Below are 256,150 nucleotides of genomic sequence, written 5' to 3'. Positions count from 1 at the left end.
CATTAAGAATTGATGTGGTACTGTATATGTTGTATTACAGTCACTCCAGTGAGTCTATGAGATACCAGCTCCCTGCTGAGTACATACTTATGTCAATATTTCTGTTAATTGTTGCATTACAAATTGTTACATATCCCAGTGGTGGGAGTTCGCATTTGTGCCTGCAGTGGAGCTGACAACACCTACACGTGGTCCCAGGAGGTTTCAATATATTGTGGGATTTGCCTTTTGAAAACGTTATCTCAGTTTATCAGTCCAATGTCATTCCACTTAGCACTAATAGAACAGAACCCTGAACTACGCCATGGTGCAGCGTATTCCCCCGTCTCCCTCCACGCACCAAGAAAACACTCTGAGCTTAGAGCATCTGCACGAGATTACTAAACCAAATCAAATGAAGTTTGATTCCCTTCTAGTTATTGCATTGTTATATTACATGATTATTTTTTTTTCCTAAATACCAGCCTCTTCATGCTGTCGCAGGAATTCATTAGCGGTGCACTGATGTTATGCGGATTCCTGAACGGGTCATACTCAGTAGAGGAGATATTTTGTTTGAATTTTAAAAACAAATGGCATTCATTTGGTAAAATTCAATAGTGTTATTGACTTCAACACATGCAAGATTTGCAAACCCGGATCATAACAAAATATCTAGATGTAATTTTATGCACTAGTTACTGAAGGGATGACCCTAGGAGTTGACTCCACCCGCCACCGAAGAGTTGATCACTGCAATATATCCTCACTGCGCCTTGTAGCAACCAGGTACCGCCAAATAGCAAGACAGCACATTTTTGTAAGATGAACTTGGATAAGCAGCATGAAATCGAGTTTGTAAGAATGTTAATATTTACTGTGCCCTCCAATTCGTTTAATTTCTTGCACTTCAATGAAGAGGAACCTTTCTTGTGTGAACTAAAGCAGGACAGTGAAAATTCTCTCTCTGGTGACAGATACATATGATTAACAGGCAAATTTGCTGTCACCAACTGATCTGACAATGAATTGCTAAATCAAGGTGGCAGGTTAGCCCTACTCAGTAAAAACAAGGCATGCAGCGGGGCAATGTCTTCTCTGTCTTTGAGAATCCTTGAGATCTCAAAGGGACCTGCCGGAGCCCCAAAGCCATCAGATGGGAAGCCCTGCTCCTCAGCATTCCTCTCAAACCCCAGCATCCTTGCCAGCTTCCTGCCAGTGGGCTTTACTGGGGGCACTGGGGGAGGGGACTGGTGGTTCATTGCCCCTGAAAACCCTCATAAATAGAGATTCCACAACAAGGAGACGCTGTGCAAAAGGCTAATTACAGCCTGGGGCTACATTAACCTTTAGTGTGGGCTCCCCACTGGGATCTTTGTAAGACTGTGTGTGTGTTAGTGTGCGTGTGTTCACAGGCTTGTGTGTATGCACACACAGACCTTCTCCCTGTCCTTTATTTTCCCATTCTTATCTGTGCTCTCCCATATACAGATTTTGGAGGTACAGAAAACCTTCTTCACAGTTCAAGGATTTGTTCGCTGGGAAAGTCAAGGAAGGGATCAGACCTCCCCATCTCCCCGCAGTGTGAAACAGAACTGGCTACAACATTCCCTCCCTTGATGGAAGCTGGTAGTGCAAATTCAACAAAAGACAATAACAACTGGCTTGTCTATGGAAACCAGCTGGTACAAAACTACACTGTCATTGAGAAGCCATCAAATTCTCTTTGGAAAAGCAAACAGGATACAATTAATGTGAGCCAGATGCATTAGTAAATATTATGACACAGGTAAATTTATTACTAAGAGCTACCAGTGGTCTTTCTTATAGTTAGTGTGAAAGCTCACAGAGATGATGTAGAAATTCAGACAAATCTCTGTGCTCTTCCTGGATAGCTACCATGAGTAAGTAAAACTGAAAGCAAAAATTAGGAAGATTTAACTCAGTTAAGTAAGGTTGATGCTGCAAAATGACTATAATGGAGACCACGGTCATTCCAACCTTGGAGATCTAAGGGAAAATGCTGTAACTAATCTGATTTCTGGTTTTGCCCACACAATAATCCGGCTGAGAGAGAAAATACCCACGAAAACATCAGTCTATATCAGATCTTCACGTATTTGAAAGCTCACAGAAAAGTTACCAAAGACCAAACACAGCCTCACCTAGCTGACGACAATAACCTGGCACCCTGCAAGCTCTCAGGGTACAGTGTTGCTACCACAGGGACTGTTTTTACTTCCTCATCAGTAGATGGGGAAGGATATGCATTCTTATCCTGCTGGATCCTACCTAATAAGTAATACTACTTACTGCTGGTCCTGAGATGCTACTGTCTCACTGAAGGAGTGTCAGAAATGCAGGCAACACAGTAAAGTGATTTATTTGAATCCTTCCTGCAGGGAAATACACAATGAGGAACAGCAAGAAACTGTTTCATTCCACTGAGGGTTTTTACTTAAGGGCTCCCCAAAGGACCAGTTTCTCCCCATGTTTTAGTCACATTCATATTTAACCATGGAGTGGCTTAGTCAGACAACAGGGACTCAATAACCAGCAAGATTCAAGTGAAACGTCTGCTCTCTCTCAGCACAGTGGGCATCACAGTGCCCACCACCTCTGTCTCCAGATGAGATCTGCTCATGAAGGAGCAGGCAGGGGAAGCAAGCTGAAGCTTGCCACCAAAGCTACACTGAGTTGGTGCTTGTGGGCAGGGTGGAAAGGCATGCTGAAGTTTTTAACTACAGCACAGTTCCCTTGGATGCCCGGCAAACCCCTACAAGGCCAGTCTATCAGCAGCTTAAGAGAACCTGGAGGCCACACAGCTTTCCTGAGACCCAGCCTCCATTATGCATGTGAAAAGCAGATTCTGTCTGGTCCTTATCTTCAAAATGCTTCTGGGGTGTCCAAGGGGGCCTGAAGTGCTAAGACACAAGCCACAATCAAGACCTTCACTTGCACTCCCATGGGAGGTCTCCGGGCAGGCAGGTGAGGACATGGCAGGATTCCCACCACACACCAGCCTGAGTCTCTGAACATATTCGCTCAGGTTAAATCTCATCACCTTTCACTTCAACTGCAAAGCAGACTTTTTTGGAGTTGCCTTTGCAAACATTTATCCCAATAGGTAATTTTGTGTAATAAAATAAAACCTCAGCAAAATAAAAAAGCCTCCCATACACACGATAAATCCCTACCAAAATCAGGTCTGCCACTGAACATCCTCCTCTCCTCAGAGACAGGAGGAGGGAAAAAACACATGACAGATGTTAATCACCTTCTTTAATGAACTGCTTGGAGATATTTAAATACGGTGGTGTTGATTGTGGTATAAGAACATATGTACAATAGTATAAAACAAAGTAGAAACATGATGTATTATTAATACACGCTAATTCCTTTACATCTATTTAGAGGCATGGTGAAGGAAGAACATACTGTGTATTCTCACCGTAGCCCTTCTTGGATATAAAGAGACCCTCTGAAGCAAATTCTTCAGCCTACTATACTTCAAGAAACAGTAATCTAAAGCATCAGACATTTCCTATTAACGTTTTAAAAACATAGCTTTAAGTCATACATTACATTGAATGCTTTAATATCTCATCTGATTCAGTAGGTTTTAAACCCCACAGAGGTCACATTTTGAAGCACTAGTCACCTTTTACAGCATCTCCAAACATTAAATAAAAATAAAAATTATTAGGAGGAATAGAGCCATCTGTAGAGGCTAATAATGTGTCAGTTTGATATTATTATTAATAATACTATTATTTCTGTTTCATATTAGGGAGATCATGATTGCTAATGGCTATAAACTAGGAGTGATAGCCTTCATTCTGGCCCATCTGTGTTGCAGCCAGAGCGGCGTGAGAGGATCCAGTTACAAAACAGTTGTTTCTCCTGACCCTATTTGGTGCCCGGCTTCATCCCTGCAGCTAAACCTAAAGCCTTGGCATGCTCAGCTCAGGTCTGTGATCTAGTTACAACGGGCTTGGGCCCGAGCCCTGCAACAGGCTTCAATGGTCTTGTGACCAGGTCAAGGTCAACCACATTGTGATCAGGTACCCAAGATGGATTCGTTTAGCTGCACGGTACAAGGTCCATGTAACTGGTCTTGACTTCATCGGCCATGGCAGGAAGAACTGTCCTACCCAACCACTGGAAAAGGGACGTGGTAGCAGAGCGATTTAGGTGGTAGCTTGCTACTGCTTTAGAAATAGGAATGCAAGCCTTGTTCTTGATTCTTATCAAAGGTTTCCTTCAGTCAGCTCAGCTGCACATCATCTCTGAGGCTTAGACTGAGAGGTGGTTCATATGCCACTAGCCACAATGCTTCTCTATATACTTGGCCTTTGCCATATGAAAACCACTTGGACACAAATCTGCCTGCATTTTACATTTCTGGTAATGTGACTTGGGTTCAACACTTACAGTGAGTCACTTAAAAGAATAATAATAGTTAATTCAACTAATTGTAAATACTATGATAAGCTTAAATGAAGCAGTGTCTGTTGTCAAGAAAGTGCTTGAGGAAACACCACAGACAGCTCTACTTTAAACATTATAGCAGTATAATTTCATTAACTGATTAGAACAGCAGTATACTGAGCAGGCAGTTTCCTCCTCTCTTATACCAAATACATACAGACAGCGCTCCCTTTTCCCCTCTATGTTACTGTTGTGGGTCATATTTAGTGCTGATGATTTGTAATTTATCCAACAGGTACAGGCACATTTCCCCCAGGTAACATTTGTAAACAGAAATAAAGCTGGTGGTGTATTGTTTGCCTCAGAAACTCTGCAATTCTAGTGTGTCATAGAGTAGGCAGTGATGTGTAACCAAGACCAGTGATAAAAAGAAACTGCAATTGTTTTTTTTAAGGTACAGCTCTAAAAGTGTACTATATGGATTTCCATGGTGTAGCAGCGCAGACAGAAATTACTTTTTTCCCCTCTATAAGAACTAGTTATCTGATTCTCTTTTGTTTCCCTTATTCCAATGTTCAGTTGCATTTTAGTGTTCAGAGCTATAAGGATGCATTGAAACTTATGGAGCCTGACATTTTAACTATCTCATCTTAGCATGATTCATCTCAATTTACTTTCTTCAAAAATGTAGCCTGGAAGAATATGAACCATTTTGGGGGCTTGCTAGAAGGCCATAAGCTCCATTAAAGTGTATAGTATCAGCTACCTTCCAAAGAGGGTTTGCTTGTTATGGGTCTCATCCTGCAAAAGTAATAGGTGCCTTCTGGGAAATGCCATGTAGTCTCAAAGGTTGAATTCACAGGACTGGGGGGGGGGAAACTAAGTCCTAAATCGAGTCCTCCATCCTCACAGTGCTTCTGTGCTCTGCTGTAGGAATAGCAGAACAAAGAAATTCACAGTTGTTTCTGCTCTGCCTTTGAGCGTTAAGCAGAGCAGAGGCATCTCAATAGTTAAATAACGAGGAGATTAAAAGAGCCTCAATAAATTTGATGGGTTGATATGAGCAAACAAAATCATTCATATGGTATTACACAAGTGTCTGTTCAGAAAACACATGATTTTGGAACTATGGCCACAGTCTGACAAGTATTCTGGGGCAGATCCTCTGTGTACATCAAGTGTCATCGCTCTACTGAAGTCAACGGAGCTGTGACAACTTATACCCATGGGGACTCTGCCCTTTTGTGCACAATTCTTGTAATAATCAAATTGCACCACACACAGAGCCCTGCCTGCGCAACCATCATGGTGTAAAGTGCTCTACAGAGAGCAAGCTGGACTGCAGCCTATTTAATTGCTGAAGGCAGAGGTTTCGGTATTGAGATTTGACTTTCATTTAGATTTCAGATTCATCTGAGCTCTGGCTAGAACAATATGAACACAAACTTTAAACATGACTCGTTCAGGCACCTGCCTTTCAGCACAGCGGAGGGTAAAACACTGAGCAAACCCACAAGCAGACTGCACTAGATAGCATTAAGGGGCTGTGGTGGAGAACAGGAGGGCAGCGTGCAGGGAGGCACACGACTGTCTCCTGCAAGAGTTCAATGACACTTAGCCTGGCCTGTTCCCCTTCTGCACTTGTAGTCACTGATACAGTGAAACAATAATATATCACTAGACCTGACCCTTTGGCCTTTATGAATTATCTGTTTTAGAAAGATGTGAAACCACCTTTTATATCCAACATAATAGATATTTAGACATTGTAGATCAATAGTGAACAAGTTTTCTGGTTATAGTTAATGGGTGCCAGAGGGGCATTCTGACATTGACCTCTGACACCCTTGTTGACAAGAAATCTATAGAGAAAAAAAATAGGAAAGACTGCCAGGTTTTAAAGTTATGAATATAGATCTACAGCGAATAATGGTAATTTTCATTGAGCGGAAATTTTTCATACTTCCAGTTTCAGATGAATTTCTCCAAAATCCTTAATTCTGACCAATGTAAAATTAATAACCGGCCCTTGGTGAACATGTGAAAACAACTGTTCAGCTGTATGACACAATTTTCCATTTGTTACTTGTATGATATTGTTCTGCTGTCAAAGACGACTTTTCCCTTTACAAAATAGGCTGTCATTTATAATTCCAAACCAGCACAGATTTGTTAAACAGCCACATCATAATGGGTCTGGATAGGAAGAAATACAGGCTCCTGGTTCTTGAAAGAAACTAATGTAAAATGATTTTTAAAAGAAAATAAGTTTATAGGAATCTAACATTATGATTTCTTAAAAATCAGTTGCTAATATGTATTGCCATCAAAGCACTAAAATAAATCCTTATTCCTTAGTATATCAGATACTCTAGCTAACTTCTCGTATAATTAATTGATGCAGCGAAAGACTGTTAATAAAGGTGGCAACAGCTATGAGTATAAAATTGTATCGCTGCATCACATACTTCAAGGTACTCGGTAAAGAAACTTATATTCACCAGGAGCAGTTTAACCAAATCAGAAAAAGGGAGCTAATTTCCAGCAGTCTGTTTCACACTGCAGCACAATCCAGCATGCCTCCTGGTAGTGAAATTAGCTCTGTCACATCAAGTCAAAATGAAATCCATGTGAAAGGAGGGTCGCTTTCTTTCCAAAGCATATCCCCTCCAACGTACCTACTGTATTATTATGTCACACTCCAGTAACGCCGCACTGAGGTCTCCGTGGCCTTCCTGCAGCTAAGCACCATTGAAAACACATTTGTCCTGGCTGTTCTTTTCTTTTACCCCTCCTCTCATCTTGTGCAAGATGAATCGCTGCTGGATCCAGACTGACTCCGAGGGCAAAGCCAGGTCTTGAGGAGGTAACCTGCCTCCTACAGCTTAAACATTTTAATTAATTTTAACACTAATGCACAAATGAGAGTTAATCACTCTGCTGCGGTGCTTTCTAATTTACCAAGTTTATTCATTAAAACTTTCCTCACTGAACTTTGATTGAATGTCATGCTTCTTAAAAGGCCTCTCAAACAGCCTCAAGGCTTTTAAAGCTGATGTCTTGGGCGACTGCTGAAACACTCTTTACAATTTGCTTTGCAAGGAAGAATGTGAAAGTTTGGTGGGAGAGGGATTGAGAGACACAGTTAAAACAAGTTACTTGGGTGGCTTAATAACAGGGCTGCTTGAAAATACTCCAGTAAACACAAATGTGACTAAAATTATCTGCTAAACAGAAAAGACATTTCTTAAGTTTTACAAATTCTACACCAAAACATTTAACAAGCCTCACAGTATAAAACTGTCCACATGATCATCATGCTGGCTTTTGTCATTTAGTGCAAGAATGTAATATATGCTCTATAACTATTAATTTTATGAGATTGCTTTAGATTATACTGTTATATGTTTTATTGCCGTGCTATGTAACAAAAAGCGTGGTGATAATGTTATTTGTTTTAGATAATATATTTGCAATGTGTTTGCTAATCTAATTATTTTAGAATCAATATAATAAAACCTTAAGTACACAGTTTGGTCTATTAATTGCTATAACTAAAATCTGAAATTTATTGTTTAAATGGAGGTTCTTTATTTCAAATTAACTGAAGCAAAATGTAATCTTTACCTTTTTAATTAACTGTGTTCAATATTAGGTAAAAAAATACCTCACATTTCCAGTTTCTTAATGAAGGCTGCAATCAGAAAGGCTGACATTCAATCATACATTTAATTGGCTTTTTTAAAGTCATTTACATTACTTGGATCTCCAAGGAAGTTGCAGTTAAGAAAAGATTCTCTGCACATACTTTTGTGGGAAAATTCACTCAAAACCTAAATGCACCATACTTTTATAAAAATACAAAAACCCCAGTGGGCATGTCTGTAAAGCTATGTAAAGCAAAGTAAAAATATTTGTTTATTTGTGTCTCTGTCTACCTATGGGCACTGGGAGCTTTCCACAGCACCTGGACTGCTTAGGAAGATTCTCCGCCAAAGTCTGCAGTATCTGTGATTTCCTTCAGCAAATGCTGTGGGGTACACAACTCTGTTTAGTCACATTTTCTATTATACTTTTCTGTTTTATTATAGTTTTCTTCTGCACTCTTCCTTTATTTTGGGAAGCAGTTAAATTGTCAGCACAGACGGTCCCTTAGGACCTAAGCTGTCCTAAGCATCTAAGTCATTTCTGTTAGGCAGACCGCTTCATTGCGAAAGCCCCATGACACTGTGGGTGGTTAAGTTAAGAAAACTGCCTCAAGTGTCTCTATTAATACCAAATTCCTGCTTCTGTAGCTAGTATGAGCTCAAAGTTTACTCAGGCAATGAAAATGTCTAGCTAGAGATTAAGGCTAACCTTCTTCAAGTTTATAAATCACAGCCACTTCTATATTTGAATCAATTTTAAATGTGAAAGTACTGTGATTCTTACCTCTTATATTGCCTTTACACTTCACCCACTGCCCTACTGCTTCTCCTAACATTTGTTTGGGATTTCCAGTAGCCACAGTTCCAACAGGCCCCGTGGGCAGCCTGGAAAACTGTTTCTGGTGCATGAGGAAAATGACTGACATGTCCAGTGAGTCTAAAGCATCTGGGACAGGCAGGCTTCACTGCACGTTTTCAGGACAATTGATTTGTACCTGAACAGCATGTCCAATGTAACTGGCATGTGATGGATTTACCAGTTCAAACTCACTGCTCAGGATGGGTGACAAGACCTGGGCACATCCTGCGTGCTTCTTCCACAGGCCCAGGCTGGCACGTGGACTTCGGCCTGGGAAAGCTAGCACAAGACCAAGGAAATACCATGCCTCATACTGCAAATCCCTGTCAAATTTACATTACAAATATTAAGACTGTCAATCCAAACCACTCATGAGTGCTGCCCATAAGCCCCCAGAAAACAGAAATCACTCCCTTCACTGTTGTTGTCTCACTGCTTCCCCATCAGTGACGAGCTCATGTCTCCAGGCTGAGGAACAGCTGAGCTGTTTGAGCTGTGCTTGGACAGTCCTCTCTGACCCACAATTAGGGCATCTAAGGACGGCAGTAATACAGCAGTAATACAGCATCCACATTCTCAGCTTGCAGCACAACTGCCTCAGACTTCAGCCAGCCTCCTGTCTTTTGTTTTGCCTCATCTACCTGTTACACTTCTGACCAAGAATTTAAATTCTGGAAAAAGGCATTTTTAACAGCCTTCCTTTTGCACCCGGGAATTCCTGCAGATCTCCTTACATCACTCTTTCAGCACACTCTTGGCGTAACTCCTCACTTGCCTGGACTGTGCTGACAGTTGCACCGTCTTTTTCAAAGTCAAACCAAGTGTCACAATTTTCTCCTTTAAAATTCTCATTAAAGCAGAAATGTCCTCTTCCTTAAGGACATTTTCCTCTGCTTATTCATATGTTGCTGCATTAAAAGCTTTCTGCATCTCTTTACATTTTTGTACAAACACACCTATTAGTGTATTGTATTTTTGGATAGAAATGTTCATCAACTTTTCAGGAATGATTGCATAGTTTTTCTCATCTTCCTAGGAAATTTATGAATCGATATTTTCAGCTTCATTGCTGCTCAGATTCTGTGAAACAATCCTTATGTTCAGATCTTTCTATGGGCTCATCAAACCGAAAGTCCTATTGAATTGGCTGCATTTCTGTTTCTACCTCATTATGGTGGGTGGCACCGTAACACATGTACAATTGTAGCAGGAGTCCTTTCTTTCAATTCCAAACAGGAAACTTTATTAGAATAAGAATTACAGTCACTGACTGAATTACTCCGTCTCCTTCCTCCCCTCCGTAGTGCTTAAATCTAAAGCCTTCCCAGAGATCCTCCTCTTAACTTCATGTTATGGATTTAAGCAAATGCGTAGGTCATAGTGACTATCTAAAATACCAATACACCTACTATGTACTCATTTCCATATATACACGTCATATTTAATAAAATGGCTAGGATGAAAACTCTACCTCAAATATTAATTCTTATAACCGAAGACCTACAGCAGCCATTTTTCTATAACCTGTGTAAATGCCCCTGTTCGAACCAGAAAGAAGAAACACCCTCTGATGAATATGCCTCTGCTCAATCATGTCTGCACAGAACACCCCTAAATTAATTTCAAATAACAAATATGTTTGTAAAAATTAAGACTTTGCCAGCAGGCAATTCACAAACAAACAAAAACCACTACTTTCCTTTAAATACATTAGTAGTTATGAATAGCTAACCCAGCTCCAGTCATTACCCAGCAATGAAAAATTGACAATAGAGTTATTAGGATAATATACTTAATTAATAGAAATATTAAAAGATTCACCATTAACCTGCATTTGCTCAGAATGCCAGAGGGGTGATTAGTTAGAATGGCACAGAATATTTTATAGTACTTACTGCTCTGATAAGAAGTCAGAGAGAGGAAAATGGAGATCCATGCCGCTACTGGATTTGAAGTATGACCTTAATGGTATTCAAAGTTTTAAACAGGAATGAAGATAAAGAGGACATGGAAAAATTATACCTTGAACTTACTAAAGGGATTAGGACACACCAAAAAGGTACATTTTTTTGTAAGATAACTGATATTTTAAAATCAAGTTGTTCCAAAACGTTTTTTGACTGGAAGCAACTATCCATCTTTAACACTTCTCACAGTTCAACATATGTCCATAATGATTAAATTTTTAGCTGAAAACACTGCAAACATCTCTTCATGATGTATCAGATACACAATATAAGATGCATAGAATAATTATTCTGTGAGTCAGTTACAGACTGTTTGGAAACCACTGTCTCAGGCAAATAAAATGTGTATATATTTCATGTATCTGTATTTCAGCAAAGCATAGGTGTAAGTTCATATTAGAAACTATTTGTTAAGCTGTAGAAGATGAAGACTAGCAGGGGGTTTATAAAATGTATAAAAATTTGGTTCAAGGAAAAGTAACAACAAAGAGTTGGCAAGAAGAATCAGAGAAGCATATTGTAGTTTATTAGTGACTGTGGCAGACGGATGGATTTTGTGGAAGTTGGGATTGTCAATACAGAGAAGTCAACAGCTGAATTCCAGAAGGCCGAGATGGGGCTGGCCTCAACGCATTTCTCTCTCCCGATAAACTGATGTGCTTTGTCTCCTTTTGTTATATAACCTCAGAATAGTTCAGGCATTAATAACGGTACAGTTAAAAGGAAAAAAGATCCCACACCTCATTATCTGGCTTCCTGTTTGAGAGGTGGTGTGAGACCAAATTAGTGTATGTTTGGAAAGCAGACTGTAAGAGTTAAGCATTGCAATAGAGATGCTAATTTAGAATTAAATAGATCACTGGGAACCAAGTTCACCAACAATAAATTTGAATTCAGTCACCTGGAAACCCCAACAAGGCTTTGATGCTATAGAAATTGCATGGATTCTTCTCCCTAAATGTCTTCCTGTAGGCATGCAAAATCACTTAAAACTAATATGACAAGACAATATGTGTTGTTTCCTTGCAAGGTGAATAGTGACTCATTAGGGACGGATATAAATCGGTAGTCTGAATTTAACTTTTAAAACTCTAGTTTCGGAAAGGAACCTCACATATAGATTCAAACTTTACAGCTTCAACATCACTCTTGTTAACTAGTGTTTCCAAAATGGTGAAATAAACAGAAGTCATTGGAGTCCCACCCCAAGCCCTGCAACAGCACATATATTCAACACAGAGCTGAATGGATGAGAGATTGAGAAAGTTAACAAAAAACACATTTTCTTCCTTAAAGAAATATTTCCTACTGACAGATTTTGGACTGCATGCTCTTTGAAATACTGAAGCTATCACAGCATGTTCCCAGAGAAAAATATTAAAAGCTAGTAGCAGTAAGTGCACAATATGTGACATACATACAGACAAATACATCTCTCTATATGCATACATATATAAACACACCCACAAAATGCCATATAAAAGCACACCTACAAAAATAATACACAACTCAATAAAAATATTTATGAACAAATAATTTCATTTCTTGGGAAAAGTCCAAATTAAAATATTCTTGGTCATATTCAATAAGTCAATCTTGTCCCAAACAGGCCTTTTAAACTCTCTGCTACTGTAGGACCGTCTGGGATAACATGTTACAGCAATCTGCATAGAGGCTTGGACACTGGAGGGAAGGAAGGCTTTGAAGAGGAATTCAGGGGGCTAGTCTCTGTTCACCCAGGCTATAATTAGCAGTGCTATATGGTCTCAGAACCAAACCAGAGTTTCATTTTGAGGTAGCTTTAATTTTTAAAAATAAGAAAATTCAAGATAAATAGCAGACAAATTAAAGAGATTTCTAAGAAGAAGGAGAAATCCAGTGAAAAGGATGGAGATTAGTCCCAAAGTTTAGATTAAGGTCTTGATTTTGCTGTATGCAACATCATCCAGAGAGGATGCTGAATCATGAGTCTGGCTTGGATTATCCAGACTTCAAACATGTCCTGGTTTCAGCTGATTTAGAGCCAATTTTCTTTATAGTGGCTGGTATGGGGCTATGCTTTGGATTTGTGCTGAAAACTGTTGATAATACAGAGATGTTTTAGTTGTTGCTGCACCAGGCAAGGACTTTTCACCTTCCCATGCTCTGCCAGCTGCAGAAGAAGTTGGGAGAGGACACAGCCCGGATAGTTGGTCCAAACTGACCAAAGGGCTATTCCATACCATATGGCATCATGCTCAGTATATAAAGCTGGGGAAGAAGAAGGAAGGGGGAACATTCAAAGTGATGGCGTTTGTCTTTCCAAGTCACCATTACGCGTGATGGAGCCCTCCTGTCCTGGAGATGGCTGAACACCTGCCTGCCCATGGGAAGGAGTAAAGGAATTCCTTGCTTTGCTTTGCGTGCGTGGCTTTTGCTTTACTTATTAAACTGTCCTTATCTCAACCCACGAGTTTTCTCACTTTCAGTCTTCTGATTCTTTCCCCCATCCCACCGGGGGGGAGTGAGCGAGCGGCTGTGTGGTGCTAAGTTGCCAGCTGGGGCTAAACCATGACAAAACAGAAGAGGGTTACTTTTTTGAGTACTTCTATTCCCTACCAGGTAAGTAACATCTCTCATCTTGTCACAACCCTAGGGCTAATGCATCAGACTGCAACTGGACACTTTTGATTATATGATTTTTATAACATTATTCATTCAAGTGATCAGAAAGTAACAGAATAGTCAAGAAATGTTACATCTAGACACATCTAACTAAGAAAAAGTCAGTCCTACCTAGTTCACAAAAAAATCAGATGGATTGGGATGAAAGAGCTATTTTTTATTTCCTCTCCTAAAACAAACACATATAAAACATACCAAAAAAAAAGGTTCATTAGAGGTTTCAAAAACAGAGGGAGTGTGGGTTCACTACCCAGCAGGCTTGAGAGAACTAACACCAAGTAAATTTTGGATTAAGCCAAACCAAACTGTAATCAAGATGTTCTACATCAATTGAAAGCCAACACATAAAAAACCCCAAACCTCCTAGTTCTCTAGAATTTTACCAGGGGTCCATAAGCTCAAATTAAGAATTTCTTCTTCTTAGTGATGACAAGTCAGAAAACAAAGAGAAAGAAAAAAAACAGAGGGAAAGAGGGAACTTCCTCTACATCAACTTCCTCTGCTTCCTATGGGAAGAAGTACTCACCGAGCACTCAGTGGTCCTGGAAATCAAGCCACGCTTTTTTGTGTCTAAATATAGAGTTAGAGGTGAGGCTTCAAGGAATGAAAATATTAAGCCAGAATGGGATATCTTCATTTACCTTTTGATTGCTTTTCCCTACCTCAGCTGTTTTCTGGAGTAGGCAGAATGCAGGTATAACATGGGACTTGTGACCATAACCTTAGCTTCCCTCTGTAAAACAGTGCTAACACCATCTCAAAGGAGTTCTGCAACAATCGAATGAGGAGTTCTATCTATTTTAATAATGTTATAAATACTTTCAAACTTTGTTTCTTTTTTTAAAAGCCAGTAGTGCATTAAAAAAATTAAGCAGAAAATTAATTTTCCCAAATGTCTTCAGTAATGGGACAGAATTTCCAGCAAGCACCAGATCTTTAGAATGAAAAAAATGTCTCCTGATTTTGGCATTATAATCCAAAAATTCTCATTAGCTTCTTCAATTCATTTAATATAATTTACCCCTCCCTACAAGTTTTTAGGTGATGAAAAAGATTAAAAATGATCCCATAACAGTCTGTTCAGTATTTTACATTCACTGACCTTTCATGTAATTTGCTATGTTCCTTTGGATGTCTATTCCAAGTATGGTGGGTGAGAGCTTGATTTATAAACAGTGTATGCACACAGGATTTTTATGTACTTTGTTCACACCATCAGTTTTTTCTGTAGTCATTTACAGTCTATTTGCAATTCATTAAAGTACTTTTCTTTTTGTTAAAATTGCCTTTCTTTTTTTTTATGTTTCCATACCAAAGTAGGTTTCTTTCGAGAAAGGAGTCTTCAAATGCTGGTCTTGTGATAGCTCTTATGGGGTGCCTTGCTTGTACTTCTTGTTATGGATCTCACAGCTGTAGTAGAAAAGGGGCAGATTTGCTTTGAAAGAGTTTTTTGATAAAAATCCAGCTCTTTCCTTACCTTTGTCTTCAGTGTTAAGTAATGGAAGACCATTCTCGTCACTAAAATTCAAAGAAAATAGCTTTGAAAGAGCAGATTCTTGGTTCCTCTACCTGATATCCATCAGGCAACAAAGGGCAGCAAACCTAAGTGATGATGCCAAGTGCACAATGCAGCTGGAAATCTGATTTCATTTCACCTGTGTTGTGTATGTGACAGTGAAAATCCTCTTGAAAGCAAGGCGGTTTTGCATGGGTTACACTATGCTCTTGTAAACAGTAACAGAACACTAATTATTTTTATTGGGAACTTTGGAAAGTATTTCCTTTATATGTCTGATAATATTCAAGCTATATAACTATTGGATCTCTTTTTCCCTCTGTAAATATCACTCCACCAAAAACCAAATCACACAAATTTCAGCAATGACAGATGCACAAGAAAACTCTGGCACAAACAGAGGAGGACAGAAAGCAGGCAGTGTATAACACACATTTTATGCTCTTGGTCTCTGGTACAACTTGATTCTGTTCTTCAAAGTGGAAATGACCTTTCAGTCACTGTCATTCACTTTCTGCCTCCTATTTTCCATTTCACTTTCTGAGCTACGTACATAAACCTTTTCTCGTGCTTTAGTTTTTATTTTTGGTAGAGCAGAAGGGTTTTTTCCCTTGCCCATAGTAAGACTTTAAGAATAGCACAGTAGGTGAAGATTGAAAGAACCTAAAATTTAAAGCTTCTACTATTTTCTCCATAGTTATCAGCAGCTAGGTATGCAGCTTTTCCAGTGCATAGGAAATGGGAGTCTTCATTGGACGAGACATGGAAGGAGACCTCTAGGAGGTATATACAGTTCTTGCAAGATCTGAAGGCTGGAATTTAGTATAGCTCACTCTCAAAGGAAAGAAGGCCCACCTAACCTTGGCCTAATTGGCCAACCTCTAAGGATTCTAGGGACCCTAACTAACACGTGTAACACCACAGTGTTTATGGGGACAGTCCCCAAACTCCTTTCAGATGTAGCCATGGAACAGATTTGGATCTCCAGGAACAGAAACATCTCAGAGAAGAACAAACCCCAGAAATTAACCTCCAGACCCCACTGTGCCAGCAGGAAGTTTCTTCTTTCAAAAATAATAGATCAACTTCAAGGCAGAGCATAAAAAGCTTTTTAGAAAACTCTGTTTTACTTTCCCAACTCCCTCACAGCCTCCCACCACTGGGTGTTTCTCTCCCCTCTGCCTCCCACCAACAGTATCAGAACTTCCAAGAAACATTTTGCAGGATTATAGTGAATTCAGTCAGTGCTACTCACTGGGATAAAGCAGCCAACACTACAAACTTTTGCTGGAGTAACTATGTCTATTAGGAGTGTGATGAAGAAAGAGATTATATAAGATAAACAGGACTGTGCTGACAAAAGCTTCTACACAATACACAAACAGAAAGAAAATTAATACACTTACAAGTAACAAAGGCAATTCCCCCTCTGTCACTAGCACTTTGCTCCGGTTTGGTGCTATTCTCCTTCTGAGCTCATCTATACTGTGTCTTTCTGCGTTCAGTCCCAATGTATTTTGTCCCAGATGATCACAACTACCGTCTCTCCTCAGTGACTTTCTTTGTATTTGGTTGGGTACAGGTATGCTCTGCTCAGCCTGTTTAGTCACCCTTGTGCTACAAATTTGGGGTATTCTGTAGCCTGAGTAATGCTACAGCATTCATTTTGTTAAAATAAAAAAGCAAACAAATAAAAAGAGCAATACCACTGCTACACATTTGTATTTCTGTGTAGCTGTCCTTTAACAAAAGTAGCGTATTTATCAGTGCCACGTATTTGGAGGGATAAAAAGACAGCCTTTTGTTTCTTCAGACATGTCTTACCTTTGTTAAAAAAAATCCAAATACCTCCAAATATTTCTATCTTCTTCTAAAGATTCTAAATACCAATTTTTCTCTCAATTTCCTTATCTTCTTGTGCTTAGTGAGGAAGATGTACTGGATGAGGTAGTAAACTAAGGCCGGTGACTAAATGCCAGACATCCAGGGGGAGTCAGGGAATGTGGTATCATTAGCTATCCAGTAATCAAAAGAGAAGGCAGCCTTTAAGAATTTATATATGACCCAATTTTCTGTTTCTCTGCTACTTGTACACGTCATAATTTTCCTTGAGCATAAAACCTCCTGTATGAAAACGTTTGCTGGCAGGAAATCTCTTTTTGTTGTTGGTTACCTGCTTTGCTACTCCAATCTGAGGGATTTCAGAGAAAAAGAATGGTTTCTTCCCTCTCCCTAGCATAGCAGCTAATGCAGGATGTTTCAACTGCTCTGTGAGAGGCTTTTTCTCCATCTGTGGGGAGTATTATTTCTGATCCCCAATGTAGCAGTTAATAAAGTCTCAATAGTCTTTCCACCATTTCCCTCAGCACCAGTTTGCAGTCCTAAAACTCCACTGCTCCTGTCACTCTCCAGCCTCTCCAATCTTCTCTGCCAAATGATGTTTTCCTTAGCAGGAACTTCCAATGTAGCCCCAATTGTTTCTGTTTTATTGAGGGATTCCTCCTGAGTGGATTTTTCGATAGCATTTTTAACCACACCAGCAGCCACGCTCCTCTAAAGCAAAATTATCTACAGCTTCCCAAGATTTAATAGCAGTGAAGTTTTTAATGCTATCTTACTGAAGTCCCCTGAGCCTGCAATAGGTTCCTTCTCTTGATATTCCATTATGTCTGACATGCTCTTGCCATCCATGGAGAGAGATTGGATCTTGTACTCCAAGCTTCCAGACTATCACATTTCCTCCCTTTTCTAAAACATATCCTGCTCTTTCCTGGAGGTCATTCTGCCTCTTCTCAGAATGAAGCTCACACACAAACAGGCACACTGTACAGAACAAGATTAGCCAAGAAATCTAAGTTTGAAGAATCTTCATTTTTTGGCAAAGGCAAGTATTTTTAGAATATGTTTTAACTTTGGGTCTGTTTTCCTTCTCTCTTAACAGTTATGAAAGCGGTTTCAGAATGAGATGTTTCTCAGTAGCACATGCAGGTCTCAACATGATGGGTAACTCATGGCCCTGATCTGCTTGTTCAGATGCAAACTAGACCCCACCAGCCATCACTGCAATCAGCAGTGCAGGGGACACAGGCTGACACTTGCATGCATTAGGTGACAAAATTAAGATCTTGGGGAAAAAGGAAAAGGCTCCATGCGACCATGAAAACATGAGGTTAATACTTGGCAGATCAGAATTCAAATCCTAGCTGTGTCAAAACCAAGCAGTGATGGTGCTCTCAGTAACAGAGGTTTAAAAGGGACTAATTTGCTGTCTGCACAAGCGTAATTCGGAGTAAACAAAGGCTCGGCTGAGAGGAACATACGCTATGATGAGGTGTTCTAATAACTACAGTGACGTTAGGGACAATTTGGGTAGAGACTTGTGTTGAGAGTTTTATCAGCTGGTTTCCATTAACTCTGCAGGTAGTAATGTGAGAATACAAAGAGAGTTAGTTCACTAATATTTGAGATTCTCAGATAAGAAGCAGTTAGTGCTATTAAGTGCTGTACTTCTACTCTGTCTCTGAAAGATAAATAATATCATATATAAATAATATAGCACATACATTTAGATATCTGTAGATAATTAGCAATTTAGAGTTATAATCTACCACATTTCTACAATCTTGCCATTTTGTCATTTTTTGGATATGTATTTTCAAAGCTGAATTAAGACCAAATGTTTGGACACATTCATTCCACTCATAAGAATGTTTTTACTAAGCCCAGTTCTGAATTCTGATGCTTAAAAATCAGATGTCTATCTTACTGTTGGGCCTGCTGATGAAAGGATCATCACCTGAACCAATAATTGTTTTCTTTGCAAACCTCAGCACTTACACTGCTTGAACAGTGACAAAAGGTATAAATCACCCCCAAGGCTCCTAATTACTACCATTAGCAGTTGGTTTGTTATCCTGTATGTGAAACACTGATGCCACATTGTAAGGACAATAGCACGGATCTGGCTTGCAGCCAAGCGCTGGGTGCACTTAGCATAACTACATGCTATATGCTAAGTGTAAGGCCAAACTGAGCCTCCAGAGACTTAGATTTTTGGGGATGCAGCTCTGAAACTTCCATGTCCTTAACTTGTTCATATTACTTGCTTTTTCCGTTTACTGACATTACAAGACATGATGGCTTGCATTGCTAACTGCCAACGCTAATTATGACATCCAAAAATTCCGTTGTTTTCACAAAACACAGCATCTTTGCATAATCACATAAGGATGGTTACACCGTCAACAGTTGCCAAGTAATATTCACTGTATGTATTTATGTATTATCACTATTACCTCTATTACTCTAGCATGGTAGATACCAACTGTTAAGACTACACTGTAATTTCTGTCATGTTCTCTAATGTCTGGTAGGTGTATTTATTTGTTTAGTCTCAGAATAGAATTATTAGAACTCATAAACTAAGAGTTGGTTGGTGAAAAAAATACTAGGGCAACTGGGAATTATCTATCTTCATGGAGCAAAAACTGTGTTATGGTAATCTATCACATATACAGCTACCACAGTGCATATATGTACTTCTGCTAGATGTATTTACATTTTATTCTGCTCAGAACTGTCTGTTTTCTCTCTGTTTGACTCTAATGCAATTCTACCACTGGTAACAAGGATAAGAGATTAAGTGTTTACATCCTCTAGTAAATATAACATTGTGGCAAAAACACTGCACTGGCAGTGCTTTGCCTGTGCCATTGCTTTCACAATTAGAATTGCAGGAGCATTATCAAGGCAGGGAAACCTGATGTGAAGAGCACTGGGTTTACTAGGGAGTCTATGCATGGAGTAGCTGAAGTATTTAGATGTGCGTGCCTCATCTGTGAGCATTCAAACAATCCTAAAAGCAGTAAGTAAAATCAAATCCCCAGCTATCACTGTATTGTGAAGGAAAAGAAAAATGTATATGATAACTGCCAAAGCAGATTGACCAAAAGCTTATGCATCTTGCTTTAAAATTTAACAAGAGTACTTTAAAATGCTGCTGTACCACACCTTGTCTGCAGAAGAGGACTGCTGACTGTGCGGTTTTAGAGCAAAGATGGAGCGCAATCTGTATGCAAATGAAATGTTAATATGGCATATAAAAGTAAAATTCAATAAAACAAGTTTGCACTGAGCATTGAGATCACAGAAATTTGGCCATTCTTTGACTTTGTCTCCACACTGGATTTTTGCTGAGTCAGTTTTCCACACGTCTGTAATCTCCTATGCAGTTTATATATGTTGTGTGATTTAGCAAATAAAACTAAACAGCATCTTTACTGCTAATGATGTGAGATATAGGCTTTTACTTGTGTCCACTGCCATTTAATGACCTAAATATCTGCAACACTTTTGATAGCCGGGTTAAAAGCCATATTGATTTCCCTGAAGTTTCTGTTGCTTGCATTGCAAAGAGCTTCGCTAAAAAGCAGTGACTCAGCTAGGCAGAACATCAAGCAGTTGTTAACATGTCTTGGATGGGACACTGTAGTAAAGAAATCATAAGTAAGGAATTCTGGACTCAAGTGTTTGTTTACAACCTCTCTGTGATTTTCAGTAACAGTTGGAATAGTCTGCTGGTAAAATTTAACACCATCCCAAGAGCCAACAAAGTGATCAAGGAGTGAGGAAAATCAGGATTTGTCCCTATTTGGAAGAAACTGAAATTCAGATCTAACAGAATAATTTTACAGGTTAAATAAAACACAGGTTAACTATGAAATTGCCCTCAATACTCCTATTTGTAATACAACATTTTGCTAACCAACCACATATTAATCTTCATAGAATCGTAGAATCATTTAGGCTGGAAAAGACCTTTAAGATCACAGCACTTTACAAACATCAATTAGTGACTCATTAGTTACAGAGGTGAGATTTTAGCCCCCATTTCACAGAGCAAGAATCTAAAAATCCCAAAGAGTAAAAGGCCCAAAAATTCTAGCTTAGGTGATGCACATTCAATACCAAATGGATATTTATGACTCCAGTCTCTCAGTTTTGTTTATTTGGCAAAAGACCCTTAGAGACAGACAAGTCTTAATTGTTCTCCTTTTGGAAAAACACGCAGCAATCCAGAAGGAGAACTGAAACATTAGGCACTGCTCATGACGGGAGCAGTGCCTAATTATATTTACCCAGCAGAGTATGTCACTGTCCTATACTTAGTTTTACACTCTTCCCAGATTCACCACAAAAATCTCACTCTTTTTGTGTCTCTCACTCACACACACAGAGCTTTCTCCACTATCATATGCCCTAGAAGTGCTGTTAATTCCAAGAGTGCCAAATCTTCTCTAATATGCACAGTGAACGGCCTGTACCAGCAACTATCCTGATTGCTCATCCCTGCATTCAAACTCAACTCACACCTTGAACAGCCTGCCATATACAAGCCAACCAAGTCAGGAGCCCACTGAGTCCCCTCATACTGTCTTTTCTGTGTGCACATTTTATACATGGCTGTATGAAGGGCTACAAGAAGGGTATTCCTTCCTGTTTGCATCATGCACACACCAAGGCTGCTAACACAATTTTCCAGCTGGCATCCCCAACTAATTTTGTTACATTATGCACAGTTAGCAAACCAACATATTTTACACCTTTCTTTCATAGTGGGTAATCATCACTATGACATTTAATGCTGTGCTGTGTGCCATTTGTTGAATTCCACAGTACATATATGTTGAAGATCTATTTACCTCAAATCACCTCGCATCCTGGGGGTTTTCTGCCCAGCATTTTGCCAGAGACACTTTCCAAGCCCTTGGGGGTGTATCAGTGTGCTTTTGCCTACTCTTGTCTTACTTGCACAGAGCCTAAACTATACAATTGCAATATATATTGTATTGTATAAAACTATGGATTTGACTCAGAGGCTATGCTAGTAAGTTTTTCATATAATTGTTTAAACTAAATTGACTGCTAAAAATTCTTAATTCCATTTTAAAGCAGCTGGGTGAAACTGAAGAGTGAACATTTAGAGAAACTGGCCTTCTTTAGGATTTATATAAAGAATGAACATTTATTTTACCCATAAACTTAAAAAACCCTGACTTACTCATCCAGTCAGCATTCCTAATTTCTAAGGCTCTGTCTTTGAAGCAATACTTACTTCAGTAGTTCAGAAACCTAGGGTTGTTTTCATGGAAGTGGCGTTTCTTCATGTGTCCATGTTTTGTGCGTGTTTGAGATTATGCCTGCAAAAATCACTACCCTCCTCGCGTTCAGTTCAGAAAGGGCTGTTGAATCAAACTCTGTGCTTCAGGATACAAGATTTGCAATTGCTATTACTTTGTTTTACATTAGTAAAACATTCAAAACTCCACTTTTGCTACCAGGGCGTGCCGATGCTTGGTCCTGGATACACAGGCGGAAACAGTCCGTATTGCACAGAGCATCTGGGGTGAACAACACAAGCAAGCAGAGAAGGTGAGTGTATGAGCTAAGATGGAAAGAGTTCAGCAGAAAAATGGATAGCTGAACTCTTCGCTTGGCAAACCAGTATGAAACAGTAATGATTTGCAGGCATTGCAGAACAGATGATCTTTAAAGATTTAAAAGAGAATATGTTCTCTTCTTTAAAAGAGAAATAGTGACTTTTCAGATTTGAAAAAATCCTTATACTTTCACTTGCAGTTTGTATTCAGAAATGATAACTCCAGAAAAATTCCCCTCTTTACCTCTAGTGACCTATTGAATCTTGCAATTATCTGGCATCTCTTCTAAGGTATTATAATAAAAATAGTAACAACAATAGTGGGGTTTCTATCAGCATAAATATTTATAGTTACATTTTAATAATAATCATGCCATTTTCATAATAGAAAATAACCTAATGATCTGGCAGGTTATGCTAGTCCGGGGGTTACTTATTTGCAGATCAAGAAGAATTTTCTTACAGACTGGGAGATATAAATTGGAGTGATCTTTATTTCAGTATCTCTGCCTCAAAAGAGATTTTACCTTTAATCACCCCACAAAGCAAAAGATTTCTTCCTACATGAATGAGGAATGTGAGGATTCTCCTCTGTTTACATTGGTGAAAGCAACTGTTTTTCTTCTAAAGGCAGGGACAACTGCTCTTCTTTCATACCCCGGTGTGCTAAGCCCTTATGGTTGACAGAACCCGCTGGTTTCTGAAACAGCTGTGGGACAAGCACTTACATTGGACACCTCCAGAGCTGAAACTGCAAGCTGCCACCGCACAAGCTGTAGACTTACCCACGTTGGCTGAACACTACAGTGTGAACAAAAGACAGGCTCACAGACAGTCCCAAGAAAGCCAAATGGATATATTGGGTCTGTGTCCTGTTAGTCTCACCTTTTTTAGTTAATGATTTAAAGCCTTTCTCACTCTTCCCCTTAGTTTTGCCAGCTGTTCCCAAACCACTCCACTGCAGCACTTGCTGACTCACCCCATGAGGCTCAGGGGCAGAGGGATAAACACACGTTTTCAAAGAAAACTCCTCTTCTCAGCGCTTATGTGAACCCAAATCTCAATCCGCTCTCTGTGAATTAGCTTGGCGTTGCAAGAGCAGCTCGGCCACCAGGCGCTCACCTCTCCAGGAGCAGCATGTCAGCTATGTGGCACAGCTAGTACCCACCTGGGCAACAAGAGACCTGGGTGAGACTGCGGCAGGGCCGGGGACGCACAGGCTCACCCGCTCTCCTGGTCACAATCCAAAGCTGAACATGTTGGCTGCGATTCAGCAACAGAGGTTCAGTCCTGGAGCTCCTAAACTGTCTGAGTCTTTTTCTCACGCCATGAAGATGAACCCCAAAGACTGTATTAGAGTCTTGCCAGGGAGCATGCATTATTCTGCAAGTTATCTATCACAGCTAGTTGTTTTTCAGAAAAGAGAACTGTGATGATACATATGATCCAGCATCAAGAATGATTGAGACCTATCAATAACAGCACTATTGCGCAGAACATTTTGGTCAGTGCAGAAAGAAGAGGAAGTTACACCCGTTTTTGCAATGAATATCAGGTGTTTGGTAATTGTGTTCAACCTGGAGTGCAGAAACAGCAGCTGCATACCGTTTAAATAATGTGCCTTAAAGCTAACGCTTGGATTTATTCCAGCAAATACTGTATATTTAGTAACAGCTGATAACAAAACATCATTTCCCATGCTATGACTAGTCTTTAAGCATCAGTAAAAATGTACTTAATCAATTTATATTAAATTACTGTGCAATCACCATGGCAGTTTAAGGCTATGCCTATGTATATTAGACATTTGATCAGATAATTATTATGTTCCCTTAACTTCCGAGCATTACTTGATATTTTATATCTACACAAGTGCTATCTTTAAATAGATATTTTATTATATCTGGACTACCACAGTAACTGTGACTGCATTGTCTTTAAAAGGCATTTAAAAGATGATACTTTTTAATTGTCTACACTGTGCCTTTTGGTGTAGGTGCCCCATAAAACAGCAAATGCTCTCAGCAATAAGCAATGCAGCAGCTCCAGAGCAGTACTCCTGTGCATCTCAGTACTCCTCCTCATCTTCCTCCTGACCATCAGCACTGCATGTACAGCTGAAGACTACACGGCCTGGCCAGGGCTCCCTGGAATGCCCTACAGCCCCAACATGCTCAGGTCAATCAGGCTGGCACCCAGCTTGCCCAGGAAGGAAAAATCAGCTTCAATCCATCTTTGCCTGCTGCTTGGTCTCACCTAAGGATTACTGTCAATGATTCTCAACCTCCATAATATGCTGTGCCTCTTCAAAGCACTTTACAACCTTAAAGACTTAAATACGGTCTTTTTCTGTGCTGTTGCATAAGGGACATATCATAGCCATGCTGACATATCTCAGCAGGCCTTCTGATAGCACCAGGTGATGCAGCACTAGCACCCTCTCTTTATTCCTGTGGTACAAGCTTGCCTTGCTGATGAATGTGAAGACAAGCAATTTTGCCATAAAGTAATCATGAACCAAGTCTTCCATCCCCCATGGTTTCACTGGGCTTTGGATACGGCTTTTAAGGTACCAATACAAACATTAATTTTGCATTACTTCACAAATTGGCATAGCACACTTGCTCTTTCCACTTAAGGAGTTGGGAAACCTTGACCTTTCCCCACCTCTGCAGCTTGCTTCTGCTGTGATCTTGTGCAAGTCCCTTAATTTCTCTATATCTTACTGTCTACACCTTAAAAAAGTAAAATAATGAAGCACATACGCCATTGAAATTTTTGCCTGCAAATGCCATGTCTATTTATGCACAGGACTACGTACAAGAAAGCAGTATGCACTTCCTTTGTGTGTCCCTACCAGTGCAATTTTATGTTCTGATGTGAAATATAACCATTTTACATTATTACAATTTTAAATGTCTGTTGTCAGGACCTATTTATAATTACTGAAGTGTTTCCCTTGAGTACCCTTAGCAACTAATTTCAGGATCAGGATAAATAGAAAATAAACTTATGCTGGGCTGTGTAGACACACATCAAATCAAATGATTACAGAAAATTAATCTTTCTATAGTGGTCTATCAAGTCACAAGAAACCAAGTGCATTTTAAATGCATGAATCTCAATGGTAAGGGGAAAAAAAAAAAAGCCCACAACCACCCACCCAACGATATACATTGGCCCTATGAAAAAACCTAAACATGAACCATTTCCTTCTTTTTCCTCTTACTGCCTCACTAGACCCCCACTGTGAATTTCTTCAGCAAACAAACCGATTGGATGGGCAAATATTTGTTCAGTTTTCCAAGTATGTTTGGTCTAAATTTTTTCAGTCACTGTCTGTTCAGTCATTTCCTTTTTAAAAGTACCATTTTTTGAGAGACTTTAAAACATAATCTTACATTTATGTGGATCATCAAAATACAAGGCAGAGGCCTTGGGTACTCTTAGAGGGAAAAATTTGCCCATTATTAATTGAGATAATACAATAACATTCAGGGGGCTTTAGCTTATCTGCATATACTTTTTTTTAACCTCAAGTTTCTTTTTAGGAACTATGTAAGCTAAAATACTAAGGGCCAAACTTGATAGGAGATTTTGATGCTTTTGCAGTTGCATCATTGTAAATAAGGTCAGAATGTGGCCCCGGAAGCATCAAGAGCCTTTCCAATCTGCCCTTGGCACCAACAGGCACTTGACCAACCCAGCCAGACTCTGCTCATACATCTGTTGCTCTCCTCCCTTTGAACACTAATCCTTTCATTTCCAGATATCCATGCACAGAGCGTGCTGCCTTCCAACAGGTGATGGTATGGACGTCTTCAGAGACATTCCATGCTGAGTATCCAGCAGTTCTACAGTGAAAGCGGCCCATGACCCTGCCACACCTGAAGGAAGCACTCCAGTGATGCCCTCCAGCTCCAGCTGGGCTGGAGCAGCTCAGCAACCCAGGCCCCACCAGGCACGGGCTCCCCTTCTCCTGCACTCCAACAGGCACGTTCCTGGAGCCACATATTTATTTAATGTTAATGCCTCATTGTCTTGACATTCATAATGTGCTAAACTGGGAAAGTAATTAAAGTTAATTTCTGCTTGGGGGAGGATGAGAAAAGGTGGGGGGAGCATCCTCACTGTAAATTCTTATTCATATTTCTCTCCTGTTTTGTGATTCTCAATCGGAGTTTTCTAATAACAGATCATTTCTTTTTGTCTAACTTTAATCTGGCCCTGCTTGACAAGCACCATCCTTTTCATTGAAGGGTAAGACCACTTAAAGAAAGGCCAATAAGCCCTTGCACTGCTCAGCTGACTAGGGTGATTTGTCACCCTGTGCAGTGGTGGTCACACCAATGGATTTATCTCAAGGTAAATGGAGATGCTGAGACCTGGGACCTGGAGCTTTGATTAAGGCCCCCTTTTTGTAGTGTTGATAGATGTTGCTTGTGTTTATCTATTTGAAATGCCACTAAATCTGTGAATACAATGGAAAAAGAGAGTAGTTTGCAGCTGAAAACATATTAGTGATTTATGTTTCACTAAGAAGCACAATAAAGAGACAGAGGCTATTAAGAGGAGCTATTTTCATGAGAAATAGTTCTGCTTTAAAACATTATCAACCACACCTTGATAAAGACCTACATGCATGCATAATCGTGTTTACTTATCCCTTTAGTTGAGTGCAATATACATTTGGAATGCACAGCCCCAAATTATTAATAAGCCAGTAGACGCTTTGCCATGCAAATGCGTAAGAATAGGATACTTTGCATGTTAATTGTCTTTCAGAGAAAAAGCAAGCATAATGCACTGACCTGGGACTTCAGATGGACTCCACATGCCTTAAAACAGCTTCAAATCCTACTGACCATTATTGCCAGCATATATTCACAACATTTTAGTAGAAATAACCAGTGGGGTGACACAAAAGGATTATAATGCATCGATATAACTTATAACATGAATCAATGTCAACAAGACGCACCCATTTAAATGAATAGGGTCAGATGAGAATGCTGTATCACCCTGACTCGTGTGACAGTTACAAATGCATAACCTAGTATGCATAATAGGAGTGTACAAACCAGTAGAGATTTGTAAACTTGGTTCATTTCAAGCAGAACTGACCCACAGGAATGGAAAAAGGAAAAGCCAACTGAGCTGTCTAGAAATAAGTGATTCTGTAGTTTGTTGTTTAATGAAAGGCATAATGAGGTTTCATTTCCTCAAGCTTGAATACAGAACACGGACCTAAAACGTTATTAGGTAGCCAAGCTGCTATTTATCTGCAATGTTGAATTAAAAGAAAAAGATAACACATTCGCTTCCAAACACATTTCTGTTTACAAATGCAAAATAAAGCTTCACTGGTCTGCCTCGTATATGCACATATATAGGCAAACTGCAATTACATGTTTGGAATTAACTGTGCTGTGTTATGATTTATTGAAATGCTCTGAGGATTCCTCTTCAGCACTAATGAACAGCAGTGGGGAAGGGGGGGGGAAGGCTGTATAATGCGTGTGCACCTGGAGCATGAAAACTAGTACAGTAAGTGATGTACCTGTAGGGTGATACTCTGTCTATGGCTTGGCACTGCAGTGTACTGACAGTCTAGCAAAGCTCTTAAATCTGGACAACACCTGCACCTCATTTGCTTTACAGAAGCGCCATGACCTGACTGCTGATGGTGAGCCCTCCCTTTCATCCTTAGGATTATGACAAGTTATTAATTGCCACCATTAGCTGCAGCAGCCTGCTTGAGATCTCTGCTGCTCTCTGGAGGTGAGAAACTATGTGCATGTGAATGCAGAGAGAAAAGACGTGAAGCATTGGGGCAAACAGAGCAACAATCTGCCCAAAAGGGATTGTGAGATTGTGAATAATTTATTAGAAAACATTTTTCTTTGTCCTTCCCACAGACCCACAAATCCTCCCTAAGCGCTCTTTACCAGCCTTGCAGATAATGTACTTACACATCTCAGAGCTTGCTAAATAGACTGAACAGGCCAGAGAGTTCACTCTTAACACTGCTTCTTCAGAGTGCCTTACACAGATGAAACACTCTCATCCTTTCCCAGAAGTCCTTCCTATGGAATCTTTTGTAATTAGGTAGAAAAGTGAACATAAAATGATAGGTCAATACTTGGAAAACAATTTTTTTTTCCTTTTTTGTAGCTATGTACTGAATTTGTCAGTTCCTAGCTAGAGCAGACCAAATTTCAGCATGGATTCACACCTCATTTCACCCTCTGCATGCACTTGCTTGAAAATGCTCAACCTGTCTCATTAACATTTTCAGACACCAAACGTCATATCTCACCACCTAAAAAAAAAGGTTGTGGCTGAATCTGAGACACTTACAGGGAAAAGCAAGTTCATAATAGGGTACAGAGAGAAGTGCCAACTTCAGTAACTTAATGCACAGCTACTAGCACGCTATGGGTAAATTTGGGTATAAGTAAAAGATCACAAGTTTCAGAGAGCACAGGAAGAGGATATGATAAGGATGGAATGTGAACTGATGTCAGCAAAAATAGCTTTGAGGGGGCTGTGCTGGTTTGGAGCACCTGAAGACTGTCTTGAGACACACTGATGCTTGAGCATGCCCCAGGATCTTGGTCTGTGGATCAGCCAGATGAGAGATCCTCTGGAGAGTGTTACAGATCAGCTGCACCCAGGGTTCCCCTCCATGGAAATCCAGAGAAGAGAGCAAAACAGAAAAGAATGGACTGGTGTATGTCTTGGTCTCATCCAGGTCAGGAGTTAGGATGTGGCCAGTGATTGCTCCCAAACTGGAAACTCAGGAGGACTTCAGGAATACAGACATAGCCCAGTGGTGTAAATTAAAGACAGAAGCTGAACTGTCAGAGGAGCCAAAGACCACTTCCCTGTATTTTAGCAATCCTTTCATAGTATTTACAAGACATCCAATACAATCATGTTCAATTTCTAATAGAATAAAAATATTCTATATTTTACCAGAATATATTTTAAATAAAATTTTCCATTTTTGCTATCAGTCCAAACTTTTCAGTTCCTCTGCCTGGTCATCTTAAACAAAGTGTTTCAGTGCTTGCATTTACGTGTGGAAATAAATTATATATGGAACTTACACACCTAAAGTACCACTCCTCATTTGGCTGGGTAAGAAGGGATGGGGAATGCTTTTATAGGCCGTATGTAGATAGAATGTACTTACAACTGGGATTAGCGTAAGAACTACCATTGAGTCCTCTCCAAGAACTATAGAGGCCAAACATTTTATATTTAGCATGCAATCCCATAATGGCATACAGTGTTCTTCTATTTGTTATTAGATAAACTTAAGTTTAAAAGTATCTTGTCAGGTTTGTTTTTATATTTATCTATACATCAGTGACTCAAGAGCAGCACAAGTTTTCATACCTCCACATACCTTTCGTACTTCCACATAAAAGCAAAATCACTGTGGAGGTACAACTTGTACAGATTATAAACTATTACTAATAATAGTACTAAAATATATGCTAAGCCTGAGTTTACAGAAACGTCTACTGAAACTTTAGGTCAAAGCAATGCAATTTTGTGAATCATTTGGGCCAGTTCCCATGACTTCCTTTGCGGGACACTCACACGAATAAATAACGTTATAACCTAAATGCCACAGAGGCAGTCTTAGCTGCTGGTCATGCACTGCAACCATGCTACCTTAGCTGGAACGCCAGTCCCTTCCATGTGGTTACCTTCATGTCTGCTTTGATGAGTGTGAGAAACTCTTCAGTTTGAGCCCCAGAATGGGAAACTGCTGTCAAGGTAGAAGTTCAGGACAGAATCCAAAGAGACTGGAGAGAGACTGAATTCAACTCCTTGAGCAAAGAGTTCTGACCACTCTGTTGTCACATAATGCTCAACTTTTAAAAAGAGTGAAATTCCTCTTCTTTCAAAGAATATTTGTAGGCTTCTACCACTAGGGGATCATTTAGGGCTCTGAATCTTAGGTGGAAAGAAGCACTTTGTTTAAGCCTAGACCCTGGCAGGTACTGTTATTTATTGGTTTGCTTAATTCCCCAAAGTCCCTCACTTTTGATCAGTCTTTCACAGTACTAAACCACTGAATGTACAACTCCGCTTTCCAGCTCTAGTTTGGCCCTGTACCTTTGCCCAGACACATAAAACACAGCTGTTTCTGTGCCTCACTTGCAGTCACCAGTCCTTTGATCCATCAGGCCAAACTTCCTTCCTCCCCATCTCTTTTTCCTAAGCCTTAAAGCGGGCATCACACCATGCGCTTGTCTTTTGCAACATGCAGGAATGATAACACTACAATTTTTTCATCATTTTTACATTAAAAATTACTACAAAAATGTGTGAGTTAGTTATAATTCAAAAATAACTTATAAATAAGTTACAAGAGTATACAGAAATGGAGAAGTTGCTTTCTCAGTGTACTACAAACCTACTTTTAATTGGCCTTTTGTTGTACAGCAAGTTTAAAGTCCACCTATAAAATTACTGTGAATGTTTTGAATCCTTCATTTGCCTAAGGAATTATGAATGGAGAGAGTTTAGATTTAGAGCGGACAGACTAAATGAGAGACTGGGTTTTCACATTTAAACTCAGAGCTTTCATTCCTAAGTCATTCAAAAGCAACAATTATATGCTGTCTGTAAACACACAGATACAATGGAATAATCAGAGAAAGGATTATAAAGTATCAAACATTATCACAGCTGCATAAAAATATCTGGTTTTAATAAAGATACTGACTGTTGACTGTATATATTTAGATGAGGCCTGAAGCCTCTGGCATCTAACTGCTTTAAAATCACATCATTAATTCAAGTAATTATTTATCACAGATAAACAAGCAAGGAGCGTTCATCCAAATAAAGTAACAACTTTAAGTATCTTTAAAGACCAGCAGACCTTCATGCTTCTGTGCCATTTCAAGTGAAACCCTATGAGATACCAGGAGCTGAGAGAAGTCTGGCACAGCAGAAATTCAAATGGGAGAGCAGACTGGTGCCGGCAGAGAGCTGACACTCCCCAACACCAATATAACACAGCATTGTGCCACACAGAAATTTCTGAAATAGTCTTAAAAAAAGCTAACTCATCTATGATATGTGTGCTTGCTGCTCCTTTGGCCAATGCACCGGTTCCTGAGAAAGCTTGGACTGTGCCTCTCTGTTCAGGTGTCTTGGGAAGAGGATGGTGCTGGATGTAACATGACATGAGCGTGGGGAGTTCTGTATTGACCGAGACTGTGTTTCAGTTCTAACTGTACACGAGAAACCTTTCTTGCTAAGGGTGGTTTTTTTATATAGCAGAGTGCAGTACCTTAAGCAGTATAAAGTGTATAATCTCTTCAAACATTATGTTGAGGTTCAGCTTAGTGACATGACAGCACTGGTGAATTTTGGGGATATCTCTCAGACAGCTTAAGAGATAATTAAAGTTTTGATGTGGTATGGCTGATCCTTTCTGGGTTTCTGAGATCAATAGGCTAATATTTAGAATGCACTATACTCTCTGCAGTACATAACATGACATGTGAAATATACTGGTCTTGATCTAAATCTTGTTAGACTACATAGAAAAACTCCCAGTGAATTCAAGTAACTTCTGCTTAGAGGTTATTCTTCATTTTTGGGTGCTTGATTTTGCAACTCAAATAATGCTCTGTTAACACTGTTTTCTTATGGACCACATAAAAATGCACTTTTCCTTACATTCATCATCCTTTGATATAACCTTTAAAATATTTTAAACAGAAAAATAAATTATGTCACTTTTAACAAGCCAGAATGTTATGGTGTCCAGTACGGACAATTAGCATTTTACCGGCTTCATTTGCCTAACATAAAACTTTGTTCTCATCTGCTCCCCCAAACCAGTCAGTAATACAGCCATTACTTTTAGTTCTTAATTGTAACTGATAGTAGTCACAGAAAAAAAGTTAATATAACCAGATAGCACTGCATCAGCCCAGTACTCCCGACTGGGAGCTTGCTTAGGACTAGGAACCAGTATGCTAGAGAACTAGACATCAACAGTGATGCTGGCGATCACGCTTTATCTATATGTCACGACAGGTACAGAAATACAAATATAGATGGTTTTATATAGGTATGGGTATATGCGCACATAGCAGTGAGCAGCTTTACTGCATCCGGCTCTATGTCATTTTGCAGTGCTCAGGAAGGGATTAGCAAGTTTTGAATTTTAGTTTGACTCATGGCTCCAGAAGAGCAGGGGGAGAAAAGGGACAAGCCAGTCAGAGATCTAGCAGAGAGAGGTAAATTTAGGAACCATAAAAATCTCCTTTTTGGCAAGGCTAGGAATCCAAAGCTCACATCTAACCCATAACTGTGCTTTTTCAATGCCGTTTTGAGAACCAAACCTGTCTCTGATGGAGGTAGCATGTTACAGCTGACAAAGTGAGAGGCAAAGGGTTAAGCTGTGGAGCAAGCTGTGTACACACTCAAGGTATGTTTGTTTCTGTAGGAATGAATAGAGTCACTGTGAGGAGCAGAGTGTTATTTTAACACCTATTCTCTCTTTGGCTCTGTGGCCAGTTCACATGTAACTGAGTGTTTCCACAGAGGAGGGAATCCATCTGTGTTTTCTCACCTGCAGGTGTTGGGGTTTTAATTAAAAGCTCTAACTAATATGTTGCTATTTTGTGAAGGGATGTGAATTATAGCAAAGGCAAATTATGAATGATAATGAGAGACAGAATAACTCACTTGGAATCATTTTCTGTGTGCTTTTTTCCCCTTGTAACATAGGAGAATGTATTTTAATGAAATAATCAAGGATGAACGCTAATTTACTCTCATGCCCTCTTTGTATGTGCAAGCAAGACAGGTATAGTTTCATTTGCACGGGGAATTGCACCAATTTAATAAGCACAACCACTTAAAGAATTGACTATTAGTAAAAACCTTAAGATGCATTAAGGAAACTAGACTTCTTACAAACAGCTTAAACAAAGCTGCCTTCCAAATTCAGACACATGTAGCAAATTCATTTGCTATTTGCAATAATTTGTCATTTGAGCTGCTGCACTGTGTATATACAGGCACATAGCTGAGTTTCACAACCTGTACTGGACCGTCCCAGCTCTCTGAATCTCTGGGCAGTTTGGATCCTCTTTGTTTATTAGTATTACAAAGTAAGACTGAACATAATGATCTCACTTTGATGCAAACATTAGGACTGGAAGCATTTCTGTATGTTTCGTGTAGTGAAGTATGCTTTATATTTGGGAATCTCATTTTCAGAACAGAATACAAGTAACTCTATTACAGCTTACCAGAACGCTTCTACCTTTTTCTCCGTGTATCTGACATAATGGGTATGGAAGAATCCTTTTAGAAAACTTTTGTGAAGGCAGTTCATCCAAAATCTCCCTAAATTACCATTAGGCCATCTCTTTATTATAATACTCTGCCCCGAATTCTTGCTTCTCCAGACCTCACCATCTCACAAGGGCTAACACCCAAGAGAGCCAAGCAAACACAGTGCCAGGCTGCCCTTAGTGCTCCCAGAGAAAGCCAGTGGAAGGAATGGTAAATAAAATTGACCCAAGGAGGCTAACAGAGCCTGAGTCAATACCAGAGGACTCTGAGGCATTAAAGAGCCATAATATATGGTGTAAGCTACAACACAATTCCAGAAAGATGGAAGTCTCCCACTCCCTATCAAAATACACAGTATAGATATGTCTCATGTCTATAAAAATTACAGAGAAATAAACACGCCATTCAAGGTGAAAGACTAAAGGAAAAGAGGAAGGTGATGAAATGATGGAAAAGGGAGAAGAGACGGACAGGCCATGGTTGGGGAAAAATGGAAAAAAAAATAAAAGCCAGTAGGGACTGGTAAGCGGGAAACAGTTGGTCATTAGGTGAAAGTGGATAACTAGGCACTGAGGTAACACGGAGAGAATGAAAAAAATAAAGAATAAGAGAAAGGCAAAAAAACCAGGGAAGAACAACAGAGGAAAGAGAGATGGAAGAAGCCCAATGACAGAAAAAGCAGCTGTTAATTACACTTAGGTGGATTTGCTGTAGACAGTAATGTAACCTATTCTATTCTATTAATCATTAGTATCTGGGTGCCTCCAATGGCACATGAAGTATGTGTTGTTTGTCCTCTGGTCATTTCTCTGGGGAAAAATGTGAGTTCAGTGGGTATGGATAGGTTCCTTTTCTTCTTTCTTAATATACATGTTGTTGTGTTTTCAGTTTAGAGATGGCAAGGTCAAAGAAATACTCCTTCCCTTGCACAAATGTGTATTTGAGGCATCAGGGAATTCAGGAGTGAGAGAAGAATCAGAGCTTGCAAAAGGAAAGAGATCTTTAAATGTGTTTTTTTCTTCACCAATTCCTTGGGATATTTTTTGTTCAGACTTTTGGGATCATCTCACCTAAGAAAAATAAGACCAAAACCTCTACCACTGGCCTTTTCTCCTTCCTCTCCCTGCTGCTTTCATTTCACGGTGAACAGGTACACACATCAAAGCTGTGCTTCAGATCCTCAGCTCCTACCGGAGCAGAACCTCTTGTACCTGCAAAGCTGGTGCTGAAGCTGCAGCACGTTACCGGAACCTGGGACAGCTCTGAGTCCCACTACCCAGAGATCTGGCTCGGTGCAATACCACATAAGATAGGAAGATGGGATCTTTTTCCAAGGAACCTACTACATGAATGCATTTAACCTAATTAACCTCTCGACTCTGTAGGGCTCAGCAAATGTCCCCAAGACTGTCTTAGCGAACTGGCATTCTCATGTGTGTATAGCACAATCTCCTCCACGTTCATCATTATATCCTTGCCACTGATCTGACTCCTCATCCTTTTATCAATCATAAGTCACATCCAGACACAACTGATATAACATTGTCACTGACATGTCTCAAGGCTCTGACACAGCAAGAGTTCAAAGCACCATAAATTAACTTACGATATATTGAGCACTCTGAGCACTGCAACCTGGAAGTAGCTGGGGACACTGTAAGCACAAGGGCCACTCAGCATGGGATACCACTGTGTGACAGGCACCATTAGCAGTGTGTTTTTCCTTTTCTTAAGGAAGGTATATCACTGATCATTATAAATGGATAGTGATTGTAAGGCTAAATTCCCATCAAGGGGTTGATGAGTCATTAAAACCCCTCAAGCTTTGTTCTCACAGTTTATTGCCTCATCATCATCACCACCCCTTCATGAAATTATTGTCTTTTAATTAGCTCTAGCCCTTTCATTACTATCTGTATCATTGCAGAGAAAGAAATAGGGAAACAGCTCAAATAAAATATGCGTTTGCCCCTTCTGAAACTAGTAATAAGATATTAGCATAGTGTCATTTAAAATTATGGCCTTTATGCTATGGGAAAATAATTTTTTTCCTAAACGAAGGAAAACCTGGATATGTTTCCTGGTTCCTGTTCCAGGGGTGCAAGGATTTTAAAAGCTACTGCTGAAGCTTTAGTCCCCTGCCACCAGGAAAGCCTCCAGTGGCTCATATCATCTCTCAGCCTCTCCCACCAGCTCAGAAGGTGCTGGGCTGCTCAGCAGAGGGGCTGGTGGGCACCAGCGCTGGGAGACTCAGCCAGCAGAACGCCCTGCATGGGACCATTTTACCTGCTATACAGTAACGCTATATACTCACAGATTCTGTGTCTCCAATGGAAGATGTTGATTGGAATATGTTAAATAATAGCAACCATTCCAACTGTAGTGATCTCCTGTATTTAAAACACGGGTTTACATGCTTCATAAATTTCAGTATTTGTAATTATACTATATATATGAACAGAGTGAGTGAAAGAGAGCATATATATTATGTGAAGAAACAGCGTTATCGATCCTGTATTATACAGTGCACGAGAAAATTAGTTAACCATACAGCTCATTGGTTTAAAGATGGCAGTAAAGTTTAAAGGCATTCTGTTGTGAAGTTAAATGTAACAGCCATGACACAAATAGAACAATCGCTTTACCCGGATTTCCCTGGCAGCTAAGGAATTCATGGGCTGGATCCTGCCCCCAGCACGCTGCTACAGACCCAAAATAATCCCATAGGAACACATGGAGTTACTCCAGATTTACACCACAGTAGCTGGACCAGGAATTTGGATCCAGAGGTTTAAATAAGGTTTATGTAATAAAAGGGGAATTTATAATGGTTCCCTGTGGAGCTGGAAGGCAAGGTGAAAGCTCCATGTGCTTATATCAGAAACGGAGTTAACAGAAATGGACTTCAGCTCCCCACCACAAATTATTTTATCTGAAAGACTTTTTTTTTTTTTTAATGAAAACAGATCAGAGTAAGCAAAGCTGTTTACTAAAGGAGGTACTCCTGGGAATACAATCCTACTCTACCACAGGCTTCTCCATTTTCAGTCAATTCCAGTTGCGTTCCAGCTTTTAGACCACTTCTACCTGGGGTGGAGGCTGGGAGGAGGGCTGGCACACCACAAGCTGCAAGTCTGGTGTGGATGTCGGTGCATGGCAAGAACGGGAATGTCACAGGAAGCAGTGAGACTCCCAAGCCAGAAACCGCATGTCCCAGCTCTCATTCCTGCTTCTGCCAGGCCTTTGCTTTGTGACTTTCAATGTGTCACTCCCTGTTCCTTCTCTCCGAGAGGTGCAAGATAGATGGGGACTACAGAGGGGATACAAGGTCTAATTATTCCACGCTGGGGAAGATTTTCTGTTTCCCTCAGACAAAATTCTACAAAAATACAAAATGATATCATAGTACTTCACACTGGCCAGCCCTCTGGAGCCATCAATAGTTCTACACCAGGCTGCTAGCTACATGCAGTCAGGAAGGGGAGTGGAGCAGTGGTAGTCAACAGAAAATACAAGGAATTGCAGAAATACTGGGTAGGAAGATGGAAAAAATAATAAATTCTGCATTTAATTTCTCTCCCCCCATTTCATACAAATGTGATCTAATTTAATTTCAAAGAAATCTCTCTCCCGAATGCTTCGAAAAGGTTAAAATGCAATTTTCTGAAACTAAGTTATTAGATAGAGGAATATTAACCTTTGAGCCCCATAGACTTTTACTCTTTTTTATCTCCTTTTCATTTTTGTTTGTGGGTCTATTCATTTTTTTGTGATCTCCGTCATGTTGCTAGGTAACAGGCACTTAGCGTGCAGGCATGTTAGTCTATCTGTCTCTCGGCTTAGTCTGTCTGGTCCAGGCTACCTACTTCCCTAGCGCTTGCTGCCGGCAATGCAGTCCCTTACAAAAAGCATTTATCACAGCCTCGCACAGTAATGGCCACTCAGTGGAGGGGAAATTGAGCTGACCTGAAGGCCAAAGCTGTTAGGGAGACTGGTGGGAAGGGTAAAAGGGTCACAGTACCCTTTTCCCACCCACTTAGTGGGCAGTAAGCAATAGAACAGCAGTGCCACTGTTTTCACTAACATATCCCGAGGCTTTGCACCTGAAATAAATGTTTGTTTGACATTAACAATAAAAAAAATAAAAATCTGTTTTCCTCACAGAAACTGGTTATGCTGTTTAAACTTTAGCAAGGTAGGGGTAGAGTGGGGAGAACGGCTTAAGATGTGATTTGTTGTGCACTTCGGACAATATAATTATTTCCTTTTGATAGCAATAACTCCTGTACGTTCCCATCTTCTGTGATTTAGAGAAGGCAGGAATCACAAAACCAAAACAGTAAGTCTTTTGTTTCCTTCGGGTCAAAAGCATTGCCTACCATGAGTACCTGAAAAAATGAGTTCTGTTGACAAATCAAATACATAAATAAATAAATTACACCACCCCAAAAGCTACAAGCACAGTCTGATTTACACTTCTGAATGGTTATTGTATAGAAGCATTTTCTAACACTAATCTAGGTGGTTCTTTCAGGCTGATGTGGAAGCATTTACAAATTGAGAAAGAAACTGTTTTCCAATAAAAACAGAGTGGAAAAAAAATGGAGAGGCACTACCCCATCTCTGCCTTCCCTTAATAACCTAAAACTCCAGTTTATTCTAGAAATAATATGTGTTCACAAGAGCTGCAGGACTGAAATCCTAAAGGAAACAGAAAGCCTGGCTTTCTGAACACATTTTAAAAAGCCATACATATTTATCTTGCTACATTACTTATACACAGGGACCCCAGGCTATTCGCTAACCCTTCGCACAGGTAAGGCGTTCTCGGGCAAGTAACACTCTTCACCATTAGACCCTTATTGAGAACCTTTAACTGGTGTCAGCAAAGAGCAGGGTTTGGTGTCTATTAATTAGTAAAACATCATTGCTTATATTGCTTTTTTCTTATAGAGACGCAGAACTGTTAGAATCATAATCAGATTTCTGCTGCTGTATCCAGTGTTCTCAAACAACAATATTTAACCAACAAAAAGAGACCGAGTCAATCTCAGTTTTAGTGATTCCCAGGAAAGTCATCAAATAAAAATGTGAACTTTAAAATTGATCAGGATTAATTTCACTGACACTGTATCATAACATATATCTCTTTGGAGACTCATTTGTTGGGCTGCAGATGCAAAGAAAGTAAGGAAAGAAATAAATCAGAATACAATAAGGCAATTAGACTTTTGCCATTGATAGAATACTAAAAATGTCTGATTTATCAAAGCATTAACAAACAGAAGTAAACACAAGACGTATATTTTCCTGCAAAATACCTGGTTCGGAAAAATAAAATAATAACCAAGACCATGTTTATCAATAAATTTAATTTCCCAATATTGTACCTTTCAATGTGGAATGCTATTTCATCTGCTAATTTCAAGAGCACAGCAATATAAGATGATTTATCCCATGAATACCAATACAGTAAAAATCCTCTTCTCATCTCTATGAAATTGTCTTGCTCAGAAGAGGAAATTCTCTCTTATACACTATTATATGCATATTAAGGATAAAATATTAAAGATTTACATGCACACACATATACATGCACATATACCGATCTAATTTCACAAATGTTATATTGAATTTCAGTGTGATTATGAGAGATTCCTTTAAAACTCAATGATTTGGAGCTCTGCAGGATTTACTAGAGATCTAGATAGTGGTAATACTCCTCATAATATTACTAAAGGCATGAAACACTTACATATTTCACAGTTGTTCTGTTATAATAATACAATGAAAACAGTCAGATTGCAAGTTTTATTTCCTATTTCTGGCTACAGTGAGGTAGAATCTAAATGATCTGAGGTACCGCTGGCTCATGTATCATATTTAGGCTGCTTACTGTACTTGAACACTTGCAAAGATGGCAAAAGTGCAGTTCAGATAGTGTCATCTTTAACATCGAACAGAGCTAAGTCTTAATCTGGAGAGAAGATGGGATGCTGGGTTACCTAATGAACTTTTAAATATCTGACATCAGAGGGAACAACCTCACCTGTGAAATGGAGAGAAGGGAATAATCCTCACAAGGGGTCCCTAGAAGGGAGTTTTCCTGTCATGACTTATCAATCCCCATAGTATCCAAATACTACTAGGGCACCTGAAGATCTGTAGTGAATTTCTAAGACTTCCCCAAAATGTTTGTCCCTCAGAACAAATACAAAGCTTTTCAGAAGAAGGAGGAAAACTAAAGGAAATTAATTATTTTAGAGAGAAAAGTGAAGGGTAGGAACTCGGGGCAGAGGTAGTTAAAATATGAGGTAATATTCCTGTAAGTGTCTGAGCTATTTTTTGTCAAAAGTGTGAATTTTAATTTAAATTTTTTATTAAAATAAGTAAGAAATCAGATGACAGAAATAAAGCCTAATGAGAAATTTAACAGGTAAATGTGCGGTACAGTACCAGCATAATACAGATGAGGTATAATTCCCCATCAACTCCACAAGATGGATTTTCCAACCAATGTTCAAAACTGGATATACATTGTCTCTTATCACTTGCTTGTTCAGAAAACAAATTGCATACTTATACCCTGACCTAACACATGCATAACTAAAAACTTCCCTAAACAAATGTAAGAGCCAATTTCAAAAGGCAATCTGCAAATTATTGATTTAAGAAGACTGAATGAAGTGTATAGTGCTCTTTTATTGATCTGAATACAACTGACTGGACTGTAACAGGTAGATCCATTTCCTATAAACAGCAATGAGAAACTCATCACTGAAGTTAGAGAGGGTCCATAAGCAGTAAAGAATTTGGCATAATGTATCTTAAATGTGAGATTATAAGGAAGGCAAAGCACAAGTGTTTAACTGCTTTTGCATGCTAGTATATATTAATCATAATCCTCCAGGAAACCAGACCAGATGTCTCAAAACACCTCAGACTAGTCACTTAACTGATAGCAAATCTGGAAAAAAATAGTATAATTTATTGAGCACAGTACCAAGCTAACTCCAAAAAACTATTTTAAAAACAAAGCAGGATTGTACAGACTTTAAAATAAAGCTACCGTACTTCCCCTCTTCCCCCTGTTATCCATTCCTCGAACTGTAACATATTGTCTCTTGTCAGGGACCAACATGAAAAAGAAATTACATGGCTGTCTAAAGTTATGTCTTCACTGCAAAACAGTCTTTCACTGCAGCTTTGCATTGATGGCTCTCTTGATGTTACAATATAAGCAAAGAGAAGGCCCAGTAGTTTTCTCTTGGTGTAACTTGTACAGGTCGACTTCAAATTGTGGGAGACAAATAACCACAGCTAACTACACTGGGATGATAACAACATCCCAAAGTCTTCTGTAATTACCTCTTATCCTATTTTGCAGAAAAAATATACTTTAAAAATCTAAGTTTTCACTGAAAAAAAAAAACCAAAGAAAACGTGGGAAAGGTTAAAGGAAGTCATGTAATAAGGTCTACCCGAGTGTGAAGAGAGCCTGATGCAAGGACTTTTTCAGAAGCAGGATGGTCTCTTATTTGCCTTAGTAGGTTAACAACATCAAAACCTAATAATTAAGCACAGATGTTGCCACAGATGATTCATTGTTAGCACTTTATAGAAAGAGCAAAGAGATAAACCTGTTCTTTCCACATTTGCTGTACTGCAGGATGCAGTACAGCTCTGAGTTCTCATCACTATTTCCTGCAGCAGAAATTCAGACCTTCCCATCTGTATTTGTTTGCACCTGGATTTACTTCCTTCCTAAATATTACTCAACTGCCTTATGATTACCAACCCTCCTCCCCACCGCTTCTCACCAGCAACAAGACTAGCACATTTCCTAGCAGCTTCTACAATTAGTTATTATTTCATTATGTAACAATTACATCAGACAAAAAATTTGAGAGCATAATAATCACTGGGTTTTAGATCAAACTAAGCTAAACTAACTGCAGTAACCTGAACAGGATTACAATAGGAGCAGCATGGAAATTTTGAAGCCCAGGTCATTGCTTTGCAACTGAGGATATTCTCAGAGGCATCAGCATCAGTGAGGGGCTCTGTTCTTACTGACCATCAAGAGCTGGTTCCTTAATGATTGTTGGTCCCATTGAAGAAGTCCCCCAAAATACCAGCACTTCTGAAACAGGAATTCTTCAAATAATAAATACTGGATTATTAGATTCAAAAATATTTATTAAGGAAGAATTTATCAACTACAAGAGAAGAGAGCAGTCAACACCCACTGATCCTCCATGGAAACCTGGTGTTCAGGTGCTGTCCTCTGAAAATCCTAAAGCAGAATAAAATCAAGTGACAAGAGTGGTCTCCATCCTTACCTGTCACACCCTGCCTGCCTGTACTCTCGTCTCACAAATAATCTACCCTATTGTTCAGACTGTTAGGCTGCTTCAGAAGCAACTTTTCAAGTGCTTCAACTTATAAACCAAACCAATAGAAATATGTGCCAATTTGTTTTCATATGTAAGGCCGTAAACTACAGCAGTCCAGAAGCTGTTTTGCCATCAGCTGGGCAGTCCCTGCAGCACAGCCAAAGTCTCCAAAGAGAGAGCAGCTCAGGCAGGTGGGAAAGCAAGGTCCGAAATCCCAATGTAAGACCTTGCCACTGCCTTAGAGAACTACTTTTAGGTACACTCACCCTTAAAACTGTGAACTGTATCTCTTTATCAACAATTCCTTTTGTAAGACTTTTTTATAGAACTTATGTCAATCTTCGATGAGGCCCTTAGATCTACTACACTTAAGAATGTTTAATTATTGTTACAAATGATGGGCTCAATCTGTAACCTTCTGTATCTGCAACTGTCATTTCTGTCACAGAGCTTCACACACAAGCACCACAAACCCACAAGGAGCTTCACAGCACCAGACTTGCTTGTGCTAAACATTATCTGGGAGGAGGTCAAGATGGGGGAGAGAGGATTTGCCTCATCACACTCCAACACCAAAAAACATTTGGAGAAAGGAAGAAGCAGCAGCCTCTATTCCATTAACACGGCATGCAGTGGTCACTTTGCAGTACCAATCACTTTTTCAAAGGAACAGGATTGCAAACCAGCTTGCACCAGAAGCTCAAGAAAGTTCAGCATTCTCCGCTGCGCATTAGAGTCCCCGCACTGCTCTCCCCTTGCACATTAGTTAATGCTAGAAAAATACAGCTGTCAATTCTCACGTAACAGCTGAGATTTGGTAGTTCTTAATGAAATACAAGCTGCGTTAACACGAGGCGTGTTAAAACTGTCGGTTCAAATATGTGTTACTAAAACAGTCAGTAGTAAGCTTCACTTGTTTGATAGGCTGTTTACAGACTTACATACCGCAAGTCCAAGTTAATGTGAATAAAAACTGAAACTAAAGTATGAGTGATATCCTTTTGATGTGGCTTATGTGTGCACTTTCCTTTTATAGCAGATGGATATTTTTCTTGCAGGAGATTAAGCTATAAATTGGAGAATGTTTTCCTTGACGTTTGCCACTATGGTCCTGATGGAAATGAATGTGAAAAATGAGTGTGAATGTTTTTTTTTAAATTAAATTACTTGTCTTTATGCTCCTTGAAGTTTGTGGATGCTGAGTAATGCTGTGCTATGCCCTGCATTCTCTTCATAGGTTCTATGCTGGCTAAATTAATTACAAGACAAGCCTTTGGAATTAAGTGTATTTTAAGTTCAGAGGCATCTGTTTAGAGTCTTCTAATACCTCCAGCCCCTTTGGAAATATACTTGTTAGTATGAGTGGTATAATTTTCATTTCCGCTGGCATGGTTATAGTAGGACTTCTTTAGTTTCAGACACACTTCATTTGACCTATCAAGGGCATAAACTCTGAAGATGTTCTCTCACCATTTTTGTTTTCCTAGCAGAAAGAAGGGAAAAGATTTGTTTAAATATACCCTAAGTATTACAAGAATGTTGCTCCTGCTGTTATTCTCTTTAAATACCAAGATTATTGTTATTTTTAAAGAAATAAAAAATGCAAGAGAAAAAATGCCTTGAAGATTACCGAAAACTGTAAGAACAATGTATCTGTCTTCCCTGTAATTGGTGCAAAAATAAAATGTGTGAATAAAGTATTAAATATCAAATTCATTAAGTGGAATGGTAGCAATAATAAGTGGGAATAAATTGGAAATAAAACTGAGACTTCAGGAGGCTTGAATTCAAAGCAGGAGTAGATTTTGCTCTCTAAAATGATAGAACTTTGGTTTTGTTTTATAATAATATTTGGAAGGTGCTGAATTTCACATAAATACTCAACTGAAGGAAGAAATTCCTCAAATATCTGCTTTTATGGAAAGGATTAAAGCCTGGCAGATCTATGACCCATAGATCCCTAATATTCTCAAGGATGCAGTTCCACCAGGCATTGCCCACAAGGGAAACTGGTTTAGACAGGGCAGCACAAGTCCACCACGCCTACAGCAGCATTCCCACAACACACCGTGTGTTCAGCAAGTGCTGAATTGCAACCCAACATAGATATCAACACATATCTGAGCCACACTCATTCACTGGCTAACAGAAAAGAGAGCTGAACAGGTTCTCCTGAGACATTTTTGTGCACAAAACACACACAACTTTGTCACTTCAAGGTTCAAGTGGTGCAGTTGCTCTGTAGTGCCAGAACTGCGGGAAAAGCAGTATAAAGAAAGAAGAGGAAGATGTTATCTGGCATTATGGCTGCTGCTATTACTGTTGCTGCTTCCAGTCCATGTTGGTGGTGGCCACAAGAAATACTTGGCAGACACAAGGAGCTTGGAAGGAAGAGACACAATGAGGGAACACCTTATTGCGAAGGGAAAGAACTGATGTAGAGGAAGGAAAGCTTATGTCCAAGGGGAAGGAACAGTTCCCTATGGATCTACTCTGCAGGACAACTGGAGCCATCAGCTAGTGCAGAAGGCCAGCCATCTATTGGGAAGGAAGCATCACGCTCTGCACTTGCTATCGAATGTATTAACTAACACTAGGTCCCCAGTCTAAATCTGAGCCCAGTTACTCTTGTGGCCTCCTTTCACTTCACAGTATCTGTAATGACTGGCATGCTCTGATTCTCTAGTGCCAGTTCTCTGACACCAGGGGAGATACGCGGTATTCACTCCCGATGGCTGAACCCCTGGAATCAGAAGAATCGGCTCTCTGTGCAGCCAAAATCTGGGAAGAACCTCTTGACAGAGCAGCTTGACACAAACAAGAGGGAGTCACCAATGGGGCCTTCTCCAAGAAGCACCTATACATTAGGAAGATGCTTGTTGTTTTTCCCTGGCTCTTGAGCATATCTAGATGGGCACAGTAGATATTTCCTCACACAGGATCAGTCTTTCCTTTATTGCACAATGGTCAAGTACAGGAATATCTTAAAAATCTAAAGAAGGTGGAATCAACTTCTTTCAGGACATGCACTGGAAAATTTTACTGCCATTTACTTGCATCTGCAGACATTTGAAACCCCTCATTACGATACAGTTACTCTGCTGTGTAAACTGGACACAGTTTAAAATGTCATCAGCTGAAAGTGAAATGCCAAAGTACACAGGATTTAAAAGGTCCTCAGCCATCAAGGGCTGTGGCCAAATCAGACATATCTTAGATTAAACATGTCAGCTAGCTAGGATACTTGTCATTGAAAGCATATCTCCCATGCAGGCCCCAGGGTGCGCAGAGTGACAGGAGACTGCCTGCAGTGCTTTCCCTCGTCTCCACACTTTCCATTGTTTGGTTGTTGTAAGTGTAACACTAACTTAGAATTAATTTCCTGACATTCACTTGGCTCTCCGAACTGCACTCTATTACTTTCCTTTCCCCATCTAAATTACTGATATGTATTTACAGCCTTACCTTCACCTTAATAGGGTTTTTTCTGTCTGGGAATTATATTGTGATGATAGTCAGAGCATAGTTAGGTGGTTCTGTACAGAGAGTACATTGCAAATCCGTATGTACTGTAAATCTCTTTCTATGGGCTGTATTAATATTCTGCATGTACCCTATCAACCCATAATCTCATGGCATTATTCATTTCTAAAGCACTGCTCATCCAGGTTTTGCATTAGCTTTTTCCTCAAAAACTTAACAGATAGAGAGTAAACTAAACTGATGTGAAAAAGCTCTGTTCATTGGAATCTAGGGAAAAAATAAATTGTGTTGGCACATTTTATTGTGTTTCTGAACAAAGCAATAAGGCTCTAGCCTTAGCTGAGAATAGCTGGAATTTTGGAACTCACTGAAAAAGTTTTCTCTTGGAAGATGGATTAAATTGATAATTTTTTCCTAGATGGAGTGCACTTCAGGCTCATTTTGCTTTGTAATTAAGAAGAAAGCCAGAAACATCATTTACACATTAAGAATTTAATAGATATATTTTTCTAGCTTTATGCATTAGCACAGGACAGCCCATTAATGAAATAAGTCTTCCTTCAGGGTCAATTTAGATGGGCTGTAATCTTCTGCAAATATATTGCAAATGAGGATCATTTAATGATCTTAAAACTAACTGCCAGAAAAGGATTGTTATAACTCTCCAGACAACAAAAAAGGGTTTTGGCATGGCTTGTAGTACCTTTGTAATTAGCAAATGTTTAATTTCAACCCACCACATCGCAAAATTGAAAATATTATCTTCTGTGGAGGTCAGTTTCAGACGCTCTGACCTGGGAGGTTAATTCTGAGAAAGGAAAAGCCAGTGGTTGTGTTTGTCAGTCAATAGCACAACAGCTCCAGCCCTCTTCTCAAATCTGGATGCTTCAGTTTGACATCTCTATATGATCAGATCCTGACATGCAAGGAAACCCTAAATGAAAGGGTTTAGTCGCAGCAATAGCAAATGGGTGAGGAGAATGAGTATTTTATCTGAGGCTAGAATCAGTAAGTCTAACTCTGGTAATTGGACAGCCGTATTTATTTTTTCTAGATAGTCACACAAAACCACTTCTCCATCTCCCACTTGTGTTCTGTCTGTATCAATGTCTCACATTTCCCCATGTATCCCTGTAATACCTTAATCCCCATGTGTCCCTGTAATACCTTAATGCAATTGTGTTTTGTGCTCCAAACTATGGTAGACAGACTCTCGGGAATTTGGGATGTATATGTGAGTGTGCTTAAGTAGGCATTCAGGGACTCTGCATGTTTTGTAACTCCCACAACAGTCTGCTCTACAATTTTAACTGCTCTACAATCCTTTTCGGACACTGTAGTATCACCTCTGATATTTCATCCTGCAGCCCTTAATAGCGTAATAGCAACTGGAGCACCTTGGTAAAGGATTTGGACACCAGAGTGAAGTGTTTATGTTTCAAAATTGGACTCGTGGAGTTTGTATAATGAACCATCACAACTGCTATCGACTCATACCTTAGGAAATACACCATGCACTTCATTCACAAATACAGCTTGTATGCACACTACTGGCATTAACAGTGAGCACTGTTAATAACAAACACTGAGAACTGCTTTCTCCTTCCCTTGATAACAGGATCCTGACACAGACTTTCACTCTCCCATGAGAAATGGTACTCACCGACAGCCTGATTCTAGCAACATCTGGCAGCTAAGCATGAATCGTAAAATGCAAAACTTCCTCTGGATTGTGACCAGAACATGATTTTTTGCATCTTTCTACAATTTACACAACAATCTTCTTTCTACCTTGTCTTTCTACCAGGCATAGACATGCACCTTCAGCAAACAGATTAGCTGGAGTACTTCAGCAGCCCAAGCAAGGAGAAATTCATATGCCTTTCCCAGGCTGACTTACAGTCCTTCTGACAGTTTTTCTAAGGTGTCTTACTCAAATAAATGGGCAATTTGCTAGCTCCATTTTGAAAAGTTGGTCTCTGTAGAACATTTCTGATTTTTTGTACCAGCAAAAACCTTGGAACAAATTTTGTATTAGTACAAGAAACACATTCTTGGTTCTGTAAAAGGTTTCCAATCTCTCTTCAAGCTTATGAGTAAAAATAAGTTTCATATTTTCTTTGCCTGCCTTCTTTCCTTTCTTTCAAAATCACTTTTAGGCACTACTTTTAGTTGATTCACATCTACTTGTTTTGTGTTTCATACACTAAGAGTAGTATTTTTTTGTAAATGGTAGTGGAGTAATTGTTGTTTTGTGCTTGGTTGGGAATTTTACCAATGATTTCAACAGAGGCCCATTTGGGTCAACACCAAATATTAATGGAAATTTTAACCTAAGCTTACTTAAATCTGTCTAGGTGCTTTTAATGGAAATATCCAGAGTTCAGGGATCTGCATAGCCAATAGTAACTGAATGGCAATTAAGGATTCTGTACCACCAGCAAGAGGCCCAGGGTCTTTGTTTTGCTTTAAGAGTGCCTTTTGACTGACTTAAGGTTTTGTTTTAAAGAGAAGAATGCAGTATACTGTGTTTCCCAAATTCTGACAGGTTTTTTAGCTCCTTGCACTATCTGAGAAGATACTGTATTAACCTGTAGCAAAGTATTACCAAGTGCAGTATTTCTATAAGATCTGGCCAATATGTAACAGATTTGGCTATCAGTTTCAAAGACAGCTGGCTACTGACTAGTTGCTTATAAAAACTCAAGGAAGGAAGGGTTTGTGGGAACAGCTCATAAGCAATTACTTCTCTAAGATCTTTTAATCTTTGTTATGTGTATACTGTTAAAAATGCAAGATTACATGCAAATGGAATGGCAATCATTCTAGTGAAAACTATTTGCCAGCATGACTGCTTTTAATTCACTGGCTCAAGCTCTAAGAAATAGTAGAGCTTTAAAAAAGGGCTCTATACATAGCCTGTATTGTTGTGATCATTTGAACTCCGTAAGGAAGAAAACCTCTGAGGCTAACTGGAGGCATTCTGTGCTTCCCTCTGTTTTATTGCACAACCTTAGACACAATGTGTAAAAAAGGTCAAGACATCATGTAGGCTTTTGCATTAAGCAGCAGAACACTAATTAGTTTTACTGACAATGAGGTTTTGTGCTTGTGTTCTAATATTTTGATGTTTAGTTTTGCTTGAAAATGAAGTCTACCATGATACAAAGCCTCTTCTATTCTCTGTTGTCTTTTCCTCAACATTATTTTAAAACTCATCATGTGTTCTCTAGCTTGAGTGCTAAGTGTTCTGTTGCTTCGGTTTTAATTTAATGCTCCTACTTCAAAGATAACAAAAAAGCAAAATCTAGTAGGCCATTGTATTCATCTCTGAAGTGGCACTTGTAGAAAATATCAGGTAGTAATTGTTTCCCCCAGCTCTGTTTCTGAAATTTGTCCTACTGATAGCCGGCTGCGGCACTGTCTCTGTGTATTTAACTCACTGCACTCGAGACACATTTTTGCCTTTTTTTTCCCAAGGATATTTGGTCCGGTTATAATGATGAGAGGCCCTACCTAAACAATAAGAAAATTTGTTAATAGGCTTTTGCAACCAAATGATCTTTTATGAGTGCTTTTTGGCTCTAGATAATGCTACTATTGCATTAATTAACTTACTGCCTATATATATATATGTATGTTGGAAACAAAGACCAACCTTGGTGAGCTCTAAATGTCCCCGTCTACAAAACAGTCACACATCTGATTAAGATACACAGTCAGTTGATTGCTTTTTTGTAAAAAGTTAAAAATATGTGTAAATAACTGCAAGATTAAGGTCTGTTAACACTGTGGTTCCCTTATTGATGTGAATGCACAGTGCCTACCCCAGTGAAATGCTTATTCCATCTAATGGGATAGAAGTATCATGTAATAATAATAATAATAATAATAATAATAATAATAATAATATATCACCATTAAATTATATCCCACTGATTAAAATATATCCATCCTGCACATTCTCGGGAGAGACGAGCTGCTTCTGACTATGCTGTGAATCAGTCAAGTGCTTCAAGACAACTTTTGCCCAAATGCAAATCCAGTTTATTTAGTCAGGCGCAATACTGTGTTAATGCGGTTGCAGGGCTCTCGATTGGCTTGGAGAGCAGGCGGACTGAATGCTTCCCTGCCCAGAATGTACTGTGGAGAAATAACCTCCAGTTTTGGCACAGAAGTGCTATTTCATTCAAAACAATGCTACTGTTAAAAGTACAACAGTTAGGAACGAGAGCATTGCAGAGGCATACTCAAAAGCTCAATTCAACAGCCACATGACAGGCTCAGAGGCAGCTGTAATGGCTGCAGTTCAAAGGTCTAAAGAGCTCAAAGAAGAAGGAAGCCAAAAGCTACTGCAGGGAAGAATTTGTCATAACTTAGTATCCTGAAGCACCCAAGTAAATAAAGCTAGTAAAAAAAAATATGTGCACCTTCCTCACCTTCTAGGAGAAATGGGGAAGGGGGAAGAAAACAGATCAAGTCATACGTAATAAAACAGGAGGGTGAATCTAAACATTTTGTTCGACTTTAATCACAAACCCACTGCAGTGGAGCACTTATGCTGATGCTCCCCACTACTGCTCTCCCTTTCCTGCACCACTGCCAACAGTAATGAACTGGGTGCCAAAAATTGTCAGTCAGGGACTCCATTTTAGAGAGAAGTACTGCTCTACAGTGAGCAAGAACGGCAGAAACAAGGCTGGCTTTTTCTTCGGTGGTTTGGAAGAAAATGGCCTAAGCAGTAAAGGTCTAATCAAATCCAGCTTTCCCCAAATTTGGCAGCTTTTAGTTTCCAGGTTCTGGTTTCAGGGAGTTCCAACATGCAGTTTTCAACAAAGACCCAGGACAGGATTCCCGCGCCCTGGCACAGTGGGAAAGTGGCATCCTCGGGAGGGGCCAGGTTGTTGGCAACGCTCAGGCAGTGTGCACGAGACCCTCAGAGTGTGTATCCCCTGTATTAACAGGGTGGCTGAGTCCTCCCATCCTCTTATCAGGTCAAACCAAACTGGTACATCTGGGGACCCTGTGATGGCAACAGCCCTCTCCGTAAGAACATAAGGAGGGACACCAGGGTGGAATGGCACATGTCCCAGGCATTGCTCGTCCATCTTTCCAGAGGGATTATGGAAATGCTACCACACTGCCTGACAGGACATTAGCTGACAGCACTGTGGAGGGATTTGGGGCTAGAGGGAAGCAAAAATTCCTCTAACCTCCTCTGAGAGTCCAGGCTTGGGCTTAGGTGGAACATAGAGTGTCCAACCCAGTCTGCGCTGGGCAGCTGTGGGCCTGCTGTAATGTACGACAAAGTAAATGGTTCAAGCTAAAAATTCTCTGTTGAAAAGAAGAGTAGGTTTTTCCCAGTTTTACAAGTGTCCGTAAGAAACAAGGGTAGTAAAAAGGTCTTTCAGCTCCTGATACAGCAGTCTGGGATATTGCATACACAAGAACAAAAAGACAGGCTCTGTGCTGGAGGGGTCATAACACAATAGTAGTTTCTATGCTTAGTACTAACTCTGTCTTGTTTACAACTGAGTTCTAATCAAGTCCGTAACATTTAGGGGCCGCGTGCTCCGATACCTTTATTTCTACTGAGTAGACTCCTCCTATGTGAGTAGTTTTGAAATTTTCAAAAGGAACACTCAGATAGCAATCTGCTACACAGCATGAGTATGTGAGTCAGAATTTTGCCTGAAAGCCTTGCTGAAAATGTCATCTGACCTATCCATTTCTGGAAGGAGAAAGGATGTTTAACTCTTTGCTCTTTTTGCTTATCTGCGTCTTCAGCTTGGCTAATCTCACATGGAAATCAGAAACAGGCTGTTTGATAGGGTTTTTTTTTCATTTCCTACTTGTTTTTATTCACTGTGTACATTGGAAGCAATACAGCAAATCATTTTGGAAGGACATGGTTATTAGCGCATCACGATACACAGTGTGTCTTGTTACACAACTCAATATTTTTAATTACTTGCCTTTACTAGTGAGACAAAATTTAGAGTCAAGTTTCAAGTAATCCCTTTTATTGGACTAATGCAGCAATATTGACAGTCACGCTTTAGGGATATACAAAACTCCCCTGCAGGTCAGGAAGGGGTTGACTCTCAAGAATAGATTCCTATACCCAGAAAGCTGGTTTGTCAATAGTGTACAGTTAGTCCAATAAAAGGGATTACTCAAACATTGGCTCTACACTTAGTCTATAAAGAAAATATCTGAGCTTTTTAGTCAGCACGTTTATGACTTTAAGTATGTCCATTTTGTGATGAATCACTCCAAACTTGAGGGTTGCACTAAATAAACTGTACTTACATCCTTACTGCAAAAAAACCAAACAGTGGGTCTACAGCTTTCCTTGTTATACATCTGAGTAGTTCTGTGTAGTTCAGGGAAGTTGCATTGACTTGCACCAGCTGAGACTCTGTCCGCAGACTTACAGTGTTAGTGTTTATGTGCTGTTCTTTAGAAAGAACTTTTTATAGCCCTATAAGAAGACATTCAAACTACAAAAAGCAAAGAAATTCATTGTCATAGAAGAGCTGTACCCACTTGAACCAAATCTGGGTTTGGCCTGGTTATGATGTTTAGTAGTTACGAAGGGCAGCACGCTCTCTTTCCTCCTGTATTTCTGTTTGTGCTATGGTAGCAGTAGTAGCACCCAGAGGACCTGGGAGGTTACAGTACAAGACCCTGACACAAAGCATTTGTAGGCTGTGGCTCTACCACTGCAACCTGCTCTCTGTGGTTGGGTCTCCATACTCACACACTGCCCTGGTAATTTAGATCAGCTCAGAAACCTGCTGGCAGTAAGCAACTTGCAGGAGGTACCAAAGACAAGAACGGGTATTTCCCAGATTCACAAAGTGTACCCATACTTTGTCCCTGCTGCCTGTTAGTTTAAAAATATAAAGAAGCAAGAACTTGTTTACCTCTCAATGCACATTAGTTTAAAGCAAAACCACCCAAAACAAGGCAGTGACTGAAGTCACACTAGCAGAGACCAAGCTGGAAGACAAGAGGCCATCACCCACTTAGACTGCAAGAGTGTGTTTTATTTCTTATACTCCCCAACTGAAAGCTTCACAGCCAAAATGAATTTGATAATGGAGTTACAAGCTCCTGAAAATAGAGCTTTTATAAGGTAATATAAACCCTAACACAACCTTAATTATAGTGACACAATCTCTGTGCTATAAATAATGACATCTTTGACCAATATGATGCATAGTAACATGAAAAGTGATGTAACATAAGCAATGTCACTGCTAAAAGTTAAAGGGGAACACATTTTTCTCAGACAGAATACCCACTATCAATTCAGACAGCACATATCTGATCTAGATTTATGGTAGTGAATAATAGTGTCATGAATGCTAAAGTGTCTGCGGCTTTCAAATAGTTTGGCAAATCTGTACATCAAAATCAGTTTGAAAAGGAAGCACAACCCTTCCTCTGAGATAATTGCAACTAGAATAACATCACATATACTTTTAACATGTTTTTAAGTAAGTGCCTTCATCTCTTGTGCTTTTAATAAACACAGTGAAGAATGACATTATATAATGACTGAAATATCTGGAAGAGGCAAGATCTATGCATCAGTGAAAGTAGGAAAATCTTTAATAACATGGGGATTATTCAATACCTAGAGAAAATACTAGTTTTTTTCTTCAAAACTTAACAAATATTTTGGTACCTAGTTAAAAACACAGCTTTACTTCAAAACTTCAGATTTAAGTGTTGTATCAACATTTCATTTCTGAGATACTTGAGAAATGCTAGGCACCAACACTAAAAACAACTGTGGTATTGAGGGATGTACTTTATGTTAAGCACATATTTAAATTAAAGCAAAATATCGACATTATTCCTGAGTCCCTGAACTCAATAGGATGTATGTATGTGCTTAAGCACCTCCTTCAGTTATGGCCTGAATCATGAATTCTGAACAAAATTTTGACAGTCCTAATGAAATAAACTCCTGCTCAAGTTAACAGGAATTTTACTGGCTGAAAATAGAGCAAGATCCTCAGGATTTGGTCATCAGCCCAGTACCCAGGTAATTTCCTCACTGCTTTTCATTTCTGGGGAAACCACTTCTGTGACATCTTTACTCCACAGGACGCTTTAAAAACTGGAAAATAAACATAGGATCCCAGTGAAACACAGCCTGCCCTGGGACAGAAAAAGCCACCAATTGGTACTCAAGACAGCAGACAGCTGCTGGAAAAGGAAACATTTTGCAATAGAAGTAATACTACACCTCATAAACTGGGCTGTGAAATACTGAGTAACTAGATAGAGAAATGAAGAGACTGACCTAACACCTGACAGAGTCTGAGAGTCATCTCAGCCAGCCTCAGGTGCACATGTTCGGAGCAGAGTCATCCTGCAAGATCACTGAAGGAGGTAAAGGTTATAGTGGGCTGAAATGCCCTTTCCCAGTGCCCACCGTCTCTTTCTGTCTCCCCCATTATTTTATGACTGTTGTCCGGGTGATAAAAATAGCCTTATTCATTTTTATTGGCCTTACAACATGGTCATGGTCCTGGCTCCAGATACTTTAGACGACAGTGGAGGAAGCAAACCCTGAATCAATCCAGGGGGGTTTATAAACCCCTGTACTAATACGGCTTAGCCCTGAGGAGGAACCCATCGAGCCAGATTCCTTGTAGTTCTGCTGTGCTGTCTCTGTATTTAAGAACTTCAGTGCCTTCCTAGCCAGGATATCAGGGAAGTGCTGAGGCATGCAAAGGCTGAGAGAATATTGCAAAAGCTAATTTTGTTTCAAAGGGATATATCCAGATAATGAAAGAATATGCCTAGATGTATTTGCTTTTTAGTGGCTTTGGGCCTGACTCTTCATCAGTATAAACCAAGAACAACATCAATGAAGTAAAGAGAATTATACCAGCATAAAAACAATGCTCTTCTAAAGCACGATCACTCACAGATTACTGTAAACACGTAGTGATTCAAACTGTACATAATTTTGCTATTTTGTATTAACATTTTTAACATGATTAAACAAAGCCCAAAGAACACAATGGCCCTGGTAAGAAAAATGATTTCTTGCACATACATTTTAAATGAAATGCAATGAGACTTTGTGATTCAGACCTTAGTAGGCACAAAATTTAGAATAACTCTGTTTATCTGTGCAAACTTTCCTTAGCCTGTTGCAACTCCAAATGTTTTAACTGTTACACATGGGTGTTTGGTAGAATATACTAAATAAAAAGTTTACAAAGACTTTCTTTTTCTCCAGCCTACAAAGGACTCCAAATCTTTACTGTTCAGCACAGCTGCCTAGAATAGGCACACTAGAGCTTTTGTCCAGTGAGTCAAACTGAGTGGGAGTGAATACCATTAACCCTTAAAACAGAATTATCTTATTCTTTTGATTTTACTGGACACTGTAATATGTTTGTGGCCATATTTGGAACACATCCGGCTTGATCTAGAAGGACACAGGAATAATAGAAATCATTCAGATCATAATTAGCCATGTACTTGCAATAGCGGGATGTAAAGTAAAAGGAAAAACACTGAAAATGTTGTTTTTTTGGACTGTGACAAAGAGCTTTTTAAATGAGTTTGGGCATTTTTAGTGTCTGACTCATGTCTGGAGATTTCTCCTATATTCCAGAATCCTTTAACTTTTGTGGTTTTTATTTCTGCCTTTGACAATGACATGCTAATAGCTTCAGGCTTCCTACTGACTTCTTGTGCATATTGCTCTCCTTTGTTTTCTGTTAGAGAGAAAATGTCAGAATTTTAGATAGTGGATTTTGTGATTGTGGCACCTTCTTCAGACAGAGTTTTCACATTTTATATTCTGTTTCTTTTTTTTCATGAGACTACATCATAAACTCGTAGCAGGAACAAGGAAATATCACTTTAAGAGGCACTGATTTACAAAGCATTTATGTAAGTAGAACATTTTTATTATTTTACCAAAGTTTTACACAAGGCAAATACATGCTAGAACAAGAACAACAGAATGGACCGAGGCCTGACCCTGCCTCACTGAATTTCATGGGAGCAATACCATTTTCTTCAGTCATCTGAAGGCCAAGGTCAGGACCAACTAGCACTTACTCTCGGGTGGAAGCCAGCACTTATAAAAGAGCGCTCCATGACCAGAGACTTTGCAGGTTTGGCACCTCTGCGCCTAGTCCTGAAAACAACTGAAATCTCACTTTTCTCATGTAATCCTTATGGAATTATGTATGTACATTAATTCTTCAGTAATCATGGAGCCACGTCGACAATCACGTGGTTTTAGTTAATCCAATACAAATATTCAGGTAATACAAATGTAAACTTGAAATTTCAAAGGTGTCTGTGACTTAGGAAGGCACATTGGGCTTTTGAAACTGCACCTTAAATTCCATTTCAGAAATTATTTAGAACTCTCTGAACCAAAATACTCTTGGCTTTCCATGAGACCTGGGCTCCTAACAGCCTACATCTTCCTGAAAATAAGTTGAGGCCCCTTAAAATTTTTGCACTGTTTCCAAGCGGTAACCTGTGATGACTAGTACAACTGACAGTATCGCACCATCCAGAAACCCGGTAATATGGAACACGGCACGTGTTACACACTGACAGAGCCCAGAACTCCCTGTATTATTTTGGTCTATCACTGCACTGCCTCAAACAAAATACCTTCTTCCTTTTGGCGAGGGGAGCTACGCAGCATGCTGTCAGCATGCACATCAGCTTGAGGGGCAGATCACAGACATGTCCCTCCTCAGATCATACTCTCCATCCCGTACTGCACTGACACTTGGTAAAAGAATGCCCAGAAAGAGAGTGATAAGGACATTAATGACTTTACAGTGGCATTTGATGGCAAAGAATTTTGATGACCAGTGTACATCCAAGCTTGAGAGAAGGTCCAATTGCACATGGCAAGAAAAGAAAGGTGGGTGTGAGAGAAAAAACAAAGGCCTAAAGTCTTTACTTACTGACATAACTCAGAAGTAATTCCTTTGATGGCACTGAATTTACAGTGGTGTCAACCTGATAGTGGAAGATGTCTAAAGATGGCAGAGACAGATGAGCAGGAGGATGGCAACAGGATGTAGAATAAAGTGAGAACAGATGCATATAGGATGAGTGTAAAAATAGAACAAAGCCCAGAGCCACAATTTTGCTGCAAGAGCAGCAAACTATTAATCGCAGTACTGGGGTGACGGAGCCTGCAGCACCTGGGCAGCCACAGTACTGTACCTTTGTGAATTACACATTTGATGGCAGAAAAAACTGTACAAGCTCCTCCACATTTTGCTAAATGAAGGCCCTAACTGGTTGTGTGATAGTAAGAAGGAATTCCTAGCATCACTGTACAAAACAAAGAGTCTTCCAGAGATGTTAAATTGGATCTGACCATCATCTTGTAGGCTCCAAATGAAGCTGGCGGGAGTGATTAAGCAAAAGCAGTGTGAAGAAAGCCTAAAACATTCAGAAAGGTAAAAAAAAATGCTCAGAGTAATTCTTTGCCTATTGTTTTGGTTTTTTCCTTCCACTCAAATACTGGCTAGTAAAAAAGGTGATAAAATGGCATTGAAAACATGCAGCCAGGTTCTCTGGGAATCCAAGAATATGAAAGCTAGCTTAAGGCTGAGGAACTGCAAGTGCTCAAGCTAGAGACTCCAAGAAGAACAGGAAAAGAAAGAGAAGAGGACATACTGTGCAGGAGGTAATACAGCATATATTGCCATCTTAACACCAAGGAATATCAGTAGGTCTCAAGCTGCCTGTAGATCTGACGTTGAAACTGGAGGTGTCTGTACTTACAGTTTTCTTGGATAAGCTGGACTCCTCACAGAGTTTCAGTTTCCTTTATTGACTGAAAACAGTCCAAGAAAAGCTACAGCCTTGTTTTCACTACACTGTTATGTTAGGATATGACATGGGTGCTACTCTTGTCCTGGCTTTACTCAACACACAGAACAATTCAACCCAAGACAGGATTACTAATGGGGTGAGTCAGAGGGGAGACTGGGTTGCAGGTGAAAGCTCCTCTCCTGGCTAAGAATACCACAGAAGCCCCAAGAGTGCTGTGATCTTCCATGCTTTCCCAAATTACCCTCTGATGGTACTTTTTGGGACCCTGTCTCTTTGCCAGCCAATCAGAGATAACCTCTTAAGGCATAATTATCACATTTTGACATGGGAGCTTTGCCTTAGTATGAAACTGCCTGCACCTGTGTTTTCTATAGCTTCACTGTAGCTGGGTAAGCAAATAGTATCTAGGGGTGAGACCTTTCTTCATAGCCTGTGGCTACGTGACCTGGCTACATGACCTGAGCCTTACCCTTCAGCTCCTAACTCATGGTTGTGCTGTGACACCAATAAGATTTATGCTTTGGGGGTCAACACTTCAAATCAGCATGTTCTCATGACATCACATACAGGCTGTCTGATGAAAGGATGCATAGGAATAGTCACCATTGATAGCAGGAGAGAATATATTAGAGACATTAAAAAAACTGAGTCCCTTACCACGTTCTGAGCAGTTTAAGAAGATGCTTTCCACTACTCTGAAGTCCTGGATCTGTCTTTATCACAGGGCACTCAAGGACCTGAGAGAAAGTTCATGAGACTAAGGAAGACCTGGAGCTGACATAAGCCTGCACTGGTGGCCACGGCCACTCTTGCTGTTCCTAAAACTCCAAAGAGGTAAGAAGACTAGACCCAGGAGAAACATGGTAAGAAACAAGCAATAACTAAGACTGGCTGCCTAAGAAGAGAGAAAGCAATCCCTGATAATTAAAGACATATCATAGAAGAGACCTGTCATTGCTTGCACAGGACCATACTGTGCGGGGTAGAAGACAGGCATTTAGAAATGCTAGAGGAAAAATTAATGGCATTCACCCTTCTGCCTTTGGCATGCAAAGAGCTGGTTTTAGGTAACGATGTTCTCACATTCCCTTTTTGCCATAATAAGCCCCATTCTTCCAGTTCCACACCCCAGTCTCTACCTCCTTTTCTTTAGCTTCTACTTCTACTTTCCCTTCTCATGATTTTATTAACATGAAATTATAAAGCCATATTTGGCAAACTTAGGAAAAAATGTGACAGGAATTTTGTCACTAGATTAGAGGACAATAATTTATCTTCACTGTAGTTTTGCTGTATTACCTATTGCCCCATACTGAGTCAGTATGTGAGGTACATATAATGCACAATTTCAAAAATTAAATACAACAAAATACATAAGGGCAAAGTCACGTATTTTGGTGTCATTTGGGAAGTTCCTACTGGGCCCAAATAGGTTTCCCAGGACAAAATATGTGTGATATTCACTCTGTGATCTGTTAAAAATCAGCCAGTAGAAAAATGGATTTCATATAGCTGGTGAAATTAGGAGAAAGAAATGAAGCAGATAAGAGAATGAAAGAGGTAATGAAAACTCTCCTATTGACCTTATTAAAGGATAAACAGAAAAGTAGGAGCTAAATTCTTTGCAGAGTACTGGAGAAATAAACAGAAGTAGAACACAATTAAAACCAAACTGAATCAGGTGGGGAATGCAGTTAAGCTTCTGCAGTTACCAGCACAAGAGTGATGAAGGTAACTGGTCTCCTACATGGCCAACTTTGACTCCTCAACCCAAATGATCAGATAGCCATTTCTAGGGGGATCAGCTGACAAGCAGCCTTCAGTGGGGATCCAGAATGAGGTTCAACTTGGTGTAAGATACCTTAATTGATTTGTCAGTGCACCCAGCTTAAGACAGTGAAGAAGCCAATGAAAATTAATGAATTAACTCAAATGACATTGCAGACTTTGATGGGAAGTATCCCTAAGAGAAAATGATGGAAGACAGGGAGGAGTTTCAATACTAAATCAGACCAATGGTCCATCTAGTACTAGTTATAAAATCCCTATAACAGACAGTTATGCAATAAGATACCCATTGGGGAAATTCCTAATACCAGGTGATTTTATTCTGAAATAAGAGGGCTTATATATTTCTTTTTTACCTAATGTATCTGCAGATGTTCTTATTCTTCATACCATGGCCTAATCTTTTATTTTTCTCCTTTTCTGCCTCACTGTCTAGTAACAGGGAACTCCATAACCCAATATATTGTATTTTCAAAATGCTTTTTGTTTTTAGTAGTGTTACATCCCTGCAAAGGTTCCCTTGTTTGGGTACTGGGACAAAAGTTAAACCAACCATTTTTTTCTGTTGTATATGTTTCACACAACAAATAACATCAACCTTCTTGTTGAACTAAGCACAGAAACCACATTTTGGCTCCTACAATATAGAAGCTTTTCAAGTTTCCAACAATATTTATTTCTCTTTTGGAGATCTTTGATATTTCTGCTACATCTTTTTCAAAACACAGCAACTAGAACTGACCAGAAGGTCAAAGACAAGAATAGCACCTAGCATTGAGATAAAGTTGAGGATGATTCTCCATTCCTTTCTAATTTTTTTTTGACCAATCTTAGGCAGTGAGAAAACATTTTTACTACAGCATGCCCACACTATTACTTAGGTCTTCTTTGTGAGCACTCTTCTCCATGATACAAGAAGAAGCCATCAGATGCATTATAAAGAATGGTTCCTGACCCATTTTGCACTGGAAAAGGAAACTGGTATCAAAATGAAAATGTAAAGCCCCATCAAGATTCACAGCTCCGGTCTTTGTCTAAGCAATGTACTACTTAGTCATCTTGATATAAAGAAGATTTCAGTCCTCCTTTGCAATACACAGAAGTGTTTCTGTAACGTGGCGAGAGATCTTGTGAGGAAAACTGAACACAGTCACGGCAGAGGTTGCCATATCTGTGAAGATGTTCTCTTTAATTTGTGTTAGGAACCACGTGTACAACATGATTTGATTAATGCAGCTGGCAGTTTGAATTCAGTATTATGCCATTTGAATTGAGAAGCTATTCCTTCCTTCCAGAAGTGCTCTTTTTAAGTTATTGGAGAGTGATCCAGGATATTTCATTCATATAGTTCCTTTGACCTAATTTGTTCCTAATTCCAGAACTAAATTCAGAATATTCAAGAGCAACTTGAATATTGCAAAGAGAAGTAAGAAAATACTTAACGGGTCTTGCGACCAGCATAAAGAGAGTTTGAAGGATTGAAGGGACAGATTTCTTTGTCGATGGCAGCTTTCATCTTACCTAATGGGAAGATTCCTTTGCAATCATTTCAGCAATAAGGAAATGGGATGTCTGTTTTACTAAATGATCTGTAATGCATTTCATCTCCTATTTATAGAGAATAAGACACTCAACTGTACACAGTCTATAAAGGAGTAGAAGTTTAAATAAGTTAATCTGTTTAAGGAAGTATCATACAAATATTGTCCACAGCAAACAGAAAGAAGCACTAGGAAGCTGATTTCCACATAAGGTCTCCAAAATTAATTAATGGTGAGAAGATTCTGTAAGACACAGTAAGGGTCCTCTCATCTATACACACACACATATTTTAAGGTCAAAGGGGACTGTCCTCTTGCATAACAATGACCACAGGACCTTCACACTGATTTCTCTAATAAGCATACCTTACTGTGTGAGCTGTAATCCATCTTTAAGGAGAATATTCAACCTTAATTCATGACTCACTTTTACAGTTTGATGAACTCAAACTTATCAGCATTGACAACAAACTACGTCAGAAGGAGAAAAACAGAATCCCAAATACTCTGTGTGACTAGGATGCCACAAAAAGCATGTTAGAAGAAAAGATTAAGTCAGAAAATTAAACCCTATTTTTTTATCTTAAAATTTAATCTCGTTCCTTCAAACCCTGATTTTAGCAAACTGAGTACTGTGGCCATGTATCACTTACTAACTCACATTAAGAAAACATTAAGCAGATGCACTGAAATAATTCTCAGTCTGTAAGTAACAGAAAAGTCAGTATCAGGATTTGTATCTTTCTTAACCACTATGTCCTAAGGGCAGTACAGAAGTCCAGATACTTTAGACCAATAAAGTTGAATGTATTTCAGTAACTTCAAGTCCTCACAGAGAGCATGTTACATGGCCAGTTCTTAATACTTCATATCTGCAAGATACACAGATACTGACAGCATGTGACAAGAGAAAACAAGAAATTAATGCAGATAAGAATTTACAGGTATCATTCCAGCTAAAGGTCATAAGTAAAATCAATCTTGTATGGGAAGCAGATTTCCCATTACTGAAATATCCCTGGTATCTCATGACTACAAGATTGCTCAGTACATCTCTAGTAATAAGGTTAACTCTGGCCAGTATGACTTATCATATCAAGAGTTATGTAAGAATTATGTTCAGAGAGCAAAAGGTGCTGGAATATGCAGAAGACGCTACCTGCAGCAAAGAATATTAATTGTGTTGGGGCTGGTGGAAAGGCGAGCAGATGAAAAGAAAGGAAATCTGAATGGCAGTGTCTCATCTAACAAAGTCAGTTTGTGGCACGTGAAAAACAAGGATGATTACAAGATAACATCCCAGTGTACGCTAGCAGGGGAGATCTGGTGGAGATGGCGGAGAAGAGAGTACATACATTATTTTTAAGTGTAAGTAACTTATTTAGGGCCAAGACAGCAAGACAGAAATAAGAAGGAAAAGGAGGTGTAGAATAAAACTGAATGTCATAGGCATCAGAAATTATTTTCCAGAGAGGAAAAAGTATTCTGAACATAAAGAAGAAAGGACACAAAACCATCATTCGTCTGCGTTGCTGTGCTCTGTCTGTAATTAAGAAAAAGCAGTCTTGCAAAGATGCAAAGACACAAAAAGATGAATCCCGCATTATATGATAGTAAACAAGGAATGCGGGGGGAAAGAAAGATCTAAAAGTAGATGCTGTGTGCAACCACCAGGTGGTTGAGAAGTGTATGACATATGAGGAGCTTAGAAGATCAGCTGGTAGAGGGGATGATTGAGTGGATGCCAGCAGGGAAGAGGCCACATGAAAGACCAAATCCAAGAAATTGGGTCTATGTATCCAAAGCTCTAGGTGACAGCGTTAAAGCAATGAGATAAATGAATCGGCTCTCAAGGCAGCAATGATGATGGATAAGGTGGGATAGGATCAGCTGCCAAAGGAGTGTGAAAAGGTTCTAGAAATATTCAGAAATGCATCATGGAGGGGAGGGAGGAAGAAAGGGTAAGGGAAGGAGTTGTTGGTTTACTTGGAAGGTATTATGGAACACAAGCAATTGGATTTTATTTGCTGCCTCAACAGTCATTTTGCTTTATGGAGTTTGTTAATGGCTTTGTATAATGTCACTAAATGTGAATGCTAGGAGAATATTAAGGGCTCCATCCCAGATGAGGTGCATTGTTTCTTTGACTCTCATGGCTAGATACGTATGTGCAGTTCTTGTAGGGGTGCTGAGCTCCATAATGGACCTTACGTGAAAGCCTTTCTGAGTTGCTTCAGGGGCTACAGCGAGGCTGGCTGCCCTGAAATCCAGAGGAATTTAACTGTGAAGAAAATGGCACGTAAGCCAGTGTCTCGGCACTTGACTTACTGAATCTGTGGACAGCAAGGAAGCTCAGTCTCTCTCAGGACAATGTTTCAAATGAGAATAGAAGGAAATTGCTAGTTCTGTATCTTCACAAGCACCTTACCAAAGGACTGGTTTATTCCAGAAACACCTTCACCTTTGTGTGTAAGCTCAGAGCAACATATTGAAATGTAATGAGGAGGTCCCAAAACATTCTGCAGAGCAGTTCTGTCAACGGTGCAGTGGTGATTTTAAAGAAGACCCTTTCTCACTAGCTTCTCAGGCACAGCTTGAAAGTAAACATGCAAATCCATCTCAAATCTGCAGTGTCCAGATCATTTGTGATCACTGAGCTTTCTTTATAAATCAAAGGGCAATTGTTCAGGCTCTCTGCTGAGTGAGGACAAAATCCCTGATTTTTTTTCATAACAATGTCAGCCTTCCCTTCTGAGTAAGGACTCCAGTTGTTTTAAAAATGAAATCAAATATTGCAGTCCCATTTGAAAACAATTATTCTGGGCCAAATCCCAGAAGGTGCTGAGTGCCTTCAACTCCCACTGCATTCATGAGGGACTAAATGTGCTTAATGCCGTACGTGATCTTAGAGATTTTCCTTAAGTGTAAGAGCCAGATCCCCCATATCTTTTAACCTGAGGCACTGCTTACTCCTGCAAATAGAGCACAGCTTGACCCTGCAAGTCCTTAGCATGAAAGGTTGCACTTACTGCTGTGCCCAGTACCACTGACAATAATCTCTATCATCCATAATAAAGTTTTGCAGGATGAAGCCTTAAATAAAATTTATGTCACTGACCTACAACCAACAGCTGCAAGAAAAAAGTAAAACTGTGATGAAAATTCCCAGCCCATTTATGTGGATATTGCACTACTTCAGCTTCAGACAAAAGCTGCATTAACTCTATCCTTCAAAAATGATGCAGTCTAAGCAGCTCAGCTGGACTCATTAAACATCATAGTGGTTTTTCTGTACAACCTAAGGCCTCAAAATTTAAGCATACTTCAAATATGATTCATTAAAATTATACTTGAGAGATCATCAGCAAGGTAAATGAATTCCGCTTCGCAGTCTACACAGGAGAATGGACAGATGTTAGCTAAACACCAGTGTCTGGCTTTATGTCTTGCAAATGCCCACAGATTTATAAACAAATTATCAAAAGGATGAGGAGTTAAGGCAGTGAACAGTGGCTCACTAAAACCTAAAGAGGAGACAGAGACTTGGTCTGACCACAATGTCCCTATTTCTACAACTATCTGAGAGCAACTACAAAGAGCACCCAGGATTAACTTTATGCATCTGTCACAGTATATTGAGTGTGCCTGTGTGTTTATGTGTATGAATCTTCTGTCTGTGAAATGGTTAAAACTTAAGGTTACCCATCCAAGGAGTAGAAAATGAAGGTTCTCAGTTTGATGGACAACAGCTCAGAGATCCCTGATGTCCCAAAATATTAGGTTTCTCTTCTAATAATGTTGGAAATATTGCCTACTGTCATGATTAATCTTAGCAGCATCTCCGGCTGATTGCAGGTGACGCAGTCACAGCGCAGTGCCTGTGTTGGTTTCCACACACCGTCAAATCTGCTACAAATGCAGGGGTGAAGGGGAAAGAACTGTGATACCAGGTATCCCAGTGGCTAATAGATTGTGACATGAAAGAAGGAAACCTTTATTTTAATTCAAAAAACAAAAGCCAAATAGCAAAACTTATGTACGTGCCTAACTTTTTTTTTTCTTCCTCAAGTGGAAAACATTCGCCTGCTAACAACTCTTGGCTGGCATCAAGGGAAAGTGGAGGTATTTGCAGATGTGGAGGAAGACATAAAAAACATTTTTCAAATCAAAGGCTTGAATTATTGCACTGGGTTCATGAAGTTTCACAGGCATGTAGACACACCATTGTCTACACCCTGGAACAAGCTGCCCTTTCTTCGAGAAGGAAAAACAACCCAATGTTTCTTACAATCCGATCTGTATGTATCAGGGAGCTATCTATATTTTGAAATTCTTTGCATTGTCTGTGGTAAGGGTGTGCTGTTTTGGCCCAACAATGGCAACATTGATTTTAGAATTTCAGAATTTTGGTGCATAGAACAAACTGTGAAACAAAACCAGCCTGCTTTCAATAGTACAACAACAGTGCTCTTACATAAACTTGCCTTTCCTCGCCATTTTACATAGTCAAAGATCAATACTGTTCATTCAGCCAACATTATTAAAGCCATTTATCAGTGACTTTTTTTTTGTTGCTAATAAAAAGGATTTTGCCGACAAAGTTATGTCATCTTCCGCTCACTTGGTAGCAGCACAGATAATTAGCTTTGTTGTGTCCCCAACAATTGGGCCTTGTTTATGAACTTACATTTATTAAGTGAAAGTATTTGGAAACTGATGGTACATTGAAGTTTGGTTGCCATGGGCAATAATCATCCCAAAAAAGTCATGACCTCCCTGTTATGCAGCTAGTAACTAATTGAAATGATACAAATTACTCTGATTCTCTGTCTGCCAATTTAGAGGCTGGTTGTGGTCAAGGGTCAAATGAGCTCCTATTCATGAAACTATGTTTGAAGTGGCTGCTGCCATAGCAAGGGGTTTGGTGCGGACGCTGCGACTCCTCTGGACATTACCCCATACTGTGGAGGAGAGTGTTGCACAGATAGCAAAACAATAAGCCTACCAAGACTACCTTCGGCTGACACATCAAAAGCTTCCCCTTGTCAGTCATTTAGCAGTAGTTGCTACCAACCAGGACATGGTTTACTGGGTAGAAATAAGTGTTGTATTCATCCCCAAGGGCTACCTTATAGTTTAACTGACGCTACAATGCCTCCTGAGGTAGTTCTAAGAAATCAAAGTATCATTCTGCTTGCACTCAGTTCACTAAGAAAAACAAAGACCTCCTTTTCTGTGAAACATAACAGGAGAAATTAAGATCTGATGAACTGTCTGAGGTGTCATCCTTTAAAAATATTTATGATAATTCAACTATGTGTTAAAAGAGTACAACATGTTTGCCTCAGTAAATATGGGGACCTCAACACTAAAAAGTTAATAGTATAATGAGATTTTTGTCCTTTAGGAAATTCTAAGTGATTCCAGGGAATGTTGCTCAAAGGCTTATTAAATATGTGCCAAATGTACTGGTTTACTGGGTGAACATTTGCAATGCCATTAAAGAGATTTCTTTCTTTGTGTAAGCTCCTACAGCTTTAACATGTCTAAATCTATTAAAAATGTGATAGAAGAAACCATGCTACATGAACAAGCCAGGCTCCTTGGATAATGAAGATTAACATTTTCTGTGTTCAACATTACCTGAAAGATTTACCATGTAGTTTGAGTCCAGTATGTTTCAACAAACATTTTTGTCAATACCAAATCTGTGCACCACATATGGGGAGAGAAATTATTCTTATGGCTAAATTTGTCCCTTATCTAGCAACTTTTCTCTCTTCAGAAGATACCAGAAATACTTAACTATGCAACTACAGCTAGAGTAGCTCAGGACAACCCAAGCCAAGAAATACAAAGTCGCAAGTGACGTTATACGTTGTCTTACCAGGCACTCTCATCAGGCTATCCTCCAGGCTTCATTCACACCTCCTGTGCAATGAGCAGATACGCCACTGATTCCCAGACATACCTGAAGCAGCTGCTAAAAAACGCCGACATATATATTTAAACCAGTGGGGATGCAACTGGTCTCGTTCTGGATTCTGCCCTGATCAAAATATACGACATGAGTGTGCTACAGTCACAGTCATCCTAAGTGTTAACTAGTAGTGGTGAGGACTCTGGAATGCCCATGAGACCACGGGTCTCAGAGGGGGCTAATTTGCCATATTTCTTGACAGAATTTTAATTCGCATTATGAATTCTAGGTTTTGGTTCTGTCACTTTCCTTGATTATGTCCTAAGAACTCCCATATGCACTAGCTGTGCTTAATAATATATTTTTTACACACAGCCTCCCTAAAATATGGCATAATTTTAAAATGGCTATCACTGATGCTCATGATCTAAGCAGTTGTCTACAGGTACAAGGCAGAGTGAAACAGAAAACAGTAATTTGTTTCCTAAGAAAATGATGTCTTTTTTTCTATCTACATCAGTGTTTTCTCCTGGCAAAATTCCTACTTCTTGTCAGGTAACAAAAAATGAAAAACGTTCATTTTCAAATTAAATACATCAGTTTGGAAGTGTTGTTTTTTAACAAGACACTGTCATGCTTAGAGGAAAGCGGGCACCTGTCATGAAAAATATTCATAGTAGAAAACCTAATTTTCCTTTAAACACAGAAAAAAATTGACCAGTCCTATTACAGGAGTCTTTCATTGCCATTCCATGTCAGCACTGTCATTATATCTCCTATTGTGAAGACAGTTAAGAACATGTCTTTGAAAATTTATTCTGGGGTTGCCCTCATGGCCTATTGATCGTGCTCTCGCTTCATGTGAGAGACCTGGGTTCAAGCGAGAGGGCTGGCAAGGCAGACAGGCTGCTCTGAAGGGACAGGATGGTCCCCATGTGTTCCCATAGAAGCCATCCTGACCATGCGAAGGTTTCAAAGCATATTTTAATCTCATCTCTTGCAAAACTTCCTGGGATGATGGTGTTGAAAGGTTTAAAGAGAGAAAAAATCTTTTTAAGCATTCAGAAAAGTACAGAGCACAATCCTTCTTGAAAAGAGGATGCTCCGGGCAGTAGCGCTGACACAAGATGTGGAATTATGTGAAGAAGGCACAGCACTGCTGATTCCCCTAACTGGGGGTTTTAAGAGGAATATTTGGACCCGATTCTTCAGTCTACCACAACAGGACAGGTAGAATCATCTTCATTAAGTAGAAACTAAGTCGTCCCAAAGAACAAAGTATCTATTTCCTTACTTCAAAACCTTTTAACTCCTTCTGCTCATAGCTAATTTCTGTTCTTAAGGACAATATTTGGCAAACATCAGGCCTGCTTTTACCCCCACTGATACCAGTGTGAAGTGTCTGTCCATCCGATCACTTCAGTGGAGTTATTTCTAATTTGCACCATCATGAGAGATGACTCAAGCCAACCTGTCCATACTATAAGCTAATCATAGGGGTAATAAAAAACCAGAGGCCTATGTTTTTCCTCACTGAAACTGCCATGAGTCAGCAGTAAAAGCAAGAGCAGATAGATTACAGCTCTGGAAGCAGAACAGCATGTGTAAAAGACTCTCTCAAACAAAACCGTATCCTGCTGAAGTTACTTGGTCCCACTAAGGTCAGTGAACTTGCACAGACAAAATCTAAACCACACTTCCTAAGGCAGCACTTACAATTAAACAGTATATTGGCTTCCAACTCAAACGCAGTGCATTCATTTCCATCTTATAACCATGTGCACAATAAGGGCAATCTTTAGGTCTAGATCCTCAAAGACACTTCACAGATCCTGGTTATCAGTGTATCTATCTCCTCTGATGCCTTAGCTCTGCCAGCAGCATCACTGACTACTTTGATTATGCAATACACACATTAAACATTGTCCAAACACATTTTACCATGAGGGAACATAGCAGCTTAAAAGAAGGGGCAGTGGTTTGTTGAGTCAATGACATGCTTTCTTCCAAACGCCTAAATGCAGTGCTAGGTGTTTAATCTGCATTTTAAAAAAGCCTATAAACATGCATTTACACAATAAAACATAACCATCTGAAAGAGCCATTACAGCCAATTGTCCTTTGTGTCAACTAATTCCTTCCATTCCCTCCCAAAAGGGCTCAGCTGAGTCCCCCTTGGAGACCCTACTTCCAATAACAACAATTCCCTTCCTCCCCAAACTATCAAGCCCCCACCACATGGGCAGCTTCCCTCCTGGCCAGCCCTCTCCCATCCTGATCAAATCTTTAGCCTCTGCTTTCCTCCTCTGAGGCACACAGAGGGGCTGGTATATGTCCACAAGGCAACAAGGTCCTAAATCTAAGAGTGCTGAGAGCTTTTACAGTCACTGTTCTGATCTGTACCTACCATGGATGGAGATCCAGAAAATCTTTTTTTTCTCCTGCTTTGGTTGAGAAATCTGAATTTCATAAACTGTCAGGACTCTCAAATCTACTGGCCAGATTTTCTCCCATCTCTTCTACAGATTAATATGAATCATTTAAAACATAAACCTAGGGGCTGTGTTTGCTGTCTCCTCACCTCTCCTGCTGATCTCACTGATCTGCTTGTGGCATATCACAGTGTACTGTTGTATTGCAAAGCTAGCCCAGAGATGTCTCCCCATACACTGCATGCCTTATGTTTATTTTCTTTGATTTCTATCATAAGAAAGAAGGCACTACAATTCAAAGCACTAAGGACCAGATTCTTGTTGACTGACATTAAACACTACTTTACTTCCCCAAAAGCCTGGTGCAATCAGTAGTTATTTATATTATAAGATAAATCTAGCATGGTTAAAGGCAATATTATCAGAGGGGGTTATATTTTTCCACATATGGAGGGTTGTATGACTTTCAGCTTCAGTGAATAAAAACAACCAAAGAAGGTAAAACAAAAAAAGAAAACTGCCATGAGGAAGAACGGACATACAGATCTTCTCTGGAATACACCCTTTCAGTTTGCAGGGGTATATTCCCACTTTTCTTCCTGAAATCATTACCCTCTTAACAAGCAGCACAAGCTTGGAAATACCCAAAATCATAACAGTTACACAACTCCCAGGATTGTTCAGAAGATGCCAAACACATTTTTGAGTAATCATTAGAATACATTTATGTATTTTATATGTAGATATGTATATACATATATAGACATATAGACATAGTCAGCACATATACATATATATACAGAAAGACATAGTCAGCATTTCCAAAAAAATCTACTCTTTTCTAGCAGAGGGTTTTGGCACAACACCAGTCTCACAACATTTCTAAATGGAGCTCATTCTACCAGTGTTTTGTGTACATTTGGGCACTAGGTGATTTAAAAGACTTTGGATTAAAAACCCATCCTCAAACAGAACTAGGAAGCACCCCCAGGATTTCTGCCCTAGCATGCAAGCCACTGGGCTAGTCTCTGGGCAAAGCATTGATCCCTTCTGTCCCTTCCTGACTTCAGCGCATCAGCTGGGAAGGAAGGACCTTCAGGTTCACCTTCAGATTGCAGCAAAAGCTGCTACAGCCGCCCGCAGGGCCAACTCCTGACCATATACCCCCAAGGGAGGTGAGGAGCATAGATGGCCATTGAAGGTTTATATTCCTCAGCTTTTTGCTTTTCAATAATTTTCCCTTTTTAAAGTCCATTTTTTATGGGTTAGATCGTTCACTAGTTCAAAAAACGTTACTTAAACTATCATATACTGGGGCAAAATTAATTAATGCACTTGACTAAAATTCAATGAGAACAAAAAACAGATACAGAATAAGAAAAATGGTATTAACTGGTACCCAATCCCACATCTCAACAAATAACAATGGACTGTTTATGCTGCATTACTCTTTTCTAATCTCCACATATTACTATAATTATTAACTACTAGTCCTAAAATCTATAGAGTTATCGTTATTGTTATTATTATGAAACTCAATCTCATTTTCATGTCATAAAGATAAACCAAATCTCATTTCAATTAGTTGCAGCAGGAGGGAATGAACTTTAAACAGACATTTAATTTCTGGAAAAAAAATTAGGAAGTTCTTCATGGAAATGTTATGGCATTTTGAAACAGATTAATAGTTCGGTATGAACACATCCACCCTGCAGCTAAATGACGGCTGTACCGCGATCAGGAGACAGGTTAAATGAGCAAAATCAGTTGATACCACTGGTTTGGATCTAATCAAATAGTATTCATTTTTATGACTTTTTAGCTACATTATTTTTTCATCCCATGTGCTATCTGAATTGTTACTGCGGGTTACCTGCTTTGTAATTTGGGTTATATTTGTCTTTAATGCATTTGATTGGTAAAGAAGTACTAGGACCAACAGGGCATTTTGCATTCTGGTTCCTGTCGCAAATGGTTCGAAATCACAGTCTCCACTGAGTCTGCTCTTGGACACACCATGCTTCACAGAAGCAATCTCATGCATATTTTATCATCATTCAAGGGCAGGATCTAACCTACGCCAAGGCAGCCTGCCTCCCCAACACACCTAGCCTCATGCTGTGCTGAGCTCAAGTGCTAAGCCTCACCAGTGCTGAGCTGGTTAAGGTTTGTACCATGAGGTTGCTCAATGACAGTTTGATCCATCATGCCCATGCATGTGACAAGGCTGAAAGAGAGTACACCATGAAGGGTGCAGTTCAGGATCCTCTCAGCTGGGGAAAGGGAGCCCACTGCAGCATCGTTTACTCACTAACTGAACCCACAGCTACGGATGTGGCTCTCCAGAAAGGCTCTCCATAGTGTTCAGCACTACAACAGACATTGCAATGGTGACAGAAGCCCTCAAGCCCTAGTGCTTGTGACACTGTCATCTACTATAGGTCTCAGTGTCCTTTTTACAGACGCTTTTGCAGAGCTACAAAATTACTTAATTACTCATTGCCCAGCAGTCGCAAGTTTTAAGCCAGAAGATGAAAAAAAAAAGAGATGTCAACAGACTGGGGATCTTCTCGACTTGCTGCCAACTCTGCCCTCCACTTTCCCCCACTGTTGCACAGTGCAGCACAGCAGCAGCGCTGAGCAGCTCTACCTGTGCCGTCCTCCCATAGAACATCCCCCCCTCCTGGTTAGCGCCCAGATGACAGGTACGGGCTGGAGGAGGCATCTCACCCAAGTCTTCTCCTCAGTGGCAGTTTACACGGTCATGTTTTTTACCCTCTCCTAAAGTATGTTTAGACTTCAGAACCATTAAATGTTTGACTTTAGGCCAAGACTAAAACATAGAAATAAAAAGACACCTTCTAGACATCATCAAGCTTTTCACAGATCCTGTAGATATGAGTTGAAATCCAGTCTCATGAAGTTTCTCTCTCTCCTTCTGCTACCGTTAGTTATTTCATTTCTAGCACTCAGGCAACAAAAAGCAGCGAGACACCCAGGAGACAAGAGCCCTGGCTTGCACAGAGGGGCACCATCGACCAGTATAGACGAGAACACGGAGAGCTGGTGAAGGTCTTGGCATAATAGCTGGCAGAAAGGAGAACTGGACCAGGGAATGCAGGACTGGAAGAAACCAGCAGGTGGGAAATCAGGGGGTGAGTGATATTAGATGAAGAACTTTATTAGCTGAGATCATGAGGTTAAGAGAGAAACTGAGATTAAACTAGTGGAAATTCTCCACATAAGGACAAAAAGCTGGGGAAAAGCAGAGTGGGGAAGGAGGGAGTAATAGGTGAGAAGCAAGAAATGTTTGGGAGAGGCAGAACTAATCCAAGAAGAAAAGAGAAAGTAGAGAAGTAGACAGGACTGAAATGAGAGAGTCGGGGGAAAGGCTGTGACCCTATCTTGAAATGTGAGGGGAATCCAGGTTTCTTGTATGTCAAAATTCCTCTACTCTCAGCAAGCATCTGTGAAATCCAGTGGCAAAGTATGTCTCGTTCCAGTACTGTGCTGGTTCACACATCAGGATGGCACCTTCTGTTATTAATCAATCCCTTAACTCAAAATCCAAGTCACTGTGGTGAATCTGAAGATACTAGCTCTTCAGGCAAACTAAAGCAGTAGCTATACCATGTTTCATACAAGATTTTTCTAGTCGGACTCCATTTGCCTATTTAACAGCCCAGGAAAATCACACAGATAAAATCAACTTTAAAATAATAAACTCCAACACTCCCATTCAGGAATACCAGAATTAAGTTTGCTTCAAACAACTCCAGTTTAGCTCCCTTTTATATTACAGCACAGCATTTAGAGATAACATAATTAACATAATTATCTCCCTTTTTTTTCTGCAGGACTCTCTCACTGCAAGGGCTCTTAATATCCTTTTAATGTAGGGTTGAGGGTTATTTTGGCTGTAATATAAAATCAAGTGGCTTGTTTCCTTAAAGTAGATTAATCTTGAATTATGGCTGGGTAATATCATTTTAGGTCTCTGGTTACTCAAGCAATACTCACAGAGTTGGCAGCAGAGCAGTCTGTTGGCCAGACAATGGGAGTCCCACTTGTCTTTTCTTTGCTTTATAATAAAATAAAAAGTAGTTAGTAGCTAGTTTGGCTAACAGCCAAATCACATGGCCAAGATTTTCAAAATGCACTCACAGTATCAGCATGCACCTTTAATACCGCTGCTTTTCTGAAGAAGAGAACTTGGCACTTTATGGAAAAAATCAGGCTCCTTTTAGGACTGCTCTGACTGGGCCTCCAAACTCTCTAGCCATTTTGATAAAGCTGGCCCACATCTTCTAACAGTCCTACTGAGTTCTGAGCATCTACTATAACACTTCTTAAAATGAGTGGATGGCAGTGATTTTCTGAAAGCTTTTGCTCCAATTCAGTGAGATAATAGCAAGTCTGTAACTAAGGAAAATGCAGGTTTTAGCATATGAATTGGGTGGATCACCTGAGTCATTCAAATCACCAAGGCTTATTTGTTTGCTGCATTTCGTAATTGGTTCTGGAATCAGTTCAGTGCTTTCCCTCAACAAGTTTGCCTTATTAAGCTTATCCATGCAAGAGAGAGAGACATTCTTGACATGCTCTGGATTGCTTCTGCTCCCATCTCTGCTAACCAGCAGTGAAGAAAGTTTTATGGTGCTTACAAACCCCATAGCTGTAAGGCTCCCCAGTCACACCAGATTATGATTTATTAGAGTTCTTAAAACAAAATGGGAGAAGAAATTGTTATAGGTCTTGCAAACTACAGAGAATCGCCATGTAAACCACACTCAAATCTCAAAGGAAAGAGGATTCACTTGGGAACAACAAAATACCATGGGGTATGGTTCCCTCTCCACAGCCAGTTCACATGCCAGAGAGTGACTTCCCTTTGCAAAAGGACTTATTTTATACCTTAAAGAATCTCAGGCATATTATTGATTTTTATGATACTGTTAATGGAGTCTCCAGATCTGTAATAATAATGATAATTTGACATTATGCAGCATTTCCTATTTGAAGATTTATTTGGGATTCATCAGAAATACAGCCCCATACAGAGTAGCAGGAATCAGCTATTTAGCAGCATACTGTGATACCACAATAGTGTCAGCTATTCAGAAGGGAAAGTGAAAAATGTATTTCACAGAGACCTCAAAAAGAATGCAGGAAGAGTGAATGTAATAACCCAGTTGTAGCCAAGATGCCAGGGCTATCTAAAATAAGATCAAAAGATATTCCCCCAGTTTTTCAAGACCTTGGTTTCACCTTTCAAGCTAACACATACTACCTGTACAGTATTTGTTTATATTACTATAGGATATTAGGGCACTATCGTTGCAGAAAGGAAGGTACTGACTACCTCTGTCCCTTCTCCAATCACAGAGTTCAAGATTTTCAGTTACATCTGAAATGCTTTTGTTTAAGTAAAAAAAAATTAGAATATTATTATACTAAATAACTATTAACAATGTCTAGATGTCAATGCAATCTTTGTGATTCCCTCCTGAAAAGTTATTCTGTCAATAATGTTTACTGGATGTTTACTGGATGCTGGTGGTTCTCAAATCAAAGGCTTACATGTAAAAAAGGAGCAACCTAACATCCACAAATTCTGTTTATGAAGGTAAGCTGGAGTTTCACCTCCTTGTGCACCCTTTCTGACCAGTACTCCTTTGCTTCCTCATTAAAGAACTGTATTACCAGGTACCAACAGGGTTTTATATATATATGTACATAGACGTATATAAAAATATATTTATGTGTATACACACACACATATATGTATGTATACAAAATCAGTCTTCATAATGATTATTTAGTAAATACTCCTCTTAAAGATGCAGAAGGAGGGACAGAATCCAATTCATTTCTCTTAAGACTTGCTTTTTGTGTACTACACTGCTGGCTGATGGATTTCTTCAAGGCCACAGATTTATACCAGATGCACAGGGTGAAACCACTAATGTCCATAACAATCTCTTCAGAACAGAACCGTACTCTATGCCTTGCTTTGGAGGTTGCTGCCCAAGCACTGATTAGCCTCCGCATTTACACTCTTGCAGAGCCATGGAGGAAATGTGCTGAGCCTGGACTAGCTTTCAATACAAAGCTGAGGAGTCTTGCTGAGTGTGCCCCAAAGGCACCCCTCTGAAGGCAGCGGGACTTTACCTTGAGCTGTGAGGTTTTGCTCTAGAGAGGTCTGCCCTTTTTCCTGTAGTCGTGCACAACCCATCTGTGTGACGACAGTGTTTTGTAAAGCAGCAGAACTAAATGAAATGTTCTGAGAAGGGTCATAGCAAAAAAAATCCACCAATAGGAACGTTCTCCGAGTTCTTTTATTACTTCTCTGCATTTCAGGGAGGGGTTTGCTATTAATATCTTTCCTCCTGATCTCCTTCCAGGCTGGTCTTCATATTTTCAACCTCCATTCTCTTTATTTTAGGGCCCTCTCCAACAGTTTATAAATGTCACCATTTGTCATGTGTAAATTCATTTTTAAAACAGGCTAAAACCTTCCAAATTTCCCTTGCTGCAGTTCAATGATCCTCCCAATTTTAGAGCAACAAATACTTTGTTGTCTCTAATACTCCCTCTTCATAATGTCTGACAGCACATCTTACAGGACGTGAGCTATCCTTTCACTTCAAGCACAGCGTGGCATATGGAATCACAACACATTTGGCTTGGACTAAACAGAGCCTTCAGGCAGCAATGTTTGAGCAGTATAAATACTAACTAGCCAGTCCCTGCGACATCCTGAGACCAGGTCATTTTCTTTGCATTGTACAGAAGGAAAGAGTAAGTATGTTAGTTATAAGGGTAACTTATTACGGTACCACAATGCTGTAGCTGGTCTAGGTAGCAGCTGCACTTCCCTACGCCCTCCACACCCACTGGAGATTATCGCCCCCTTAGAGCAGCCAACACAACTGTTCAGGTAGCCATTAGTTAGTCCAGATCTGTCAAATGATTTGGCTTAGCTTAAAGAGTTTTAGTACAAGGTTTTGTGAAGCAGGATCACTTCTGACTGAGCTGGGTTAATGACTCATTACACCAGCAGTTGTTCTGTCATAGCTGAAGGCTGATAACCTGCAGAGGAAGCAGACATCATAACCCAGATCAGTTGCATTTGTAGCAGCCCTTCTGACCCTGAAATGACTTACGCAAATTCATATAAATCCAGATCCAGTGATTCTTAAAAATATACCAAAGCCTTGAACCTATCCCAAGAGATTCTAACACAAACACTGTTGCTGGCTCCAAGGTTAAGTTAGTATTAGAGGGACAACCACACATGATGAGTCATTCACACTTATTCCTGCTTGGTGAGGTTTATGCTATACAAAAACATTACCAGAGAGATAACAGTAAAATCCTACACCTGTACCAAGGGTAACAACAGTAAGTCAATGCAATGTACTTGTGCATGTATTTTACAAAGCTGACAGGGAATACTTAAGCATGAAGGATGACAGAATAGAAGGCTAAGAAGAGTTTTTGCCTCAGACTACAATAACATTTTTGGTTTTCAGATCTCCTTGATTGTCTTTTGTGACCCTTTTGATAGCTGAGAAATTCTGCACTGTACCTTGCTGCCTCTCACAATAGCTCCCTAATAACTGGGACTTATTCTCCAAGTTCTTAACTGAAGTCAGTAGGAATTTGTTCATGGACTTCACGTTTGGAGCTACAGAGAGTTTACAAGCTGACATTTGGTATCCAGACCCTTGATGGAAAAAATAATACCAAATCTCAGAGAGGTAGATCAACAACAACTCCAAGCTTGGTTTTGCTCCTCTTCACAGGACTTAATCTTTTACTTCAGTAGATGCTAGATCACTTACAGAAATCAAATAAAATCAATAAATCCACTGCAGTTTCACCTTATAATTTTACTAGAAAAGAACCACGCCATGAAAAAGTTAATAGCACAGCTGACTCCAGACTGACAACACAGCAACAAAGCCAGAAATGGGTTTGGCCCTTAGTCTCTTGCTAGTATTATTATTTATTGGCATTATAAAGCCACACAGAGGACATGGCTGAGCAGAGAACTAAGCACGGGAAGTGCTGAATATATGTAGCAACAGCCTGTCTGCTCCCCAGAGTTTACAATCAAAGTAGGCAACTGAACTGCGAAATACATGTTTTTCCCAATATCATGCCTGGAGCCAACAGAGGACAAATGAAGGCGCACAGCTTGTACAGAAGGTCTAAAGACAGAGCCTGAGTTCAGCTGGAGGATGTCCTCCTAGCAAGGATGCAAGCTGCCTTGTGGCCATGCACCTGAGGGTCAGCTGTCCAGAGGATGCTTGTGAAAGGGAAAGGTGGCACACAAGATGCTCATGACTGCTCTAGAAGCCACAATGGAAACACACAAACAATAAATTTATCACTCCTGCCGGTGACTTCTTCCATCACTTGCAGGCCAGTGACTTCTCTTTTCTTTTTTGACCAGCTAATTAAATGGTGGCCAACTTCCCCATTATTGTGCTGAAATCCCATTCAGACTGGGGATTTGGTTACTGTAGGAAGGGCATACAGTCCTGTAATTCCGAAAAGGCTTAGGAAAAGTTCCCACCAGCAAAGAAAGAACAGCACATTAAAGAAAACAGAATTATTTTGTTTAAAAAGTGTGTGTTCAGGTGAAGCAGACTGAAATCAGGACCAACCAAACACTAGCATCCTCTGCATTGCCTTGAAAACACTGCCTGATATACAGGTGCCACAGTAGGTTCACTTCTATTTCTAGTCTCTGGCATATATAGTTATGATACCCATCTAGGTCAAATAGGCCTATGCATCCAAACACCTGTACATATGATATAACACCTGGCTTTAGGTGTTTTCTGCTTTTCCACAGCAGAGCTGGAATCTGGTACTGCTTGCTCAATTTTTTTTTCAAACTTTTTTACATTACAAGAGCCTTCAGAATGAGGAATAAGAGTAAGTGGGGTGGAGTGGGGATGAATTTAATTAATCCAGTTACTATGGATTTCCTTGTTAGCACACTGCTAGGGGGCAGCGCTCAGACAGAAGGTCAGCCTGACTAGGCTTAATCTTACTTGGTTGGCTGCATGTCTGCTAGGTCATGAGCATTCATCCTGCTGGGGGTCCGATGACAGATAAACCACACATGCATTGAGGTGGGTCTTTTTTTCATTCAAGTGACCAGTTACTTTTTGCGGTTCCCTCTTCCCACTCCTCTTCTTCCCTCTTTTCCTTCAGATCTGTTTCTTATCATCTCATCTGATATAAGTCTTCTTAAGGCCAACTATCTTTACCGTGTAGAACAGTTTCCTCTACCTAGCCTCGCATATGTCAAACAGTGAGTCAAGTAGACACCCTTGTTATTTCCTCACAGATGCTCAACAGGAGTCATAACCTCTGAAGCTCAGGTCCTTAGTAAGTAAAGTTAGGTCTTATCTCTCCTCTCCCTTCCTCCCAAATTGCAAGTAATCTATAAAATATGGCACACAGTACAATGTTCTCCAGTCTGCATTACTCACCATGAATGTGTTAATGCTATTCAATACCCATCTGCAGCCATGACTAGAAAAATGTCAGCAATGTGAAAGCAAAGGTAGCTTCACCAGCAATTTCCATTTTTCCATCCAATTTTCCCACTTTTTCCACCCTACAATTGTATCACATCTGCCCAGCAGTGCTCGTACTAGATCCTGCCAGGCCATCGTATTACTCAGATCAAAAAGCTATGTACTATTATTCATGCAAGCAGTGGTTAGGCAAGACAAATTGCTGGTTTACAGTAATAGATATTTGAGTATCTGTTTGAGTCAGTTTAAATTATATCTGACTAAGATTTAACATAAGTTTCACCAAAAAATTGTGTGATTAAAGGCCCATTGATTATTATGTTTATCGATGTGTAGTATCACTGTTAAATTTAAAAACATTCTTAATAGTCCTTTGGTATCTAATTATCCTATAATAACTCTTATTAAATTTAAATCAGCAGCTGAGGTGCATAATTTAAACCAACTGCAATGAAAAAAACGAAACAAAACGAAACAAAAACAAAAAAACCCACCCAAACAAAAAAAACCCTCAAACAAAATCCAAAACCAAATCACTTTGAATTAACAGCTGTTCACTAAGATTTTGTCTGAAATAAAATGGTCTCAGTTGCTCAATTGTTAGTTACTGGGGTTCTTGCATGTTGCAGGTGCCTGATTCAGCCACCCTTTGGTGTGTATGTAATTCACTGTGTTCTGACTGTCTTCAAAAGTCATCTCTGATGGGCTATTTGTTAGCAATCAAAATATCAACTCATTTCTTCAGCTTCATCTGAGACTGGAAAACTCCACAGTTGAAAAGGAAAGAGTGCTTGGCAGCCTCAAAACCCCCCCCGATACGTTACAATAAGCTCAGAAAGTCTTTTTTTATACTTTTTTCCTCCACCTATCTTCCCAAACTTCTCCTAGAGTCCTGCAAAAATGGGACGTGCTGATACCCAGAATAACCTTCATCTATTTATATGGCATACACTGTCTAGACTACCCACAGAACTCTTTCAAAAGCAATCCTGGAGGGAAAAGTGCACCAGTCTACACTCTGTGTATGGTACTAGACAGGCGATAGGGACCCTTCCACAAGCAGGGTATAGTAACACAGTGATGTGCTACAGGGTCTGCCTATACCATTTGTCGTGTGCCAACCAAGCTGGTGTTTTGTCACAACAGCACTCAACGCTTAGACATACCGGTATCTTAAAATACAAGGCCACCCATAGCCAGATTCAGCATAAAATAAAGTCAGTGCACAAAACCTAAGCAGAACAATAGCTGTGCAATTCTCAGGTGAGAAATCGTTCCACCCAAATGGACCATGAATGTAAACACTGACTAACGAGAGTGGTACAGATTGGGCCATTAAAAGCAAGGCAGAGATGAATGGAAATGTCTGAGCAGGAACATAAAACAGACCAATTTCTGCCACTAAGTAGGAGTGGGAGTATAACAGTCCTTGTTACAGAGTTGCTGGCAGTGATGTTATTGTTAAGGCTGAAAAAGACATTACATTCCAAATCTCTCTTTTCACTTGTAAAACAGTAAGATTTTTAGCTTGATCCTTCACTTCAAAGGTAGCTACTGCAGCTGCTTAACAAAGGAAAAACATGAGATGGATAAGAAGAAAAAAATCAAATGGGTTACAAAATGTTATACAGACTGCAGACCCAGATGAAGGTGAGATTTCAGTTTCACTGAAGTTCAGAGTTTTGGTCTTTTGCAGGCACCAAGATTTACCCCACCTCAGTAAGGCAGTACAGAAATAGCTAGAGAATAACCCAGTTACAGCAAAGATCACAGCCAGGAAAATACACATTGCAGAAGAGAGGACAGATGAGATGAGTCAATTCCAGCCAAAATGAAAAGGAGGTGAAACTGTAAGAACTGATGTCTATAATCTCAAGACTGGAAATGGAAGCCTGGTAATTAGAGTAAAGTTTTAGCAGTACTAGCTTTAGAAAATAAACATACACAAATGTGTCTACAAAGATCCTTGACCCCTAATTTTTTTTGTTTTATACAGGGGTATACAGAAAAACAGATTTGAGAAAAATGGGGAGTGTTCTTTTCTGTCTGTTTTGAAGAAGCTTAGGATGTATTTATTATTTTATCCATCGACAAAAAGTTTCAATTCATCGATTCTGTTTGTGAATTCCAAAAAGGCTAATTCATGGCTTGGTTTAAGAACACTGTCTGGTTCCTAAAAATTCCTGACTGCTTCCACTAGGCTTCTCATGACTCAGGCTGAGCGCCATTCTGAGGAAAGGGAGAGAAGAGACTCATGGTAGAGCTGAGCAAAGGATTTGAAGTTTGCACATTTGTCTTTGTTATGATCAGAAATGAAACCTGAAATTTTCAATGAAGGAAAATTTGTACAACGTGGGAAATAGTTTCAGTGCAAAACTGAAACAATAATTCTAACATGGCCTTTTAGAATTTGACCTTTTTATCTCTTAACAACATTTAAATATAATACAGAAGTTGAATATTTGAAATGAAAAGTAATTTCAACATTTGAAATTTCCACTTTTTGCTCTGAAAATGTCAAAACAGGGTATTTCAAATTTCTGGGAACTTTTTTCCCTCCCATTTTCACTTGAAAATGAGAACTTTCAGCTTGCGCTACTCATTTACTTGAATCACTGGGACAACTGTCTGTCAGCAGAAAAGGGAAAGCTGATGGACTAAACTATGACCTGTGATATCAAGCACAGCCATTCATTTCCTATTGCCACTACCCAATACACTTTATTTTTGATAGGTTGTGGAGGAAGAGGAGGCTTGGCTGAGTTGCATTTCTTAAGCAACTACTTCGTCACTTTATTACAGAGACATATGCAATCTACAGCCTAATCTGTGCCTAAGTCTATGGAGTGGGACAAGAAAATACTTGGACAAGAAAACAAGCAGAGCTTTCATTCTCTTCAGTACTTTCATCAAAGATAAAAATCAGTTGTTTGGTGTTGCCTCCAGTGTTTCATGTCCTGAGAACACTAGCTGCAAGGAACTTGCCGTATGGTGTGAGTAATCTACATTTTTTTATAGCTTGCTTACACTGAACCATTCTGAAGCAGGCACATGTTAACTATTGGGTGACATGGCTTGCATACTTTGCAGAGCTCTTCACATTTTAGGTGCCAGGAACTGAGAGTGAAAACTTGTGAGTTCTGCTGAATCATGCTGGAACAGTTTAAAGATATTTTTGTTATTCACATGATTATGCAAGTATTTTAGGCTGAAAATTTACTCTGCCAGCTGTTCATGGGGGAGAAATAGTGGTGATAACCTTTTCAACTGCTTTGACTAAATCGAAATGGGACTGTGAATCAGAAGTCTCAACCCATGGAGCTACCCTAATACAAAACTGGAGTAAGAGAAATCAATTTATCCCATACTCAAAGACCTTTTGTCCAGTTCTGCACTGGAACTCCGAGGTGCTACATTTGCACTTCAATCCAGCCATGCCTCGTGGACAACTGCTGGCCAACAGCATGGCCTCAATTCCTCTTCCTCTAAAATGGAGCTAATAATTCTACCCACATTTACAGATCATTTTGAGATGTCTGAGTGAAGAGAATTACAGAACAACTAAAAGTTATTATGTATCATGCATGTGTTTGCCCATAAATAATAAATTCCTGAAGCAGACATAAGAACAGCAGTTCCCACTACCGTCTACCTTTATAACAAATTCATAAGCAATAGCGTTGTACATGATTTCTCAGCTGTTCCTTTTTGAATGATAGGTTTCACTCTAGATCCAAATCTACCTCTCTCCTTATCTCGGTTACATGGATTTTATTATTTTTACTATTTCAGAATGGAAACACTGATTTGTTAAGCAAAAGTTTTAAAAAAAAATTTTTTCTTGTTTGTTTCTAATTCTTTACACTGTTATTTTTCTAATGATCCTTATTTAGAGGTCTTGTCCTGCTTATAGTCCCGGAAGTTGCCAAACCTAATCTATACTGCTCACCGATGCCTGATAGTCTGTCAGCATTATCAACAGTCAAGTTGCCAGACTCTGTGTCTGGTGCTTTGGCGGTGGTGGGTCTGCTGTACCCAGTCCCAGGTCTGGCCAGCTGAAATGGCTGGTTGGGCTAATTTCCCAGCCTCTGTGCATCCTACCAGGATTTTACACTGGAAATAAATTGTCACAGGGAGAATATTTAAATTCAGGAAACAAAATGTTCCCACTAATTCAATGTAGCCATCTCCTGCCTACTAAAAGTTATGAGTTATGTGTGAAGTAAAAAACCTCTCTGCTGCATGAGATAATGAGAAAACGGGAATTCTTTATTCATTGTACTTGTCCCTCTGCACATAACATTTGTATATCATGCCAGGACTAACCTGTGTCACTGCACTTATAGCCACAGACCAGACTAAATGCCTGCCCTTCACTGTTTTTACGTAATGATTCATATACTCTCTCTGCTCTTTCTGACTGCCTGCAATTACTTGTGACAAATGATTCTTCAGTGTACTGTCTGCTTTACCTTTTCAAAATGTTTCCATGGTTCACAGATAAGTCAGCTAGTGTACACTGTACTGTCTTGTGGGAAGTAAATCCCAGGACACACAGAGGAACAGGTTCCACGCCATTTTACTGGCAGAACTGCAGGCGTCCACCTCACTCAGTTGCAGCACACGTACCCTGGACCAGCCACGCCAGCAGTGCTGGGGCTCCTCAGTTACGGTAGTGTGGACATCCCAAAGGAACAGATTCTTACTTACAGACATACTCTCCTAAGAATGTGAACCCTTGTTTCCAAAGGAGCTTGATATCACCTATAACAAAATATCTGGTCAACATGAAATCATCATTTTGATATCTCCCATGAAAGAACATCCAGCTGAATGACCCCCATCACTGCTCCCATTGGTATGCTTGTTAACCACATATATATCCAGAGGTGAATGCTGCCTTGATTTAAACCTGTGAAAATCCAGGAGGCCTGATTCTGCCTTCGGTTACAGTGGTGAGTATCAGGGCAGCTCCACTGACCTCAGGGGATGTAAGTGCCAAGAGACTCAATCCATTGCCTCCTCCTGGTAGCACAGAGCATGAATTAGCATTCTGGCTTGTGATTCCCACCCTGCAATACAAAGATCCTACTCATATAATGAGTTTCATGCAATGATTTGTTCTCTGCCAACACAGTGGATCAAAATATCAGAAGCACACATACAGTGTTTTTTCATGGAAAATTATCTTCCATTTGAAAGTAAAACCTGTCAAGAAAATAGCTAGTAAGACTTCCTTCTTGGAACATCTTCCTTTTCTAGTTGATGTACTGCAGATTTCATTTAAAACATTTTTATGGCACTGTTGGCCTTTTTATTGACCATAAGTTGTGCTTCCTTATTCCAGACCTTTTTTCTTTAATAAATACCTTTTTTTAAAATTGCAAAATATTTCAGTGTTTGGAATGGTACAATGTTGTGGTGGATGGATTCATTGTGACAGCTGTGAACTGACAACAGCTTTAACACTGGATTTTCTATTCAGATTATTCTCCTCTTGTCCTCTGTCTAAGTCTGCTTAGGTATGCACACACCTCTTCTCATTACAGTGACTTTGCTCAGCAAATCACAGAAACAGGATTCATACTGCTAAGCTACAAACGTTTATTCTGGCCTTTTCCATACACACTCCTCTGCATTAGCTGAAGCAGGAGTGATGACATCGTTAAAACACTTCTTCCAGGTAATCCTTCTGCCTGCCTCTGTACTCTCTCTCCTCCTTGCCTCCTCTCTCTGCTTCTCAGAGTTAACTCACCTCTAAGCTGGATCTGATCTTGCCACGGTTGTGAAGGTGTTAGGAGTGAAAGATACTGTGACATTCCTGGCTGCTCATACTGCCCGCCTCCAACATATTTCATGTTCACATGTGGTCCTTGGCCTGCCTGTGCTCATGCCCATCTGTTTGGGAGGCACTGTGCCTGTCTGCAAGTTGGTCGGGTCTTTGGCCAGACACCGAGGGGTTTAGATGGGCAGGCAGCGTAATGCTGCAAATGACATCTGTTCTGCAGGAAGTCGTCCTTTGTGGGAGCGATGGTGTTGCACACCCCCTTCCACTTGATTACACCTGTTGATCACCATGTGCCAAAGCAGAGCAGCAAAGCGGAGCAGGACAGGAAGTGCCTGTTCACAGGCACTTGTGCTGGGCCCTGGGAGAGACTAGAAAGCAACAGAGGCTTGTGAAATCTCATGCTGTCACCACAATGCATGGCACTGAAAAGGATTACCCTTCTTGTTTACAGAACCCAATTTTCTGGGCATACTCTTGCAAAACAGATACAAAATGCTACCATCTGCTCATTGCTCCCATGACTGTGCAAGATGCAAAGAAGTGACAAAAATGCCTGCATGGGCAAGCAGTCTCCATCCAACCCAAAGGGAGACACACAGTTGTAGCATACAAAGGAAATCACGCAGAAGGGCCGTTGTCACAGAGGGTCTTATTTGCAGTGCAGACAACCATTTGCAGTTCTGAACTATTCAGACACCCCCTGGCACCTTAACCAAATAAACGTACTTCACTGAACCCCAGTAAGCACAGAGTTTATGGATGTTGCTGGTCCTGGAAGAGAGCAAGAGTCCACTGCCAGGCCTCAGAATTACTTGTGCAGGGGGAGCAAGAGAGACAAAACCAAAACCACACAGTAGTCACACTGATGTGGGATCAAGCTTCTGCCTGGGCTCCAGACCCAAGCACCAGCCAGCCAGGATCTCTGTGCTGTGGTTGCTACATATGGTAAAACCTGGGTCATCTTTCCTTCACTGATTTTGTTGGCAAGATAATAACCAGTGTGGGCATGTCTTCCCATGCTCCAGATGCACCTTCAGTTTGCCGTTTAGATGTACCCAGCAGGGCCACCAAGCTTCACAGACACATCCACACAACTGTGCCTTTGGCTGGAGGGAAAAAAGGAAAAAAAAGGCTTCTGTGGGAGAAAAGCCCTAGAGGGAATCCACAGCACAAAATGTAGGAAACTAATGTTCTCTAAATGCTTTCCATTCTGGTCGCTGGTATCCCTGCTTCTGCTTTACCGTTGTCCACAGTGCACATTCACCCCGGAGCCAGCTAAGCCAATTGCTGCTGCAGTCACAGCTGACTGTGCTGCCTCTGACACAAATCCCAACCAGAGACAGAGGCGCTGGCATGGCAAATCCACACAGGACAGCAGCACTGCTCGAGTTATTTGTTTTTATGGACAGGGACACTGAACCCAGACTCTGAATTGTCAAGTCCCTCTTCGAATGCAGAAAGCTACACTAAAAAAAGAAAAAGAAAAGCAATTCAGAGAGAAGAAAAGGATGGAAATATCTATCATTCAACAACACTGACAAAAAACAAACCCTGGCAGCAGCCTCCTATGCAATGCCTTGTTTATGCCAACGTTGGTTGCAGCTCCTGTTCGGATCAGAAGCACAACAAATTGTCTGTTTCTCTGAATCCAGCAGGCTCTGATAGCTAGCGACCATGCTGACAGAGCCTATTGCCTGCATTTGAATGGGAACGATGAATAGTAGAAACAGCCCCACTTGAACACATACAAGATTGTTTTTATAAATCCAAGACTGTATTTACAAGTTCCAGCTTTTAAGGCCAGGGTATTTTATTTACTTTGCTGTTTTTTTAATGGTGCAAAAGCATGAAGCAATCCATCTGTCTGAACTGGAAGCTTCTTATAAATAAACAACAATAAAAAACAACACATGAAATTAATTTTGCCCCCTTCTGTTTTGTCTGAGTCCCCCTCAGAATCTAAATCAACAAGAGATCAGACTGTAGTTTGTGAGTAAATTTCTTTCAACTGAAACAAACAAAACTAGACAAAGATAACCATCCTCCTTATACTTTATGCACAGTAATGCAAGTTATTTTCCACTCCATTTAGACTTTTCACCTTCCTTTCATTTACCCTGTTTTTTACAGTTCAATAAATATTTTTCCAAGCTCCACTTGCCAAACAAAAGAGTTTAGCTTCAGTGTTACTCCTCTGACAAATATCCTTATGGTGTTGCACATGTGAGCCATTGATAAACAAATTAAAATTCTGTCCCAGCTCAGAGCTCAGCTGGCCCATTTCATCTTGCGGTATGGGTTTGTAAAGGTCTGGGTGTCTGTCATCCTCCCCTAACCTTGTCTTTGTCAAAGGGATACAAAAGCCTGCACGCTCGGGGCCTTACGATACTGATTAGTGTGAGTGACAAAGTGGAGTAGCAAGTCCACTCAGCCCTTCATAATAAATCTATCAAAGAGTAATAGAATTCCATCAATTCTGCATCATCCCCGAGGGTCGCTGTGCTGGGATGGAAAGTGTGTTCCGCTGGGATTGTACAACTGTTATTATTCAATTACACTCTTTTCTTCCTAGTTAAAGACCATGATATCATTATCACTTAATGAATACATATAATTGGATCTGGACTCTATGTTTGGCTGATGAATACCACTCACTATTCATTCAGTCTCAGCTCATCTTCTGACCATTTATTATAGACTTTTGGCTGAAAACCATGATGACAAAGGGAATTTGAAATTAGCTGCAATTTCATTCAATGCTCAGTTAGACACAAAGGCAAAATACAATTCCGACGCCTAAATGAGGCTGAGACCACACGGAGAAGTTTTGCCTAAGTTAATAGCTGTTGATTTCTACATAAACACGTTGAGGTAAGTGCAAAGATATTTTTCAAGACTGTCTCATAACTTTGCAAGCAAGCAGAGATTTTCTCCCTCTCTTCCCCAAACTGAAAAAAAATTGACTCAAAGGTAAATACTAGATCTTTTAAGTTGGTACTTCATTTCCCAACTTAGGCAAAATATTAGCTTTAAAGATGTCATCTGAGGCCATTATGATCTTTAACGCAGCCCTGCTAAGCCAAACACCATTTTATGATTAAATAACATTTAAATCTGACACAGCAAAAGTGCTTTCTATACAGTATATTTATGACACCTAATATCGAGACCATCATTAAGTTTCATCAAACAGTGTGCCCCCAAAGGAAACTGGCCCTCCTATTCATATTGTTGGGAGTAAATGTAGCATACCTCCTTTGGATCACTGGTGAACAGGCCACCTCATTAATCCTAGTTAGTAGATGCTGCTGGGCATGTGGAGCAGCCAAATCCAGATGCTACCCACAGAGCCTCTCCAGGCAGTTAGGGAATCACAGAGTACCACCTCAAGCCCTCCATACATCACTTCAAATTAAATTTACATTAAGTGCTACTCCATCAGAGCCGAGAGAAGCTGACATCTTTGGAAAATGCAGATGATAATCCATTAAATCCTATTATATACATGTCTTCTAATTTTACTTAAGCTCATGCATACCAAAGTGTGAGTTTGTGTTAAAAATTAAAGACCCTTTTACTAGAACAAAAGACTTTATGAACTGTTGACTTTGGGAGGGTTTATTACAGGATCAGGCTATTCTGTCAAGACAAGTAGACTTTTTTTTTTCCTGTAAAATTTCTGGTTAATCATTTGTTCCTGGGATCTTTTTTCAAACGCACAATGTGTCTTTGCTATTTCCATCTCAAACTCTTTGTTCTCTCAAATAGAAGTGCAGCCTCTTTAACTTAATCAAATGTTATGAATGAAACAGTGGGACACATATTGTCTCCTTTGCAATTAAGAAAATATTTGCTGGCAGCTTCCAAACTGGCAACAGTAAGAAGATGCTATAAAATCATCACAGTGAAAAAGCTAAGGATTTAATTGCCCTATTACCACATATGTTAATCCCTTTATATTTTCATAGTCCTTAGTCACAGTTACTTTTACTTTGATGAGTCTCTTCTAATTTCATAGCAATGATCTTATTATTTTTGACTCAAGGTACTTAAATTTTTATATTTAACTACTGTATTTTATGTTTATGTTTCTGTCTGATTTACTTTTCTGCAAGACCTAAACTAAAACCGAAAATACACAGATTTCAGAAAAAGGTAGTAATTATTTCAGATATTAGGCAAAGTATATTATAAGCAAACATATCAAGAAATAAAATACACACACAGACATATTAGACACAATTAATTTAAAAGCTATTTATCAAACCTTTTAAAATTTAATCAGAGTTTGGATTTCAGGCTTAGATTTGCTTTAACTTTCAAATAATTTCTTTGCAAATGTTTCACTGGATGTCTGCTTTACAGTATATGCAACACATATAACTAACACATATGTATTAGTTTTTAACTATTGTCATTCTTTGGCAATTGAAAAAGTGATGGGCAGATATTGTCATCTAGCATAAATAAGTGTAGCACCATAAAATTCAAGTGAATTAATAAACTGAATTGAAGTTTTCAATGGAGTATTTCAGATTGTTGCAAGCTGAGGATGCTTCCCTATATTATTTTCTACTACAGAAAACAGAATTAGCCTGTGTTTACAGTCTGGGTTGTTCCATTCTGACTGTCCAGTCTGGGCAATACCTACGTGAGCTGGTACTACCTTTTGTACAACACCAGATGCTGTGGCAATAGGCAACAACATACTTTGTATTGACAGGTTACCTCACTAAAACTTCAGCACAGCACACATTCTAATTTTGCTGTATTTTTTTAATATTACAAATACCGGCTTTGAGCAAGACTCACAGAGGACAGATACTGAAATGAACACAGGCAATTTGGAGGTGGCTATCAAAACGCACACAGCCAGCTTATCTGTCGCTAGGAGAGGCAGTAGCCGCTCTCACAAGCCCTTACCCACCAGCCTGCCTAAAGAGTGGGCCAGCAGTTGTACCAAGGCTCCCTTACCGAGTACCAAGTATGACGTATGACAAATAAAAAAGTGATGTAACCAATAATTAAAACTGGAGAATTTAGTTTAATCTTCTTGATGCACAGGGATTTATGCATCTTACTCCCATTAAAACTAGTAGGATCTATTTCCATAAATTCCCATTCATCAGGATTATAACATTACCCAAATTATTGCTCTATAATATACTCATACCCTATGATTTCAGAAGCTCGCCATCATATGTGGGGCAGTGCCCCTCACAGCAGTGAGGGGATCTGGTATAAAGGGATATGGCAGAATGCAAAACTGTGGTTATTGTGGTCTTTATAAATAACTACAAAAGTTGTTGCTGTTTACACCACTAGCATTTCTGAGGACATATTTTTGAATACTGAAACAGGATACATCCTAGATTGGGGTTTTTTGAGTTCTCTTCAAATGGCCGTTAACACAGATGTACTCGATCTGCCTAAAACATCAGTTTTTATTTAAACTTCTACATTGTACTTTGAGGATAATGCTATTTGGGATAGGGTAAATAGAGCCCACTGTTCTCTGTACGTTACAAAACATCTTCACCACCCCACAGAGAAATGAGTCTATCAGCCCAGAACTAAGTAGCTACTTCCTTTACCTCTGGACATCCCTAGCACCACTTTTAATGCATCATCCCATTAGGAAAGTATCATACAGCATCTATCATTTCCATTTTCTCATTTCATTTTTAACAAAGGGACACAAGTTTTTATTTATCTGCATCTGATGGGTCAAATTTTGTTTTCAGAATCACCAATGACTGGTGATTGAACTGGATGATTCAAAAAACAAAACTGATCTTAACTATTAGGTTATACTTAGAATTAAAAGGAGTCTCTGAAAGATGGTGCTGAGTACATAAACAAAGCAACATGCTGAATTTCATGTTAAAAGCTATGGAGCACAATGCAGGATCATCTTCCTTCTTTTCACATTTTAGACTGCCTTTTCCAGGGACTAAAGAGGAAGCAGCCAGACATGAGCAGAGTAGCAAACAAAATCTGAGGCTCCACTGTGGAACTCACTTCCCAATCCCCACACCTGATTTCCACCAGAACAGAACAGGGACACTTTAAGATATTTCCAGAATCTCATATCTGAAATGTCTCTGAAAAAGCATCAGGCCTATCAAAAAAGCCATATGTAAAATAATGAACAGATTTTCAACAGTATCCATGAGGAATAGTCTACTAAGGGAATGCCAAGTACAACCAAAACTTACCTAACGCTGGTGTCATCCCTGCACCTAAAAGAGGGGCTTCAAAACCAAAATGCTGGCTAAAAGGATCCTTGGGAAGAGACAGTACTGCCACCGATGAAAAATATTCCTGGTATAGCCCTGCTGACGGGTATGAATCTTGCCATTACATGGATTTCCCCAAAAACAAAAGAAATTTCAACCTAATCCTTCTAGAAAGTATAGCCATAACCTGAGGACTCAGCTGAACAACCCAGGGCTGGGTTACCACAGCTTTCCACCTGGCCTGCAGGAGCTCCTCAGCTGTATTCCTTCTTCACAGTAGATGCAATTTAACATCACATAATTTAGCCTAATTTGGGCTAAGTCACCTTAGTTTCCATTTGCCACATGGCATGGATCTGCCTCATGATTGCATACGGCTCAGTCCCTGATGCTCAGTAAGTGTCCCTAAGTTGTGAATTCAGGCACTGAGAACTCAGGGCAGCTTGTGATGGTCAAAGTCGCGTCACATTGTCACCTGTGGGGCAGGGAATATCTTCCTGCTCTGTGCTTGTTTAGCACCTAGCAAAATAGCTCATGTTAGAGGCTCTTCCTCACTTCTTTCTAGCTTGCCACCAGTTTATACAACTGTCTGCCAACTCATTCTCTTTCTGTGACTTCCTAGAGGAGCTGAATGTTATTATTTACATGCAGCGCCACTTGGAGATTAAGCCATCGCAGAGGTCCCAGTGTGCTAGACATGGTACATACATACAAACAGCAAGAGGTAGCCCTTGCCCTCAATAACTTACAGTCCAAATAAACAAGACAGACAGAAGGTCAGAGAGGAAACAGAGCCACAAATAAGTGACGTGATTTGCCTGCAGTCACCTAGTAGATGATTGGCAGAGTCAGGATTAGACTAATAGATCACTGAATCAATCCACTGACTAAACATACTGCTTCCCATTATTTCTTGGGAGGCAAACCAGGAAGAATGATCTCACTCGGCTAAGAGCCATAATAAAAATAACAGCAGTACTGAGGGCAAGTTCAGAGCTTTCTACATGATGTGCTGTGGATCAATTGGTGGAGAGGCTGCTCTCCCCACCGCCATATTTTGAATTGTCTTCACGCCAGGAATGATGGAAGACAGAGGAATGGCTGACAGTACTGAATAAAACTCCATGTAAATTCCCCTTATGAACATCTGATCAGTATTTATATGGGCATAAAGGGTTATTTATTTCCCTGTCTCCATGAATGATTTACACGCTACTCTCCATTTTTATAACTCACCCGCTCGGGCTTGAGGAGGAATGTACTCTGACTGGCTCTTTTTCCAAAGAAACAATTTGACACAGAGCTGGAGCCAGGATGCTGGGTGGGGGTGGGAACAGTTCAAGTGGTTTTAACTGTCTTTCACCGTAGCCATTTTCCTCCCTCCCTTCCACTTTTGACCCTTCTTGGTTTTTTCCTCTTTCACTGAGTTTCATCTTCCCATAAGTCTCTATAGTCTCCAAACCCCTTTGCTCGTTCTGTAGGTAGAATACCCCATTTTTACATCTTTTAAGGATCAGATTCAGGAAAGAGACTGCAGAAGTTTTAACAATAATCACTCACTGAATGAGACTGCAGTGCCTAGGAGCTCCCTCTGGTTCTTTAGCTCTCATGCTAGCTCAAGCTGTGCCAGTATCGCCTCCAAAGGCTTTCCTACCCGAGGGCCTGGGTTAGATTTTTGAGAACTCAGTAATTCCACATCAAACCAAGCCTCTGAATGGGAGAATGATTCGCTGCAAATCTAGACCCAGTTTTGTGGTTTATAAAGGGCAAAATCAAAGTCTGGATCACTTCCTGACACACAGTTCAGCCAAATCTTAGTATTTTCCCCAAGTTTGTTTCCTTCTCCCTGCCAAATATGCATCTTAATAGTATAAAAAGAACTCGAACGACGTACTGAGGAGTATTACAGATATATTTTCTATGGGACTTCTAAGGCACTTGGCCTTCAAATTCTAGGCAGATGAGTGGGAGTTCAGCTTGAGGGAGCACATTTTTTCCCTCACTTCCAGTAATACCAAATATAATGGATGCAATCCCACTCAGCTGAATTTGACAGATGGAATGAACACAGTAAATATGTTTACAAAGTCTTGGACAAAGATTTATCACTTAAACTTCTACGTAAATCCTTTTAAAGAGGTCGCCTTTTACCAACCTGTAGCTCTACAACTTATTCCCTGACCCTTCATATTCAGCCCCCAACATCTTAAGAAGGTACAACTACATTGTCTTCATTAGGACTTCTTCTCGATTCATCCAGAATGGAGTAAGCTAATGTTTTCCATCGGTCCACATTTCTGTAGTTGCATAGCAGTATTAGATTATTTTCAGAGCAAGAGAGTCATGCTTGTAAAATGCATTCAGTGACGAAAAAAAGAAAACTAAGGAAATTAAAATATAGAGTTATATATCAGATAAATAGAAATGTATTGTGTACGCTACCTATGTTGTCAGCTTTCCTTGGCCTGCCATTCAAACACTTCCAATATCAAAATGCCTCAAGAGGAACACATTAGGATCAGCACCGAAGCAAAAACATCAGCACAAATTCAAGGTTGTGCACCACCTAAAACAAGGAAAACACAGTTAAAGCCTTGTTACCCAAGTCCCTCGTTGTGCAAACATTAGACCAACTTCCTGTGAAGTAGACAAAAAGGCAACTCCCGCTCATAGCAGCCTCTTCTAAACTTTTTAAAAGCTATTCTACAGTCCCGACTTTCTGACAGATTGCCTGCAATAGCCTTGTCACAGCACAAAGCCCTGGGCAGGAGTCTGAAGTGGCAGGCAGCAGACCTTAGTCTATAACAAGTTTGTATCACTTCTGAGGAAGGGGACTCTCCCCTCACACCCTTGTGCCTCACTCCATATAGCCACCAGACAGTCAGCTGCCCTCTTATTTAAATCTCAGTGCGGCTCACAGCCTACCCCTCAGGGCAGTCGGATACCTGAGGGACACCTCTGCCAGTCACCGTATGAACCTATCTGTACAGCCAGGCTCCACTTACACCTCCTTCAGCATTGGCTGAAACAGGGTGGGCAAACCAACCTGGAAACAGCAGACCATGACAAGCTCTCCCCACACAGCTCCTCCAGCACCCAACATGGCACCAGCCCTCCTCAGCGCCCCTCAGCCTGCCACCTCCCCTCAGCGGCAGCCAGGCTGCATCGAAGCACCCAATTGGTCAGGAACACAGGTCCTCACATGGGATTGGTCAGAAGGAGACAGATGGCAGCCTGGGATTGGCTGCAAAGGAAGTGCTTTCCCTCTTCCCTGCTGTCTCTCACAGCAGCGTGAGGGACCTGGGGCAGGGGGCTGAGGACCAGGGACAGGGAATGGGGACAGGGACAGGGTCATCCAACACCTCGTCTGTCACTGGCTTCTTTGCCATCCCTGTCCTGGGACCAGCCTGACCATGTGCTGAGGCAGAAATAATTTGTGGTAACATTCCTTGGGATGGGACGTCTGCTGCCTGGCTAGTTCCTTCAGGCAGGCAGCCATGGTATCCCGCCTCACCTGGGCCTACGCCGTCTCCTCAAGGCTTTATCCCATTAAATTCAGTGGGGCTGCGCTACTCCCTCACAGAGAGCCCAGTTCCTGCAGCTGCAGTAATGCTCCAGGCCATCTGGATAAACTGCTCCCGCTCTGGGGTTTTCGGCAGCCACAACAAACGGGCCAAACCCACAAGTGGCCCGGTCCCATGCTCCATGTTTCCTGACAGGGCGAAGCAGCGCGGGTCCACTGACTTCAGCAGAAGCAGCGCCATTTGTGTCACTGTAGAGAGCCATCACTGATAATTTTGGTCATGTTAGCAGGGGAATTGTCAAATGAACAAAATTAAGAGACTGCAAGCGGAAGAAATTGCGAATAGTCCCCCCTGTTGGAAGGAGGAATCTGTTTTACTGCTGCTGTGAGATTTTATTGTTAGCTTATTGTCAACAGCTTAAATTACCATAACAAAAGTAGGGCCGAATTTCATGCAGGCAAAGAAGTGAGTGACCTTCTCTGAAATCCTTCGCGCAGGTACAACAACGTTTCTGCCTTCCCTGGGCTTCCCCAGCATGTGTTTGGTTGGTCAGCTTCCCTCGGTGACCTGGTTTTACTAACATTTTCTCACAAAACAAAGAGGAAATTATCATAAACAAAGATTACATTTATTTTAACACTAAGCTTTTCACCAGTGTTTAACTTTTATGGGGAATGAAATTATTTTTTTCCGTGACTAAGAAAAATCTAGTGATATATAATTAAAATAACAAAGAAGAGTCCCATTCTATACAAGTGTAATTATGTTCGTGTGGTATCACTGTAATTGAAATACAGAAGATGTTTCAGTCTGTATTAAAAGAGAATTTCTTTCAGTGGGTTTCCTGAAGCTCATTAGATATTCCCTGGCCTATTCTCCTAAGTAATTAGATTTTAACAGGATTTTCAACAGATCAGAGCAATCTCTGTGGGTGCCAATAGGAGACTCTCCCTCTGGCCTTACCAGCAGGGCAGCATGGATAACATCCAGGCTGGGAGTTAATAGGACAATTACTGGCCTCTTTTAAATGAGTTACATTAATGCACTTAAGCTAAATGGCTCTGCATATGATTAAATATTAACATCTGCAAAATATGAAATCATGATATGCAATCAAGTTTTGTTGTTTTAATTTCCCAAATGCCGGATTTCGGTGGTGTATGTAAATGTGCATCGGATAGTGTATGTTAAACTTTCAAAACACAGATCAACACTATTTGCGAATGGTTCTTCTGGAGCTACTTAGTTAAACGTCTTAAAATAGCACAAGGCAAGAGGAAATTATATAAAATTATATAAAAACAAGAAAAGGAAAAAAAAACAACCTTCATTTTGAATGCCTCAAAGTGAACCAGGTCACGATTTCCATTGGAAACAACAGAAACCAAAATTTTAAATAAAGTGCCTCGATACCTAACGGTTTCCCAACAGGAATAGGAAAAAGAACAGGAACAAGCTGAAGTGTTAAATGGCATGGCCAGAGCAGATGCATGCTGAAGTGGATAATGTTTTTAAAAGTCAGTTCTGTATGAGCTTCCTAAGGCTTCTTTGCATTATATGAAAAGCTATGGGTTTGTTTCTTCACATTCCTGCACAGTGTACATCAAATTAAAAGAATTTTGAATGCCCACACATACACGCATGCATGCGTACACGCACACATATACATACAGAGATAAATACAGAGAGAGGGATGTTTTATTCAGTAAGAAATTTTGTTACCACATGTTCAGAGGATTGAATGATCAGGCCAGGACGTACCTCTCATTTCTAAAATAGTAAACTGGGACTTGATGGAGTCTATTCGAAAGTTTGTTCCTGTTGAGGAAAATACATAAGTACTAACTTAACTTGCATTGACACGCATGACTGGAGGAGAGGGAGGTGTGAGCTCATGACTAAGATTTGTCCCACATTACATTTATTTGTTGTTCTGCATATCTCATCCACTCACCAGACCCTATGCCCTGTCCGTGCTAACCCTAACCTCTACTTACATGTCTGCTGCCTGCGTAAGTCCTCTCTGCAAGTCGACTCAGTTACCCTGGCATGCTCCTACCCTCTGCCACGCACTCACAAAACCGTCTGACAAGTAAATAGGGCTTTTATGTGGGCTGGAAACACACTCACTTTGCAACAAGGAAAGGCTGTGTACTGATAGTTCACCGTTATTTCCCCAAATTCTTGCTGTGTGGAAGGCTTTCTTTTTGTTGCTAAGTTTTTCCTGTCAAAACCTCTAAATATTCCTTGGATTTCAAGAGCAGTAAGGACTGCACAGCACAGAGGCACTTCTACAGCTCCATCTTAGGCTCCAAAAGTTAATAATGTCAGCAATATGGAGCATATTCTTTCCAAAGTAGTCTACAAATATGAAATAATTACTCACTGCAGGTCTGCTGTATGGCAGAGAAATATTACTACTGTCTTTCAGCTGGGAAGCTAGAGCAGAGATTAAGACCTAAATCCTCCAGTATCTAAATCCCAGTGAAATCAAATGTAAGGATCTGGTCTGAAAATGTTTGCTCAGTGCCCCAAAAGTTGGCAGGGAGCTGGGGTGAACATTAATTCCTGCCTTCAGCTGGGATTTCAGTCCAGCATAAACTGTCTTGTGCTTGACCAAGTCCATGGAGTCTAAAGGAGGACTAACAGTCCAGTCACAAACTCTCTTCTTTCCTCCCATGACACAAATTTACCCTTTGTCATAACTACCAAGCACTGTGTGATGGAACTTAATTTGGGGCACTGTGCAGTAATGCCTCTAGGTAATAGAAACAGCTACTCCTGCTGGGTAGTGAGGGCTGACAACAGAGCATTTTATCCATTGCCTCGATTTGAAATAAATGCAAAACTACTTCTCCTTAGAAAAAAAAATAATTTCTATCCTCTTTCTTTGCCCAAATTCCTCAGACTTTCTGACCAGTTCTGGCCATGCCACAGTCTGAACGCATGCCCCAGCCACGGTGCATGCTTCCAAGAGAGGGAACTCACCCCGGCTGCCTCGGGTGACAGCGCTGAGCTGTCACCATCTGCTATCTGGAAACACTGCCATGAGAGCTGGCCATGCCATAGCAGCCTCCTCACAAATCTGATGGAGAGGCACAAATGTTCACGTGGTGCAGGAGCTAGTGATGGCAGCCCTTGGAACCAAGATGGAAAATATTAGTGTAACAGCATGACGGGAATGGAAAACAAAAGAGAAAAAGCAGGACAAAACAGAGACACAAAATTCGAATATGAAATTCGGCAAACATGGAGATATTTTAGCCAATTATGCTATTATTAGCAACATGCAGGCTTCTGATCGTCCGGGAGTTAACCCAGGCAGGCTCCCATGAATAGCATTATTATGAATACCATGAAAAGTGAGGCAGGTCAGTGCCTACAGTTAAGCTTGTCTGACATTTCCCATTGTATAAATCTGCTTTCAGTCACCCATATCTTTGCCAGCCTTTACCCATTTGAGATGAAACATCACACGATGACTGTCCGCCTCAAGCTGGATTATCTTGCTACATTTCAGAAGAAAAAAAAAAAGAAGATAAAAAAAAGGGGATTCACATCTTCCTTAAAACAAGGACAAGGCAAAATATTTTATTTTGCCCACATGAAAAGGAATCTTGTGACCATCTCATTGAGGAGATCTCACTTCAGTATGGTTTGTACTTAAAATTTGGCTGCAAGGCTTCCGTTGCTTTTGGGAATGAAATCTTGACTCTTCCCACAAAAACTGTCTGGATTTGGTCAAGTTAAAAAAAAAATTAAAAAAACTCACTAGAGTTTTTAGGGTTTGTCAGCCACATCCTTCGAAGACTCTGTCTTCTGCACATAGCACATTGCTTCTCCTCACAGCTCCCATCAACCAAGCAACTGTGATCCCATCAGAGCAAGCAAGAGTAGTCCACAGCTTAGGCACTTGAGCAGGACTTCCTAGGCTCCCTCCCGCTTCAGGCCACTCTCCCTCCTGCACTCTCCGCTCTTCCCCCACAACATCCCAACAGCACAGACCAGGAAAACATAACCCTGGTGCAGAGGAGAAAAGAGTCAGACCTGGCAGTAAGGAGGCAAATGCAGGAACCTGGAACAGGGAAGCAGATGTCAGGGACAAGGACTGGAAGAGAAGAGGATTTTCAAGTGGGAGGAAAGGGAGAACTGCAGCTAAAGAAGGCAGAGAGGAGCTCCAGAGACTGGGAAGTGAGCAGAGCGTGCATGCATGTGCACATGGGCTTCAGAAGCAGTCACACAGAGTTTGCCACAGGGTGTACTGCACGAATGGGTTGTTGTCTCTAGGTCTGTACTTCTTTTGTTGCAGAAGGTGGAATCGTGCAGTTGGAGACTCTCTCTCTATTCGGGCATACGACAGAGACAAATTAAAGTGACAAGAATAGCCCTAAATCAGGCCTTTTCTAACTTTGGCATACTTGGATTGGCACCTTAGCACTTCCCGCAAGTAATTTTTGGGTGCATTCATCTAGCCCTGTAAAGCGAGCTCAGTGCTTCTCCAGGCTCAGAACACCACAGGACCTCGCTCAGCAGAGCCCACATCAAATAAGCATGGTGGGTGGAATGGGGTTTAGGCAGGAGAAAGTGCCAAACAGTTAACGAAGACGTTGATGTTGAAAGGCTTTGCAAAAACAGGAAGAGACTATAAGAGTTCTGGTGTGAGGGGGTCACACAACAGCTCCTCTTTTGCACCTCGGATCAGTACAGCTGCACCCCACTCCATCTCTTAGGTTTGTCTCTAATATTCCAGCTAGAAATATCCGACAAGTGAGACCAATATTTGCCAGCACTGAGCAAAACTTGTCACAGGATATTTGGTTCTTGAAGGGTTGAGCCTCAGACCTGGGAGGACATTTGCTGTATCACGCATGTAGGTACATTTCTGTCATGCACGATAGGGCTCGGAGCTGTGCCGCATCTGGACGTGGCAGGTAAGGGAGGAGGGTCCTTGCACCCTGGGGGGACCCCTCTGCCCCCCAAAGCCAGCTGTCATGAGGGAACACATCTGGGTGCACATTACAGCTTCATAAGAAAGGTCTCTGTGTTTCCTTTTGTGATCTGGACCAGCACAGCTTTTACAGTACTATAAGGGTGCTTTTATGAGATTCACCCCTTGCAATGTGAAGGTTTTTATTAGAAACACGCCTTCCTCTCTGTCATTTATGATAAATAATGTTTATTGATGTTCACTTCCTTCAGTGAAATAAAGTGTCAAACAGCACGTCGGTATTTGCCAATTTTCTTTTCACATTTCATGTTATGTGCTTTTTATGTTACATGCCTGATTAAAAATTTAAACATTGTCACCGTCAGTGCTAAAATACGTTGCCAGAGCATCTCTAATTATGCTTCCTTGTCTGCTCTAAGCGGGGACTGACATTTCTGGGTCAAGATCTGGTTGTTGATATGCAGCACGGGAAGTATCCAATAGCCACTTGCTGAAAAATAGCTCCTTCTTTCTCGCACAATTACGGTACACAATGCAGAGCAGGTACCCGGGGGAGACTGCTCATGCCATGGTAATTCCTGGCTCAGGAGGCCTTATCCACTTTCTGCACATCATTTTGGTTTGCAGTTGATTAACCCAAAATAAAAACAGAGCCGACAAAGTGCTAGAGAACAAACCCCTCTCGCGGAGCTGTGCCGGCAGGGGAGGTGGGCAGGGGTCCCAGCCTGCTCCCAGCACCGCCCTCGCTGAAGCAGCAGCCTCAGCCTTGGCCCCGCAGCCTTTCAGGAAGGCGATGACCTGAGCTTCAGCTGAGGCCCAAACTTTGTTCATCCTCCTGGACACGCTGGCTATGTACTCAAGCTCCCCACAGCAGGAGGTGCCAGGGGGTACCCATTTTAGACAGGCCTTGGGAAGCGTTATCCCCTTTTGGAGGAGGCCTTGCTGTTCGTGCACTGTACAGGGATGAGCGTGGTTCCTTCAGTGGAGCTGTTCGTTTATTTTTTCAAGAGAAAGTGAAAACATGAAATCGTCTTCGGGTTTTTCTTCCTCTATAGACACATCCAAACTGACAGACCCGCTTCCACTTGGTTAGTAAACATTTAGGATTGGTCTTTTCAGCAAGAGTTTCTTAAGCACACCACCTGTGTTTGATTTTTATATTTCTGACAGTTTGGTTTTCAAGTGCTTTTTCTGACATACGCAGAAACCCAGGCTGGTCTGCAAAAATCCACCTGAGTATGCTAAGCTGTGGAGCGGGGCATCTAACAACACAACTGACCTCCAGGAGGAGCCTTTGTACATATAAAAATGCCAACAGTGATATACGCTGTTGGAAATATGGCTATTAGAAAAACCTTACAATATTTGCTACATTTGTTTGCAATGGTAGCACACAAAATATAGTTAAAATGAGCCAGGTTTTCCAAAGGAATCAATATTCAGAAAATTCAGCTGTTCTCCTTGGGAGCTGATGGTTGATGAACAGTTATGAAATCCAGCCATAATTTATTGTGAATGTTCAAATTAGTTAAAACATGGTATTATATATGGCTCAATGTTTCATCAGTACTTTAGCGTCCTTATTTGACCCATTAAATGCACATTGTATGAAGACTGATATGTTCCAAGATACTATAAAAATCCTTCCCTGTTGTTGCCAGAATTTTCTTGCATTGTTATTTGCTCTCAGGAGGTATTACCATTTTCCCTTTGGAAAGAAGAAGAGAAGAAGAAAAATCTGAAATGAGGCTCCACATTTAAAAGTAGCCATTGAAATTCTGGAGGCTTTACTCAACTTCCCATCATTTTCTGAAAACATTTGAATTATTATTATATATCATTTTACATATAACTTCCTTAATTTGTGACCACCAGCTATGTGGCCCTGACTAGCATGGAAGCATTAAAGGAAAAAATTTATATCACTAAAGGGAATTTGCAAACGGTTGCAGGACCAACTACAATTGTTGGATTTAGCTCTGCTGAACCTGGCTTTAAGTGCAAAAAATAACAATAACAGCAAAATAGAGTACAATTTGTCGCCTTCGGTATCAAAAAATATCTCTTGAGGTAGCCTTTTCCCTTTAAACATGTTACATTATCATGCGTAACATTTCTGGTGTACATAGCACCAACTTGCCAAAGTACCTGTTGGATTTATGGGCTTAAATGATGCATCCATCTCTTACAGAAGAAAATGCACCCTGCCGATGTGCTGCTATATTTGGATGGTTGTACAGTTTGTTTAAAGTTTTAGCCAAACTTCACATTGTCCAGTAAGTGATCTAGTTAGCTGAAGAAATGTGTTCCTGCCACTTCCAATCTCTATTTCATTTGCATGATTTTGCTGGAATCAGGATTTGGTCTTTTATTAGTGGTATCCTGTCTAATTAATACCACGTGTTAAACCATGCTCTGGACGCTGATCGCTGATGAATCTGAAAGTAAGGCTCAAATATAGGTTTAGGGTAGTAAGAAGCTATCAAGAGCAACCCCCTGGGCTTTTGTATCTGATTCATAGTTGATAGTGTGCTTTACCAAAATACAGGGGTGTTTTTGCCATCTCGTAACCAAGCTGCGAAAGGGGCAGTAGAATAAGGAGGACTCACTAGCGAAAAGGGTCTGTCCAGGAGCACGCATTTCAGAGCTTCTGCAGAACATCAGGCTGGGTCTCCAGAAAAGCCACAGATTGTCTCTAGGCAGACCTGAGTATGGTCCTGATGCTCCCGCAAGGCTGAACAGTTATTGCTCCTGAGGACACTGAGAGGCAGATCACAGAAGACGGGGACCAGGCAGTCTCGGAGCCCTGTTCCCCGCAACACAACCACCACAGTGACAAACAAAAACTGCAGAGCCAGCAGCGGCATTGTTTTAAAAAAACATTGGTTTTAGTGGTTCAGTTCAATATAAAAAATCAGCATAAACACAGAAATTCAAATGTACTAAGTGCTTCAGCAACGAGGAGCGTAACATGCATTGCACCGCATGGCCAGGCGCAGGAGCTGGCCACTGGCTGTCTCTGCGGCATCAGACTCGAGGTATTTGTGGAAATCATGTGTCCAAGACCCTGAGATCCAGCTCTGAACTCAAAAATCTGTTATCACTAATGAGGAGGGGAGTCATTTTGCAATAGCTGTAATAAACATTTGTTCAAACAAAAAGAAAAGTGAGATTAGAAAACATGCAATATGTCCCAGCATTAATGGAAAACCTATTTGTGCCATCTATTTTGGAAAAATTATTGAAGAACAGTTCATCCATGTGAAAATATTAGCACTGTAATTCTGTCAAGGTCAGTGAGACCTAGAGATTTGCTGAGAAATCACCTTCATTTCACCAGGTAAATAAAGAACTCGTTTTTCAAAGAAGCCTATTGAAGAAGGCACTCCATAGCAACAGTTAAATTATGAATACAGCACATATGTTCCATATCATATCATTTACAGCACACTTTAGCATAGACATAATGCTTAGTAACAAACTACAATACCATTCACAAAATGCATTTAAATAGCATAATTTAGTTCATTAAATTCAGTCATTTACAGTAAATCAAAATTATCACAGGAATTGAAGAGAGTACACAGTTGTTTGTTTGAATAGTTAAGCTAGGGAAGTCAATTCCTTTTTGAAGGTCAAGGACACAGTTGTTTCCATTTTCTGTTGTAAAAAAGATACAGCCTGTGTCATAAGATAATTTAGTATCATCTGAATGTGATCAAGTCCTTTCCCCCTGCTTGTTCTGTATTATATAACTGGCATGCCTAGAATATATCTAAGTCAAGAAAACGCTTTACGTATAATGTTATCAAATTAGACTTCTTTTTCTTTTACGGACTGAATGGATGTGATTCTGGGTTTTTAAAAGGATTTAGTCTTGCAAATCTGCAGCCTATTACTTGGAAGCAAAGATGTATGTTTTCCTCTAGTCCAGCCATCAATTGCTTGGCCTGTGGAAATATTATTATAAAAGAAAAGTGGATTTTTTTGGGCCTTTCTAAGAGATACATTCTGGCTTTTGCCATTGGAGGTGCAGCATGTGTCTGTGTGTGTATGTGGCATTGGGGAGGAGGATGGTGCAGAAATGGCTTTGCAGCATAGACTGACTGCACAGGGAGCTCAGGATGGATCACCACATCCCTCTGGGGAACTCCTGAGGTTTAAACCCTCCCGTGATTTCTTGGGCATCAAAGGGAGGAAGGCGACAGGGCAGGGCATGGTACATCTGTGCATTCCTGCTCGTAGGAGGGGAGACCAGCCCTGCTGCTCTCTGCACCACCCAGAGATCCAAAATCCTCCCAGGGGCACCCAAGCCAGGCAACTCTGCTTATTTAGCAGTGGTGCGGGATATAACCCTTTCCTAATGGCTCTGCCGCAGGGATGGAAGTGAGGGCAGGACCAGGACTTTGGTCTCTATGGACTATAAAGCCAGGGAGGACAGCGAGGATCCCTCAGTCTCTTCTCATATCACAGGCACAGAAAATCCTGCCTTCGTTCTTGTTTAAACGCCAGCATCACTTTCAAAGAAATGAACAATCCTAATTTTAAAATCACCAGCAAAAACCCAAGACACTGGGCCTCTTGTTGAATTGTTTCCCACACTTAAAAACTGTGCACTGATTTCTAGTCTGAATTTGCCTAGCATCTTCTTGCACCTCACTGTTGTCTTGCCTGATTGATACAGATTGAAAAGACCATGGTGAAAGTTTTGTTGTCCTTGTAGAAACTTCTGGGTTATCATCAAGTCTTCCTTAACCTGCTCTGGGTTGAGCTCAGTGGAGTCCTTTACCCTAGGGCATAGCTTTCCATCCCTTTAAACCATTCCTGCCATCAGCATCACCTACAGGCAGTAAGAGCCCTCTGTGAGGTCTTCTCTCCCTTGCAAAATTTTCACTGCAATGGAGATGCCTCCATTGCATCTATGAGTGAAATGCCAACTCTTTTCTGACCACCTGGAGGGGAAAATCAATGAATAAGCTATGATTTTCCACCAACAGACTATCCAAGCACCTTAAAGTGCTAATTAATTAAGCCTCGTATCATCCTGGTGAAAGAGGGAAGGGTCTGGTTGGTTTTTTTTAATGATTGCACAGTGCAGTGCAATGTATACCTATATGCGTTTAGCTTTAAATGAGCTTATTTGAGTACTGATGGCAGCCTAGCTACAGCAGCATAGAGGATGGGCACCTTTCCCCCTTCTCTGCTTCTTAGCTCAGCCCGCGCTGAGGTCCCTGTGCCACAACCAGGCTCCTGCCAGCCCCCAGATGGGTGCTGTGCAGCGGTGGTGCAGGAAGAGCAAAGGCCCACATCCCCGCTCTCACTCTCCTGCTCTGCCCCGGCGGACATGCACCAGCCGCCATGCACAGGCACGTCTGGGAACGAGGTGAACTGGGAGAAGGGAGCAATCAGCTACAGGCAGGTCCATTTTGGAGTCCCGAGCCCTACGTGCCAGCACCACATGGGCTACACAAACCAGATCCAGGTTACATATGCCAATAATTCAGTCCTGACATGTCTCCTCTTCTCAAGGCTACACAAACATCAAATAAACTATTTGCAAGGGGTCAAATGAGACATCTCAAACAGGAAGCTGAGAAAGCATTTGGTTTCTTGTCCAGATGAGCAGATAGTACCAACCCCGCATGTCTTGTCAGAGCTGCCCTCTTCTGAACAGGGCTCCGCAGGAGAGTTGGGAATTGGGCAGTAGCAGCCTCCCAGCACAACAGCTATCTTGGAGGCAGTAACATCTTAAACTGCCCCAAAGTGTTTGCTTGGAGCTCTCCTCATCCCCACTCACATCGAGCACCATGGGAACCCCTCGGAGCAGTCCCTGTTCTGCGTGGGGGACACGAGCAGCACAATAACCATCACTTGGCAGCCGAGGGCTGACCCTGCTTTGATGGAGCTCTGTGAAACACCCCAGGGAGAGCCTGGGAATAGCTAGGCAAGCAGCCAGCCACGTACAGGGAGGGACAATTAGGGCCCAAACAAAAATGAATTATGCTAGAGAGAGCAAATTGCTTGTTGACACTGCTGCTCTCAACAAAGAGGGAGAAGGAGAAAATGTTCTTAAGACAAATAACCTTCTCCATCTTCCTGGGCATAGGAGGAGAAGCCGTGAGCAGGCACAAAGGACACAGATGGCAGTTCAAATCCTTTGTAACACACACTGCCATCACAGCTGTCCTGGGACTGCGAGGGAACGGACCTGTTACACATCACCCTGGGCACTGAGGAAGCACCAAGAGGGCTCACCAGAGTAAAAGTGCCAAAGTTTTCAAAGGACGGAGCTGTGAGCCGAGGGTCAGTGCTGTAGAACTATGTCTGGGCACAGCCGGAGCCTCCTCTCTGTGAATACCCAGGTGAATCCCCTGTGAATCCAGGTGAATCCTCTCCAGGTGAATCCTCTCCCTGTGAATACCCTGTGAATACCTCCCCAGTGAATACCCAGGACGGATGGACTGTGGAGTCACCGAGGCTCTTTCCCAACTTTTTAGCTTTTCAGCCAACATCTGGAAGAGCAGACTGTTAGCAGTTTCTTACAGGCTGGGAAACTAAGCTTCAGACCTCTGCAAACCAACTTGGTGGAGACTGGGAAGGCAATTGAGCTAGCGCAGGGGGTTGTGGAGTTGTTGTTGTTTGTAATGGCCATCACCAGGGAAGCCCACAGCAGAGCAGAGCTCACCTGGGAAGCTGCAAGACTTTTTCACATGCACAAAAACCATGGATGCAACAACAGACCCCAGCTAGGAACAAGCACATACAAAAAGAGTTTCCAGTATTCCACCTCCACCTGCAGAAGAGGACAGTAAATTGGCCCCAATTCAATCCTACATTAGTCGGTGCCCCCTGGGACAGCGTGTGTGACCATGTCCTGTGCACAAGCCGGGCCAGTGGACACAAAGTGGCCTGTTTTACAGCATCAGTAGCTCGGATTACTGTGCATATCTCGTTCGGATGCCGAAAATGAATTTTAGCTGCAGCCTGCACTGCAGGGACCAGGGCTGAGTTACAAGGATCTGTAACAGGGTGCTTGAAATGTAAACGCCCATGTGTCCACTTGGGCACAGATATCAGACATCAAAGTCACTAAGAAAGAAAGACACATTCCCTGTCTTACACTGTCTACCTTCTTCAGGCAAGCATGGATGTAACTGTTCAGCAGTAACAAAAGCGTTAACCTAGGACGAATTTTAGCACTGATTTTACAGCAAGAAAAGTTGGGTTGATTGTAACCCCCCTTTCCTGCTCTGCGGTATTTCCTATACAGCACTTTTCTGAAATAGATTTAAATCATTTCACAGAAAAAGCAGGATCTTTACCTGTTTTATAGATGTGGAAACTGAGGCACAAGGAAAAAACAGTTACTTGTTCCTGGAGAGCTGCAGCCCAGGGAAACTCCAGCTTCCAGGCTTACAGGCTTCTGCTAACTGGTCTGGAAATTGCGCAAAATCATTAACTCATCCTTGAAAATTTTTCATGATAGATTGTAACTATTCAGTCTGTCATCTCCAGAGCCTGCCTCTCTCAGGAATTATAACTATGTACCTGAGGGCTGCCACTACAGAATAGCAGAGGGATACATCACATCTGCTGCCAGGCAATCCTTAATGTGGCTATGTTTGATTGCTGCTGGGTGTTATTGGTACTAGTACTTCTACTGTTCTTACTTTAATGCTACAGTGTTAATTCAGCACCAAAACTGCATGTAAGACTTCACAGTGGGACTGGAAAGCAATAAGCTCAGGAGGAAAATTCCAGCCTCACTCTGAGGTAATTATAAATCTTTTCTCTCCCATTCAGACACTATATTAAGGCTGCTGCATTGGCCCAGAATTTTATCTTTAATTTCCACTTTTCTTCTTTGCATGGGCTTCAGCCAGTCTTTGAGAGGAGGGGGGGCACAGCTAGCCTTGACAAAGGGCCTTATTCACAAACCAGCAGCAGCTCCATTTGCGACTTCCCCCAGCACCCCGGAAGCAACGATGCCGTGACAGGAGAAACTTGCACATCAGACAAACTCCAGATTTCCCCTGCAGCGACCATTTCCTGATAACACCACATCTGCACTTCCAGGCACCGTGCTGCCTCTGACACAGACTTGCATGATCCTCTTGTCAAGCTTGGAGACCTTAGGCAGAAGCCATCGCAAGCTATCTGCCAGCACTGTGCCGGCTAAGGTATTATTTATTTAAAAGATTTTGCTTCATTCCAAAAAAGTGTCTTAGATTAAGTTAAAGGACTCTGAGCCAACCTCACCAGTATTTCTTGGTCTACATCATTAACTCAACTGGGTTGTTGAGCTCAACTTGGGAGCTGAACACAAGAATGGATCGCCTGTGCCTGGCACGCAGGAATATTGCACCCCAGCAGCTGGGGAGGGCTTGGGAGCACGCAACAGGTGGTGGGTGCCCTTGCCCCTATAGCCTTGCCCCTATGGTCTTGCCCCTACAGCCTCTTACACAGCCCCTGTCAGTGCCCACACCACCGTGGGCAGCCCAAGCTCACCCTTCCTGCAAGTCCCGTCTTCCCTCATGGCAAGCGCCAGGAAGGACTATCATGGCCAAGTGACCCACTGTGTGTTTGCAAAACAGATGACGATTTGATATGTCGTATGGGCCCAAAGGAGTTTCAGTCCAGCCAGCACAAGGGCGGTTTTCGACAGGCAGCAGAGAGTCTCCGGGGCAAGCCAAATCCCTCCGTGCAGAGGAGGCACCAGTGACAGTGAAACACGTGTTAGCATCCCAACTTAAGTGCACAGCACTCCCTTCTGTTCCTCTGGGGCTTCCTCCCAGTGCCTGGAGTTGACTGGGGCTCGTTAGGTAGACACCAGCCTGGGGGTGTCCACCCAACCGCAGCACCCAATGCAGAGATCAACAGCAGCATGAGCAGATTGAGAAATGGTCTCCTGGTCAAAGTAAGCCCACCCAAAACCCAGCCTGCAGCAAACATCACTGCCTTCCCAGTGGGTGCTCCAGCGTGGAATATGTACAGTTTAGACTTCAGCAACAGCAGAAATTCCCCAAATCCTTACAGTGAGAGGAGACCTCATCCACATGGTGATTCAAGACACCAAAGTCAGGCTTCCACTTTTAATTTCTCTCTGGTGGTGTTTGCCTTTCTCTCCATTGGGCAGATAGAAACACCAGAGCAGTTGGAGAGACGAGCCAGACAACGGTAAGTGAGGAACAAGAACGATGTGGGCAAGGCCACCCATGGCAGTGTCCCCCCCAAAACATGGGGACAAGCTGGCCGTACGTGGCACGAGCCATCTTTCGGGCCGCATGGCATGGGCAGCCTTGCTTGAGCAGGGACGGGCAGGCTGGCAGCAAAGCTCTCTGCACTCAGCCTGTGACAAACCAGCACCCAAACAAATGTCTCATGCGGCAGTAAACCTGTTGAAGGAATAAATTAGCTGTAGAGCAAGGTTATGCTTTGGGAATGTCTCCACTATGGCAAGAGTATCCGCTGTACCTAGTGATTAGGTTTATATTACAATGTGGCTCTTAAGGCTCACTGTGCTGAATAAAAATTTAGGCAATTAGTGATCTTATTTCTTAGGAAGAACTGCTTGCTATCGTATATTAATACAGATTTTGCTCAATTAAAATTGTTCACAGTCAGCAAAAACAATTTCTGCACTGTAATGAAATAATGAAATAATTATATGCAAGGGAGGACTTCTGATCTTTTTAATTATTCTATTCTTCATTTTTAAAAGGGCTATTTGAAAACGCACTCTTATAATTGATTGCTATAAATCAGTCAGAAGCATTCTAAGGATCATAAATATTCTAACTTTTAAAAGACAAAGAAATGCTAAATATTCAATGAAATCCTTCAATATTCAGAAAATTTAATCTAGGGTAAAAGGATAGACTGCTCTTTTGAAAATAAAAAGTAAATTTGTTGTCCTGTGAAAAATGAAATATCTTGAATGTCAGTAACAGAAATGGAATTAACAAGAGATCTTTTTATTGTTTTTTAAGGTCATTAGGCTGTGAATTCTATAATTATGGAAATTGTCAGTCCAGTTCTGTGGAGTGTTTGCTCCCATCCATAAGGTATTGGAATGTTCAATCAGTCTCTCTCGTGGGAAAGTTAGGTCATAACTGTAAGTGTACCAGCAAAATTGAATTAAGCAAAGAGATTTCATTAGTATTTATAGCCAGAAGGCATCTGTAAAAGTACAGGGCAAAGAAGTTATGTGGAAGTCAAAGGAGAAAAAAAAATGGGTTTCTGGTGACAAAGGCGAATCTGAAAGAGATATAAGTGTATAATGAATAAGAGCTATTGAGCGCTGCTCCAAAGAGGGAGTTGCAAAGATGTCAAATATTGATTTTCTTGTGTATGCCTTTGGACTACATATGTAATTGTTTGGATTTGCTGTCTTCATGATACAACAATATTTGTTGTTGAAGGTTAAAAAGCAGAGTGTGAAACAACCCAAAAAGTCTGAAACGTGTTGGAGAATTATAATAATTCTACAAGGAGGATTGCATGAGCAGAAGTCTGTACTTTCTAGCAAATAAACATTTTTATGGCAATCGAAAGCATTCGTCTATTGAAAGTATTGCTCCCGGTATTGCAGAAGCACACATTGTATGCAGGGCCATTGAACCATATTGCATTTATTGATTGAAAATATACAATTTGCTTCTAATGAGTTTCTCCAACTTTTTACACCGTGAAAATATTCTGTGATCGAGTATATATGTGCAAGGTTCTGTATATGCTTTTGTATGTGCTCTTTGTATGTGTACACTGATAGATAAATATAATCCTCGTATGTGAGTTATTTATGTAGGAATGACAGTGCCTCTCTGGATCTTAATGCAGAACTGAGAATGTATTTCCTGATGCTGATTAATGTCTTAATGAAATAAACCTCTTGAAATATTTTCATTCTGTAGAAACAAGTACACAAATCACCTCAAAAATTATTCTCATCTTTGATAGTTACATAATGCTGACATGGTACTTCTTTGTATTTCTAGACGAAAGGGATTTGTGACTATTTGGAGTGACACACCATGTGTGATATTTTACACGTGTGATCCTTACGTCGGCATGCACAGTAAACAAATCTTTGCTGACACTGGTGGGAACTTTGTCCCTGACTCCAGCGGGATGTGGACTTCAAATACAGCGTCTCTTGGAGAAGTTGGAGAGCTAAAAGCAAAGGGTGTCCCTGGAAAGCTGGAGACAACCCAACTGTCAGAGCCCACCTAGATTATTCAATCTCTTTTTAGGTGGTCAAGCTGGGAGGTGGGGTCTTCATTTTCAGAAGCGCTGGGCTCAGCAGAACCTGACAGAGTCTGACAATCAGGTCTTAAACAAAGAAGTCCCAGGGAGGAGCAGTTTGGAAAAAGCCCAAACCCCAGCTGTAAACAAGAATAAGAATGGGATCAAACTCCCGGTGAACCCTGGCCCTGCTAAAGTCAGTGTCAGAGCTCCCATTGCTCTCTGTGGGGCTGCAAGTTCACCCACCGCCTGTGCAAGCTGGAAAGGAGCAAAATCCTTGGGAAGCCCAGGGAGAGGTGCAATTCTCCTTAAGTTGTCTGAACATAAAGATCTCTCAGGGATGAAAAGCACAGTCCTTATCTTTTCCCAATCCAGGGATGCAACTTGCTGGTTACTTCCTTGCTTCTGTCTTGTTAAGGGTATCAAAGCACCCCATCTTTCATCCAAGTCACTGTTGCAGAGCAGTCCATAGTAACAACAGCATACTGGAAGCGTGGTGGAATCAGTAATTCAACTTCCAAACCCTCCTGTGCAGGAAGTAAGTATTATTATTCCCATTCAACAGAGAAAAAGGGAAATGTTTTGCCCCGACTCTTCTCTCATCTGGAGCAGTTTTATTCTGCCTTACATGGGTGTAACTGTATTTACTCTGTTACACATGACCATCAGTGAGATGGGATTACAGCACAGGGAGATAAAGGGATTTACCCAGGGCCATATGATAAGAAAACCAAGGATTACAAGTCAATGACTCTGATATCCAAATCTATACAAACTTGTCTAGGCTATGCTCTAGTATTTTTTCCCTAAATTCAACAAATTCTCCATAAGAACTTATCTTTAGAACATCTATTGCATCCCTAGGGTAAGACTAATCACAAATGAAACGTACATTTGCTAATCTTAAGTAAAAGTACTTTGTAATAAGGCACGTTTAACACCGACTGCTATGAAAATAACATGGCCAAACCCACTAAACTGGGAAGCTGCTTGAGTTTGCAAACACCCCCCTTGAAAGTGCAGGGCAGGACAGTGCTGTCCCTTCCCCAGCCCCCAAATCCCGCTGTCAGGTAGCGAAGGGGCTGGAAGTTTTTGTAGCCCTGCTGTCAGAGTACAATGTTGCCTAAGCAAGCATTAAGAGATTATGGTAATAATAGGTATGCTTACTCCAAATAAAAGGTTTCATTAATCAAGCCATATTGAGATAAACCTGTCAGTGGACAGAGGAAACTAGAAATCAAATGCTGTGAAAGTTCTGACAGATTGTTAAATAGAAACCCTTTAAAACTGAATTTAATTTACTGTGATATTACAGATATTTATGCATCAATAGGCAAGTGCAGATTGAGTTCGGAGGTCAGCTCTGGTGCTTGAAAAATAAACGTGCAGAATGAAACAAAAGGTGACAGTTACCTTTGTCAGAAATTACGGTTTATTAAACTAAATATGAAGCTCTCATCTGATTCGTGTTAAACAGAAAGGCACGGGACTGGGGCATAATTTACTGCAGTAGATTGGTTAACGAATAATTACAGAAAATACTCCCCCTTTTTTTAAAGTTGCATCTATAACTTTACCAGAAGAAACCAGGAACAAATATTGCACCACAGAAGTGCAGGAAGGTACCAAGGGGCAGCGAGCACAGAGACCTTTCAGCAAGATTGTTCACTAATTATGCCGTTAAAGCGCTGCTCTTCTGTCGGGCAGTGTGTGTTTGACTTCTATACCTAGCATTTATTTATTTAATTTATCCTCCTGAATTTTTTTAAACCTCTCCATTTTCAGATTCGTAGCTTCAGAATCAGGATGTTCCTCTTCCTGCCTCTTCCTCCTCCTTAGCTTCATGGGTTCAGGCAAGTAATGTGGGAGAAAGGTAAATTTAAGGAGAGATTTCTGTCCAGGTAATTCTGCCAGCAAGTTGCACAAAGTTGTTTGCAAAGGGAAGTGCCATTCACCTGGGCAAGAGCTGCAGCTCAGCCTGTTTCACATCATCCTTTGAAGGAATAAGACCCCAGAGACCGGTCACTGAAGTGTCATGGGCAGATAGAAAATAAAACATCATTCCCGTTTCAAGGGATTATCTAGTCTCATACAGAGAGGCATAAATCTTTTTGCCATTGACAGGATGGATTCGTATCTAACATTAACATTTGACTTAAACATAATGGTTACGTTGCATAGCATGTTTTTCTTTCAAACAGATGGCTGCAATTTGAAGGGAAAATTTGGACCTAATTATGATCCAGCTAAGCCAACAAGGCTCCTACTGACTCTACCAAGCACAGAAAGAAGTCCTTGAATACAAGCAGTCCTAAGTGAAAATAAGTATGCCAGTGCTATATGATATGAACATATTTATCTGCCAAACTTACATGAGATCATATCTAAATACATGACTCCAGAACATATAAGTATATTACATTTCGCACACATAAGAAACACATAAAACATGCAGGACATGTTAGCTAAAGCTATGCTGGACATAAGTCCTTCCCAGAATGACAGCCTGAAAAATCCTTACCAACTCGAGGACCCTCTATTCATGCAAATAATTACTGTAACAGAAGCAACCACATGAGCTTTCTGAGAAAATGTCCTTTTTTGTCGTCATAAGGGATGCAGGACTGGGCCAGTTAGTGGTTAACAGAAGCCAAACTGGCAGGATACTGTGGCAAAGTCACAGCCGTGTGCCTCCTCCGGTCATCATCTCTCCGTGAGCAGTGCCTGTTAACACAAACTAGCCCTGCAGGACCCTTCCAGCCGCCACTGAAGTTACTCAGGAGCTGCATTCGCTGCGGATTCAATACAGGAATGACCATTGCTCCAGGTCGAGGTTCACTAAGAAATTAAAATAAAATGGTAAAATCTATCAGGAGAAAGCAAGGAAGGAATATATATTATTATATATTCCTATATAATAGGAATGTATAGGAATTCCTTCATATATCACATATATGAAGATGAAAATTTACCTTACAAATTTTAACAAGACTTCTCTGGAAAATGAAACTCTAGTTCAGCTTTCGAATACAGTTAACTTGAAGCACATATTTAAGTCCCATTAATTTACACGGTTTAAATGCTATGCTGAGTAATTCTGCAAACACAGGCTATAGGGCTGGAAGAATATTCAGGAAGTTCATCCCTTTGCTTGGAGGAAGACCATTACAGATCTAACAAAGCCGGACCTGTAACTGCTGGCTGTAGGTGTAGATAGAAGTCAGTTATAGTCCAGAAACAAACCAAACGCCTAAGAGAGGAGCCACCTCCTCACCTGTCAACCCCGTGCAAGCTTTACCCCGTCCTGAAACAGCACCAGGATCTGACCTGATGTCCTGTGAGTCCTAACCCCATCCCAAGAAAAGTGCAATTAGTTTAAATTTGCATCCCCAGGCTACAGATACACGTACACAAAGGCAGATCTCGATGGGCATAGGGACCTAATGACAATACTCAAAAAACTGCAGCCATTTCTGATTTCTGGGCAGTTCAGTGAAAGGCTGGAGAGTGCAGAGCCTGCGCTCAAGTATCAGCCATTAACCTCCTGTCCTGGTTGCAGCTGCGATAGAGTTAATTTTCTTTGTGGTGCCTGGTATGGGGCTACGTTTTGGATTTGTGCTGAGAACAGTGTTGATAATACAGAGATGTTTTAGTTGTTGCTGCACCAGGCAAGGACTTTTCACCTTCCCATGCTCTGCCAGCTGCAGAAGAAGTTGGGAGAGGACACAGCCTGGATAGTTGATCCAAACTGCCCAAAGGGCTATTCCATCCCATAGGACGTCATGCTCAGTATATAAACTGGGGAAGAAGAAGGAAGGGGGGGACGTTCGGAGTGATGGCATTTGTCTTCCCAAGTCACCGTTACGCGTGATGGAGCCCTGCTGTCCTGGAGATGGCTGAACACCTGCCTGCCATGGGAAGGAGCAAATGAATTCCTTGCTTTGCTTTGCTTTGCTTTGCGTGCGTGGCTTTTGCTTTACTTATTAAACTGTCTTTATCTCAACCCTCGAGTTTTCTCACTTTTACTCTTCTGATTCTCTCCCCCATCCCACCGGGGGGAATGAGCGAGCGGCTGTGTGGGGCTTAGTTGCCGGCTGGGGCTAAACCACAACACCTCCAAACCCAGAGCCACGAAAGATTAAATAAGAGCTTACTAGAAGTGAATCCAGAAGGTCCTTTTTCATTGCCGCAGTGCAGTTACCTGTGCTCTGGCAGCCCAATGCTCTTAGGGTGAAGTGTAGCATGTCCTCGTGCCCTGAGAAACGATCTCTTTTGGATTTGGAGGAGGAAAGCCATCTACCCGCTTATTTGGAGCAGGGCAGAGAGTAAAAGCAGGGGATAAGGAGGACTTGGCAGAGCCTGCAGAAGGGTGAGGGTGCAATCCCGTGAGGACAGACCTGAGTGTTGGGCACTAACTGGGGTTGCTCCCTGTGAACCCCAGTATCTCCCCTTGCAGCACTGGGGAACAATAACGCTTTTCCGTAGTTAAATGAGTTGCACAAGTTAAATTCATTCATTTCTGTTCAGTGTTGTGAGATCACTGGCTTGAAAGCTTTATGTCAGCACAAATGTCTTCTTATTATGAATGAACGTTAACTCTGCATTGGTTCTAAGAGGTGTAACAAGCAGTAATGAGGTAAAATTAATAAATGGCCTATGTAGACCAACTACAAGGAGAAGTGTCTCTTAGGCAGTGGAATATTTTCCCAAGGGAAGTAGGGGAAAACCCCACAAATTGGAAAGTTTTAAATAAACCCGAGGAAACAGAAGGAGCCCTCCTACACCTGTGCCGTGTGAGTCCTCAAAGTAAATGATCTACAAGTATCGCACAAAGCCATTTTCACCAGTAAAACTTACAAGCAGCAGTAAAAAAACTGAGTAAAGAGGAGCCACGAAGGCTGTGAGAGCTTCCAGCAGAGCCGAATGCTGCCCCAGTGGCTCCTGTCCGTGGCTGAGGGCTGGTGCAGGGCTTCGCTCCCCGCGTTAGCTGCCCAGCCGGTGAGACGGCAACCCCTGCACACCTCCATGACGCCCTCCAAGCCCAGAGCTGTGAAACCTTCCCACCCTCCCGCACTGGCAGTGGGCGGCCACGGCTGCAATAAACCCCGCAGCAGCCCTGAGACAGGAGCGAGCCCAGCCCCGGGCAGGATTAGGTCTTTTATCCCCAAGCGATCCTCCCTGCCGTGCAGACCACGCTCGTCCGTAGCAGAGAGCTGAGACAGCCCTCCACGTTTTATTTATTTAGATGAGTTTACAAAGCAATTAAGACATTTTGGCAAATGCTGAGGTGCAGATTTCCTCCCTTACGATAGATCATTCCTGGCTTTTTTTCCCCTCTCCTTCTGGACAGATAAATGTTTCATGGTCCCACAGACATATTTTCTCTCTGCCCAGTTGCTTAGAATCCATTTAAACGTGCCTGTTGAACTCCTCTATCATGTAATATTTTAACAAGAGCCCCTAAATAAGCTTTATTTACAGACTGTAAATACTGCCTGATGAGCTCAATACACTGTTTCATCACCTCCTTAGCTGGAATTCCTCTTGGAAACCTTTTTCACCTGGGCAAAAGCAGGAAATCCAACAAAAAAATAATGCTGATGTGGTTTAAGGAATGAATGCTGGTTCTTCACATCCTCCCCTTTCAATTGGAAATACCACCCTTTAATGATTTTTGTCAAAATTAAAACCCTCCCTGGTTTTATCCATCCTGTCCTAAGCATCAGCTAAATTGCTAACATGTGCTTTCATCACACGAGTGCTGGAAATGCTCATCTGGGCTCTGCGCTGCCTGTGATCCCTCAGAGAAGCTTCTCAAATCAGTAGGGTTTTACAACATGCCTTGGAAAGCATTAAAATACTTTAATAAAATGTTTCATAAAGATTCCTCTAATAAGGTGAAGGATCTAAATTGAATTTACAGAAGTACCCTAATGGTCATGGTCAAACTGACAAAGAAGCTTTGTGGGGAACAGCAGGAAGCAGCTCCACTGGAAATGGTCCATGTTGCCCCAAAAAATAAGAAAACAAAATATTTTGGCCCAAAAAATGGATTTTGGAGGAAAAAAAAAGCTTTTTCTTTCTGAAGCTGCCAGTTCTGTTTCCAATAAGTTTTTGGAGGGCACCCGCTTTTCATAGAAAAATGGTGATAACTCAATTCTGTATTTAGAAGGTGGAGGAGGAAAATGTTGGACGAGCACAGACATGTGGCAAGTCAGGGCAGGCCTTCAGTGACTCCCCTTCCTCTGCCGCTAAGCCAGGACTTGCAGAGGTTTAGCAATGCATATTTTCTTTAGAGAAAAAAAAAGCGAAGAGTCCCCTAAAATGCGTTACAGCACTCTCCAGATAAGGAGCTACCTGGTTTAGCAGGTGAAGAGGTGCTCGGGGAGTTTTTGATAGAGAGATTATGGACCTGATTACATTAATACCTAGCATGGGTTTTAACCTGCATTTTGGGTAAAATTCACTGTTCTGCAGAAGGCCCATAAAAGGCCTGTGCACCACTTACGCCCCACCAAGGCACCATTTGGATGGTGTACGTGGAGCTGCGGTGATGCATAGGCCCTGTGCCGGCCGCCTGCGTCGGGAGGGGGTTCATCCGTTATGTATCAATAATATTCAACGTGTTGGGGAAAAATATTAGCAGAGTAATTTTATTAACAACAGTGATAATTCACCGCTTGTCTTTCTGTGCTTAATAAAGGGAATCGAGGGTGTTGTACATGAGCCAGAGGAACGGCTTAGAAAACTATCCTGGAAAAAACAAACAAATGAAGTCCTGGGAAGCACGAGAGCACGTGGAGGGGGAGCTGGCTCCCACCGACGTCCTGGCTGTGCTGATTAATAAAAATAAATCCTGAATCAGCTCGTGGTGTTCCTTGGGTGCTCTCACGATGTGTGAAATCTCACAGGAGTGTCTCTGAGTTAAGTACACATTAGCTTCACGCTGGGAAGGGGACTGGGCCAGCCCATGGAGGGCTCCCAGCGATGCTGCTTTTGGCAAAGGGATTTCCTCACGTCCCTGGAAATCCTCTTAGCTTCTTCTCAGCCATTTGCATCTCACTGGCAAGGGGAATAACTGAGAAAAAAAACTGCTGTGCCTTCCTCACACCTTCCGCCTACCTGCAAAGTCAGTATAAAAACACACACGGGCAGTGGTTTGAAATGAGCTTCCACCGCTGCCTCTCTGCAGACCCTCATTTTGAGTAGTGTCCCTTCTTTTTGGGTTGCATCCCCTCTTTTTGAGGCATGTGCCCATGTCTGCTACCAAATCAGCACCATTTGCACCGTCCCTTTGGGCCATGCGTAGATGAAGGGAAAAATATTATGTCATGTTGGTTTACTCCCCTTCCTCAGACAAACAAAGGCATCTTCATATGAAATTTATCTTCTTTCCCGAGCCCACGGAGCCTCCCCTCTCCCTCCATGCATGGAGAAATCCCTGGGTTTTGAAGGAACAACAGTGGCCCAAGCACATCCCTTCCCTGGCCAGCCATTCCCCGAGCACGAGCCGGGGGGTGAGGACATCGCACCCCGACATTGCTGCTGCACACGAGCCGGGCCGGGGGCTGCCACGTGTCTCCTCCCACACCACCCCAGGAACTGGGCCAGGGTCACCCCTTCCCACCCATCCCCTCCCTCAATAAAGTCAAATAAAGCAAATTTAAAGGATTTTTTGAGACTTGTCTCTGCTTTTTTTTTTCCTGTGTATTTATTATGCCTCACAGGAGCCTCCTCCAGGGACAAGGGATTTGACAGGATGTTTAGAGGATGAGTTTTAGCCATTTTGTTGGAGATGGACAGAGAGGTGAGCAGGGCCCTTCTAGGGACGGCGGCTGCTGGATGACCGGGGCTGTGCAGGACTGCAGAGCAGGCGCGGGGTGCTTGCGAGCACAAATTGGGGACATTATCCATTTGTTTAGAGTGGTGATTTGCAAACTGAAAATCTGAAGAATAAACAAATTTTTATTGAACTGCCAACTGGTTTTGGTGGGGATTTTTTTAAATCAGATCTTAACTAACTTTGCAGCCATCTTGCACAAAAGGCAGCAGAGTTCCTCTGCTCACACAGTCCGATTTGCCCAATAACAATTCTGTATTTTAACTTATTTCATTAATTTTTGCTCTCTCCCTGCTTTGTAAAGCACCCGAATCTCTAAGCTGTGCTGGGTTCCGCTCTTCTGACGATTTTGGTTTTATTTTGTGAGTCCCAAGAGGCTGCATTATGGGGACACCTGAGAGCTGCTCCCGCTTTGCCAGGTCCCCGGGATGTCCCTGCTTGTGTCCAATACAGGGATGTCCAGAGCACTGCTGGGTCCCCCTCCACCAGCACCCATGGGATGGGACCGCAGTTCAGCTCCCAGGGGACGGGAAGGCAGCGAGGAGGCAAATGGCCCAGCGCAAATACGCACCCAAAGGAAAACGAACACCCCATTCAAGGCGATTCGTGGTTTTACCTAAACACCGCGTTTGGCTGGTGTTTCGATCCCGCCGGCAACAGCGAGGAGGGGGCAGAGAGAGGCTCGGTGTGAAACCCGGGTCCCCGGGAGAGGATGGACACGGTGCGGGGCTGCGCCGCTCCCCCGGCCCCGACGGCGGGGGCCGCCCGGGGGGAGCATATGCATGCACATATAGACATGCATACCCAAACCACAGCCCTCCGCGGGTGTGTGTGAGGGCTCAGCGGGAAACGCAGCGCCTAAAGCGCGCAAACAGCGCGGGGTGCCGCGGCCCGGCCCGCTCCGCCCCTGCGCGGTGCCCCGCCGGGGAGGGCGCAGGTTCCGCGGGGCGCGGCCGGCCCCTCGCCCCTGCAGCAGCCCCGCGGGGGTCCCGAAGTTGCCTTCCCCTGCGCGGCCGCGCAGCCCGCACGGGGGAAAGTCCCGCGGCCGCGGAGCGCCGGCCGCCCCCAGCTTGGGTTTCCCTAAAGGCGAACTGGGGCTAAATAATGAATCGATCTAAAATTAACCGGAGGAATGGAAATGCTCTAAAAATAAGCCAGCAGCTGCCGTGGTCGCAGCCCCCCGCTCCCGTGGGGAAGGGGGAGCGGGGCCGGCCGGAGGAGGGGGCTCGCCACGGCGCGGGCAGAGCCGGGCGGGCTCCGCGGGGCTCCGCGGGGCTGCGCGGGGCGGCCGGGCCGGGGGGCAGCGCCGTGAGGGCAGCCGCGGCTTGCGAGGCCTTTACCGCGGGCCTCCGCGGGCGCGGTGGCGGGGAGCGGGGCTGCCCGCGGGGCGGGGGCCGCTCCGCACCTGGGCGCGGATGGAGCCCCCCCAAACTTCGCCGCCTGCCCCGCTGCCGGCCGCTGCCAAACCGGCCAATTTTTACATTTTTTTAATTTCTATTTTCTTTTTTATTTTTGCACGGAAGCGCCGAAAGCCTTGCGGGAGCCGGCGGGTCGCCTCCCCGCTATCACCGGCCCGGCGGGGAACCGGGGGCGGCCCCGGGGGCTGCGGAGCGTCTGCGGGAGCCCCCGCCGCGCTCCTGCGGGGCAGCGCGGGGCAGGGAGCCGGCCCCGGCCCGCCGCCGGCCCCACCGCGCCCACAGGCACCCCGCACACCCGCACACACCTCCTCCTCCTCCTTCCTCCCGTTGGATCCGTGCAGCGATCCTATATTCTCCCTCCCGGCTCGTCTCTTTTATTCTTTTGTACTCAGGCGCGTTGTCCTGGCCGGCAGCGCGAACGGGGGCTTTGTAAAACGGGACAGATAAAAATGAGCAACATCATATTGTTTGACAGAATGATCCAAAATGATAAAGTGCCTTCTCCGGAGGGGGTGAAAATGGTGAATTCCTAAAAAACAAGAGCGTCGCTTCTCTCCTCTGCCTCCCTGCGCTGCTCGCAGTCGCCTAAAGGGATCTGCCGCCTGCACCAGCCCGGATCACGTCCAGCCACTCTTTTCAATGGGAAGTCCTCTTTTTAAAAGCCTTCATTTATTTATTTTTAAATAAATAAAGGGGGGGGGGAGCGGCTTCGGCTCGGGACCCCCCGTTCTCCTCGCGGCGAATGAAAAGCACAATTTTCGAGAGAAAGGCTCGTTTTGATTAAATCTGACATGCTGCTGATAACTCCATGCTAATGTGAAATAATTAACATAATAGCCATAATTAAAAGCACGCTAACAATGCCATAAATTTATCACACAATTTTACTAGCTTTCTGCCCCTAACTGCTCTCTCATCGTTAATTAAACGTGTTGCCTTTTACAGAATGGATGTTTATACATTTCCAATACAAATAAATCCGAAACCGTTTTGGAAATATGACCAATTTCGTTTTACACTGAGGTCTGCCGGTTTTACAGGCGATTTATTACAATTTAAAAAAAAAGAAAAAGAAAAAGAAAAAGAAAAAATAAACCAAACACGTGTAAATAGAGGCCTTTAAAAAAAAAAAAAAAAAAAAAAAAAAGGGAGATATAGTTGAAAATCTGCATCTGTAGGGAAAAGCCGGGCCGGGGGGGCCAGGCCCCGCTCCGGCCAGGGCCGGGGGCTGTTGGTGTGTCCCCCCACCTTGGATGTGTTTATTTGACGGGGCTTTCTCACCCGCAGCCCCTCTCCTGCCAGCCCCGCACGCCCATAAGGAACCACAATGCTGGTTTAATCCAGGTCAGGTCAACGATTTATATAAGTCATTAGTGAAAGTAATAGGCTTAAGGAGACGAAAGGGGACACCTTTGGTTTCTCCTTCCTTTAAAACGATTACAGAAGCAGAAATTGCCCCAGCCCTGCCTTTCCCCCTCCGTCCCCCCCCACCCCCGAGGCTCAGCCTCCGGATTTATTTTTAACTCGCTTCGCAGCCAGGACCTCGCTTTGCCATATTAGAATCAAACGGAGTTGTAATTAATTTCTCCCTCTCTATCATAACGTATTCCGTCCTCCCTTTCCCCCGTGCTTGCCGTGTCCCTATTTGACTCCGTATCGATCCGGACGATACAGTTTGTTTTTCTCCTGTTGCTAAATCTATCTGTCTATATGGGCGCCCACTTTCTATTTCTGGCGGTGTCATTATTGCGGGTTTTCCACCTCCGCAGAGGCTGCTTTAATTATTTGATTGCTTCTGCTCCTGCTCACGTTCAGCCCTTGAACTTCGCCGGGTTCGGGGCTTCCCGGGATATTTGGGGGAAAGTTTCCTGATTTTTAGAAAAGCTTTTCTCCCTCCCCTCTCCGCCCGAGTGGGCTCTTAAATACTTTCCTAAACTTCGCCACCCTAAGCCCTGGGAGCCGCAGCAGAGCCGCCGGCCCGCGGAGAGGCGCGGAGGGGCGCGGAGAGGCGCGGAGCGGGGCCGCGCCGCTCAGCCGGCAGCCGTGATTGAACATGGGATTAGCACAATAGAGCCCTAATCGAGGGGAAACGTTTCTTTTCACGCTAAGCACCGTAATTAATGGTATGAATCAATTAATTTGACTTTTATTGTGTCGCAGAAAAGCGCAACAAATGAAACAGGGGGCTGCGGAGTCGGTCTTTTTTCCTCCCTTTTCCCTTTGCCGTCCCACCGGGGGGGCAGCGGGAGTGCGGGGGGGAGCGTGCGTGGAGGTATGTGCGGGTGGATGTACGCGGGTGCGGAGGGCAGGGTCACGGGCCACGGAGATCCGCCGGGAAACGCGTAAAAACGGAGCGGGGGAGGGGAGGGGGGGGAACCCCGCGGGGGGGCCGGGCCCGTCCCGCCCGAAGGCTCGGCGGCCGGAGCGGCTCGTCGGGGCTCCCGGGGACACCGGGATGGCCGAGGCTGCGATGGACTTTGGGGTGGTGGGGGGGCTATTTGCCTTTCCTAACCCAGACCCGCTCGTGGGAAATTTTTCGCTCCCGAGGCACTGTCCTAATTTCACCGTATTTACCGAAATCCGACAAACGCGTGCGAGAACGACAAGAAGAAGGGGATCGGCGGGAGGAATTAAAAAGCAAAGCCCCGTGAGCCACCCGCGGCCGAGGTCCCGGGCGGGGGGTTCCTTCTCCTGGGCGCAACGGGGCAGGGGTGGGCGGCCGGACCCCTCCCGCCCCGCCGGGCGCTTCTCCCCGGGCCGGGGCTTACCTGGGGCCGCGTCAATACGGTCCTCACATTCACACACACTCCCTCATTTCCTACTTTTTCATATGCTAACGCCCGCAATGATTAAGTCGTTAACACCTCTGGAAAAAAAAAAAAAAAGAAAAAGAAAAAAGAAGGAAAAAAAAAAAGGAACCGGCTAAAAGCTTCTTTATTTATAGTTTCCCTTTGTTGTTTTACGGCTTTTTTATTTCTGCCTGCAACTAACCTAATAGATTAATCAATAGCCATTCTCTGATCTTCCGTTCCCAGCTGGTGCTGCTGTTGGGAAAAAAAAAAAAATAAAGAGAAAACCCCGGAAAAGTGATTTCAGAGCCCAGACTCGGTGGGTTTAAGCGCCAGCCCGGCCACGCGTCGGCCGAGCCGGGGCGGCCGCTGCCGAGCGCAGCGCGGCGGCCTCCGGGCCCGCCGTACCGAGAGCGGCGGCGGCGGCGAGCCCCGGGGCGGCAACTTTTCCGCGCCCGGGCGGCGGGTCCCGGGGCCGGCGGGTCCCGGGGCCGGCGGGTCCCAGCGGGCCGCGGGCGGCGGGGGCCCGGCGGGGCGGGCGGGCGGCCCGACGGGGCGGGCGGGCCGAGCGGAGCCGGCGCTGCTCTTTGTTGACAGTCCATGAAACAACTCGAGTTTTGCATGACTTCACAGCGGGGCGCCTGACGTCACGCGGTCACGTGGCGCCGCCTCCGAGTATATCTTTAACGGGAAAGTAATCTATCAGGCAGTCGGGACCGCCGCGCTTCCAAAGTGGCGAGCGAGGCCCCGCGACGCCCCGGCCTCCTGCCCCCGCCCCGCCCGGCCGCCGGGAGCTCCGTCCCCTCCCTCCGCCAAGGGGGGGAAAAAAAGAGGCCGGGAGAGAGGAGGAAAGAGGAGGGGGAGAAAAAAAAAAGCCGAGGGCGGCGGAGCGGTGCGCGGCGGGGCCGCGGCCGCGGAGCGGAGCGGTGGAGCGGCGGGTGCCCCATGCCCGGCGCCCGCGGGCGCCCATCGCGGCGGGCGGGAGCCAGCGTCGCCGCCTGAGCCCCGATGCCCGGCGGCGGGAGCGGGGCGCGCAGCCGGAGGTGACCGGGCGGCCAGGGCAGCCCCGCGCCGCGGGACGCCGCGGACGGGAGAGGAGCGGGCGCGGCCGCCCCATGCCCCGCGGGGACGGCGCCGCGGGGGGCAGCCGGGCCGCTCGGGTCTAGCCCCAGGGGCCGGTCGGAGGAGCGGCGGGAGGGGGGCGCGGGGGGAGCCCGCCGCGCCGGCGGGTGCGGGCGGGAGGCCCCGCCGCCGCCGCCGCCGCGCCCCGTCCGCCGAGCGGGGATGACCCTGTCGGGCGGCGGCAGCGCCAGCGACATGTCCGGCCCCGCCGTCCCGGCGGCCGAGGATGTGGATATCGACGTGGTGGGCGAGGGCGACGACGGGCTGGGCAAGGACAGCGACGGCGAGGCCGGCAGCCCCGCCGCCCTGCCGCGCCTGCCGCTGGAGGAGGCGGCGGAGCTGGCGCTGCCCGCGGAGGCGGGCGCGGGCGCGGAGAGCGGCAGCAGCGGCAGCGGCAGCCCGGCCGAGGCGGCCCCCGGCGGCGCGGCCGAGGGCGGCAAGGGGGGCGGCGAGGAGGGGGCGAGCGGCGGCGGCGGCGGCGGCGGCGGCGGGGCGGCGGCGGGGCAGAGCAAGCCCAAGAGCAGCCTGGTGAAGCCGCCCTACTCGTACATCGCCCTGATCACCATGGCCATCCTGCAGAGCCCGCAGAAGAAGCTGACGCTCAGCGGCATCTGCGAGTTCATCAGCAACCGCTTCCCCTACTACCGGGAGAAGTTCCCCGCCTGGCAGAACAGCATCCGCCACAACCTCTCCCTCAACGACTGCTTCGTCAAGATCCCCCGGGAGCCCGGCAACCCGGGCAAGGGCAACTACTGGACGCTGGACCCGCAGTCCGAGGACATGTTCGACAACGGCAGCTTCCTCCGCCGCAGGAAGCGCTTCAAGCGGCACCAGCAGGAGCACCTGCGGGACCAGACGGCGCTGATGATGCAGGGCTTCGGCGCCTACGGCCTCGCCGGCCCCTACGGCCGCCCCTACGGGCTGCACCCCGGCGCCTACACCCACCCCGCCGCCGCCGCCGCCGCGCTGCAGTACCCCTACATCCCCCCCGTGGGGCCCATGCTGCCGCCGGCCGTGCCGCTGCTGCCGTCCAGCGAGCTCAGCCGCAAAGCCTTCAACTCCCAGCTCAGCCCCAGCCTCCAGCTGCAGCTCAACGGCCTGGGCGCCGCCGGCTCCATCGTCAAGTCGGAGCCCAGCAGCCGCCCCTCCTTCAGCATCGAGAACATCATCGGCGTCCCGGCCGCCAGCTCGGCCGCCAGCGCCCAGACTTTCCTGCGGCCGCCCGTCACCGTGCAGTCGGCCCTGATGGCCCACCAGCCGCTGGCGCTGGCCAGGACCACCGCCGCCATCGCCCCCATCCTCAGCGTGCCTACCAACATCATCGCGGGGCAGTTCCTGCAGCCCGCGGCCCCCGCCGCCGCCGTGCAGGCCAAGTGGCCGGCGCAGTAGCCCCGGGCGCTAGCCCCGGGCAACTGGCCCCGGCGAGGTCCTGCAGCCCCGCCGCCGCCGGCCGCCCCCTCGGGGCTCCGCGGCCGCCCCGCCCGGGCTCCGGGCTCCGAGCTCCGAGCAGCGGGCACCGGCCCCCGCCGCCGCCGCCGCCGCCGCCGCCGCTTGTACATATTTGTATCAAAAATCACTGACGTTGCTTTCGGGGTTTTTATTTTTCTAAAGAGGCGAGATGACGGTCGCGATTAGGAGCTGCGAACTTTCACTTTTTTTGAAGGTTCCGGCGCTCCGAGCGGTTTTATCCGAAATAAGCGAACAAACGAGAACAACAACGACAAAAACGTATAAACAAAAATAAGCGGGGGAAATTTTAAATATTAAACGAACGAAGGACAACAACGACAAAAGAAAGAATTTTGGAGGAAAAAAAAAGCGCAGAGGAGGAAAACGCTGTCACTCTATTATAGAAGTCTGTTTATATATGAATGAATATATGTATTCTAAATGTTATCCCTTCGTGTTGTACACAACTTTGTAAATAAATTTTTAAAACGCTCTGCCCGTCTGCCTGTCCGAGGCGTTATCTCTGGGCACCCACCCGAAGGACGAGCGGAGGCTGCAAAACCGGGCGGGCGAGCGGAGCCTCCGCGGCCGCGGAGCGCCGGCCCTGCCCGGCCCGCCCGGCTTGGCCCCGGGGCGGTGCGGAGCGGTGCGGGTTCCCCACGGCCCCGCGCGTACCTTCCGCCGCTTCGGGATGCGTCTTCCGCGGCCGCGCAGCCACAGCCACCGGCCGCGCTCCTTTGCCGGAGCGGCCGCCGCGGCGGGACCAGCATCACACCGATTCCTCTAAAATTAAACCTTCCCCGGCAGATCCGAGACTCCCTCAACCGTGCCGTCATTTTTCCCTAAATATATTTAATTTTTTCTCAGCCTGACTTCGGCTCTGCCTGCCGGCGCTGCGGGATCCTGCCCCTTCCCGGACTAGGTACGCTTTGGGTCGGCTTTCGGGGCGAGTTAAGAGGGAAATGGTTTGAAATAAAACACGCTGGGGCGATCTAAGCGGCGTTTATTATTTATTTGGGGGGGAGGGGGGAATTAAAGAGGTGCCCGTGCGGTGTGAGAGCGCGGATCCTTCGGTTAGATCAGGAAAAGAATCGGAGTTCAGCGGCTCTGCCTTCCCCCGGAAAAGGAACGGCCTTTCCCAGCTAATTCCTAATAACTTTTAAGGGCAGCTGAGAAAAAAAAAAAAAAATTACATTTGTGTGTATTTTCGGGGCTAAAATAAAGAGACCGGCAAGAGGAAAAAATAAAAAAAATAAAAATAATCCACATTTAAAAAATCCGTAGTGCGTTACAACATTTAAAACGCCGCTGTGGGGGTTTCGTCTGGCGAGACCCCGGGCACCCCAGCTCTGCCGGGCACGGACGGTCTTTGGGGCTTCAATCTCTCCCTCAAAACGTTGAATTTTCGTCGCCTTTGGAAACCTCCGTGGATTTTGTTTTTCCGCCCCTCCAAAAAAAATGCGCTATTTTTGTCAGGAAAACCGGCGGCGTAAAATGCAGGCGGGATGCGGCGGGTCTCGCCGCGGGAGGAGCGGGACGAGGCGCTTATTTCACCTCTAACACCCGCCGGCACGGCGGATTTAAAAAAAAAAATTAAATAAAAAATAAAATAAATAAAAGTGTCCTTGCTTTCCCGGTAAGCAGTAAATATTATTTCTTCCTAAGTAAATATTTATACCTCCGCATACAGGGACTAAAATAAAACAAGCAGCCCGGTGATGAGATAGTTTGAACTTTATAAATAAGGACTCGCTAATCATCTGAGACGGAAAGGGAGAACGGGCACCTGAAGCGAGCCGGGATTCGGTGTCCGGCGGGGCCCGGCGGGCACCCTCCGGGGCTGCTCTCCCCGCCGACCCCCGACGGGTCTAAATTTGTGTGTGCGGGGCGGCTATAAAAGTAACAAGTCGTTTCACAGTTGTGGCTGGCTAATCGCTTTTACACCAACAGCAAATGGTAGGTGATTTGTGCAAGACGCGCGGGGTTATTTCTATATTTAGCCGGTACCCCTGGGAAAAGCAAAAGGAGCCTCTTCTTGCCTTCGCTTTCAGGCTCAAGAAGCTGCTGATCCAGGGCTTCCAGCGGACACCGGAGAACCGGGGCTCATGCCATTCCCCGGCCTTTGTTACTTATAAAATTACTCGCTCATATTTCCCCACATAGCAGCAATACCTCGGGCTCGGCATCTGCGCGCCGGCGGCGGCGGAACCGGCAACTTTCCTCCCCGCCGCCTCCCTCCGGGAAGCGCTTCTCCCCCGGTTACCGCCCTCCCCTCTCTCTCTCCCCTCCCGGTTTCCCCCCCCATCGCCGAGGAGAGCGGCCGGCGGGAGCCTGCGGCGCCGGAGAAGCCTTTCCCGGGGAAGGGGCGGCGGCGGCGGCCCCGGGCCCGGGCAGCCCCGGGAGGGCGCGGGGCTCGGGAAGGACGGCGGGGGCGGCGGCGAGCCCCCCGTCCGGCGGCCGCCTCCCCGCGGGAGCCGCTGCCTCCCCGCAGCCGCGGGGCTCCCCGGGCCGGCAGCGGCAGCGGGGCTCTGCGGGCAGGTGAGGGCTCCCGGCGGCGGCGGCGGCGGCGGCGGGGCTGCAGTGGCGCACCGGGGCCTGCAGGGGGCGCGGCAGCTCCCGCTGCACCCGCGGGACCGGGCCGGGAGCCCCCCCGGGGCCCGGAGCATCCCCGGTGCCCGGAGCCGCCCGGGACGGCACCGGGCTGGGCGCGCTCTCCGCAGCGGGCGGCAGGACGGGGCGTCCCGGCGGGTCGCGCAGGGCTACCGGCGGGGCTCGGGGGCCCCGGGGGTGCGAGCAGTCGGTCCCCAAACGGGGGAGGGTTGGCAGCCGGCGAGCCCCGGGGCCGGCGAGCGGCTCTCGGCGCATGGTGCTGCCCGGCGGGGAGGGGAGAGGCGCAGCCGGGCCGGGAGCGGCGGGGAGCGGCGGCGGGCCGGGGACGGCCGGGGACAGCGGCTCCCGGCGAAGTTTCCGCAGCCACTCGCTTCAGCCAGACAACAGAAAGTCTTTTTCTTGTTCTTTCTTTTCTTTTTCCCCCTCCACAAACTTGTCGGACCCATATGGCAACACTTGACACGGTCGGTGACAGATGCCTATTAGTATAAGAAGTGTCACGTCGGTCCCTGGGGGGTATTGACAGTAACTAGATCCAAAGCGCGGGGAAAATGCCCATCCTCGCCGCCCGGAGAGTTTACCCAGAGCCTCCCCCCCTCGACCCCCCCATTATTTATTACAATCGCGGACCTGCCGCTCTCCCCGCCCGGGGAAGGTGCCGGACAATGTACCATAGGCTGGCGGCAGGATCCGGCCCCAATGCTCTAAAAAAAGGGGTTGCTTGAAAAAGGGACAAGATGGGCTCATCAGGGCCATTTCCCCGGCTGACGCGGGTCTCCCGGGGAACCCTCTCGCTTTCCCAGCCGGCGGGGCCGGGCGCTGCGCGGCCGCGGGAGTTGCGCTCCCCTCCCGCCGCCTCCGCGCTAACCGCTCTCAACGCCGCCCGTTCCCGGCGTAATTCCCCTCTCCCCGGGCACAGAGCGGGGCTGAAAGTCACAGGCTAACGGGTGTCGAAAGGCTGCGGCGGGCGTTTGAAAAGGCAGGAAAAGATCTTTTGCGGTTATTTACGAACGTGTATTTGTCGCGCGTGGACGCTGTTTCTCAGGAAGCCGCCCCAGCGGTCGGGCTCTCCCCCCCGCCAGCCCCCGGCCGGCAGCACCGAGGGCACTGCGGCCGGCACGGACGAGACCCGGAGGCGGCAGCGGGGCCGGCGGCCGTGTCCCCGGGGAGAGAGGCGGCGTGGAGCCCCGGGGCAGCGGGCGCGCAGCCGGGCCCGGCCGCCCGGAGCGATGGGAGACCCCGCTCCGGAGCTGCGGGAGGGCAGAGCTGGAGCCGGGTTTGCCGGTCCCCGCGGAGGGGGGCACCACCGGCGGCGTCCAGGGGGGGGTCGGGAGGGAAATGCCCGTCAGAGACCTTTCCCTCCCGGTGCTCCGACACGGTCTGTCCCGCGGCGAGGTGGCGGGAGGAAAGCGTCCGCTGGTGACACCGACACTTCGCGACGCGGGCAGCGTTGGGGGACGGCTCTCGCCCCGAGGATGTCTAACGGAGGCTGCCCGCTCCCCTGGCGGGTTACGGGCTGGGCTCCACCGGCCGTACCGGGGGGATTGCCCGGGTAGCCCAGCGCTGCCCCAGCTGGGCTCCCCGCGGCCGGGCCGCTCCGGGGGGGGGTACGGGGTGGTCTCCGAGCGCTCCCGCCCCGGCGCTGGGGATGCGGCTCGGCCCGGCCCCACCCGGGGTCCGCGTCCCGGGCCAGAAACAAAGGAAGGAGGGCGAGCGTTTCGGTTTGGGAAGCGCCATCCCTCGTCCTTCGCGGGGCCCTCGGGGGTCTCCCACTCCAGGAAAAATGCCGGAGAGACTCGCTGTGGGGCGTGGGGGGTTTTTTCTCCCTCCCCTGCGGGTCCGGGGCAGTTCCCGGGGGACTCAATGGGATTTTGCCCCCTGGGGCCCCTCGGGCGGTTTTGCAGAAGCTCCCTCGAGTCTGAGGCGTGCTCCGGGACGGTCAGCCCGCTCCGGGAAGGCGGAAAACCAGCTTTGCCATTTTGGGGGGGCATTTCCAAGCGATTCGAAAAGGCAGCGGCTGTGGAAACGCAGCGAGCACCGTGCCGAAGTCACGCCGCCCGACCCCGCGGGTCCGCGGCTGCCGCCCGGGCTCGGCTGGGGCACGGCGCTGCCCTTCAGCGCTTCCCCCGGGGCTGCCTTTGGTACGCGCCCGCTTAAACCTCCGCGGAGCTTAAGTCTCCGCGGAAGACTCCGTCCGGAGCCGTGCGCATCCCTGCCGTCCCCGCAGCCCTCCTCCCCTGGATCTCCCCTCCTCACCGAGCCGGGAATTGGCGCAGTTGGCCCAAACACTGCCGGTCCAGGTTTCTTGAGAGACAACACTTCTATTTCAGGGATTTTTACTGAATTACGTTTTACTAGTCCTCAAACATTAAGCGTTATGTACTTAAAAGATACAGAGCATAGGTATTACATCCACAGAAAGTATGTTAGTCAGTGAATGTTCAATGTAGCAGGTAGAGATGAACTTAGCACGTCTTCCAGACTGAACTGGGAACAGACTCTTCAGCCATAAAATGCACTTAACAGTCTATTTAATAGTGGCGAGGTCCTTGAAAATGCAATATCCATGCTAATCTCGCCTTTTTCTAAATCAGAAATGAAAAATAGGTCAGTAAGGTAGAACCTTCCCCTTCCATTTAAAACGTGACATTTCATCTATTTAAATAACTAAGTAAACTTTATTAATTCAGGATTTGGTAAGCAAGCCAAGCAAGTAGGCACTTCGCAACTTTATTAAGAGGGCGAAACGTGAGAGGGAGCGTCCTGCGGCCCCGGGTTCAAGAAAACCGCTTTCCCTGACCTTCAGCGAAATGGAAGGAGCCAGGGCAGGGGAAAACCGCCCAGCCTCTCCTCCCCGCTACCTCCGAGGAGCCCCGTTTTACGGCGGGCTCGGAGCCCCCCTGGCCGCCGAGGCAGGAGCCTTCCCGGCGGGGCGTCCCCGGGGCGGGCGGGGGAAGCTCCGCCGTCCCCCGGTGTGTCCCCCCCCGGCACTGCCTGCTCCGAGCACCGCCGGAATTTGAGAACCCAAACCCAAACCTCAAGCCTTTCTAATGACTTTATTTCGGGGTCGTGGTTTCCCAGACGTTTCTTTCGGGAAAGGGAGATGGGACAGGGCAGTGGCCGCAGCACCCTGTCAGCGGGGGGTCCTCGCAGCCCGGCTGCCCCCCCCCCCCCCCCGCTGACAACCGTGCCCCCTAAATCACGGGCGGTTTTACAGCGTCGGGACCCCGGGAAAAGGTCAGGTTGTGAATCTACAATTGCGAACGTCTCCAGAGTCGGTTTCCCCGCTCGCTCCCGCAGCACGGCTCAGCTCAGAAACTCAATCCCGGCTGAGGTGGAAAGGAACTTCGTACAGCCGCCGGCCTGCCTTCCTCCCGCCTGCCCTGGGACAGACTTTCTCGTTGCCCTGACCGCATTTCACTCCAGATTTATGGAATAGCCGGGAGATATTTGCTCGCCTTGACATCAACCCTACGAGACGGGGTGGAGGAGAAGAGCCAGCAGAGCTGCTGAAGCCTCCCGAGAACGCCAAGGGTTAAGAAAAGCCGTTTATCTGCTCATTATCGGTTTCTCTTTACTACCGAGCACCAAAAACCAAGCCCCCCTTGTCTACTACCCCGCGGTATCAATGTGTCCTTAATGCCTTTTCCAGTCATTGATCTGGTCAAAGTCACCGCAGAAATACTAGTGACAGAGACTCAATTCCAGGCGACGTGACCAATACCAGTCTTTAGAAAGCATTCAATAAAAAAGCTTTCCCGGGGAGTGAATAATTTCACCTTGCAACAAAGAGCGCTTGGCTAATTGAAATAATGCACTTGAACGTCCAGCCGGGCACTCCTGCTTACCCAGACCGGCTCCAGGGCCAAATTATCAATAACCCCCAAGGTAAAACCTAAAAACTCCTTTATTTTTTTGCAGTAGGAGCCCGGTAGCCCATAGGCAACGCTCATGGACTTGGGGGTGGCGCAGTACTGCTGCGCTGTGCTCCCCGGCCTTACGGTTCGGGAGCAGGCTTTAGGGAATTTCGGGCATGGAAAATCCTGGAGGGAAGAGTAGAAGGAAAGGAGAGAGGGGCTGGGAGAGGAGGAATTAAAATAGGGACCTGCCGTGGGGATTCTCCCCCCGGCTTAGGCTGGGAATTCGCTTTGCATGGCACAGTTTCAGTGTCACATACCACGCTCAGGCTGTGGTGGGGTTCCGGCAGCAGCGTAACTCTTCCTGTCTTCCAATTTACTTTGTAGTTGATGGATTTTTAGGACTATGCTTATTTTATAGATTTGCCATCTCCAGACATCCCTCAGGATCTTATTAATACCCTAAAACATGAGCAGCAGTATGAGTGATCGAGTATAACCGATTTAGGTAAAATATGTAAAATTTGATGATCATAATCCACCATTTTCAATAGGATCGTGGCTCCAACCACCATGACAGCCCAGCAGACTAGTGCGATTTTTACATTTACCTGTATAAGACGACAAAGAGTTCCAGACTCTTCATACCACCCTGCCTGAGGTGACACTCATGAGTGGCAGTTGCTGAGAGTGCTGAAATTACGGCAGGCCTGAGAAGGACCAGGATGTCCAAGTAATTGGCACTCAACTGACAAGCAGTTGGGACAGTGGCAATGAGTATTCTATTTGATATTGCACTGGAAGAGCTTCAAGGAAGAAAGCCATCTCTGGTGGCCTGCAATACTGTATGTTGCCTAACCTTTATATATTTCAAAAAGAACCTGCACACGTAAAAAAAAAAATCTATGAAGAATTTTGTTTTCCTATCATCTCTGGTTACTTTAACGTTTCTGTTATAAGTGATCTTGACCATACTTCCATTTTGTGGCAGTTGGGTTTAAATCCTTTACAACTTTCAGTCGTGGGATTCCAGTCTGAGGAGAGCACCGCTGGCGGTTCACCTGGAAGGTCTGGCCATAAAAACCTCAGTAAGTGGTGTTAGTTTTCAAAATAATCAGTTTTCTACTAAATTTCATATCCCAACCTCAGTTAGACACACAACCAGAAGAAAAACACAGCAATCTAAAGAAAAACAGAGACGGTACTTTTAAATATCGGTAAGGGTTGTATAAAGATGATCTAGGATCATTTATGTTATGCTATGTACTTTGTCAAGACCTTAAAGAGAATCAAAGAGGGTAAAACTGAAAGGTTGTAAAAGAGAGGCCTATGGTGCCCAAGATCTTTCTTCTTCACCTTGGTTCCTAGGTATCTCCTCCCAGACGTAAAGGCCGAGGAGCTGCCTCCCAGCTCTCTGGCATGGATGAAGAACCAGTCTTCTAGCTGCTCCCTTCCTTCTGCAAAAACAAACAAACACTTAGATTTGTCACCTGAATAAAAAGCCAGTCTTCCCATGTGTCAGGACTATGCTTTTCACCAATAATACCCATTATTACATTTTCCTACTTCCCTTAACTGCTGCAACAGGGACGTAAGTGCTACCACTGCCATGAAGGGATGTATGTGAGCAGGGTAAAAAAATGAACGAGCATCCACTTCTGACAGCACCAGCTGGGGTACGACTGAGCCCGGGGCAGGCTGGTCAGCGCGGCCCAGGCCCCTGCGCGGGGCTAGCACGGTTTCCAGAGCGGCTGAGCACCAAGGAGCGCTGCCATGCCTCCTGAGGTAAAGCTGCTTGTCATTCCCGAATTCCCCGGCACCTGCCTCCCGCCACCTCCGAGGCGGACCAGGGGTCCACGGCCCGCTCCTATCCCCCCGCCAGGCTGTGCCCCCCCGGCAGGGCCGGTCCCCGGCCAGCACCCCGGCCCCCACAACGGCCGCCACCCGAGGGCAGCCGCCGCGGCCCGCCGCCCCGCCACGGGCGGAGCTGCGCAGGCGCAGACACCCCCTACGCATGCGCGCTGCCCCGCCTGCGCCGCCTTACGGGCGCGCGCGCCCGCCGGCGGAGGCCGGAAGCCGCTTGGAGCGCGGAAGCGCGTGCGCGGCGGTTGTGTCCAGTAAGGAGGCGCGGGCTCGCGCCAGAGCGGCGGGAAAGGCCGGGGCGGGGGCGCTGCCCGCTCCCTCAGGGCTCGGCGGGCTGCCTCGCTCCCGCTGTCCTGCCCCGGGGGGCCGGGGCGGGAAGCCGGTGTTAGTGCGCGGGGCGGGTGTACCGCGCCTCCCCTCCGTCGCTTCCCCGGGGTGCGGGCGGCGGTTGGGGGCTGAGGGGAGGGGGTCGCCCGGAGCGGGGCGGTGCCCGCTGGCGGGTGAGGGCGGCTCGGCTGGGGTAGCGGGGAGGCCCGAGCAGCAGTCCCTCTGCAACAGCTCAGCCTCGTGTCTCTCTGTGAGGCGGCTGGGAAGAGAGGGTGGGTGAATGAGGAAAATTGAGAAATAAATACATCTTCTGACAAGGAGTAAGGAAGCAGGAGGCTTATAGAACGGGTGTTACTTCAACAAGTGACATTCTGAATGTAGTGTTTGCATTTTTGAGGAAGGAAAGGGTGCTGCTGAGCTGCGTGCTGACATCTCTTAAAACAACGAGTTCTGTTGAGGGTGGTGCATCCATGACTGAGTTCTGTAAGTTTCCCTTTGGCAAGGAGTGGGTGGTTTGTATCGGTGCTATTTATCTGAATCTTCATAGCAGGCAGTGTGGAAGGATAGTGGGTTTTTGGAGCTGTGATTTTCACCTGATGCTTATAGGCAGCATCTCGCTCGAGAGATGCTCTAGCGTGGCTCATCCAGAGGCAGAAGGTAAAACGTTTGAGACTGACCAAACCAGCTTTATCATCTCCTGAAAAGTCTTATTTGTTTAACATTGTTACCCATGGGACAGCAAAAATTAGAGATCCATGCTTTGGAATCTAATAAAAGCATGGCTTTTGTTTCAGGAGCTATGGAATAATTATGTAAGATGAGAAAGAAGTAGGAAAGAATATTTTAAGAATTACTTTTGAGAGGAGAGAAAGAAGAAACTCAGTACCCCAGAAAATGTCAGCTACTCCAAACGTAGGGAATGGCAGAAGTAAATGAGAGGAACAGAGATGGGGGAGTCTGTCTGTAGCTGAGGCTGGCACTATGTAAGAATTATGTAGGAACTAGGAAGGTATAATTAATTAATAATTGTTCTAACTGGAGATAGAAGGGAAGGGCAGATGTGAGTATATTATAGAAGGCAAAGGCCAGGCTTGTGACACTTGATTTTGGAAGTCATATAGGACCAGTCTTATTGGACCCAAGTTTAGGAAGCAGGAGAGTTCACTTAGGGTAGAATGATCTACAGAGTTGACCTCAGTATCTTTTATTTAGATAAATGTGCCTGTCCTGTGCTTTAGGCCCAGGTGTAGCATTGAAAGCGTGCAAATATCAGTGTTCACGTTTCTACCTATAGATGGTGATCTACTGCTGTCATAGATTTTATATTGTTAAAGTAACTTGTTTTTTTTCCCTTGGTGGTGGTGTTGGGTCATACTTCTCTGTGAATAGTAAATAAATATGGATTTAGTTTGAGCAGAATAACTTAAATGTGTCTTAGATGTTGCTTGTCTCTTACTAAAACAGCAGTTCAGTACTGCTGCTGTGTGGGATTTTTTTGTTCCTTTTTTTTGGCAGTGGCAAGTATATTAAACTTGCTTAAATTGGATGATGCCTCTTCTGCAAGGAAAGTCTTTGGCAGTGGTGCCCAGGCTCATCCACTCTTCTGTAACGTATCTATTGCTGACTGTGGAGGGAATGGTGCTACTGCTGCTGATTTGGCAGAAGTACAGTCTTTGGATTTACTGCTGTCTCTCACGGCCAGGACTGGAGGATTAGTTTCTTCTTCATTTTTTTTTCTAACTCAGACTAAAATATTTTTGATCCTCTGGGTCAAAGTTTGCATATTCTATAGTTAGCGTTTTTTTTTGCATAGGGCAACATCATTACTTTCCTGTTTCTTGATTTCTCAGTTCGATGAATGTGGCCTTTAATTTGACAGACCTAGCAATGTTTCTTATTGTTACCGGATCCTTGGTATGGTCAAGTGAGCTTGGTGGGAGATCAGTCCTCCTGCCTTTTTGGGTAGAAGAATGGAGAAGATCTCTTGAGCCTGGTAGGTTTCATCTGGCCTGTCCTCTAGGGAGAGGTAGCTGATGGATAGTGTGCTTATGCTTGGGAGGGGAGAGGTAGAATTTCAAGCCCTGTTTTGAATATCAAGGAGACTGAAGTAAGATTCAGATCAGGGATTTTTCATCATTAATGCCAGATGTTTGCATTCCTAGGGCGGCACTATGCATTTAATTTTTTGATTATGTACTGGCTTATGACTGTATTCCTGTGGAATTAGTTAGGACACCTGATACAGAGTTTATGATGGGCCCTGTGCTTTTACAATGGCTGCAAGAGAACAGACAATACCTGGTCCAGCGTAAGACCTGCCAGTACATAGCTAACTCTTAAATAACTTTTTAGTATGTTTAAACCAACAGAGAAACCTATATCAGATCTGCATTTTGCATAATTTGGCCGTGGTGTTCTTAATTGAACAAATAAGTGGCATTAACTTAATACTGGGACATTTACTCGCTTTTTAAAACTGTATGCTTGTTAACACTATTTTTTTTTTCTAGTGAGTTATTAATATAGGAATTTTTATAGACTTCTTTGAAAAAGTTTTTCTTGTTCAGTGGCAGATATTAGCTTGTGAGCTACTTAACATACGTGGTTGGCATGAGTATTTTAACTACCACTACAGCCTTTTCTACTCTTGTAGAATCTTCTCCTGTCACTTATAGGTAAAACATGCTACATGTTTGCATAACAAATTGTTTGGAGTTTATTAAGGTGATGCTTAAGTGTGTACATCCAGCGTAGTGTTGATCTGGTATCCGAATTCTCTTAAGTGGTTTGAAATCTTTTACCCTGCTTCTTGGTGTTGTTTTTATGCATTTTGTCAGATGCCTTTTCAGCTTCTAGCTCAGAAGTGGGAGAAATTGCTTCTGGGCAGCATTTGGCTTCATGGTTAGAAATTCTCCAGTACTGAAATTGCCTTCCTGATTGCAGCATGCTTCCAGATGCAAGATAGGAACAGAATGCTTCTGGGTGGGGAGAAAACCGGGACTATCAGTAGTGCCATTAAATGCCTAAGGAACAAAACCATGGACGGTATTGTAGCAATGTTTACGGTGTTTTTTTCAGGTACCTTTTGGCTTGTTACAAAGACCAGCTATGGAGAAGTGGAGCTTAATGACAATTACTGTTTTACTAGCACTTACTGTACGCTGGACTGTATCGCTTGGTTCTTATTCAGGTAATACGTGTTCACGGTCTGTAAAACAACCGTATGAAAGTGAATTATGGAGCTTGTGATAAATTAAAATAAACTTGCATGTGAAGTCATAAATAGGAAACAATGTGTTATGTCAAGTATTGTCGTATTTTAGTGCCTCTCTATTTCCCTAAGGTTCATATAATATGTTCTTATTTTTCTGAAGTGTGCAATGATTAACATCACAGCCGCTTGGGACAAAACGCTGAAAAAAAACCACCACAACTTTTTTTGGGAGTGGGGTGGGGGTGCGGGTGTGAGGGTCAATAATGCGTTAGGAGAAACCAAAGAACAGCTGGCTGTTCACCCCTATGCCTTTGTTGTTTCAGTAGCTGCAGAATATTACTGCAGTCCAATTGTACATTTGTGTAATCTTGTCCTTTAAGTTCTAGAACAGATATAGCCTGAATTTATATTTAGATAAAACTGTACTGGTGATAATGAAGATGGTGTAAAGGTGACGTGGAGTGAGCGATTACACTCTGCCTCGTAGCTATACTTATGAAGATTGTTTACAGCGTGAACTAGAGCTATATTCTTTTAATAGATGAGTTTTTCTCCTCCCCATCTCATAATGCTTGCAAAGAGCTCGCAAGTTTTTTTTCCAAACCGCTCAATGCCATTCCTACACTTAGGATAAGCTTGCACGAAGCTTGCTCTCTGCAAAATTTTTTTTTTTTAAAAAAATGAACCGTTACTTTCAATCCCCATCAGCTAAAAGAATCACAAGCTCAGTCAAATTCAACTCTGGTTTTCTGTTAAGACAATTGGGAGCCTCATCCCCTGAGTAGTTGGAGCTGTTCAGTAGTATTCTGGTGGTTTTAAACTGGTGACTCCTGGGCTTCATTTACTTGAAGGAACTTGCTTGAAGATAAGTTGCATGCATACCTTCTTGCACAGTTGTTTTATTTTGGGTTTGCTTTCTGAAAATGCCTGTTATGAGAGATCTGCTCTGTAGGTAACTGAGGTTCTCTTCTACGCATCTCTATGCAGAAAAAAAAAATACCCTGTCTTTTGCCACACAATACTAAATTTCTGTTGCACTGCAAGTATTTACAATTACATTGCTAACTAGATTTTTTTTGAAGTTGATTTAATTTCAAACCAATCAAGATTCTGAAAGAGAGTCTTAAGATAATGCCTGAACTAAAGTAACAATTTTTTAAATCTTGTTTCATACAGAACGATCACATAACTACTTTTGGAATAGAAAAAGCTGAGTCTGATCCAATCCAGCAAATTATTAAAGCATGTGTGTAACTTTGAGTGCTGGCTGGCTGAAAACAAAAACAAACAAAAAACAAACCTGAACGTTAGACAGAGCTGTCAAATGCATAAGTACACCAGCAATTTTTTTTCTTGTACTTCCTTCAGATGTAATAAACCTTTAATGACAGGAGCAAGAAAAAAAAATTGGGCAGGGTAATGTTTAAACTGATGTTTTGCTTTCACTGCTGCTCAATGCGATAAAATTGAGCAAAGGATTAGAAGTAGTCGTCGTTCTCTGAAGCAGACTCTGGTAGAAATGCTGATTCGGTATACTCTGAAACCATGTGTGGCCTGATGGCCAGAAGCAAGGAGGTTAATTCTGCCCTCATTTACGGTACAGCGTTGATTTGCTATATCTCTTCCATTCTGTTGCTTGCCATCTAGTATGCTTTTGGACCTGCCTCTGGAATTAAGGTGATGATGGTGAGAAAGCAGATAACTAATACCTAGTTTTGAAAAGTTGCCATTTATGATGGCCTTAGACTAGTTTGTCTTGGAGAATTATTGAGGAAAAATTTGGCTTCATAGATTAATGCATAATTTTTTTTTAATGCATTGCCAAACTCCTGTTAAATGAGTAGAAGCTGAATACCTCTGCTGAAAGGCAGCTTCAGACCCTTAAAAGGTCTGTTTCCAGGTGACAATAAAACTGAGTAAGACTCTAAAGTATTTGTGACTCTCTTAAAATAAAATACTCCATTTTTATTAATTCTGAATTCTGTTTGGCTGTATACTTGATGCTTGCTGTAGACAGAAGCTAAATATGCATTCTCGAACTAATGTATGATCAGTCTCTGTATTTGGCTTTTAGTAATCGAACCTTTGGATTAAGATCTCTTTTGATCATTCTGAAGCCAGTTAATTTATTTTCCTTTTTTTTTTTGAGAGGGGGAGAAGCTGAAATAAAATGTGCGTGTTTAACATGTGTGTGTTTATATATGCATGTGTATACACACAAACTCACATATACACACACTCTAAAATTTGGATAACACCTATTTTTGTATTTCAGTAATCGTATGACAGGTTTCTTGTTCCACTAGATTTATAGCTACAGAATGGACACTGATAAAACTCCTATTCTCCAGTGACCTCACTTATCTGGGAAACTTTTAGTTGAATGTGTCATGTAGTGGAGATAATCTACTCTCTCTACTACCCAGGAATAAATTAGCAGAGATAATCTGTTCTCTCCACTACCCAGGAATAAATAGTACATATCTGAGCTTGTGTGACTCCCACAAACATAGATCATGTGAAAAAAATATAGATGGCTTTCCTATATTTTAAAGAAACTCTTAAATCTCTGTCTGGCTAGTGTCAATATCTTACTGGAAGTACTATCAGTCCCGTTTCTGTTCTCAATAAGCACAGGTTAATAGAAGTAAATAAACTCTGTGATAAAGATGCTTAACATACTGCCATTATCAGAGCTAGGCTTACATTGAGGGAATTGTTTATGAGTAGACATCTGAAGTATTTGCATTGATAAAGCTTTTTTCTGTGGAAAAAAAAAAAGAAATCTTAGTTTCCTGAGACTCATGTATGCATGTGTGAAAAGCGTCCTTTAATGTAATTCATTTTGCAGAACTGCTATGTAACAATAACTCAGTTGAAAAATGTGTGAGAGAGAATTCCGTTAAGCCAAAATGGAGCAGTTATTATCTAGAAAGCTTTGTAAATTATAAGAAAAAATTCTTCTAAACCTATTCTGTCTACTGAATGGCCTGATTTAGTAAATGGCTCATCTTAACTCTTTATTAAGAATCACAGGGAAAGGGACAGATGCAGTATTGTTGCTAGTGTTGCAAGGCAGGCAAGAGAGGAAAGGGAGAGGAACTGGGGGACTTGCAGCAGGTCCTAGTTCTAAGTAAACTTAAAAATAAGGCTGGTCGTTACTTTTAATAGCAAGGTACCACGACACGGCTGAAATGCAAGTGAGAACATTGTCAATTACTATATACTAAGGAAGTGTAGTAGTTCATACAAAATCAGTATAAGATGTCCATTATGTACGGTTTCTTATTTCAGAGAAAGTGCCACATTTTTCATCTACACTTGGAAATGATTTTTTTTTGTCAGATGAGGAAGCAGTTCTTCACAGTGGAATATCTTGATAAATGCTTTTCGCAGAAATATCTAGAAAGCCAGAAGAACGCATAACTTTTTTTTTTTTTTCCTCCTCCCTGTTAGACTGCATAGCAGATGAGGTCTCTATTTTGTTCTCCAATATCATAGAGGAATGGAGAATAAAGTCAGTAATATATTAATATGCAAATACTTATCTGGAGGAAAAGCAATCTGCATAAACCGAATAAATTCCTAAATACTCTGTCATCTCTTTTTAGGTGCAGGAAAACCACCTATGTATGGAGACTATGAAGCTCAGAGACACTGGCAAGAAATTACTTACAATTTACCCGTCAGGCAGTGGTATGTAGTGCTATTGTAGTTCAGGTTACAGAGGGGTAAATGTAATGAAACTTTGGTTCATATCTTACTTTAATATACCTTAAAGTTTAAGATCTCTGCAACATCTTCTACTGTTCTCTGAGCTATTCTAAAAACCCTTTTGTAGTAATATAATATCACCCTGTTCTCAGACTGAGGTACCATTTTCTTCACACACACAAAAAAGCTAAAATTTGGAACTTTGACTTACTAGCTACAAGCTTGTATAACAAAATATTCTGACTGGTAGGTTTCTCTGTTGTGAAGCTCTAGCTTTTGAATTGACTGGAAAGATCAAGAAGCAATTTTTCAGCAGGCTTCTATAAGAGATCATAGAGAAGCTTGTTCTCCTGGTTTAGAAAAAAATAAGTTCAGCTTCCTGACTTCCAGTTCTCTAATGCACTATAACTTTCATGATTATCAGGACTGACAAAACCAAAATGAACTCTGCTTGTCTCCCCCAAGCTAAAAGGCAGGGGCATGCCAGTAAATGCAGAGACTTGAATTATTGTGCTGGAGGCACGGGTTATTTTTTTATACCTGTGAGTTCATTATTCACACCCATGTTCTTAATATAGATTTTAAAATGTGGGTGCCTGGAATCTAGATGTAAGGATAATGAACTTAGTTTGTACAGATCACTTAAAACAGTAGGAAAATTATTCCAAACATTTAATTTATTTTTACATTATTCCTAATATTCCTTAGAACTTGTATGGAATGGTAAAAATTATTTAATCCATATATATGCTACAACACAAATTGGAATGCATTGGAACTCCAGGTCATCTTCCAACAGGGATAGTGACATTCTGTTTGTCTGGTGTAATTTTTTCCTCAGCTGTCTGTTGGCGAACAGACCAATATGACAGAATAGAATATTAATTCAATTGTATTTCTGTAAATACATGTGGGGCCAATTCTGAAAGTATGGCACTGTGGAACTCTGCAGATGACTCTGTGTTGTGACTTCAGATCATCCCGTTGTATCTATATTATCATTTCTCTTCTATCATTTTTCTGGGATATCCAAACCCCTCATTGTGCCAGAGTTGGGATAACAGAGAGCTGACATAATAATAGCATTGGCAGCTTTGATCCACTCTGCTATGCGGAACTATATGTACTTAAAATTAAGAGTTATAGCGGTCATTATTTCTAGGCATTCCCAGGGGCCAGATGAAACTGTATTGCAGGCTGGGTTTAGCCGATGGGCTGCCAGTTGGGCATCTCAGTCTTTTTGTATTTGCTCTTCGTTTTATTTATAACAGAAGTTTTTTTGGATTGGGTCTGCTTTGGGAATTTAATCTCTAATACAGGGAAGTCATATTCAGTCTTGGGTGTTTGGAAAAGAACATCTTGTCTGACTTGCAAGGGATTACATTCTAGAACATGAAGCTGTCTTTCCCCTCCTGTATTATAGAAATATGCAGTGTGAAAAGACGTTACACTCCGGTATGTAAAAATGGTGTTCAGATTTGAAGTTGCAATTTGAATAGCTTCTAGTGCTGTTATTTGTTAAGTATTTAGAAAAGCTGTCTATGCAGCAAGCACGTGTTCTGTAAATTTGTCTAGGTAAATACAGAGAGTAGCTCTCTGGTGAGGACATAGTCCTATGAGATCTCTTGATCTTTTCACAGACTTCATTGTCATGTTTTCTGTTAAACAGACATGTATAGGTAATGCAGCTGCATGTTTTGTGCTTATTTGCTTTGATCCAAACCAAGATTTATAAAAAAAAAAAAAAAAATGCTGCAGTGAACTACAGTATGGTTTGCACTTAATTTCCTTGTGTGAGATTTCTCTGAGCCAGAGGCCAGAATTTAAATGTTTCTTTTTTATATTCTTTAGAGTCTTGACATTATGTATTAAAGGCTACTTTAAGAACATCCTTTCTTATTATACTGCTAATTAAAACTGTGAAGGCTTTTTTGCTAAGTATGACTGGGTATAGGGATTGTTTTTTCTGTTTAAACTATGAGTTTATGGAAGGTAAAATTAAAAAAAGAAATACAAAACTGGAAAGTTCACTACTGAGTTGCAGACTATTACAATCTGCATGAAGAATCTGAACTGCCTTGGCCTGAGCAATCTTGAATCGTAGGATAAGAAGCAGAGATGCAACTCAAAGAAATATGATTTATCATCAGTTCATAAGATACTTCAGGCAGCTCATAAGGAATTCAAGAAATATCATTACTATAATAAATGTAAAAAATCGGCTGCATTTGAAGAGAGAAACTGGAAAAGCCAAGAGCTTGCCCCTTGGCAGTTAGACTAGTCAGTCTGTTTCACTGTAAGATATAAAGGGTCTGATGCCTTATTTTTGTAACTTCTGTTTCTCATTTGGAAGAGGTGACTTAATTTTAACTGCTGCCAGCCTTCTGTAGAAATACTGACACAATGTAATTACAAATGGGAAAATCCTTTTCCTTTCTGTCACGTGGTCTGCCTGAGTTTTGAGGTACGACTAGATAGAGTGGTTGTGGCTGACATATCTGATTGAGGTTAATGACCTTGTGTTGATTATTCAGGGGTGTTACTCTCATAACTTGATGTTGCCTTCTGAGGAACTTTTTAGCCCCCTGACTCCTACGTTCGTGCTGACAGAATTGCCTAGATGCACCTGCTGTGGCATAGTTTTCTTCCAGACCTATGCTGCTTTTTGTTTGTCTGTGTAATATCTTTATGCCACCCTTTTCCACCTCTGTTCAGTTGCTTTCCAGCAGTATAACTTCAACTGATGGTTTTTCAGAATTTTCATATTAAGGTCTGTTGAGTAGAAGCAGTTCACAACTTTGCTACGTTACAGTCTAAAAGAGTAGTGGATAAAGTTTAACTATTCAGAAATCATTGTCACATATTAAATGTGCTGTCCAAGTCCAGAAGAAAAAGGAATCTAGGATTAATATCAGGAAAAATCACTAGTGAATTCCATTTCTTTTGAAATTTCCTTTTAACTGCATTGGTTTTATTTCCTTTTTGGCAAATTGACTGCTGTCTTCTGGAATAATTGACCTGCATGAAAAATGTAGGTTTGGTTTGTAGATGGAGGGGAGGATCTGCAAAGCCTACCACATAAACAAATTTAGAGCTACAGTAGATGTGCACAACTATTTTTGTGCAGGCTTTGTCTTAGTCTCTGGATTTTTGTCAAACTGTTCACATCAAGGATTTTCCCTCTCCAGGTAAGTAAGCTCTAGTAGCTTTTTAAAATCTGTTTTGCAAACAGAAGTGAGTGTACTCTGAATCACTTTTGCTTTTGTTTTGTTGCTTGAGATTTTTTTTGTGTGAAATAAAATAAAGCAGGTATAGAAGTTGCTAACTTCTATATTGGATTTTGAATACATTGATACAAAGATTTGATTTAATATTCAGACTTTTCCTTGGGCTGAAACAAAGCTGGAAACGTAGATCCTTCTTGAAATTTTTTTTTTTTTAGGTACTTCAATACAAGTGATAACAACCTACTGTACTGGGGCCTTGATTATCCACCTCTTACTGCCTATCACAGTTTTGTGTGTGCTTACATGTAAGTTCGTTATTTTAAATGCTTACTTCTGTGGAGAATACAAACCACCAAATTCATCTCCCCCCCCCTTTTTTTTTCTTTCTCTCCTGAGGAGAGAAACTAGTAGCTAAAAACTACCAATCTGGGCAGCTGATGAAATGGAAAGTATTGTTTGCTACTTTAAAGCTCGGGAAATAGATTTTATGTGTATCCCTATTGCTTAAAACTAATACTGCTATTTTTCTGTCTTGTAATTATTGCAAGGGGGACTGAAGGGTTACATTCTTCTTTTTGCCAAGTCCTTAAATTTTAGCAGATTTAGATGTGACTTAGATTTGTAGCTTTCCATCTAAGCCACTATTGGATCAGTGATGCACAGAGAAAAGTGCTGTAGGAATTGGGTGCATCGCATGGGAAACCTCTCTTGTATTGAGAGCCCGAGTGACATTTGATGACTGGATATCATGTAAATAGAATTCTGTTATTGGAATACTTTTTCCACAAGGGCTTTACTGCTGTTGGAATGAGACTTATGGAATAAGAATGTAGGTTAAAGTGCACAGGCACAGTTATGTGGGGCATCTATGTGAACTGTAAATGGTTTATATTTAATACTTAAGTATGAAAGGTATTTACAATTGTTTTTTTAAAAGTCAGTGGAACTAGACTGAAGGTGGTTATCTTGTCCTAATAAATATTATATTCCATTTTTACTGTTTTCAAAGATTTTTTTTTTAATTGTGAACGTCTATAGTGTAAACTGATCTAGTGGTGAGGAAAATCTTTCATCGATCACTATTGCTCTTTGAAATATTTCTTCTCATTCATCTTAATTCTTGGAATATGCTCCTGTGCATGTCATCTTTATTGCTGAAAGGAGTGTAAAGGGAAATGAGAACTGTCTACAGTTTGATGTGTCTGTACTTTGTTTTACAGTGCAAAGTTAATAAATCCTGATTGGATTGCTCTGCACACATCTCAGGGGTATGAGAGTCAGCCACACAAGTTATTTATGCGTACAACAGGTAGGAAAACTATATTTCCTTAGGATGATCGTACAGATTTGTCTCGCTTACTAATTTAGCATGTTTAATATCATGCAGTTCCTCTGTCTTCACCAGTTTATTCTCAGTTCTTTGACTTGAGTGGCTTTGCACATCCATTTATGAACCAAACCCCTGTATTCTTTTCTCTTCTGCCATCATTTGTGAAGCCGATAAATATAAAATATACAAACAAGTTTTCAACCCAATTGATTCAGTAAAAACTCTAAAACAAAGCTACTTTTTTTTGTAGCATAGACCCATTTTTCAGTTTTGAAGATAGTATTGTTGTTTTCCCTTCTGTTCTGATAAATACACTTTTCATTTTCAGTTTAGCTTGGTTTTTATTGTAAAATTATTTTGCATGTAGACTGGCATTCACTGACTGAACAGCCTCTTGAGGTCTCAGATCTTTATTATGAGCTGTATGCTTTATCTGAAAGGGAGAAATATTTGATATTTTTAAAGATGTCACTTTTATTTCAAACAGTCACCACTTTCTAGAGAGAAACTTCTGTTAACAAAAAAGTAAAAATGTGTTTTACCACTTTTATCCTAAATCTCATTTTTTTGCAGTCACTCTTCCGACCATTTGATTATTTTGAACTGCCTCTTCAAGGAAAAGGATAAAACAAGTGCAGAAAGAAATTTGTAGAGAACTTAGTGCAGTAGCTGTATCAGTAGGACAGCAAACAATGTGACCAGTGAGCTCTTGTTCTCTAAGCAATGGCAGATGCCATATTATCCTGTTACTATTTTCTGTCATTTTAAATCTGTCTTTTGCTTTGCGTAACACGAGTTCCACAAAATGCTTTCTGATTGCAACAGCAGAATTTGTTGCTCATCAATAGCTTTTCTGTACTTCACAAACCTCTCAGTCTGGTCTCTAGTAATTGATTGAATTGAAAAAAAAAAAAAAGTCACTAGAACTTAATTACCCTTGAAATGGTCTTCATTAATTTTGAAATCAACTCACTTAACAAACCGCTGATGGATCTAGGAGAACTGATAAACACTTTTTTTAACAATAGCCATTAGAAGAATGCATTAAAATAATTCAGAATGGTAAATGTCAGCTGTTGGTATTACGCCTTTATTTTAAGTGTCAGTGTATTTCTTTTGCTAACACCTTGGGTATATTTGTTTAATTGTGGCTTAAGCCTGCAAAACAATTCATCACTGAATGACTGATACCTTTAAACATTTTCTTCCAAAGCCCGTGACTCAAAAGAGGCAAAGCATACTTTCCCTCTTGGAATAATTGCACATTTTCTGAAACTGGTTTATAGAAATAATCTGAGATTTTTCTCAGGCTCTTAAGACAAGGCTCAAGAAGCATTCACCTGGTGGTTTAAGCATGAGCAGGAGTTGACATAATTCTAGGCAGGTGAACCTGCTGGGTCTGTTTTCTTGTCGACACTCTTATGTATATTTGCTGTAGGCAGATGATCAAAGCCAAATAACTAATTTCAGTCTATTTATCCACATCACTAGTTATTCACACAGATACATTGGAGATTGTTATAATCTAGAGCTTCTTAATTGTGCCTCCAGACTATCTGTTCCATCAAACAACTTGACTGGATCTAGTCGTAGTTGATTTCTTTTGAGAATTAAGAATGCCTTCTCTGATTTCGGCATGTGAGGAACTAGAGTGTGCTCCCTTATTGACTGAGGCTGTGCCAGAAGCTAAAACAGCTGAACACATGGAAGCAGCAGCTTTTGGACATCAGAAATGATAGCGTTAGAAACATTAACAAGATCAAATTCTGTAGACCTATTTCTTTTTGTCCTTTGAAGTGGAACTACCCAGTTTATTCTAATGATGAACTTTCTGATATTTTAACGTTCATTTGCCTATATTTTTCCCTAGACTTTCCCAAAACAATTGAAAAAAATCAGCTTTGGTGTAACTGACAAACCTTGAGCTATCTTTAAAACAATGAAACATACTGTAACACAATGTAGGGCCACAGAAAAGCATATTCAGCTGAAACTACAGTCACTATAGACTTTTGAACTTCAGTTGAACTGAATGACTAAAGTGAAGTTTTCAGTGAGGATACAGATGCAAACCGCACATTCAAAAGGTAGGCAACCAATCTCACTCCAACACTCTGTAGTTGTTATCATCTGAGGTTTTTTACACCAAATACAACCAAGATGTGGAGTATTAAGGAGCAGAGTCAAAAGAGTCACAATCCAGATGAAAATACACAACTTGAAGAGCATTAAGATGAGGTATGTGAGAGGATTCTAATGTAAAGTTAATCTTTATTTTTCAGTGTTTGTTGCTGACTTGCTGGTTTATATTCCTGCAGTTATTTTATATTGTTTTTCCTTGAAAGAAACATCTACTAAAAAGAAGGCAAGTATCTGGTGTGTGTGTAAATTAGAAAACAAAGAAAACATACTGTTAAAACAGGATAGAAATGTAACAATATGACAGCTAATTAAAATATAGAACACGCCGATGGCTTCAATTGATGTAAAACTGATGACAACCAGTATATCTTGTATTGAAGGCTTTTCAGTTAAAAAGAAAAAAGAAAGCCATTAATTTATCTTACAGCAACTATTTTAGTGCTTTCAATAACAATAACAAGATGCTCTGAAGTTTAGTAGCCATGAACTCCTGAATTATATTTCTTTCTGAATTCATTACTTGGGTAGTAAAAACAAGATTTGTGCTGCGACATGGGGGAATCTAGGAACTGCTTTGTCTTGCACACTCCTTATGGTAGAACCAATACATTTTGGAATAATAAGTCTTCTGATTTTTGGAGTGGTTCCAACGTTTAAGATGGGTGTGGATGATCTTTGAGCTGGTTGGCAAAGGGCAGGCTGGTCTCCGTTCAATAGTTTCTTATTTATGGAAAATCTTTATCCTTTTTGATTCCTCAAAATATTACTGACAGAAGATTACTTGTAGAGAAGAAGATTCCTACATATAGGATGCACTATGGAGGGGCAAATTTTGGTACTGGAGAAGTAGTAGAAGTTCTTCTGTCTAATGTCTAACTTAGAAGTAATTATTTCCCCTCTCTTTTTTTTTGATCCTTCTTTCCAGGTTTCCAGTGCTCTCTGTATACTGCTTTATCCAGGCCTCATTCTTATTGACCATGGACATTTCCAGTATCCTTGCTCTGCAGTGAAATGAATTTCCATTTACTAAGTAACGCTGTTCTTTAGTACTTGTCTTTAGCTGGGAAGAGGCTTACCTTTGTATATGAAGTCATCTGAGGGGCTTCTGCCCCTCAGTATAGAAAACTGTAAGTCTGAAATATATTGGAGATAAATCGTTGATATTGGGACAAATCAATCCAAACATGAATAGCATTCTTTCCGTGCCTCAAGCTCGTATTTCTGTCAGTCACTTTATTGCAGAAAACGTCAATGGTGCTACGACAGTGAAAAGAATGATGGCTTGTGCTCCTGTGATTTGTGTTTGGAAAGAGAGTCCCCTTAGATCTTCTTGAGATGGCGGAGGAGTGTGTCAAGTGTAGTTACGTCTAATGGTCAGGTCTATAAAATGTGCCATTCTGTCTTGCCTTTACAATTACTTGAGGCTGGATTCATTCACCTTATGCCTAGCCTTTTAAAAGCTAGGCATCTAATATGAGTTAGGCCTAGTCAGAGCTAACTAGTCAGTATTAGTGGCAGACACCTTCATAGGTGGGTCTTTTTAAATAAGATTTCTGTTTTTATACTTGTTCTGCACATCAACAAGCAAATGCTGTTGACTACTCCAGGCTGCGCTGCTCAGTGCTGTCGAGCCAGAGGGACACAATCCTGGAGTTGTAATAAATGTAGATATTTAAATATTCCAAGGAGATACTGAATCTCAGCATCTACTACTAAATCAAGTTTTTGTGTTTTTCTTCTAAGAGGGTGCATGGTGAACTTGGAAGATCTTAGAAAACAGATTTTGGAGGAAAAAAAATCATAACGCTATTGGATATTTGAGTTACAGTTCAGGAATTCTGAAATTCTGGTTTTGGCCAGACGTCTTTAAAGACATCTGGAGACATCACTTACCAGAATGGGGATGGGAATGAATGCAGTTTGTCTTAGGTGGGAGAAGCTGGTGGTCAGAAGGCGGCACAGGGTTACAATTTTCTAATATGTAAAAGATGTACAGAGAGGAAAGCAATAATCTGTTCTGTGTGTCTTATGTTGGGTGGGGCAAGAAGTAACGGCCTGAAGTTACCACAGGGAATATTTGGGCTTTTTTTAAATACACGGCAAAATCTTTTGAACCAGAGTTACAGTGAAATGTGTTAGGTTTACAGTTGGACTCAATGGTCTTAAAGGTCTTTTCCAACCTATACAATTCTGTGATTCTGATTCTGTGAAATGCTGGAATAGATTGTCTGTGGATGTTGCAGAATCTGCAGCGTCAAGGTCTTCTGAAATGGTTCAGCAAACCTCATGTCAGGAATGACCCCGGTGAAGCAGACAGATGTTCTGCATAGTCTCCTGTGGTCTCTTCCCAGCCCCGTGACTCTTCCGTGAATAACTCCGCTATCTGTGACCAGCTCCCAAGAAGTCAATAGATTTACTTAACCTTAACTGCTGCTCCACATCTCTGCACGATCACAGCCTGTTGGTATAACAAGTTGATAAGATTTCAAATATACATGATGATTTTGAGTGGGAAATTTGAGTGGGCTGAAAACAAGGTAGACAATCTGAATGTGTTATCACAGTTATTTATATTGATAAAGAGAAAACAAAACATTGTGAATTTTCTGACAGTACAAGTATCTCTTACTTGGTGTCTCTCATTGTGTAAAAACAACAGTAAAAGACCAAGCTAATATTTTGTTGCAATATAATAGCAAGTGTAGCTTAGTCTCTTCAACCTACTGAGCCTGGGAACCTGTTCTCAAATTCATAAGGAAGTAATGTTGCTTTTAGTAACTGTTACTCATTGTTTGTACAGTGTTAGCAGCTAAGGGAACTGGTCATGGATGAGGGTGCATTGCGAGTATAATATAATCACAAAAACCTCAGGAGTCCTTGCACTAAGTAATATATAATTTAAATACTGGCGTATTTGAATATCCTGCACATATCTCTTGGGAGCTGGGAGAAGAGACTCTTGAAAGCTTTATCCTTAATCATGTAAATACCAAGAAAAAAATATTTACCCTGATGCATCTTACCAAGTAGTGTCACTGTCACCAAAAGCTTGGTTGCCTGAGTATATGTTACATGTATAATTAACACACACTATTTGTCCTCATTTTTGCCTGTGCAAGCTTTGAATCAAGCCTTGGAAATACAAAGATTACACTTTAAACAGAAGTAAAATTATTTCTGTCTGTGAGTAACGTAGTCACAACTGGCAAGGTGTTTTTAAAATTAACTTTGAAAATCTTACTTTGCATACTATTTTACGCTTATCCCTCAGGGCATTTGTTACTGACTTCCAGTAGTAAGATGTGTATCTTGTCCTTGACATAAAAAACCATATACAACTCAGTGAGCCTTGGCTTTGCCTTGTGGGGTGTGCTTTATTTGTCTTATGACTGGGACCTTTTGGGGTCAGTGGCATTTTGCTTGGCCTTAAATTATAAGCAAATGGAACTCTACCATTCTCTGCCCTTTTTTTGCTATTTACTTGGAAAGTGTTTCAAGAAGGGACTGAAAGGAAAGGGGTAAGTGACTTCAGACCATTTTATCTTTTTCAAGAATACGCCCAGGCAGCCTGGCATTGAGAATGAGATTCTCTTTATTTGCATGTGGTCATTTCTGAATTAATTTCTAGTGGAAGGTACTTACCTTGTAATGTATTCCTCTCATGCAAAATAAACATTTATTGTTGAGATCTACATTAAGTATTTCCACTGAACAGATAGCAAAATCTGTTAAGGTGTCCTTTCTTCGCACTTTTCATTCTGGACGCTAAATTAAATATGGGCTGTGGTGGGCTACCAGATTAGATTGACAGCAGTAGCTCTGTGGTTCTCATGGAGTTGTTCTCCCTAATCTGGGACGCCAAACTTTCTGTGGTACCAGTAGCTCTTTTCGTTTAGATTTGTCACCTTTAGTTCTGTATCCCTTTTTAAAAAAGGTTTATGCTATAAACTAAGAACTGACTTTTGTTACCAGTAGCTGGATTTCTCTTTTCTGATGTAAGCTTTTCTCTTGATTGCAGATTAGTATTGTTAACTAAAATAGGAGGGACAGTGGTGGTTTGCTTTGCTGTCTGCTGGCTCCCGTTCTGCACCGACATGGAACAAATCACGCAAGTACTCAGAAGACTCTTTCCCATTGACCGAGGCTTGTTTGAGGCATGCATGTTTTCTTCTCCCCCACCCCACTGTAAATGTTCTGTATTCTTAGATCCCTTGAGAAACCTTCATCGTGACCTTTAGGGATTTCATGTGGGAGACACACCACAGAACTAGTAATTTGAGATGGCTTCTTCAGCAGTCATTTCTTGCCAGTTATTTAATCCAGTATTTAACCCCAGCTCAGCTGGCATCTTCCAGGATATTATACCAGTAGACAACACTTATCCCATCATCAAACCCATACTTCAATCCATACATTTTTCCATTGAAATAGATTCCATGGTAATTGACAGTGTCAGAAGATGTAACCTTAAAAGTTAACAGCTTCAGTCTCTGTCTTTGGTTCTGCTCAGCTTTTTTTCAACAAGATTAATTATTTAAAAAAAAAAATTAAAAATAGTGTTTTGGGTGCAGCCTAGAACTTCCCTTTTGACCCACCTTGTATTTTCAGTGCAAGTTTCCACAATATTTTCCAAAAGTTTTAGGCTAGTTCTGCTTTTACTTTTCCTCAGGCTATCGACATTTGCATGCTGTGAGGTGCTGAGTACCACAGCCTTCATCCAGCAAAGCAATTACTCATTTACCTAACAGTAACGCCACAGGAGTCTGGCTGATAAAAGAAAGGGTACTCATTTCCCAAGTAACAGGGGGTGGTTGTTGTTTTGCTTAATTAGAGCATGAGTCTTAATACTATGCTTTTAAAAGCAAATTCTCAACTTCAAGTTTAACCAATAAAATGAAGCTTTGAATTTCCAGGTTTTGATGTCACAGGGATTTAAGCAAATCCTTACATAGTTTAATTCCTCTTACATTTTCTTGTAATCTCCTTTAGATATAAGTAATATCATGACTGGCACTTGTTTCTTCAAAAGTTAATGCTGATGTGCCAAAGGCAGCATTTTATTTAGGCAGTGGTATGGAAGTGTTCTCAGTGTATTCTCTGCTACTTTACTAAAAAACAGCAACAAAAACCCCCAAACAACAACAAAACCTAAAAACCATACCAGCCCACCCCCAAACATAACCCCCACAAAAGCCCCCTCACCCCAGCCCTGTTCCTTGGGAGTTATCAGGGACTTAGAAATAAATAGTTTTGGCCACCACACTTTTTATCCAGTACAAAGTTTAAAAATGAAATCTGTAAATGACAATAACCAATGAGGCCGAAAGAGCTTAAGGATTTTAGTCTAATATTAGCCCAAATATTTTCTGAGTTGATCAGGGGAGTGACTTGCTGGATGCTAATCTAGATAAAATGAGAAATTGTCCACGTAAGCAATGCGCAGTAAATTTATACTGGGGTGCGTGTAACAGGTTCTTTGACATGGTTCCCATTTACAGAAGCAGTAACAAATGCTGATGGTTGTAAAATCGTATTGGCTATTAAGTAGGCGTCCCGTGTGTTTGCTGGTGCTGCCAAACCCTCTGTTCCCTTGTAATCCTCCGAAGATTTGAAGTGCATATTCTGTATTGCTAGTGAGCATATGAGGAAGATGGCTCAGTTGTTGGTGCTAGTAGCTTTCTTGCTGTTATGTCTACACAGCTGTGATTCAAGCAGCTGTTTAGGATGAGTTTCACGAGCATGATAGCTGTAGTTACAAATTTAATTTTGAAAGTGATCCTAGCACAACTGCTAATGTCTTTAGACTTCTTGATTTATTAGAGGTTAACTCTGTCAGTGCTAGCAAGCAGTAAGCACAGCTACATACATTCAGGTATGTAATGAAATGTGACAGTATACAGAATGTCTTCACGTTCGAAAAAAGATTTGTATATGCCAGTGTTTTATCAGGGACAGAGAGTTTCAGAGCCTTATCTTCACAAAATGGGTGATCTCATGAGTTAGGAAGTAGTCTTTTGTGCTGAAGAACTATTTCTCAGTTATTTTAGAACACGTTTTAATTGAGTCTTGAAACTTTCCATTTTTGAAGATCAGAGTAATTTAAAGTACATCTAAGAACATGATGTTGATCTGCAAGTGTCTTTTTGTACCATGGTAAAAACCCAACAATCCCCCACCTCCCAAGCCCCGTTGTTGTTGCAAACATAAGTTTAAATGAATGGTAATTATCGCTAATTACCTTTTTTCCTTCCAGGATAAAGTAGCCAATATTTGGTGCAGTCTAAGTGTCCTTATAAAGATAAAGAATATCGTGTCACCTCAAACTCAGCTAAAACTCAGGTAAGACATAACTGAAGTGCTTTAGGTAGTTTTTTTATTTGCATTATTTTTTGCACAATGAGTAATTTTTGTCAAAGAATTATGAGAAGTGGTATTTAAAATCTTGAAAAAGTGGTTTTTTTCCTGTCCTGTACTTTTCTGCCAAATGATAAGAGTTTCCCCAAGTACTGTTAGGAATATTTATGATGGAAACATTTCCTGCTTGTTTATATAGTGATTTAAGCTACTTTGGTCGGTTAAAACCAAGTTAAAATTTGCATGCTTTCTTCCTCAAAGAATTACCTCTTTTAGTGCTCTTAGAAGTCAGAGCTCACAGTTCTGTTTTTTGACTAAGTGAAGAATTCAAGTCTAGGTCTACAGAGTCTGAAAGGTTAATGGAAATGCTGTATTCCTTTTTCAAAAGCACGTATGTCAATGAAGACCAGTCAGTGCTCTTCTCTTGTGATTGAGCCTCCCTGAGTGATTTTGTACTTCTGAAAATTGTAATTGAATTCCTAATTTACATAGTTTTCAAAAGTGATGATATGATATCGCGGATGTAGTTACTCATGTATTAAAACTGTTTTTCTTACAAAATCCTTTAGTTTTGCTGTAACATTCCTGAGCCTGCTTCCTACTTGTATAAAACTAACTGTCCAGCCTTCTCTCCGAGGATTTAAATTTGCTTTGGTAAGTGTGTATTTTTAATTGCTCCTTATTTTATATCCACTACTGAGCACTGGTGTGCAACCAACAGTTCTACTTACAGCTGCTGCAACGTAAGCAGAAGTGCGTGTACCGTTAAATGCCGTTCTGTTTCTGCTGGAGAGATTGGTTAAAAAGTGTATTGCTATCACACGTCCAGGGGGCTCTGACCTGCCTTTTAAACCCAGGCTTTCTTCCTTGGCCTCCATTTTCTTTATTTAATGCTGTATTTTTATCTTCATCTGAAGAGTCTTTAGAAGATTCCGTACACATTAAAGCCTCATATAGAGTTGGAATTTCTCCTCTTTTTGTTTAGCTTCCAAAGTGCTAGTTTTTCTAACTGCGTTGGCTGCACAATTCAATAAAAAAGTCCCAAGATGGACATTGTAAGCTCATTAGTGGTTTGAAAAGGAAATGGTACTATTTTCCCAAATGTTTGCCTTTTCTTAGTCCTATTATATCATTGAATTAAAGCACATTAACATGACTTACATGCAAAAATCGGTTTTCCTTGAAATCAAAATTATATGGAGCTGGTCCTAAGGTTTCAAGAGTTACAAGATAATTTCTGTTTTTAATTTTATGTGAGTAATGTTTGCGACTTTATCGCAACATTGCCTAAAACTAACACTTATCCTTTCTAAGAATTGGTTTATGTTTTACAATGTGTGTTTTATTTGGGGGGGAAAAAAAGACAGTTTCTTTACTTTGGTGTATTGGCTGTTCGTGATGATGAGCAAAACTGTATGTCAAAAAGGTGGGTAGTTCTCACCATCACCAAACTTTGCCGGCGCTTGTGTACGTCAGTATTGCGTTTACTTGGTGGGGATACTCTTGTCAGTAAAGCTAAGCAAGAGCAAGGGCTCTTTGCATGAAGTGCTTTCTGAGTAATTCTGGGTAAACTTTCAGACAATGTATTTTTTTGTATGTATGGGTGGTTACAGAAGCAGCTCTGTGTACTTATACGTTGCACTGGAGTAAACGTAGCAGTTAACTAGAAAAATCAGGTCGTTTAGTTCATGTGTTCATGTAAAGTCTATGCCAGCAGAGAAACTAAGACAGTGCTTTACATTGCAGTCACGTACACTAATATATCTCTGCTTTCCTTTTCTAAGGTTAGTTGTGCATTGTCATTTTTCCTGTTCTCCTTTCAAGTACATGAAAAATCTATTCTTCTAGTGTCAGTGTAAGTAAATTATTTTTCTGTGGATATATTTTGATCTTCTTTTCCTCATCTTGTTATTGCATGGTGCTTTCTCACTTACAAATATATCTGATTTTAAAAACTCTACACATTTGCTTTTCTGAATAACTTGTAAGTGGAAGTATATAAATGCAGCCATGCTGGTTTCTCCTGCTTCACTCATCTCTCCGGGCCAGTGTTCTGACTGCATTTCCTGGGGTACGATGTGGCACAGAGTGCAGCGGTTTGTCGGGGGGATAGACTGGCTGTGGGGTTGGTTAAGGTGACACTGCCATAGACAGCATACCACAGCCCTGTACTTAGCTGCCCAGCAAGGCTGCAGCGCGGTGGTAGGTTGAACTGGGCGACTGATGCCTCACTAACAGCATCGGTAGAGGGGCCTTCTCTCCCTTTGTCATGTTCTTCCCATCCCCTGCCCCAAAGGAGGTGAGGGCAGCAGGGAGAGTCAGCAGCTTTGCTTTTTTGCATGGATGTCCTACGCGTACCAGAAAGTAATGTTTGATCAAGGAAGATGTGGAGAGGCAGCCCTCTTAACGCTTCTCCTTCATGCCTGACAGGAAGGCTGATCTGGTGGTTAGAGAACTCCTGGCACCTCCCTAGGCAGTTGTCTACAAGTTGCAGTACAGGCGCTCCTCGAAGCCTTGCACGGAGCGGGCACTAACCTGGCTGTCTGTGCGTGCCGATGGTTCCGCTGAGCGACTCTCCTGCCGCAGACCCCCGTGCAGGGCAGAGTATTTCCACGCTGGGGTTCAGCGGGGTGTGGGGAGGAGCAGGGCGTCCCAGCAGAGGATGCAGCGCTTTGGGCGCTGCCTGCTCCTGGGCTTTCTGAGCCTGTGCTGGCAGGGAGTGGGCAGAGCTCTGCCCTGCCTCCCAGAGGAGTGGGAGTGCAGCGTCCAGGGGAAGGCTGAGAGGATGAAGTGCTGTCACTTCAGCGTTTGCATATCTGTCTTTCCTCTTTTCGTTCTAGACCCGTCTGCTTAATCATAAATGAAATCCCTTTTATGGCTACATGGTTTTTACTTGTATCAACTTTCAGGTGAGTTGGGCACTATTAACATTATTTTAAAACCGTGTTCTTCACCAATTCTAGTAAATAAATGTATTCTTTTTCCTCTTCTCTTTACATTCTTTGAAACATAACTCACAACGTGCACTCACGTCTGCGGGTAATTCTGTTTTAACAGTATGTTGCCTCTTCTACTGAAAGACGGCCTGCTGCTGGCCTACGCTGTGACAATGCTGGCATTCCTGTCAGTCTGCATGGCTTGCTTTTCCATACTTGAGAAGACTTCAGCAGAGGACCTGCAGCTGAAACCGTTCTCCCTTTCCCTGAAGGGATATGTTTCTTGGTTTAAGTCATTTCCCAAGATTGTCAGGAGTCTGGTAAGCAATTTTGATTCCTGTAACTCTTACTTGCAGCTCATCATGGTACGGAAGTACTTGCATAAACCAGTTTTATAACTGCGTGTAAAGCCCCAAAGAGGGAAAGCCACGCTATCTCGGTGTAGAGGTGTGCTAATTTTTTTTTTCTGCAATGTCACCTATGTATAGATTAAAGAATACAGGGCACCCAAGTAATGAAAGTAACACTTACTCGTTTGAGGTGTTAAATCACCATCAGCTAATACATCATTCCTTATCTTACAGTTTCTTCTTTCTGTAACCCTGATGGGCGTCCTGTCTCTAATGAGCGCCGCAGTGCACCCTCCACAGCGGTTACCGGATTTATTCCCTGTATCTGTGTCCGTTATTTCTTGCTTACACTTTTTATTATTTTTGGTGTATTTTAATGTTGTTATACTCTGGGACTCAAAGAATAGTAGAAGTCAGAAGAAGATCAGTTAATCAAGGACTAAACGGTGAAAGGATAAAGTATTTTCAGTGAATGGTGTCTGGCATTGCAGGTAAACCTGTTTAGGATGCAATACAATTCGTGTAACCTAAAGAAAATCGGGAAATGCATTGTGCCTATTTAAACACAAAGTAATCAAAGACTGTTTTAAAGGAGAAGAATTTTGAAGAGCACTTGAAAATGTGATTTGGTGTGTTTTCTTCAGAAGTGTAATACTTTTGTTACCATTTGTAAACTTAAAATACCTAATAAAGGACCAAATTTTGAATTAATGCTAAAATACCCCAGCTGTATTAGCAAAACAGCAAACTGGTTTGTTAGCATTAAGTTTACACATTTCCCAGCATAAAAAGCGTAAGCAAGTGAAGTAGTGCAGGGTAAGGAGCAACTCGTGACTGGTGGCGCTGAAGTTGTCTTGCGGAGTTGTTTGATGGCATAAGCTGTGTGTAGGCAGTTGCTGTCCTCCGTCGCTGTTTCATACAGCGCACTGCCGTTCATCCAGGTGGTGCACATGGCTGTGTGTCAGTGTGAGGTGCTCTGCAGATGCTGTGATCCAAGCAGAGCACTTGGGTCTTCAGTTAAGGTTGTAGGGAAACAGTTCAACCTTCCAGCAGTGTTCCTGGCTGGAGATCTGCGTGCTCCGCCACGAGATGGACCTCAGTTCTGTAGCACATCCCGACAGCAATTCTGTAGCAGCTTCAGTTCACCTACAGGCTTTTCGTTTTCTTGTATTACAACATGTGTTATGTTCCACACCACCAATACTTTCAGAATGCTGAAGAATCGCAGAAGCCACAGAGATGTGCCAGCATTAGTGGCCGTGACATTTGGAAAGGGGAAGGTTCTTGTGTATGCAGTAGGTTGGAGTACGTTTCTTCCTCCGCTGCGGATCAGCAGCTATGAGTCGGTTTTAATGCTAGCATATTCTCATGACTCTCAACAACTGCTTCTAACAGGACTGAAAAGCCAAAACATCTTGGTTCTACTGAAATAACAGCTGAGGTACTGCACTGCAGGTACTAGCTCTTTAAAAAAACAAAACAAAAACACACACCCCCACAACAAAACCCACTCCTTACTGCATAGGAATTTGCAGATGTGAACAGAACTAAACTCTGCAGTTTCTCCCTCTGCACAGTGCAGAGAATCTGAGTAGTACTCTGCAGTAGTTCAGAGAATATGAATTGATGGAATAATTATATACATAACAAAGCATGTAGTACGAAAATAAATCATAAAGCAATTCATGGGCGTATAGTTTAATTAGGAGTCTATCCTTTTTCTTAATTCTGCTCTGACGCTATGTGTGTATATTGTATATTATATATATATAAAAGCATATATAAGCACTATATATATATATGTAAAATATAAAAGCAAACCCATCCTTGTTTAAAGGCTTCTCTGTCACATACCAAACTGTCATTGACATTAGCACATTCTGGGGCTGTCTCTGCAGCATCGCTTGTGAGTGTGTGAATCAGCTGTTCTGGGAACTTCCAACTGTGTCCGTTATGAATACTGTACATGACGTGTCTGTGAGCTGAGTGTATTTATTCAGTTTTTCCAGCTTTATTTGTTGTGGAAAAAGTAACCACAGCCAACGCTATACCCATGGCAGCTGAGACAAACAAGGTGCTCTTGAGTAGTAGTTGTAAGGTTATGGGTGGTGAGTACAGGCTAGCAGTTTACCTACACTGTAACAGTTCACTATAAAGCACAGAACCTTAAATATTTTCACAAGTATTTAGAATTTTTCTGAGGGTGTGCATGCAAGAGCTCTGCCCACAGCATGGCCTTTCTTTTTAGAAGCGTAGGCCGAGTGGCACTGATGTCTATCGGGACACATGAATAGGAATCTTTGTCTCCAGAGGCTGCGAAGGCTAAAAACCACAGCATTTCCCTCTGAGCACGGCTGGGTGAAACACTGACAGACATCCAGGCAGCTTGGAGAACATCTACTTCCACTGAAATAACATGTGAAATGACAAATGAAGATGGAAGGAAGCAGCAGGGTTTTGGGTTCTAATTAGCCTGTTCTCTTGTGTTCACCACGAGATCGTGGTGCAACCCTTCCCACCCATATAAAAACATTAGTTTTGAGTGTATCTCTTTTCTTTGTCCTTGAGATGGCCTCCAGGGGTGATAAAGTGAGAGTCATATGATCCACCCTGTGTGGAACTGGAAATGGTTCTTAACAGACCCAGCTGTTTCTGAAAGGCGAAAGCCTCGTACACCAGGAGGTCAGAGAAACAGTAACTGCTTAAATAGCTAAGGCATGCATGAGGAGTATTTGCAGCAGAATCTTAGTATATAACTTGGTATTTCCCTCAAAAATGATTACCACATTTCATGGCATTTAATAATTGCCATGGAGTGAGTTACTGCTGTCCATCATCGCCTTTACTGTTATTTTCTGTAAAAGTTTGATTTTGTTGTTCTAAGACTACACAGAACAGCTTCAGACTGGCATACAGTTCACTTACAGACTCTTTTCAGATCAATAATTATTTAATTTCCAGCTCTGGAGGTTACAGTTGGGTTATATAAACTATTGCTGGTTCAGGCTAACCTTCCATTGTCGTACAAAGCAATTGGCTGGTGAGTCTTGTACGTACCACAAAAACCAACCACACAGAAAGCTGGAACAAGAATGGTGGAGACAGTAAAAAGAGGAACTGACACAATTCCCTTCAAACAATTTTTTCCAACCAAACTGCACAGGTATTAAAGCGCAAACACATTTTTATTAATTAAAAAACTCCCGAAGCTTGAGAGCGTATACATGTTTAACCACACACTGGAATGCATTTATCATTTTGGTTCTCAGAATTTTAGGTAACAGTACTTTGCAGTGGTAGCAAGAAAAGACATTTGATTCTGCGCATTTATGTTGAACTTTTGCTCTTGCTCTCTGGAAAAAAAAATCAAAACTCATTATCGCACTCTTTCAACATGAGAGAGGCTGCACCTAACTCACTCACCGATCGGAGACGCAGGGTGTTCGCTGGGCTGGAGAGGAGGCTTTGCGGGTAAGGAAAAAGAGAAGAAACTGTTTTATAACAGCTCTCCCCATAGATCATTAAATACCAAAACTAAACTAAACTGTTGACCTCCAAAGCAAATGTTATTAGAGCCGTGTGTTGTAACGCTGTGGGCCTGAGGCCGGTACCTTTATATAGCGTGTCGTGGGTTGACTTCAGAGGAGACATCATTGTAGGTGACAAACATGTCCCTTACTGTGGCAGCCACAGACAGGGAAAGCGTTGTTTGTAAACAGCTTTAACGTGTTCAGCATGCAGAATGATTCCTCGCACAATAGAGCTTCCTCTATCTTTTGAGCCCAGTCGTCATTAGAAAAAGGTGTAAATTTTTAGGCAGGCTGTTGCAAAATGAGATGCTTTAATTTAAATCATGCTTTGCTAGCTTTTGGGGGGATGATGAATTGATTAAAGGAGCATGCACACATGCACCCCCCACCCTGGCAGGAAGCAACCATTTCCCACTGGAGGCCTGGGAGCCAAAATTCATCTTTAATGTGGTTTTTTCTCACCCAGTTCTTGGAGGGAAGGTTAGAGTGGTGGGGTGTGTGTGTTTGTTTTAAAAACCAAACAAACCCATGAAGCAGCATAATTATCTATTTGCAGTAAGAACATACAGAAAACAGAGTTGATTTTCCATGCAGCAGCAAACCTAAATCAGCATTTTGTACGCACGCTTGCATAAAACAACCATGATGTATTATTTACATTGAGATGATCTGGTTGTGCACATTGTTAAGTTTAAATAGATGCCAGAAATTTTATCTAGATGTGCACCTGCCTAGCGCAATGAGCAATCCCGAACTGGTATTTGCTGGGGAGATAGGTTTACAGTCATTTCTTCTCTCCTTTTAAGTACAGTCAAGCAGATGTAGAACTTTGGGTTGATGTGGAATGCATTTTTCACATAATGCCCGTGTGGAGATAAGGAATGACTAAAATAAATAGCAATTAGACAACAGCATCATCATTCATGTGATCTGTTCAGAGTATGTCTGTCCTACATCCAGTACTAGCATAGAAAATACAGACAGACACACATACAGCCTAAGGCAATGCAGAGCAACAGATGGTCTCCCTTGAACTGCAGTAACATTTTCAGATGTTCTAAGGAAACGCTGTAGTTTTTATCTGCAGAAGAAGTTAAGAAATAATTGGTAAAAGATCATTTAGCTATCATCACAACTGTATTTTTTTAAACACTAAGAAAGCAAAGGGCTTTACAGTTCGGAGGCACTTGGGAAGGGAGAGAGAGAACCAGAAAAAGTAAATGTGTCTCTTTTTTTTTTTTTTTGGACATACGGTGCAAACACAACATTCACCGACTAGACACTGCTAGCCAATAGCAGAGACGCGAGTGCTCTCTGAGCCAACTTCAGATTGAAGCCTTGTAGTTGTCAGCACGAGTTGAGTTCGAGCTAATAAGCCCGTGTAAGACACTGATTACTGTACCACAGAAAGGTCGCGCTCTGCATTCTGTAGGACGCGGGAATTATGCTGAGTGGAGAAAATGAGCTGCTGAACAGGATGTTAGCCCTGCTCTCCTCTCTCCTCCACTGGTTTCCATCCCTCAATTACTCTGCCTTTGGTGTGGTAGCTGGTTGGGAAGGACTAAGGAGTAGAAAGAGTCTCTGGCATAAGCAGCTAGTAAGTGTTACGGTAACATTAGCTTGTGGACAAGCAGGGTTTTAAAGCTTTTTTTTTTTTTCTACTAGGTTACTTGCAATTACAAAATAAAATTTAACCTTCACTGAGAAGCAAAATGCAGGGGTGTCTGAGCTCACCTCTGCACTCACTCAGTTACGCAGCTTGTAAAACCTGTAGATCTACTTTTCCATATTCCTCGATTACAAGATTAGAATAACTTTCCAAAAGAGAGATGTTCTTACACTACACAGGGAATTGATATAATCTGCAGACAGTGTCATCTTTAGAGACTTCTTTGTCTCACTAGACCTTATGAGAGATAAGAGCGACCAGTTTTCTCATGCACAGGTAATATACGATGATAGGCAAGGTCTATCAAAAGCTAACTGGGCTTTTGCTTACAACACTGGAACAAAGATGAGTAGCCAAAGGAGGAAGAACTGAAAACCCCATAAAACACGTCTTGAGGTGTCTGTCAGTATGTTGTTTTGTGCTTTCTGCTCTGGGAATGCTAAGAAAGTTGATGCGGTGGATGGATAGCAGCAAGCCCTGCCTGTCTGAGATGCATGGGCAGAGGTGGAACAGGAGGGCGAGATGCTCCTGGGGAAGGGGGTGGTTGGAAGCGGGTAGCTGCTGCTGCTCCTTCAACCGGACTGTCTGCCCTGCAGCCCCCTGTCCCCTCTTGGAACAGAGCACTGCTCGCAGGCCCTTGGCTGGCTGTGTACGGCTGCCAGGAGCAAGCCGAGGAGCCTACCTGTGCATTAACAACACAGGGAAGAAGGGTGCACACAGCAGCTTTGCAGGAAAGCAAAGCCTGCAGCCCAGGCAGTGCCGTACCCCTGCTCCCTCAAGAGCACAGCAGGGCTGCAGCAGGGCTGGTGAATTCCAGGGCATCAGTCGTGGCTCTGAAGAAGGTATAATCTGAAGTACACACATTTTCTTGCTTTCGTTACATGTATTACTTACAGCTGAATTGCCATTCCTCAAAAAACAGCCAGCTAGAAACTGACAGGGCTGATGAGGAGAAATGCTGTCGGATGTTTTAGAGCGGGACAGAGTTTCTACAGATTCAATATGTCATTTTGCTTAACAAACCAGTAACAAGAAGTACCACATGCGGAGTAACAACTGTTTTCCCATCGAGCTATTACAGTCTTGACTGCAGGCCTACATACTAGATCACTCTGCAAATGTTTTAAAGCTAAGTACCTCAGTCCTTAAGCTTGTACTACCTGTACGTGGCAGCCGGAGAAGCCACACAGCAGAGCGAGGGGCTACTTACCTCAGTCAAGGAGTGACTTCAGGAACGCAGAGCTACTGGTAGTCTGAACATACTCTGTGGAGGAGGAAAATCAGCTTTGATAAACAGAACAGTGGTGTTACTACAGAATTTGCAAAAATCCCTGCACAAATATGAGTCAAATAAGTTACTGCAGTGGTTAACAGAACCCCTTTTACTTGATACTGTGTCTCAACAGTAATTTAGGAGATTGTCTTAATTACTTGTGAGTGTATGCACATATGCTGCATCATTACCAACGATGACAAAGCAGAACAGAATGTGTTATGAGTATTAGAAACCGGTCCTTCTTTTTTGCTATTAGTACTAAAAGAATAAATAAAAATCCTTAAGGACAGTATCAGCAGATTCAGCAGAATCCAATCCAGGATTGCATGAGAGGAACAACCATCCCCTGAATCTGCTGAGGGGATGGCACAAAGAGAGGCAACCACACCTGAGCCCCTGGCTCGAGGAGGGCAGGGCCAGGGAGGAGGGCTGAGCAGATGGCTGGAAGAAGTAGAGGAAAAGAGAGCAAGGGTAGAAAGGAACTCGAGGATTGAGAACATTCGGGGAAAGGGTCTGGAAGCAGGTGCATCCGAGTGCCATGATTTCCAAATGGCTTTCTGCAGCAGATGACCAGCTCGGGTCTCGGTACCCTTAGTGCCTGCTGATGGCTCATACTGCAGTTTGATTCCACCACCACAAAATGGTGAAGAGAGAATTCAGAACTATTCACTTTACATTAAACATACTGAGAACAGCAAACAGATATTTACAGCAGCTTATAGCTAAAAAGACTCCTACTATGAGGAAAGGGGCTGCATATAAACCTAGACCAAGAGAGGCATCAAAGCCGCCGAAGACATGGGTGGTGGGGTGGAAGATTCTCCTCAGTTCCCCTCCTTTGGCAATGCTGTGACTCCTTAGGTGTCACACGCTTCCTGTATATGATGTGATGCAGAAGACCTGTCTGTGGAGCTGACACAAAGTGCCAGTGACGTTACCTGGAGCTGACCCAGACCAAGCCAGAATTCCATCCTAAGCTAGGGCTCAGAAGATTACTCCATAAAAAATGGCATCCAATTCAACTTTGCCTCAGGTACAACTTTTCAGCATTATACCAAATAAACGCCATTTGTTCATACAAATTATTCTCCAAAAAATACCACTAACTATTGCTTAAAATAGGAAACTGTCCAGTCTTGTAGGACAAGTAACAGAAAGAGACTGAGATTTAATTACAAGTTGGTTTCTTTGTGCTAAATGCAACTTCCTAATTCAGTCTTTATGAACCCTGCAACGACTGATTGCAGCATTCTGACTGTGCGGTACTTAAAGAACCCACACATGCCAAAGCAACCATGCCAAGATCTGCACTTCACTCTCGGAAGCTGTCTTAAAAAATGTAAGCTGCCCAGATTCATATAAAACATTAACTCAGCCTTCTTTCCAAACATATACCATGACAGCACATTTTGACAAACCAGCCTTACTTACAGTAATATTTATACAGATGGCATTAAGATTTAGATACTCAAGTAATCAAATGAGTTACTACTCACATGCTCCAAAAACTTACAATGCTTGTTGTAGCAGTTTAAGCTTTTGTGTGTGTGTGTGTTTGAGCTAATGAAGATAATGAGTTGCTCTTAAAAAACCCCAACAAAACAGACCCCCCCCAACAACCCTTCTCTCGATATTTTTATATGCAGAACTCCTAAGTAAGTTAAACTCGTACATAAACTCCACATATACACAGTATATATACTCTATATACACAGTATATATACTGCATATAATGTTCTTTTTGCTTATGTATATAAGCAAATGTATACTTATATGTATATAAGTTTATGTATAGATACTGTTATATATGCTGTTACACATATATAACTGTTACATATATAACAGTGTGTGTATATATATATATATATATATGCTGTTACATATATAACAGTATATATACATAAACTCTACATATAAGCAAGGAGAACATACAAAGAAAACTTCTGTATGAAAATCTGTTGTGACCAGAGCAGCTAGGAAAGGAAGGAGTCTGTGGAGGCGACCAGAAGGATGTCTGGGCTGCAGCCGACTGCGGCACACGCAGGAGCTGGGTGCAGGACCAGCTTCCCTCTCCTCATCGGCTCCACGTTTTAGGGCTGCACAGGGTGAGGCAGCAGCCAGAGAGCCACCAGACACCTCACCCCTGCGCGGGTGCGTTGGGCGAAACCTTGCTGCCCTTTGCCGTGGTGTTTCCTGTCCCGGCCCGCAAAAGCATTAAAAGGGCAGAATCTTCCCAAGTTTCTTTTCCCCTCCTCCTTCCACCACCATTCTTTCCCAAGTTTGACTGCTCTACAACATTTACAGATCTAAAAAGCAGAGAGAAAAAAAATGTTCACCTGTCAGGTGATATAAAACCAATCTTCTACTAAATGTGCCAGAATAATTTTTCTCCACCTCAACCACAGTTAAAACCTTCAGTCTATTCATTACTGTCTTTTTATAGTATTTTTATTTAATAAAACCTATTAAGACTACCATACAAATCTCTTTACTTATGCTTTTATCTTTTAACTGATCAATTTTTATATTGCTGACATCCCTTCTTCACCATTTGCTCATTTAAAAATTCATAGTATATGAGCTATGTCTCTGGAGAAAATGTCTATAAAATTTGTTACAGCTGGCAAATGTGTATGAGTCAGTGATAGCACATGACTAAATGCTTCACAGAAAATAAAATTTGTTTCTGTAGTAAGCAGAACTGTTTAAATGTTATTTATTTTTATGTTTCAAAGAAAATATATTGTGAAGTGCTGCATTGATTTAATACGCAACAATGTCTGTGTACACGCTGTACAAGGAAAATTTATGAAACCTTTGCACAACTCCTTTAATTGAATTTTCCAAATCTCTCACCACACACAAATAATCAATATCTTCTGCAGAGAAAACCAGTCAGAATTATTACAGTCTTTCTTTTCAATTTTGTTGTCATCAGCACATACAGAGCACCTGGATATTTGTAATGTCTGGATAGCAAGTTATTTACACCTCTTAAACATATAATTGCTACTAAGTGAGTCCAAACTAATGTTTCTTTTCTTTTTTATTTAAAATAATTATATTCATGGGAGAAAGCAGTATTTATTCTCATGTAGGAATTGCTACATGTAGCTGTTGGAAGAACTACAATTCTGTTTAATTTTTCATTAAGCTTAATACCCTAAAGTCTAGATCCACTAGAATTAAAAATTAATAGCTAATGCGTCTGTAAAAAGGTACATAGGAAAATAGAGTATAAACACAAGTGTGAAATTAATGAATAAATGTGGCTGACACCTAAATATAAAATGCAGGTTGACAGTTCTATATGTATATACGTCTGAGGCCTATAGTCATATGTCTCATGTGCATTTCTGTATCTGCCACAAAAGTTAATAGCTTAATATTTCATCTACATAGCAGAGGACGTTAAATCATTGGAGAGGTTTGTAATTTGCCCCCTTCCTTCCATCCAAAAAGCTTATCATGCTGGTGACCTCACACCCAGACGCTTCTCAAATCTCCGGTTGTATTGTAAAATACGCACTCTTAAGGTGCGGGTACAATCCAACGGACCCATAACCTGCTGGGAAAGAGCACGGCATTTGGGGGTCAGACGGAAACCTGGCCGCCAGCTCCTTTACCTTTCGGTAGCATTCTTTCAGTAGCCAGGATTACTCACTTGTCCTAGGAAAATCACTGCAGATTTTAGGTGCCAGGCTCAGTGGGGTTTGTTACCTCTTGTAGACTGTAAAGGACTTTGCATGGTTACCAACTAAAAAAAAAAGACCCACTTGCACAGAATGAGAGAAGACATACAGTCAAATTTAGCCTGAGCAACAGCGGCTTTTAATCCACACAATACAAATTGGAATACAACACTCTCCTCCTCAAGGGGCGTTTTGGGGCAACCTCACAATTAGTTTTGATTGTAAATGCAGGAGGGCAGAATGATTTCACTGGCACTCTGCATGGGGATATTCAAAATAACTTATGAGTAAACAAAACAGGTGAGTTGCACTAAGTCCTTGTGTGCAAACGCACACTCACATGTTCAGTGCTGAAGCAGTCGTAATTCTGTTTTGCTTAGTGCAGTCCCCTTTACAAGCGTTCAGACTGAGGTATAACTTAAAAACGTAACCGAGACTTAACTTTTCCCCACGTCTACTTGTAGCAAAGCCTTGTGAGCAGGAGTACAGATAGATCTTCCACACAGAAGAGCAGATGAACAAGGCCAGGCTCCCTCCCACACCACATAAACAAAGTTATGATTTCTTGAAGCTGTCTCACCGATGACATAGAACATAACGCTCAATGGGTACTCTCACTGCCATCGGCTGGTTTCAGCTCCAAGGAATCATCTACCAGTTGGGAATGTGCGCAGAGCATCTGCACAATCTCTCTCTTTAATCTGCCATTCACCTGCACCTTAAGGGCCTGAAGTCGTGCCAGTCACAGCGGCTGCTCTTCTAGAGGAAATCCTGCAAGGTGCTGCCCGACTGCAGCCCCTTCATTCCACTTTTGGCCACAAGACGACTCTTGGCCTAAGGGTTCTCTGTCCTGTGGTAAGGGCAGGCATGTACTCCATACTGCAGTTGCATTACAGATCTAGTCTGTTTAAGCATCGGCTCTGGCCTACACAGCCTTGGGCATACAGGGTTTCTGGTACTAGGTTGACTGAGCTGGAATGCAATTGAATACCAGGCTTTAGAGTGTATTTTCAGACTTTCAGAAAATACTAATTCTTAAATCAATTTCTGTCTTAGTTTCACAGCCTTTCTGAGCAGGCCAAGAGGGCAACTTGCATCTTGGTTGCCTGCAGGACTTAAGTGAAAGAGTACTGACGATCGTCATCTCTCTTCTAAACACTACGTAGGGACGTGAACTCAGAGCAGACATTTCTGATGTGTGGCAAAACATCAAACCTGGCCTTTAGTGCTAAGAACTTAAGTAAGCATACTGTTTGCAAACACAAGCTGTAAGTCTCCATCTAGTAATAATCTATTTGAAAAGAAGTCCTTCATCATCATCTTTGTTGCTTTTAGAGATGACTTACATCACAAAAAGGCGGCTGGAGAGGCCTTGTTCAACTTTGGCTGGAAAGGAGCCGAGGATTTAACTGAAAGGACCCTGGTAGAACTAAGGAACTGTTGTTTGTGTCAGCATTAGCAGCTTTTCCCAAACAGTTTAAAAAGGTGGAAGAACTGAACTTCAGAAAAGCTTCTATCACAAACGCCTAGAAGTAGGGTTTGTACAAACTACAGCGTATGGTTCATCCTTACAGTAGGCTCACATATATCAGTTCTTAAGAAAGAGGCCTACAGATTTGTTAGGTAAAAAGGCCCTTCCCAATACCTAGGTCCAAGCCCTGCATCCATCTCATCACTTCCCTGACAAATGAGTATTTGCTGTAAGCAAAGGCAATCATGGTCTTTGTTCCATTTGCTCTCAAGGAATGGAAACTCTGGAAAGAAACTCAGTTTCTGAGTAAATTTACTTGTGAATTCATTCCGTTCACTTAATAAATTTCTGCTTAGCCAGTTCATGAGACTTACTTTTCCCAGAAAAAGTATAATGACATTTCTTCCTGGCAAGTGAATAAAAAGGTGGGCTGAGAAAAAAACCTACGTTTTTTAGGTTAGGGTTTTTACAGTCAGAAAAAGCCACAGATACATTCCTGAAAATACACATCTGAAGTCTGATGTATTCCCCTTTTCCTCAGAAGATCGCAAAGGAGGAGGAGGAGGAGGAAGGATAGGTGGGAGACAGACACCCAAGTATGTCTAAAGGTCAACGAATGTATTTACTTTATTTGAGAATGAGGTAGAAACATATTGCAAACTTGATTTACCCTCACTCACAGCAACCCACCAGCAAGTCCAGACCCAAGCTATTTAGTTGCTTGTACACAAAGGCCCAATACAAAGTCCAAACTCAAACTGACGTGAATTGGGATAAACGGTGGAATATTGTATTCTTACCATTCTACCTGTTTTGAGAAGGAACTCTGCTTATTAAAGAGGCATCTATATTTTGCAGTGTTTCTGAAATGGGATTTTATGTTTCGCCATGTATACACAGTCTTCAAAAAACTGGATTGGTGAGTGGGAACTCAGTGTTACTCAGTCCCTAATCTCTCCAGCTTTGCCTTCATTAGTAATTTCAAGTGGTGTTAAATGAAAATCCATCTAGTTAACCCTGATCTAGTCTCTTGGAAAGCCACCACTACTGTTGCAAAGAGCGCAAACTTCAGTCACTTGTATTAAAAACAGTATGAAAGTTAGGAATGTTTAGAACTAAACTTAATAAGGGTGATCAAATTTGCCCATGGGCTTGGCAGGATGAACACCACCTTAGAAAAGAAAGTATTTTTTATCTCATTACAAGATACAGTCTGAAAATAGTTTTCCTTAACACTGCAAGTATTTGATCTTCTATACCATTCTCTTGTTTCTTACTTGGACAGCAGACAGGCACGGACATGATTTATGTCAGTGTTTTTCTTTTTGGGAAGCAAAGTATTAGTATAATTTGTAACAACCAGCTTAAGTAGCTTTCCTGTTTAGAATGTTACCTTCACTCCTTGAAACTCTGAACCTATTAAGTTTTCCTTTAAAATATGCGTATTGCAACCTACACATTTATTGTCAACACACATAAAGCATGTTTTGGACTGCAACATACCGACTAGATTTCATCTTTTGGCAGCTGCTTTACAGTTTGCTTACATTCTATTCAAAAACATTTTGTTTACTGTAAATACTAGTCATGGATAAACAATGATGCCATTTTTTATGCTGGTCACACAAAATGATAGATTGAGTCCTACATAATGCTGCCCATTGAGCAAGGAATGTTTTGTATTAAGTTGTTTTAAGCAGAGGTTGTTTATATAAAGTAAATAAATTTCATGCCTCACCATGTGACGATAATGTGACATTCCATCTGTATCAAGCCACAGAACAGTCATAAGTTTTAAGTCTGGAGCATAACTAATTAAAAATAATTACCAAAAACCACATCCAAAACTAAAAGGCAAAGTAAAACATCTCCAAATGCTTTTCTTTTATCACATACTTCTTTGCCTCTCCTACTACTGTATTTTCAAGACTGCAAAACTGAATTTATTCTTTATTAAAGCAAAATTGACATTGAAACTTCAGCAAAATTGGTCAACTTAAACTCATAATTCTATTTTCCATCCTACTGTCACAAAATATCTCATTTCTCATCTAACAAGACTGGATATATGTTTAGTGTTAGGGACTAGTTTCTAGAGAAAAGATGGACCTATAAACATATATCCTGGTGACCATTAAAAAGCAGTGCACAAAGGAAGCAACGACTGTTTAAATCTGTGATGGCCCATAGCGTTCACCATTATCAGTGCCAGATAGGGGCTGTGATCATTTGAACAGAGGGACATAGGGAGCTGTAAATCAGAAATAGCAGACTGCACAAATGAGCCAAATTCCTTAAAAAGTCGCTCCTTTTCCTTTTGCGGTAATCTGCTGAAGGAAACTTAAGTTTGATCAATTTTCTTTCCTTTAAGAGAATTCCCCACAGCAGAAAGAACTTAGGCCTGTGGGAGAGCAGATACAACCAAAATCAAAGGGGCTGCTTGTGATATGAAGCGGTCCTGCTGGTTGGGACAGCTGGCAGACAAAGCAATAGAGATGCCATCACCAGTTTTGATTCTGGTTTTGCTATTTTAAGATAGAATACATGAAGATAACAGAAATATCAGAGTATCAGTGGTGACTGTTTGTTGATTTTACTGGGTGCGAGAGAAAAAAAATAAATCTTGTGCATATCCCCCCGCCACCTTCCCAGCTAGGCAAGGCACTAAAGTGGCTATGGGGGCCATGCTATATTAAATGACACCAACTTCAAATATTTTCACAGCCCTAGTTATGAAGAAACCTAATAGTTAGGATTTCACAGTCCCCTGGAGTGTGCTAAACACCTCACAATACATATAAGGTGAAAAAGGTTTTGCTGCAAAGACTGTATGCTACTTGGCTTATACACTGAAAATGCAGGGGGAGGCAGGAGAGGGAGGAAGACCAAGGATAACTGATACACATAAAAGGTATGTAAACTCTCTAGGACCTGACTGCAGTTATTTCTAGATCACGCCTCAAGTGCAAGACCATTAGTGATTTCTTCTCTTGGCACAGTTTTATGGAGAAATACCCAATACAATGAAAATAGCTGAAAAGATGAAATTTACATGTGAGTAGTGCAAAAGTTGAGGCTAGCCTGCATGCTTAAAAGAAACACATTTGATTATCATCATTTTCACATACTAAAGGTTGCCGAACTTATTTCAAGTGGAAAGACCTAAGAAGGAATCAACTAAAAGGAATCATCAAAACATCTGTTACACAGGAGTTATAAAAAGTTTCTTACCTCGGGCAGGAAGTTTTCCGTGGTTTCTTTTCAACAGCTGCAGTTCTTCGGCTTGACTCACTAGTCAAATAAACAAATCTGAACTCAATAAATGTTGCCCCAGAGATTTCAAAGAAAATAATACTTATGCCTCCTTTTTCACTTTCAAAGCATTTGTGTTTTTCTTCGAGCGATGACACCCCCCCCCATCTATGTATTGTGGTCAAAAAAAATTAACAAAACATTTTCAAAATGAAGAGAATTTTGAGAAGTTGTGCTTACAAGCCTCATACCACATTTTGTTCCCATTTATGTCTTCTAGTGCTGATATGGTGCTTTGTTCCCAATTCAGAGATGGGGGGAAAAGATGATTCTTTCCCATTTTGAAAGCAACAAGAAGCTAACAGAAAGAGTGGAGGTAACAAAATGTCAACAATAGGCCTGACATCTCATTTGGGCAGCCTTACTGCCCTATCCACAGTGTAGGGTAGTAATGTAAACGCAGACTATTTTCAGAAAACTTCATTTTGTCTAAGAAAACATCTGGTTATATGCATTACAGTGGGAACTAGTACAGCGTATACATATGCAAAACGAAACCGGAATGAGCATTGGAATACAAGTCAGGAAAGAAATGGTAATTTAAACAACCGTAGCTGCTGGTGCATAAATTGCACTGCTGGGGCACGTGCACCTATTGCATTAGAAGAGTCACAGTGCTGCTTGGTAAGAAAAATTCTCTAGCACCTGCAGCTTTACTGTCCACCTGTTTCCATCTGGGAACAAAGTAGCAGACCCAGTCACCCTAAGTTTTGCTCCCCTATAGCTAGTTCCAGTGTTTTTACACTCTGCAAATACAGAGCAACCAGACAGGTTGTAGAATAACGTATACCGGCAAAACATCACATTTGTTGCAGGTTAAGAAACTCTTTTATCTTCTTTGCATGCTTGTCCAAAGACTGGACACAGGGATTATGTATATGCATATATTATTCATATTCCCTGGTCAGCTGGAAACTAGATTATAAGAGGTTGGTATGAAAAGTCTACAAGAACCATGTCATATATGCAAACCTTTGAGGAGAAGTAGTGGTAGGTAAATGCAGTCTTAGACACACACCTGTACCACAAACATGTCATGTGGGTTCAGATAAAAGGTGTTGCTGTTGTGAAAACAAATGAACAAACTGTTCTGAAGCATAAAGACTGGGGCCCCTTTGGTGCCTACAGCTACTTTTCACCACTTTTCACTCTTCAAGGAATGGCTTGGTAAGGGAGATCTTTATTTCTTCTCCCTAAAAGCAAATAGTTGGGTTTTTTTTTCCCCCTCTGCTATTATCCATGACGCAAGTTCTTTGTATTAGAATATTTCCCCACCAGGTACTCCCCTTCTAGTTGCAGAGGCAGCTGGGAAGAGAAGTACGAATGCACTTTTTGCTGCTGAGGATTCACATATCCCAAGAACCTCCGACTTGGAGTAAGGATAAAAAGTTTCCTAAAAATGGACACATATAAGTGAAAATCTTTGGCTTTCTGGGTTCCTTTGGAAAAGTATTACAGATGTGCCATCTGTGAAGAGCCCTTATCCCAACACAATAAGCATCTGGTATGTCCATCATTTAAAAACACATGAATAGCAATTTTTAAAGCCTGGAAACCTATGTTCAGCCTAATCCTCCTAACAGGCAAACAAACAAAACAACTTCCTTGCAAAAAGAGAAGAAAGGCAATGCAATCAAAGTGCAAACGTTTAGCCTAATCACTAGCTAACTACCCACTAAGTATCTAACTATTTACATAAGAAAAGGTGTTGCTCTTGCAAGTTTTTCCTCCCCATCTGTGACTGTGAGTTAGAAGAGTGGGCCGTTGGGGTTGCCTTTCTTTTATGTCCCTGGTTGGCTGCACAAGGACATTTAAGGTGCATTTGTCCTGCCCAAAAGAACTCGCGCGTCAGACTCCATTATAACACAGAGTGGGGTTTGACTCTAGGAAACGTTTGGAGCGATCATTGCTAAATTGTTATAAAGAGGATAAATATTACCGAAAATCCTCCTTACTTAGCACTTGGGTTTTCTGCACTTCAGCACTCAAGAGGCAAGACAAGTCCGAGACACCAATAATATTTTCAAGCTCTCTACTGCCCTCTAAAGCCTGGAAAAAAACCATAATTAAAGACATTGTTAAATCTAATTCCCAAACTACCTACTTAGACGTCTACGATTTATTAAAAACAGGTGAAAGAAAGAACTTTTGGAAATTTTTCATAAGCTCTAAATGATGCATGAGACTCCACCTCACAGAAGGTCAACGGGACTAAAAAGTTTAAGGGTGTAAGAACATATGCTACTTTTGAAAATGGCATTCAGGTGCCTTTTAAAGTGTTACTTAAAAATCTCCTGTTATTTACGCTTCATTCGTAAGTCTTCAGCTGTTTAAACAGATTAACACTTGATCCCCAGAAAAGCAATCTTGGCACATGTACAAGCTTGCTATAATATGTTAGTAAAATGGAAATCCACGAGCATTTAAGATTCTACTGAACACACTCCTCAGCATTCCACAGTAGACCTAAAACCATACACTATCGAACACAGGAGAAAAATAAAGGATTTTTCAATAGGGTTTTCTAAATAAACATTTCAAAATATTCTAAATTAGTATCAGTCTTTTTTGTAAATAAAACATTGTCAGACCACATATGCAAGTAAAATAAATCAATACAGTACTTCGAGTACACAGAATTATTTCTCAGATATTGATATCCAGCAATGAACCTTGTGCTAAATTCATTCAGGAAACAAAATGTGAATAAAACAGAAAAGTGATTTGCATTTTAGCATGTATTAAACAGACTATTAAATGATGATACATTAGTGGTAAATTAAATAGTACAATCACTTCAACACAGAGGAATAGTTAAACTTCAAGGACATAAAAATCTATGCGGTAATGATTCATACTTCAAGTTATAAATAGTAGTTGATAACTACTTCATATGCTTTTGTTCGTGTACACAATAAGTGATACAAATTAAAAATTGTGTTCTTGGAAAAGCAACTCCTCTAGTTTAAAAAAAAAATTCTACTAAGTTCTGGGGTTTTTTTGCATTTTCTGGATTTCCAAGTCAAATCTGCCTGGTTTCAAGTATTTTATTTGCTTCCCTATTTCTTAAAACTCAAATGTTGCATATAAGATTTTCATTTTTATTTTAAATCCTATATTAAAAGTAGATTAAAAAAATAAATCAGTGTAAATCAGACCTGTAGACTTGTCAGATTTGCTCTTATTTTCACAATTCTACCCAATGAACTTTTCACTTTGGACTGCAATTCCATGAACCTGCATAAAAAGTTAAAACAAAACAATTTCAATTAGCCACATCACCACTTGCTGAAAATCAGTGTTTACAATGTTTCCCAGAGTTTCTTCACATTGTAGTCAGGATGGAATTAGATAAGCTGTGAACAGACAGGCTGCGCAACCTGATTGTGTCATGTAACACCAAATATAACTTCCCTTTGGTTAGGATTTATATGTGAACTGGCAAAAAAAAAAAATAATCCTAATTTTAAGGATAGGAACTCAGGTTCAGTAATATTAGAGGATTTTCTTATGATCGTGCAGGAAGACAATGGTAAAACCAGGAATTTAAGTCATTTGTTCCTAAGAGCAGGAATTTAATCAAGAGGATGAGCTCCCCAAACCCACGACACCGCTTGTAGCCACAGGAAACATGAGAAGTTAAAACTGAGCCCAATAGAGGCAACATCGCATGATGTTATTTGTTCAGGTTTGTTGTACTATCTGCCCTTTTAAGTCACAAATGTATTTTACTACCAGTGTAAAGGTGGTCAGCTTTCAGAGTTTAATGGGTTTTGCAATAAAAAATAAAATTATATCCAATCAGATTAGATCTAAATGGCAGACTTTAATGCATGATTAAGGATCTGCACTGAGTATGTATTGGAAAAAAAAATCCTGCAATAAATGTTTAGGCTATTTTCTCTTTGAACCATTTAGACATGCAAGTGAAACGGACACAACAGAGGAATAATCCATTTAGTGTTTCCTCCCACAGAAGGGAGAATCACCCTTATAAGAAACCCCAAATTTAGAAACAGAAGTACAGTATGAGAAAAACATAACAACTATGTTGCATTTCAACGTGGGAAGAGAAGGCTATGCAGGAAAGAAAATGCTAATGTCGGTGTATTGCACAGTATATTTTCCATCTGTAAAAATAAAGTGTATGGAAGTTCACATAAATATTACTGTGTAGGTGTTGGTTTATAAATGTGTTTTACTGGCACGTCACTAACTGCTAGTCTTCTGCAAATCTTGCAATTTTTAAAAAATATACTGAATTATTGAATGCAAACATTTACAGGTCAATGAAGACTATGATTACTCAAATTGTTCTGCATTTCAAGGTTACTATCACTAAGAAACGAGTCTATATGTGTTGACTAAGGGATATACTGAACCACAAAACACCCTCAATTAATCAGTTTACAGCTTTCCACTGGTGTAACTGTAAGATTTTACTTCTTGCTATCTAACATGCCAACCAAACAATTCTACTGTCTGTCAAGCTCCATCACTTAGAAGATACCTACTGTCCTACAACGAAGAAATTTCAAGCTAATGGTGGGGGAAAGCATCCATTACAAGAAAAAAACCCAACAAACATATTGAGAGTTCAAGTGCAATAATCAAAAGGAAGAGCTACACTTCTAACATAAGAAACGTAATATTTAGTTGAATAAATGTCATAAATATTATTTGTTAGTAAAAAAGAAATGCATGCACAAAATATCTAGCCCCAAGGGAATTTTCAGCTGGGACACCAGGTAAAACCATGAAACAAATATTTAATACATACAACAGAATACAGAAGCAGAATAACAGAATCAAAGTATACTCAAGCATACGATGAAAGAAATGCACTCAAGTACAAAAGCCCAACTCTTTAATTTTGGTTAACTAGCCTGCATGAATACTGCACTAGCATGGTGACACTTCTTCCAGTGACACAAGCTGCAGCACAGCAGTTGCACTCTGCCTTCAATATCAACAGGACTTACTGTATGACCTGTTGTCAGAAGTAGAACACAAGGAAAGTACAAAAAAACTGGCCAGCAAAGGAATATATAGGCAATGGAGGTTTGCATTACACTGAGAGGTGAGCTCTTAGTGACAAACTGGGGTAATAGGAAATGCACCTCAGATTTTGGAGAGAAAGTGTGCCACATCTACACACAGGAGAATTTACATAACAATTTGAATTGGATGCACAGGCACCAGGCCTGAAGGAAATGCAGGACAGTCACGTTACACAGAATGATTAAAAAAAAATATAACGCCATAGAGGAGAGAAGAGCAGCTGTGGTATACCCATGTTGATGCTGAGCTGTGAGTTAGACTTTCTTGGATAGATGTCAAAGATCTATGTCCAGATTCCACCAGAGGACAAGTTGAAGCATCAACTAAAAAGGCAGGGCAACACAACAGGAGAATAAGATTTCAAGAACAAAAATACAGACAGTGTTGAAGAAGAATGAGAATAAAGATTTTTTTTAAAAAATTTTCCTAATAAGAGATCACAAGAGTCTCTGGTGAATGCAATTTCAGTTGAGTAAAAAGGATGGAAATGGATGGGGGACTATCTAGGATAAATGTATTAGCAGCAAGAAGTATGAACATGCTCACTGAGGAAGGAAACTTTCAGATTTTTAGCTAGACTAAAGCTTAAACTCAAAGTAGTTTTACTGAGCATATACAACTTCCATATTAAAAAACCTCATAACTTCCAGGACTTCCAAATTAGGTAACTTCCCATAAAGATGAAAGGCACCCCTGACACAATCCAACTTACAGAGATTCACAGCTTCCCACTTTTTCACCAAGCTCTATCACAGAGGAAACAAATATTTCCTTTGTCTAACTCTTAGGGACGGATGTGTTTGTTTTGGCTGAAATACATAAACACATTTAGCTTGACACCTCACTGTTGCCACAGAAAATTTCGGTTCACTTTTCAGCTGAGATTTGGCAATGTTATAAACAATTAAATATCTTTTTCATAACAGAAAAGATCAAGCAATACTAACAAAATGAGACACTAGCAGCCTTACTTCTAACACATTTTATCACTTCTCCTTCCTCACATCTATCAAGTTTAGGAAAGCAGTTTATCAGATACTTCATCTGAAACATTTATTTAGGTGCTTTACTAACTGTTGACTGCCCAAAATCCATTAATGTCAGGAAGCTTATAGCTTAAAATAAGATTGTGGCAGAAAAGACAATTTTAAAAGATTTTGCAAAGCAAACATGAAATTTCACCATGACCATCTGTGGCTAGATTTTAATCAAAAAGTGGCCTGCATTACTGGCCCTGTATCTTTGGCAGTTAATGCTTCCAAAAATAAAGTAAAGGAATGTACACTTTCAGAAGAGTCTGGAAAGGCAAAACATACCTTCCTTTCAGCAGTTTAATTACGATACCTTGTTGTGTAGTACTATGAGCGTGACTCCTGTAATTGGCAGTGTCATACGCCCCACACTACCAGCGAAAGACAGAACTGGCTGGACAGTTGTAATGCAAACCCTGCATTAATCTGTACCTATAACTGTAAGCCTGCCATTCAGTGCCTTTGAATATCCAATCCTGTGGAATTAGAAGTATTAAAAAATAATCGCTATTAATTTAATTCTGTATGAAATATTAATCTTTCACAAGGAAAAATGCATCCACAACGTGCTTAATCCACTTACGCATCCTCCTCTGTTTGAGGCTGCCCTCTTCTGGATAACCTGCTTTCTGAATCATTCTGCTCAGTTCCATCTCCTAGGAGGTTCACAAGAAAGAAAAGAAACAATAAAGATGAAAATAAGATATCGAGTATTTGAAGCACATGAAATAGGTTTTTGTACGAACCCTGACTCTTCAATGACCTTTTAGGAAGAGAAAAAAACCAAAACTCACTTATGAAGCAGGACAGATCCCCTTGTAATGAAACACACTACGTTCACTATAATTTACTCTTTCATAATTGGACCTCTCATCAATCACATTACATTTGTATTTGTGGAAACCTTGGGATTATAGTATTAACAACTGGAAGTTAGTATAATTCTGACACAGTTACTGTGTTCTACTCAGAAGCTTTTTATCCTATTAACTGCCTAAATACAGTGTATTAGCACAGAGCATTATCATGAAATTACTGTAATGACTGAGCAGTGAAACCTCCATTTTCCTTTAATAAAAAGTGCCTGGCCCCCAACTCCATCTTGTAAACAGCTACAAAGAGATACTGCAAATTACTTCCAAAGGCTCTGACATGCTATATTGACAATATAATATTCTGGCTCGTCATATGATGGGGCATGATAAATCATATGCCAGTTGCCATTATTCTGCATGGCGAGTCATGTTTCTACATTTCAGTGCACTGATATTTTGAGCAGATGCATGCTTCTGTGAGGAAACAGGAATAGGATATTACCACAAAAGTCCATTCCCATGGATTTGTTAATAAAACCTAGGCTCACATCTGGTGTTGGTAAACTGGCGGACTGCCTTTCTGTCCCTGTAGGTTGAGCATTCTTAAATGATCAGATTCCAAGATAAGCGTCTAACACAGACTGCTCTCCCAAAGCAGGTGGACAGTGGGATGTTTTCAGTGATGCTGATTAGATTAAGAAAGTTAGTGCTGCACTAAAATAACATCTTTGGCTCACAGGCTGCTATCTACTTGAGATTGTTCAACAGCCACTTACAAAGGCCTCATTACGTATATTGTTATGTATAACAGTACACCTCTGATCACAAAAGACTTTCTGAATAGCCATCTATTTACACAACTTATCACAACCTATACAATTCAGACAGAAATCGTATTAGAACAAAAACAGATTAAAATTTTATCTTGTGTATCAATTACTATTGTTTTTAAAGTCAGTACATTAGCTTGTCAATTCTGCTTGCCCTCCAATTAGCATATCAGGAGGGTGATGTACTAGCAGAAAAAAGTACTGCATCCCTCCTCACTAATACTTGAAAACCAGTATATACTGTCACATGTGATCGGATCCCACAGTACAATAGTCTTTGGTGAATCTACTGAAACTAGTGAGGCCATAACTATTAACGGTATTGTGCTCCGCACAATCCACATGGCCACCTTTCAACACTTTAAGCATTTTATCTGCCTAGGTTCCAGCAATGAAGATGTCACATCTGAATAGCAGAAATGATTTCTGTTTAGTTGTGGCTGAAGTTGAAAACATCATATAATGTGGAGTTTTTGTAACTTCCACCTTAAGAATTTCCCCCCTCAACAGCCACACACTCAGTCTCTCATTTTCTACTGCAATGTAAAAGCTCCCTTTTTTGGACACAGTTGTAATTCTCCTGTGCAATGGACTTCTTTTGGTTCTGACACTCATTAAAGCAAAATGGTGGAGGTGTATGCATACATCCAAAGGGGGAGAAGCATAATCATGCATTCATTTTTTTCGGCCATGAGACCACTAGTGCATTCAACAATTAGTGACTTAGAACTGCATACCATTAATTCAGCTTTAGATTTCGCTGTACTGGTAGCCAATCAAACTATACTCATCTATCCAAAACCCAAGAAAGATTTTTTTTCTGGTGCCAAAGAAGTTCACGAGGTGTTTTAAATTAGTTCTTATCTACTGTCCCTCCAACAGATGCATACATGTTCTAACAAATGCTCCATATTGAAAAGCTGTTATTGTAAGGTGAAATTCACCTTTAAGTGAAAGATTTGGAGGAAACTACAACAGGTCTTTACTGTGGCCTTAACAAATGCATTGACCCTAGAACAGACCCTCTGGAATGAGGTGCTTTTCACATTTCATTGTAATACGTCTCCTTTCTGACATCAGACTAAAAAAGAGAGACCACGCTAAGCATTAAACACTTTGATTTCTTCTTGCTAGATCTAAATTATTACATATAAGTATCAGTGCTCAAGGATAAATTAACTTTTAATTTTAATATTTTGTAAAACATTTAGAAATACCTCAGAATGACAAGGTGCTATAAAAGTTTAAGCTGTTCCACTACAGTAGCTAAAGGTTAAGACCCCAAAAGATTTCATTTTAAATCTAAGTATTTGTAGAACTTGCACTTAAGTCAGTCATCAATTATCAAACAGATACTACTTTTAGACCAGTACTATGGAATGGATTGATTTGAATAAAAATAAATTGCTTTAAAATAAATCTTAAAAGTATGTTAGCCAGCAATGATGAGAAACTAGTGAAGATTTAGTATTCTGCTATTTTAATAATTTATGTCATAAATGGGCTGTGAGATTTGGGGTAGTTAGGCAATACATGAATTATCAGGCAGCCCAATAGGATATACATTGGACAACATCATAAAGACACACTATCTTATAATTGGGTTGATTCATGTCTTCTCCTAAAATAAATGTTACTTTTGAACAATTTTAGCATTCTGAAGGTATTTAGTCTTTTTTGAGGCACTCCTCCACACTGTTATTCAAAAGAAAGTCATATTCATAAGACAAGTAATTTCCATCTGTCTCCTCAGTGAGATAGATGCATGCAACTTTGTGTACTTCGCATAATGCAAAATAAGTTTTCATAGCTAATGGCATTAATTTTGTAATAATTTTCATTCTGTTGTTTTCTTACATATTGGTCACAGAAAAATAGACTATAGGTTATACTCTAACACCTCACTTACAGGTGATAAGCATAATCTATTAAAACACTACAACACTTAAAACACAAGTGTCTTTTCAGAAGGAGAAAAGAAATTGTGGGTTTAAAAGGACAACCTGAAGCCTGTGGTATAAGAGGAAGTCTTATATACCACCATCTTGTAGCTATATGAACATAGGGAAAAAAAAAAAAAAAGATGGCTAGTACTACATTACTGAATAATTATGCATCTAAATGTCAGCTATGATCATGTGATCAGTCTTTTTATAGGTAAAAAGAATCTTCCCCTATGTCCATACTTAATATCAGTAAGGAAATACACATGTTCACCTTTCCCATTGACATCCTAATATACAGGCACTTTAACACAAGACATTTTGCCCCCTTTTTTCTTTCACCTAAGAGATAAGGCATGTCATACAAATGCAGAGGTGCTGAAAGAGTTTTAAAACTTGAGAAGATTTAAATGTCTGTGTATTATCATGTCTTGTGTCACCAAAAAGGCATCAACTAAAACTAAAGGAAAAAGGTCATTAAAGCAGGTAATTACAAACATGTAGGGATATTCAAGAGAACATATCTAAAGAGCCATAGCATTTTTAATTCTGTATCTGACTGCTATCATTATATAAAATTTTAAAAGCTTTTTGCAAAGGTAAGTGTTAAAGTGCACGTGTTAAAGTGCAGCCAGGCTGAGGTATAGTTTCATATTCTGCAGACAGCCACAAAATTAAAATCTGCATTTATACATAAAAAGGTAGAAGTTTTTTTTCAGAACTGCCTTTGTGATGTGGCAACACTAACAGAAAGCTTACTGCTCCCAGTGCCTCAACTTGTAGTCAATCAGGACATAGATCATTCTAATCTGCTTCTTCCCTCAGGATACAGGCAATCTTAATTCAGTGATCATCAGCAGCTAGGTATAACATGCAGTCACTTTTCTTGAATCTGAATACTTCTTGCTCCATTCTGGGTGAGAATGTAGCATGCCACATCATGACAAAACAATTAATCGAAGTATGGTATGCGCTGACCTTTCCATGACATGACAGATGCCAGTACAGGCATACCAATTGATTGCACTAACAACAGCCATATCTCTGATCTGTCGGAGAAGACCTATTGGCAACTCTTCTCATTGAAAGGTTTCTTCATACAGGATGAAGAGATTCATATTTACCACGAGGGGGAGGGAAAAAAAAAGAAAAAAAAAAAAAAGACACATAGGCTCTTCATTTCATCCGGAAAGTACCATCAAATCCTGAGACTGGTATAGGATTTAATACATGCAAACATAAGATTTCCTTCTAACTGATGAAAGCAGAGACTGCCATAGAAATCTGTCCTGGGAATACTTTGAAAATATGTTTCTCTCTGTAGAAAAATAGAGTAGATAAATTCACATGTTAAAGACATAAATTCCCTAACAAAGTCAGAATGCTGCTCACTGGAAGGGTTTCTTCGAACAGTAAGAAGAAAATTGGAAAACAGTGGGGTTAGATTGCTATCTTACTTGGTTTAAACTCCAAGGAGAAAATTCAACACATAACCAGGGATATCTGTGGGAATACTTAAGACAATGCTTCAAGCAACTTTGTTGAAGAGGGAAAATAATCCCAAAGAGAAACTGTTTATAGTCTTTTAAGAATGCAGGGGTCTATACTTTAAAGGCCTGATAAAATGTCACTTAAGATTTCTGGATGTGAACTAAGTGGGAGCGTGGTGATACCCACTGTGCCAAATAATCATCTTTTTAGGAATCAAGAAGCCGCCATTAGTTTTGAGAGGAGGAATTGTTCACAAGACAGGGTAGGCACTGTGGCAAAGATCTTTACTTTCTGGTAGACAGAAGCTTACTCCCTCCATCCCAAACCAGGCAGTACATAAACCAGGCCTTTCATTGCAAATCTCAACATAGTTCTCAAAAGGCTACAAAATTAAAGATGCATCAACTGCACACATCTTAAATTTTGTGAAGGCAAGGGTGTTCTAAAATACAGGTCCTTTCAAGATACTAGGTTTGCACAAATAGTTGAGACAGGCTATCACTCACTGAAAGAACGGGGAGAAATTAGTATAATTCTTCCTCCACAGGTTTCTTGGGATTTCAGTGGTTGAACCAGTCATTTTTGTACTAGTTCCAGGGGCAAATGCCTAATTCAAAAGCATTGCACTGGTGGAGAAGAACAGCTGTTCTGGGGAGAACTGGAATCAGCAGAGAACTTGGTAGGAAAGTTGTGAATCTTCCAACTAGCAGCGAGTGCTCATGAAAAACTCGACTGTGTTAAAAGGTGTTTGACAAACAGGTAACGAGGACACAAAGCCAGGCCATAATGAAGACTGGCAGCACGATAAAGAATTAGGATATAACTGCTTCTGTTTCGTTTCCTAGCATGACTACTAATTAGGAAAATAAAAACCAAAACAAAACCCCTGCACAGAGGCCTGTAACAAGGCAAAACTATACTGCCACCAAAACACCCAATACTTCCAAGCTTCCTCAAGTACTCTGCTATTTTTAATAAGGAAAAGGGATGTAATGCTCACAGATTGTAGTATTTTCAGCTCGAAGGCTTCCAATAATTTTCATTTTTAGTTCAGCCAGTTTTGTCAGAATCCCAAAACTTAATGATCACATTCCTTTAAAACAAAAAACCCCCCTTTTTTCCTGGAGGAAAAATCCACTTTTGCAGATGCATCATGAGAGCATATGGTGCAACAGCTAGTGCAAAAATCTGCAGACCTCTAGATAAATTTCAAACAGTGGTTATTCTATCCTGCTCAGAATATTTCTACTCATCATAATTCATGAATGTTAGCAAGACCTCAATTACTGCACATAAATTCCAAAATATATGGGGCATAAAAAGCTCTTTAACCCAACAAAAAGGCATAACAAGAACTGATGGCTGAAAATTAAAGCCAGACAAATTCAAAATCAGAGAGGAAATTTTTTTTTTTAAATAGTGAAGGTAATTGAACAAGGAACTTGCTAACAAGGGAAGTGATGGATTATTATTATTATTTTTAAAATAATTTGAAGTCTTCAAATAAAGACTTAACCTTCTTTCTAGGAGTTGTACTGCAAGGAAATAAAAGCTCTTGGGCTCTATATGGGAAAGATGACAAGAAAGTATTTTTGTAATTTTTTTTTAATATAAAAAAGTCACACCAGGTGACCTAATGGTTCCTTAACACTTAAAAAGACCACAACCTACGTAGTCATAAAAGCAGGTTAGACTACTGAAAATATACTTCTTGAGCCGTAATAGTTTGCATCAAAAACTGTGACGATGTAACTAAGTGGACATATATCCTAAAGTGAACTGGAAATAATATAATTATAAAAAGGCATATTTTCTGAGAGCTAATGACATTCAGTGTTATGTTAGATTAATTAAAAATGGCCTTGAAGTGCCTTACTATGAAAAAAAATAGTAGAAAATTACCTAAAAGAATGCAAAGCAGAAGAGTTAAACTAACTGAACTTGCCTTTTAGCTTTGATTTGACAAAAAACTACGTAACTTTCAATATTCATAGAGAAAGACTCAGAGCTGAGAAATGCTATATGTATGTATGCATGCATACATGCATGCAAGCATTTACCACCGGAAACCTGCAAGTACATAAACCAGGACTTGCATTGCAAATCTCAACATAGTTCTCAAAAGGCCACAAAATTAAACATGCATCAACTGCACACATCTTTTCTTTCCCGCTCTCCTGACCACGAGAGAGTCCGGACCTCAGCTGTGTATTGTAACCAATGGATCGCACTGCCTGGCAAGAGTAAACCAGGACTTCCTTGCAATAATCTGAAGTAGCACACAGCAACTTCAGAACATCTCCCCATATAATCCAAAGAAGAACAAAGTCACTGTCAGTAGCACGTACCATTTCTGCCAACGAAAGTTGGGACTTAGAAAGAAAGCAAAGGACATTGGAACATAAACATGCCTAACCAGTGGAATTAATGGAATTATTGACAAAAATGCCAGTGCAGTGGTTTTTTGCTGAGCCAAAGTCAAACATTTTTAGCATTGATCAACAGAAAGCAAAACTTGTTTCATAAACAAGTTGTTTCATAAACACCCCCAAGATTTATACTGAAAAGATTCAAGCTTTAAAAATCAACATCAGCTTTTCCAACAGAGACTACAATTCCTTAAGAGGAAAAGAAATCAAACATACCACATGAGACATAAGTTACTAAATCAAGCCAATAACTAGAAAAATATTGCAGTAAGAGAGAATGTTCAACTAACCATTTGATGGGTGATTTCTGAGATTTTGTGCATTATGACTCGTGGGAGATGAAAATGGACTCATTTGGCACGTTCCTGTTGTCGGTGAGTAAGAGCTTAGATTTTTCTTTTTGGTCTTCAAAGGTGTTGCACCAGATGGCTAAAATGTAGCAAAAGACGAAGAATCTAGATGAACATTGGCTAAAGATAAAGCAGTACCTATATCCATCTAAACCTCCCACAGCTGTAAACTTCCCTTCTGCAAACTAAATACATTCTGGCCTCTACCTTTCCTATCAGTAGAGTTACATATTGCACCCCAAACCAGACAAAGCCTCTCTGAACATTTACTATCTGCCAATAGATTTTTCTAAGTCATTCCTAACTGTACGTACTCCCATTTATGGAAAGCCCGTGTTAAATGTCATGATGCATTGACCTTCGCTGGCTGCCAGCTGCCCATCAAGCCTCTCTATCGCTCCCCCCTCCTCATCAAGGTTAGTTTTACTCAAAAAAATAAAAAGTGCTTCAAACACTAGCCTCCCAGTTTTCATAAACAAAATGTATGTGGTTTCTAAACATTTAGGTATTCTGGCATGAACATTTGGGGTTTTTGTTTGGTTGGTTTTTTTTTCTTTTTAAAAGCAGTCAAAACCTGGTATTATTTTTCTTACGGTATTGAGAATTTAAGACACATGAACTATAAGCAAATATTTTTAGATTTTAATTCTATCAAAAGAGAGTTATTTTTAATGATTTTCTAAACAAGTGTTAATTAAAAAAACCCCAAGCAAGTCCCTTAAATCCAAAATTTTGTCACTGACAGGATTTCAATATGTCTAATGATATAAAAGGAGCTATTTAATGATGCTAAAGGAATTGTGCAGAGAAGTTTTCAGAAGAACTTGTCTGCAATTCTAAAATATTAACTGGGGTTATCTGGGACACTGTTCACTCTCTAGATTGGATGCTGAATTGCAACTCTGATAAACTGGGATTTCACTGCACTACTAATACACAGAAAAAAACCCCAACCAAACCCACACTTTGTTTGTACATAAAGGGCTTCTGCTCTAGTAACAACTTGATTCCAACTAAGAAGTCTAGCAGCTTTAAATAACATGTCAATGACTGTCAAAAAGGAGAAACAGAACACACAGAAACAGAACACATGTAGCATTTGAAGGAGACTCCATTGGCATCAGCAGCATCTTAATGTCATCTTTGACTCTTAGAAACCACTGATCAAGTGGCTACAGGATTTTCCAGGTAGCTGGATTTGAAGTAGTAAGCAACATGCAGACTACCAGACCTACAGTACTTCACTGTTACGTAACCAGCTGATCCAGTAATTAAACAAAAGAGCTGGAAGGTACACCATGTAGCAAGCTGGAAAACACAGCTTCAGAATGACGGCTTTCCCATTCTGGCCTTTCGTGTCAAGGAGATAAAGTCAGCAGGCATGTAAACTACTGCTTCCAAACAAGACTAGCCACCTCTAAAGAGGAGAATGCAAGTAGCGCACAACTGATTTCACTGTATTAACATCTGTCACGCAAAGGGACATTTGGGGCAAACCTGCTTTTTCCAGTCCCTTTCAAAATTTTCTCAAGGGGTTAAAGAAGGGCTGTCTATATACAGTGAAGCACACACTTTTTTCTATGGTTTAGTGATTTTTTTTTTCCCCCCTCTTGGAAACATAGTATCATCAAAGCAAATCCCACAGAAAAACAGACTAAGAGATTTCTTCATTTTTTAATTTGTTACAATCCTGTGGCTTTGAGTTTGAGGAGCAAATTAATTTATCTCTCTTTTTGCAACTATATGACTCATCCACTTCCCAAACACCCAGCCTTTTCTACCAACTTGAGCCTCATTCCATCTGTAAAACTGAATATCTATCATTTGTCTTCATGTCACTCGTAAGTCACTCAATTTCATACAGTATTTCTTCATTGGAAGCTTTATTGTACATGATTATTCTGTAATCTCTTTAAGTTCCATTTATTATTCCATTTATTAATGTTAGAAAAAGTATAATAGGTAAGCATATTACACTGTTTCAATACCATGAATGAAATACAAGGTGAGGATCTGGGATTTATATTCATTAAAGAACGCACAGTACTTAAGCCAAGTTGGGGGCCAAAAAAAAAAAAAATAAAAATCAGACAACCTGATATTTGCACTTCGGTAAGTGACATTTCCTCTGCAATTTCAAGTTAACAACTCGCTTATTCCCTTTTCATACTTAATAATATGTTGCCCTGTTTTGCTGGAATAAAACCCTCATGCTACTCCTTTTTAAACCAGATTAAACAAAGGGCATACAAATCTTCAAGTTCAGTAAGGATTCCTCAGCACAGGAATCTCCTGCATGTCTGGGAAAAGGGTCTACTGGGGACATGGTTGAGAGCAAAGGCAGTCTGAGTCCAGAGCATGCTACAGAATGGAAAGACAACTCTGAGAAGGCCTGAACCTCCCAGGTTTAAGGTTTCACAAATATCCCCTGGAAAATTTAACTACAGCAATTTTAGATCTCAAAAGGGGTGTACAGGTGACAAAAGCAGTATTTTTAAGGCAAATAATCAGGTTCACCAGGTAACATGTGTGAAAGCCTCAAGTCATATCAGGATATAAATCATATCAGATCACAAAGCTACATATATAAAGGTGACTTAAAGCCTCTGCAATCCAGCAGGAATCCAGGACCTGGGAAAAGGCTACATTTCATTACTGAGTAAATTAATGATAGAAAACATTAACGTTGATGTAATTAATCTTAAATTGTTGAGGTGTTAGAAGGAAACTGCTTCTAAAAAGTATACATTTACAGAGGCAATAAATACCAAACTAGGAATACAAGTTGTACCTAGAAGTATAATGGACAATTATGTAACCCTCAGAAGTTTTCTTCTCAATTCCAGACAGTTAGCAGTTGATTTAAATGGCCTGAAGCACAATACTCCTATTTTTCACACCTACATGGATATGCATACTCGTTATCTGTATGAATGAGTGTGTTTATTACAGCTTCTACTATGTTCTTGACTTCACCAAAATTTCAAGCACTTGATGATGAGTTCAAGAAGTTAACGTGTCATATAAAAGGTAAGTCTCCATTATTGGCTTTCAGTTTTCCACACTGCAAGATTATTAAATTCCTCTTGATTACATAAAAGTATAAAGAACGTTCAATATCCCCTCTAAAAAGAACACAGCACATTATTACACCCCTTTCCTGCTCTTCGCTACTGAACTCCTGTTAAAACATCCTGATCTTTTAATCTCCTCCATTTGAAGGCATTTCTTGTGCCACTTGTACCACAGCCTATGTTCACACTCACTGTCTTTCACAGAATGATATAGGTTCAAAGTATAATTTCTGCAATTATACTTTAAAACAGAGTGACAGTACATTCAATTCTAATTCAGGTGAAGACAAAATACTGATTTATGCGATGGCATTATACTTCCAGTGCTGCTTGCTATTCTATTTCTGATCTATCTTACTGCACTTTTACACAAAGCTGCAGTTTTGATATTTTTCTTCTCCTGCTCTGAGAAGGGTAGGAGTGGTAACTCTGGAGTGGTTACCCTTAATTTAGAACCTAACAGTGTTACTATTGGTCATCTGTAACATGACTTACACCGTATTTAAAAAAATTTAATTTGCTGCCCACTTACGTAGCTTTCTTATAGCTCATCGAAATTACTCTGTCTTGTTTTAGTCTTGAATACCCTAAATAATTTTGCATCAGCCATTTATACTCTTTTTGCAGTCTATCAGTACTTAAACAATACCTGATGGAAATCTTCAGTCTGTTGTCACTAATATTTTGCCACATTCAAACAGGTTGAAGAAATGTTTCAAATCATCTTTAAATGAAATATTAATTACAGTAAAGTATCAATGCCACTTTAGGCATTTAAATGTCATCAAATCTCTTTTGTAACAGGCAGAATCTCCAACCTGCTTACACTTTCAGGGTATTTTTCCTGCTTGAACAGCAGTTACCTCAGCTACTGTATTTCTGGATATGAACTAAGACTTGTTTAAGCAGGTACCTAGAAAAAGTTACTGTAGTACTCAGAAGAACAGTATTTATTTGGCAGTAAATTTCTCTTCCAGGAAGAAGAGTCTTAGACCAGTTATGATACCATACTAACATTACAAAATCTAACAATACTCATTTCTGATCTGGTTAGTCCAGGCATGCTTTGGGTAGTCTGACCAGCAGGTGGAATGAGGTTCTCCTGAATAACAGGAAAGAAATTGTAGAAACAGCAATGGATGTGGCAGAGCTAAAAACAGATACTTTGCACAAACCATGTGTGCTTATGACCTTACATTCCTTCCTACCTTCTATAACGTTATTTAATTATGGTACACTTTAAATCTTTAACATGTATGTGTTAGAGGCATCGTATGAACTAAAAATCATAGTGTAAACCTACATTACTGAGATTCCAGTAAAAGTTTTTATCATTCAGATGGGCTTTTGTTATGCTTTTTGCTGCACAAGAACCTAAATGCAGGTAACCATCAAATAACTCCTTCTTTTTATCTTACGGGGAGGGGGCAGGGAAGGAATAGCTTTAAGGCAGAAAAAGAATTCCATGTAATTTCAGCTGGACCACTCATCTACAAAAACGTTACTACAGCCTAAGAAACAGATGCAAAATTACAGTCACAGCTGCATTCCGAACAGAACAAGTTGGGTAATGGTACACTAAGCTGCTAATTAAATTGCTAATGATTTTTTTTAGTGCCACTGCGGTATTTTGCCACCTTTGTTTAAATTAAAAAAAAAAGTAGCCAGAAAATTTTTAAAACTGCAAATTTCTATCTTGCTAAATACCAGTGAGACCTCCGAATATGTGCTGCATATAAACAAATCTCTTCAAAATGACACAGATGTGATTTATTGGGAGCTTGTTTGCTGACCAGCTATTTCTCTCTATATACTTTTCCAAAATTTTCCTTCCTTTAAACAGTGCCATCCTCACAAGCTCCTCTGTATTGATGTCTGCAGTAACACCCACTGTTGGTAGGAGCAGATAATAAACTGACATATGTCATCACATGCTGGTACTGGGAGTATACTATAGCTGCATTTACAAAAAATAATAGCAACAGTACAATTTTATTTTTATTGTGATAACTGTGGTGAAATTTATTGCAGTGTTAGTACTTTATTGTTTCATTATGCTAGATTAGCTGAGGGAGGTAATTATATCCCTGACATGAAAATGCCTTTAATGTTTTCATTTCAATTTTGCAGTTTATAACATGCAGATTACAGCATTATCATAATTCCATATTGTTACATGTACAATCACATGGCAGAACATTTGCTTCCAGGATAATGGAGCTAATTTCTAATAAATGATTCCACCAAGGATCTTAACTCATTCAGCTCTTGGGTAAATAGTGATGGCAATAAAAATATGCATATTTCTCCACTATTTTCAAGTGATTCATGCAGATGTACATTACTTAAAGCCAGGCAGTTCTATGACAAATGGAATACAATAAATTTTATACTAATATTTTCAGCAGTAATTTTGTGCCTTGTTAAGATTTTTCTAGAAAACTTCCAATCTGTAACAATATAAATGCAGCTCTAATGAAATATCATGTTAATATACAGATATATATACACACATACATACATATACAGCCCAGATGATTCCATACACCAAAAAATACTTACGTTATCTTTTTTAACAGTGTCCAACTTTAATGCTCTCTTAACTCTGCAAGACAAAAACACGGACAAGTTTTATGGTCATCTAGACACAAAGATTCCTGGTAGTAAGGTCTATAATCGGTAATTTAAAAGACATTTTCCTTTCTCACGTTTCGCATTTTTTTATACTACACAAGAAAACTAATGTCATCCAAAGCAAATACATTAACTGATTAAAATACTGTGTACCAAAACCATTGCTTGTTTAGAAGGATAAAGTGTTTGCATAAGAAAATGCAATTCTCCATTTTATACTAGAGATAAAAATCAAGACACTGAAGTGAAATTGCACTGTATATTTGTCTCTTTCTCAAAGACTATAAACAATGAAAAAATGCAAAACCATTATCATTTACGTACCTTCTGAGCAAGGGTTGACATTATTTTGCCATTAGTAGAAATAATGTATTAGGCATTTAAAACACAGGTACAGCCAAGGTGAAAAAAGAAGTTCTTCCCATCATTTTAGCTCTTAACATGATTCAGTGCTACCAGACTATGACTTAACTGGGGAACAGATGCTCTATGTCTTTACAGGTCCCCAAACCATAAGAAACTATTTTCTAGTCTTCTTCACTATACTGATTCAGGAACATGCCAAGCTCTCTCTGCAAAATCTGCTCTGCTGAACTGGATGCCCAGCTGTTAATGGCAACGCTAGAAGAGGAAAGCTGAATATTTATAATACTTTATATCGTACAGCTGTCTTCTAAAGAGCAGTCATCAAAATTTTATTGAATGCAGACTAAATGCTCAAAGGAAAGAAAGGTCAACATAAATTAAGACTATTTTTCCCAGAGACAACTGAAACTTTTTAAGCACATTCCTAAATCTTAACAATAGTTTAAAGCATTATATAAAACAACGACAAAAAAAAATTTAAAATCTTTATAAGAACAGTCCCCAAGAAACATATATAGTATATAAAATTAAACAAGATTTAGAAAATACATCATATTTCAAGAACTTAGTTCACAGTTTTAATCTTGGAAAAGAATGTTTTGACTTGTAAGGAATTAAGATGACCTCATTCCAAACATATCCGTTTAAAATTTATGTTACTATTCCAAAACTGTAAATTAAAAGTATTGGAAAAATAGAATGATAACACATCTTTGAAATATAACTCAGGCAACAGTCTCATATGAATACTGTTTTACAACTATCTCTATTACAAAAAGGGGAAGAGAAGTAGTCTATCTTAAAGAAGCCAAGTAAACAGGTAACATTTAAATTAAAAAAGCATGTGAACTTCTTGCCAAAGGGCAGTCAAAGCTGTAACAGTTTGATGGAATTCCTTACAATGTAGTTCTTTTTTAAATAGAAACCCATATTGCTTAAGGAATGCAGACTCCATTACATCTTCCACCCCAGTGGCAGCAGAGAAACATATTTATTAATACATCTACTCAGAAAGGATGCTCTAGGGGCCAATGCATTTGCATGTTATACTAAGGCATGTTATGATGGAAGTTTTTACGATGGACTTCAAAAGAAGCTGGAAGCCAAAGTAAAGCAGAATCTGGACTCAACATAGCTGTAGGATGAAGATAAATGAGAAACGACATGAAAATCCCACTAAATTATAAACATTTAGAAAATTTCTTAGAGAGAAAGTTGTGGACTGGTCAAGACTACGTTCTTTGAAGTCTGTTGAGTAGTGCGTACATCAATAGAGTTGCAGACAGCCCAAATTTCTCTCTGCTGGCCTGCAAAACCCCTGCAAACACCCTGAGCTATGGCAGCAAAGAGGCAGCCTCATTCCAGTCAAGCACCTCAACATTGGAAGGAGCTGCATGGATACAATTTTGGCTTCAGGAGGTCAACTTTGCCTCGCTTTTCCCAATCCATCCTACCCAGCAGCCTAGTTTGCTGGTGGGCTTGTTTTTAATGATTGTCTTTTGATGCCATAATGTGAGAAGGTAAATCTCAAAATAAGTTAAAATTTTTGCTCTTAACCTACACACAGTCTCTGGCTAGGACCACTGAAACAAAATTCATCCAGACATCTAACATGAAGACCCAGTTGGCCAAAGTGTCTTCTCTCAGATCTTTCAAAAGATGAACATGGAGAAAAGCCAACATGTGCATTTAGGTGCAAACAAAATTCCTAAAGTATTTCAGGAAACACCATGGAGGAAGAGGACCAGCTTTAGTTTGGTTTATCTTTTTTATATGGCTGGAAAAGCCTTGCTGTGGCTATAGTATAGAATCAAATGTCAGAGTGTAAACAAGAAAAGGAGACAGAAAGATGAGGCATATGCGATGACAGTACACAACAACTTATTTACCTGAGTTTCCTAACCTTGAATTGGTTCAAAATTCCCTGCCAAGGCTTAATTTATTTTCTTAACTATGCAGAGTATGATGGCACATGTTTATAGCTAGCTGTACAATCTGCAATGATTATTTTGCCCATAATATTTACCAGGTTAAAGAACTACATATTACTTCTAGAGCGTACTGTTCATCTATCATTCCAGGTCATATTGTCAGTTCCTTGCTAATACTGGGAGACCTTTACTCACCTGAATGGTGCTTTGATGAAACCACTTATATGAGGAACTGCTTAACAGTGAGAGCCTAGGTATGCAATTTAACTTTCTATAAAGAAATTGATTTTTTATATTGTTTTTAATTCCACAAACACTTACCTGTCTCTCACAATTCATTTATGAATGAATGCTATAGTAACAGTGACGTACAGATTTAATGCACAAAAAAAGAACATACAGAGTCAGGGACTTGATTATATAATTTCATTAAAAATACCCTAGAGACTATTGTAGTGCAATATGAGGCCATTTCAGCTAGCTTCCTCTTAAGTTTCTGCTTTCACTCGGGAAAAAAGAAAACACCTCTACGCTATTTACATACTGCTTCATCTTCAAAACCTGCCAGCAAAAATGTCTTATTAATTGGAAAAGCAGAAAGAACACATGATCATTTTCTACGTTCAGCTTACGTGGTAGTTAAACTCAGTGTGCAACCACTGAGAAACAGACTTAAACACCAAAAAATCAAAGCTTGTGTATTGATGTTTCCTTCATATTACTACTGTCTGGCATGATTACTTCCACTTCCAGTGGTCAAGAGAAAGACTGGCAGAAGTTGGAACCTATGTTAGCTCTAACATAAGTTATCTTTGAAATCGCATAAGGAGCTGTAAATATCCCAAGCCTATATATAGGCAGCATCTTATGGCCTCACCTTACTGCTGTTGAAGTTAGCAACATCCTACACATTTTCTTTATTGTTCTTCAGAAGCCCACGATTAGCAAAGATACACAAGAATAGCATCAGACTTACGTGACTATTGCTTGATAAATTGCAAAGAATAGGAGAGATATGAACAGGATTTATTCCGATTGGAGCCAATATGAAGAGATACAGCCTGATGGAAAACGGACACGGAAGGTGTCATGCCCTTATCACCACAGGCCTGCAATACCTTCCCACAGCAGTCTGCAGCACAAAGCCCTGGTGTCAAACTCTGCACAACCCATCCACGACATGGCTCCTGCCACTCTTCCACCCCCTACCACACAGCCTCACATGGGGTGCGCAGAGATAAACAAACTCCCCCTTGGCTGGTGAAGCCGGGAACAGACACGTAACGTGAAGTATTACTCATGCCAGTGGGCATCACCCACCCAAACTCCGTCTGGACAAGGCTCTGCCCCAAGGAACAACCATCTTAGATATTTCCCGGTCCCATCCAACAACTGGAAGACGGAGCTAGAAACAAAACCCGCCCTTCCCCACGCAACGGCGTGCTCCTCCCCTCTCCAGGATAACCTGAGGAGCACATTTCTCCTCAGGGAACAAGCTCGCCGCTGTATAGGAAGCCCGCAGGCCGCCGGGGAGAACCGCTCCGCCTCACAGCGTCCCACACGGGCCCTCGCTCCATCGGCCGCCCGCCCCGCCCCGCTCCAACGGCTGCCGGGGCGCCCTCAGGGGCCGCCCCGCTGCGGAGAGGATCGGCGGCCAGCGGGGAAGCGGCGGAGAGCGGCGCACTGGAGCCGAGTTTACCCGCTCCGCCGCCCCTGCCCGATACCTACGACATTGCGGCGCCTGGAGCCGCTCCCGCCGCCTTTGCAGATCTCCCGCCGCCGCCGTGCACCGGTCAAACGCCGCCGGCTGGAAACGGCGCTGAGAGGGCGGGACGCGGCTCCGGCAGGGCGGGCCCGAGAGCGGCGGAGGCGGCGGGCCGGGGGCGGGGGGGAGCCCGCGCCCGTCAGGCCTGCGGGGCGGGGGCCGGCTCGTCGGGCCCCGCTACCCCTGCGCTCGGTGCTGTGCAACGGTCGGAGCCGGGCCGGTGGCGGCTTCCACCCGCGGGAAGGTTTGTGCGAGGCCAGCTTGGGCCGGAGGTGAGGTGTGGCCAAACCCGGCCCCTCAGGGCTGCTGGGGGCGCCGGGCAGGGCGGAGGGTCCCCGACGTGCGGGGTGAGAGAGTTGATTCCCATCTGACGGGCTGGGGGAAGGGGATTGTAATGTCTTTTGCGCGAGGGTGGGTGGTAAATTTTGCCCAAGAAGACCCCTGCGCCCACCGGAGAGGGGGGTAATGAGATGCATGTGGTAAAAGAGTTTTCTCATTTCAGGTGAGCGAGGCCTGAGCGCTTGGGCTCGGAAGCTGAAGCAGCAGCAGTGCGAAGCTTCCCTGCCGGTGTGCGGTTGCTGTGGATGGAGGTGAACCCCGGCCTCGGACCCGCGGTAGGCAAGGTGAGTGTTGCCAAGAAGAGTGTGACTTAATTCCTCGTTGGAAGATGGTTTTTATTTGTTAGAATCATAGCGACTAAAATTGGAAGTAATAGTTAGGTTGTGTCGTCCTCTCACTTCAGCTGAGGCCGGATTGCTCCCCTCCGTCTACTTTGTCTAAAGTGTCATTTGTCCAGTAAAAATTTTAACAACCTAAGCCATGGGGCTGCTGGCAGCGCTGTCACTAAGCTATTGCTCACTGGATTTCTGAGCAATGTATTGGCAGCACTTCTTGGCAGAACTGTGGCCCACGTAAGAAATATCTCGGTAATGGGAAGTCTAAGGAGTATAAACGAGAGTTCACATTTTATAAACTAGTTACTGGAAAATTAACATTTATTCTTCTTTTCCTCCTTGACTTTAACCCACTTCTATTTTGTGTGTGTAACACTGGTGCTTGATTATAGTGACACCCGTTTGCAGTAACCAGACTGTATCACAGTGTCCCTATGGGGTCCTTCTAATGCCAGTGTAATATTAAAGTGTCAGGCAGGCGGCCTGTGTATTATAAATAGGGTACTTCATCCATGATAAGCGATTATTATCTTTCTTTCCCAAGTGTAAAAGACCTATATAACTCAACAAGGTGCGAGTGATTTAGGCCTCCTGAGTAAAAATCCAATGAGTCCTGAAGGGGACCCTATGATGTCGTTGTCTTGTTGCTGAACTTGAGATATTCAATTTATTATACTGGAATATATTTTCTGAAGTCAACATTGGGTAAAATAATATGAGAGGCTGTTAGACCAACAGTACAACACGATTTAGTGTCCCTCTGTGATGGCCTTCTAAAAATCTTAATCACCCTTGGTAAAAGCAGAAAGCTGCTGTTAAAGTTTGCTGGCCATTGGTGAGCAAACAGTATTAGTTACTGCTTTGAGTCATTTTAATAATTTTGAAAAAATGCATTTCATATTTTTTTCCATTCATTTACAATTATATGGGTAGTCTTCTTGTATGTAAAAGGCCTAAGTTGTGCAAAGTTTTATGCACATTCTTAGCTTCAGACTTCTTTGTTTCTATTAATTATATTTAGATAACTCTTAAAAGTAGAATCGTGTGCTTAACTTCACATACTTGAAGGATTAGGGGTTACAATTTTGACCAATTTTACTATTAGCCATATGTTTTATTGAATTATAACTGTAAAAACAGAAAACAAAAGGCCATTCTGGTATGGGTTGGCACCAGAAAAAAACAATCAATTTAATAATGATTGTATCTTTTTTTTTTAACACGGAATGTTATATGGTGTTTATGACATTACACAGTGTCTCTGCTGAATCTGTGTAAAGCTATCCAGTTTTCCAGCTAAATCAGTCTTGGAAATATGAAAGTCAACTTTTGAGTAAGGGAGAAAATCCTGACAAATACGCAGTTCAATATAAACATGCCTACATGTAGTTTTCACTGGAGGAACAAAGGGGGCTTTTACTCTGCTGTTAACACCAAGAAATATAATAGAGAATCCGACATGAGATGAGTCAGTCATGATTGTGCAGCCACAGAGCTCTCTCCAATGAGATAAGTGCTGCATCCATTCTTGATAATATTTCCTTTGTTATTGGTGTTTCGTGAAAAAGTATTTTAAATAATTCTGTGCCTCTCACACCCGTGGCCATGTTTAAATTGGCATTTTTTTCCTAAAAACACTCCACCTTTGCTACTGCTGGTGAACTGTAGCAACAATGAGAGTGGCACTGGGAGCAAAACAGCGCTAGGTATGGTATGTTCTTTAATTTACCATTGTTACAAATCATGCTAGGCATAGACAGTGGTATTAACCAACAAGTGCGCTTCTGTACAAATTCTCCCATTGTTTCTGTCATTAGGAGAATTTAGCTACCGTGGCAAGAGTAGAAATTCTAGTGGAAATGTGTAGTAAGGACAAGTCCTAGTGGTTTATTTCTAAATGTGGATAGCAGTGGGTCGTAGCACAGATAACTTGAAAATTTGTTTTTATGCTTTCAAATAACATGACTATATAATTATTGTGATATCAAATGTCTGAAATTAAAATAAAATACAATAAAATGAAACTCTTTACTGCCAATAAAGAATAAATTGTGAATAATAAGTAGAGCCCAAGCTATTTTTGTTTGTGGATCTCATGGTGCTTACCTACAAGCGTAGATAAGCATTCCTATCCCAGATTTAGAGAATGGAAAACGTATGACCTAGATGTTAGGATAATTTGTGCTAGTCTGTGTTTCAGAGGACAAAGCAGAGGCATTAATAAACGTGCAAGACAGTAACCAATTCTAACTGTAATTGTATTCTTCACAGAATGGCCAGCAGTCCTGAGAATACTGCATCGCTCTCCGTTCAGAAAGCCACACGCTCAGAAAGTTCCCAAGCAAAGAAGTCCCAGCATGCAGAAGAAGCAATCTTTTACATGAACTGCCGAGCAGCTTATTTAACTGTTTTAAAAAGCAGTTTAGAAAATATTAAATCAAAAGAACAACTCGGTTTAGGTAATTATTAGGTATTTTTTCCCCATAACTGTTGTGTGTGATGATTACAGTGGGTAGTTTACAAACAGCAGTCAGCAATTCAGTAGTGAGAGTATCCCAATGCATAAACTCAGTAACTGTTTTAAGGAATTTACAGTAGTTTTAGATAGGGTTCAGATTTCAAGTGTTGGTGGCTGTATCTTTGAAGACATTTTCATCATTTACCTGTTATAAAATATGTCATGTAGTGATTTTTCAAAGTTTATAGAAACTACCATTTCTCAAAGTTTTTCATTTTCCTCAAATCCTTAATCTTTGTTGCTAGGTGTTGGATGACTCGTGGAAGTGGGAATAGTATACAGAGCTTTTCATCTGTAAATCACCAGCATGAATGGGCAAAAGTCAATACTAGCTGACAGCTTACAGGGGACCTAAGAGAGTTGTTTAACAACACCAAATTTGATGGTAGCATTGTTGCTTACTTGAGGTGGGCCTAGCTACTGCTTTTTGATTGTGACATTTCTGCAATAAATTTTTCCCTATCCCTGACAAATGATTAAGTGATTTGGTCTCAGTTCAGTTTATAGTGGCCAGTTGCCCTGGCACAGAAAATCGCCGTAATAACTGGCATTAATTGGCACAGAGGTTTGCAGACTCATAGGAGAGGTGGTTACTGGGGCATGGATATGGTAATTTACCCTGAAAGATAGTCTCACAGATCAGTTCTAAGCCCTTTTGAGTAATATGTGAAAATATTGCCTTTCCTCTACCAACTTTGGAGTTGGTACTGTTTCAGATACTGGTGTTTCATAAGAATTCTTACTCTTATTTTATTTAAACTCCTAGTGAATTACAATGTTCCCATAGAGTAAAATCAAAAGTTTTCTTTTTTTTTAATCCATATTATATTTGTGTATAAGTGGTATTGCCGTCAGCAGTACAACAGGAAAAAATATCCCTGAATGCTTCAGCTGTAGTAAATAAAGGTTTTAGTAGATACTGAAAGCTGTGGAGCTCAGCAATGTTTGTTTTGAAAACCTATGGAATTTCGAAGTTCCTTGCATGGAATTGTTAGGAAAGTTACAAAAGTTTACCTGAAAAATGGTAGTTAGGGCTGTGTGTTGGAAATTGATTTCTTTATAATATATCTTGGTGACCGATTAAGATAAGGAAGGAGTAAGGTAAGGCAGTAATAACCTGTTTCAATTGTGAAATAGGTTTCACTATCCTAGATAAAATTCCTCACACAAATATAATACCAACTTTGCTCTCTCTTGGAGTTGTAGGATTGAGTACTATGTCTTAGCATGTTTGGGGTTCGTTTTGTTTTGTTTCTTTCTTAAAGCATTTTTATCCTTTTGTGAAAAAGCTTATTCGTGATTGTATGTAATAGCATGGGATCGTGTTAGGAAACTCGTGAAAGTGTCTTTCAGTCCTGTTTTCTACCTGGAGTTTCGTGATGTAAAAAACTTAGCTTGCTTTATTGTAAAAAATGTTTACAGCTCACATGGTTGACAAAGAAAGCATGAGAAGATGAACCTTCAGTTAGATAAAGAGAAGCAAAATGTATAATTAAAAAACTAACGCTTTTTATTTTGTGGGTTTTGGGGTGCAGCTCAGAATGCACTTGGGACTGGTGGTAGTATAGGTTGCTTTCTCAAGTCCTCTTCATAGATTATGATGCCAGTAAAAGGTATGTGTATTATGGCATTGCAGTTGTTGGTAATAAAAAACCCAAGCAACTGCTAAAGGCAAAAACATGCTATCAAATAATTTAGCTATATCATAATTCTAGTGACCAGTTTTGTTTGGGTTTTTTTTGCATATGCGAGGAAATATTTCTCACTAATGGCTGCATTGCCCGTGCCTAAAATACGTGAGGTCTCCACGTGGAAACCACCAGTATAAAAGCTGAGTGTACTTCACTGTTGCACTGATTGTTTGTAACTTCTTTCCCTGTACCAGTACATGAAATTCTACCCATTAGCAAGCACATTCTTTCAGCATGTGACTTAGTGTTATCCAGGCTTTCTCAGCTGTAATAAAAGTGCCTTTATAACATCCTGATGAGAGTTTTGGATAATCTGGATTTTAAGATAGGAGTGGTGTGAACAAATGTCATCTCTTTTATATATGCTTTGGCTTTCATCTCTATCCATATGCCACTTTGCTACATAGCAAGTGTTTGGGCATTTTGGTTTCAAGGTCAACTCAGAAAGGGCAGTTAGTTGCTCAGGCTCCCAGTCTTTCCAGAGGTATTGAAGAACTTCTTTTAAAACTTGCAAGCATTGAGAGTTGTTACAGATTTATGTTGCATCTTAAGTAAATTCTGGCATTTATCAAATGAGCGGTGCTAGTGTTTAAGCAGCTCTTGCTACGTGATGTTTGGCTAATATTCTAAACTGTGAAATATTCACTTAGAGATTGGCCCTATGAAATTTTATTCGTAGTAGTTTTACTCACGGACAGTAGCTTCATTTCCTGTGGTGTAATATTACTTAAGGTATTTAGCAGAATCAGTTTGTAAGAAGTATAAATAAAAGGTGCAGTCCAGTTGAACTTTCAAAAATACAAACTTAGGAGGCATGTAGGGTATGGCAAGTGCTGATCAGGATATGGCAAGTGCTGATCAGGATATATAAAAATACAGAATTGTCATATATTTGAAGGATACTCTGTTAAATGTAAGTGAATACTGTGCTATATTGACGTTCCAGGGAACTCGGCTATTCATGTAAACAAGTACACAGTAACTGCCCTTCCTAGGCTGACCTTGACATTGAAATCCTTAAACAATTGCTATGTGCCCAAGCGTTGCATGGATAAAAGATGTAAGCTTTGCTGTATTCTCCTGACTCCGCTTGTAGAGGTGACAGGGCAGAAATCTTTATTTAGTCCTTGGCATTCAATCGGAGATTAGCAACAAAGGTGTCTGGTTTTGTTTGTTTGTTTTTATGGTGACACAGTTGCCTACTGAGAATTGTAATGATGCCACCACCTCATTTCCCAGATGCTACTGAACTGCTCTCAGCCGGTATAGACTTGGTCAGTTGGCTAAAAACCAAGCTGTCAGCCTAGGTAAAGATGAAGGATCTTTTGCATTTCCCTAAAAAACTTGATTATATGGGAGGATATAAAAGCATCTCTCCAGTTTCAGATAGACTGTGCATTAGGATTTAATTTCACTTTAACATAATGCCTTCTTCACACTGGAAACTGATGAAAGGATGTTTTCAGTAAAGATTTTTAAGAGGCTAACTAGATCTGGCAAATTCATTTTGAAGAATGCCAGGTGTAGGTGGGACTGGTTGCATGTATGGTATTGGCTGTTGGCCTTAGCAACGTATGTCTGTTGGTATCATATTTCCTTTACATTTGAAATTCATGTTGCATAATTTGAATTGATAAGTTCAAATGTATACATGTGACATAAAAGATTGTTTAAGATAAATTCTACACTAGATCTCAATTCTTTGCAAAGTAAATGGAAAGACTTACGTGGATCTCAGTAGAAACAGGATCTAATGTGCAAGCTTACAAATAATAGGTTCTTGATATTAAGGCAGGGGATACAGGCACTGTGCTAAATTTTACACCTGTCACTTGAGGAGACTCTTTGAATTCATGGATATTTTACTTAATTAAGGATTTGAAGCTGTTAACTTTATTTAAGGGAGACATCCTATTGAGTTTGGTAGACCAGTGCACAGAAGCAAGTGGAAGCTTTAAGCAAAATATTTCCTGTGATGATGTTGTGTTACAAAAGGGCACAGGCTGCTTTCTGGTTTCTTCCTTTTTCTGTAGAAGAAAGCAGGTGTGATTCTCAGCAGTGCAGCATATGTCATCTCTGTGCTGGATCATAGTTTGTGAGGGATGATCTAGGATGCCAGGCACTGCCTGTTTCATGGCGCCTTTCAAAAGAATATGCGAGTGACCTCATCTGCCCCTCAGGCTGCTTGAACCTCTCTGGTACAAACCACAGAATTCAAGGCTGGGGAAGGTCACAGTCACTCTGTATCAGTAGAGTACAGGATGGAGACTATAAGCAAAACTTCCTTCAGACCTGCTTTTCACTTGGATTGATTGGGCTTAAAAAAAAGTCTGAACATGGAAAGTGAGTAAAGGATGTTTTGAGAAAACTCCTTTACTGACAGCTGGAATATATAGTTAATATTGTGTTTTATTGTTCAGTACTTCAACAGGCTGGAAGAAATCCATCTCAGAAGACAGTCAATAAATACTGGACTTCACAAACGACGGCACTGAATTTTGATGATTTTTGTACTATTTTAAAAAAAGAAAAACCAGCTACAAAAACTGAACTGCTCGAAGCATTTGGAAAAATAGACACAGATAACACTGGATATATTTTACATGATGAACTGTATAAACTTCTTACAACAGTAAGTATCAGTAGAAATTTAATTATCCATCTTTAACCACTAATAGAGATTTTGGAAATTAGATGGTAAAACTATTCCGAATGTGTAAACACATATTCCTGATCAAAAGAATCAATAACTGATTCCTGTTTTTTTCGGGGTTTTTCTTGCAATTTTATGTCTAATTTTCTGTGGTTATTTACTGGATCTTATACTTAGTTCATCAGGGTCTTAAAGTAAACTGTGCTGGGGTAAGTCAATACTTTGGTTAGAGATTATGCATTATCAACCCAAAGCATGCAAATGTCATAAGGCTTACCTGTACATGTCATTAATATGGCTTAAAATAATGACATTAAAAAATATCTGGAACTTCTTATTTAGCTGCTGAACTGCCACCATCTTTTTAGGTTTAATTGTATAACCTGAAAAGATAGAAAAGAATTTTTTTAAAATAGCAGCTGAGATTATGATGTTATGAGATTGTAGGAGATGGAACTTTAAAGAAAACATTAGGAAGAGTATGTTAAAATGATGAGTGTTGACAATATTAAAATCCAGGTCCTCTGAGGATCTGCAAAGCAAGCAAACAAAACCCCTGAAACAGAACAGTCTTCCAAGTTGGTGTAGAGCTGACGCTCTGACTTTAAACTACATAGATGTACATCACAGATGATTACAATGATTTTCTTTCTCTGTTCTGTCAGGTTTTTTGCTCTGTACAGCCAAAAAAAAACCCCTTTGTGGTAAAAGCCAATCATTTGCACAACAAAAACACTAGGGAGCAGTAACAATTAAAAATGGTCTAGTAGTAGAATTCTAGTGGAGTGCTCCAAAGTGAGAATAAAACAATTTTAAGGAAGTGTAGAGGAGAGCAAACTGGGACAGAAGGAACAAACAATTTACATACTATATTTGTTGTAGTTAACCCAATAAAACAAAATTATTTGTTTACTTCAAACATTGTGGCAGAACCTTCAATCCTCATTCTGCATGAACAAAAAGATACAATTGCAACGGTAAGGAAATATTCTTTATATAACAAAAGATAGAAGTAACAGATGTTGAGTGCTGCTGTAGTTATGCCATGAAGAGCTATAAACTCTGTATTGTTACATCAAGTCAGGGCGTTGCTTCATACAGACCCAGACTGAAGAACTTGAGATGTGCTTGCAGTAGCAACTGGTGCCGTTCAAAGAGGGGAGGATCAGGATTTGATTTGTCGCAATCCACTATGGCTCTGGGACCATATGTCCACATCACCTGTTTACCAACAATGAAGTTTGCATTAGTTTTCAGTCCCAAGTTTACACCATGCATCTATAGCTGAAAAGTGATGTGAAGTAGATTTCTCTACAGCAATCATGTTTTGCTCTGTCATTGCTAACAGCCCTGTGAATCTGTGTAGAGGAAATTGCTGGAGGGCCTTGTGGAAGACATGCTTTCTTCCTGAGATATGTACCTTGTGTCCACATTGCAAGTGGAGCACTCAAGATGGTATTCTGACATGCAACTTCAGACTTGGTTCCAAAAAAAGAGAAATTGCTTTTGCTTCACACTAATGATTACAAGTAGAGATAGGTGCAAGGCAAGTTCATGCCTAGAATAACCCTTCTAGTGAACTCAGTTGCAGATGTAGACTGGTACAGTAGGATAGGTCAAGTAAATAAGTGAAACTAACCATTATGAAGTTAGCTCTTGGTTGTTAGCATGCTACAATATAAGTAAGAATGACTGAGAGCTGGGATTCCCCCGTTTTATGGAAGATTTTCTTTGTGTCGTTCATGGTAGGTTTCCAGAAGACACCACAAAATTGCATAAACTGATGCAATTAATCTGTTCAGTATTTAGTAGCATTGTAGGGACATAATTTTTTATGATGTTGACCTCTATTTTGATGATTCAAATCACAATCCATTTAAATCTATTGGAAGATAAGATTCCCTGAAAGGATATTAAAATAATCTTTCTTTGTGTTTTTATTAAATGTGTGCTGTAGGTGAACAGCATTCTTGATTAGGAACCCAAACTGAGTTGTTTTTTTATTGCAGAGAGGTGAAAAAATGACTTGGGATGAAGTGAGTACAATTACTAAACAAGCCGATTTTAACTGCAGTGGCAAACTCGACTACAACAAGGTATGGCAAACAGAGTGATATTATTTTGTTCTTGTGTTACTGGTTTGATGTTATTGACAGTTTGAGCATTATCAAACACAATACGTACCACCTCCATGTGTTGGTCTATTGATGACCTTACCCCAGGCACCCCCGAACTGCCTACTTACTGGAACATGGGCTGGTATATATTTCTGTTTCACTCGCTTTATCTGGCTATTATCTTTGAAAAGGTCACTTGCTGCAAGTGAACTTGATGTATTAGGCAGAGCCTAATAGTAAGCATGAAGCCTAACGGCATGTGTGAAGGTAAGAGTTAAAGGAATGGCAAAATAAAGATGACAATTGATAGCAAATTTGGCTAAGAGAGAGTTGTGGGAGTTGCTATGTCTGTGACATTTTGTAATTTCTTGTGTGGGGGACACTATCATATAAGTTGAACATTTTATTTTGAAGACAACATCTTATCAGGTTTTTTGACATAATCTCTAAGCAATGACTAAGTTTTGAACCGAATAAACAGTCCACAAAGATTTGTACATAAATATAGCTTCATAGGAGAAAAACAACCTCCTATTGAGAACCCTATGGTAAAAAAAAAAAAAAAATCAGTCTTCAGATATCTAGAAAGAAATATAAATCACCTCTTGGGCTGAAAGTCGCACTTAATTTTTATTCAGTATTTGGACTTCCTTGTTGAATCATGGCTCCATTTTACTGTATCACTTGAGTGGCCGCTCTGATTCATGAAAATGAAAATTAATATTGTGCTTTAAGAGAAAATACATTACATCTATTGACCTGCCCTTTCCTTACTAATGTTACATTTTAATCCTTAAAACTGTGAGAAAGGATGTTTCACTTAACAGATTACTTTTCTTTATCTAAAGTTTTGTGACTTGTACATGACAACCAGTGAGCAGTGCTGCAAGACTGCACGAGAGAAACTGGAAGTTGATAGTCGATTGAGGCAACAGCAGTTTGGAAGTCAAGCTGAAACTTCCTCTGAAGGGATCACGCTGCCAGTGTCAAAACCATCACCAAGAGTCCCGAGGAAAACTGATCACAAACTAGCACCAACAAAAGGTATTTATATTTCATATTGGGAGTTTTCATTCTGTTGGAGATCATGCTCTGGGTCAATGAACAGCTGAGTATTTGTTTAATTTTTCTCAGATTAGTGAGGAAGTTATTGATTAATATTCATTTCTACTGTGGCAATCTCATAAATGTCTCAGTAGAATATCTGACCCCCATGTTCAAATGGTCTTTGGCTGCATCTATGATCTGAAGCTCAAATTCTTATGGGTGAATTTCATTTACTGTCATGTGACACAGTCCAGAGGGAAGAGAGAAAATGAATGTCTTTGGCTGCATCTATGATCTGAAGCTCTCAAATTCTTAAGGGTGAATTTTGTTGACTCTCATGTGACACAGTCCAGAGGGAAGAGAGAAAATGTATGCTCAGATGTTGCAACATAGGCAAGTTATTTCCTTCTCAGATCAGAGATGAAACCTTAAACATTTATCAATAAACAGTCTGTTTGTTTCAATTATCAAGGCCACTTTTCAAGCACAATCAGTATGAGCGTTTAATGGTCTTCCTGAAGTTACAAAGATACTTAAAAACCTTCTGAAACTGGAAAAAGACTGCAAAGGTACCATGTGTGAAATCTTTGCATTTTTATGTAGTGTGCGCTGTTTAAGTTGCTTCAGTTCTAGGCAATACTGAAGGAGGTGCAAAGATGACAGAGCAGTGATGAAGACTGAGTTTATGTAGCTAAATCAACAATTGTATCAGCAGAGTTGCCCCAACACAAGGAATAAGAAAGTAAAGGCTTGGAAGTAATTGCATTGGACAGCTGTGCATAAGTGATGTGCTATCTGGCAGGGAAACTACATTGTCCTGGAAAGAAATAACCTGAAACAAGAGGCAGGTCAAACCTATCCACTTAGGACAGACTTACCTTGGTTCCAAGGTAAATGGAATCATGTAGTAACAATTTCTTGTCCTTCAGGTTTGGATTCCACGGTTCTGGCATTCATATGCCCATTCACCTGGGATGTATAGTCAGGGAAGTAAAGATGTTTGGCTAATGAATTATTAAATGTTATATAATTATAAGGGAGGTCAGCTTATCTGATTGAAGCTCTTGTCATCCATTTTTACTCTGTGTGCCTATAAATATAAGGCTTTAAGATAAATAGCACTAGGAGTGGGTTGAAATAATGTAATTGTAACTAAATATCTATGTTTATAGGTGATAGCAGAACTCCTTCAAGACCCTCATCAGCTCAGAGTTGCAAAGCATCCATTTCTACCGCTATCAGCATGGGTGTCAGTAGCAACAGAAACACAAAGATAATTGAGCCAGACACAATAAAGGTATCATGTAAGCTAGTCCTATTGAAATTATGCTGTTTTCCTCTAGGCACATATGTTATTGCATTTTAAATAAGAAACCGTTTTTCTCTGATTTTTAGCTTATGTTTTATTAATAGTTTGTCAAGGGCAGCTATAAACTAGTGAGAGATTTCTTGATACATGTTATTATTATTAACATTTTTATATACTGTTGGTTTTGCTGACATCTAGTTATTGAAAATAATTTTTCAGGTGTGAAGGTTTAATAAAACAAAGTGTGGTGGTGTTGTGGTGGGTTGTTTTTTTTTTAATAAATGAAACCACTGTTGGGTAAAACGTTTAATGACTTTTTGAGAAATTTAAAATTTAATAATTTATTAGGTTGGTGAGAACTTTAAATGCTTTAGTAGTCTGAAAGATTGTGTATCATAAACCTTTATATGAAAGGTAATTGGAAATAAATAACAGATCTGTGAGCATATTCAGTTTGTTGGGCATTAATTTGTAAATATATGCTGTAGCTTGAAAATATTGATTTTTAGTTAGACTAATATGTTCTATCAGTATTTTCTTTTAAATAAATCACTCATTCAATATAAATTCCTGTGGGAGAAAGACAACAAAGTCACTTTGCTAAGTCAATATTTGTAGAGTGTTAATATTGATCTTTTTCCTTTGTTTTCCCTTTCTTGACTGAACCTTTACTAGTTTTCTTTCAACAGAAAATAATAGCTGTAGAAATATAAAACATTAACTGGAAACTGCTAGGATACATTAAAAATGTGCACCTTGAGACTCCTGTATAAAAGGGAAAAAATGGTTATGACCACATAGTATAACTGCTGCTAGAAAACTGAACTGATTGTTCTCATGAGTTACATTTTTGTTTCAAATAACAACTCTGTATTTGTTATTGAACTCTGAAGTCCTTTATATCTTCGACATTGCTATACAGTGACATTTGTTCTATATTAAAATTTAAAAACATAATCTCAAAGGAATTTTTTGCAGTCTGTTTAGGTATCTGGACCTCCATGCAATTTAACCTGCAATTTCACCTTGTTCAAACATGATATGTAGTACATAAAACCATCACACAGTTTCCCAATATTGGATTCCTTTTTCTTTGTACAAGCTAGTAAGAGCTGACAGAAAAAAAGCAGCTGCAGATATCGATTGCTATTGATTAGCATCATACAAAACCTGAAATCAATCAATAAACATGAAAAGGTGTAAGCAGAACTACTAATTTTTTTTAACCCTAACTATTAAGGGCACAATGCAAACTCGGTCAAAATCAATTAATAAATACACAGCAATTCATTTGGGCTGCGGATCAGAATCTAGCACCCCACAATTTTTCTTATTTATCTTCTATTCAGATTTTCTTTTTTTCCTGCAGTTCACCTGTCTTTTGGGGACAGTAAGAAAATATTGCTGTCATGAAATTGGACCAATGCCAACTTTAAATTTCTGACAGAAGAAAACTGTGGAAGTCAAAACATGGTGAACATCTAAATTTAAAAACCCTTAGGAAACATGGAATGTATTCATAGTACATTCTTTTGTGTGTTTTCTTTTTGTCAGTGGAGTTTTGTGACATGTTCAAAGCCATGTAAATAACTTTGGGGAGAAAAAGTATACAGTTGGAGAAGTGCTAAAGATGTGCATAAACAACATGCTGACCTCTTGGGCTTCAACTGTAGTTGAATCACAATTAGTTAAAGCATGGCTAATGGAGATCTTAAATTTCTGCAAAATATTCTTATTATCGGTTTTAGTCAAGATTGAAAGACATTAACAAAAAAAGAAAGCAGTGTATCATCTTCTAAAATCTTCTCTCTGCATTGGGTAGCTAAATTATCCCTGCTAAGGATTCTCACCTTTGCATTCTCCTCTACTGAAGTCAGTGAAAGACCTGTACACACAGTGGGCAGAAAAAGAAATACCTGAGAAAAGTCCTTTTCCTGAAAGAAACAGTTATATGCTCCCACTCATATCGGTGAAGTAGCCTCATGCAATTGAACTAGCAAGACTTTTTCTGTGCATGTGGAACAGATTTGTACAAGACAAAGCGTTGAACTGAAGTTCTTTGCTTTAATCATAGGAACAATTCCTCTCACAAACATTGCTTTTTATTTTGAATTATGCATGAGTGTGTGGACTATCCAATAATAACTTAAATTGTAATGGCAATAGAATGCATTATTTGGGCAGTGACCAGCACTGGCAGCACCAGGTAGTCCCTAACATTTCTTTATGATTAACATTTTTAGTACAAACATTTCCCACTATGTTAGCTATTACTTGACAACTTTTGTTATGCATTGAAGTGACATACTAAAATCAAAACAGAAAAATCATCTTTTAGCTTCCCAGGTTTACATACCTGTTTGTAATTTGACATGGATAATTTAGAGAATATAGCACCACCTTACGCCCTCTGCAAGAATAACAGTTTAGTATTTGATTCCTAAAGCGTTGTCAAACTTTTGCTTACCGTTGCTCACATCTTAACCTGCACATTGTTCCGTGAGATATTTTCCCTTCTTACTTGGATTGTTTGGTGTCCCTGTTGTAACACTGTCCATCTGAATGCAAAACCGCAAAAAAGGTAGTCTTTCATCTGAAATAATAGATAGAAAAATGGAAGGTAAACAAACAGGACAAAGCTACTCTCTGTGGACTATCTGTGAGATGATGGTTTGAAGACCACTGCCATAGTGAGAAAGGGGGAATAGAACGTGGTTGTTAAAGTAATTTTTGTACATGAAAATTGTCACAGCATCTTTTTGAATAGTTACAGCACATTTGGACTGCTGTTTAAACTTCTATTATGGTCATCTACGTCTCAAAGAGCAGCCATGTTGCTTCATTAGCAGACCTTTTGACTTAGATCTTTTTGAAATGTCATTAATTTTTCAAACAGTTTTGTAAGGTATTAAGCTTAAGAGACTAAATGAGCTAACAACCAGTTATCTCAGCTGTGTCAAGTTTTAAGGAGAAATCTCAATTTACTGCATATGGACTTTAGACGAAGTTAGGAGTCATGCAAGTATTGGAATAAACAGTTTACTGAGAATGGAATAGTACTAGAATGATTTAACAGGCTAAACTACATATTTGAATTCTAGCACTGACTTATGTTGACTCTAATGTCAATGCCAACTCCCATTATCCACTCATTTGATTGAGAGAACACTATCTTTTGCTCAACCTTTAACCCTCACCATTAAGTCGCAGTAACTTTCTGTCTCTGTTCTCTTCTTTGCTAATTATTCTTTGTGATTGGATGCCTTTTGCTTATCCCGTCACTAGAAATCTAGTTTAATGGGTAAAGATTGGTATAAAATTTTTAGGTGGCTTTGTTAATTAGGTCTATACCGCTACATAAAAGGTGGCCAGGGACTGATGTCTGACTCTGTGGACCAAGTAGCATAGGTAGCTGCACTTCCACAAAGCTTAGGCCTAGCACCCTCTCAAGCAGATTGTGTCTGCTTTAAATGGCACTTGGCTTGTGTTTTTTCCTAGAACCCATGTGGTAGTGTTGTGGGGTTAAGAAATTATACTTTCCAGTGCCATTCATAATCTTATGTCTCTGCATCCCAACCAAGAATACATGTTACAAGCTGTGGGGTAGGTCATGGCATGGAGTGTGCAAGGTTGTAAAACCTGATGGGATAATGTTGACTCTGTAGGTGACAGAAAGCCAAATCGAGTGCAGTTACATCCATATTCGTTTTTGAAAGTAGTGCCTGAAGCGAAAAATCCTTTGAACTGTGTACACATTTTCTTGAAGAGCGCTAGTTCATCTGAAACAGAGCCATGGAATGAGGTAACAGCTAAACACGACGGATGATAGGGTGTTGAATGCTTCACCTTGCTTCTTGCTGTCTTTTATTTCTCAGTTTAGATGTAGCTGGTGAGACGAGATCATTGTTCCTCTAACAGCATGCTGTTTCCTCTGCCTCTCTGATGGCAGAGCAGATAGGTTTCCACGAAGGTCCCAGATCCAACATGTTATCTTAACTGGAAAAGATTATGGGAGATTATGGGAGGGGAAGGACTTGGATATTAGTTTCCATCAGGGATTCGATGTCCCACTTTCTTTTAGATAGCTTAATTGATCTTTGTCTTTTTGATAGCCTGTGCTTTGAGGAAGTATGTTTACTTTTAAAGTCTCTTAGAACTTCCTTAGCAAAGTCTTAATTTTCTTTAAAAATCCCAAGGAACCTCCAAAGAACAGCAGAAAGTGAGTTGCAAGGTATATACTATTTGTACTTAAAAGTACTCTGTATTGTCAGCTGTATGCAAATATAATTAGCAGAATTTGACATCTAAAATTGGTATGATGCATTATGCTACCAAAACTATTGGGGTACTGAGGATGAAATAATTGTTGCCTTTAGATCAACATCTTGGATGGGACAGGGTAATCTTACCATAATAATAAGTAATTTGAGATTAAGATAGTTTCCAGCTATGTAAAATTTGGAATTCTCAGTATTTATCCACATTGATGTTTTGAGGATAATACATATTTATTCCTTTAGTGTGAAGATTCTTTTCATAGCTGAGTTTGTGCTATTTGGGTGGAACTGATAAAATAAGAGTGATTCAGAGGCAGAAAATGAAGTGAGAGACAGTATTAGATTCTGCAGTCTTTCAATGCCAACACAGGTGGGGAGTTTGCTCGAAGTACATCTCTCTCTTTGTTTTGATTAATTTATAAAAAGTTCTTAAAGCAGAAAGGAGTATCATGAAGATTAATTTGGTAATGTTTGAATGAGAAATTCTTAGTATAGAGGAGTTGACCCTGTTCCCAGAGAAATCAGTGTCAAAACTGTGGCACAGGACTGAAGGCTCTTAAATCCATGAATCCCTGAGTCATTTATATTCTTAAGAAGTGTAGAGTTCTGAATGGAGAAATCTAAATTCAGGATCAGAGCTACATGTATTACAAGTGTGTTACTTGGCATCCTGGGTGTATGTACACTCACAAAGTCCAGTTCTTGCCTGACACCTTTAGGTCATTGACTGTAAAGTACCATCAGTTGAGTGTGAATGTGTTGTACTGAGAACTGATTCTTTAAGGGAAGAAATGAAATGTAGCACTCGGATGAAGACTGACCTTAGATGGAGTTAGTCAGCCTCCTTACTGGGAGTTGCATGCAGACCTCTTTTTTTACAAGCTCTTCTCAAATCTGTGTTAGCTTGCCTGTTACACTGAACACTAAGCATAGGTACAGCCACCTGGACAGAGCTCTCTGCTGAGATTACACTGAAAGATTCGTTCTGCTAGGCTCTGCTGAGAAACATTATCTTCCATTGCTAGGAGTGATTAGAAATCATGGATTTAAGCCAGACCAGAGAAGGCAAATCAAAAATGTCTTCCATTTCTCAAGGCATATGATATGTCTATAAGGACTTTATTTTTGTTTTGCTAAAGAAATATAATTCAAATGATATTTGAAATTGAAAATTGGGACCTGCTGTTTAAAATAAAATTTAAAAATTTGAAGTATGCAGCTGTTTTAGCATCTCAGCAAAATCATGGCTTCTCCAGGAACTATATTATTCATAAATACAGCAGTTTTCAGTTTATGTCTTTCTGATAGCTTTGACAGAAGGCGAAAAGAACCACTTAATTTGACCAATAGTTGTGTCTGTGATTTGTCTGAGCAAATAACTGCTCATTGTTCAGCTAATCAATTATGTTCTTTGCTTGATTGGCCTGATGGAACTACTGTAGCAAAATTCCAGTCTTTCAGTGGTAAATCACACAGTTCAGAGAATGTAATGAGCTCAGTTTGATTCTTCATGGCAATTCAAATTTCATTTCAGCTATTTGAGCATTGGGCTAATCTGTATGTTTTTCAAGGATTTTCATAAGTGAAGCAACATTACTAACTGCTCTGCAAAAATTGACTACAAAAAGGACTATTTGAGAAAATTAATTTTAAAAAAGGAGTAGAAGATCAGTGCTGTATCTTGTGGTGTATTTTATGCAGGATTTATTAAATCATCAAATGAAAGTATTTCAGAGAAGGCGCTTTTATCTTGATCAGAGATCAAGGCAACATCTAATATTTGCTTGGTTTCCAGGAATGGCAACGTGCACAATCCAAAGGGTGCTTCTACTTAGAAGAAGATGGTGAAATCATTAGTCACAAGTACAAGTTGCACTTACCGCAAAGGTCTACAGTATGTATTACCATCAAGCCTTTAAATGTTCGTCAGGTAGAAGGTAAGTGTATTTGTATTTCTTTGGAGAATTTTTCTCTATAAAAAATATTTTATCTTTTGCTGATACATCTCTCCCTTTCTTACTTGCAATACTTTGCAATACTGTGATATAGCAATACTTTTCTCTGTTGACAGAGTCCTATTAAAAATGTAACTTAACTTGTCACACCATATTTTCTGCTTAGTCATTTTGTGCTCACTGCTTCGGCAGTGAAAATCAGCTAAGTCCATTATCTTTCTCCCTTTAGTCAGCCAACCTCTTAGATTATTTTTGGCCATAGATTTGTGAAGTTTCTTATTACAAAATTTGAAGTTAGCACTGTTTGCAGTACCTCTATGTAAGGTGTTAATGTACTTTGTGGGAAACAACAATACAAAATTTAGTGAATATTGTATTTTCCACCTCAAATACTTTTGTAAATACTTAAAATAGGTTATGGCTTTTTATGGCAGTACGGTATCTTGATGTTTTGATTATGAATCTTGTCTGAGGGATTTATAGCATAGTTTGCCTATTTTAATTTTCATCTTAAAAGAGTGAAGCCCAGCATTAGAGCCACCTGAGACTAGTCAGCCTTTGTGCTCCTTTTTTCCAAATGCTATTGGCTTTGTTCTCTCCAGTGATTTACCAAGGAGCTTTATCTAGTTGCTATGTTGGAATTATTTTTTCCCCAAGTAGATTATTTCCTCTTTAATCCTGTGAAACAGGGGCCATTAGATCACAAAGATGTTTCAGAGTCATCAGGACTGGCTGTTGTGCTACAGGTTGGTAACTGATTCTGATTGAGGTTGGTAATAAAAACTTCACTGCAAATAATTGACAGAAAGTAGTTGTTTTCCAATTACTACCTGGCTGAAATGGGAAGCTGATCAACAGACTTCTAACAGTGAGGAAACATGGTCCAATACTAACAGATTTGAATAACAGAATGTCTCAGTGCTCTGTTCATAACTTTTCTTTTTTCATGTGGCACCCTCTTAAACTTTGCCTTAGAATAGTTCTGCTGCAGGATTGTCAAGACGTTCTGTGTAACCAAGAGTACTTGTCTTTTGTAAAAAAAATTTCTACTTTTGCACATTATTGTCCTGTATATAGAAATATCTTCATGTTTTGTTGTGAAGAGAAAGGCATAATACTGGTATGTAAGGAAAGGATTTGTCTGTTAGCAGAGCAATTACCTTTTTATGAGAATTCAAAAACATCTTCAAATTCTTAACAAAGTTGTGTGGTGTGTAGCCACTCTTTAGTATCATTAACTCCTAACTGTAGAAAAACTAAGCCCCTGCCTTCATTGTTTTGCTGTGGTCTGATTAACTTGAAGACCACTAAATAGCTCATTGATTGATTGCCCTCAGGAACTGAGCAGCTACAAGAAATCAAAGAGGTTCAAATGGCATCCATTCAACATATGTAAGACCAGGCCTCCATTCCAATCCAACCTAAGACTAACAAAGAACAACTAGTGATGCCATGTAGAGGGATCTTGCTATTTAAATCTTAAAAATAATTGAAACTTACACTTCTGAGATTTACATCTCCTGGTATCCCTAGCTTTTGCATATAATCTGGGTTTCCAGTCAAGGTGAGTTTAACAATATTTTACAGAACTTCAGAAGAGAATATGATATAATTTTGCTAACAACCTTAATTGCAAATATCTAGGAGCCTTAGTGTAAAGAAAAGTAATAAATAGTAGTGTTGTACTAATGGTAGAAAACAATGAAAATAGGTTCCTTAACTAGCAAAAGTTTTAATATTAGAACTATTAATAGTAATCATTATCTGTAAGACAATCACAGGACTTGAAACAATTTATCTGATCAACCTAAATAGGAGGGAAATCCCGATAGCATATAATGGATTCTTTTTTTCCGTCTTAGATTAACAGGGGTCAATATTATAAATGCCACGGAAATATCTACTTTGGGGTTCAAAGAAAAACAATTTCGTGCTATTATTAAGCATTTGTGTTGGGAATGTTTTTCTTTTTAGGAAAATCTTGTCATTGGTTGTCAGTGGATACGGCTTTGTATATTCTGAAGGAAAACGAAACCCAAGAAAATCTACAGCTTGTGAGCTTTACTGAACAACAAAACAAAGAGGTTAGATATTTTCCTTGTATTCCTATTTTAATTGTTATATCTTTAGTGTATGTGTTAATGCTGCATGGGTGAGTTCCCATGTATTTGGAAGGAATTTAAACTGTACCTAATCAGACTAGAGGAGAGAAGAAACACTTGTTCTGTCCATGTTCCCTTTCAAAACTGACAGAACTTATGCAAGGTAAGATGTAACACTGTCTTAGTTATGCCCTTTGGATGGGCTGAATTGCAAGCCACTTGTATGGAAGTTCATTGAAATTCCTGTGAGGACCGTATTATCATGTGGTGTGTTGGCAAGTATTGCTGAGTTGCTGGTAGTCTGTAGAGATACTCTGTGGAAACTCACTTGTATTCTTGCACCTTCAAAAACAAAAGTTCAAAGGTAAAATTTGTTAAAATTTCCTTTAATTTTCTTTCTCCTTGCCATATATATGATTTTGAACTTCACAGCGCACAGAATATTCTTACCCTACCGCAGAAATACGGGAGGAGAAATGGCAGCATTAAGTTACTTCCCCCTTCCAAGCCACAGGGAACTCGGTTTGCTTCTTAAACCCTAAGTCACTTGTGACTTTTTAAATAGGAAATTTTTGTTGCTAGTTTGAACAAAGCTGATAAATCAGGGAGGAAATTAAAAACGCAGTGGGTTTTGTCAGCCTGCTTCTGGCTGCTTTTGTTTTAAAGTTTAACAATTAAAGAGTGTTACAAATCTGAAAATGATAGGACTGTTACTAGACACTTCTAGTAATGACTGTTCTCCCCTCATCTCTGGTCCTGTACGTTTTTCTAACTTATTATAACGAAGAGATTCGCTAGTTTTTGTGTCTTTAAAATGGCATCACACAGCATCTCACTGTGCGCATGTTTTCTTTAAGGAAAGAACCTAGCATTACCAGTGTTTTCAACGAATTAATCACTTTTGTATGAATATTACTAGTAATAACGAAAGGTATAATTTGAGAAGTAACTTACAAACTTGTCTGTCTTCCTTTAAGAGTAGATGTTTGGATGGAAAGGGGAGCTCGGATCAGGCATTTACTGGCTACTCCCATTCACAACAGGCTGTAGGTTGAAGAAGGTAAAACCACAAATTACTGGAGAAGCAAAGCTGGTATATAGAGGTGAAGATGGAGAACTGGCTCTGACCAAAGAGTTCCGGTAAGTCATATTCCCAAATAGGCATGGTAACTATTGCAAAAGTGTGTGCTGCAAATAACATCTAGCTTTTTAAAAGCTGTATGTTACTAAAATGCTGTTTGTACAGAATATTCTCAAATAGACTGAATAGTTATCGACAATATTATGAGACAGTAAACAGAAGTATATGGAAATAGTTCTGCCTTTTTCATCTTTTAGAGCCACTTTATTGGATATATTTGAAACAATTGATTTGGATGGAAATGGCCTTCTGAGTTTGGAGGAATACAATTTCTTTGAACTGAGAACTAGTGGTGAGAAATGTGATGAGGAAGCATGGGCTGTATGTAAGGGTAAGTTCATTGCTGTGCTTGATACAACTAATTAGGGCTATCAGTCTACTTGCAAGCTGTTGTTTATAGCATCCTACTATGTATACGGTATAGAAGAACTGAGCATTTTGTAGCCTATACCAAGAACGCATACAGATATTGTTCTCTTCTCTCTCTTTTTCTTGTTTTCCTTTTCCAGTCTCCTGTCCTTTGTTTTGCTTCACTCTCGTTTGTGTGCCACTGACCTTCTGCTGAGAAAATTCCTCCCCTTGCTAATGGTAAAGTTCTGTAGGTAAAACATTTTATAGCTGCCAAAAACTACAGGTTTTCTACTCACAGATCATATGGTGAATTAAGCTGTAACAGGTATTCGTTTAATCAATCTCCTTTCTGCAGATTAAGCTGATACTGCTTTCATATCTCACAAAGTGTTGAGAGGGATACTTAATTAGTGTGTATATGATGCTTTAAAAATGGCATCTAGAGCTTATGATGATTGTTTAGAAAGTTAGACATTAGAAAATGCCTATTGCAACTATATATTTTCTTCAGATGTAAGCAGTTTTTCATTAAGAATCTATCTTTTGAAGGTTCATATATGGTGTGTCAGTTTGTCCATAGTGCGCTATGACAGCCGTGAGATTCTGAGACTTCCGTGAGTGAGACGAGGAAGCTGACAGCCAGTTAAGACTCTTCCAGCTGTACTTTGTTTTCTGTCTGCTGATATATCTCATCAATGTTACTGGACATCTTGCCAGCTTGCAGGAGCAGTGTTAGACCACAAACTTCGATTTGGAAGAAAAAAGGACTTCTGTGGCATTGCTTTAAGCTTGCAAAGGCCTTGAGAATGGACATATTTACCCCATAACAGGGTTGGGAGAATACAACCACCAGTGACTGTAGGCTGCTCTAATAATACAGTACATGAAAGCGGTGGTTTAAAGGCAGTGGCAGTTTAGCTGAAGTGAGTGGACAAACTGGGAATTTAGAAGTCGTTGTATGAAAATTAAAAGTTTCTGTAAGAAATGTAGTTTTTTGGCAACTGATGTTTGAAATGCCTGTATGGCATACCATTATATATCAGCCTATGTCATGCTTGATATAATTCTTTGGTAGGCTATGACACATTGCTTAATTTGGGCCAAAATACTTTAAATCTGGCAAGTCCTGTTAGAGTGTTTTGGGGAAAAATAGTTAAGATATTGGACTTTTTCCTAAATGATGGAAAGCTCATACAAAAATACTTTTCTATAAATGAGTTTCTTGTCTGTTTCATCCCTGTACATGCTTTTCCACACTTTATGACTTTGTCAGTGTTATGCCTCTCTGCACTGGTCTCAACATGAGTAGGAAGGGTGTATACGTGTGTGAAGTGTATAAGAGAGGAAAGAAGAGAATAAGGTGAATGTTTTACCAGGTCATTAATCAGTTGAAGGGTTCAGACGAATATCATAAATCTTGACACCAAAGTTCAAGCCATTTATTATAGCATCTGTTCCCTTAGATAGATTTATTAAATTGGTAATCCCTTTTTAATAATATATAGTAAAGATTTAGCATTGTTATGAAGATGAGAAAACCATTTTTAAAAATCTCTGACACAAGGACATTTCAATTATGTGTTTGCTGACATTAGAGTGGTCGATCTATGATATTCTATCAAGAGAGGGGTGTTAGGATTACTGGCATTTTATTGCTTTTTAGGAACTAAGTAAATCATTTCTATATCAAGGACCTCAAGCACTAAGGCTGCTGGCCCCAGCAGACTTTGATTTCCCATTCCTAATATACCCCAGTCTGCAAATCTCAACCACAACAAATACTGCTAGCAAAAAGAAAAAAAAAATCAGTATGAACTTTTTCTGTTTTGAAATCTCACCCTCTTTTGGGTTATACAAGGGGCCAGCTGTTTCTAGTCATTACCTAAAATCCACGGGGAAGCTCTGTAAAGAGCACATATCTGGTCAACGACATTATTTCCCAAATAATACTGGAGAGCCTGAGGCTCCATCTTTTAAACCTCATTAACATAAATGGGAGTTTGGCTTTGGAAGGATAAAGGGTGTTTGCAGAGAGAACAGATGTTTAAGTGCTACCTTATATTTCTTTTTAAACAGAGAATTTTGATATGAAGAAGAATGAACTAACAAGACAAGGATTTATGGATCTGAATCTCATGGAAGCCAATGACCGTGAAGGGGATCCTAGTGACCTTTGGGTCACTTTATTGTCTCTGGGCTACAATAAAGCATTAGAAATGACAGAGGTATGATAGCCATATAGCAAAAATAACTCACTGCACATATTTAACTGCAGTACTGTTTCTGTCATAAATTGATTTCAGTAGGCCAGTGATGCAGTCCAAAGCCTGTTAATACAGGGTTTATGCTATGACTTTCAGTCATTATGGTATCCTGTTTCTGAGGATAACACTGACATTGTTGAAAGAGGAGACTTGCCTTTTGCTTTAGAGAAAGCCAGTATTTTGTGGGGTTGTAGAGGAAGGAATCTTGGGTTATACCTGTTGAAAGAATTCACGCACCTTGCTGGTGGGAAGTGGTAAGAAGACAGCAATGGTAAACTGTGAGCTGTCAGCAAACCTACAAAATGCAGGACTTGCTCTGCTTAAAAAAGTCACTTTCCTGGCCCAAGCTGCAACAGAAGCGGATAAGGAGAAGATAACTTTTTTCCCACATGATTCAGAATTCGTAATTTTCAGACATGGCTATTTCTGTTACTGTTGCCTTTCACAACAGTGTCTGAAGGTGTTCACCATAAAATTTTAATGAAAGGACTTCTGATGGCACACTCTTTACAGGACCAGGGATTATTTCTGTGATGTCTCTGTGTGCTTATAGATTTTTTTTTTTTTTTGAAGCAGTATCAGTGTTGGTGTTAATAGTTCTCACTAAAGAAAGAGGATATCTTTAATGAATAGAAAATAAATTATGAAAAATTAAAGAAAATATTAAATATGCAGATAATGTCATCATTTAACTTTCATTCCCAAGAAAAGCTGATTTTAAAAAAATTTTTTTTTTTTTTTTAATCATAGTCTGATTGTATTATTTCTTTAACTTTTGTTAAACTAAATCAGGTCAGTGTAGTCACTATATAAAAATATATATGTGTGAAACAAATATATACAGAACCAAAAATACTCAGTATGGTAGAGAGACTTCAGTTGTCCCTCAGTGAAAATATTGAGATCATGGTGAACGATTTCTTAATGAGTAGCACTTTCTCCTTTTCCTGCCAGTATGGTTAGCAGAGCAACTACAAAATTGTCTTTCTGCATTTCAGACGTAAGAGGGAGCTATCCTCTAAGGAAGAAGATTTTTGGGGAGGTTTTTATCGAGTTAGAAATTTCGAAAAGGTGTTTTGTGCCTCCTACTAGCTGTGGTTTATGGCGATAGTCTTTCCTTTCCAAAGGACAACATAGCTCTCTGAATGCTTTAGTCATTAATCTAAAAATGTATATCTACTTAACTTGTGTCTATAACTTAACCCTTTAATTCCTTGATTTCAGATGATTTAACAGATTTATATTTCAGGAGCATTGAGCCTAACAAATTAAAGACAGAACTGAGAAATCCTAGTGGATTCCAACAGCCATTTGAAAGAAACTGAGGCACTGTTACTGAGTCTAAGAAAATGCAAACTCCTGGTTGTTACGTGTACTAATCTTGGCCAAGATACTGTAAGAGCGGAGTGCTTAATGCAACATTGCATATCATGCAGATATTTTAAATCTGTATGAAGTGGCACAAATAGCAAGAGTGTGACAGGTAAAGGAAACAGGCTTATTTCAGACACTGAAATACATTCACACTTCATCTTAATTCCTGTACGTTTTGCTATCCAAGGAAGGGTTTGCTATGTCGGAGCCAAATGCATCAAACTACGTATCGAGCATGCTGTGACTGGCATGAAAAATGCTCATTTGTCCTGGGCTTTCATTTGGTTTAAAAGATTGCCACAGCTCTCAGGTTTTGAATATTTAATATTCAGTGGCATACTTGTATTTGGGTAATTCTACTTCAGAGCATATATGAAAATACTTAGGAGCTGTGGATGAAAATCTGAGGGGAAAAACTACAGATGAAGTGATGATAAAACTCATTTTCTCCATTGCAGGCATGCCCCTTTGTCATTGACATCTATGCAGAAAAATGCAAACCCAGAATTAAAGCCATATATCTGGAGGCAGGGAGCTGGCAACTCAACAGGGCTATTTGCAAGTCTGTTGTTAATAAAGGAGAGGCCAAAGTAATGGATGGCTGTGAAAACATAATCATCTATACCTACAAAGCAGGCAGGAGAATCACTTCTGTTATTGAAAATAAGGTATGGCATGAGACTTCTGTAAGGTACTTTGTGTCAGTCTATTATTATTGTTCTTCTTCCCTCCTTGCATCACTTTTGAGAATTGCATTTTCTGATATTCCTGATACCAAGTTTCTGAATCTAGTTCATTTAAAAAAAAAAAAAAAGTGCCTGATGCAAAGCTCTTTTTGACATATGACTCAGACTTCAAAAGAGTCTGGATCAGTGTTCTTGGAAGGGACAGCTTATTGTAATGAGGCAAGTGGTTTTAAATATCATATAGAATCTGAATATTTGTTTGTGTTCACATTCCATTTTTTCAATATTTTGATAATTATTGGAGACATAATATGTTCGTAATACCAGAAAACAAACACTAAGAACAGGAAATACAATTACAGAAAGAGCAAAGACTACTGCATTTACACTATTTAATATTTTCAGTGTGTATAAGAAAGTAAAAGAGCAGTCATTTGCATTGATTGTGTTTTAGAAGCATATTCTGGATGAATTGTTAACTGGCTAGCAGGTCAACTTTATTACTAATCCAAATTAACAATTGTAAATCCAAGCAAAAGTGGTTGGTGAGAAGCAGAGATTTTAAAACCTTTTTGCATAGATCCTAATGAATGTGCTGTTCATTCTTGGTTTCATTTATATCAGGAGCTGTGAGTAAATAAATACAGTGTGGTAAGAGGCTAAACTTAAGATGCTTTAAATCTTGAAAGATCACAGCAAGAAGTATATTTTTAAATGGACAAACATGCAAAAGGGGGTGGGTTGGTAGACTAATATTAGGACTGAATGCCGAGGTTCCTTGGAACTACAGGTTTAGATCTGCACTTCGCCCTTTAGGGTAGATATACTGGAGTTATTTATATGTTTGGGGATATGTCAGAGAAGGAGATGAGATCTGTACTGAGGCAACTGGATGCTGTCTGATTAAAATCACTGACCACTGCCACGTATACCATTTAGTAGGTTTCATAAATACCTCTGTTCTGCATTGAACAGTTGCACTTCCCTGAAAATCTCATTAGAATTTGTAGGCTGGAGGCTTTTTTGTATTGTAAATATCTGGAAAGAAATAATGAAAAGGCAGTTTTATGCATCTGTCATCTTCTAAGCTTCCCGCAGTGCAAGCAGTCTGATTATATCTTCAGTTATTGTACTGATGATTTAAATGGAAATAATTGTTTCTTTGTTATTTCTGTAATTAGAGTAAGGAAATATGCTAGTTCCTGAGGGATTCTGTTTTAGTCTTGCATATGTATTTAATCAGTTGGTAGAGAAAGGTGTCTGTCTTCTAACCCTCCCCAGTCAGGGTGTGAGCTGTGGAGATTAAAAGACCTTGCATACGGAGCCTCAAATTTCTCAGGGAGTAAGCAGTACCACATCTATTGTTTGCCTATTTATATGCCGAAATAAACAGTTAATGAGGCACTTCCTATCATCCAAAGCACAAACTTACTATAATATACCCCCTGTGCTAGGTGAATATCTGTGACCTTGTTCCTGTTGCCATGAGTATCTTCCTGCACAGATAATTCTTTTGTTTGCCTTTATCTCACTGCCATGTAGAAATGAGGACTTCACCAATATGATGCCAGAGCAGCTAGATCAAAGGAATAAGCAGCTTGACACTAGATTGTGTTTACATTTCTGCAGCGATACCATATTTCAAGAATTACCATATTTGCACTCTGCTGTCCACAAACCCTTTGTACTATGAGCACCAGAGATAGCTTTTTTTTTTTTTGTAGCTCAGTCCTTACCAGTCCAATAGTAGCTTCTTTGCTGCGTGAGGCTGACTGTGTAAAGGAACTGTGTTTCTACTCCATTTCTCAATACAGAGAAATTGTTGGATAGCATTGTCTAAGAATCAAACATTTCCCAGCGTCTCTATCAAATTGAGATTTATCTAGAGACAACTGAATAGCGGGGTATAGTAGCATGTCCCTAGGTCTTGTGTCTGAGTATTGCCTAGGATAAACTGGTGGTTAAAGAATTTTCTGTTACCCAAGCTTTCAGTTTTATATATTGGATCCTTCTTGCATAGCTTTAGCAAGAGTATGTGTTCTTGAAGTGATTATACTTCTATTAATTTTGTCAAATATTTTTTAAAGTCTCTATTAATGAAGTCTTCAGAAATGGCTTGTAGGGGATGTTGCAAACAAAAATTGGGCAAGCATCTAGTGACACTTCTCCAGATCACTGTCCTCGCCTCTAGTGATTTGCAGTTCAAGGACTACTTGAGACAGAAGTATTTTCTTTGTACTTAAAATCTAGTATGAATTTGTCCAGTCACCTTTTGAAACTATGTAAAGTGTTAGAATCTGTGACATTCTGTGGCAAATAGTTTTCTCACTAAATGGTGTTCCCAAGTTATTTCAACGAGTCATAAATGACTTTTGACAATGGATCTGGGCTCTGATGATGCTGAGGTACGTTTGAAACTGTTACTCTTCAAAGAGAATAGACATCAGCATCCTTAAAGCGTTTCTATCCTATAAAATAACAAAGTCAGAGCAAATGAGAGGAATGTGTAGTTGTTACATAAAGAGCAGCCACTTAACCATTAAGACTAATGGGTTCCTTCATGTTTTTTCACCTGCAGTCTGAAAACAAGGTGATTATTCATGTCAACAATGAGCAGAGTAAGAACTGCCTTAGTAATAGGGGACTTACTGTTTTTGCTGTGGAGGTGGCACCAAAATCCATGATGGTAAGATTTTTATTGTATAGCCAACTTAAAATCTAAGCAAAAAGAAGAAATGATGTGGCATATTTACAGTTTCCTTTTGCAGGTCTTTTATCATGATAATGAGCATGTGGATAGTGGCATCTTCATCACCAGTACAGATCAGATATAGCTCTTGATATTTCAGAGCTGAACACATACTTGATGTATCTACGTTTCCCTGTGTAGATTGTTATAAAAGTCCATAGCTGTTCAGTTTTTCATACGTGTGCCTGTTTGTTGTCCATTCAATACGTCCCATTTACTAATATTTTTTTAATATTCTTTTTCTAGGACTGTATTTTCTCTTTTTTTTTTTTTTTACTTAGTAAATTTTAATCAGATATATAGATATCTGTGAGAAACAGACCAAGAAGAGACAAAAATATATGTATGGCACTCCTTACACACAGTGTGATTTGCCAATGGCCAATTTTTTTTTAAACTGGACTTATGGATCATGTTTAGCCACAAGGCAATTTGATCTGCTGATCCCTATTCCAGAGCTGGGCAGGCTTTCGTGAAAATTCTAAATGAGGGTTCTAAGGAATAGAATGAGATTGAAAATGCGTTACAAATGCAAATGATATTTTTCTTCATTCATATTATGAAGAAAATCCAGTTTTTATTATGGCCTCTTTCTTTAAAAGAAGAGGTATCCAAACTATTTTATATTTCACAGCTTTCTAGGGTGGATGCGTTCAAACCTGTTGTAAACAGACACAGTCCCATGACACTGGCAGGGTTGGGACCTATTGTGATATTGCTGCTGACACTTTAGGTATCTATAGCCTGATCCTGTAAGGTGTTTTATTTATCTTAATTTTGGCTTCATTCAGTATAAATTGTAGGCTCAGTGTCCCTTAAGGATTTTTTGCTGTCATGCAATTAAATTAAATAGTAAGTTTTGAATACCAGCTGTCATTATAGATGCTGAATGTTTGTCATTTAATGTCAGTGATATAAGTACTGAAACAGTTCATTTTGCTTACATAGCGCTTCAGGTAATGTACACACAGTTCTCCAATAAACAACTATTTAATGTCTGTTTTCTCTCTTGTGTACAGGTTTCTCAGCATGTGATGCCGCTGAACGAGCAGGAAGAATGGCTTTATAATTGTGTGCATTCCCTCCTACGTTAAACGTTCTAGTTAGAGAGCTGTTTCTTGGTAGCGTTCAGACTAAACCAGGAATTCTTTTTTGGCAGCTCCTAGACAATTTCTAGTCTTGTCCTTCTCAAAAAGCTGGCATACGTTTATACTTCGTGGAGTTTGATTTGTTAAAGCCAATGAATCACATAAGTACTTACTTATTTGTAGTATCACACTTCTGCTAATGGCTTTTAAGAAACATACATAGTGATAGCTTAGGGATAGAGTAATTGTGAGTATGTAAAATCCTTTGACAGAGTATTCATCATATACTGTCTAACAAAATACATTGGCATGAAAACATTGAGACACAGTAAAAATTAGTACTGTTCAGTAATATAGCTGACAGTTGTAATATAATTGTGTTTTATAAAGGCTAGTTTCCCGAAATATGCTCTTATTTTCTATAACATGTTATGTAGTTCCATCACATGCTGGAACTGTTTCACTGAGGAGAAACTTACTTTGTTAAATTGGTCTGATGGGATCCTAATTAAACACTCTTGTGGTTTTGATATGAGAGGTATAAAGGGGTGGGGTTCATGATTTTATTTTGCCACCTGATAAAGGATTTGGTTATTTCCCTTTTTAAAAAATTTTATTTTCTTTTTTTGTCATTTGATGATAATACTCATCTTTCACTTGTTTGAATAATTACTGACTGTTTTTATACTCTTACATAAAATAAAATCTGCTTTTTCATATGCGATAAGGAAATAACATTATTTGAGGAAAATGAAGGTTTTGTTTCAGGCTCTTGACTGTTAACAGCAATTAATTATTTCCAGGGTAGCTGAAATAAGGAGACTAAAGTCCACCAAGTTGAAGCTGCAATAGCAATGAAAAACAACTTTGAGCTACTAAAAATATTCAGCCTATTTATGTTTTTCTGGTTCCTCTAAATGTCTGTTAATGTGGGAAAAAAATGATGACCCTGGTCACTGGATGCTTAAAAAGTGTCTTGAGTTTAAAATAGACATTAAATGTATGTGACCTCATCTGCAAGGGCAGCAAGTAGTCTTGAAAAGCTATATTTATCTGTTACTCTGCTGTAATCGTACACTGGGCAAGTAAATGTCAGTTACAAAATGAGAGCTCTGCTGGAGGCCGGCTGTGATTTACACACTTCAGCAATTGGTCCTCAGGCAGGTTTACTGGTGATCTCTTAGTTTTCTATTTTTTTTTTTCTTAGCAAGTACAGCAGGTATCGTTTTCCTTTCCCGAATTGTCTAAAAGAAGTAGAAGTTGTATTAAGAGGCCCCACAAATATTTGGTAATTTCTAGCAAACAACTGAGCTCTATAAACACTGCCTCAGGCAAGGTGTGGATACATCAGGAGTTCCTAGGAAATAATAAGACGCTCTACGTGTACAGGAGACACTACAAAGCGAGCACTCTGTTATTTGCATTGCTTTTGTTTATAAAATCAGTCTTGTTAGATGTGGCAGGAATCCATATGCTACTCTTTCTGCATTTTAGGAAAGGAATGGTTAAAACGGAAAGAAGTACTTGGCTGGGAAATCAATGCACGTGAAAAAGACTTGGTTTTGCAGCAGGTAGGGTTTAGTTTAACATGACACAGCAATACAGAGTGGAACCTTTTTCTTTTCTGATCCTCTTGCTGCTAGGAAGAGTTTAGTTGTCTAACTTTTTAGGTGGGAACATAGGCTGGCTCTTCATGGTAGGTTCTACCTTTCCTGCCCTGGAGGAGATGAGAATAGAGATCTCAGTCATATCTGCAGAGTCTTTTCCAGTTTGCTCTAAGTCCATGTACCACCAAAGCAGAAAAACATTCTACCTTCTCTTTTTAAGGCTGAACACAGGTACTAGCTTCTTTTCTTCAATGGGAGGCATTTGGGAGAGAAAGTGTCTGTAACAGCCGTAATTTGAATTTCTGGAATGTTATCTTTCTTTTCAGAACTAGAGCCATAATAACGAAACGCAGCTTCTTTGTGGCTTTGCTAACACCGGCCTTCCCAGAGCACCCTTCTGGGGCCATTGGGTGGATCTCCTGCTTGCGGCGGGTGGTCACTTGAGGCCCGGGGTGCCAAGCCTGCCTGTAAGGGCCTGTGGTGACATCCTGCTGGTGGCCGTGGGGACACGGGGCCCGGCCCGCGCAGAGTGCCAGGCCGTGGAGGTGCTGGGTGCTGCGCAAACCACGCCAGGACAGAGCACCTCGCTCTTCCTCTCCCCACACGGCGCTTGGCAGCGCAGCGTCGGCATCCTCTGACAGCTCCTGGCGCAGGGATCCGCGGCTCGGCAGGAAGGCTGTCCTCGTCTCGCCGTCTCCTTACCGCCAGTACGAGACTGGGAAGGGAGAGCGGGAGGGACCCCCCTGTCCCCGGGACGGACCCCCCCCCGTGCCCCCGTCCCCCGGGCTGGCGGCGCCTTTAAGGGGCGGGCGGCGGGGCGGGAGCGGTGGCGGGCACGGGGCCGGCTCCGGCTGCGGCTCCCCCCCCTCGCCGCGGCCGCCCGGAACTCGCAGCGGCGGCCAGCCATGGTGCGGATCGTGACGGTGAAGACCAAGCCGTACGGCGACCAGAAACCCGGTACCAGCGGGCTGCGCAAGCGGGTGACGGTCTTCCAGAGCAATGCCCACTACACCGAGAACTTCATCCAGAGCATCCTGGCCACCGTGCCGCCGGCCGAGCGCCAAGAGGCCACGCTGGTGGTGGGGGGGGACGGCCGCTTCTACATGAGGGACGCCATCCAGCTCATCGTCCGCATCGCCGCCGCCAACGGGGTAGGGCCCCGGCGCCGCGGGCGGGGGGCGCGGGGCTGCGCTCCCTGACGTTCACCTTCACCTCTCGGCGGGAAAACGGTGTCGCCCCGGGGGGGAGCGGGCCGGGCCGGCGGCGGCTGCGAGCTGGCAGCGGCCGCAGGAAACCGCGGGCGCTTCGCGGGTGGAAGTCAGTCAGGGGATGACACGTGAGCCGAGGAGGCTCAGCGTGGGGACAGCTCGTGTTCCACGCAGTAAAAATTACCTGGTAGTTTTACCTCTCTTTGATACGTGCGGGAGCGGTCAGACTTCTGCAGGTGCGGAGGTGGGGAAGGAAGCGCGGCTTTCCTCTTACTGCTTTTTCTTGCTTTGGGCCATAGTTGTCTTTTTCCAGCTAATAACACAAACCAGTGGCACAAGGTGCTGGTGGTGAGGTGCGCTGGGTGGGGAGCAACGCTTCGTTCCACAGCGCTGGACGGCGTCTCGCTGCTGGAGACTTCATCCTTGTTCATTCGTCTTGGGCCTGTAATTTGGTCAACCCAAGAGAAGGCCAGCAGGGAATGTGGTGTTGGTAGGGATAGCTGCACGGAAGGTGAACTTGCAAAGGGAGGCTTTTCCCTACATTTGGTCTTTTCCAAATGAAAAACATCCCCTTCTCCTGGGACTCCTGACTCCTCCTCATCAGCAGCAAACTTTCTTCCTCACAGGCCAACAAGGAGAGAGTGGGCTGAGGATGCTCAGTGGTTAGGGTAAAACCTTAGAGTTGCCTATTTCAGCTTCCCGGTGGCAATCAGGTGCCTCAGTACCTTTAAATGTCTGGCTTCTTAAGGAAAAAATGAAGTTAATTTGAGATCGCTGCCTTCTTATGGCATAAAGAAGCAAATAACTGTTTCTTTTTAAGCCACGTAGAAATTTGTCTTTTGTGATTTGTGGTAGCTGTTCAGCTTTCAGTCCGTGACCCAGCATCCCTTAGCAGCACCGGCCTTGCCGTGTGCGCCTGTGGAAGTGATGCACAGTGCAGCCTTCCCTGACGGGAAAAGCAACAGACGCTGGTTTATTTACTTGTTCTGAGAAGGTGTTGGGGTTGAAACGTGCAGCATTCATGCCTGACTGCACGCACAGACAGCACCTTGAATCCCTATGAATAAACAGACTGGGAGACTTGTTCCTTGGGATAAAGCCTTAGTTTGTACAGGTTTTTGGATGTGCACCCGGGGCCTGGTGGGTATGTGGCAGCCTTCCAGACACCGAGGACTTCTCTGTCATCTGTGTCTCAGCTTGATTCCAGAAGTGAGCAAGGGTCTGATGGTAGACCACGCTAGGGCCTGATTAGGTGTCTTCTTGGGAGGGGGTCGAGGGCCAGTCACTGCTCGAATCCTCCACCCTGATCGTGCAGACGCTCGTGTACGTGCAGCATTACAGCGCTGAGCTTTCTGCCAGAGTTGCAGAAGCAGGGCCCAAGGGGTGCACTTGCTATTGGGCGTTTGCCTTGTAGTATTTTGTCCGCGTGAATTCAAAGTTCTAGGACAGAATTGGCTCTAATGTCAGAAGAATGTTCTGGAAAGGCAAGAAAGGAAACGGGAGGTAGGAGAAGAAAACAGGTGGAAGAATATGTGGGTTAAGAGCCAAGACACTAGTATATGAAGTGAAAAGTTTTACTTTAAAAGCTCTTCGTTCTGAATCATTAATTTATAAAACAAGATAATGGCCATGGCCTGAGACAAAATGCTAGACTATTTCAAGCAAAAATTTGGCAATATTACAGCATTACCAGTCATCTACTGACGCAGGTTCTCTATACCTTTGTTGTAGCAGAACAGAGGCAGTGGTATAGACTTGCCGGAGCGCTGTAGAGTGCCATGAAATTACCCCATTTTTTCCCCCCAGAGATTCAAAGAGGACTGGCAGGTCAAAAGCACCACAAAATCGTAGATCTACATATGCCATTTAAAAAAGAGGAGGAAAAAGACCTCATAAGGAAGCGTTGAAGAGAAGAGCAAAATATCCCCCAAATTCTTTAATAAATGAACAGCAGGTAAAGCCTGAATAAGTAACCAGAAGGAGGTGCAGTGAAGCAACCTGCAGAATACAGAGCCATGGAAAACTTGATCTACAATTGCTGTCTAAGTTTGAGTGGCACTGGCCTGTGTAAGGCAGTGCAAGTATTGCATTGCCAAACTCAAGAATGGCAAAACCATCAGGTCCTGAGAAAGGAGGTGACTAAAAATAGAAAGTGTCTTTAGCAAATGTAAAATGCTAGTTTTTAATAAATTTCTGTGTACTTGCTTTCCTATTTTGGAATGGTTAGGGGATGCTTGCTTCGTGGTTTTCCTCTGTCATTGCAAGTATTAGTTCTCTGATAGTTACCACAGTGTAGTTGAGTAAGAGCCTATGAAAATCCTGTTTCTTCATAATAAATGTGAAGTAACTGGAAGTCGCCTACCCTTCAAAGAGAAGGGTGGACTACTTCTGTTAACCGGTAAGAAAGCGTACTGCAGAACAGGGAACACATGGTAACTTGTTCCTGGAGACTGTGGTTTTGTCTGAGTGCTGGGCTCTTGGAGGGTCTCCTGACTCCAGCAGCCAGGTCTCGGAGAAAGACTCTGTAATCTCACGCTGAGAAATACTGAGTAATGTGGAGAAAACTCCAGAGGTGACTGCACTGCCCTGTCTGGACACCTGAACTGACAGTGCTGTTTTCTCCGTAGAGAAGTGATTATTACAGTGCATGTGAGGAGGGACTGGTATACAGTTATAGCATGAATGTGGTAAAACTGAAAACAAGAAGTAAGGAATAAAGATATAATGAAGGTAAGTTTGGGCTACAGTCTTTTCTAACATAGCTCTTCTGACTGCTTGATTGACAAGGTATGTTATACCAGGCTGTATTCACTCATCTAAAGTCAGTCAGCCAGCCAGCCACCTGTGCCAGAGCAAGTGCTGGAAAACTGTATTTCTGGTCCTAGGGATTAAGAGGTGTTTGGATTAATACTTTAAAATCGCGTGGTTTTAAGATCTGGTTGAATGGTCCTCTCGAGCCACAGGAGAAACCTGATGACCACAGTTTATGATTGTTAGTTTTACAACGTAAAAGGAAAGGATGCTAAAGTGAATTTTAGTTTTGTCTCCATCTGGAATGGTTAATATATGATTAAGGACTTACATTTGACTAGCAACAACTCAATTTGTAGTTGTGCGATTAAGGAGTGTTTATCCTATTTATAAGTTTGCATTTATATAAGTAAACTAAAATAGACATTGTTGGTTTTGCCATTCTCAGTTGGCATCCAGTGTAGCCTACCTGCTTTGTTTTGGTCTGTTGTGCCAGGTTTCCTTGTTATTCCCACATAGTTAATGAGTCTGACTCTCTAATTACATGAATAAAAGCTTAAAAGCTCCTGTTGGAGCATCGCCTGTCAGAGTAGAATTGTGGCTGTACAATAGCTTTATGTCAAAAGCATGCAAAAATTACGGAATCGAAGCTATACATGTAGATCTGACCATGTAGCTAGCACCAGGTTGATTCACTAACATTGTCACCCGCTATTCAACAAATTTACTGTGCCCCTGGTTCCTTCTTACATAAACAGATTTCAAAGTGCTGCAAAGTAACTACATTAAAGCAAATTGCTTGAAGGTGTTTTGAATGCCAGGCAGTGCTTTGCATGTTAAATACTAGCCTGGTTTTGTTTTACTGCTGCAGGACAAACAGTGCTTTTATTAGAAATACTGCTCTCTACCCTAGAAAGTTTGGTTTCCTGGCTTGGCTGCTATTAACCTTTTTCCCCACTCAATTATCCCAGGGAAACCAAGTGTTTAAACTCTGTTGCATTGCTCAGCAGCTCTTTGTTTGCCACTGCTCTACTTTTGTAGCTCTGCTCTCTTTTTGTGTGCTCTTTTGCCATAGCCTCCAGACCAGTTCCCTTTCTGACAGTGCCGCTGAGCCCATAATAAGCAGTATGGTGCGGTGCAGGCTTGGAGAGCCATGTTCTGGTCACGGCTAGAGTGTGCCCGCGTTCCCGGCCTCAGCATCCCAGCTGTGGAAGGGGCATAGTGGGACCGGCACGTCTGTGATCTGCTTTGGGCCTGCTGATGAGAAGCGTTCCTTATTGCTTACCCTTATGTCAGCCTCACTTGTTTTTCTTACCTAGTTTTTAAGAAACCTGTTACTGACATCTCTTCTTCTTGTTCCTGTCTCCACACAACACTGTGCATCCAGCCTTAGCCTTGTTGGTTTACAGACCTTCATCCATTCAGCAACTGGCATCGTCATCCTGAAGAATAGACTCCCTCAGTGCTCAGGGTCAGATCTTCCCTTTAAGTAAAAGCTCCTGGTATTAAAAACATCAAACTAAAGTGATCATAAAGAAAGTTATTCCAAAAAGCAATCCCTGTGTACCAGAATTAGATGCAGTGATGCTAGATCCTACAGGCTACTAAGAAAAACCTCAATTTCCCGTCTTTCTTACATTACTGTTTTTCTCAGAAGCAGAAGGGGAAATTGAGATGTGATATCTGAAGTAAGGAATTTAGATACCAATTGTGCCATGAGCATTCCCATGCAGATATGTCCTGGCTTCAGATTACGGTGGGTTTTAGAAGACAACCATGCATGCAGCAGCTCTTAGAGCTTGGAGACTCCTTTTACACTAGCTTAGCTTCTTTTTGCCTGTAAAGTTAATTGGCTTATATCAGTTTACAATTGAAGGTTATTAAGGCAGTGGTCAGGTTGTCCAGTTTCAGTGCCTTTTTGGAATTTTAAACTCTACAATAATGAAACTCCAGCTCAAAGGAAGAGCTGAGGTGCTTTGCAGTTAATCTCTGCAAATCCAGCAGACGAGAGTTGAAATTCGTACTAACAGGGGTTTAACTGTAATCTCCTGGAACAATGACTCCGTATAACCAGAAATCCCAGCTCTGGCTGTGCTGGTAGGGCAGCAGGACAGAGTCTACTGCCTTGTCTTTTGTCAAGGCAAAGTTTGGGATAGGTGAGCTGGACTGAATAGGTGCTACCCTTATGTCTTATGCCAAGACTGAGCTGCACCAAGATCAAGAAATGCGCTATGGTGTGTCCTTGCCATCCTGTCATGGTTCTCTCTGAGCTAGCCAATATATTGATTAATGTTTCAAATGATGAAGTGGAACACATCTTAGAAATAAATAGGAATAACATAGGATATCAGTAAGAAGAAGTGCAAAGAAGGATGCATAGGCAGAAGTAATAAAATATGCATGTAATATGTACATTTATAATCCTAGTAGAAGTTGCAGAGTAACATACTAAGCAGCAGATCTGATGAGCAGACCACAAAGACTGTTGGCAGTATCATCCAGTTATCCAGAAGAACAAACGTCATTCCTAGATTTTTAAATAAGGTTGTTGTAAGTGAAACCCAGGAAGTAAAGTCTCACCAGGAACGTAAGTCCTGATCTGGGGTACCACCCCTCAGAGAGGATGCAGTCTGCCTGGGGGAGACTCTGGCAGGAGTGACCTGAGGTTGGGCAGATGGGGCCAGTGAGGAAGGAATGAACTTAGCCTAGAGATGGGGCAGCATGCTGTCAGTCTGGAGACAACTGCAATGATGCTGCAGGGAGGAAGGTAATAAATTGTTCTCTGGCCTGCTGGGGATAGGGAAGGAATTAAGCTTGCAACAGTGGAGGTTTAGGTTAGACATTAGCAAGCATTTTGGAAGCTTAAGGCTAATGAAAGGAGTGCGTTGCCTTGGGAGGTCATTGAATCTCTGGGAAAACCTCTAATGAGAATGGTTTGGGTAGCGTTGACCCTGCCTAGGGCAGAGCCTAGGTGACCTCTCCACAGCCCTTCCAGCCCTCTTTCCTGCTACTCTACTTCAGCCGCTTTCTACCCCTGGGCCCACAGACAAAGCTTCTCTAGCATATCCTAGTAAGCCTGTGAGAAAACGCTTGTGTATGTCTCCCCCTCTCCCCTTCTATCCGCGCTGTTCCCTGCTATGTATAGCCACCTCGCCTTCACATATATATACTGTGGGTTACTGGCTTGCTACCAGACAGCAGCTTGGCCCTGTAGGCCTCAGACCAGAGCTTCTGTCCCTGATCCTGCAAGGTTTAACCAGATATGTGTCTCTTCCTCACGCTAGCATCTGGCCGAACCAGCCAGTGCCCTCCCTCTGCTCCACAACCTTGTCTGCATTTTGTAAGTCTGGATTTTTTGGGTTCAGGTGCTGGTTTCTAAGAGGATCCAGGGACAGGGGCTATCTCTCAGCAGGCTGGGGCCAGAAATCCCGGAGCATTCCTGGGTCTGCTCGAGGTAAACCAGCTGGAATCCCTCTCCCGTCCCCCGGTGCAGGGGCAGGACAGCAAACACCAGGGCAGTCCAAGGTAATATGCAGATTTGGGGGTGCTTTGAAGAGCTGATCTTTGAACAGAAAGTTTCTCAATCTTGGTTGCTGGTGTGTACTTCTCTCCTGGCAAAGGGAGGATCAGCCCCTACCGGTGTGACAAACCTGGAGCCCATTGCAACCTATGGCAGCCCTGCAGATGGTGGTTTCATCCCTAGCCCTGCAGAGCCCTTTCTCTGCCACCCATCTAGCTTGTCTCTTAATTTTAACAGAGGTGCAATGTAGGTACAGAACAATGTCTTTTAATTCTGGAGTGAGTCGTATGTATGTGGTTGCATGTATGTGCACTCATGCTGTTGAGATGGTGCCAGATATTTTGCCTCTCTGGAATCTCTACAGCAACTTCAAAACCTAGTTTTTTAATGAATTCTTATGGAAACAAAGAGTTTTGCAGTTGGAGCAACACTCCTTGTATGACTAACAGGCTTGCAGTTGGTCTGTTTATTTTACTTTGGCTCCATTTGTCTTGGCATTGCCAAATGTCACACACAGGAGTGGCTGCCTGGACCAGAGTTGTACTCGGGCAGAAAGTGCATGGTTTTGGCAGCTGAACAGCAGGGTTGTTCAGGGCTCTTGGCACCCTCTTACGGTGAGTGTGCAGGCAGCAGTGCAGGTACTAGAACTTTTCTGTGCGCAGGAGCTAGGGAAATGTGATTAGTGTTTTGAAGGAGAGTCACAAAATAAGTGCAAAATACCTGATTTGACTCCAGTTGTTCCCTGGGGCTTCATGCAGTGCAACTTTTTGGCTAATCACAGAAAAAGAGTGTAAGGATAATGCCCACTGAATGGGGAGAGACAAATGTGAGACAGAGCAATGGGAAGAAGCTGGAAGGAGAGGAGAGGGGCTGCTCATGGAGGAGGGGGCATCCTGGACCTTGGAGAAGTCTGACCCAAGGGTGTTTGCAGGGGATGAGAAGAGAGAATTACTGTTCAGTCTGGCTTTTGCACAGTGGGTTTTCCCTCCTCCAACTATTTTGCTTGCCTGAATGTCAAAATATAAGATGTAGCTTGGAGGAGGGCTGTGCTGAGGATGGGTTAGTGTCGGAGTGGGAGGTTGGGAGAGCCCAGCTGCCTGGTCCCAGGCTTGGGGAAGACTCCAGACAGTCTGCAGCCCTGAGTGGGTGGGATGAGGGAAGATGGCAGAGCTCACGCAGTGGGAGAGGGGATGGGGCAGGGACGGACAGTATTGAGCCAAGGGAGGAGCTGCATGCTCTGCAATGTTTTACTGAGGTTTAAGTCCTCTCAAAATAGTCTTGTCTGTCTTGTTATCATTAACCAAAGTCAACAGTTAGTTCATAGTTTTAACTCTCTTCTTGCATGTCTGAAGTGCAAGACAGTAAAAGGGGACCTAAGCTAGCAAATGTCCCTGCCTACAGCAGATCAGCTGTTTGGAGGGGGAAACACCCTCACCAGCCTCTGACTGCCATCAGGAATAAGAGACCTAGGAAATATGACCACGAGGAACAGTTAAGGAGATTGGGGTTGTTTACTGTAGCAAAGAGAGGGCACTCAAAAATCTATATGCTAATGGATTTTTTTAATGTGTGAGAAGCTGTCAGGAAGAGGATTATGATCAATTTGTTTTCTGTGTCAGCTCAAGAGGACTGGAACCACAGCAAGGAAGATGTACAGCAGATTGTAGGAAAACACTTCTAACTGCAAGGCTAATTATGCACTGGCACGGCTTAGCTGGAGACAAAGATTTGAAGAACAAGTTATATCAACTTTCTGGACCATGCTCTAGGTGTATTTGATCCTGCACCAGTTCTGGGGAGGGAGCAGGTGACCTGCTGAATTCCTTTCCAGCCTGTAAGTGATCTGTAATGATCACAGTCATCCAAGCAAAGCCTCCCAGATCACAGGTCAAATGATCCTTCCCCAGTCTCTGCTCCAGTCCTTAGAGGTGGTCAGGATCCACCTTTGGAGAGCTTTTTTCGCCTCTGAATCTTCTGGCAGCCGTGTGATCACCAACCCCTGTACCAGTCCTGGTTGGCCAATTACCGGTGATTTAGTTTATCCCAAATAGTGATGCACGTGTTGCAGGAAAACCCTGGGACCAGGTGAGCACCCCAGAGGTGGGGTTGGTGTATATGCCGTTCTTGCCCCTATGCTTTATATGCACTATTTTATATTTCGTTTGATAGAACGTGTTTCATTTTATGTACATAAGCATGGCACTAATGACCAACACCTTCCTCTCCAGCTTAATTTAGTTTGATTCCTCTGTCCAGTACACGTGCACTTAATTACACGCACAAATTCCTAACCCTGCATAGGCCTTTTCCCTGATGGTAAGTCCGTGTGCGTTTTCTCTGTGCAGCCGCAGGAGCTGGTATGTGGCCTGCGTCCTCCTCCTGTCACTTAATGCTGTGGCATTTCACAGGGCAGTAAGTTTATCTCGCGGGGAATAAGAACGAAAGAACTTGCTTAGGCCTTTTCCTGCCAGAGGACTGTCCGGTGTGAGGCTCCCCATAGCTCATTTTGGGGGCTGGATTTTGTTTTCTGTGCCACTAGAGGGAAACCTGTGCCTTTCCATGAAAATAAAGGGCATCTCAGCTGCAAGATGCTGAAATACCATGGATGTATAAAATACAAACCAATTGTTTCTAGCTGCATAACCCAGGAAATCTCGCTGTTAGTGTAAAATATGTGTTGTTGTAGTTCTGTAGTACACGTGCTTCAGTGTGGTTTGGTGGGGAAAAGAGGAATCAAATTAAGGAATCAAATTCTGAGCCCATGCGAAGTAAATTGCTTCTGAGGCACTGAGACAAGAAGGCTCTGGATGGATCAGGCAGCCCGGTTCATGTGTGGTGTGTTCAGGCCAGTGCCCTGCAACGTCCCGGCTTTTGTCTAAGCCAGCGCTCGCCCCTGGGGCCTGCCTGGGTAGGCGGCTGTGTAGGGTAGCAGCCTTCGGGGTTCTCACAGATGGCTGAAATACCTTTGCTTTCCGAGAGCAAACCTGAACTACATTCCCCTTCCTTGGGAATTAAATCCCCTCCCTAGGGAGTAGACACGAGAGCTCGCCTGACTCCTCGGCTCCCTCGCAGGACTTGGCTGACGTCTTTGCAGAAGGTCAGGCAGGGCCTTTGTCTCCAAAGGTGTTTTTCTGCCTTCAGTCATGAGGTTTCCCCTCAGTCTCATACAAATTACCCAGCTCGATTTTAATATACTGATGAATATAACAGGATCTCTTTACCCCTTGGAAGAAAATCTGTCAGTTTTTGGAGCAATGATAGAATCAGCACCTCAGGAAACAGTCCTCTGAGTGCCTTCATAAATTGTCACAATTCAGCTGTGAACACATCTCCTTTTTCCCCTCTGCTTTTTAATAATGGGACAAACTGAGTCATTACAAAGTGTATGTTCTTTAATTGCTCCAGTAATATCTATAAATTGTTTCCAGCAGCTCGGACAGAGGACTCCGAATGTTATTGAAGAGGTTTGGAGGAGACTCTGATTTCAATCTAGCATTCAAAGTTACCTCATGTTCAGGAAGATGATGCCTCATAAAAGTTTCTTGGTATCTGAGTCTCTTCTGTATGTGTTCAAGCTGCTCCAAAATTAATAGCTTTATCAGATGCAGTTTTCCAAAACATTTGATAGTTTTTTGTGGTTTTTTTATAACTCTGGGTACATATATTGCCCTTGGTGAGACTTGTGTGGGTATTCAGTTGAAACCATTGCTCTTGAGGCTTTTTAGCTACTCTGAATTTTTCTTAGTCAAAGGTTGACCCGCTATTCATTGTGGATAACGTCCCTGTGTTTGAGAGGGAGCCCATGGAGAAGTCAGGTTGTCAAAGCAGGAGTTGTATGAGCGAACTGTAGGTAACAGATCTGTTGCCTTCCATTTTAAGAGTGACCTTTAACTCTCCAGGCTTTGCAAAATAACTCCAGCGGAGAGCTGCCATGCCCGCTGGAGGCTTACCTCCCGGGGAGCGGCGTGACGGCCAGCCCCGGCCAGCGGCCTGGTGCTGCCGTGCAGATCTGCTTGGCTGGCGAAAACGCTGGGCTCTGCACCGGGGCAGCACGTTGGTGCATCTGAGCAGAGGGCTGAGCTGCTCACCACCTCCCCGTCGCCCCTGCCCTAAGGGAGAACCGGATGGATTGACAGTGCTGGGCTCCGGTGGGTGGTAGCACAGAATGGCAAGGAGCTGTGCCCGTGGAGAACAGAAGATGATAAAGAAGACAAAAATCCCCTTTTCCCAGCCGTTTCAGTGAGGGACGACAGGGTGGAATTGTGTATTCTCCGTGACATTGATCCTCTGCAACAAGTGTGAGAAAACGTCTTCAGTTACAGAAACCGCATTCAGCACAAGGTTCAAGGAGCTATTTTTGGGTGCTCAACAGCTTCACTGAACTTCTGTCTAATAGATGGGCCATTGCTGGTGTCAAGATTGATTTTTGTATTTTGTATAATTTACTTTTTAAATGCATTTGTATGAAAAAAGAACATGGAAGATGCTCCTCTGCCTCTGTTGACCATGCCAACAGCTCCTTACAATGATCAGAAACCAGGAACCAGTGGATTACGGAAGAAGACCTTTTATTTTGAATCCAAGATGAACTATTTGCAGAATTTTATCCAGAGTATATTTTTTTCCGTAGACCTAAGAGATCGACAAGGATCTTCTATGGTAGTTGGAGGTGATGGGAGATACCTTAATAAGTCTGCAGTGGAACTGATAGTCCAAATGGCTGCTGCCAATGGGGTTGGTAAATGTTAATTGACTAAATTCCTATAGTTGTGTAGCTGATAAATGCAGAAAACCATAATAAATTAGTCACTATGAGATTTAATTTCCCCAAAGACTTTATTCAACTGCTACTAGTTAACTTTTTAATGGAGAATCAGTTTGGTAGTACAGAAATTACTGGTTTTTCACTTTTAAGTGACGCAGTTGGATAGAAGTATGTGGGAATACACATTCAGCAAAGAAAATAAATATTGCTTGGTTTTTGTGCGTTCTCGTTTTGTGTTTTGACATGCCACAAGCTGTTGGCACCTGTGGATTTCATAGTCTCTCCATCAGATCATAAAACCCTGATACTGTTCAGAAGCAAAGTAAGTGGTAGAGCCATGGCTCGCTGTTCAGTGACGGCTCGGCAGAAGCTCTTTCAGCATTGGTGTGAGCTGCTGAGCAAATGAAAAGGCAAAACATGGTTGTTTCTTTCTCAACAGGTATAAGTTGTGGCTATGTGATAAGTACTCTGGGAACCTTTGAAAACTGAAATAAGATGAGGGTGAGCAAGTGAGTGGGAACCTTTACAGAGATCTCCGATTGTGCTGGAAGTCTGTATTTTGGAAGCAGAGCAGTGGGCTTGTCTGTTTGCAGCAGAGCACGTTTCATGCACGGCAAGGCTCTTGGGCACTGGGGTTTCATCTTTGTTTCCTTCTGCTTTTTAAGAAGAAAAGACTCTGCTGTCTGACCTGGATCTCTTAGTGCAGAGCAAACTTTGCGCTAAGAGACCTGGCTCTTAGGAATTTGTTTGACAGAAAAACTTACCTGATCACAACAGGGTAGTTAGTAGTGAATGCGAGAATAGAGGGAGAGAACTGAAGTTATTTTTTTTCTTTTTTTAAATCAACATATTTTCCATCTTGGGGAAAAAAAAAAATCCTTTGTCATTTCAAATTAATGTATTCCTCTTAAGTCAGTGTATGGGCTGAGCAGAAGAGCAGGAAAATGTGCACAAAGAGCCAGGCCTGCTGCTTGGACTGCTTGACACTAGGACAGATTTTCTGCTGGTAATGGTGAGATTAGACTGATCTTCACCAGCTGAGACTTTTCTCATGCATTTCTTTCCAGCAGTGTGGCCCATGTTTGGCTAAAATCTAGTTTCCCTGCTGGTGTTGATATTTTTCATTGATTGTTTTTATACAGTCTGGCTAATACCTGTGACTATCAGCATTGTGCTCATCTTGCTCTATAGAATAGAAGGGATGAGTCCCAAGGATGTTTTCAAATATAAAAAACCACAAGGAGGGCCTGCATATTTTGTTTTGAGTATGTGAAAATCTCATCATTGGTGTGTGGCAGAGACAGGTACTGTTACCTCTACAAATGTGGGGTCAGCAGGATTTCCACATTGTGCCAAGCACCCTTGCTATGTCGGTAGCATCCCACTGCATGTTTTAAATGATGATTATTTGGTTAAAGGAAATGACCAAGGTAGTTTATCCGCTTAACCTGACTCGTATAAATAGAAGTGTCTCTGTTTGGAGACTGTAACTGTGGCACAGTATATAGGATTGGTGCATCTTGTGGTGCATCTCTTTTCCAGAAAGAGGACTGGAACGCTGCGCTGATGACACGATGGAGCTGTGGACACCAGCTTCCTTGGTCTGGAAAACATGTTTTTGGTGTGAAAGCATCAGCCTGGGTTACTGGCGGGAGGAGGGGAGCCACAGGAGGTCTCCTTTGAAAGATGTGCGTCTTAGTGGGGCTTTCAGTAAAACCAGGGTGGAAGTGTTGCCTGGATTGCTTCGAAGCGTTGTAACCCAAAATCGCCGCACAAAGTGGGTCTGTTTGTGAACAGGTCTGTTTTCAGCATTCTGTGAAAGGTATTTCTGCATCATTACATGCTTAGATTTTTCTCATAAGAAATTCCAGAGAATTAAAAAAGATGAAGTGTAAATTGCTCAGCGCGCTGCTACGCTGAGCAACTTTTTCCAGTGGTTACCACAAAGGATTTAGCATTGGATGGGTGGGGAATGACAGCTGAAAACCTCGGAAAGCCAAGGAGGACCCCAAATCACGGAGCAGCTTGTGTGGTGACAAGTTTTTCTTCTTTTCCTTCCTCGCTGCGGGAGCAGCAATGCGCATGTGAAAGCCTCAGTTCAGGTGTGCAGGGAGGAGAAGTTGGGTAAGGACAAGGGATTTGATGTGTTCACCCAGCTCTCCTGCAGCTGCTGCGTGGTTTGGGAGAGAAACTCCCTTGTTTTGCCAGTCCTCCGCAGCATCCCTTGAGCTGCATGCCAGGCCTGGCAGAGCACCAATGCAGAGGGGCATTGTGGCTGGACATGGCCCTGGAAGGGAAGCTGGGAAACAAAAGATGAAGTTTTAGAGAGGAGCTTCCTGGAGACTGCGTTAACTCTCAGTGAAACTGAAGGAGCAAGACTTGGAGGCTGGAATAAAACACGAGACAAGGTGTGCTGGCTTGGACTGAGAATGGGGAAAAAAGCAAAAGCCATGTAGGTTGGAGTACTTCAAATTAAATGTATGGCGTAATAAACTAGTGTGATCAGCCTGGTAGATAGGCACTGTGAGGGCTGTAATGTTAGCTACAATGGCCAGCTGAAAGAAGGGCATTCACTTTGGGTTTCTAAACCGCTGTTTCACATTTATGCTTGTTGTTTGCTAGAAGTGCAGTTCTTTTAGCGGCGCCTCGCTTGCCGAGCCGGTCTGTGACAGCTGTAGCATGTAATAACCGATCGGCAGCGAAGCCGGGGCTTAGCACCAGGCAGTGCTGCGGGAGAGGAATCGCAGTCATCCAGTGCCCTTGGCTTAGCACTGAACATGGACCTTCAGTCTGGGAACATTGCCTTTTGTTTTCTGGTTTATCTTGTGTTTGAATGAAATTCCTCCTCTTTTCTCAGTTGTATACAGGCTCTAATCTCCTCTGTTGATGGAGGGTAGTCTGGTATTTTTTCAAATCTCTGTCACCTCATTTGGGGGCTATGGTAAGGAGCATGTTCTTCCAGAAAAACATTTGTCTTCTGTTTTATTACATGAACTCCAGCAACCGGATCCTGATTACCTCGTGTTGCTTAGCACATTGGTTTAGATTTAATCTTGGTGATATTACTAAATTTATGGGAAGGAGGTGTGTTACCCGCTGCGAGTAAGAGAATCTGCAGCTGGTTCCACGGGAGCAGGGATGATGTTCAATTGTTTTGTTTTGTTTTGTTTTGGCTTCTCTCAATCCCATTGTGTCTTTTGAAAGCAATGTTCGAGACCATAGCCAAAGGGTTTGGGGTTGGTTTTTTTTTTGGTTGTTGTTTAGATGCCTCTGGAAAGCTCAGCTCTTCAGTGCAAGCTGCCATGTCCAGTTGAACTGCAGCATTCATGAAGGCAGATGCTAAAAAGGCACAACGGAGCAGGGTCAGATGCTGAACTTCACTGTGCGCAGCGGAGAGCTTCAGCAGCCTCCCAGGAACAAGCTGTTTGCTTGCAGAGAAGCAGCATCTCTTGTGGAGGCTCTGGTTTACCTGTCACCAGTGTTTGGGGGTTTAGCAGTTTTGCTGGTTTTAGGATTTGGGACTCACAGGAGTTTGTTTTGCTCTTTAATTTCCAGATTGGCCGCTTGGTCATCGGGCAGAACGGCATTCTCTCCACCCCAGCGGTGTCCTGCATCATCAGGAAAATCAAAGCCATCGGTGGCATCATTCTGACAGCCAGTCACAACCCCGGTGGGCCCAATGGGGATTTTGGCATTAAATTCAATATTGCCAATGGAGGTAAGGTCGCTTGGTTCGTTTTGATTTGCTTTGTTTCTGTTTGGCCGTTTCTTGTGTTGACCCCGAGGAACCTAATTTAACTGTCGTAATATCACAGAGATTCAGTGCCCTGAGCAGTGGGTTTCCCTAAACAGAGCAAGACATTGATCTGCTCCCCTTGTTCCCTGATATTCCTCTCCTAGGGAGGTATTCCCAGCCCCAAGTCTTTTGCTATACTTCTGAAGTACACTCCTCTTGCAGTCTGATTCTTTAACGTCTTCCCCCTTGCCCATTTTATCTTGCAGGTCCTGCTCCTGAAGGTATCACGGACAAAATTTTCCAAATCAGCAAGAAAATTGAAGAGTATGCAATCTGCCCAGATCTCCAGGTGGACCTGGGCACCATTGGGAAACAGCAGTTTGACTTGGAGAACAAATTTAAACCATTTACAGGTAAACAACTCTTCTTCCTCTTGGAAAGTTTCCTTTCAGGTGGAGTTAGTGTGGACCTGCCATGACCGGGCAAGGACCCGGTCTGAAGGACAGACGTGGCCATTCTGACCTCTCCTTCTCACCTCTTGGATAATCCAAGCAAGGACATCGCTCCTGGTGGCCCTGGCATCCTGGCTTTTATTTATTTATTTATTTATTTATTTTTGGCCTGCATCTTACCTTGTGTTAGCTATTTTAATTGTATCATTGTTTCTGTCCTACAAAAGGTTGTACTTCAGTAGGTAAATCTGGTCCGTCAAACTTCACTAAAACCAGAGACTATTTTGTCTGTAAGGCTACCATTAACATGTACTTGCAAAACAGACAACTCTGCAATTAAAGTGCATTTTCCTGATTAAAAATTATAGTGTTAGTGTTTAATCTTTGTAACTGATTTTTTCCATGGTTTCACATATAAAAGCTCTCTCTGTGAGTGGGAAAGCCATTACATTTCACACGTGACTTTTGTTAATTAGCAGTAAAATATGAAAATACATGGAAAAAAGACTTTTGAAAAACACTTACTGCAACTATTTTTTACCATCTCCTGGTGACCTGTGCTTGTAATTAAAAAAAAAAAAATTACATCAAAAGATTATAAAAGTTGTTATTTCTCTCAGTCCCCATTTCTGTATAGTGGGATTTTTATGTTAATGGGGTTTTCATGGCTCTGTCTTCATATGGCCTGTTAGCTGCAAAGGTGCAATGTTTTCAAACTGTTAGGTGCACAGTTCCCACTGACTTTGATGGAAGTTGGAGATCTGTTTTTATAAGGTTTTTTTTTTTCCCCTTTTCCTTTAATCCCACTCTCCAGGTAAGTGGAGTGGGACTGAGCCCTCTCCAAAGAAGTCCAGGGAGCCATAGCTGGCAACAGTGTTTGTCTTAAGGATTTTATTGGTCCGTTTGGTCTGTAACCCGATTAGCAGTGACAGACTGTAATTAAATTCTTAATATAGGACCATTATTATTGTCTTTATGAAATCATTCTATGGGATGTTTAAAGGCTTTATGCTGAGCCCTGGCCCGTTGCACTAAGGACCGTCAGCACGCTGCCACGTGTAGCAAAATCATTTTTCTGCAAAGATTTCAGACTCTGAGAGTTGGTCTCTGTTTACTTTTTTTCCAGTGGAAATTGTGGACTCGGTAGAAGCTTATGCGAATATGCTGAGGAACATCTTTGACTTCAATGCATTAAAGGAACTGCTTTCAGGGAAAAACCACCTCAAGATTCGGATAGATGCTATGCACGGAGGTACGGGTGGACTTGGGTTTGTGGGGTTGCGGGGCACCAGATGTTCCTGGGGCTTTGCCACCTACATCAGAGAGAAAATTTTTTCTGGTATTTATATCCATAATTTGCAAATTTGTTTCTTGTTTTGCAACATGTTGCATTTTTCTTTTTGCAGGCAAACTTTTTATGGCTTTACATTGTTTTCTTTTGTCAAATGTTTGGACTTGGGAAATGTTTGGGGTTCGGGGGGGATGCTGTATGGCTCACGTACGTCAGTCCACACCTGAGAGATGCTGTGATGCTGATGCTGTGATCCGAGCTGCCCTGGCAGACTTTGCATCAGTTGATGTCCTGTGCAGGTCACAGTGGTTAGGGAAAGGTCTGTCCATAGATATTTAAGTACAAAAATGTGACCATTGGACTGTTTTATATAATTTAATATGTATGCCAAGCTTGTGAGTCTCTTTCAGTAGACATTTTCAGGAGCACCTTAGCTTTCTTAGCATCTTGTTTCTCTTGTCTCCAAGCCATTCTCATTCCAATGCTCACTTATTTTTTATTGTCTACATTATTGGTGTTTGAGAGCAGTAAATCCTATTGTACTGCTGGACGTCTGTGAATCACACGTGCGTTTTGTTCTGTTACATGGGGCTGTCATACTAATACCTCGGAGCACTTGGGGCATAAGCCCTTCACAGTGGGGTCCTGGCTCACACACTGAGCCCCTGGCATAGGCTCATCCTCACTTCTAAACCCATGAGTGGTTTCACTTATTTAGTGGGACAGCCCCTTAGCTGAAAAGCTTACTTTGGCAAGAGCTTGTGTGCCTGGATGGATCAGGCTTAAGCACACCTATGTGCTGCTTGGGGCTTTTGATGTAAGCGCTTGTGCTTTAGTACCATAAACCGTATAAACTGACCCAAAGTGAGCAGTCCGGAGGCCTGAGTGATTACGTGGCTGGTGCAGAGCTGCCTGAGGGCAGAGGCTGACTCGTTTCCTCTTCATGTTTTGCTGTGATAGTTGTGGGCCCTTATGTAAAAAAGATCCTGTGTGAGGAGCTCGGAGCCCCAGCAAATTCAGCTGTGAACTGCACCCCACTAGAGGACTTCGGTGGCCACCATCCCGACCCCAACTTAACCTACGCTGCTGACCTGGTCCAGACCATGAAGACAGGAGAGTATGACTTTGGAGCTGCCTTTGATGGAGACGGGGTAAATGGGCTGTTCTGTATTCACCTTTTTGCCCTCTAGTCAGTTGTGGGGGAGTGACCGCTCAGCTGCTTTTAAGCAGAGGAGGGCGAAGGCAAAGAGCTTTTTTCTCCCTCTCTCCCTTCTGTAACTGCGAATAGAAGTGAACCACTTGCTGCAGTTTGCCACCATGGCACTAGTTGGCTACTGTGTTAATAATGAAGTCCAAACTGTATTTAAGTAGCTTTAAAGGCTGTGAAAAATCAGCAGGAAGGCGAAATACTAGACAGGTGTTGCTATTTAACTTTTTCAAAACTCTGTATTTATTTCAGTGCAGTCAGAAATCTCTGTGAGTTGTTGGGTTTATAGGCTGCGCCTGCCAAGTAGAACAACTTCTGCCACTGCAGCCTTTTTGCACTAAGCGGGGATGAGAGCTGTTTCTCTCTTGTCTTCACCAGGATCGCAACATGATTCTTGGGAAACACGGCTTCTTTGTGAACCCCTCCGACTCTGTTGCCGTCATCGCTGCCAATATTTTCAGTATCCCTTATTTCCAGCAGACCGGAGTCCGTGGCTTTGCCCGGAGCATGCCCACCAGTGGGGCTCTCGACAGGTAGCATCTGCGTCTGTGTGTGGTGGGAGAGGGGAGGGGAGCCCTGCCAAGGAGAGGGACTGTCCCTTTTTTAGTGGTTTAACACATGTCTATAGCGAGGAGTGAATGCATGGTCCGCCTGAAGGGTGACGCAGTGCCAGGGCTGCTGTGGGCTGGCTGCCAGGGGAGGCAGTGAAGTTTAATGAATTAAATCCTGTTTGCAGACATGGCAGAGCTGGGCTCCGCTCTTGGCTCTTTCTTTTCTCTACAGATAAGCCTAAACAAATGATCCTCCCCACCTTTTTTATTTTTTTTTAATTTTATAGTAATACTTTCTTTGTTAAATGCTTTGAGATCTACAACTTAAAATTGCTTTAGAAGAGCAATGTGTTTATATTTATTCTTTAGTTGCGCATCCCACCCATTTCCCAAACGTTACACTGGGATAAAATAGAGGATTGCTGCACAAAGAATTGTTCGTTGTAAAAAACCAAAACAGCGGCATGACCTGCCTTCAGTGTTACCCCAAAAGAGATGCGTGGTAGCAACTGAAGCTCCTACTGCAGTATTTCACATGGGAGCGCTAAGAGTCCAGCCGTGATGTGACTTAGCCTTCTTACCTTTGAAGGGTGGCCCATGCTACAAAGATTGCTTTGTATGAAACTCCAACTGGCTGGAAGTTCTTTGGAAACTTGATGGATGCAAACAAACTGTCTCTGTGTGGAGAGGAAAGTTTTGGTACTGGTAAGTCAGCGTTCCTGATTTCACCAATGATGGTATTATTCCTCCCCTTAGTTCTTTATTGTGCTGAGTAGCTTGGGATTTATCTTTCATGTGTAGTTGTTAATGCTTCTAAAATAATAAAATAAAAAAAAGCTTGCAAGAATCACTGGTGGAAACGAACACAATGCTGAAAGTTTTGTCAGGCAAGAGCTAGTTCTCCTTCCAGTTATTTAGGAAGGCATATGTAGATATGCAGGAAGTTTAAGGGCCTCTTTACTAGCCTGGTCATTGAGTCTATGGGGATTAAGTGCAGTGTTAAATGTATTTTTCAACTCTTGGTGGCCAGGAAAACCTTCTAAATGTTTTCATTTCTGGAAAGAAATATGGTTTGGAGCATGCAGTTTTATTAGGGAAGGTTTCAGGTCACTATTAAATCTCTGAGCTTAATAGGGCCCTCATTTTCCTGTTCTAAAAACAAGGTATGATTTATAAAGTTTAAATTAACACTTGCCTTTGAACAGTCTAAGCAAGTTATTAGGTTACTGAGAAACAAAGTGAACATCTTAAGGAATTTACTAGGGGTGTGCACGTGACACAAAACTATTATTTGTGCAGGGAAGTTAAAGCGAGCAGATTTTGCTCTGCATCAGAGCGGCATGTTCAAAACGTGCAGCGTTCCCAGGAGGCCTCAGCAGTTTCTGAGTTCTCCTGTGGCATCCACCACATGGTTTTACTGTCCTGACTGTGGAAATGGGACCTTCCCTGCATGCAGGAGGTCAGCACCTAATTTACGCACAAAGGCTGCGTTTTATCTGGTCTGAATTCTCCCCGAGATCTTGTTTTTCCTATTCTCTAATGACCTCTGAAGACTGGGGGCAGCTGGTAGGATATGCAAGGCACAGGGTCTTGAGGGAATTTAGGTTGGATGATTTCAGGCTCAAAGCTTGTGTGTTTTAATTCCACCACCCCATATTTCAGAAGAACATTTTAGCCTGTGCGTGGGTGTCTCACAGAGCAGGGATGGCCTTAAATCCCCAGATGCCTGAAATTAAGTGCTTCGTGGAACTGGGGTGCACAACTTGACATGAAAGGATTACCCCAGCTTTTCTGTAGCTGAGGAAATGGCATCACAGACTCTGGTTGAAAGTAGTTTGCTGTGGGGCTGGAGCAGTCTTCAGGGGCAATATTTGCACAATCAAATGCTATTCTGATACACGGGATTTGGCCTCAGGTTGGAAGGAAAAGGGAATTTCAGAAAATGTGGTATCTCTGTAAAGAAATCTTGAAGTAAATCCTGAGTAAAGAAAGATTTTGGAGTTTTGCCCTGAATGATTTCAGCATGCGTTAATTTTATGTTCTGGACTTTGGCTAATGAGAGGGCACCGGCATTTCAGTAAATAAATAAAAACAAGAAGCAGCAAATGATTCATGGAGCTGCTGATAGGAGATGGTCTCTAATGAGCAGCTCTCTAAAATTGTTTCCATCTTTTATTGTATGAGCAATGAGCTCATAGTTTCTCTCCATCCCCCAATAGGTAAGTGACTCTACATCACAAATAAAAGTGACTGATTCCATTTGCAGCAGGGGCTGAGAGAGAGATTTGAGATTTTGGCCATGCAGCATCACGTCTGAGTGGCCAGGGACTGAAGCAGTTTTGGGGGGGACAGATTAAGAAAGGGCCCAGGAGTGCTGGACACCCCCTGCAATGCAAAGGGGGTTTGTCCATCTGGCAAGTGCACTTTAAGGATTGAAAAGGGGCGAGGAAGGTTGTTTGATAGTAAGTTAATGAGAAGTTGTTTGGAGCCGGACAGAATGTGAGTGCTGAAGGGGAGAGAGGTGAAGGAGCAGCCAAATAGACCCAGTAAAAATTGAAACAAACTGTGACCCGGTGGGACTGGAGTCCAGGAGCAATTAGAGTAATGCGACATGACAGAATTCCTGCTTGCTTTCTTGGGTATTTTATTCCAGCAATAAGTTGATACATCACATGGGACTTCTGTTCATTTAGCATTCCTCTCCATCACCTCTGTACAGCTCTCTCCGCTGTAAAGGACCGTGAGGATAATTTATCGCTGCGGCCACAATAGTGGGATTTGTGTAAAGCGCCACGTAACCCATGCCCCAGCCCCCAGCCTTTTTCCCCAGACAATTGCCCACTCTGGCAATTCTTGAGAGGGTAAAATGGCAGCTCTGGAGCGCTCTCTGCATTAGCAGGCATACCCTGGCTCCTTGGGATTTCATTAGTACCTGTTTGGAGGTTTTCCAGAGCTCAAAGGATAAAACTCAGAAGTTGTGCATCTGTGGGGCACAGCACCGAACTCGCAAGCCAGAAGCACGGGGTTGGATGTATTCTGGGCTGCCATTTGAGCCCTCGTTTAATTTAGGTGTTCAGGGTGCTGTCTAAGTTGCAATACCCTCTCGGGTTTCCCGAGGGCCTCGGTGCTGTGCCGCCCCTGTCCAGTGTGCTCCCAGGGCGAGGCTGGGCTGGCCTCTGACGGCCTCCTACTCTCTGTGCAATGCTTGCTTTGGAGGAATCCTCTTCTAGCCAAAACAGGGTCTTTTCCAGCCTTTCAGTGCCTGGCATGCGGGAGTGAGAGCAGGCACGAGGCTCTCTTCTGGTTTCCGCACGCGAGCGAAGTCTCTCCTTGCACTGCTGTTTGCCAGCCCCGGTGGCTGGTGCTGTCCGACAGGCTGCTCTTCTCTCCACTGTGGGGTAATTTCAGAGTCGTTAGGGTTTGGCTTCCTCCGCGAAGGCTGACATTTTTCTTGGTGCTCAGCCAGAATATGTGCTGATCAGAGTATGCTGATTTGGCAAACGGTATGCGACAGCTGCTTGAAGAGGTTGATGTTAGTCCTTCCTGAGCTGTTCCTTTGCATTTGCCCCCTTTTTTTTTTTTTAATGACCTTTTTACTGTGCATTCCCTATTACTTCCTCGGGAACAGAATTAAGGATCTGTGAACAATGAGTGTGTGTGTGTGTTAAAAGGGGCCGAATGTTTTATTTGGGCTATAGCTAAAAGCAGATGATATCTTGAACCGTTTTAACAATACAGCAGGGATCGAGCTCATGAAATGCCTTCCATTTGTGAGTTTGTACGGCTGCCAGTTGGAGGGAGGAGAGGAGACAAGGTAGGGCCGTAGCACAGAGTCTGGCATGAAAGGAGGTGGGAAATGTGTTTCTGCTGTGGCTCTCTGCAGGCTCTGACCACATCCGTGAGAAGGACGGGCTGTGGGCTGTCCTGGCTTGGCTGTCCATATTAGCCACCCGCAAGCAGAGCGTGGAGGACATCATGAAGGATCACTGGCAGAAATATGGCCGGAACTTCTTCACCAGGTGGGAAAGGCGCTCCTGACGCCTCACACGTACCTCTGTCCTGTGTAGGACCCTCCAAGGTCAGAGCCCCAAAGCACTGATGGCACCAGCATGTACTACCGCAGTGCTGGTCCTGCCTCGTTACATTTGCTCTTTCTGTGGTGCTGCAGTAATTTAAAACTCCCTGAGCAGTTTGCTGCAGTATGCAACGTATCTGGGTTAAATAAAACAGTGGGTATTCACCTTAACCTTTCACGATGTCCAGTTTAGGATTTGCTATTCTAAACATAATTCTAGTAAGTATCAAAGTCTGCCAAGGCTGTACCTTTTATATCTGCAAAGTATCTTTTTTTTTCTTTTTAGGGAGACTTTTTTCTTGCGAGAGTCTCTTTTGCCATTGGAACAGTATGTTTCTTGAGACCACAAATCACAGGTTAATTTGTAGTATCTTCAGTGATGGCAATGCCTTACTGAATGGATGCCTAGCCCCTAGGCTGTTACCTGGCTGAGTTTCTCTCCAGTCTCAAAATACTCTAATTTAAGCTGCAGTAGACGTGGGAGATGAAAAGGGAAGGAGTGAGAACCAACCTGCACATAAGCAGAGGTGGGAACGCCATCTGGAGTGCAAGCATTAGGGAGAAATCTTTCAGCTTGGAAGACCTACATGAAAATTCTGTCTCAAATTGCCAAATGAAAGAACTTGCCTTTTCCTACCCCTGCCCCTAGCCAGCATACATCTGAGGCATTTAAACCTGTGGAAAAAATGCCAAAGCCTAGAATAAAAAGGCAGTCTTTTAGCACCAGAGGTATGTCTGCGTAGCAAGCTCAGCGCAGTGGTAGGCAGGTTAGCAAGCCTGTGCGTGCTCCATCTAGCCAGCCGGGCAAATAAAAGCAGCGCAAATCACACTGGCAGTCGGAGTACAAAGTCTCGGATCCTGATGTGTGCTTCAGCCGCTCTCTGCTGCCTCTCTTACCCGGGTTAATGAGATCAAAGCTGGCACTGGTATGTTATCATGTGCTGCAATCACACCTGCATTTTGCTGTGGGGAACGCACGCAAGGATGTTCAGGCAGAATTGTTATCGTGAGGAACCTGTCGAGATCCTATCAGCAGAATTAGAATAAATTCTTTGCAGTCAGCGTTGTTGGAATCTAGCCCTCTGTCTTCGATACGCCTGGCGCAAGACAGCACAATTTGCGCTTTCATCTCTCCTGACGCCAAATGTCTGGGATATGTTGCGGTGTATCCCACGGATTTGTGTTGGATCGTAGCTATGTTGCTGCACACAGTTCCTCCTCTCTTTTCTTCCTGTCCTCTCCTCCAGTAAGGGAGTAGATAACATATACGGAGCAGACCGCAGTGTTTAAACAAGGGCATCACAAAACACTGCTACTCATTACAGCCTCCACTTCCTAATCTTTGTTTTGTGGTGACTGGTTGTAGGTACGACTATGAAGAGGTGGATGCAGATGCAGCTAACAAAATGATGAAGGATTTGGAGACTGTGATGTTTGACCGCTCCTTTGTGGGGAAGCAGTTATCATGTGGTGACAAAGTCTACACGGTTGAGAAAGCTGATAATTTTGAGTACAGTGATCCCGTGGATGGAAGCGTCTCCAGAAACCAGGTGGGCATAGCCTCGCCTGGGCTGAGCGTGACCTCAGAGGGGTGTTGTGCTGGATATTTTGGGCTTAATCCTTGTTCCTTGCATTTACACCTGCTTTAAAGTGAAAAGTTGCATTTGTCCCTTGGAAAATTTTTTCTGCCCTGTGTTTGCCGGTGGGATCCTGCCCTGCGTGAGGGGAAATTGCTGCCTTGGAGAGGGAAGGGTCTGGAGGCTGCTCCAGCCCCAGCAGGGCCTGGAGGGGGAGCAGAGTTTCCCTACAGCCACCCCAGAGGGGAAGGAGTGAAGGAGCTGAGTTGAGGGGGATCGTCTGGACGATGGGTCAGCAGCCAAGCAATAGGTTGTGCTGAATGAAGGGTTGAAACCCCACCGGAGCACAAGGCACAAACCCTCCCGTTCAGGTGTCGTCTTGTCCCTAGCACCAGACCCCCAGGTTGCTGCAAGCGAATCCTCCCTAGATGCATTTGTCCCTGGGCTGATGCACTCCTCAGGTGCTTGTCCCTAAGAGGGCAGGCAGCAGTGGAGAGCGGCTGTAACGGGGGATTGAGTTCCAGGCTCCAGAAGTCACAGGGTATTAAATACATGTGAGATGAGTAACCTGTCACCAGAGATTATTGAAATAAAAATATCCTGTAGATGATGGGTTTGACAGCATAATGTGGAATCGATAGTAAGTGGGAAGGAATAATGGAGAGATCCTGCAGGAATGATTGCCTGGCCTGTGGGATGACAGGAGCATTTTCTTTACGTCCTGTTTCTGTGGAAGAGCAGTGGGTTGGTAATGCTGTGTCTGGCACAGAATCAGTCCCTGGCTCTTGTTTCCAAGCAAGTGCTGGGGCGAGGGACCTTAGGGCAGCAACGCGCTTTGTGTTCAGGAGCTCTAGCAAGTTCTCCAGAGTGGGTTAGGAGGGGCACTAGCTCCTCCGGGAGTGGGGAGAGGATAACAGAGGAGTCTTCTGTGGCTCCCTAAAGAGGAGGAGCTCAGGGATCACACAGGTCAGGCATAGCCACGCTAGGTCTCATGGAAAATACCTTGGGTCTCCAAGAGGTGCATAGCTGAGAGGCTCTTCTCCTCCCCTGCTCTCTTACCAGGGCTTGCGGCTCATCTTCTCTGATGGCTCCCGCATCATATTCAGACTAAGCGGTACTGGCAGTGCTGGAGCAACCGTGCGGCTGTACATCGACAGCTATGAGAAAGATGCTCAGAAGATCCATGAAGACCCACAGGTGAGCATTGCATCCTAGGTATGGCACCGCTGGCTCCCAGCCTTCCTAAAAAACTTAAATCTTTGCTTAGCACTGCTTTGCTTAGAGCTAAGTGGAGGTATTCTGGAAGCAAGGGCTTTGGTATCTTTAATCCCAGTATAAATAGGTTTATTAAAAAAAGAAAAGCTCTGTGTCCAACAAGTGTTACTTATTCAGAATCCCTCACAGCTGCTCCTGCAATCACACGTTAGTTTTCCTGTTTGTTTATGTTACATCTGTGGCTGGTTGCAGGTGTGGGAGGACACTGCTTCAGTCCTGGACTCACCTTCTAGTTGAAATGGTGCATCACTAGGGATAAAATGAGCTCATTCCTATTCCGAATTTGGGAAATACTTGTTTAAAACAAATAAATGGGGCTAAAAGGATGCAGTTGTATATAAGATGACACTGACCTGTGCTGTACTAAGTTTAATATGTGTTCTTTACAGCATCATGTAAAAATGCTGTTGACAGCCTCCTCTTGTAGGCACAGGAGGAAAAGAATCCTCATTTTATATTCCCCAGCAAACAGCCTTTGAGCTCTTTTTGCATAACTGACTGTGCCATTATTGACAAAAAGACAAAAAAACCCCCATGTTCTGAGAGGCACGAACTAACCTTACGATTTAACTGTCCTGTGCCGATGGTGCAACAGAGTTTGGAGTACGGCACAATGAAGGGGGCAGCAGCAACACTGCAGTTGTGCTCGGGTTTTCTCTCCAAACCTGCACGCGGTTGTAACACTGCATCCCTCACTGCGCCGTTCCTCTCGCTGGTCCCGCAGCTCACGTTGTGCACCTGAAACAGTCACCAGCAGTGCTGAGCTTTGGGTGTCCCAGGCTGACACCAGGCACCCGCGAGGGAAGGGTGGACGTGACGTGCGTAGGCTGCGCGTGCCGCTCCGCGGTTCTGAGCCATCTCTTTCCTTTCTGCAGGTCATGCTGGCACCTCTCATTTCTATTGCACTGAAACTTTCACAGCTTCATGAAAGAACCGGCCGCACCGGTCCGACTGTCATAACATAAAGGCTTGGTCAGACACCGTGCTGGAGTGCACACCGAGTGAAGGAAGTCAGCCTGTCTCCCCTTTTATTGTCCAATCTGTCACTAAAAGAGGAATATTAATTTTATCTCTGTATTTAAGAACACTATTGAACTGCTAAGGATAGACAATAAAACCCAGCTCCTGTCAAGACTTCATGTGCACGTTGCTGTGCTGCTTTTCTGCGTCACACAGCACTACTGGCGATTTGTGTATGGTGCTCGTTAGCACAGCCTTTTGGTTTAGCATATGTACTTTTTTTTTCCTTAAACAAAAGGCTCTAGAAATAACAAAGAGACTAAATTCTTCAATAATACGGAGGCTTTTTTCTGTCTTGGAAACTTTCCTGGAAAAGAAGCGCAAGTACTTTATCCTTGTTAATATATAGTCTTTTAAACATGATGTCTCTGAATAAGCAATGGCTGTGTATTAAGGCTGAGTATTTTTCGCTTACGTGGATTTTTCCCTTTCAAAAACAAATTATGTAATTGATCTCCACTTGCCTTCTGTGTAAGAAAAACCCCACAACAAACCCTCCACACAGAAATGAGCAATAACAAGCATTGCAGGATATTAAAGTGGTACGGGCTACAATTACTGTTCAGTACTCTTTCATTTTCTTACATTGTGATAGGCTCCCTTTTGAAGAATAGAAGATGGTTTCGATGAGCTCTTGTTTGGTTGTACATGGATGGTAAGATCCTTGGAGTAATCAGATTTGCAGGCATTAATGGGCAATATCTTATCCAAGGGCACAGAGAGGGTCACTTTGGAAGCTGTTGTAGCCGCTCGATGTTAAGGCCCTGCAGCTGCACCTCCCTGCCCTGTTCCTGGGAGCCATCCCCTTGGAGCGGAGCCACGTTCCTGCTCCTAGCCCAGCCGGCTGACTTGGCCCTGGAGAGGACTAGTCGTGCTCATGCTGCTGACTCGGTGCCCCTTGTCCCTGGAGGTGACACCCTCCAGCAACAGGGGGGACTCTGGAAAATAACCCCAGGTAAACCCACAAGACCCTGTTGCTTTATTCCTTCCACCTCCAGGCTGTTACGGCTTCAGCTGCGTTAATAAAAGTAGTTGCATTAGTGGGAATGAGTTTCCCCTCTTGGTTTGCTTGCCTTTGTCACCCAAATCCCTGCACCATTCGTGCCCCGTCTCACCCTCTGCCCTGGCTGGGCTCAGCAGTGTGGGGCCTTGCTCTGGTGGTTACTGCCCATGCAGCTGAAATTCAGGCTGGGTCCCTGGGCGGGCCTGAGGGAACAGCTCTGTTTTCCAGGAATGTGAAACATCTCACCCTCACCCTAAGCAGGGTGCTGCCAGCAACACTTCTGAGGTAGATGCAGATGTGCTGACAAAAATCTCTTTATCTCATCTTCCTCACAGGGATGA

At 41.6% G+C, this 256,150-nt stretch overlaps 5 protein-coding genes and 1 long non-coding RNA gene across 16 annotated transcripts; 4 read left to right on the top strand and 2 right to left on the bottom strand.

Moving 5' to 3' along the window:
• The first annotated feature begins 123,894 nt into the window (after positions 1 to 123,894).
• Positions 123,895 to 125,121, top strand: FOXD3 (forkhead box D3). Its single transcript, XM_072867835.1, has one exon. The coding sequence runs from the start codon at positions 123,895 to 123,897 to the stop codon at positions 125,119 to 125,121; it is 1,227 nt and encodes a 408-aa protein (XP_072723936.1).
• A 5,023-nt stretch (positions 125,122 to 130,144) lies between these two features.
• On the bottom strand, positions 130,145 to 133,536 carry LOC140654261 (uncharacterized). The gene is made up of 3 exons (XR_012043379.1): positions 133,005 to 133,536; positions 131,969 to 132,110; positions 130,145 to 130,376 (listed from the first exon to the last, which is right to left on the bottom strand). It is a non-coding gene; the product is annotated as an uncharacterized lncRNA (long non-coding RNA).
• A 131-nt stretch (positions 133,537 to 133,667) lies between these two features.
• On the top strand, positions 133,668 to 158,972 carry ALG6 (ALG6 alpha-1,3-glucosyltransferase). Of its 9 annotated transcripts, none has more exons than XM_072868200.1 (16): positions 133,747 to 133,765; positions 134,236 to 134,321; positions 136,917 to 137,028; positions 140,664 to 140,748; positions 144,209 to 144,298; positions 145,214 to 145,302; positions 147,606 to 147,688; positions 148,391 to 148,455; positions 150,798 to 150,983; positions 151,484 to 151,619; positions 153,719 to 153,804; positions 154,389 to 154,473; positions 155,604 to 155,674; positions 156,660 to 156,728; positions 156,877 to 157,075; positions 157,340 to 158,966. In XM_072868200.1, the coding sequence occupies exons 3-16, from the start codon at positions 136,947 to 136,949 to the stop codon at positions 157,535 to 157,537; spliced, it is 1,524 nt and encodes a 507-aa protein (XP_072724301.1). In that variant the 5' UTR covers positions 133,747 to 133,765; positions 134,236 to 134,321; positions 136,917 to 136,946; the 3' UTR covers positions 157,538 to 158,966. The 9 variants fall into 9 exon arrangements, with proteins under 9 accessions (XP_072724302.1, XP_072724301.1, XP_072724299.1 ...); XM_072868198.1 differs by having other exon boundaries at positions 133,765 to 133,895; positions 134,240 to 134,321; XM_072868199.1 differs by lacking the exon at positions 133,747 to 133,765 and adding an exon at positions 133,769 to 133,895.
• A 1,115-nt stretch (positions 158,973 to 160,087) lies between these two features.
• Positions 160,088 to 195,882, bottom strand: ITGB3BP (integrin subunit beta 3 binding protein). Its single transcript, XM_072866551.1, has 9 exons — positions 195,739 to 195,882; positions 191,642 to 191,684; positions 185,946 to 186,084; positions 178,731 to 178,803; positions 175,214 to 175,292; positions 174,011 to 174,104; positions 171,975 to 172,034; positions 163,515 to 163,568; positions 160,088 to 161,716 (listed from the first exon to the last, which is right to left on the bottom strand). Exons 1-8 carry the CDS (start codon positions 195,741 to 195,743, stop codon positions 163,516 to 163,518), a joined length of 546 nt encoding a protein of 181 aa, XP_072722652.1. The 5' UTR covers positions 195,744 to 195,882; the 3' UTR covers positions 160,088 to 161,716; position 163,515.
• EFCAB7 (EF-hand calcium binding domain 7) lies at positions 195,448 to 226,488 on the top strand. Of its 3 annotated transcripts, none has more exons than XM_072866548.1 (15): positions 195,448 to 196,019; positions 196,278 to 196,398; positions 198,721 to 198,908; positions 203,079 to 203,290; positions 205,321 to 205,407; positions 206,277 to 206,472; positions 207,648 to 207,772; positions 213,857 to 213,998; positions 215,991 to 216,100; positions 217,101 to 217,258; positions 217,457 to 217,590; positions 219,687 to 219,835; positions 221,707 to 221,916; positions 224,513 to 224,620; positions 225,703 to 226,488. In XM_072866548.1, exons 3-15 carry the CDS (start codon positions 198,722 to 198,724, stop codon positions 225,775 to 225,777), a joined length of 1,893 nt encoding a protein of 630 aa, XP_072722649.1. In that variant the 5' UTR covers positions 195,448 to 196,019; positions 196,278 to 196,398; position 198,721; the 3' UTR covers positions 225,778 to 226,488. The 3 variants fall into 3 exon arrangements, with proteins under 3 accessions (XP_072722649.1, XP_072722647.1, XP_072722650.1); XM_072866546.1 differs by having other exon boundaries at positions 195,448 to 196,052; positions 196,283 to 196,398; XM_072866549.1 differs by lacking the exon at positions 195,448 to 196,019 and adding an exon at positions 196,060 to 196,122.
• Positions 226,489 to 228,232: 1,744 nt separating this feature from the next.
• PGM1 (phosphoglucomutase 1) lies at positions 228,233 to 255,797 on the top strand. The gene is made up of 11 exons (XM_072866550.1): positions 228,233 to 228,529; positions 243,178 to 243,340; positions 243,625 to 243,771; positions 244,937 to 245,062; positions 246,062 to 246,252; positions 246,687 to 246,841; positions 247,449 to 247,564; positions 250,743 to 250,878; positions 252,301 to 252,484; positions 253,574 to 253,708; positions 254,662 to 255,797. Exons 1-11 carry the CDS (start codon positions 228,284 to 228,286, stop codon positions 254,749 to 254,751), a joined length of 1,689 nt encoding a protein of 562 aa, XP_072722651.1. The 5' UTR covers positions 228,233 to 228,283; the 3' UTR covers positions 254,752 to 255,797.
• Positions 255,798 to 256,150: the final 353 nt, after the last annotated feature.

Source organism: Ciconia boyciana, chromosome 7 (genome assembly GCF_034638445.1).
Source record: "Ciconia boyciana chromosome 7, ASM3463844v1, whole genome shotgun sequence".
Taxonomy (NCBI): Eukaryota; Metazoa; Chordata; class Aves; order Ciconiiformes; family Ciconiidae; genus Ciconia; species Ciconia boyciana.
The sequence above is the reverse complement of the archived record's forward strand: the minus strand, read 5'-3'. Positions and strand labels throughout refer to the sequence as shown.

Coding starts and splice junctions, on each gene's coding strand:
- FOXD3 (XM_072867835.1), top strand. CDS start 123,895: ATGACCCTGTCGGGCGGCGGCAGCGCCAGCGACATGTCCGGCCCCGCC.
- ALG6 (XM_072868201.1), top strand. CDS start 136,947: ATGGAGAAGTGGAGCTTAATGACAATTACTGTTTTACTAGCACTTACT. Junction 150,984..151,483: donor AAGGGACTGAAAGGAAAGGG/GTAAGTGACTTC, acceptor TCTTGATTGCAG/ATTAGTATTGTTAACTAAAA. Junction 151,620..153,718: donor TTGACCGAGGCTTGTTTGAG/GCATGCATGTTT, acceptor TTTTCCTTCCAG/GATAAAGTAGCCAATATTTG.
- ITGB3BP (XM_072866551.1), bottom strand. Junction 186,085..191,641: donor ACACTGTTAAAAAAGATAAC/GTAAGTATTTTT, acceptor GCTACATTTTAG/CCATCTGGTGCAACACCTTT. Junction 175,293..178,730: donor CCTCAAACAGAGGAGGATGC/GTAAGTGGATTA, acceptor CTTTTTATGCAG/GTTCATGGAATTGCAGTCCA.
- EFCAB7 (XM_072866548.1), top strand. CDS start 198,722: ATGGCCAGCAGTCCTGAGAATACTGCATCGCTCTCCGTTCAGAAAGCC. Junction 205,408..206,276: donor GCAAACTCGACTACAACAAG/GTATGGCAAACA, acceptor CTTTATCTAAAG/TTTTGTGACTTGTACATGAC. Junction 216,101..217,100: donor CTGAACAACAAAACAAAGAG/GTTAGATATTTT, acceptor CTTTAAGAGTAG/ATGTTTGGATGGAAAGGGGA.
- PGM1 (XM_072866550.1), top strand. CDS start 228,284: ATGGTGCGGATCGTGACGGTGAAGACCAAGCCGTACGGCGACCAGAAA. Junction 245,063..246,061: donor GATAGATGCTATGCACGGAG/GTACGGGTGGAC, acceptor TTGCTGTGATAG/TTGTGGGCCCTTATGTAAAA. Junction 246,253..246,686: donor CTGCCTTTGATGGAGACGGG/GTAAATGGGCTG, acceptor TGTCTTCACCAG/GATCGCAACATGATTCTTGG.